The following is a 257,217-nucleotide window of genomic DNA, read 5'->3' as shown; positions in this document are numbered from 1 at the left end:
GCTGAGGACGGCGGGGTGGACTTTGACGGCCCTAGCTGTTCACGGACATTGTGTTCCTCCGGCGCTCCTGCTGGGCATCCTGAATATATTTAGAACTGATCTATACGTATGAAATATATTTTTTCGCATGAAATATTGTGCAATACTGTAGTTATGCGTGAATTGAGAAACTGATTATTGTATCTTTGGCTAGTCACGATTACCAGGACCAATTCAACCACGGAGACTCATGTCATTATTGGTGTCTTAGACATACAATTGTATTGAGATAGAAAGTCTTTGATCAGTATATAAGCTATTATTTGATATCAATATCTATTAAACTATTTAATGCCTAGAATTCCAAAATCACGGCCAGGGTGTAAGTTTCGTGAATAACGTGGTAGATTAAGTAAAGATTTTTCAAACTGCTGACCGTGAGCTGGAAGTTCATGTATAAGAGAAATCATCTTCTTGAATCGAAGGATTATACAAATAACAAACTGAGGTGAATAGTACCTTTAAGTGTTAATTTAGTAAAAAAAATACATGACGGAAGCTTGTCAAGCTCCAAGTTGACACTGAATGCTTGATATCCGGCCTGACCGGAAACGAAAGTGAAAGTCGTTGGATCTCCAATCTGACCGGAATCGAAAATCTCCCTTGAAACTTTTATGGATGTCCAGCTTGACATGAATAATGTCATTTTTAACGCATCTCGAGGACAAAAAAAACCCTAAAAGACATTGACCTTAGGGGTAAGATTGTGAAATGCCCAAACGAAGGGTATGCTTACAGCATTTTAAAATTTTTATATCAGGGTTGTGTTCTGACTCTCAGGGTCGGCAATGATTATTTTTCTCTCGTGTTTTGTGTAGCGTGAATTTCTGTGTTCAATGTATTTGTCGACAATTACGTCGTTACATTTAGACGGCAATGTAGAAGTATTGTTATGAGACTAGCCACTGAACAAAGTACATTGACACTAATTCAATACTCAATGGAAATCGCCAACGTTTAACGATTATATTGACAGAGCAGTTTGTATATCAGAAGATTCCATTTTCACTTGTCCCATAAATATTTCTGTGCTTCCGGTGCGCCCTAGGACGTGGAAATTTTGTAAACACGAAATGATAAATATTGCTGTCTGAGATGAGAGAGCTGACTTCCGGTGTGAATATTTGTCAGATGCCTGATTTGGCCAAATGTTTAAGTACGTGTTTCAAGATTATGGTTTGTCATATGTCCAGCTACACAGTAAATTGTCAGTCAGTTCGTGTGATTCCTTCCAGCATTAGAGGAAAATCATTAAAACGCAATTCCAGCGCATTATTTTTTTTTGCGGGTTTAGGGAAATGTTTGTGATATGTATACCAAATATATATGTATGAATAATGCCATGATTAAATCTTACAAAAGGAGAAAATATGAAATATATATCAACGTGATGAAGTTACGAATGTGTTTATATCTACTTGAACTCCGATATTGAAAGTAAAAATATACTATCATACTATCAACAAACTGAGTACTTAGTATTTATATGATATCTCTTCGTATGTTCATGATAATTCTGTCGGTCCACATTCGTCTGTGTTTTCTATTATGTCTGACAAACCTCCATCTAACACCTTTGTCTGGCGGGTCCTGGTTTAATGTTATTTGGCATCCGTTTGGAGTTCTGTTTTGCATTCCTGTGTTTTTGTGCTGTCTTTTGGAGGTTTGCTTTTCATTCCTACGTTTCATTGCCATCTGACGTCCGTAAGGAGCTTTGTCTTACATTCCTATGTTTCATTGCTGTCTGACGTCCGTTAGGAGCTTTGTCTTACATTCCTGTTTCATTGCTGCCTGATGTCTGTTTGGAGCTTTGTCTTACATTCCTATGTTTCATTGCTGTCTGACGTCCGTTAGGAGCTTTGTCTTACATTCCTACGTTTCATTGCTGTTTGACGTCCGTTAGGAGCTTTGTCTTACATTCCTACGTTTCATTGCTGTCTGACGTCCGTTAGGAGCTTTGTCTTACATTCCTATGTTTCATTGCTGTCTGATGTCCGTTTGGAGCTTTGTCTTACATTCCTATGTTTCATTGCTGTCTGACGTCCATTTGGAGCTTTGTCTTGCGTTTTTAGGTCATCTGACCCGACGGATCATGATGACCTATAGCTATCGTGCTTCGTCCGTCGTCATCCGCCGTGCGTAAACTTTTAACATTTCAAACTTCTTCTTCAGTTCCACCAGTAAAATTGACCTCATACATGTCTGAAATGATCCTGGGATGGTCTTGACCATTTGTTGTTATTTTTCAGGTCAGTTTGAAATCCAAGATGGCCGCTATGGCCGCCATCTTGAAAAAATATATTTTAAACTTCTTTTCCGGTTCCACTAGTGTCATTGAGCTAAAATTGTAGGGAATGTTAAAGAAAGGTAGCCAACAAAGTGTTGTTATTTTTCGACCCTGTCAAAACTTCGACACAGCAGCCAGAAAGGCTATTTGGTAACATGATTGCGCAATCATGGTTTTCCTGTGCAACACCTATTTCAAACTTCTTCTAAAGTTTCAACAATTGGATTGAGCTCAACTTTACTGTCAAAAAAATAGGAAACACTTGTTATAGTTACCTTCTATTCACATAAAACTACCATCTGCATCATGGAAAACAGATTCTTAATAAGATTTCATTAAAAGTTGGAAAATATAACCCGTCTCCCTGCTGAAAGTTTTTGTAGTCAGATGACCGATAAGGTTCATGGGCCTCTTGTTATATACTCAACAAAAAAGGAAAGGTTAACATGTTTCCTTGGCGAATACCTGTAAATGAGTGAAAACAAAGTGACATTTGTGCAATATTTGAAAATAATAATGTTTCACATTACAAAATCCAAGTGGGTTACCAAAATCATTCAAGCGTGAAAGTCTGTATTAGCGAAAGAGCTGCACGAGGTTTTCTGCGACTAACTTGTACCTTCGTTTGGATTTCATAAACATTCAAACTGACAACTGTTCCTTAGATCCTTAGGACTTAGAAATCACCGAATCTTGCTATCTATCAACTTTATCATTATGCCCCGGCGGTCACAAGTACAGAGAGAAAGAGCTGTAGGCATGATCCAGGCTGGGGAGTCTCGCCGTCGAGTTGCACGGCATTTTGGTTGCAGTGTTAAGACCATTTGCCAGTTGGTAAGTCGTTTAAACCAAATTGGGTCAACATCCGATCGTCCCCGAAGCGGCCGACCCAGTAAAACGACCGCCAGGGATAACCGTCGTATACGATTGATACACTTGCGCAATCGATTCGTAACTGCAGGAGTCGTGTGTCTCGGTTGAGGGCCTACCAATTGAAAGCGCCGCGTTCCTACACTGGACCCAATTTGTTGCGACGTCACCGTAATAATCGGCGTAACCGGACCCGTGTTCACCGTTGTTGGGCCTTACGACAATGGAACAATGTTCTGTTTTCAGATGAGTCCAGGTTTTGTCTGCAACACGGTGACGGAAGGTGCAGAGTGTGGAGGCGACGAGAGGAGCGGAAGTGTAATGGTTTGGGGTGATATTTGAGGGGGGGACTCGTACCAGGCTTGTTGTGTTAAATGGCAATTTAACCGGCATTCGATATCGGGACGAAATTTTAAGACCAGTGGTTCTGCCATTCTTAAGACGCCATGGCGTTGGCGCCATTTTTCAACAGGATAACGCACCAGTGCACACCAGTCGCGTCAGCAGAACTTTCTTGCAGCAGAATAACGTACAGGTGTTAGATTGGCCATCTAAATCACATGATTTGTCACCGATTGAGCATGTCTGGGACGTTCTTGGGCGACGCGTGAGAGAACGTCAAAATCAGCCGTCAAACTTGCAGGAGCTGGCCCAAGCCTTGATCGCTGAATGGAACAACATCTCTCCTCGAATTATCCGCCGGTTTACGAGTGTCATGCGACGACGCTGCAATGCTGTTTACTTCGCAAACGGTGGCCATACCCGTTACTAATGGTGTTACCTTTGAAATTGACCCCAACGTCCTTTACAGTCGAATAAAATCAACTGAACGCAAAGTTTTATAATGAACCATGACTGCAGTTTAATCAGAATTGATCAATTACTTTATTCGTACATGATTGGTAAGGATTTATGAAGGGGTTAATTAATTAATCACAGAATAAAGAAGTGTTACCTTTCTTTTTTTTTTAGTATATTTCAAAGTATGACGTCTGTTGAGAGCTTTGTCTTTCATTCCAGTGTTTCTATGTTGTCCGACGTCCGTTACAGTGTTGTATTTCTATCGTATCTAACATCGGTATTGTGTCTCTGTATTATGCCCCTCGGGACTGTACGATGTACCGGGTATAACTACCCCGTATCGACGAGAAGAAAATACAGCGAAATGACAAAGTAGGAAAAATCCTATAATTTCTTACCAAATGCCCTTCATTAATGAAAACCTTGCACAATCCTTCCTGAAAAATTCACGGGCAAGACGGATATACCCATTCTGTAGATATAAGCGTTTGGGATGTCATTTTATTTCAACCACTGGTGGAGAACATATACTGCCCTACGTAACCTGATTAATACGAAGGATTTGTGTTGCCGTAAACTTACCGGCTGTATCAGTACTGGGTTAGTAAAATGGGGTACCAGGGCGGACTTGGTCAGTATAATGGGGTACCAGTGCGGACTGGGTCAGTGTATTTGGGTACCAGGGCGGACTGGGTCAGTATAATGGGGTACCAGGGCGGACTGGGTCAGTGTAATGGGGTACCAGGGTGGACTGGGTCAGTATAATGGGGTACCAGGGCGGACTGGGTCAGTATAATGGGGTACCAGGGCGGACTGGGTCAGTATAATGGGGTACCAGGGCGGACTGGGTCAGTGTAATGGGGTACCAGGGTGGATTGGGTCAGTAAAACGGGGTACCAGGACGGACTGGGTCAGTGCAATGGGGTACCAGGGCGGACTGGGTCAGTATAATGGGGTACCATGGCGGACTGGGTCAGTATAATGGGGTACCAGGGCGGACTGGGTCATTGTAATGGGGTACCAGGGTGGACTGGGTCAGTATAATGGGGTACCAATGGGGTACCAGGGCGGACTGGGTCAGTATAATGGGGTACCAGAGCGGACTGGGTCAGTATAATGGGGTACCAGGGCGGACTGGGTCAGTGCAATGGGGTACCAGGGTGGACTGGGTCAGTATAATGGGGTACCAGGGCGGACTGGGTCATTGTAATGGGGTACCAGGGTGGACTGGGTCAGTATAATGTGGTACCAATGGGGTACCAGGGCGGACTGGGTCAGTATAATGGGGTACCAGGGCGGACTGGGTCAGTACAATGGGGTACCAGGGTGGACTGGGTCAGTAAAATGGGGTACCAGGGTGGACTTGGTCAGTATAATGGGGTACCAGGGTGGACTTGGTCAGTATAATGGGGTACCAGGGCGGACTGGGTCAGTATAATGGCGTACCAGGGCGGACTGGGTCAGTATAATGGGGTACCAGGGCGGACTGGGTCATTGTAATGGGGTACCAGGGCGGACTGGGTCAGTATAATGGGGTACCAGGGCGGACTGGGTCAGTATAATGGGGTACCAGGGCGGACTGGGTCAGTGCAATGGGGTACCAGGGTGGACTGGGTCAGTAAAATGGGGTACCAGGGTGGACTTGGTCAGTATAATGGGGTACCAGGGCGGACTGGGTCAGTATAATGGGGTACCAGGGCGGACTGGGTCAGTATAATGGGGTACCAGGGTGGACTGGATCAGTGTAATGGGATACCACGGGGGACACATAATTAAGTTATTTGCAATATAAATTTGGATTTAATTATTAATTTTTTTTATCTATTTTCGTTTTCGATCATTCTTTAGAGGTATCAGGAACACGTTCTATGTTATAAAACGTTTATATCTACAGACTTGAATTTCCTTGATGTCTGTGAACCTTTAAGAATCGATTGCGCAAGAAGATCTGGACTTATGACAGCACTTTGGCAAGTATTTTCGTTGTGTTCTGCTTCTCGCCACTTCGGTGGTAGTTATATCTGGTCCATCGTGCAGTGCTAAGGATACATGTGTTGAAAGGATTTTCAGTTTTCTCATGTCATGAAGTCTGTTGGGGCTTCATGACTATTCGAGTTTGTATGTACACCATTATGTCTCGTATATAGGCCACAGATTTACATACATTTATATGTATCGGTATTTACGTTCGTCGGTGCAAACATCGTTCATAGAACAATCTAACGCCATTAAATGTTTGATTCATATGAAGGTTTTACATTATACGAGGCGGGGAAGATGAGTCAAAATGACACTGATTCAATTGCGTTCGTGGTCATATGAATGCAGTTTCTGCTGGTGTGTTTAGACAAGGAGTTGAAGAGAGAGAATGTAAATATACCCTGTCTGGTGTTTGTCATCTTTAGTGTCGTCACTCCCATCGCTCTTTTAACCATCAGATCATACGATTCTTTACCAAGTATTATGTTTTTCATTTACCTGTAGAGACTTAAAACTTTGCTTAACAGCATGATGTTGTAAATTGCGGTCGAGGAGTTTTCGGAAGGAGGCCGTGGTAGCGCAGTTAGTAAAACATTGGCCTACACTGTAGATAAGATACAGGTGCTTCTACCTTTTCTTTTTGTGGCGGTGTATTTCTCAGAGAAATGGACCGGTCTACTTTGTCCTTTGGCAAGACATTTTACCTCAATGACTCTGGATGACTTTCGACGCCCCTCCTGTATGTTGTTCAGTGAGACAGTCACCAGTTACTACAAGGAAATGAAAATGATTTTTACTGCTCATGTTTGATGAACCCAGCAAACAATCTGTTGAAACAGGATAGAATGGACGACTTGGTTACTCTTTTACGTATACAGAATCTCTTGTCTTGTCGGTCGGTGTTACTCTACTATGATGGTTTAGTTTTATAATTCCTTAAGGTTTTTTATCTTTAATTTTCATATTTCAGCGCAATCAAAATATCGTTTTCTTCGCTGTTGCTGCTGTTGAAAAAATACAAACAAACAAAAACAACAACAACAACAACACAGACACACACACACACACACAATTAAATAAATAAAGATAACTAAAAAAGAAGCAAATGAAAACGAAATTTCCCAAATAAACCTTGTGGTCTCCACAATATTTAAAAGAAAATGCGTGATTAGTCTTGTAAGGGGTCATCGGTTTATTGTTTATTGTAGGGAAGTAAATAAATAAATATAAACAACGACATAACTGTATACTTTCAGTTGAATAATAGACACTATCCTCACCATATGCTCAATGTCAGGTGTATTTCCTTACCCGCATGTGTTTTCCAGGGAGTAAACTAGGTTACAAAAACCAATTAACAAGCTAACGAGTTACCCAAGATGCTCAATTGGTAGACTTAAATTAAATAAAATGATGTACACTGCACGATTAGAGCTTCAGGCATATTGTACAGTTCTACCCTCTACTTGTCCTAGAAACGTGTGTTTGTTATTTGTGTTTGAGAGCGATCCATGGCTGTGTTTCTCGGGTGTCGGCGGATTGAGTACCAGGTATCTGTTAACACTGTGTCATCTCGATGCTGCAACACAAACTCTTAAAGACTCATTACAGTACTGCTTGCGGCCTTTATCAGAAATGCGTTAATAGAATAACTGATTTTTTTTTCAAGTTTCTCGTTTGTCGCAAACAATTATAAGGGCATGGTGAACCACCTTTTGTGTATTCGGGAAACATATGTATCAATATTAGCCCTGTGGTCGGTCGGTCGAAGTGGCCCACGAGCTACCGATAACGAGGTGGAGAGGAGAGTGATGATGAACACTAATCAATGGCGTCCATTGGATGAAAACCTTGGGCTGGAAACCCTTACAAAGCCAGTAACAAAGACTGGTTGTTGCGGCCTTTTCGTAGTTGTTATTCAATGTGGTTCACAAACCTGCATTTTACAGTGATCGTCGGTAATTTACATATGTATGCGCTCGTGCTGTGATCGACCATCAAGGCGCCGTGCGTACGTGTGTTTGCACGCGCAAATCTAAATCCAATAGAATCTCGATTCAGAGAAAACATCGTCTTTATCTCGTCTACGATCTGGGGACGATCCATCAGGTCCGTAGAAAGCTGTACCAAAGAAATCCAAGAAAAGCTTCCGATAAATCTTTCACCAGGAAAATCCTGATACACAAAATTAGACGATTACACCCGTACCCCTACTCGTCTGCTTTATCAGTCAACTGTTAAACTGGAGGGGAACAAGACGACAGATATAGATTTGTAGATTCGAAGGTTAAAATTAAGCGGATCAATATATATACCAAAATTTATTTATAATACATACATGTATATTGAATGTGGATAAAGAACTCCTTGTGTACATTGCTTCCTTATGTAACGCCCTCGTTGTTTGTCAAACTTTGTGTCCCTGTTAATTTCTAACTTGGCTCCATGCAGTGTTAATGGAGAGAATTTTATTTGGGTTAGGAAGTATGACGTCATGAAGAGATAAGCTTTAGCGTATTAGTTCTTTCCGATGTCAATTCAATCAACTGTCACGTGACTTTTCCAAACAAATATCTCACACAAGAACGTTATTATCTGTTATTGAAATCAATTTTTCATGAGATTATGATTAAGTCATGGAACCTGAAACATCCATGCAACACCTGAACCTGAGGTGTTGACACATGTCTGTAACACGTTTCACGTGAGTGCTCTAACAGATGGGTCACGTGATGCTATTTAAGGATGGTGAAATTCACAGTGTATTTCAGACAGATCTGACTTAACGAAATATATTAATTCCCAAGATTGTTAGATTTCTCCAAAACGGCAGCATTACTCAATGAAATAATTGAAACTGATGATGAAAATGAATGGATAACTATTGAGGTCCCAAAAAAGCGGTACTCTGATTGCGAATATTTTCCTGACTCCATATTCTTATCTATCCAATAACAGGGTTAGCGATGATACTTATATAGCCAAGTAGTAGATTATCGACATAATCACGATCACAAGTTTTGTTAATGAACTCAGTATACGCACCGATACGTACTCAGCTTTCAGGAAAAAAGAAGTCAAAATACCTTCATCTTCAATCTACGCGCTGATGACACTAAAGTATCGAAAACATTACGAAGCGGGGTTATCGAATATCAATGCATAAGTCGACACAACTATCGGCACATTGGACCACCCGACTGTCAAGGGCACCTTGGACCACCCGACTGTCAAGAGCACATTGGACCACCCGACTGTCATGGGCACCTTGGGCCACCCGACTTTCATTTGCGCCTTGGACCACCCGACTGACATCGACACCTTGGTCCGCCCGACTGTCATCGGCACCTTAGTTCACGCAATTGCTATCGGCGCGGTGGTCCACCCGACTTTCGATACATTTGTTCACATGACAATCGGTACACCCGACTGTCATCGACACATTGGTCCTGAAGACTGCCGGCACATGGCTCCACCCGACTGTCATCGACACATTGGTCCTGAAGACTGTCATCGACACATTGGTCCTGAAGACTGCCGGCACATGGGTCCACCCGACTGTCATCGACACATTGGTCCTGAAGACTGCCGGCACATGGGCCCACCCGACTGTCATCGACACATTGGTCCACCCGACTGTCATCGACACATTGGTCCTGAAGACTGCCGGCACATGGGTCCACCCGACTGTCATCGACACATTGGTCCACCCGACTGTCATCGACACATTGGTCCTGAAGACTGCCGGCACATGGGTCCACCCGACTGTCATCGACACATTGGTCCTGAAGACTGCCGGCACATGGGCCCACCGACTGTCATCGGCACATGGGTCCACCCGACTGTCATCGACACATTGGTCCTGAAGACTGCCGGCACATGGGCCCACCCGACTGTCATCGACACATTGGTCCTGAAGACTGTCATCGACACATTGGTCCTGAAGACTGTCATCGACACATTGGGCCAGAAGACTGTCGGCACATTGGTCCTCCCGACTGTGATCAACACATTTCCTTTCTTGTCTACCAGTCATCATCACTCTTCTACACCTGCCATAACTCTTGTCTACACGCCCAAACCTCTCTTGTCCATTCGTCAAAATCTCTCTTGTCGACCGGCATAGTCTGTGTTGTCCATGACTCAAAGCCTCTCTTGTCCACCCGTCATAGCTATTCTTGTTGCCCCATCATAGTCTCTATTGTCCACCCGTCATATCCCCTCTTGTCCACTCGTTATAGACCCTCTTGTCCACTCGTTATATCCTCTCTTGTCCACCCGTCATATCCTCCTCTCTTTTCCATCCGCCATAATCTCTCTTGTCCACCCGTCATATCCTCTCTTGTCCATCCGTCATATCTCCACCCAGCATGACCAGTATATGCGCAGTATCATGAGTAACATACGTATTTCGTACGCGAGAACAATGATATTGTAAAACAGTTGATATTTACTGTCATTATGAAAGCAACTTCGGTGAGGGATAAATGATTTTATTTGTTACTCCGATTTCAATCATACCACTATAAATACGACCTGACAGCCGTTTTACTGATAACGTTACTAAATGCCTATAGCGCTGGACATTGTCGTGTGTAAACTGCTGAGGAAACCTTGCAATTTGAACTGCGAATTGCAAATAATCACGACTGCTCTAACCTTAAAAAAAATGCCTCAGCCGATAGGATTGGCATCGATGAATAAAATGTCTAATTTGCTTCAGGCTTTCTTCCCTGGAATCTTTACAATCATACAAATTAGCCTAATCGGTCGAAGGAGCCAGTCAGCTTCCAGTAGTAACCAGTCAGAGCGGCTTAAAGTCAATTAGAATTCAAGAAACGACGTTAATTAGACCTCAGCATCTCCAATTAATTTTCTTTTCAGGAACGGAACAAATGTGTTTCATGAGCCTTCATATTGTCTTGGGCATGTGTGTGATCCTGTAAATTTTCATACTCCGCTTCCATGATTTTCAGCTGATCTTTAAACCCACTTGATTATTTCTACCTTTCCATTAATTAATTCCTGGAATTGGCTAGCTTTCTACAATTTCTTTTTTTACCTTTAGATTTTTCCTGTCTTTTTTCATTTGCTTGATGGTTCTATTTCAATATTGCTACATGTTTAAGTGTGACGTACAAGTAGTTGACGAGACTGTTCTATGTAACTCTTGTCAATGTTTAATTTCCTTACTTCCGTTTCATTGAACTCGCTTCTTCCTTCACTAATCGCTCTTTTTGCTTATTGATAATTTACTTACATGTTGCTTTTCATTTTTTGTCATTTATTTACCGTATTTTTTTTACTTATTAACATATCCTATACTAACTTACTGCTCCTTCAACTATCATCTGCCATTCCTTTGTTGTCCCATTTTTACTTTTCAACTTTCCTTCATTTATTGTCGCTATTTCACATTTTTCCTTTCTTCGCTTATCATTTTCTTATTGTCGCGTATCAAATTTCCGCCCTCCTTTACTAATTGTCGCTCCTCAAGGTTCAACATTCCTTCACTTATTGTCGCTCCTCCAAATTTCAGCTTTCTCTCGCTTATTGTATCTCCACCAAATTTCAGCTTTCTCTCGCTTATTGTATCTCCACCAAATTTCAGCTTTCCATCTCTCAATGTCGCTCCGTCAAATTTCAGCTTTCTCTCGCGTATTGTCGCTCCATCAAATTTCAGCTTTCTCTCGCTTATTGTCGCTCCACAAATTTCAACTTTCTCTCGCTTATTGTCGCTCCATCAAATTTCAGCTTTCTCTCGCTTATTGCCGCTCCATCAAATTTCAGCTTTCTCTCGCTTATTGTCGCTCCATCAAATTTCAGCATTCTCTCGCTTATTGTCGCTCCATCAAATTTCAGCTTTCTCTCGCTCATTGTCACTCCATCAAATTTCAGCTTTCTCTCGCTTATTGTCGCTCCATCAAATTTCAGCTTTCTCTCGCTTATTGTCGCTCCATCAAATTCCAGCTTTCTCTCGCTTATTGCCGCTCCATCAAATTTCAGCTTTCTCTCGTTTATTGTCGCTTCATCAAATTCCAGCTTTCTCTCGCTTATTGTCGCTCCATCAAATTCCAGCTTCCTCTCGCTTATTGCCGCTCCATCAAATTTCAGCTTTCTCTCGTTTATTGTCGCTTCATCAAATTCCAGCTTTCTCTCGCTTATTGTCGCTCCATCAAATTCCAGCTTCCTCTCGCTTATTGCCGCTCCATCAAATTTCAGCTCTCTCTCGCTTATTGTCGCTCCATCAAATTTCAGCATTCTCTCGCTTATTGTCGCTCCATCAAATTTCAGCTTTCTCTCGCTTATTGTCGCTCCATCAAATTTCAGCTTTCTCTCGCTTATTGTCGCTCCATCAAATTTAAGCTTTCTCTCGCGTATTGTCGCTCCATCAAATTTCAGCTTTCTCTCGCTTATTGTCGCTCCATCAAATTTCAGCTTTCTCTCGTTTATTGTCGCTCTATCAAATTTCAGCTTTCTCTCACTTATTGTCGCTCCATCAAATTCCAGCTTTCTCTCGCTTATTGTGACCCCTTCACACAACTCTCTTCCATTTTTTGCTCCTTCACATATCTCCCCTCTACCATATACACATATTTCTCTTCCTAACCTTATCGTGGCTTCTTCACATGTCTTGTTTTCATCACATATCGCGGTTCCTTCACATGTCCCTCTTTCATCACATAATGTGACTTCTTCACATATCAACTTGTCTCGTCACTTTTTGTCACCTTTTCAAATATCAACTTTCGTTCTCATTTTCATTTTATTTCACTTCTTGTCACCCATTCACTTGTCATATTCTCTTCAATAATAGTCGGCCTCCATCTTAGTCATTACATTAACATTGCTTATTCACTATTGTGATCCTTTGTGGTCTCTTTGGCTGATTCTATCGTAACCATATCTATGGTAATTTACCGGAAGCCAACAGCCCTTATAATGGAAGCTGATTGAATAAAACATTACTTTACTTTTCTTTCCTTTCCTTGAGTTAATAGCCTGGTACACGCAGTCAAAGAAGGGCTCGAGCTGCCGGGTTCATGGATATGCACGTGTCTTTAAATGCATGAGTAGGGACTCGCAATATGTTAGGCATTCCTACAACAGATAAGAAATTTGCATAAATTGAACGTGCTAATAAATGCTAACATGACTAAATGGTATAGGAACAACCGAGAGAATCGCATATCACAGCAAAAATCTGGTGCTCACAGAAAAGTCGTTCGTCATTCATCGGTAAAACTCGGAGATAAGATCATTGTTGATGCTAATGGCGTAACTCGCAGTAATGGAGCTGGTATTGCATTGTTAAATTTTCGTGTACAAATTACAGAGTGTAATATCTCCACTAGATAACTATTATTGAGGGAGATGGACTTGAGTCTGACAGACTTTTCTAGATGGATTAGTCCTTATCCAACAGCTGTTATCTACATCTCTGATGTTGGGGACAATGTCGTCGCTTGTACCCATGTATGTGGCGTAAAGAACACCGTTGTGTATACTACAATCTGTCACCTAAACAACACTTTCCTGTGGACTAAAATCTGTGACGTTTGATAGCATTTACAGAAGGAGTAAATGACACAACTTTGAAGACAAACATCAGACTACAAAGATACGTTTTCGGAGCTATGTCATTTATAGCGACAACAATGCCATAGCTATTTAAATCATTGCTTTTATTCCAACATAATTCGCTGTCATAATTAGACGGACTCGCAGTGAGACTGAAAAATATCTATAGCCATCGATGAAATTCTTTAGATGGGCAGCCATTTTGACCCAAGGTCATCCCTATAGTTAAATATGACATATTTAAAATTGTTTTTTGAAATCTTTCAATTGTTTTTTGAAATCTTTCAATTGTTTTTCCTATAAGATGCCCTGTTGCTGTATATACTACTTTTACGTCGCCAGCCTTAATTTGTTACCTTAACACAGACTTGACGTATTAATATGTCCACTTTATGGTTTTTTTAGTTGATTGTTGTATTTTATATTTTGTATATACATGTAATACATTAAAACATCTCCAGAGGAGACTGTCTGAAGGAGGCAGCCGATTTGTTTTAACTGGCAGTCATTGTATTCAACTTTTATTCATTATTGTTAAAATTACAAATAATTCCATTTTTAGCTATTACCAGGGAAATTGCATATTACGGACTTTTTACGGCTCTTGAAATGACATGTATAACGGTACATCGCACCACTGCCATATTTCTGATAATCACGATATACCCAGGAAAACAAATATTATCATCACCAATCTGTAAACACTCCAGTAAAATGGAACGAAACCATCTGAACTAGGGAATTCATCAGCAACACCAATTGCGTAAAAAAGGAAATTCCGTCTTTTGCATTTCTACCCAGGAGATTGGTATTTCGGCGTCCAATCAATATAGCCTAGTGTAGCGACTAATTTCCCACTCTCGGCTAGCCCTACATCATGACAGCGAGGTTCCATTTAATTACAGAATATCTGAATGGCAAAGATCGGCGTCTTTAATTCGACGCTGTCGTAAACATTTCTTAAGATTGCGAACAATTGCCATGCAGTGTGTAAAGTTTAACGCCACATAACACTGGACGTGCACGCGTGAACATGGTCACGAGACGTTCGCAATCACATAGACAATTTTACATCTAAGACTTTCCCCGTCGACACGTCAGAGATGTGCGTGTTATTTGAAATTCGGAGTTTTATATTTTTCTGAAAGAGACGAATAGCAGCAGATAAAAGTGAAGAACATGGCGCCGTAGTATGTAGGCTCTGTATAGAGGGAGGTGATAGAGAAAGGTTTAGTACTTGGTGACATTACGTGTGGGTCCCTGTAATTCGGTATCACTCACTGCTGTAACTTGTAGACGACAGCTATCTATGTACAGTTGTAAGACGATAAATACAATTGTATATATTTTACCCTTGTTATACCTTAACTTGATTTTTGTAACAGTATGCTGTTTTCTCGGAGGTTAATGTACCGTGAGAGAGTTGGGCTACATAGGTATACTAAATGTTGGAGGTGGACACACGTGAATTTGCTGGTCAATTACAGTGGGACAGAAGTCTGTTGTCTGGTATATACCTGTTTACTTACACACGATTGGCTCAGATAAATAACATAGGCTTCCATGCCCAGGAGAAAGGGAAGGTACCTCGGCCATTTATGGCTAACAGATACAGAATACAATTTCAGACATGTCTACCTATACAACACAAAATGAAATCTCGTACATGGCAACGTTCTATTTCAGTACACAAAATGAAATCTCGTACATGGCAACGTTCTATTTCAGTACACAAAATGAAATCTCGTACATGGCAACGTTCTATTTCAGTACACAAAATGAAATCTCGTACATGGCAACTTTCTATTTCCATACACTGAAATCTCGTACATGGCAACGTTCTATTTCAGTACACAAAATGAAATCTCGTACATGGCAACGTTCTATTTCAGTACACAAAATGAAATCTCGTACATGGCAACGTTCTATTTCCATACACTGAAATCTCGTACATGGCAACGTTCTATTTCAGTACACAAAATAAAATCTCGTACATGGCAACGTTCTATTTCAGTACACAAAATGAAATCTCGTACATGGCAACGTTCTATTTCAGTACACAAAATGAAATCTCGTACATGGCAACGTTCTATTTCAGTACACAAAATAAAATCTCGTACATGGCAACGTTCTATTTCAGTACACAAAACGAAATCTCGTACATGACAACGTTCAATTTCCATACACTGAAATCTCGTACATGACAACGTTCTATTTCCATACACTGCAATCTCGTACATGACAACGTTCTATTTCCATACACTGAAATCTCGTACATGACAACGTTCTATTTCAGTACACAAAATGAAATCTCGTACATGGCAACGTTCTATTTCAGTACACAAAATGAAATCTCGTACATGGCAACGTTCTATTTCAGTACACAAAATGAAATCTCGTACATGGCAACGTTCCATTTCAGTACACAAAATGAAATCTCGTACATGGCAACGTTCTATTTCAGTACACAAAATGAAATCTCGTACATGGCAACGTACAGAGGGTGGAATCTAGGACAAGGCTTTGTTTGAAGAATAAAGTCTAGATATGTATACCTTGAAAAAGATCTTTCAGACGGCCCAACTTTGCAATAGGGGATGTCCATGCCCATATGCGGCAAGATGCCACCTTGTAACCCAGGTACTTGTTGTATCTCGGGTACTTGTTGTAACCTCGGTACTTGTTGTAACCCGGTACTTGATGTAACCCTGGTACTTTTTGTAACTCGGGTACTTGTTGTAACTCAAGTACTTGTTGTAACCCAGGTATTTGTTGTAACCCATGTACTTGTTTTAACCCTGGTACTTGTTGTAACCCAGGTACTTGTTGTTACCCCGGTACTTGATGTAACCCAGGTACTTGTTGTAGCCCCGGTTTTTGTTGTTACCCCGGTACTTGATGTAACCCAGGTACTTGATGTAACCCAGGTACTTGTTGTAACCCTGGTACTTGTTGTAACCCCGGTTTTTGTTGTAACCCAGGTACTTGATGTAACCCGGGTACTTGTTGTAACTCGGGTACTTGTTGTAACTCTAGTACTTGTTGTAACCCAGGTATTTGTTGTAACCCATGTACTTGTTGTAACCCGGGTACTTGTTGTAACCCGGGTACTTGTTGTAACTAGGGTACTTGTTGTAACCCTGGTACTTGCCAGGTGTTCACTACTAACACATTAATTATGAGCGCTTTCAACATATGGCAAATTACACAGAGAGTGGACTGTATGCAAATGCCACATTTCTGAGCGGATTAATTTTATTAATTCATTTTTTCTTTTTACAATTTCAGTATTTGCAATCTTTAAAACAAGCTTTGGTAAAAACTGAGAGTCAAAAGGCGTGTCTTTTAAACTTTCATTATTTTTACTGAATTAAACCACCTCAAACTAAAAAATACAAAGGAAACATATTCTATAAACATGGACTTTCCGCATCAGAAATGTGATTATATCAAACGTCTACCACTAAGTCGATCTGATATTTGTTTGATATCAAACAAAATGATTCATGTCTTCATAAGAGTACAAGTTATCACCACTACAAACACATGTTGATTCATAATTCATTGAAATTTGAATAATTTGATGGATTCGATCTATTCTAAATAGCCAGAACAGGTAAATAATATATGCATAAACATTAACAATATTATTGATAAACGATTGGATTTCCCCATCAAACATTTGACCGCGACAGCTGGTGAATATGGAGACAATGGCCACCATGTACATGAATCGTACCGAGTCTCGAATAACTTGTTAAAATACCATCGCGTGGTGTCGCCAAACCCTAAGTGAAATACCTGGAAAAGGGTATATTTTAATAATTTAGATTTGTGTAAAAATAAGACCATTATTTCTGTCGACCTTTTGTATGAAATCAAATAGCTTCATTACATAAAATGGAAACGGATATCGGTAAACCGGAAATGAAAGGCATTGTTTAATGAAGAAACGAGAAAGTAGATGATCTCATCAAATCCGGATTGAATAATGTAACCACATACTTTCCAATGACATTCCATTTCTATTAAACATACCGGAGTTTAATTATACAGAACTATGATCGTGACGGCTTTTCACCCCTTGTGTGTATTCATTACTGGTGAATGGCTTCAATTTCAGACGGGCGAACATTGACCATCCATGATTAACCGGTGACCATAGAGAACAGACAGGTACGACGTAAGCGATAAAGAACGTGCCATATATATACACTGTTGGAAGTTTAACACAGATGTTCGTTCTTTTTTTCTGAGTTTGATATTACTCCTTGTACAGAAACTATACACTCTCACACTCCCCCGTGGACAGTGCTGCTACACTAAACTGCAAAGATCGGACTGGTCGTGTGAAGCTACATAAAAAAATGTGTATCTCGTGAAAAAATGTGTTAAGACAATATGTGATCATGAAGTTTAGGCGCTTGTATCTTTCGATACTACTTGAGCGGATATCTCAAACTCGTGAACAATGCTTGTTAAAATGTTCGTCTACACGCATCTGTATAGACACTCTCATTTCTCGAGTGTAACGTTGCTTGTGTAATAATGATTGTAAAAATTGAAATGCTTGCAGTTTTTCTTATCCATTAGGTGGTTTTCATCACGAAAATGGATTTTTGTATATATCTCTAATTTCATCGGGATATAAATAATACTTTCCAAGACGCTTGATAACTTTGGTAGAGGCCTGATCATTTCGATGCCTACAATGGAATGTCTGTATGTGTTTACATAGTCTTTTCAAATTCTTACATATCTCAGATTTTAGCTATTTCGTAGAAGTGCAAATTTGGAAGAGTAACTTTTCGATGCACGGGTAAAATTTGTATATTTTTTCCTGCACCTGAATGAATTCCCTTATTCTTAAAGACTTGTATAGTTTCATCCTGAAACATTTATAATTCCAGCGAGTGCTTTATGGTATTGTGTAAGGAAACCCAGAGTGGTCGAAAATAGAACGAAACAAAAGTTAACGAAATCATCCACATTGAACAAGAGCTCGGTGGAATTTATTGCAAAGTGTGAACTTTCAACATCTGAATTCAGTAAACAGTATCATGACCTACAAAACTCATACTTTCAAACAATATTGTGTGAATAAGATTAGATTTTTACTTATCAGAATGAATCACGTTCGATTCCTAATTGATAATTTCGATTTAATGCTACGCAGGACATGCTAAAGAAGAGATTGATACTACAAGGGACAAAATTATACTCAAAAACGGAGCAGAAAAAAACTTGTACGAAAGCAATCAATTCAGTTCTACAGCAATTATATCTGGCCTCTGTGAGAATAATCATTCAAGCCTTGAATTAAAATTGACAAATATTTAGGGGATAGTGTGCTTGATTCTATGCATACGCTGGAGATTATGTCATGATTTTTGGTTTGAATAAGAGACGAAGTCGAATGTTTGTTAAAATAACAATATTTATGATCTAATCCCCGGTATATGCCTTAAAACAAGCATATTTTTCCCATTCGTAAATAATTTGAGTCTGAAAGTGTTGTAATTACCGCACTAACAACGACATTCAACAAAAGCAAAGAACTGCAAAAATTAGTTCGGAACGGTCACTCGCATGTTCTTAGCCAATCGGAACGCTCCTTTCAACCATTGACAACGTGGAAGTTCCACTTACTTCCTAGTCTAGTAGTCGATAAATTACTGTCAGGTAAAGGGTAGTGGTATTTGAAAAAGATTAAAAGTTTGTCTACATGGATTGTCTGTCTAAATTGTTGTTTATGTTGATTCCTAGTGAACATACACAAAGATCGCCACTTCTTTCTCAAATTGGCAATTGCATATATTGACGAAAGTAGATCGACACCGCGGAGAAGCATCGACAAGAGATCGTGACGAAAAACTCCTCAAAAGTTGTCAGGACGCTTCTTTCAAATGAAGATTGGGATTTATGTTTTACTCTCTGTAGAGGTAACAAGTAAAGGTAAGAGAACATTGCCTCAACCGGGAAGTTGGTTGCCATATTTGGCTAGCTTCAGAATCCGTGACTAAATCGGGGATGAGATCAGAAAAAATATCCAATGAAAACAAATTACATAATCATTATTTTAGAATAATATATCAACAGGTGTTTACAGTTTGAGACTGAAGTGGAGTTACTAAAGTTAGGAATACTTTTCTCTCGCCTGTATGTAAGTATTTCTGTTTTTTTCTTATTATGAGCATCGGCTATTTTATTGGCCCTCATGTCGTTTATGTATACTTAAGCATTGAATTATCTCGGTGTGGCATTTTTAGTCGCTATAAATGACAAAGCTTTGCATGCAAATATCATACATGTGTCATTTTAAACGACCATAAATGCCATAACAAGACAGCTCAATGCTTACAGATGCATTTCCTATCACTGGTACTCTCTCATGTCGATTATAACCTGAATCGGTTCAAAAATCGTTTTTGTGGCATTCAACGTAGATGTTCATTCGGCTCTAATCGGCTCTGGTAGACCGGTTCTGTGCCTCAGAGCCGATTTTGAGCCGATGCAGGTGCATCAAAAATCAGCGTTCTTTTCTTATTTTAGATATAACTGATTCATAAGGGGATATCTTACTTATATATCGGAATCGATTTTGATGTCATATCATTAGCAATGACGTCATAACATGAAAATAACATACATGTATGTTTGATCAACGACATCGACCAAGTGATAAGTGACGTCTTGATAGTTGGTTATGGTGATGACATCAACATTCTGACACTGATATTTATCTGTGATATGAATGCCAATAGAAGCAGACCAATGGTTAACTGATTATTGTAGACATCTCATCCAGTTTTTATATCATTTATGCTTTGTTTAAATACAAAATTGATCAGATTCTGTTTCAAAATTTAACCGTATATGAATGGCAATTGTGATATGAAAGACAGGGAACACATTCACTTTTCAACTATAACAACTTGTATATTCAGTAGGACTCCGGCGTACTGTTACTTGAAATTAAGTCACTGTCATTTGAACAATGTTATGACGTCATGTCTGATGGTTACGTCATTTATTTAGAATGGAGTGCAAAATGGTGACGTCATATTTGAACATAGACGATATCCTTATTTCCACGCCAGTAAGACTGAATACAGAACACGCCGAGCGATAGATTTATTTTGAGGAACAGCATAGTCTCATTGAAACGTAAGTATGGATTAGTAGCTATTTTAATTCGCACAGTTCTCAGAATATGTACATACGTTTTGTTGCAATGTTAATGAAGAAGCAGTGCTGATTATTTTACAGTTTCCAAAACTGACGTATTTTATATGAAATCATACTGCAAACATTTTGCATGTCTGTCTTGGTTTCGGTCGATGTGTGCTCTACACGTCGCATTAACTACCACAAGTCGGTATAGAGGTGACAGTAAGTAACTGAGTGATAAAAAAATGACGTGTTTCTATTGTACGGTTTCACACGGTGTCTTACGTCACATAGGAAATGTTTAATAGATTAGGTTTTGAATTTATTTCGACGGTTTATTTCAAGTTTCACATGCAGCAATGGTTTGGCTTAGTTTTGACTTTTAAAATGACAACAAATGCGCAGATCTTGACATACGAAACAAGCACTGCGTGCATTACCGGACTAAAAACTGATCGGACCTCAAATTTAAAAACAAGGAAACAGTTATTTGATCACATGCGTGATAAGAATACATTGTTTTGCCCTTAATAAACCCATATATACAAAAAATGCAATAAAAGGATAGCGTTCTTTTACTGAGGAACTTTGCTAAATCGTGATAATTTGTTTTGTATTAACGACACATCTTGCTTATGTTAATTTCAAAATTAGCATAATTGATTGATTAATTGTTTGATTATGAGCCGAGAAAAAAAGGAAATAATGAATAGATAAATGACTGAATTAATTTATTAATGAAAACTAAAAACTACATCATACAGTTAGAGATACTTCTAACTGTCAGCGTCGTTCCACCTTCTTCGAACCAAGTCTAAACAAGATTATCGTAAGATTCATGTTGTCTGGGTTTTTTTTTCTGAAGTTCGAATAGTTGGGATGAAAATACAATATCATTGATTGATTACGAAGTTTTGTGCGTAGATCCTTGTCGGCACCCATAACCCACTCTTCTTGTATCATTATGTCAGAAGAGCCCGGGAACCAATATCCTTGAAGTATCGAACGGTTAACGGAGGTGAAATAGAACCCCTACAGCGTGGGTGATTTCTTCCCTTTCCGGACGTCCTTGGTTTATCGTGCACCAGATCTTACCAGGAACAACGGTAAAGCTGCACGTTAAACAAAAGGTACAGAGGGCTGCATGGATACCACCAAACCAGTCAGTGACCTTGTCACGCCCATCAAGCGCCGATCGTCTCGTCTCCACTGTTTGACGCGTTATCAGAGCAATCAGGACGATGTCGTTTTGCTCGTAAAGCAATGGTTAAGTTGTAGCCAATTTACTGTAACTTTAACCTATGTTTCAATTTTCTCAGTGTTAAATGCTTTCTAGATCTTGTAAACGATGCAATGGTGTAGTTTGTGTTTACAGATTGTCTGTGGTGTAAGGGGCGTGTCCATAATCACGTAACCACAAACTACTTTATTGTACTTGGGTATTACACGATATTGATATTTTCAAACTAAATGATCAATCTTATCCTTGTAGGAAAGTTGTCTAGCAGTGTATTTAGTATTTTGATTTCAAGGATGTCATTAAACGAATACGATTTACGATCTCAAAGAAATTCATTTTGTTGGTGATGAGTTTTGTAACTAATCACGGCTTTGTGTACAGGACGTCTGCAATAAATATGATATCTTGAAATTGCTATACGATCTAAACAAACCAGTAAATGACTAAAAGTCCCAGGATCAAAAAACGTCATACGATACGCGACTGCGGTACGGAAACGCCCATCATTGCCGCTCAAACGCTATCAGCATGTGTCAACTACGTGATATCGAGCCCTTCACTAGACGGATACCAGCACGTGACGCTAGGTACCGTCACCCAGATGCGCCATTGCAAGACGAAATACTACTTGACATCAGACTCAGAACTAGATGTAAACACATGACTTCTTTTCCGTCGCCCACATGCGTCACAGCAAGTCACAAGATTACCTGACATCGTGTCAGAGAACCATATCGAAACACGTCACACTCACGCAATCCACACTTGTCACGTGCGCACCAACAAGAATACCGGCATGGCACAATCAATGTGGGATTGCCAGGGGGTAAACTTTGAATGTAGACTTTAGTACCCGAGGTTTGCAACAAAGCCGCATTCCATGATTGAATTAACTTGAATAGTGTAACGTTTTAGCGGCTACAAGACTAAGCATTAGATACAGCACATGCCTCCACCCACACGTGTCACGGGACATAACAAGGTTACTTGACATCGGTGTCGGTACTAGATATCAGCACGTGACACTAAATACTAGCATGTTCCCTTCCATCACCCACAGGCGTCACGGACCGTCATAAGATCCACTCGACATCGGTCTGGGTACTAGATACCAGCACGTGTTACTAAATACTAGAACGTTCCATTCCGTCACCCACAAGCGTCGTGGTCCGTCATAAGATCACTCGACATCGGTCTAGGACCTAGATACCAGCACGTGACACTTAATACTAGCACGTTCCATTCCGTCACTCACAGGCGTCACGGACCGTTATAAGATTACCTGACATCGGTCTCGGTACAGGTGGCACGGATCATCATAAGATTACCTGACATTGGTCTCGGTACAGGTGTCACGGACCATCATAAGATTACCTGACATTGGTCTCGGTACAGGTGTCACGGACCATCATAAGATTACCTGACATTGGTCTCGGTACAGGTGTCACGGACCAACATAAGATTACCTAACATTGGTCACGGTACAGGCGTCACAGTACGTCACAAGATTACTCGACATCGGACTCGACACTGGATACCAGCACGTGAGACGATATATTACGTTATCCAAACGGGTCACGGCACGTCACAAGATCACCAGACATCGGACTCGACACTGGATACCAGCACGTGAGACGATATATTCCGTCACCCAAACGTGTCACGGCACGTCACAAGATCACCAGACATCGGACTCGACACTGGATACCAGCACGTGAGACGATATATTCCGTCACCCAAACGTGTCACGGCACGTCACAAGATCACCAGACATCGGACTCGACACTGGATACCAGCACGTGAGACGATATATTCTGTCACCCAAACGTGTCATGGCACGTCACAAGATTACTCGACATCGGACTCGACACTGGATACCAGCACGTGAGACGATATATTCCGTCACCCAAACGTGTCATGGCACGTCACAAGATCACCAGACATCGGACTTGACACTGGATACCAGCACGTGAGACGATATATTACGTCATCCAAACGGGTCACGGCACGTCACAAGATCACCAGACATCGGACTCGACACTGGATACCAGCACGTGAGACGATATATTCTGTCACCCAAACGTGTCATGGCACGTCACAAGATTACTCGACATCGGACTCGACACTGGATACCAGCACGTGAGACGATATATTCTGTCACCCAAACGTGTCATGGCACGTCACAAGATCACCAGACATCGGACTTAACACTGGATACCAGCACGTGAGACGATATATTACGTCATCCAAACATGTCACGGCTCGTCACCAGATTCTCCCGTTTATATTGCGGAAATTGTGCATCTGCACCGAACAAACAACAACAACAACACCTGCTAGACTATGACTTTCTCTCTGGTCGACTAATAATAGTTCTCCACATAACCTGGCGAGTACACATAAACCCAGATACTAAATAAACTGGCGTGAAAAAAAATTATAATTATCTCAACTTCCTCATCAATCTCTTCTCGTTATGATAAGGAAGATATCTCTCGATCATTTAATACAATAAGGTAAATGTTTACAAAATACAAGAAGTCCCGGAAACATGCTGTGAAACATATCTTTCTTAATATCGTCCCAGTTTGTAATTGTATATTACACTCAACAACAAGTCATTCGTCCCCGGTAACACTACGGATTGAAATGTAAGGACGATGAAGTTCGTGTCGCCGCAACTATTACACTAAACACTTGGTGAACTGTGACATAACCCTGCCCGGCGGCGACCCACCCCGACCTAACCCGTCAATCTCACAGTTAATACCACCCTGGTAGACAAGACAAGAGAAACACAGCACGAAAATGTTGTCGTGCCCCACAATATATAGAAGACAGTGTAGGTATAACCATCATACCTACATCTGTAGCGTCACCTGTTCTCGGGACCTTTAAGCGCGGACCATACACACTAATGGCGGTATTGCTCTTTCTGTACCTACACTCAAATGACCATGTATAGTGCCATTTGTAGGAGCGGACAAACGCTCAAATGACCATACATAGCGCCATCTATGGCAAAGATACTATACTCAAACGACCATATATAGTGCCATTTGTAGGAATGGACCAACGCTCAAATTACCATACATAGCGCCATTTGCAGGATGAAACTTCACTCAAATGACCATATATAGTGCCATTTGTAAGAGCGGACCAACGCTCAAATGACCACACATAGCGCCATCTGCAGGATGAAACTTCACTCAAATAACCAAATGTAGTGCAATATGTAGGCATGGATGGACCAACGCTCAAATGACGACACATCGTGGCATTTGTAAACCACACTGACGATATTGTAGCGTTATTTGTAGGCACAAACTGTTCTCTACCACAACTTGACGTAAAAACAAAACAAAAGATTATAATAAGAACTTCCCCGATGTATATGGGTCGCAGTGTATTCAAAAATGTCGTCTCATCTGCAAGGTGTTGCTGATATCAAATTCTCCGACTTAATCATGGTATACTCGAAAGGTGTATGGGATATATCTTCCGGAATTTTTACAACGTCATTGGTATGTGAATGTCGGATATTGACCGTTAAATATTATATATTTGTGACAGAAAGGTATACGACATTCAAGCTGGTAGGCATATATGGACATATTTTTTTACTTTACAATTTCCGAAGACACTGATACAGAATATAGTGCCCTTTTATTCTGCTGCTCCGACGTGAATCAAATACCAAACATTGTGCAGAGACCTGAGGGGGTTTAATACCCATTTATATGATATTATGAACATTTGATATGATAATCAAATGGCTGTGAAGATGTTGTCTATATAGGTGACACCTGTTGGGGGACAGGTACCCGCTCGGTCTACATCTACACGTGGTGTGGGCGTGGCGAATCGGTACCCAGAGAGGCCATCGACTGCTTATCGGGGTAAATTATACTACGATGTTTCAATTGAAGCTTTATTACCTAAATTATCGCATTTTAACACAGGTATTTCAGTCTGAGACCTTCAAAGTCAGTGTAGGTTTATTTATGGGCGAGCGACCGCTTAGTGCCCTAGGACGGACGGAGGGCCTAGTCATTTGAAACGTTCTCTTTCAAGTGAAAAGGAACGTTACATTTAAAGGTAATAAATGGTGTTTATTTCCACATAAAACGAGAAACGGCATGCGTAATGCTTTGATCAAGGTTCGGCAATCTCCGGTTGTTAACTTTATACTCGGTTTTGGGGCCTGGGGAAGGGCACCTCCCCAACACCGGATGTTAGTTTCAGTTATTGAATTTTACAGGTGACAGAAATCGATTGAAGAAAGCAAAATTATGCAGACGTGGGAAGAAAAAATAGCGTGTCTTTTGTTTTTCCTCGGAGAGCGACGATTTTTAACGGATGTTATACCAACCAGAACGGTGTTAACTTACAGGGATAAAATTAGTCACTTTTTATTGTTGTATGTAGAAGCTGCGGTTTGCACTGTCTCACATATCCTGACCCACACCACATAACTCTAATAAACCACTAGGTTAAGAAAATGTCTTCATAGCTCGTACGATTAGTAAGTCAGAGGTACCGGGCTTGATTCCTGTTGTAGATATTGAAATAGAAAATTATTTCTGTCACAATAACTTTATAACTAGATGCTATTTGATCATTTAATGGCTTTTCGTTGACATTCCTGTGCAGTTTATGGAATTCATGTGCAAATGAATGCCAACAGGATAGGGGCAAATTCATAGCAGCGCGTTAGTGTAACGTTTCATGTTAAATTCATCTTTATCCGACCGGCAAAGGAGCGTCCTTAATTGCACAAGAATGCAAACAAAAGGTAATTCAATGCACATATTTGCCGTTTTAATCCTCATCTTGATATTAAAAAGGGAAGAAAACCCGACTTTTTTTTTTTACATCACTTCCAATATTTTTACGCCGTCGACAGTGTTATTAGTTCATGTGCCGGTAACACACAGACTTTGGTAAGGTCACACTTTGACCCGTTCCACACACAATGACAAATATAGGTATCAAAATGCTATGATTTTAACAGGGAGAACCGCAACTGGTTATGATTTGACATAATGAATACATGTTCTGTTATATCACGTTGTCTCATTTCTACCCGTGTAATGCTGGTCTGTTCAGGGCAATGCATCTAGTTTTTTTGTTCTTGTATTCCACACCCATCCATGCAATACAAGCACGTGCGCGTACGCGCGTAGAATTGCGACGTGTCCCTTCCCAATTACGTCGTTGCCTGATACAATGTATACACCATTGTGTACAAATAAACATTTGCAGTGACTGTTGTTCATATTTGTTTAAATGTTCAAAGATAAACGTTACAAAACTTCGGAAAGGAGGAGTCGTTTTCTATGGCAATTTGTCGATTAATTGCTTTACATAAAAACGATTTTTGTGTAATATGGCGTCCTTCGTAGTACATTGTTGACGTCTTGAACTATTCTCTCCGATATTTTAGAATGAGAAATAAGAGAAAAATACTCTTCATATGTTGGGGTTAAAATATGGGATATTTCACCCCGAGATCGCAAGATGTAGTGAAATCGGTTTGAGATTTCGTTCTCTTGTTTAGGGTTGAGATAGGGGAATTTGCCTGTCAGCACAATGATATGACGTCACGTCAACAATTAAATCAAGTCAACGATGCAAAGCATTGGGACAACAAAAACACATACGAGTATCCTATAAAGCCAGTAAGAGATGAGAAAAAAATATCATTCATCTTCTTGTTGATAAGGTAGAGTAATTTCCACCCTCGGGGGAAGATGTTTCGGTTGAAAACACTCTGCGAGCCTCGTGTTTTGCAAACTTAATAATCTTTCCCCTCGGTATGAGATTCACCTATCTCACCTAAAAGAGGAAGATTCTATTAAACCTACACCCCAAGTCTTATATAACATCATATCTGGGAATGATGTAACATATGGAATATTGGACGGTACTGTGGACGTCAGGAGTTACCGACAACATATCTGGTGATGCCGGTACCATATATGGTGGGCTGGCTTTTGGTCATCGCTGCATACACAGGTCACGATTGGAGAATCATGAAACGTGGATATATGCAAGTTGTCGATGTAAAACAACTATTTGAGATCTTAAGAATAAAATATAGACTATATTGTTCTCCTAGCTGACGTCACTTAACTACACATCACCTTTTTAATGTATTTCTGAATGTCAAGAGTGAAATAAAGGGAGGCAATTCTGGGAGAGCGGATTGGCCAAGGTAGGGACTAAAAGTCCAAATATCGTTATTGTGTGAGCAGATTAGCATAGATATGTTCATTGCCCGTACCACTCATCCTCCCTCGACACATGTAGTAGAAGAAATCTTTCATTCTTTAGACCATGCAACAGGTTTGTGCTATGTCCTGTAAGTGCTTGTTTACTTTGGTGCTATTGTCGAGGATATTGTCACAAATCTAATCATAGACAGGCGGTATACATAGTTCACAACGTTCGCAAGTGAAACTGTTCGGCCTTTAAATCCAGCCTGTATAATTTGTTGGCCTGTGATCTATGACGGAAGCCGTACATAATCGTCAGGATGAGTGGATGATGATACGGATGCTGGATATCACTACTCCATCATCGCCCCTTTCATCTCTTAATCAACGCAACGTTTAGTGTCGTCAGTACTGAATAGTTGGCGCCTAATTATGACGAGCGAATGTCACTCGTTCTACTTGGACAAGGTAATTTAGAAAACAAAACTTACCGTTAACTGTGATGGGAACATCAAGACGTAATACCTTTCCTTGCACGTGTGTTAAATACAGAACTACGTGTAACACTGAATCTTAACATGTACAGTCGTGGCGTTGGGATTTATTATGTACCACTTACTACGTCTTGTCATATGTTTACGATGTAGGCAAATTTGAATATTTTTTCGCATGTTATTTCTGTTTTAAATGTATTTTTATTTTTATTGCCTGGTATTTGGATTAATTGATATTTTGATATAAACGTAGTTGTGCAGCGACATCTGCTGTCTTACATTTGACCGTGATGACTTGGTAGCTAGCATTGTTTCATACAGAGAGAGATTAATTCTACCAGAGACGTTATATATGTCTCTGATTCTACGAAATTAGTCTGAAATTGTTCGAGATTCGCATCAATAGTCTAAATCCGAACTCCTAAACAAATATGGAATTTCCAATGGAAACAGATCGTCAAGATAGAGAGTGTATATTGAACACACTTGATGCGTCTCCTTAAAGAAATCCCATATAAAATTGACACTCACCTGAAGTTCTCGTTTTCTAGACAAATGAAACGGTTTCGAACTTATGAATATATTGTGCAAACTACACACACTGAAGTGAACTTCACCCTCAAGTACCATTAAACTTTCATATGATTAGAGCTATATTTGTCACAATAGTAAAGTTAAACAACATACGAGGCTTTAAAAGACGATGTGAGTTAAACTTTTGTGATGTAACTGGTGTAAGGGTGGTTAACCTAACTTTTAACTCCCAAATTATTTACGTCCGATGTTATCAGCAGTGAACTATTTATGTTCCAAACCACAAGACGTACTATATCCGGTAGGTTTATCTCCTATAAACGTGTACATCCAGACGTTTCATACAGGTGAGGAATTGTGTGAGCGGTACAAAGAGAATTGTAACCACAAGGTTCTTAGATCTGCAGACGCTGACGAGAAAAGTATTCGGATCTCCTGACACTGGAAATCCCAACTGACTGAGTTAAGCGGAGAGAAAACCACAAACAGACGATTTAATCTGTGATAAATTAGGAAAAAAGATAATTCTATTTGAAAAAATTCATCACAAACGAACTAGAAACATGTTTAGGCTAGAAATTCCATCCATGCCAGACATGAACATCGAGATCGTAGGAAAGTAAAAAGTTCGAAAACACAAATCTTAGCATTGAATTACAGCTTTATTGATACAAATATACATCAGTCACTCATTAATTACCACAGTAACTTGTCACTTACCACAGCAACTCCAGTACTACAATAACATAGTAACTTGTCACTTACCACATTAACTTGTCACTTACCACAGCAACCCCCAGTACTACAATACAAAAGTAATTTGTCACTTACCACAGCAACCCCAGTACTACAATACCACAGTAACATGTCACTTACCACAGCAACCCCAGTACTACAATAACATAGTAACTTGTCACTTACCACATTAACTTGTCACTTACCACATTAACTTGTCACTTACCACAGCAACCCCCAGCACTACAATACAAAAGTAAGTTGTCACTTACCACAGCAACCCCAGTACTACAATACAACGACAACTTGTCACTTACCTCATCAACCCCAGTACTACAATACCACAGTAACTTGTCCTTGACCACAGCAACCCCAATACTACAATACCACAGTAACTTGTCACTTACCACAGCAACCCCAGTACTACAACACAAAAGTAATTTGTCACTTACCTCATCAACCCCAGCACTACAATACCACAGTAACTTGTCACTTACCACAGCAACCCTAGTACTACAATACAAAAGTAATTTGACATCAACGCAACATTTATCGCGGTGACTCGAATTTTACTACAGTGACTCGATACTAACAATAGTGACTCATTATTTACCACAGTAACTCGACACTTACCAGAGCAATCTGAGAACTACAATACAAAAATAATCGACATCTGCTCGACATTCAGCACAGTGACTCCAAAATTTACCGCAGTGACTCCACATTTACAGCAGTGACTCCACATTTACAGCAGACTCCACATTTACCGCAGTGACTCCACATTTACAGCAGTGACTCCACATCAGCAGTGACTCCACATTTTACAGCAGGGACTCCACATTTACAGCAGTGACTCCACATTTACAGCAGTGACTCCACATTTACAGCAGTGACTCCACATTTACACCAGTGACTCCACATTTACACCAGTGATTCCACATTTACAGCAGTGATTCCACATTTACAGCAGTGACTCCACATTTACACCAGTGACTCCACATTTACACCAGTGACTCCACATTTACACCAGTGACTCCACATTTACACCAGTGCCAAAATTACCAAAATTTACCAAAGCAACCTGAGAATAAAACGCAAAATTAATTCGACATCAACTCAGCGTTTACCACAGTGAGTCGATATTACCAAAGCAATTAGAAACTACAACACAAACGTAATTCGACATCAAATTGACATTTAATACACTGACTCGACATTTACCACAGTAACTCGGCAAATTTCATTCGACATTTATTTCCATTTCATACAGAAACTCGACATAAACTCGTCATACAACATAATAACTGGATATTAACGATAGTAAATCTACATCGACAACTGAACTTAACATCGACAACAGAAACTCAACATCAATACTAGTAACTCGATATTGAACAAGAACTTGACTCAACAACTCGACATTGACTCGATATTGTCGTTAGTAAGAGACCCAAACGTTCTATAATCACAAAAAAAACCCTTTTTTTTTGTTTGTGTAATATATACTTAAACACCTGTTATGGCCTGTATCTTTGTCTATTCGAGACCTGAGGCACTGGATCTGATACAATATCCGTGTTTTTTACTTACAAAGTAATATTGTAATATTTCAAAGGGATCTGTGCATGTCGCATCCGCCATGTATGGCGCGAACACTCCAAACAGATATCCGCGGTATGACAAGCCCGCTTTCATGTCCACTCTTTCAAAAGGAAACACTTGTAATTTCAGTACTGTCTTAAACAATAACTCAAAGCAAGCTGTCGATTACTAGCATTTCAAAGGGACACTTTCAGATTTATAAACGGACAGAGTATCTGTGTGTCATAATATAACAAGATAAACTTGGAGAATTATCATTTCCGTTGTTCAAGTGTACGACATGTGAAGTTATAAAAATACATTTAGCCTGTGATATTTTAGAATGTTCACATATGCTTGAGACTAATTAATTATTTAAACATTTATTTTCATACCACATCATTGTTGAAAATAATTTCTTACAGATTCTGGAACGGTAAAGTAACAGATATTGAAAATCATCTTGACGATCTGTTGGGTAAGATATCGACAAAAAAATAGGAATAAAGAAGCTTATGATATGATAAATATGTTCAAAATGTAAACTACACGTACACCGCTTTTAGCAATAAATTCGGTATGTGTAACCGGTATGTAGTCATCATATAGCAGGTATGTAGTCATCATATAGCCGGTATGTAGTCATCATATAGCCAGTATGTAGTCATCATATAGCAGGTATGTAGTCATCATATAGCCGGTATGTAGTCATCATATAGCCAGTGTATAGTCATCATATAGCCGGTATGTAGTCATCATATAGCAGGTATGTAGTCATCATATAGCCAGTGTATAGTCATCATATAGCAGGTATGTAGTCATCATATAGTCAGTGTATAGTCATCATATAGCCGGTATGTAGTCATCATATAGCCAGTGTATAGTCATCATATAACCGGTATGTAGTCATCATATAGCCGGTATGTAGTCATCATATAGCCGGTATGTAGTCATCATATAGCCAGTGTATAGTCATCATATAGCCGGTATGTAGTCATCATATAGCCAGTGTATAGTCATCATATAGCCGGTATGTAGTCATCATATAGCCGGTATGTAGTCATCATATAGCCAGTGTATAGTCATCATATAGCTGGTATATAGTCATCATATAGCAGGTATGTAGTCATCATATAGCCAGTGTATAGTCATCATATAGCTGGTATATAGTCATCATATAGCAGGTATGTAGTCATCATATAGCCAGTGTATAGTCATCATATAGCCGGTATGTAGTCATCATATAGCAGGTATGTAGTCATCATATAGCCAGTGTATAGTCATCATATAGCAGGTATGTAGTCATCATATAGCCAGTGTATAGTCATCATATAGCCGGTATGTAGTCATCATATAGCCAGTGTATAGTCATCATATAGCCGGTATGTAGTCATCATATAGCCGGTATGTAGTCATCATATAGCCGGTATGTAGTCATCATATAGCCAGTGTATAGTCATCATATAGCTGGTATATAGTCATCATATATCAGGTATGTAGTCATCATATAGTCGGTATGTAGTCATCATATAGCCAGTGTATAGTCATCATATAGCCGGTATATAGTCATCATATAGCAGGTATGTAGTCATCATATAGTCGGTATGTAGTCATCATATAGCCGGTATATAGCCGGTATGTAGTCATCATATAACCGGTATGTAGTCATCATATAACCGGTATGTAGTCATCATATAGCAGGTATGTAGTCATCATATAGCCGGTATGTAGTCATCATATAGCAGGTATGTAGTCATCATATAACCGGTATGTAGTCATCATATAGCAGGTATGTAGTCATCATATAGCCGGTATGTAGTCATCATATAGCAGGTATGTAGTCATCATATAGCCGGTATGTAGTCATCATATAGCCGGTATGTAGCCATCATATAGCCGGTATGTATTCATCATATAGTCGGTATGTAGTCATCATATAGCCGGTATGTAGCCATCATATAGCCGGTATGTAGCCATCATATAGCCGGTATGTAGTCATCATATGGCCGGTATGTAGTCATCATATGACCGGTATGTAGCCATCATATAGCTGGTATGTATTCATCATATAGCCGGTATGTAGTCATCATATAGCCGGTATGTAGTCATCATATAGCCGGTATGTAGTCATCATATAGCCGGTATGTAGTCATCACATAGCTGGTATGTATTCATCACATAGCTGGTATGTAGTCATCACATAGCTGGTATGTAGTCATCACATAGCTGGTATGTATTCATCACATAGCCGGTATGTAGTCATCATATAACCGGTATGTAGTTATCATATAGCCGGTATGTAGTCATCATATAGCAGGTATGTAGTCGTCATATAGCCGGTATGTAGTCATCATATAGCTGGTATGCATTCATTATATAGCCGGTATGTATTCATCATATAGCCAGTATGTAGTCATCATATAGCCGGTATGTAGTTAGCTGGTATGTAGTCAACATATAGCTGGTATGTAGTCATCATATAGGCGGTATGTAGTTAGCCGGTATGAAGTCATCACATAGCTGGTATGTATTCATCATATAGCCGGTATGTAGTCATCATATAGCCGGTATGTAGTCATCATATAGCCGGTATGTAGTCATCATATAGCCGGTATGTAGTCATCACATAGCTGGTATGTATTCATCATATAGCCGGTATGTAGTCATCATATAGCCGGTATGTAGTCATCATATAGTCGGTATGTAGTCATCATATAGCAGGTATGTAGTCATCATATAGCCGGTATGTAGTCATCATATAGCCGGTATGTATTCATCATATAGCTGGTATGTATTCATCATATAGCCGGTATGTAGTCATCATATAGCTGGTACGTAGTCATCATATAGCTGGTATGTATTCATCATATAGCCGGTATGTAGTCATCATATAGCTGGTATGTAGTCATCATATAGCCGGTATGTAGTCATCATATAGCCGGTATGTAGTCATCATATAGCCGGTATGTAGTCATCATATAGCTGGTATGTAGTCATCATATAGCCGGTATGTAGTCATCATATAGCTGGTATGTATTCATCATATAGCCGGTATGTATTCATCATATAGCCAGTATGTAGTCATCATATAGCCGGTATGTAGTCATCATATAGCTGGTATGTAGTCATCATATAGCCAGTGTATAGTCATCATATAGCCGGTATGTAGTTAGCCGGTATGTAGTCATCACATAGCTGGTATGTATTCATCATATAGCCGGTATGTAGTCATCATATAGTTCGTATGTATTCATCATATAGCTGGTATGTAGTCATCATATAGCCGGTATGTAGTCATCATATAGCTGGTATGTAGTCATCATATAGCCGGTATGTAGTCATCATATAGCCGGTATGTAGTCATCATATAGCCAGTGTATAGTCATCATATAGCCGGTATGTAGTCATCATATAGCCGGTATGTAGTCATCATATAGCAGGTATGTAGTCATCATATAGCCGGTATGTAGTCATCATATAAGAGGTATGTAGTCATCATATATAGCCAATGTATAGTCATCATATAGCCGGTATGTAGTCATCATATAGCCGGTATGTAGTCATCATATAGCCGGTATGTAGTCATCATATAGCAGGTATGTAGTCATCATATAGCAGGTATGTATTCATCATATAGCAGGTATGTAGTCATCATATAGCAGGTATGTATTCATCATATAGCAGGTATGTAGTCATCATATAGCAGGTATGTATTCATCATATAGCAGGTATGTAGCCATCATATAGCCGGTATGTAGTCGTCATATAGCCGGTATGTAGTCATCATATAGCCGGTATGTAGTCGTCATATAGCCGGTATGTAGCCATCATATAGCCGGTATGTAGTCATCATATAGCCGGTATGTAGCCATCATATAGCCGGTATGTAGCCATCATATAGCCGGTATGTAGTCATCATATAGCCGGTATGTAGTCATCATATAGCCGGTATGTAGTCATCATATAGCCGGTATGTAGCCATCATATAGCCGGTATGTAGTCATCATATAGCCGGTATGTAGTCATCATATAGCCGGTATGTAGCCGTGTCTAGTAATTATATTTTCGTTATGTAGACATCATGTAACCCGTACGTGTAGTGGTTGAGAGTACAGGTTGACTTTCTAGCCTTTAGTCGAGCAGTAGAGCGCCTTGTTGGAGACCCAATGGTCATAACCCCAGAGTGTTTTATTACACCTTCCTATTACAGACTTGGTGCCGTTGAACGTTTCCAGGTAAGAGGCTATTGAAGAATGAGATGCTTTCTGTTGGTGTTAGAACTTTTGTTGTTGTCTACAGTGTCGAATGTTTAAGTGTCCGGCTAGAGAACGAAGAGTCGTCGGTTTGACACCTATCTTATAGTCCGTTTGTAGAAAACACGCAGTCCTATCTATTCGCTTATACGCCCGTATTTAGATATTTATCACGTAGCCCGTATGTAGACATGTATCACGTAGCCTGTATGTAGACATGTATCGCGTAACCCGTATGTAGACATGTATCGCGTAGCCCGTATGTAGACATGTATCATGTAGCCCGTATGTAGACTTATATCACGTAGCCCGTATGTAGACATGTATCATGTAGCCCGTATGTAGACTTATATCACGTAGCCCGTATGTAGACATGTTACCCTATCTAGTCGCCAATAGTCCCACATGAAGACATACTGTACTCCGTATACTTCAACATTAGTCATGTTAGTCAACATGCCACGTCTGATTTAGTCACTTACTGCGTCAGATCTATTTTTACCAACGACTTTTGATTTTAACATCAAATGAAGCATGAAAGAGATTTTCGCATCCGGGTGATAAAGTCATGAGTCAAAGTAAACTTCAATGTAAATAGTTACAATATCGCCCATTAAGATAAATCAGACACCGAATTTGTTATCCGGGTGTGTTTCACAATGCTGTAAGAAATTGTATAAGTACTTTACAAGATGCTGTGACGGCAATTCTGAGTCATTTTCTGTTGAACAGGCCACACTCACGTGCCTTCGTGATGGCGGTATGCGACGTGTTTCAGTCAGCGGCACGTGCTCAACAAATGATGTTTTACTTCAAATGAAAAACTTCGTTGGTAACGATCTCTCATATTCACTTTTTACATAGACATTGCATGACGTAAATCTAGTCATCACGTGACCTTTATATAGTCTGTTTGTATCTTAATGTCACGTGACGCGTTTTATCGTTTTGATCGGTTATTTCGCACATGTGATAAACATAACAATAATGATTATCGGGTATTGGAAGAAAAATCGATATTAAAAATCAACTAACATCAGTGCTTTCAGAGGATTGATCGGATAGCAATACAAGCACTAGCATAACAGGAAATGGTCCGTCATTGTCAGTCTGGATGACTGTTTCGTCAGTTTAACTTATTCCTTCTCTGTCAGTTGCCATCTTCAACGATATAATTCTTGATAACAGCGAGGTTATATTGAAGATGCGTATTAAGTTATAAGAGAGACACAAGACACAGTGTATAAATATGGAAACATTAGTCGCTGTAGATAAGTCATAATCACGATGTGTTTCACGCAGGCGACCGGAGTAGGAATCCCCAACTGGAAGAGGAAATGAATGGCGTCATTTGCCCGACCATGTAGGTTTCCTTGGGAACTCCGATGACATCCCACAACCATAGGAAAAATCACCAAACAGAAATTAATAACGCTCAAATATACACCAGAATTTAACACAGAAAAAGGTCGCCAAAATTACACGTGGAAGTGTTTATGTCAAAAATTCGTTCATTGACTCGCATACAAAATGTTACTATGTTAACATATTGTTGTGTATCCAAAATAGTTCCAATGATATTCTGTATTATATTTGTGCGGAATGTGAACTTGAAAGGTGAAAAATCGGACAATCGCTACCTCCCTACTGAGCGACGTGACATTGTCATATAGAGAATCACAGGAAGGATTTCCGTCTTTGTCCTCGAGTCAATGATCGATCTCCGGATCATTTGATGTTCTCACTGTGGGTGATACACCTGACATTTCTCCCATTCTGTAAGGAGACATCCCTGTCACACAACTTACTTAGTTTTACAAACCATGTATCTACGACGAAGTGCGGCATTGTTTCTCCTAACCTTGTATTAATGTCGTTTTATAGAACGGTTCTATATCACCACATTACAGCCCAGTAAAACCATGAACTGATGGACGTCACACGTATTGGTAAACAGATGGAACAATTACATTCAACTTTATTCGATGCTTCCATGCGAATGATTTCGGGTCCTGAACTCAAAGGTCAAGGTCACCGTTACTTTAAATAGAAATATGTTTCTGCAAACTATCTTCAGTTCTTTTCGGATGGTTACATTAAGACTTTGCCATCTGATTATTCACGGGAAAGCTAGCTCCTAGCTGTTTTTCTTGTTCAGAGGTCCAAGATAAATGCCACTATTGGCATGTATAGAAATGGGAATAAACAGCAAAAATATATCGAGGGCAATAAAATGAAATGTCAAACTTCTTTGAAATATTTCACAGAGAAATATCTCAGGTTAAAGCTCGATGTCAAATTTGAAAATATTTTGTTTGGATATAATGAAGCATAATTAGTTTATATCAAATGAGAAGTTATTCGGCTACAGGTCAAGGGTGAAGGTCATATTTGAAATGTTTAGATTTTACAGACAAAATGTTTTGTCAATAACACAATAAACAAAATTCAGTATCAATGTAATACGCAGGTTTACCATGCGGGGCCCATCCTGACGTGTGTCAGTACTCTTGTTTTATACGTGATTGACCGGTGTGATGTCATCCCTGTTTGCCTCTATCATATATGTATATCATGTACCCTATGGTACAAGGTCAGCTGCCAATGTTTGATACTAACCGTTGATTTGTGACAATGGCCAGTGTTTTACCAATATCAATCGACGGGAAACATAAATGAAAATACCGACATATTAACAGAATCATGATTTAAACAGAAATTCGAAAAACTAGGACAAAATATGAATAAAAGAAACATTTACACGAATGCTCTTAAAAAAGGACAAGGAAAACAAGACCAGGTGTTCCGAAACGGTAAGTGTCTTCTGCTCCATCGACGATACCCTCGTTGTAAATCTTTGCCAATCCAAAAGCAATATCGCGGTTCCAAATGAGAACAAAGCAAACAACGACGAAACCACCAGGTATACTCCTGTCGCACAAAGTGAACAAACTTCCTCATGAACCCGCATATCTTCTTACGTTGTGAGTTGTCTGTCACTTGTTGACATCTTGCACAAAAATTGTAACCACGGAAACAATCCCAAGTCATCTGTGACTTGTTAACATCATCGCTAGGGGATGCATGCATATTGTTATCTAGAAATGGAAAATTTACGATAGGGAAACTGAAATAATCACGTTTATCATACAGCTTCATGGGAAGCTGTCCCTGCCTGAGTCTTGGTAGGAAAAGATCAAGGTAAGCGGCGGATGAGTTTGCCGTGACCTTGATTTCCAATTACAGTGGTTATATACCTCGAAATGGCCAATAAATCTTGTTACTTAAAGACAAGACCTTATCAATATATCTGAAAGCAAAATTGAAGGACTTCGCGAGGTCTTTGTGACCCGGTTTGATAAGGTCTTTGATAAATTCAGCTTCGTATGAAAACAAGAACAAGTTAGTCGTGAGACTGACATCGTGTGTTCTCATGGGTATGCCAATAGTCTGTTGGACGATCTGATACCACTCATATAAGTAAACAGTACCACAATAAGACTGTAACACTGATTGATAGTACAGGAATTGTATTATGAAGATTGGACAAAGGTGTGGTGGAACTATAAGAGGAGCAAACAACAAAACGCTGATTATCCAGTGTAAGCGAAGGAGGTCCGTATGCTTATCATCAATAGGTAATCTAACTGATAACAAATGCTGAACTATGATAAGAAAGTATTTACTATCTGAAAAAAATCGGACAATGTTATATAACAATGTCAATAACAGAAAACAAGGTTTAAAATGAGGGCCATAGCTTATATATACATTACAATTAACAGAAATCCTTGGAAATAAAGTATAATCTATTATATATATAGACCAGATTGAAAGGTTTAAATAAACCTCAAGTGAATAGAATAAACCTCAAGTGAATGAAACCTATCTCTAGACTTTTTTATCGAGAAAAATCCCAGAACACAGAAATAATCAACCAAATGGTCGTTAAATTGTATCTTTACACTTTAATCTTCAATACGTATTCGGTATTCCCCTTGTTACTGACACAGGAACTTTAATTCTCCGTTTTTACCGGTTCTGCTTGTTAACAAAATCATAGGATAAAAATATCATATAGAAAATATGAAACGTATCTGATGATAGAACAAAGTCATGATTAAATCCAGTATGTATTTCCCATGGTAGCTTGATTCAATTTCCTTCGTTGTTTGTCCGTTTGATGCTAGTGTAATTATAAATATCGAATATCTTACTTTTAGCCAATCAAATTACTGTACAAAATCATTGTAATACTACATTTGATGTTCAGTGCAAAAGCATGTAAAAAAATCACATCTCAGAAACGCTGCCACAACAGAAACTGGCATACTGTGATTTCACTTCTAGAATGGAAACAAATCTATTGCCTTTGTAATGATTTCTCTGGATGTATTCAATCACGAAATTTAGAAACACCGGAAAAAACAATCTCTACAGTCTTCGTCATGTGAGTAATGGTTTAAAGCTTTAAAAGCATTAAAGTCGTTTTTTAACACGGCCACTTAAATATATCAAATAGATACATCTTATTAACGAGAGTAATTCCAATGCAAGCTTTCGGGGAAATCGTTACTTTAATGGACGTTATTAAATACTGCATATGGACTTGGATGTAAAATACAAACGCATCTTTACTATTACTCTTGTTATTTGTCAAGTATTTCAAATGATCAGATAGAATAGCGATTTAAGTCGAGTTATTATAATTCAGGTTGGTACATTTACCGATATCACAAAGATCAAGCACAGAAACACATCACTTACAAACGAACTAGTGCTGAAGATCAAATCAATGTTTTGATAACTTGGCGGACGATTTAAAAGATTGGGATCATTGATATTATCATTAAACTATTTATATAAACGGATGGTGATAATGTTACTCAGAAAATCTTTAAAACATGTGGACTTTCAACTAAAAAAATAAATAGGAAAAAAACCAGTCCCCGGTGATCGGTACCCGGACGTATACCCGGGTAACCTTTACCACGACACACCTGCTTACCTCATTGTACCCTGGTAAACGACACACCTACATACCTGATTGGGCCCCAGTGAACGACACACCTACATACATGATTGAGCCCCAGTGAACGACACACCTACATACCTGATTGGGCCCTGGTAAACGACACACATACATACATGATTGGTCCCCGAAAACGACACTCATACATACCTGATTGAGCCCCGATTAACGACACAACTACATACATGATTGGGCCCTTGTAAACGGCACACCTGCATACATGATTGGGCCCCGGTAAAAAAAAAACACCTACATACCTGATTGGGCCCTAGTAAACGACACACCTACATACATGATTGGGCCCTGGTAAACGACACGCTTACATACCTGATTGGGCCCTAGTAAACGACACACCTACTTACCTGATTGAGCCCCGATTAACGACACACCTTCATACCACATTGTACCCTGGTAAACGACACACCTACCTACATGATTGAGTCCTAGTAAACGACACACATAAATACATGATTGGGCCTCGAAAACGACACACCTACATACCTGATTGAGCCCCGATTAACGACACACCTTCATACCACATTGTACCCTGGTAAACGACACACCTACATACATGATTGGGCCCTAGTAAATGACACACCTACATACCTGATTGGGCCCTGGTAAACGACAAACCTAGATACATGATTGGGCCCTAGTAAACAACACACCTACATACCTGATTGAGCCCCGATTAACGACACATCTTCATACATGATTGGGCCCTGGTGAACGACACACCTTCATACCTGATTGAGCCCTTGTTAACGACACGCCTGCATACCTGATTGGGCCCCGGTGAACGACATGCCTACATACCTGATTGGGCCCCGGTGAACGACATACTTACATACCTGATTGGGCCCTTGTAAACAGTACCTGGACGTATACTCTGGTAACATCTACCTACATACATTTGCTTTTAACCATACCATAATGATTAAAATATCAGATCAATAGATAGTGATTGGATAGTCAAAATTCATAAATATTCATAAGATAGGAATTATTTCTTGAAAAGACTAAACACTACATATAAGACAAAACTTCTTAGTCATGTAACTAGTTTCCTGGCCATACCTCAGAGAGGCATAGTCAGTTTCCATGTGGTGTCCAGCCAAACACCGCACCCTAACACGCTAAATGATCTGATGCATTTCTGGTTCCACATCAGAACAGATGTGTCTGATACAGCTTGATGACATTAGCTTATGTCACTCATTATCAATCTTTTTAAAAATCAGGTTCATCTGCATCCCAGACAAAACATATTCAAATTTACCGACCTCAAGGGAGGATGAAGCATCAGTGACAATGTCGATACACGAGTGTTGACAATGGACCTTATCTCGGAACATCTACATTGTACCGACACTGTACAACTATGTAACAGGTATACATCTCTTATGACCAAGATTCCCATTACTATAAACAGACAAAATCTCTCTCAGGACCAAGACTCCTCCTCATTGTTAAACAGGCAAACATTCCCTGAGGGCCAAGTCTTCTACTTCTATGAAACATAGACAGACCCTCTCTTAGAACAAAGACTCCCATCACTGTGAAACAGAAACAAACCTCTCTCAGGACCAAGTCTCTCATCACTGTGAAACAAAGACAAACGACAAACCCTCTCTTAGGACCAAATCTTTTATGCAGACAGAGACGACAAACACTGTCTCAGGACCAAGACTCCCAAGACTCTTATCACTGTGAAACAGAACCTTTCACTGTGAAACAAAGATAAACTCTCTCCCATGACAATTAATATCATCTATCTATATTAAAACAAATAACATCAAACAACAAGGAATAAAAGTAGCATCTTAATCAACAACACCATATCCCTACAAACAAGAACATTTCCCCTCTTTAAAACATGGGACAAACCACCTTTTATATAAGAGAAGTGCACTAACAACATTCCTGGTATCCCTGAAACAAGGGACAAACCATGTAGACTTTCCTCCCATCCCTTCATCAATGAAATATTGCTCTATGTATGTATATATGGCTTGGATTCCTGTGAGACAATCCTTGTGATAAAGAAAACATCCATTTTACTTAGACTTAGGAAGCGAGACTTTGGACATTTGTACAGACGTGATGCATTACGCCATACTGCTGTTTTTGTCTTGTCTCACCAGGAGATAGCGCTAATGGAGAACTCGGACAGATAATGTCAACCACACAATTCATAAATCAACTTCTGATAACGGCACCACGGAGAAAAAATAATGCCCACTTTAATGCTGGAGAACATTGTCTAGCATCTCTTCCAAGGAAAACTCTTTAATCTTAGCTGGATAAAATATCTTACCAAGGTACATGTATTTAAATGTCTGATGTGAATAAGGAAATTATTTCGATCCTTAGAAATACCTAATGAATCTTGACTCGTATGCAATAGTTGTTCATAACCTTGTCCACTTCATTTTGTCTTATCTCTAGGCTGAACAAAACCAAACACTGCAATTAGCCCGATAAACCAGTCGTTAAAACTTGATCAGTGAATAGTGAACACTGTTCCACTTTGGCTGTCATATTAGTGTTCAATGTGTCTATCTCCATTTGTGATTGGTTGAATCGTGTCACGAGAAGTTGTCATAGAACAATTTATTTTCCAGAAAGATATGACAGAATCTTTCTGAATTTTTACATCACAAAAACTAATTGTTATTTCGCAAGAGATAACAAGCGGATGAAGAATACCAATATCGCAGCCATATTGACATCGTAATATAAGATACAGAATCCCATCACCAAACCCCTACTTAACCTTGTAATGACGTCATTTCTCTTGAAACGTTGGAATATTTATGACATTTACAAATTTCTTTTAATTCCGTGTTTACTAAAGTGAATTGAAAAGTAACTGAAAGTCAGATCAATGTAGAAAATGTTCCATAGCTTTCATGTTGGAGAAAAAACCGAAAGTAAAACGATTCTACATTAACTTGCTGAACTCTGTCATGATGGAATAGCTTAGTGTAATTATGTACATGTACATTGCTCCTTTATAAACACAAATTTCATCAGCAACCAAAGACATTTTTATCAGACTTACATGCTCTCCTTAAGTCTTTTCTCTGAACAAATTTCATTCTCACTTCATCCATAGAGAGATAGAATTATGATTGTGTTGAGATGACAGTATTCCGTCTCTGTTATTCTCATTCTCTCTTTTTTCTGTGTATATCAGAGCGCTTTAGAATAAACACATCGACACAAGCACTTGGAACCTTTCCATGAAAGGTAGATTGAACCACACATAAGGCTTTGGGACATGATCACCAATAGTCAGTGCAAAAACTTGTTACAAATATGGAAGAAACAGGAAATCCTCTAATCAAATGCTGTTTCAATGTTATAACATGAAATGTGAACTCTTGAAGATAGGAAAGATCAAAATGCCATCATTGCTTTAGAATCAGGACAGATCTCTGTATCCTAACATACTGTCAAAGGTATCATTATCAAGGGTTTTATGTTTTAATAGTTTGAGGATCGTCAGGACATTGTCTGTGTGAGTTTACTGTGTTTATCATCTGATTGTATTCCTTATACAAGCTCTATCCAGTGGTTGTATATCTGGATCAGTTTATCTGGATCAGTGGATCAGCTGATTCTATACCTGTAACAGTCTGTATAAAGTAATTGTATATCTGGATCAGCTGATTCTATACCTGTAACAGTCTGTATAAAGTAATTGTATATCTGGATCAGCTGATTCTATACCTGTAACAGTCTGTATAAAGTAATTGTATATCTGGATCAGCTTATTCTATACCTGTAACAGTCAGTATAAAGTGATTGTATATCTGGATCAGCTGATTCTATACCTGTAACAGTCTGTATAAAGTAATTGTATATCTGGATCAGCTTATTCTATACCTGTAACAGTCAGTATAAAGTAATTGTATATCTGGATCAGCTGATTCTATACCTGTAACAGTCTGTATAAAGTGATTGTATATCTGGATCAGCTTATTCTATACCTGTAACAGTCTGTATAAAGTAATTGTATATCTGGATCAGCTGATTCTATACCTGTAACAGTCTGTATAAAGTAATTGTATATCTGGATCAGCTTATTCTATACATGTAACAGTCTGTATAAAGTGATTGTATATCTGGATCAGCTGATTCTATACCTGTAACAGTCTGTATAAAGTGATTGTATATCTGGACCAGTGAATCAGCTGATTCTATACCTGTAACAGTCTGTATAAAGTGATTGTATATCTGGACCAGTGAATCAGCTGATTCTATACCTGTAACAGTCTGTATAAAGTGATTGTATATCTGGATCAGTGAATCAGCTGATTCTATATCTGTAACAGTCTGTATAAAGTGATTGTATATCTGGATCAGCTGATTCTATACCTGTAACAGTCTGTATAAAGTGATTGTATATCTGGACCAGTGAATCAGCTTATTCTATACCTGTAACAGTCTGTATAAAGTGATTGTATATCTGGATCAGCTGATTCTATACCTGTAACAGTCTGTATAAAGTGATTGTATATCTGGATCAGTGAATCAGCTGATTCTATACCTGTAACAGTCTGTATAAAGTGATTGTATATCTGGATCAGCTGATTCTATACCTGTAACAGTCTGTATAAAGTGATTGTATATCTGGATCAGCTTATTCTATACCTGTAACAGTCTGTATAAAGTAATTGTATATCTGGATCAGCTGATTCTATACCTGTAACAGTCTGTATAAAGTGATTGTATATCTGGATCAGCTGATTCTATACCTGTAAGTCTGTATAAAGTGATTGTATATCTGGATCAGTGAATCAGCTGATTCTATACCTGTAACAGTCTGTATAAAGTGATTGTATATCTGGATCAGCTGATTCTATACCTGTAACAGTCTGTATAAAGTAATTGTATATCTGGATCAGCTGATTCTATATCTGTAACAGTCTGTATAAAGTGATTGTATATCTGGATCAGTGAATCAGCTGATTCTATACCTGTAACAGTCTGTATAAAGTGATTGTATATCTGGATCAGTGAATCAGCTGATTCTATACCTGTAACAGTCTGTATAAAGTAATTGTATATCTGGATCAGCTGATTCTATATCTGTAACAGTCTGTATAAAGTGATTGTATATCTGGATCAGCTTATTCTATATCTGTAACAGTCTGTATAAAGTGATTGTATATCTGGATCAGTGAATCAGCTGATTCTATACATGTAACAGTCTGTATAAAGTGATTGTATATCTGGATCAGTGAATCAGCTGATTCTATACCTGTAACAGTCTGTATAAAGTGATTGTATATCTGGATCAGTGAATCAGCTGATTCTATACCTGTAACAGTCTGTATAAAGTGATTGTATATCTGGATCAGCTGATTCTATACCTGTAACAGTCTGTATAAAGTGATTGTATATCTGGATCAGTGAATCAGCTGATTCTATACCTGTAACAGTCTGTATAAAGTGATTGTATATCTGGATCAGTGAATCAGCTTATTCTATACCTGTAACAGTCTGTATAAAGTGATTGTATATCTGGATCAGCTTATTCTATACCTGTAACAGTCTGTATAAAGTAATTGTATATCTGGATCAGCTGATTCTATACCTGTAACAGTCTGTATAAAGTGATTGTATATCTGGATCAGCTGATTCTATACCTGTAAGTCTGTATAAAGTGATTGTATATCTGGATCAGTGAATCAGCTGATTCTATACCTGTAACAGTCTGTATAAAGTGATTGTATATCTGGATCAGCTGATTCTATACCTGTAACAGTCTGTATAAAGTAATTGTATATCTGGATCAGCTGATTCTATATCTGTAACAGTCTGTATAAAGTGATTGTATATCTGGATCAGCTAATTCTATACCTGTAACAGTCTGTATAAAGTGATTGTATATCTGGATCAGCTGATTCTATACCTGTAACAGTCTGTATAAAGTGATTGTATATCTGGATCAGCTGATTCTATACCTGTAACAGTCTGTATAAAGTAATTGTATATCTGGATCAGCTGATTCTATACCTGTAACAGTCTGTATAAAGTGATTGTATATCTGGATCAGCTGATTCTATACCTGTAACAGTCTGTATAAAGTGATTGTATATCTGGATCAGCTGATTCTATACCTGTAACAGTCTGTATAAAGTGATTGTATATCTGGATCAGCTGATTCTATACCTGTAACAGTCTGTATAAAGTGATTGTATATCTGGATCAGCTGATTCTATACCTGTAACAGTCTGTATAAAGTAATTGTATATCTGGATCAGTGAATCAGCTTATTCTATATCTGTAACAGTCTGTATAAAGTAATTGTATATCTGGATCAGTGAATCAGCTTATTCTATACCTGTAACAGTCTGTATAAAGTGATTGTATATCTGGATCAGCTGATTCTATACCTGTAACAGTCTGTATAAAGTGATTGTATATCTGGATCAGCTTATTCTATACCTGTAACAGTCTGTATAAAGTGATTGTATATCTGGATCAGCTTATTCTATACCTGTAACAGTCTGTATAAAGTGATTGTATATCTGGACCAGTGAATCAGCTTATTCTATACCTGTAACAGTCTGTATAAAGTGATTGTATATCTGGACCAGTGAATCAGCTTATTCTATACCTGTAACAGTCTGTATAAAGTGATTGTATATCTGGATCAGCTGATTCTATACCTGTAACAGTCTGTATAAAGTGATTGTATATCTGGATCAGCTTATTCTATACCTGTAACAGTCTGTATAAAGTGATTGTATATCTGGATCAGCTGATTCTATACCTGTAACAGTCTGTATAAAGTGATTGTATATCTGGATCAGCTGATTCTATACCTGTAACAGTCTGTATATAAAGTGATTGTATATCTGGATCAGCTGATTCTATACCTGTAACAGTCTGTATAAAGTGATTGTATATCTGGATCAGCTGATTCTATACCTGTAACAGTCTGTATAAAGTGATTGTATATCTGGATCAGCTGATTCTATACCTGTAACAGTCTGTATAAAGTGATTGTATATCTGGATCAGCTGATTCTATACCTGTAACAGTCTGTATAAAGTGATTGTATATCTGGATCAGCTTATTCTATACCTGTAACAGTCTGTATAAAGTGATTGTATATCTGGATCAGCTGATTCTATACCTGTAACAGTCTGTATAAAGTGATTGTATATCTGGATCAGCTGATTCTATACCTGTAACAGTCTGTATAAAGTGATTGTATATCTGGATCAGCTTATTCTATACCTGTAACAGTCTGTATAAAGTGATTGTATATCTGGATCAGCTGATTCTATATCTGTAACAGTCTGTATAAAGTGATTGTATATCTGGACCAGTGAATCAGCTTATTCTATACCTGTAACAGTCTGTATAAAGTGATTGTATATCTGGACCAGTGAATCAGCTGATTCTATACCTGTAACAGTCTGTGTAAAGTGATTGTATATCTGGATCAGCTGATTCTATACCTGTAACAGTCTGTATAAAGTGATCGTATATCTGGATCAGCTGATTCTATACCTGTAACAGTCTGTATAAAGTGATTGTATATCTGGACCAGTGAATCAGCTTATTCTATATCTGTAACAGTCTGTATAAAGTGATTGTATATCTGGATCAGCTGATTCTATACCTGTAACAGTCTGTATAAAGTGATTGTATATCTTGATCAGCTGATTCTATACCTGTAACAGTCTGTATAAAGTGATCGTATATCTGGATCAGCTGATTCTATACCTGTAACAGTCTGTATAAAGTGATTGTATATCTGGATCAGCTGATTCTATACCTGTAACAGTCTGTATAAAGTAATTGTATATCTGGACCAGTGAATCAGCTTATTCTATATCTGTAACAGTCTGTATAAAGTGATTGTATATCTGGATCAGCTGATTCTATACCTGTAACAGTCTGTATAAAGTGATCGTATATCTGGATCAGCTTATTCTATACCTGTAACAGTCTGTATAAAGTGATTGTATATCTGGACCAGTGAATCAGCTTATTCTATACCTGTAACAGTCTGTATAAAGTGATTGTATATCTGGACCAGTGAATCAGCTGATTCTATACCTGTAACAGTCTGTATAAAGTGATTGTATATCTGGACCAGTGAATCAGCTTATTCTATATCTGTAACAGTCTGTATAAAGTGATTGTATATCTGGATCAGCTGATTCTATACCTGTAACAGTCTGTATAAAGTGATTGTATATCTGGACCAGTGAATCAGCTGATTCTATACCTGTAACAGTCTGTATAAAGTGATTGTATATCTGGACCAGTGAATCAGCTGATTCTATACCTGTAACAGTCTGTATAAAGTGATTGTATATCTGGACCAGTGAATCAGCTGATTCTATACCTGTAACAGTCTGTATAAAGTGATTGTATATCTTGATCAGCTGATTCTATACCTGTAACAGTCTGTATAAAGTGATTGTATATCTGGATCAGCTGATTGTATACCTGTAACAGTCTGTATAAAGTGATTGTATATTTTGCACTATTATTTACACACCATTGTATTTATATTAAATTTTTATAACTGCTGAGCTAATTATCTCAAAGAAGACAATTTGACTTTAATAAATGAAAATTAAATAACTTATAACAGCAAAGAAAACAAGATACAATATAAATGTTATTACTTAGTTTTATATAAAAATCATAACAATTATACAGCATGACCTTAATTACATTGTAGGTGATAAAACAGCTGATCCGTCCCGGGAGTTAGTACCACTCTGTTGATGATTCACTCGTTATTTTCTCCAACTGTTAAACAAACAAAAGAAATCAATGTAATACTCCATGAATATAAACGAAATGAAATAATTTGTGTGGATGTGGTTATTTAATATAAAGACAGCTTGTGATGAGGGATAATGCTTACACTGATAGGCTCAGCAACATTGATCAAATTTCTTGTGAGTCACAGTGACCTTCATATGAATCATAATGACCTTGAACTCATTTTCATTGGAACCAATAATGATAACTGTGAGCAGGATTGTGGGTATTTTATCATAAATCTGCAGATTATTGTACATGCTTGTTTCCTTTCATGTTTATGTAAATATCGGCCATGATTTCTTAATAAAACTCAACTTGAATGCATTATTCTCTAATCTCTGCCTTCTTGCAGAATGTTATCATTATATTACAGCCAATGGTAAAGGATTATTCCTCACACAAAAAGTCAGTAACACCAATACACTGTGTTCCCATTGTGTGGAGACTTCAGGAGACATTCAGTAAGATTTATTGGTAAACATACATGTATCCTGATGAAAAATATCGGAGAGACCTATGCCACTTAACAGGCTCCTAAGTTTGATGTTTTGTGCCACTGATTGACATGAATATCTGCTGGAAAGTACATGTCAACATAAACTAGAAACGGTTGAGAAAACATTAAAATATTCAAACAGTCAGGATGTTTGGTTTGGTTTTATATTGCTAAACATCCTAACCACAAAGATAGTAATTTAAGGCTGACCATCCTATGTATGTAAGGTGAGCGCCTGCATTGAATATGTATGTTTAATTGAGGCGTCAATATGTTGGTATATGCCTCCATGCAATTGTACAGAACTGAAACTTGTATATAGTGTTACTATGACAACGTTGAGGAAAAGATCTCACGATCACTTGCCTCTCACGATCATACAAATGGGGGCTACAGGTACAGTTCTTATGTCTTAACAAAATGATCTGACCCAACACCACAAAGAATTTTACTTGGAATAAGACAGGATATCTATCTACCATAGGGAATAGGAACGGACAAGGATAAGAAATGTTACAGAGACCATCTGTTGATAGGGGCCTTACAGCTGTGTCCTACAGTGTCTGGTAAGTCAGTGTAATGGTATACAGTCCTACACACAGACAAGAAAAATCCTTCAGATGCAGATAAGATATATAGTCAATACCTAAAAGAAATGTCTTGACAGGTGTACAAAGGGCCGCGGTCTATTAGCACCACACTTGAGCCCATTAGAGTGTGTGGAGAGCCTTTGATGTAGAATTAGGGACCAGAAGACAGGGAGCCTTCACCACCCTGTCATGGGAGAGGACACACTAACATCAAGTGTAGACTAATTACCAGTGGTACATCATTATTATTTAAATATCTAAACATGTCAGTATAACACAACCTAATACAAACACAACCAATTAGATCTACTTCAATGTTTCACTTCTATCACTTTAATTATTTTTCTATTCCCCCCCCCCCCAAAAAAAAAATATAAATATAAGATGAGAACTGTCATGCAATTACATTCTTTTTCCATTTTACATATCTGGGAACATTTTCTGATAAAAGATAGAATTCTATTGACTGATGTTGTCCGCTTACCCTAAGGTTATAGGTTAACCTCTGGGTTTTTTTTTTCTCTTCAGAAGCAAAATAAAATAAAAGAAACGTTCACCAAAGAAAACAGCTCGATGTGATCAATCTTCCTGTCAGAAAGCTGTGCACATGTACTTCTACCCACAGGGGAAACAAGTGAATTCTGTACAAATGTATTGAGTCAAACACAGTCAAAGGTCTCTGTTTTAATCAAGTCACCAGCCTAGTTAATGTATGCAGCTCTTTTCAAATTCAAAGTAAAGAAATTGAACCCTTCCCTAATTCTTTCCAAATTGCCTTATCAACATTCAACAAAATTTAGAATCTTAAAAAAAGATATTTGCACAACTCAAATATGCCTTTTTATTGCAGGAATTATTCATATGACGGTCTTTTGAAATATTAAACCATCAATTTCTTCATTTGCAAATTCTACATTAAATGATAATTACATTATCATATAAATTACACTACTTGTCATTCATGTTCGATGTTGCTGGAACACATGTGGTTTAATTTGGAACAGAGATCATCTTCAAAGGACAAAAAGCACTAGGCTTAGCTGATTGGTGATCAGAATAACAGTGGTTATACACCCACATCAGGCATGTCACCAACAGGACATGTTCCATCTTTACTCATTTTCATCCAGCATTGATATATTAATGCAGACTTTAAAAATAAAATTTTTTTTGTGTTGAATAACTGCTAAAATTTCAATAGTTAGCGAGATAAAGCCAATCATGTACATGTATCGGTAGGTTAATGTAGGGGCAGTGTTTCTGTATCAGTGTGTAACTTGAACGCAGGACGTTTACAACAGCTGGCCATCAACCCTTATCTTGTTTTCAACATGTTTTATCAAGGAAATAAAAAGAAAATACCCTACATGGCTCATTTCAATTAGGACTTGTAGATTTTAACTCCATGTGTCACTGGTTGGAGCTGTGACTGTGTAATAATAGACAAATAAATACAGACAATAGCTCTAGTGACGGCCATTATTCCCTTTCTTGTGGGCTACACATACTCCTGTCTCATTATGTAAACCTGTGATTTGAGGTACGTTTAAATGTGCTGCACAGAAATATCATCTAAGAGGTGATATCATTTTGATATTTGGATAATACATGTAGGAAATACAAAGCTTTTAACAGAAAACACAAGTACAATTGAATGTTGTGTGCTGAAGTTGTATCCAAGAAGACTTTAGTTTGTATCAAAGATGTTATCTGAGTTTGTATAAAAGATGTTATCTGAGTTTGTATCAGAGACTACATTAGTTTGTATCAAGGACTTAGTCTGAGTTAATAACAAAGACTTTACTTTAATTTGTATTAAAGACTTCATCTGAGTTTGTCCAAAAGATTCTACCTGAATTTGTACAAAAAGTTTTACAAGAGTTTTTACAAGACTTTACCTGGGTGTTCTTAAAGATTTTCCCTGAGTGTTATTACAGACTTTACCTGGGTTTTAATAAAGCCTTTACCTGGTTTTTATTAGCAACTTTACCTGGGTTTCATTAGCGACTTTACCTGAGTTTTATTAGAGACTTTACCTGGGTTTTATTCGCAACTTTACCTGGGTTTTATTAGCGACTTTACCTGGGTTTTATAAGTGACTTTACCTGGGTTTTATTAGCAACTTTACCTGGGTTTTATTCGCAACTTTACATGGGTTTTATTAGCAACTTTACCTGGGTTTTATTAGTGACTTTACCTGGGTTTTATTAGCAACTTTACCTGGGTTTTATTAGCGACTTTACCTGGGTTTTATTAGTGACTTTACCTGGTTTTTATTAGCAGTTTTTATAAAGCCTTTACCTGAGTTTTATTAGCGTCTTTACCTGGGTTTTATTAGCAACTTTACCTGGGTTTCATTAAAGACTGTGTGTAACTGGTTTTATTGAAGACCAAGCTTTATTGTACCTGAACACCTTTTTAATCATGAGACTAATCACCCTAACTTGTCTGTTACATATGTGAAGTTGTTGAAATTGCTAACAAAGCAATAATTAGATACCTTTTTAAGGCAATTCATGTTAAGCTCCCGCCCCTAAAGGCATGAGTGAGGTCACCGAAAGCTATTCAAGGTCATACAAGTCTAGTCAAGGTCAAATATCTAGTTTTCGAAGCTTTGTTGGACATTTAACTGTTGAGAAGATTGTTTTTGATCACCAGACAAGAAAACACAATATGAATACATGAATTGCTGATTTAGAATGTTTGTGTGAAAGTGGTATGGTGGGTAAACCTGATCGCAGTCCAACAGCCATAAGGAAGATATGTCAACTCCACCTGATCCTAGCTCAATACCATAGCGAATACATGAACATAAGAATATTCTTATTCAATATCAATAATCCAAACAAAAGGGAAATAATGTCCCGCATAAGGCTTGAATTTCAGGTTACTAGGGAAGATCAATTAATATAGGTGTTATTTCCTGTTTAACAGAAAAAACAAATAAAAATCAATTCATTCTCAGTCTTTCAAATTGATTTTTAATCTTAAAGTAAAAACCAGAAATATACTGAATATTCAAAACATCTCAGGCAGAAACATGACTGAATGTATACCAAATATCTCAGGGTATTTACAGAATCTTTTACACAAGCCTTGGTACTATAATATGGCTGAATGTATGTACTGATGACCACATATACATCTACAGACAAAAATATTCTATGCTCTTTACCATTTTGCTGTATAATAAAAATGTGCATTTATGTCTTGCTCATTAACTCTGACGTTGACAACCAGAGATACTGTATCAGCTGAAATCAATCCATGTTGGAATTGTTGTATAGCAGTGACACTGGTAGGCTGTGTCTTGTGTGTTACTAGGACCTTCAGGTCTACTCTGACACATCAAACACACAATCTCCATTGTTTAGTAATCATAGCAAATGAAATATTTTCTTTAACAATATTTCACTCTAGATATTAAATTCGTAAGTCTTGTCAACAGTGAATGGTTGCTCCAATTCCCCCACAGAAATTGGCTGCTTTGACTAGACAGGTCTTTGATCACTGTCCTGTAAACGAGGGGAACAGTTAGTGTTTATAAGATGAAGACTGCTGTGGTGAACTTGTCTACAGCTTATTGAATAAGAAAATTGAAGAGAAAAATATACTTTGATCAAAAGTTTTCCTGAAAGGCAACAAATCAGGCTTCCCATTTACTTACATGGCTGGGTCACCATGATCAACCCGCCCAGACTGGAAAGTGGTCAGAGATCCACTGATGGATGGTCTCTATTGATCTGGCTGATCAACCTCAGTGACAAATCAACCAGTATGTTCATTCTTTTGATTTCCCCAATAAAGAACAAAACAAAAGACATCTATGATAAAGGATGGCAGTTATTTTCCTCTACAACAGTACATTATTGATGAATGAGTAAAATACAAGAAAACATTTCTCTTGCTATTGTGTAAGTCAATACTATAGACAAGATCAAAGAGAGCCGAGTGTCAGTTTCATCAACCAGACCCGGAATTAGTTAGCTTGAATTACGTAAGTCTTGCGTAAACATGAACACAGAAGATAACCATTACATAGTTTTAGGATACATAGAGTTCAGACTTGATAAGCTGAAAATTCAAAAGTAATGATAACTTTGTAAAGCTGATTAATTTATCACAATCAAATTGTCTTGCATTATTACTATATCAAAGTCATCCTAATAATGAATATGTACATCCAGAATAATTGCTATATAGATACAGGGGACAGTAAATACTGCATCATATTCCTATAAATACATACACAGTAACTAAGTTTGTCATTCTGCTAATTTAAGAGAAAACTTATCCACGAAGCTGACAACGAAGTAATGACCATGTATAGTGCACCATATAAAATATATATTGTAATATATACAGAGCAGACATATTCATCAGTAACATGCCGTAACACAAGCTTATTGCTTTACCTTGGCTGTGTTTATTGCCGAGTCAACAGCCAGGATCATTTTGAGGCAGGGTCTGCAAGTAGTATCTGATGACTACCTCACGGAAAAACATGTGAGAGGTCCATTACATACCATCAATAGTAACCTGGATAAAGTGTTTTGTCCAGGGATGCAATCAGGACAACACAGACCAGACCATTTCTGTATTTTCTGAGAAATACAAACCACAATGGGAAGGAAGTATTTGTACACCTTGGATAATCACCTGAGGTTGTATTGGGCAATGTTCTACCTTCACTACCCTATCACTGCCCTTGTAACAAATTTTATATCTATAATAGTCAAGGATCTTGCATGACTTTTAATTCCCTAAGAGATTTATAAAAGAATTTTACCAAACGACAGAGTATAATATAATATTAACTTTTGCGAAACAAGTTGTCAACTTATACTAATCACTCTTTTTGGCCCGGATGTAAGCGTGTGAGGGGTCTTATTGTGGGAGGAAACCGGAGTACCCAGGGAAAACCCACATGGTTCCGGGAATCAAACCCCGGTCCGCTAGGTGAAAGGCGAATGTGTTACCACTGCGCCACCCGACCACCCAAACGACAGAGTATAAGCTAGTGACATGATTATTTACCTATCTAAATGTATATATTATAATTAGGTGAGGTAATATAGAAATCAATTGAGTCACTGTAATATAATTTTGTATCGAGAATCTTTTATCTTAGGAAGTTTATTGATCAAAATTTGCAAGTGTTTCATCACTAAATTGGGCACTTGTACTTGTATGATAATAACAGGTATCACCAGCAAGCTGGATTACTGTACATACGCCTATCAATCAGAAATTATCCCTAACCTGGTTATTAATCCATCAGTTACTTTATCAAAGGCTTATTACTGATGCTGGTGACTGGTACACTGGGCTTAAATCTCCGAAGGTGTGGTAGATAGCTGTCTACCCCAGAACACAGGTGAATGATAATTGAGCTAATTAAAAACTTAATACAAGAAGTGTTCAAAGAGAATATCAACATATTTACTGTATGGTAAACACTCACCTAGGCTCAATTACACACTACTCACACCAGCCAGGAAAAAATACATCCTGTTCAAACTTGTTGGACTCAACTATTCCCTGTTTGTTAACACCATTCAGACTCTGCTATACCTTGTTCACAGCAACCAGGCAGTACTACACTCTGCTCACAGCAACCAGATTCAATTACACTCTGCTCACAGCAACCAGATTCAATTACACTCTGTTCACAGCAACCAGATTCAATTACACTCTGCTCACAGCAACCAGATTCAATTACACTCTGCTCACAGCAACCAGATTCAATTACACTCTGCTCACAGCAACCAGATTCAATTACACTCTGCTCATAGCAACCAGATTCAATTACACTCTGTTCACAGCAACCAGATTCAATTACACTCTGCTCACAGCAACCAGATTCAATTACACTCTGCTCACAGCAACCAGATTCAATTACACTCTGTTCACAGCAACCAGATTCAATTACACTCTGTTCACAGCAACCAGATTCAATTACACTCTGTTCACAGCAACCAGATTCAATTACACTCTGTTCACAGCAACCAGATTCAATTACACTCTGCTCACAGCAACCAGATTCAATTACACTCTGTTCACAGCAACCAGATTCAATTACACTCTGCTCATAGCAACCAGATTCAATTACACTCTGCTCACAGCAACCAGATTCAATTACACTCTGCTCACAGCAACCAGATTCAATTACACTCTGCTCATAGCAACCAGATTCAATTACACTCTGCTCATAGCAACCAGATTCAATTACACTCTGCTCACAGCAACCAGATTCAATTACACTCTGCTCACAGCAACCAGATTCAATTACACCCTGCTCATAGCAACCAGATTCAATTACACCCTGCTCATAGCAACCAGATTCAATTACACTCTGCTCACAGCAACCAGATTCAATTACACTCTGCTCACAGCAACCAGATTCAATTACACTCTGCTCATAGCAACCAGATTCAATTACACTCTGTTCACAGCAACCAGATTCAATTACACTCTGCTCACAGCAACCAGATTCAATTACACTCTGCTCACAGCAACCAGATTCAATTACACTCTCCTCACAGCAACCAGATTCAATTACACTCTGCTCACAGCAACCAGATTCAATTACACTCTGCTCACAGCAACCAGATTCAATTACACTCTGCTCATAGCAACCAGATTCAATTACACTCTGCTCATAGCAACCAGATTCAATTACACTCTGCTCACAGCAACCAGATTCAATTACACTCTGCTCACAGCAACCAGATTCAATTACACTCTGCTCACAGCAACCAGATTCAATTACACTCTGTTCACAGCAATCAGATTCAATTACACTCTGCTCACAGCTACAGACTGAAATTCACATCTGCCAGACCCAGTTAGACTCAATTACACCTTGTTCACATCTGCCAGACCCAGTTAGACTCAATTACATCTTGTTCACATCTGCCAGACCCAGTTAGACTCAATTACACCTTGTTCACATCTGCCAGACCCAGTTAGACTCAATTACATCTTGTTCACATCTGCCAGACCCAGTTAGACTCAATTACACCTTGTTCACACCAATCAGACTTAATTACACCCTGAATAACAATCTGGTCACAATGGCCAGATTCAATAACACCCTTTTCATAGCAACCAAGCTCAATTACACCCTGTTAATAACAGCCAAGCTCAATTACACCCTTTTCATAGCAGCCAAGCTCAATTACACCCTGTTCATAGCAACCAAGCTCAATTACACCCTGTTAATAGCAGCCAAGCTCAATTACACCCTTTTCATAGCAGCCAAGCTCAATTACACCCTGTTCATAGCAGCCAAGCTCAATTACACCATTTTCATAGCAGCCAAACTCAATTACACACTGTTGATAGCAGCCAAGCTCAATTACACCCTGTTCATATCAGCCAGCTCAATTACACCCTGTTCATAGCAGCCAAACTAAATTACACACTGTTGATAGCAGCCAAGCTCAATTACACCCTGTTCATAGCAGCCAAACTCAATTACACACTGTTGATAGCAACCAAGCTCAATTACACCCTGTTCATATCAGCCAGCTCAATTACACCCTGTTCATAGCAGCCAAGCCCAATTACACCTTGTTCATAGCAGCCTAGCCCAATTACACCCTTTTCATAGCAGCCAAGCTCAATTACATCCTGTTCATAGCAGCCAAGCTCAATTACACCCTGTTCATAGCAGCCAAGCTCAATTACACCCTGTTCATAGCAGCCAAGCTCAATTACACCCTTTTCATAGCAGCCAAGCTCAATTACACCCTGTTCATAGCAGCCAAGCTCAATTACACCATTTTCATAGCAGCCAAACTCAATTACACACTGTTGATAGCAGCCAAGCTCAATTACACCCTGTTCATATCAGCCAGCTCAATTACACCCTGTTCATAGCAGCCAAACTAAATTACACACTGTTGATAGCAGCCAAGCTCAATTACACCCTGTTCATAGCAGCCAAACTCAATTACACACTGTTGATAGCAACCAAGCTCAATTACACCCTGTTCATATCAGCCAGCTCAATTACACCCTGTTCATAGCAGCCAAGCTCAATTACACCTTGTTCATAGCAGCCAAGCCAAATTACACCCTTTTCATAGCAGCCAAGCTCAATTACATCCTGTTCATAGCAGCCAAGCTCAATTACACCCTGTTCATATCAGACAAACTCAATTACACACTGTTGATAGCAGCCAAGCTCAATTACATCCTGTTCATATCAGCAAGCTCAATTACACCCTGTTCATAGCAGCCAAGCTCAATTACACCTTGTTCATAGCAGCCAAACTCAATTACACCCTGTTCATAGCAGCCAAAATTCAATTACACACTGTTGATAGCAGCCAACCTCAATTACACCCTGTTCTATCAGCCAGCTCAATTACACCCTGTTCATAGCAGCCAGAACCAGTCTCTCAATTACACTCTGTTTTTATCTGTCAAAACTAACTTGCATCTCGTCCAGAACAGATGGACTCATTTATGCCCGGTTAACTCACACCAGTCATACTAAATTATGCCCTGTTTACACCAGCTATGCACAATTAAATCTCTTTCTCACTCGTAAATGGTCTAAATGACCTTACAACTTATCATTCTTACTTTATTTTATTAAAACTGCATTCACATTGAGGGAGCCTTTAACTGACAAGGAACCTCCACTCCAGCCTCCAGAAATTTTATACAGTAGATTCCAGCTTTCTCTCAGTTTCTGAGTCCAACACAGAAGATCAAAAATAAATTGATGAAACAAATCCAGTCTGTTCAGCCTCTGTCCTGCTGAATGTTCTGTATAAACTACACTGCACCAGTATATACAGTAATCATTTTACCTTGATGTGTAGTTAGTATAGTCTTTTTAAATCTGTGAAAACTTTCTGTCATAAAACATGTCAGGTTCTCAACACAGCTCATTAAAATAATTGATCTTAATTGTGTATGGAGAGGACAACATCTATAGCAGGATTCCTTCAGATCTTATATAGCTACAGCACAATTAAGTTTATAAGTCACAGGTTGTTTTTGTGTCAGCTTACCTCTAGCTCCTTATATGTGACAGATTAAAAACCCTTCAAAGAGAGGAAATCATAGGGAAACATATCAAGTGTAAAAACATATCTCAATGATAGCTAGCTTTTTCATATAAAGCGATCAAAGAAACAGAATGAGATAGAAGGGATGGAATGATACAGAAGCCTTTTAATTTACTTCATCAAAGGCCATATACACAAGAGTCAAGAAGAAACGGAGGAGACAAGCTCTTCACATCAAACCTCTGTTCTCTCAGTCTGTGACACTAGCCAAGAGCTACATTACTTAGCATTTTGTAATGATGTAGGGGACCTGTTTTGTAGTGGTGTGAGGGGCAGGCTAAATACTTCCTGTCCTGGATATCAAAAACACACTTGGGGTCCTTTCATTTATTATGATACATCAAAGAAATGCTTGATTACAGGTAAAATGATCACATGTTCACCAGATGTACCTGTACAAGGATTGGTGATGAGGAGGTGACACATGACATCTGATGTGACCAACATGGTCAGAAACTGGTCATTTAATTAAGTAATTTTCACAGGAAATGTTTCTTTAGTAATGTGAGAGAGTAAAAATGCTTATATCCTTCTGAACATTTAAAAGATCCTGAAGCCTTCTGAGAGTAACTTTATGGCATGACGGGCCTACATGTTTAAAGATTCTTGAATGTTCAAAACAATCATCACTAAAATTAAGGTAACATGAAATCCTGACTTTGTACTTCAACTAGATGTTAATTGTAAGAATTATAAAGTCAATCAACTTCGACATAGATACTACTTAATGCACACCTACACAGAGTTAGTGATATCACAGGTAACAAACACATAGTAGTGATTTCACAACTGATGCATACAAAATACTGATATTACAAATACTACACCAATTTTGACAAAGATATCCTGGTCACAGCACCAAAACTTTAGGCTGAACATAGTATTATTGATTTTCCAAGATGTCGGATGTATTTTCAACCTGTCTTCTACAGATAATGCATAAGCATTGTCATCAATACTTTCAGTTAATACTCATAAACCAAATAAATTATCTCATGCCAGAACAATTATGAGAATATATGAAAATTTCCAATTGGAAAATTCCAATACCAAAATACTTTCCCCACACACCAAATTCAGATGGTAGCAACATTCAATGGTCTCTGTAAAACACCAAAGTAAATAGTACACCACAAACAAATGTAAGATACTAACAATAAGCAACAAAAAATTTCAGTATCTTTGGATTTCATAAGTTCTAATTATCTATAACATCAAGTGTCCACAGAACGATTGGTTTTTGAAAACCCACGGAATCGGAACTGCTTTAAAATATTTTACAGTAATTGTGATCTGCAGCCTGACAGTGTTAGTTATTGCCAATGATTTAGATAGTAAACATAATACGGATTTAGTGTCAGTGTTACTGGCTGTGATAGCCTTGTGAAATATAAGGTGTTTATTAGTCACCACAACAAACACCAGCAGCTCCTATAGGAGGGATCAAATCTATCTCTAATTAATTCAAACAGCCTTTGATACACCCAATACTTGTGGCTGATCTCCCTGGACACTGGTAATCCATCTCACTGCGACATCATGTACACACGCTTCATTTCCACACAAACCTTCATCTATGAAACACCCTTATTTATTCTCCATGACTGACAGTAATACATATCCTTCATATGTGATGCTGACTGAGATACCCGACACCCCACATCTTGCAATGAAACAATGCCTTGTCACTGTGTGATGACACAGTTACAGATAATGGCAGGTGTCAGCTTCCTGGTAATATGCCTAATCAGATTAAACCTTTCTTCTCAGAGCCAACTTATTTATATTCTGTATTGATATATATATACTGTATATGAACAAGCATATAATTGAGAAACTACATGTATACATATCTCTCACTCACAATGACAAACAACATGGTAACTACATGTATACATATCTCTCACTCACAATGACAAACAACATGGTAACTACATGGGTTACATATCTCCCACTCACAATGACAAACAACATGGTAACTACATGGTTACATATCTCCCACTCACAATGACAAACAACATGGTAACTACATGGGTTACATATCTCCCACTCACAATGACAAACAACATGGTAGCTACATGTATATATATCTCCCACTCACAATGACAAACAACATGGTAACTACATGGGTTACATATCTCCCACTCACAATGACAAACAACATGGTAACTACATGTATACATATCTCCCACTCACAATGACAAGCAACATAACTACATGGGTTACATATCTCTCACTCACAATGACAAACAACATAGAAACTACATGTATACATATCTCTCACTCACAATGACAAACAACATGGTAACTACATGGGTTACATATCTCTCACTCACAATGACAAACAACATAGAAACTACATGTATACATATCTCTCACTCACAATGACAAACAACATGGTAACTACATGGGTTACATATCTCCCACTCACAATGACAAACAACATGGTAGCTACATGTATACATATCTCTCACTCACAATGACAAACAACATGGTAACTACATGGGTTACATATCTCCCACTCACAATGACAAACAACATGGTAGCTACATGTATACATATCTCTCACTCACAATGACAAACAACATGGTAGCTACATGGGTTACATATCTCCCACTCACAATGACAAACAACATGGTAACTACATGTATACATATCTCCCACTCACAATGGCAAACATGGTAGCTACATGCGTAAGTCCACTCTACATCATATTTCAATTTCAGCAATTGATTTTTAAAAAACATCTTTATCATAATTATAAATACTCAGTGTTATTGAAATAGATTTTTTCATTGTTGTCTATGGATTTTTTTGTCAACTCGACAATTGACAATAAATAAACAATGCAAGCACATTTGTTATATCTAACAACACAATGTGCTAGATACACAATGACCAGCCCCAGACAATAGAGAAAAGTAGATATACGTAGCTGTGCAATGATTTAATCCCTAATGGTCAGTCATCAGAGACTAAAATGAAACTGTCATTTCAGCCATGCTTATATACATCTGTTACACAAAATTGAAACAATTTTCCAATACAAACAACATTTAAAATAATTTTTCTTCAGTAACGAAATTAAATTCTTGAAGTAGGTGTTATTAAATGATGACATAATATTATAATATACAGGTGTACTAGTGATGATGGAGGAGACATCTGTATGTGGAAACAGTAGTACAGATGTACTATTAGCTCATAAACATCCATCCATTATGCAATAAAGTACAACATGAGAATGAAGCACAGCACAGTGATATGTACATATATATCATATATGATATAACATTCAGTATATATACTATAATTGACATGTATGCTCAGTGTTTGCAGTGCAAACCATACCGAGATTGATATGAAACATTTTTTTATATTTTAATCACCATCTTCCAAACATACAATTTAGGATTTATTTCTATTTTATTTTAACATCCACTATTGAGGCCCTTCAGCCTCTTGGCCTTTTTGTGGATGACAACCTTGGATGGTTTTTTGTCCCTTATAAAGGGCCTTCGGCATTCACTGGCCAAACGGATTATCAAGACACCGAAATTTATACCACAGCTCTCGATTAAACTTCATAACTTTGTATTTGTTTTATGTGCTAAGTATAGGATGTTATTTATGTAATATTTGTGTCTTGATAAAGGGGCAGATTGTCTCGAATATTTGACAATTCACTTGTCCATACTACTGTCCCTATTACTTCATTGTCATACACACATACATATATATATATTGTATATATCGTAGATGGCCTGACACTCCCCAATAGTAGTGATAATTTTGTTCTCCAGAATAACACTTTACTATCAAACCAGCCATGTAAAAACATCACCAGAACTGATACAAGGAATTTGTAATTGTTTGCACTCTGATTAAGGTGGTGAAAAAATTGTAAATCCTTCACTGAAGCAGTGACACATGACCACGAGTGCTGACAGGGGTTAATTAGTGCGACAGCTTCATCAGCCAGGTGTGTACTGAAAGACCTCTCATTTATAGGACACTTGACCATAGGGATTACCATTACACTGGTCAATATGTGTTCAACTAGCTAGTCTACCAACAGGGACTCCTAATAAGGGAATCCAAAATTATAGAATTAATTGTTACTATCTAGGACACTTTTACCTATACAATTACCTGTACAACAAAAAAATAATATTTCATGATTTGTAAACATTACAGGTACATCTGTTATACATATGTATTTTGTAAACAATAAATGTCTATAAATGTATCTATACAGATTACAGGTATATCTTTATATGACAATAATGCATATTTGTGTAACTAAGAATTGTAAATACAGAAAAAATACCTACATCTGATAAACAATCGTGCACACCTGTCTGTGATGTATAACAATGTCTTTCCTCAAATGTGTATAGATCTTATATATTGATACTTAACTTTCTGCAAACCTGCCTTTAAAGGACAATCTTTGTAAATACCTGCCTATAATAGACAACCTTAGTAAATATTGCCTATGACCTATTTAAATATTGGACATACATTTGTAAACCAGCCTATAATTGATAACCTTAGTAAATATTGCCTATTTTGTAAAAACATACAAGGGTAAATACATGCTTATAATGGACATTTGTAAACATTTGCCAACAATGATAAATCTTTGTAAACACCTGCTTTAATGGACCTTTGTAAATACCTGCTTATAATGGACGACCTTTGTAAATACCTGCTTATAATGGACAACCTTTGTAAATACCTGCTTATAATGGACGACCTTTGTAAATACCTGCTTATCATGGAAAACATTTGAAAATGCCTGCCTATAATGGACAACCTTTGAACAATGGACAGTATCACTGGTCTATAATGAGCCCTGTCTATAATAGATCAAGGAATATAATGATTATAAGCCTCCCTAAAATGAATACAGATTATAGGAACTTGACTGGGTGGTTAGTTTTATCAATCCTCTATTCATAATTCAATATCAGTAAACAGAAACAAAACCACAAGTGATACTAACTGTAGCCACATGGATGTACGAATACATAAATGATAGAGACAAGCTAGAGTAGAATGACCAGGCCAGTTATGTGGCCGGGAGATTCTGAAGGAAGTGACCACTGTTTAGAATGCCTGGAATGACCATTTTATGGCAGGACACAAAGAAGTGGTAGAGGAAGTTTATGGATTTATAGCAGCCAGGGTGATTAAATCACAGCAGTGTATATTACTCTATAATGGGCAAATAAATTCCAGCTGCTTGACCGCTGGCACTGGCTGACCTTTACCAAGCTGCAGACTTATGTAATGGTCAACTTGACCAGCTGCAGTCATTTAGGTGATGGTCAGTTTTCTACACCTGTTCCCATGGGAAGATGAAAGTATGAAACCATAGCATATCTCTCTCTGCTTAGTGCTTTGTAAATATCTTCTAGTAAAATCTACATTCTGTCCGCTACGCTACAGAGAATTTCTCTTTGGCTGATAGATTCTGAAATATTGGAGAGAGGGTTCTGTTCTTGTATGAGGTTAATTACTCTCAACGATATGATGTCACAGTAACAATTCACTGATGGCTCGTCAACAACTGAATCATGTCAGTGATGTGAAACATTGGGACAACAAAAACTCCTACAAGTACCTGATAAAGCCAGCTGAGTAAGAGAAAAATAATTATTCACCCTTAATGATAAGATAGGGCAATCTCTACCATCAGAGGAAAAAGATGTTAAAATTGCAAACACTCCACCAGCCTCGTGTTTGCTTACTTAATCATCTTTTCCCCTGAGGTTGAGATCCACCTATCTCACTTCAAAGAGGGGGAAAGATTCTATTATTCTCTCAGTCAATAATGTTGTCCATTATCAGTTGTCCAAAGTTGTCATAGACTCCACATTGATCAGTGCAAAGAGGTACGTGATACATGTACTATATTTTGACCTTTAAACAGGGGAAATATCAGAGAATTTGTTCAAGCCGATAAAGAATAAAGAAAACTAAAATGTTTTCTTTTTTCTATCTTTTTTAATAGAAACACAAGTTTGAACTGATTTTAACAGATAACATAGGAACTACAGCTGATAATGAGTGATACATCTGTTATATAAATGGACAACTGCAGTCAACAAGTGATATTCCTCTGCTCCAACTGCTTACCTTGATGAGAAACAATACTACAACAAGCTGACAATACTTTAGAGAAGACTACTGTCTCTGTTCTTTATTATCTAATTACTGAGCCCTGGTGAACCTTATCAGGACTGACCATGGCTGGAATGTTCAATCCTAATGAGGTATATCAACCCCTAACTGGTATACAGGTCAGTTCGACATTGGTGTTTCTTTCACTGACCACTGTCAATACCTTATACATTTTTCACTTGTATATAGTCTATCTATTGAAGTCAAATTTATCAAGTGTATGGCACTGCAACAGTCAGTCAATTTACCTGATGGATTTGAATCAGAATGAGGCTTTGCTGAGGTTCTGCACTAAAAGTCTATAAATACCAATAGGCAGAGTATCTGGGTAACTAATTTTCATATATATTTTAAAATATAAAAGGTTGAATCCACAATGTCTGGTGAAATATATCAGAATAACATCAAACAATATTTAATTTAGCGTGTTGTTCAAAGTCATTTAAATATATTTTAAATTTACAATCTAAGTTTACACTAACGTTCCTAATTTTAGTTTATAACTTTCGACTTTCAGCGGACGATACAACTTAGGATGTTTTTTTGTCCCTTATAAAGGGCCTTGGACATCCATTATTGAGAAACCGAAATTTACATCACTGTTCTTGAATCAACTTTATGCTTTGTATCTGTTTTATGTTCTATGTATGTGATGTAGTTAAGGTTATATTTGTATCTTGATAAAGGGGCAGACTGGCTCAAATGTTTGACAATTCACTTGTCCGTACTGTCATTATTCTTCATTGATCATATATACATGTAAATATATATATATATACAGAATGATATACACACACAAAAGTTAATCCCAATTTGCAGATATACACTGCATGAGTTTTAGGTAAAACATGACATTGACAAATGCATCACTAAGCATAGCAATAGTTCATAAAGGTGGTGTCGCAAAAGTACAAAGACTTATAGGGAAATACAGGAACTACATGAATTACATTTTAAACAGAGAAACATAGTGTTAAACATTCAAGATCGTATAAGTTCTTCAGTAGGTACCGCTGGTATCATCTGTAAGGGCCCTTAAACATATCTTTCATAACGTCTGTTTGATGTACATTGAGAAATCTCAATACACTGGATAAGATTTTTGAAGTTAAACAATTGGCACAGCCTCATGTTCAACATCATAATTCTTACGCTGGAATGAGACATAAGTCTACATCACAAAGTAGTGATGGATTAAAGTTAATCTTCACATGAAAAAAAATCCTGACTTTAAATACATCATGTATCTATACAGATATATGAAGCAGCATCCCCATCTCATGTCTTTGAGTTAATTACTCTAGAGGGGGCCTCAATGGAAAATTGCAAGGGTAGAACAAAGGATGTGTGGGCAAGAAATGTTTTTGCTGTATGTTTCATGTTCTACCTCAGTGATCTGAAGTATATATATAGCATACCAATGTTTTTTTCATGTATTGAGCTCATTTGGGATGAGAATGAATCACTGCATGTGTAGAGGATTTAAACTAGTGACAAATGCGACAACTATTGAAAAAAAAAAGTCACAAACACAACTTTTGAACTTAACTGATGGCGTGTACAGAGTGACATTCTGAACCTGTGAAACACACCAATATCATTTTCATTGATAAAAAACTAGGAATTCTACGAATAGTCTTACCTGTCCAATTAAGGTTGTATGATAACTCACCTGTGGACAGGTTATAACAACAACAGGTATTCTGGCTAATTAGTCTCACCTGGATCAAGGCGATTATTTAATTGGGCATAACTTCAACACACCACAGATGATTACATACAACTTTAACCATTTTTATTTCTTAACGACATTCATCAAGTAATTTTCTTCTCATCATTTTATAACAAGTTTTTGATGTAATCAGCTGGAACGTTTACGACACATTTTTGATGAGAGTCAGGAATGTCTTGATGTCTAATATACTATGTAGAAAGCTGATTATCAATACTTTTAATTATTCAGATGTTGGTGGTATCTCCCAATAGACTGCTTGCTTATGTTATACAAATGACCACTTATTCACACCATGTCTCGGTGTCACACATTTCTGATGTAATGGATTGGAACGTCTTTGAGGAAACAGAAAGTTACGTTTGATCTTCTAAAAAACCCTTTTTTCAAAGATTTTTAAATCTTTTGAAAGTACATTTATTATTGTCAATAAATTCTGTTCATACTCAGCTGAAGTGTTTATCAGCCACACAGCAGCTTTCAGGCCAGACTTTCAGCAGTAAAACAGTTAACCACACGTGTTAAATTATACCTAGGTTTATATCTAAAAGGTAGTTTTAAGTCAAAAAAGGCAAAGAAACATCTGAATGAAGTAATTTGTAGATGATGGAGTTATGGGATCAGATAAGTGGTAAACATTGTTATGTGATTTTATTTCTGTTGTAAACTAGTGTCTTATCTAGATTTTTTTCTTTATCAAAAGTAGTACTTGGTCCTGAAGTACTGACTGTGAACAGGGCTTTTGAACTACTTAAAGCAAAAATGCAGTTACACGTATATTTCAATCATTTTCAGCTGTTGTTGGACAAATGTGGGTAAACATAGTGTCATTTACAGTTTTCCTTGGAAATAAGAGACTTCTCAGCCTAGACTGTACCAGGTACTTTTCAGATCCTCTTGGGAAATGTCTAGTCCTCTGTTTATGTTTAATGGTCTCAAGACATAGACAATTGTTGGTCTGTGTTAGGAAACTTTGAAACTAACATCTAGATCATGATGACAAACAGGAAAGCAATCTGACTTTTAAGTGACTAAATAAATTGTACCACACAAATTTAACCTTGTATACTGAGTTTTAGTTACCACACAGCACATCTTACTACCCCCTTCATTGTTTAGTTCATAATACCATCTACCCTCACTAACATTCACAAAAATGGGCAGGGTTAACAATATAAATCACTTTTGTCCATTTTCAAGAATTTTAAACTATCTAACAACATTTGTGTTTTCACCATAATGTTTTTAACAGGTGTGAAATATATCCCACAGAATAAAGCCAGTGAGATCACCAAAATGTTTGTAACAGGTGACAAACAACCATAGAGTGAGGGAAATCTGGGAATTCAATAAAATCCACATGGTCTTTATGATGTTTGGAGCACCTATGAAACGGACACCAGATGTTGTTTGTAACAATTATGAAATAAACCAGTGAGAATCATACTATTAATATCATGATATCATAAAGTATACATACTGCTACCTTTTGTTTTAAAATAGGTTTAGTAACATATCATTAAAATGTCGAAAGATGGCCAGCTTTATTCTTAATAACAAGTGATAATTCTCACATAGCCAAGCTTACTCGATTAGAAAACAAACAACATGTGTAAGGGGAGTTAACTCTTTCCGAAATTAAAGCTTGTTTAAAAGTTTTTGCCTAAAAGAAATACATCCTTGTGCATATGCAGATTTGTATCATTATTTGACAAATTCACAGAAATAGTAACAAGGATATCGACTTTTGAGTCTTGAAACAGGAATGCATTTAAAGTGTTGGATAAAAAATGATCCTTTCAGAAATATGGTCCCTAGAGTGGTTAATTAATGAGTTTAAAGATATTTATAAAAAATAACAGTGACCTTGACCTTTGAACCCTAAACCATGAACATAATCAAGGTATTGTCAAAGCCAACAAGTGGATAAATTGTTATCAAAACCCCTAAATAAATGAAATGACTCAAATAATGACAGCGATTCAGGATGTGATCATTATGAGAAACAATATATTCCCCTATAACATGGTGAAGACACACTGGAGTACAGCCATCAATTGTTTTGCATTTGAAGAATTCTTTGACTTGAGAATACATTAGGATATTTCGACCTTTTTGAACTTACCAAGCCTATGTTAACTGATGACCTTGACCTTTTTGACCTTACCAAGCCTATGTTAACTGATGACCTTGACCATTATGAACTTACCAAGCCTATGTTAACCAATGACCTTGACCTTTTTTACCTTACCAAGCCTGCATTGAGTGGTTATATCTATATATAAAAACATGCATTGCTCAATCCTATCAAACATAAATTGATTTCTTAAACCGTAAACAAATAACTTGTAAAGATTTCCAAATCTATAAACAAGCGTGTGACACAAATATAACTGTTGATTAGTGTTAAGTAGTGGCGGATAAATAGTGTCAAGTGGGCTGGCAGATACATACCTATTTTATCATGTGTATGTGAGGAGGTGATTAGAACAACACATCACACAAACAGGCCTGTACCTCAGCTTTAGATCAGACAACAAGTGCTGGCCCTGAGGTACTCATCTACTCTGTCACAAATATCTCAACCCCTAGTCTCTAACTTATGTCAAACTTCTTTTTATACACACAATCATTGCTAGTACGAAGCCCTTCAATATTCTCCAACCCTACCAGGGTGAAGTACTCCGTCTATATGTCGCCTATTTGTTATTGCTAGTTTTACGTTATACATATAAACAAGTTAAGAAGTCAAAACAAGGCACCCTACATACATTACATCACTTTTATGTATCGACAAGGTGTATACAATCTTAACATGTCATTTCATAAGACTCTTGACTTAGTTCATATCAGCTTGTTAACCGGGAATTTTAGCTTTACTGTCTGCTCTAGAAATGGTGAAAGACATTATTGAACAATAATTACAGACAATGTCATTATGGAATATGTATCTGATACTTAAGGCCTAAGAGGAAGATTTTAACATGGCTTTAATGTGCATAAATATAATGTGAAGTTTGAAATGTGTGTGATTTGTGAGGCAGAACATTAAATGTCACTTTATACAACACTTCTACAAGATCAACCTCAGTTCCCATCTAACAAGAAAATTCTACAAGTAATGATAACAGATCATGGTAGTGGTACACATCTTTACATACAGGTAAAATACTAGAACATTCATAGACAGTAGTCTTTATAGACAGGTCATATTGGGATATACACTAGAATAGTGGCCGTTATACACAGGCAGAGCTAGGACACAGTAGAACAGTGGTCTTTATAAAAAGGCAGAGCTCGGACACTCTAGAACAGTGGCCTTTATACACAGGCAGAACTAAGACACAGTAGAACACTGGGCTTTATACACAGGCAGAACGAAGACACAGCAGAACACTGGGCTTTATACACAGGCAGAGCTAGGACACCGTAGAACACTGGGCTTTATACACAGGCAGAACTAAGACACAGTTTAACACTGGGCTTTATACACAGGCAGAACGAAGACACAGCAGAACACTGGGCTTTATACACAGGCAGAGCTAGGACACTGTAGAACACTGGGCTTTATACACAGGCAGAACTAAGACACAGTTTAACACTGGGCTTTATACACAGGCAGAACTAAGACACAGTAGAACACTGGGCTTTATACACAGGCAGAACGAAGACACAGTAGAACACTGGGCTTTATACAGACGCAGAACTAAGACACTGTAGAACACTGGGCTTTATACACAGGCAGAACTAAGACACAGTAGAACACTGGGCTTTATACAGACGCAGAACTAAGACACTGTAGAACACTGGGCTTTATACACAGGCAGAACGAAGACACATAAGAACACTGGGCTTTATACACAGGCAGAACGAAGATACATAAGAACACTGGGCTTTATACACAGGCAGAACGAAGACACATAAGAACACTGGGCTTTATACACAGGCAGAACTAAGACACAGCAGAACACTGGGCTTTATACACAGGCAGAACTAAGACACAGTAGAACACTGGGCTTTACACACCGGCAGATCTAAGACACAGTAGAACACTGGGCTTTATACACCGGCAGAACTAAGACACATAAGAACACTGGGCTTTATACACAGGCAGATCTAAGACACAGTATAACACTGGGCTTTATACACAGGCAGTTCTAAGACACATAAGAACACTGGGCTTTATACACAGGCAGAACTAAGACACAGTAGAACACTGGGCTTTATACACAGGCAGAACTAAGACACATAAGAACACTGGGCTTTATACACAGGCAGAACTAAGACACAGTATAACACTGGGCTTTATACACAGGCAGAACTAAGACACAGTATAACACTGGGCTTTACACACCGGCAGAACTAAGACACTGTAGAACACTGGGCTTTATACACCGGCAGAACTAAGACACATAAGAACACTGGGCTTTATACACAGGCAGATCTAAGACACAGTATAACACTGGGCTTTATACACAGGCAGTTCTAAGACACATAAGAACACTGGGCTTTACACACCGGCAGAACTAAGACACATAAGAACACTGGGCTTTATACACAGACAGATCTAAGACACATAAGAACACTGGGCTTTATACACAGGCAGAACTAAGACACAGTATAACACTGGGCTTTATACACACGCAGAACTAAGACACTGTAGAACACTGGGCTTTATACACAGGCAGAACTAAGATACTGTAGAACCCTGGGCTTTATAGATAGGCATTGTTAGGATTCATTTGGACAGTTGTCTTTATTAACAGATAGTATCACGAAAGGCTAGAACAGTCCTCTCCGTTAAGAGGCAGTAGCTGGACACAAATAGAATAGTGGTCTTTACAAAGATCCCAGAGGGCTCTTCACACCCACCTTTGTTTTGTTTTTTATTTGTTCTTTGAAAGTAAGATCTTTTCCCTTATTTTTATTCTTCTCTTCTTTGTTTTTGCTCTTAATGAGAAGAAATTTGAACATTCCTTTGCAAAAATAGCAATAACAATCTTTAAAAGTCAAAATCCAAGTTGTTTTTATGACTAGTCCCAAAATCAAATAGGCACAACTGGGGACCATGGGGAACCTATAGATAAAATTTAAGTAAGGTCCATCCAGCACTTCTCAAGAAATAGCAATAACAAAAATGGTCTTTAAAGACAGGCAGTAATGGATACTCTAGAACAGTGGTCTTTATAGTCGCTGGCTATCTGTGAATGGTACTCTCACTTATTGTGTCAGGTAATGGTTAATCACAGCTGATGACCAAAGTTAATTAACTGCTAACTGACTTTTGAAAACATACAACTGCATTAGATGGTGAAAATGTACTACCACAATGGGGATCAAACCAGGGACCCTCCGAATTGAGCTACGTAGTGGTCGCAAATCAACCAACTCCAGATCTGCTATATTCCTCCCTCCTTCTCATAAGTCCTCACACCCAAAGACATAACTATCTACAATCAATGTTTGGGTATCCCCTTAATGTACAGCATTCACCAACTTGAAAAGAAGCCACAAGCACCAAATGTACACAATAGGAGAAGAAAAATATGTGGCCAGAGTAGGGTTTGAACTAGTGTTCCTCAGGTCTCTGGCCAGAAAATCTACCACTTAATAGAAATTATCAGCAGCCTAGGCTTATAAGGTGACCTGAAATCTCTCTTTATACAAAACGTCAGAGCAAATGAACATAAACAAGGTCTCTTGAATTTTCAACGTCCAAGAGCCATAACATTGAAAGACTAACCAAGAGTCACATTGCTTCTTGTAACATGTCATAGAACTGACTTTGTTAAAAAAAGTATTATAGCTTTAACTATATTGTACACACAATGCAAATGTAAAGTGTGTATAAATTAACTGCTTTCCCAGGTTAAGGATTCCAACCAAGTTTGATTTAAAAGAATTAAAAGAAATTACACTTGAGATCTGAATTTTCTTATATAAAATTTTCCATCTAGAAAAAGTAGAAAAATTTTTGAAACTTCAGTTCATTTGACCTATTTTTAGCCCTTGAATTCATATTCTTTATACATGCACTACACAAATGCCATTACTACAGACATATTGCTTGTTGAAAAAGCATGATACAGGCCCTAGGCCTTCTGGTTATTGAGAAGAATTTGCTTACGCATTTCAACACATTTGACCTCTGTTACCTTGACAGTAGGTCAAGGTGAATAAACTTAGTAGCCCTTCATCCCAGCATGCTACAGGCCTAATATCAGAACCCTAGGCCTTTTGGTTATTGAAAATAAGTCCTTTAAATATTTCAAAAATATCTGACCCCTGCAAACTTGAAAGCACATCAAGGTCATTAAAATTAACAAACTTGATAGCCCTCCATCCCATCACGCTACAGTCCAAATATCAGCATCCTGGGTCTTTTGGTTCTCGAGAAGAAGTTGTTTAAAAATTTGACATAATTGACCCCTATGACCTTGAAGGTATGTCAAGGTCATTCATATTTACAAACTTGGTAGCCCCTCATCCCATCATGCTACAGGCCCAATATCAGTACCCTGAGCCTACTGGTTATTGAGAAGATGTAATTTGAATGGAAAGTTTATGCATGGCAGATAGCAGATGACCTAATAATTATGCAGGTTTGAACTATTTCTAATCAAAAATACACAAATGATGTTCAAAAACATAAATTTTCTATATAAACTAAAATAAACTTTACCCACTCCCCAGGGGGAAATGTGAGACCCTGGGGAAATGATATTTACAATTTTTATAAAGCATCTGAAGGCCTTCTATCCATCAAGGGTATTTAATTCTACTATACCTGGGATTTGAAAAGATTAAAGTTTCAATTCATCTGACCATTTTTCGCCCCACCCCTCAAGCCCCTGGAGGTTGGGGACCATATAATTTACATTAACGATGTGTCTTTGGAAGGTTTTTGTAAATTTTCATTGAAATCTGTTCAGGAGTTTTCAAGAAAAATCTAAATTGATAGAAGTTTACGATGCACCACACAGGACAAAAGGGGATCTTTTAAATATCTCCATAATTGTCAAAGAAAAATAGAGAAGAAATTGAAGTATGATGGAAGGAGGCTAATGATAAACAACATGATGGACACCTAATTTATGACAGGGGGAGCAAAAGAATTGGATGAAATTTTAAGACCATTCATATTTGATAGTATACAGGTAATGAAAGAAAATTTTCATCATTAATGCTGACTTTAAATAATGTTACATTCTCTTTCATTAGACCTTTACTTACAGAATTTCAATGGGCTATAATTAAATTACTTTCTCTTATAATAAGAAATCCTTTGTTTCGACAAGGTGTTGTACAGGCAGAATATATGTAGATTAACATATTTTGGTGCCCACTGGTAGTATACACAAACATTTTTGCTTTACTGATCAGTCTTAAAATTAAATGGGCACAATTAGGAACCATGGGGAACACACACATCAAGCTTTGAGATATATCTCTCCATTTCTTCTCAAGGAATAGCGATAACAAATTTCAACAGTCAAAATCCAAGAAAGCTGCTTAGACAATTTGCTTTATTACTCAGATTCAAAACTGAATTGGCATGATTATAAATGGAGGAGAACCTACATATGAAGCTTGAGGAATATTCCTCTAGTTCTTTAACAGAAATAGCAATAACAAGGGCTTTTATGGAAAGACAAAGCAACATGGATGAAGGATGATCTGAACCAGAAGAAAGGCCTCCATAACAGCATGCTACTGGCCAATTACTATAATTGTAGGCATTGTGGTGATTCAGAAGTGCATTTTTGCACATCTGAGCCCTTTGTCCTGAAGATTGGGGTTAAGTTATTTATTGGAAAAAAGTTCTGAGATTTGAGTTAATACATTAATGCCATATGATATAAGTTCAACGATTTTTTACATTTTTTGCAAAAAAACTTAACCAATAAATTTCATAAAAACACTTTGGGTAATGATGAGGTATAAATAAAAATGTTTTGCTTAGGACTTCCATTTCAATCAAGGATGGAGCCACTGGGAAGATCTGTGCCTTATATATAGCAATATCATCACTTGCAACAAGAGATAACACAAGTATTAGCATCAAGTTTTGAAAATAAACAACGCTAACAAGTCAGGACTTACATTTTTAGTACTTTGTCTTTCCCTCCACTTGCTACTCTCTGTCCATCAGGACTCCAGTCTACAGAGTATACCTAAATACAAGACAATCACAGTTATCTCCCTTAAAATCCATCATCAAGAGTTGCCTCCCTTTGACAACATCTTAATTGTTTTACTGCAGTATTTGATGACATTGACTGTCCAATGAATGTTTACAAGTATCTCATTATGTCAGAATGTTCTCAAAAGTTTACTTTATTTAAAACACTTGGTTTTCCAAAACAAAAATTGAAAAAAAAAGAAATATGGAACAGCACAGAATCTAATAATAATGAATCTGAGTACCAGAAATTAGTTATCAGAGATGACAGGATAAGGCTAGGTATCAGAGATGTGAGGATAAGGCTAGGTATCAGAGATGTGAGGATAAGGCTGGGTATCAGAGATGTGAGGATGAGGCTAGGTATCAGAGATATGAGGATAAGGCTGGGTGTCAGAGATGACAGGATGACAGGCTGGGTGTCAGAGATGGGAGGATGAGGCTGGGTGTCAGAGATGGCAGGATGAGGTTTAGTACCTGAGACTGGAAGATGAGACTGGTACCAGAGATGGGAGGATGAGGCTGGATATCAGAGATGGCAGGATAAGGCTGGGTGTCAGAGATGGGAGGATGACATTGGGTACCAGAGATGGGAGGATGAGGCTGGGTATCAGATATGGGATGATCAGGCTGGGCGTCAGAGATGGGAAGACGACATTGGGCACCAGGGATGGGAGGATGAGGCTGGGTATCAGTGATAGGAGGATGAAACTGGGTACCAGAGATGGGAGGATGAGGCTGGGTATCAGAGATGGGAGGATGACATTGGGTACCAGAGAGGCTTGGTATCAGAGATGGGAGGATATAGCTGGGTACCAGAGATGAGAGGATATGGCTGGGTACTAGAGATGAGAGGATATGGCTGGGTACCAGAGATGGAAGGATGACATTGGGTACCAGAGATGGGAGGATGAGGCTGGGTATCAGAGATGGGAGGATGACATTGGGTACCAGAGATGGGAGGATGAGGCTGGGTATCAGAGATGGGAGGATGACATTGGGTACCAGAGATGGGAGGATAAGGCTAGGTATCAGAGATGGGAGGATATGGCTGAGTACCAGAGATGGCAGGATGAGGCTGGGTATCAGGATGAGGCTGGGTATCAGAGATGACAGGATAAGTCTAGGTATCAGAGATGGGAGGATGAGGCTGGGTATCAGAGATGAAAGGATATGGCTGGATACCAGAGATGGGAGGATATGGCTGAGTACCAGAGATGGCAGGATGAGGCTGGGTACCACAGATGGCAGGATGAGGCTGGGTATCAGAGATGAAGTCTAGGTATCAGAGATGGGAGGATAAGGCTGGGTATCAGAGATGGGAGGATATGGCTGAGTACCAGAGATGGCAGGATGAGGCTGGGTACCACAGATGGCAGGATGAGGCTGGGTATCAGTGATGGGAGGATGAGAGATGGGAGGATGAGGCTGGATGTCAGAGATGGCAGGATGAGGCTGGTACCAGAGATGGCAGGATGAGGTTTAGTACCAGAGACTGGAAGATGAGACTGGTACCAGAGATGGGAGGATGAGGCCTGATATCAGAGATGGCAGGATGAGGCTGGGTGTCAGAGATGGGAGGATGAAGCTGGGTATCAGAGATGAGAGGATATGGCTGGGTACCAGAGATGGGAGAATGAGGCTTAGTATCAGAGATGGGATGATGAGGCTGGGTGTCAGAGATGGGAAGACGACATTGGGCATCGGAGATGGGAGGATGAGGCTGGATATCAGACATGTGAGGATGAGGCTGGGTATCAGCGATAGGAGGATGAAACTGGGTACCAGAGATGGAAGGATGACATTGGGTACCAGAGATGGGAGGATGAGGCTGGGTATCAGAGATGGGAGGATGAAGCTGGGTATCAGAGATGGGAGGATATGGCTGAGTACCAGAGATGGCAGGATGAGGCTGGGTGTCAGCGATGACAGGATGAGGTTTAGTACCAGAGACTGGAAGATGAGACTGGTACCAGAGATGGGAGGATGAGGCTGGATATCAGAGATGGCAGGATGAGGCTGGGTGTCAGAGATGGCAGGATGAGGTTTAGTACCAGAGACTGGAAGATGAGACTGGTACCAGAGATTGGAGGATGAGGCTGTATACAGATAAATGATGTAACTTTATATTTGGAAATAAGATTAAAAGTTTGAGGACTAGTTATTGGCCCTTACCTCATCTGCATGTCCTGGTAAATCAAACAAAAGTTTTCTAGTCTTCACATCAAATACTTTAATGGTGGAATCAGAACTGCCACTGCAAATGAGTCGACTGTCAGCTGACCAGCCTAGTGTGTACACACGACTTACATGTCCGCGGAAGGTTGCCAGGAATCTGTGACAAGGTGAAAATGATAGTTACATTAAAAACAACATTTTTCAAAAGTGTAAATTTTTAAAGACAAAATGTATGTTATATAAGAAATTTGTATTCTGGACCTACTTTCCAGTTCGACCATCCCATAACTTTACAGACTTGTCAAAGGATGCACTGGCAATGAGTCGAGTATCTGGTGAAAATTGTACATCATTAATGAGTTGCTGATGACCAGTCATGCGTGCGATAGGTTTCTTATCCTCCTCAGGTTTCCATAGATACAATGTAAAATCATCTGATCCTGACACAAGTCGTTCAGGTCCTGGGCCCTGTGGACAGAAATAAGAGGTATTCACCTGTCATGTTTCTGCTGAACTTTTATTTTAGTTGGGCCATGCATTCAGTATGAATAACCCTCTATCACTGCAAGCCGACTGAATTGTAAACACCAACCACAATGAACTTCAGACACTATTTGAACAATTTCTATCACTGAGAACTAACAGATTCCAAATTACTTTATCGTGCTCACCTGACCTTATCATATTTTTTGATTGATTGACAAGTTTTCCCTCTCTGTTGCCATTATCATATTGCATAATTACAGGTGAATCCATTTTCACATGGGTAGAATAGGTAACAAATCACTCTACACACCACATGAGAATAAATGTAATCGCCCCATGTCCTTAGTAAAGTTTCAATGTGACAGGTCAGAGGTCATTCAGGTGAGGCTATTTATGTTTAACTGTTGTACATTCCATTATGTACATACATTGTACTAATGATGTAAACATGGTGATTTTTATGTACAAAAACATGTAAATGAAATCAACCAGTCTGCAGTGTTTTATATTTTCTGCTTCATTTAATTAATTAGGGCCAGTTCAGTTTTGTGACAAAAAAAAAATCTCAGAATAAATAGGACCACATCTGTTTTCAGAACCTATTAATTAACCGCGGGACAATTTGAGAGATGACAGTGTGACTAGATTACATGTGTAAGGTAATTAAATTTCCTGGTTTCGTTTCAATAAAGAGGTAGTAGCTACAACACATTCCTGTAATGTTACTAAAAATAATGAATGAAATCAGCTGTTCTATTCATTCCAAATTGTAGCACCTGGCACTGATAATCATCTAGTCTAATGGTCTCCAGAGGATTGTTATAATCAATGACATAAAAGATTGTAGATATTCTAAAGGTGCTAAGATTACCTGATATATAAGATAATAGAATTACAATCAAAATAGATTGATATAAACTTAGAAATGAGGCAAACTATTCACAATGACACATTTTCCATATATAATTCCATTCTAAAATTTTCTTGTTTTTGTAATGCTCATACAGAAAGATCCATTCGACAATTTTAACTTGGACATGATTTGAGCAGGCATAGGATTACATCAGTAGCCTCCCTTTACTATAGAAGCTGATATTTTGTACCTTTGCTAAATCATATCTTTCCTTTGCTTTCTTTGCCAGCAATTCATCTGAAATAAAAGAATCATAGAGCTAAAAGTTTAATCATCCACATTTTTACAAAAAATAACGATCATATTAAAGATTTTGCCAGCAAGATGCTTTAGGTGATTATACACGCATCTATGAACCTTATGATGAAGTAACTTTTTAAAATCCATATGTTACAAACAAAACTGTTCATAACACAAAACTTTTGTAGTTTGAGAAACCAATTATTTGTAACAGTATTTGTTATTTGATCATACATCATACCATATGAACCATTTTGTGCTATAATTCATATCTACTGAAGGTAGACTGTAACATGTATAACTGGTCTTTATCACATAGTAACAAAATGTATCACATAGTAACAAAATATATCACATAGTAACAAAGTGTATCACCTAGTAACAAAATGTATCACATAGTAACAAAATGTATCACATAGTAACAAACTGTATCACACAGTAACAAAATGTATCACATAGTAACAAAATGTATCACATAGAAACAAACCATATCACATTGTAACAAAATGTATCACATTGTAACAAAATGTATCACATAGTAACAAAATGTATTAAATAGCAACAAACTGTATTACAAAGAAACAAAATGTATTAAATAGTAACAAAATGTATCAGATAGTAACAAACTGTACCAGATAGTAATAAAATGTATTAGATAGTAACAAAGTGTATTAGAAAGTTACATACTGTATGAGATTTTACCTCGTGAGGACTTCTGATAATGACCAAAATTCTTTAATTGAACTGGAGATATCTACTCCTTCCATTATAAAAGAAAACAGTTCTCTTAGCATATCTAATTGAGTTATTTTTTCCGTACATAATTTCCCTTTTATACACAGATGTCTTAATCATCTGTCAACCAACACCTGAGTCAGTAGAGAGATGACCCCTGGGGCGAGGCCAGCTTTGCCCCGGGGCTGTAGTGGTTACACAGGACCAGGTTGTTGGTACTTAGTATGACTGTAAGAGTATTGATCTCGTGACATCACTCCTCACTCCAAACCCACAGTATTAGTACTGCTGAGCTGAAGGAGATGCTATCACCACAGAAACTCTCACCCTAGGAGACCTGGCTTCAGGCTTGGAATACAGTATAATTTAATGTCTGTGCTGGCTTGACGGGGCTTAACATCCATCCTTGTTTGAGCCTAGGACAGTTTCAAAATGTCTGTGCTGGAGTGACGGGGACATTTACATGGTGAGTTGTACATACTTTATAAGAAAAATTTGCTGACCAGTTGATGGAAGTGCTACATCACGTATACATCTTGTTATGCCTTAAAATCATGACTTATTGTGTGACTACTGGATCACAGCAGTATCAATCAGGGAAAAAAAACCTTACTAGTATACAGCTTTTGGTGATCAACTTCTGCCTTTGGCAACTGAAGATTACATGAATTATGTTTAGACTGTACCGACAGCAGACAGTCCTCTAGTAAACACAGATTCCGGTTTTATAGTTTATTGAATACATGTTCTGTACAATGAGGCTAGGGGTTGGGGGATGTGTGATGCCGTGTAAATGTTTAATCTGTTTGTAGCTGAAATACTGAGTTAATATGCTAGCATGTTGATGGAGTCTGTAAACGCCAGCTGACATGCTAAGTGTGTGTTGGTACAGAAGGCATGGCTAGCGATGGTGATTTGATGTATTAGGGGCCTTTAGATCCTTATTTGAATTTAGATTCACAGATATTGATGTAAGATGGTGTTTTAAGGAGGCAGAAAATAGAAGTACATGATCAGGTAAAAGTCACTTCACAATATTACATCATTATATTGTACTAAACATACATACAGCTCCTGATCCAAATATAGCAACAAACCAGAATTTTATGATATGATAAGCTATACTTCTCTCCCAGTATCTAACACTGTTATGTTAGAATCAACACAAAACCTCTAGCAAACCTAAGCATGTTAGAATCACTGCATCTAGTACGAACATAGATAGTACGATTACCAAACCTCAGGATGTAGTACCGCTACCAAACCTCAGTATGTAGTACCGCTACCAAACCTTAGTATGTAGTACCGCTACCAAACCTCAGTATGTAGTACCACTACCACACCTCAGTATGCAGTAGTACCACTACCACACCTCAGTATGTAGTACCATTACCAAATCTCAGTATGTAGTACCACTACCACACCTCAGTATGTAGTACCACTACCAAATCTCAGTATGTAGTACCACTATCAAAACCTCAGTATGTAGTACCACTACCACACCTCAGTATGTAGTACCGCTACCAAACCTCAGTATGTAGTACCACTACCAAACCTCAGTACCCTACCAAACCTCAGTATGTAGTACCACTACCAAACCTCAGTATGTAGTACCACTACCACACCTCAGTATGTAGTACCATTACCAAACCTCAGTATGTAGTACCACTACCACAATTCCGTATGTAGTACCACTACCAAACCTCAGTATGTATTACCACTACCAAATTTCAGTATATATTACCACCACTAAAACTCAGTATGAAGTACCACTACCAAACCTCAGTATATAGTATCACTACCAAACCTCAGTTTGTAGTACCACTACCAAATCTCAGTATATATTACCACCACTAAACCTCAGTATGTAGTACCACTACCACAATACCGTATGTAGTGCCACTACCAAACCTCCAAATGTAGTACCACTACCAAACCTCAGTACGTAGTACCACTACCAAACCTCAGTATGTAGTACCACTACCACACCTCAGTATGTAGTACCACTACCACACCTCAGTATGTAATACCACTACCAAACCTCAGTATGTAGTACCACTACCACACCTCAGTATGTAGTACCACTACCAAACCTCAGTATGTATTACCACCACCAAACCTCAGTATGTATTACCACCACTAAACCTCAGTATGTAGTACCACTACCACAATTCCGTATGTAGTACCACTACCAAACCTCAGTTTGCAGTACCACTACCAAACCTCAGTATGTAGTACCACTACCAAACCTCAGTATGTATTACCACCACTAAACCTCAGTATGTATTACCACCACTAAACCTCAGTATGTAGTACCACTACCACAATTCCGTATGTAGTACCACTACCAAACCTCAGTTTGTAGTACCACTACCAAACCTCAGTATGTAGTACCACTACCAAACCTCAGTATGTATTACCACCACTAAACCTCAGTATGTATTACCACCACTAAACCTCAGTATGTAGTGCCACTACCAAACCTCCAAATGTAGTACCACTACCAAACCTCAGTACGTAGTACCACTACCAAACCTCAGCAGGAAGTATCACTACTTAAGTTCAGTAGGTATTACAGTGTAGCTAACAACCCTCATTTATACTAGCAGAGCTGGTTGTACATTAAAGTTCTCTGTGGTATTGATGAGCAGTTGTAAATGACATGCTATACATAATTAAAGAGAAAACACAGCCAGACCATAGAGTGGAGATCCTTTCCATAAGCAAGTGGTTCAATAACTACCTTAGACAACTTCAGAGAGTATCCAGGACCTGATGGAAATCCCAGGGATATCCAGTACCTGATGGAAATCCCAGGAATATCTAGGACCTGATGGAAATCCCAGGAATACCCAGGACCTGATGGAAATTCCAGGAATATCCAGGACCTGATGGAAATTCCAGGAATATCCAAGACCTGATGGAAATTCCTTGAATACCCAGGACCTGATGGAAATCCCAGGAATATCCAGGACCTGATGGAAATTCCAGGAATATCTAGGACCTGATGGAAATCCAAGGGATATCCAGGACCTGATGGAAATTCCAGGAATATCTAGGACCTGATGGAAATCCAGGAATATCCAGGACCTGATGGAAATCCCAGGAATATCCAGGACCTGATGGAAATTCCAGGAATATCCAAGACCTGATGGAAATCCCATGATATTCCAGGACCTGATGGAAATCCCAGGAATATCTAGGACCTGATGGAAATTCCAGAAATATTTAGGACCTAATGGATATCCCAAGAGTATGCTATGACCTGTGTTAATCCTGTAATACTGGCCTATTGAATCTATTCCACTATACTGTATAATTTATTATTGCAAAAATCATTAGATTCCAAGGGTTTAGGTTTTCATTTTCTTTGAGGTGACAGAATAAAGTTTCAAAAAATTAAATATATTGGCAATAAAATTCAGAAAATTGAACTAGTAAATTTGTAGACTTCTGTGAGAAAAATACATCCTTTTTTCTTAAAGCTTCTGGTAAAACCACAAAAATTAAACCAACTAAAGTAAAAGTCCTTCACAGTGTAAAGAATTAGTACTTTAATGGAACAAAAAGGATTGATGTACTATATGTATATAATCATCACAGACAACCTCCCGATGGACTGGAACTTCTCACCATGCTTGGAACTAGCATTGTGTTCAACAAAGAGTTAGGACTCAATAATTACTCCTACCATTATGTTTGGTCTAAAATAAAATTGACACAACTAGTCCACCACAATGACTGTAAAATAACACAAACTGGCCCCACCTCTTCCTTTTCCTCTTGACCCAGAACACACTGTATCACAACTAGTTAAAATGTCTTCCTTCTAACTTTAATACTGTTTTAAACTGTGGCCATGATGGCTCAGGACAATGGATTTGGTAACCTCAGGGAAAGATGTGATGTGCGTGGTTCCTCCCTTCCTGTAACAATCTGGGTTTTTCAGGAAGCTGAGAAACAGACTGGTATGACTGCAAAATGTGCTTTCATAGTAGTATCCTTGGGAAAGACACTCTACCCTGCTTGCTCTGGATGACATGTGATGGGTCTTCCATATGCTGTTCAGTGAGGTAGCTACCACCTACTCAAAGGAAAACACCTGCCTCAAAACCACCCTGGATATCTATAGGATGATACTTTCAACAATTTATCTGGTTTGTCCACAACACTTTCTTTTGAACTCTTTCAACAAGTGCATAATTTATCTTTTATGCAAGGTTGAAATTCCTTCACCAATCGTTTCTGCTGAATCAAATGTGTCAAGATAATGAGTTATGAGATGGATTTACGACATCTAAGGTGTCTATTTGAAAACATTAGCAAAGCGAGTTGGTAAGAATGGTGTGTTGTTACTATAAAACACTTGAGAATTATATTACAAGTAGAAATACTTAGACTGTGACCTCAGTAGAAGGAAGTCCTTCTAGGGAGAAACCTCAAGTAGTTGTACCAACACATTCAGATATTGATACAGTATATGTATAACAATAAATAGGACAATATCAAACAGCAGTTATGTTACAGGTAAGTCTACATCATATAGCTGTTATGTTACAGGTAAGTCTACATCATACAGCTGTTAAGTTACAGGTAAGTCTTCATCATACAGCTGTTATACGACAGTATATTTTGAGATCTGTAAGTCATATTGTTATTTCTCTGAGCCTCGAGTCAGGATATTTACACATACATTTACTAAATTGCATTAAGCCCTGAATGATGTCATAAATCAATATATTTTTTTAAAAATTCTCCTTCTCATTCATATCCAACTCACTGTGTAATCACATCACACAAATGACCAACACACACTGAAAAGGAACCATCTTTGTACGAAACACTGATTGGCTACATGTCCTAAATTACAGTCATCACAATGCTCTTACAAACACATATAACAGTTCAAAAGATTTTGGTGTGTCGGATAAAAATCAATGAGAGCAGCTACTATTTATAGTGACTGGGAATGGATACAGCAGCTGTACAGAGATGGGAACATGAAACATTCCTGGTGGTTTGATATTTAATACAATTGTTAAATGCCTGGTAGAATACCATTTTACATTAAATAATAGCTGCAATTTACATATTCCATTACGTAGAACAATCTTTATGTAAGAGCAGAAGAGATTTACAATTAACCACATAGAGCCATTCAGATTTATAATATCAATTTTCAAGTTAAATATTGGTATCATACAGTTAAGTTCACCCATCATTATCATAAAGTAAAGGTCAACCACTAGTGTCACTCAGTCAAGGTCAACCATTGGTGTCACTCAGTCAAGGTCAACCATTGGTATCATTCAGTCAAGGTCAACCATTGGTATCATTCTGTCAAGGTCCACCATTGTTACCATACATTAAAGGTCCATAATTTGTATCACTAAGTCAACGTCAACCATTTGTATTACTAATTAAAGAAGCTGTGTGTTGTACAGTTCTTATCTTTGAGGTATATCTGAAATGTTGAAATCAATGTTGTTAGGGATTTTCTAAAGATGAAAATCAGTTCTATTTCTTATTATTATGTTTTTTCTTTTACAGATTTACAGACATCATGATTTATGATACAGAACTCCAACTCTCCTCGATCAGTGACAGAATTCCTAACCTGCAGCAGTGAGAGGACTCAAAGCTAAAGGAACTATTTCTCTACAGCATATTCCACCAGTATTAAAGTATTGTAGAGAAGTTGTCAAAACCGTACATATAACCCATATACAGAGCAGCAAGAAAAAAAAGACAATACAAATATGGAGTGTTCGTATATTCTGCGTTTGATTGCCTTCACTGTATCTTTAATTGTCGACTCAATTGATACAATCAGTGACTGGCTGTTGTATCATGATGTAGTTGCTGCCAAAGAAGGTTTGGTTTTTGGCCATTTTGATGACACTCTGACAACAACACTTCTTGCTTTCTCTATCCTGGGTTCATGTCTGTTTCTGTTTGAAATCATCACTTTAGGGGTTAATCTGACGCGTGACGACCTCCCCATACTCCTTTTAGATGTGGTTGCTCTGCTCGTCATTTGGGTGGAGGATGTTCCCCAAATTATCATCAATGTTGTCATAGTTGCATGCAGAGATCAGCCAATCAGTGTGGTTCAGATCATTAAGGCCAGTATATGTATGTTAGGTGCACTTATGAAGCTTATGATTGCAATTGTTCGTTTCTGTTACTGGAAGAGAAAGGAGGAAAAGCTAGGCTCTGAAGGAACCCAGTCTGTAAATAAATGGGTTCGAATCATCACCTTTCCAGGCATCCTCCTCATCATGCTGGGATCCATCATGGTGTTTTCCTTTACACAACTCACATGGGACAATGCAGATGGCAGTCTCAAGTTCCAAAACCCTCGCCGACTGCTGGACGGTGAATATAACACTGATAAATACTTTGACCAGGTTGGTGTTTATGTCAACTTTGAATCCAAAGATAGTGGTCCAACTGTCAACATGGCAACAAACCAGTGGATTCGATTGGTCGATATCTATGATTTCGGGGAAAGAAAAAATACCATTGTCACCCATGTCACTTTTGGTTTAGGGGCTAGTAAGTTCCTCTCAGTACAAAAACCACCAGGGTCTCATGCATCAGCCAACTTCTCAGAATGCTATGTCAAAACTGGTGCATCATGGAGCTTACAGAGTTCACTTAGCAGATGTGCAGTTGAGAACCAGCCAACAGTTTCGGCGGTAATACAGCTGCAGTTTGTTGAGCCTGAGGGTCACCTGCTGTTGGGAGATATAGAATTCAACTCGAAGGTGTACCAGGATACTACCTGTAACAGTGCGATTGTACCTGCCACACCCCTACCACATCTCTCCCTCAGCTACTTCAAATCAAGGCTTGCCATCACTTCTGGATTCCACCACATGGTGGTGTCTGGGACAGTAATGGACAGTGAGTTTTACTCAACATCACAGTTACAGCCCATCACAGAGATATGGAAGACAGGATTCCTTGGCTGTAAGTTCACTGGGAAGTCGCAACCAACTTTTAACCCCGATATTTCTGTACCATGTCTATAATGTATCATAGGTCAGTAGATCCTGCACTGATTCCAATGACATTCATACAGACAATGAATGCCAAGCAACAATGACAATTCCATCAACTCATATACCATTTCATTTACTTACTGAAAGTATTTTAATGTAACAATGAAAAATTTATTTACTAAAATTCAACAGCTCTAATAAGGATGTATCGTGCATGCTTGTTTATTGAATCAGTAGTGAAGAACTGTAAAATTCATACATGTATCATCATAGCTGTGTGTCCCCTATTTATACCATTATATATTCTAAAGCCTGATTCCCATCGTGTGTTACCACATCTATTGTTCTCACAGTTTTCAAACAGGTCACAGTATACATAATACTACATTAGCATATAAATGTGCTGAAAAAAAAGGATTCAAAATTGATAAAGTAGCAGGCTATTTTTTAATGGCAACGACTTAAGGTTGTCAAACATGCAGCCAATCAGATTTTGTGTGCTATATATGGGGATGTCGATTGTTAATAGGGCCATATCGGAGGTCTTTTCACTGTAAATATGTCATCTAACACATGTAATGCACTTATTTTATGAGAAACATATTTAATTGTCAACTGAATCATTTCAAAATAATATTTAACATTTTAAAAGATATTTCAAAGTATATCTTTTTTATATAAAACAGATATCATTTTTTATGAAATAAACACAAACTAATTTTATGGTTCCTGTAAACGTTTTACCAAATACATGTTTTACGTTTAATTATGTCACAATATCCTTTTCCTGTCACCAGTTTTATCACAATGGTAAATATCCTACTAAATATACAGAGCATGATGTAATAACCAGTCTGCTAAATCTGACTATAATCTTATGTGCAGACCTCAAAATTTAGGTCAATCAGCCTGGGATTAAGTCCAAATCTAGCAACAGTGATTATGAGATTTAAGAAATAAAAAGGAGAAATATTCTGATATAAGTTCATAAATTCATTTACACTCTCCAGACATTCTCTCTCTCATATGTCAACTTGTCAAATTAGGGACAATGATATCTTTTGATTTTGGCAAAACTGCTCTTGTCTACTTATAATGGTAACCATTTTATCTGTATCAAAAATGCCTCAACCAATCAGAAGTTGTTTCGGTACATTTTTCCATTGACAACAAACATACGGATATCGGTATAATTTCACTTGTGATTGGTATGTTTGTTGTTGTCATGATGTTAAGCAGCATCATAAACATCAAATTTCTACAATGAAATCAAACCACATCTGGAATTATTCATAATTATATATTTTATAATTTATAATTATATTATGTTATAGAAAGGGTACCTGTTTGCAGAAAAGGACCTGTTATTGGCCGAGGCATTTTTGATACAGGGGAAATATGTACCTAGATTTCCTAATCTATGGTCACTCAGTTTAAAAAAGAAATACATTTTTTGTACATTCCCTTCAAGATGAACACTATTCATGGAGGCCATGTATCAGAACAGTGGTGAAGAAATGTATTGGGTATTTAATTCTTATATCACATACAATGTAGTTGTTGTTATCTGTTGTTCTACACATATTTTCCAATAAATCAATTTTTTTACCCCAAATTTGTTGTTTTTATTACTTATTAAGAGTAACATGTAAAGATTCTCAAATCATGTGCTAACAGGAATAGACACAATACCATGGTTACTAAAACAGTGACTACAGCATCACTACAATGGAATACTAGAGTCCAGTGACGTTTTCTGTTATTATCACAAAAATAATTAGAGTATCCAGTGACACATTCTATAATCATCACAAAGATTACTATGTGTCCAATAACATATTCTTTTATCATCATACAGATTACTACTAGTGTATCAAGTGGCCAAGTCTATTATTACATTAAAGAGTACAAGAGTATCCAGTGACATATTCTATTACTACCACAAAAATTACTGGAGTATCCATGTACACAGTCTACTATCTCCACAAAGATTATTAGAGTATCCATGTACACATTCTACTATCTCCACAAAGATTGTTAGAGTATCCAGGGACATATTCTACTATCTCCACACATATTACTGGAGTGTCCAGGGACATATTCTACTATCTCCACAAAGATTACTGGAGTGTTCAGGGACATATTCTACTATCTCCACAAAGATTACTGGAGTGTTCAGGGACATATTCTACTATCTCCACACATATTACTGGAGTGTTCAGGGACATATTCTACTATCTCCACAAAGATTACTGGAGTGTTCAGGGACATATTCTACTATCTCCACACATATTACTGGAGTGTTCAGGGACATATTCTACTATCTCCACAAAGATTACTGGAGTGTTCAGGGACATATTCTACTATCTCCACAAAGATTACTGGAGTGTTCAGGGACATATTCTACTATCTCCACACACATATTACTGAGTGTTCATATTCTACTATCTCCACAAAGATTACTGGAGTGTTCAGGGACATATTCTACTATCTCCACAAAGATTACTGGAGTGTTCAGGGACATATTCTACTATCTCCACAAAGATTACTGGAGTGTTCAGGGACATATTCTACTATCTCCACACATATTACTGGAGTGTTCAGGGACATATTCTACTATCTCCACAAAGATTACTGGAGTGTTCAGGGACATATTCTACTATCTCCACAAAGATTACTGGAGTGTTCAGGGACATATTCTACTATCTACTATCTCCACACATATTACTGGAGTGTTCAATGACATATTCTACTATCTCCACAAAGATTACTGGAGTGTTCAGGGACACATTCTACTATCTCCACACATATTACAGATTACTGGAGTGTATTCTACTATCTCCACAAAGATTACTGGAGTGTTCAGTGACATATTCTACTATCTCCACAAAGATTACTGGAGTGTTCAGTGACATATTCTACTATCTCCACAAAGATTACTGGAATGTTCAGGGACACATTCTACTATCTCCACAAAGATTACTGGAATGTTCAGGGACACATTCTACTATCTCCACACATATTACTGGAGTGTTCAGGGACACATTCTACTATCTCCACAAAGATTACTGGAGTGTTCAGGGACATATTCTACTATCTCCACAAAGATTACTGGAGTGTTCAGGGACATATTCTACTATCTCCACACATATTAATGGAGTGTTCAGGGACATATTCTACTATCTCCACAAAGATTACTGGAGTGTTCAGGGACATATTCTACTATCTCCACAAAGATTACTGGAGTGTTCAGGGACATATTCTACTATCTCCACAAAGATTACTGGAGTGTTCAGGGACATATTCTACTATCTCCACAAAGATTACTGGAGTGTTCAAGGACATATTCTACTATCTCCACAAAGATTACTGGAGTGTTCAGGGACATATTCTACTATCTCCACACATATTACTGGAGTGTCCAGGGACATATTCTACTATCTCCACACATATTACTGGAGTGTTCAGGGACATATTCTACTATCTCCACAAAGATTACTGGAGTGTTCAGGGACATATTCTACTATCTCCACAAAGATTACTGGAGTGTTTAAGGACATATTCTACTATCTCCACAAAGATTACTGGAGTGTTCAGGGACATATTCTACTAAATCCACACATATTACTGGAGTGTCCAGGGACATATTCTACTATCTCCACAAAGATTACTGGAGTGTTCATATAGACAGTAACATATTCTACTATCTCACAAAGAAAACACTTACCACAAAGATTACAGGTTCAGTACAATTCTACATCTCCACATCTGGAGTGATTATAGACAGTAAATCTCCACACAGATTACATCAGGACATATATTAGACAGTACATTACATCAATGGAGTGTTCAGGGACAGTAAAACTTACAAAGATTATGGAGTGTTCAGGGACAACTACTTACACATTACTGGAGTAAAACATTACATCACACATAGATTACTGGAGTGTTCAACATACACTTATATTATATGGAGTGTAAAACACTTACATCAAAGATTATATAGACAGTAAAACACTACAGTCACTATCTCCACATTATATAGGAGTAAAACACTTACATCATTATATAGACAGTAAAAGATTACTTACATCAGGATTATATAGACAGTAAAACACTTACATCTACTATTATATATAGATTTAAAGGGACACTTACATCAGGACTTATATAGAACACTTACATCAATTATTTGAAATAACACATTATAGGCAGTATATATAGACAGTAAAACACTTACATCAGGATTATATAGACAGTAAAACACTTACATCAAGATTATATTACAGTAAAACACTTCAGGGACAGTAAAACACTTATTTCAGGATTATATAGACAGTAAAACACTTACATCAAAAAGCTTATATAGACAGTAAAACACTTACATCAGGCTTATATAGACAGTATATAGACAAACACTTACATCAGTAAAACACTTATATATATAGACAGTAAAACACTTACATCAGGATTATATAGACAGTAAAACACTTACATCAGGATTATATAGACAGTAAAACACTTACATCAGGATTATATAGACAGTAAAACACTTACATCAGGATTATATAGACAGTAAAACACTTACACACTTACATCAGGCTTATATAGACAGTAAAACACTTACATCAGGCTTATATAGGCAGTAAAACACTTACATCAGGATTATATAGACAGTAAAACACTTACATCAGGCTTATATAGGCAGTAAAACACTAACATCAGGCTTATATAGACAGTAAAACACTTACATCAGGATTATATAGGCAGTAAAACACTTACATCAGGCTTATATAGACAGTAAAACACTTACATCAGGCTTATATAGACAGTAAAACACTTACATCAGGCTTATATAGACAGTAAAACACTTACATCAGGCTTATATAGACAGTAAAACACTTACATCAGGCTTATATAGACAGTAAAACACTAACATCAGGCTTATATAGGCAGTAAAACACTTACATCAGGATTATATAGACAGTAAAACACTTACATCAGGCTTATATAGGCAGTAAAACACTTACATCAGGATTATATAGACAGTAAAACACTTACATCAGGCTTATATAGACAGTAAAACACTTACATCAGGCTTATATAGACAGTAAAACACTAACATCAGGATTATATAGACAGTAAAACACTTACATCAGGCTTATATAGACAGTAAAACACTTACATCAGGATTATATAGACAGTAAAACACTTACATCAGGCTTATATAGACAGTAAAACACTTACATCAGGCTTATATAGACAGTAAAACACTTACATCAGGATTATATAGACAGTAAAACACTTACATCAGGCTTATATAGACAGTAAAACACTTACATCATGCTTATATAGACAGTAAAACACTTACATCAGGCTTATATAGACAGTAAAACACTTACATCAGGCTTATATAGACAGTAAAACACTTACATCAGGCTTATATAGACAGTAAAACACTTACATCAGGCTTATATAGGCAGTAAAACACTTACATCAGGCTTATATAGGCAGTAAAACACTTACATCAGGATTATATAGACAGTAAAACACTTACATCAGGCTTATATAGACAGTAAAACACTTACATCAGGCTTATATAGACAGTAAAACACTTACATCAGGCTTATATAGACAGTAAAACACTTACATCAGGCTTATATAGACAGTAAAACACTTACATCAGGCTTATATAGACAGTAAAACACTTACATCAGGCTTATATAGACAGTAAAACACTTACATCAGGATTATATAGACAGTAAAACACTTACATCAGGCTTATATAGACAGTAAAACACTTACATCAGGCTTATATAGACAGTAAAACACTTACATCAGGCTTATATAGACAGTAAAACACTTACATCAGGCTTATATAGACAGTAAAACACTTACATCAGGATTATATAGACAGTAAAACACTCAGATTATATAGACAGTTAAACACTAACATCAGGCTTATATAGACAGTAAAACACTTACATCAGGCTTATATAGACAGTAAAACACTTACATCAGGCTTATATAGACAGTAAAACACTTACATCAGGCTTATATAGGCAGTAAAACACTTACATCAAGCTTATATAGACAGTAAAACACTTACATCAGGCTTATATAGACAGTAAAACACTTACATCAGGCTTATATAGACAGTAAAACACTTACATCAGGATTATATAGACAGTAAAACACTTACATCAGGCTTATATAGACAGTAAAACACTTACATCAGGATTATATAGACAGTAAAACACTTACATCAGGCTTATATAGACAGTAAAACACTTACATCAGGCTTATATAGACAGTTAAACACTTACATCAGGCTTATATAGACAGTAAAACACTTACATCAGGCTTATATAGACAGTAAAACACTTACATCAAGCTTATATAGACAGTAAAACACTTACATCAGGCTTATATAGACAGTAAAACACTTACATCAGGCTTATATAGACAGTAAAACACTTACATCAGGCTTATATAGACAGTAAAACACTTACATCAGGCTTATATATACAGTAAAACACTTACATCAGGCTTATATAGACAGTAAAACACTTACATCAGGCTTATATAGACAGTAAAACACTTACATCAGTTATAAACACACTTACATCAGGATTATATAGACAGTAAAACACTTACATCAGGCTTATATAGACAGTAAAACACTTACATCAGGCTTATATAGACAGTAAAACACTTACATCAGGATTATATAGACAGTAAAACACTTACATCAGGATTATATAGACAGTAAAACACTTACATCAGGATTATATAGACAGTAAAACACTTACATCAGGATTATATAGGCAGTAAAACACTTACATCAGGATTATATAGACAGTAAAACACTTACATCAGGATTATATAGACAGTAAAACACTTACATCAGGATTATATAGACAGTAAAACACTAACATCAGGCTTATATAGGCAGTAAAACACTTACATCAGGATTATATAGACAGTAAAACACTTACATCAGGCTTATATAGGCATAACACACAACAGACAGTAAAACACTTACATCAGGCTTATATAGACAGTAAAACACTTACATCAGGCTTATATAGACAGTAAAACACTTACATCAGGCTTATATAGACAGTAAAACACTTACATCAGGCTTATATAGACAGTAAAACACTTACATCAGGCTTATATAGACAGTAAAACACTTACATCAGGATTATATAGACAGTAAAACACTTACATCAGGCTTATATAGACAGTAAAACACTTACATCAGGATTATATAGACAGTAAAACACTTACATCAGGCTTATATAGACAGTAAAACACTTACATCAGGATTATATAGACAGTAAAACACTTACATCAGGATTATATAGACAGTAAAACACTTACATCAAGCTTATATAGACAGTAAAACACTTACATCAGGCTTATATAGACAGTAAAACACTTACATCAGGACAGTTATATATAGACAGTAAAACAAACACTTACATCATCAGGCTTATATAGACAGTAAAACACTTACAGTAAAACACTTACATCAGGCTTATATTGACAGTAAAACACTTACATCAGGCTTATATAGACAGTAAAACACTTACATCAAGCTTATATAGACAGTAAAACACTTACATCAGGATTATATAGACAGTAAAACACTTAATCACTTATATAGAATATCAACTGTACATATCGCTGATTAATTTGATTACTGTATCATTAATCCAAATATGAAAAATAGATAGATGGACAGATCATATTATTACAACAGGGCAGCACATTTCCCAAATATGGAACCAAAAATGTATACATGTATGTAAGATAACAATTGTAAATGGTAAGCAAACAAATGGAATGAGTAACAGTCAATACAGATAGGTGGAGTCACCTTTGTCATCACAGGTGTAGACAGGTAACACACGACAGGTGATGTCAACTGGACATAGGTATGGTAAATGTCCATATATTTTGTACGGTAAAATATAGGTCATTTTATTATTTACAGCTAATGATGGCATGGTCATCAATTTGTGGTTAAACAAAAATAGATATGTTTTTGTTATATATTATAGAAATATTTCTCAAAATTGTAAATATTTTTTAACTTTTGAACTTTCTGTATACTTGTGTATCCTGATGTTGATCAGAAAAAAGTAAAATTTTCCGTAAATACAGGAAGAGAATGTGAACATTACACATCCTGCCCACTTAAACTTCTAAACAGTTCTACAGTCACAGCTGGTTGTAACAGCTCTAACTCTTACATGTAGAGGTAAGTCAATGTCAGATATATATTATATCATTATAATCTTGCTAAATATTACAGATGATTATATTGCCTTGTAAATATATCTTTATTGTATTATCTAATCTTATACATTTGTTTCTGAGTTACTCCTCCGTGTTATGCCAATGTGTTAAGATGTATTCATCATTTTGTTAAGATATCTGTATCGTATTATTGTGTTAAGATATCTGTATCGTATTATTGTGTTAAGATATCTGTATCGTATTATTGTGTTAAGATATCTGTAACATATTGTTAAGGAATCACTACTCTGCTAGGTCATATCACATGTGTCATCACAAAAACTGATGTAAAGGGTGTTATAACACTAAATGTAGGCTAATAAAATATCCCCAAATCTTTGCTACTGGTTACAATATGTGTAGCTTGAATGTCTGTTGATTTTTCTGGCTTTTCATGTGATATATTCTCCTGATAGCTGCTATAGGTTTTTGTCTGCTTCTTCTATCATATTTTTTGCTAAGATGATATCATTGAATATACTGTATTTTGATTTTTGCCAAAAAATTAAGGTAATTCATTTAGCAAGGTCAGCTAATTCCTGTTTTTAACAAATATCAACTGTCATCAACAGTCATTGATGTGATTATATTCGAGTAAATGTCTCTTTAAATAGTATCTCCTCTCAGTTTTTAGAGTAAAATCAAGGGTAGGATGATAGCACCACCTATATATATATAGTTGTATCCTGTGGACAGAAACTCTTAAAATGTTGTGACAAGATGTATCAATAGTAAAGGATCTTAGATATTCCTGTTTTATCTATGTTTAAATTTCTTCCCATTACACTCTAATACCTTAACATTACTTTTAGCGAATCTAAACATCCAATTTTTCTGAAAGCTGTATTAATACATCATGTGATCCATTAATACATCATGTGATCCATTAATACATCATGTGATCCATTAATACATCATGTGATCCATTAATACATCATGTGATCCATTAATACATCATGTGATCCATTAAAGCCCCAATATACGTAACATTCACCAAAAATTTAGAGTAGAATCACACATAATTATTGAGATATTCTCTAAGATGTAGTTAAAATTAAGTTATTCAAACAATAGTTACCATGACTTTGTGCATAAAGTATTGATATATGAGCAGTTGAAACTCGCTATTTGTAAACACACCTCCATTTTAAACACACCGCCATCGAAATTACGATTGTTGTCGAACCACGTCGGAAAGTTCATGACCTGATCTCGCGAGAGTTGAGGTTTCTACTTATAGAGGAAGCACATGCAGATATGTCTACCGTAAGTTTTTGTTTACAAACATTGTTTGCGAAGTCTTGTCGTAGACTTGAGGTATTCCTGTGATAAACATTCAGTTTTTGGGATATTATTAGAAGGAATAATTAGTTTAAAAATGATACGACGCACAATTATAACGTAAGAATTCAGAACTGGCCTGATGTATGATTGGAAAAAAAGGAAGTGACTGGTGAACGTCTGTACTGTGTCTGCCATGTTTACACACGCGGAATATGCGCATGCGGTAATGTATGAATTATTGTGGGTCCCACATTGTTTATTTTCCGATTTTTTCAATTTATATTTAAATTGAAAACAGTCAGTTTTATTTTCTTTAATTAAAGGCAAGTATTTGTTTTGTTACATATATTACGGGGAAAATAAGATAACGTTTGATTTTTTTATAGTGATTTTTACGTATATTGGGGCTTTAATATATCATGTGATCCATTAATACATCATGTGATCCATTAATACATCATGTGATCCAATGATACATCATGTGATCCATTAATACATCATGTGATCCATTGATATATCATGTGATCCATAAGTACATCATGTGATCCATTGATCATGTGATCCATTAATACATCATGTGATCCATTGATATATCATGTGATCCATTAATACATCATGTGATCCAATGATACATCATGTGATCCATTAATACATCATGTGACCCATTGATATATCATGTGATCCATAAGTACATCATGTGATCCATTGATATATCATGTGATCCATAAGTACATCATGTGATTCATTAATACATCATGTGATCCAAAAAACTGAGTTATAGCATTATATTCATCACTTGTTTAATTGGTTTGTATAACAGGTTCAAGTTATGATTACTATTTGTAGGAACCAATCATCTTTGAACTTAGATCAGTTCATGTGATATACAAAACTCAATACATGTAAATGTTTTTTTATTTCTTTTTACAGACTAGAATTTCACAGACAAAACCCTCCAACATCAAATATGAGCTGTTTTTTTAATCTACGTAAGCTCAGTGTACTACTGGTGTCGATGTTTGCAGACCTGTTTGACTTTGTCAGTGATTGGCTGTTTTATTTTGACCTTGTTCTCTCAGAGGATGGCCTTGTGTTTGGGCCACATGAGGCCTTGACAATCAAAATGACCTTTGTGTTTTGCATCATTGGTTCTGTAACATTTGTAGTGGAGATAATTTTTAATTTTATTGAATATGACAAGGATAACAATACAGTAGAAGTGGTCAGTGAATTTGTAACATTTACAACATTACTTATTGAGGACCTCCCACAGATTGCTATAAATGTCCACATTGCTATGTGCAGAGAGGAGGCAACAAACACCATTCAAATCGTTAAGGCATCAGCAGCCATGTTTGAAGTTCTTATCAAGCTAGCTTTTGTCTGGATCAAATATGCGATTAAAAAAAGACAAGGAGGAAGAGAAGCTGACAAGATAAGAAAAGGTTTAACTATTTCCACTAGTGCTATTCTTGTGACAATATTTGCTCTTTGTGCTACTGTGTTTGTTCTGACCATAAATTTCCAGAAGTCCAGGATAGATTTTGAAAGTGATGGTTTATCAGATGAGGAAACTAATAAGTATTTACAGGGAGTCGGTATATTCATGAGTCTAAATACATCACACCTACAGATACCTAACATGGGTGACAATCAGTGGATGCGACTTGTAGACCTACAGGAGGTTACACGACTGTCTGATTCCTCAGCAGGTGTTGTCCTGAGCTATATGTTCACCACACTGCCTATTGTCTATATATGGGTGAGGAATCACTCGACATCAGCAGTAAACACAGTGTCATGTTATAGACAGGAATCCACAGTAATTCATAAAATATCAACACAAAACTGTTCCGATGTATTTTCTGTGACGGCAAACAGTACAAATGTATCACTAAAATTTACCTATATACCGCCAAATCGTCAACAGCCATTAGGTGACATACACAGCAATGTACAGGTACACCTTAACAAATGCACCGAGGAAGTACAACCAGATATTGTGTCCCTGAAATACTTCCAAGTGAAACCAGAGATCATAGGTCATATGACCTTAACCTCTACAGTGAATGGTGACCAGTATCGCTATTATAATGTACCAGAGGATCTTCTATCAGTTCGGGAGGTGTGGAAGACAGGCAAACTGCGGTGTGATAATACAGGACGGGAGGGTCCAAAAATGGACACAAAACTTTCCCTTTCATGTTTACCTTGACAACTACTTGTATATCTTTATTTTAACTCTACAGAAAATCAGGACATGGAGATGATTAGTAATGATGCATCCTCAGTATACAGTACCATAAAGATGTTTAATTCTACCAAAATACAGCAGAGCGACGCCATAAAATACAGCAGAGGGTATCCTAAAATACAGCGGAGGGTATCCTAAAATACAGCAGAGGGTATCCTAAAATACAGCAGAGGGGCTCCTTAAATACAGCAGAGAGACTCCATAGAATACCACAGAGGGTATCCTAAAATAAAGCAGAGGGTGTCCGTAAAATACAGTGGAGGGGCTCCTAAAATACAGCACAGAGACTCCATAAAGTACAGCAGAGAGGCTGTAAAATACAGCAGAGAGACTCCATAACATACGGCAGAAAGACTCCATAATATACAGCAAAGAGACTTCATAACATACAGCAGAGGGTTTCCGTAAAATACAGCAGTGGGTCTTCCTAAAATACAGCAGTGGGTCTCCCTAAAATACAGCAGAAGGGCTCCCTAAAATACAGCAGTGGGTCTCCCTAAAATATAGCGGAGGGTCTCCATAAAATACAGCAGTGGGTCTCCCTAAAATACAGCAGAGGGGCTCCCTAAAATACAGCGGAGGGACTCCATGAAATACAGCAGAAGGGCTCCCTAAAATACAGCGGAGGGTCTCCCTAAAATACAGCGGAGGGGCTCCATGAAATACAGCGGAGGGGCTCCATGAAATACAGCAGAGGGGCTCCCTAAAATACAGCTGAGGGGCTCCATGAAATACAGCAGAGGGGCTCCATAAAATACAGCAGAAGGGCTCCCTAAAATACAGCAGAGGGGCTCCCTAAAATACAGCAGAGAGGCTCCATGAAATACAGCGGATGGGCTCCATGAAATACAGCGGAGGGGCTCCATGAAATACAGCGGAGGGGCTCCCTAAAATACAGCGGAGGGGCTCCATGAAATAGAGCAGAAGGGCTACCTAAAATACAGCAGAAGGGCTCCATGAAATACAGCAGAGGGGCTCCCTAAAATACAGCAGTGGGTCTCCCTAACATACAGTGGAGGGGCTCCCTAGAATACAGCGGAGGGGCTCCCTAAAATACAGCTGAGGGTCTACCTAAAATACAGCAGAGGGGCTCCATGAAATATAGCGGAGGGTCTCCATAAAATACAGCAGAGGGGCTCCATGAAATACAGCAGAGGGGCTCCCTAAAATACAGCGGAGGGGCTCCATGGAATACAGCAGAAGGGCTACCTAAAATATAGCCGAGGGTCTCCCTAAAATACAGCGGAGGGGCTCCATGAAATAGAGCAGAAGGGCTACCTAAAATACAGCAGTGGGTCTCCCTAAAATACAGCAGAAGGGCTCCCTAAAATACAGCGGAGGGGCTCCCTAAAATACAGCAGAGGGGCTCCATGAAATACAGCGGAGGGGCTCCCTAAAATACAGCGGAGGGGCTCCATGAAATACAGCAGAAGGGCTCCCTAAAATACAGCGGAGGGTCTCCCTAAAATACAGCGGAGGGGCTCCATGAAATACAGCAGAGGGGCTCCCTAAAATACAGGGGAGGGGCTCCATGAAATACAGCAGAAGGGCTCCCTAAAATACAGCAGTGGGTCTCCCTGAAATACATCAGTGGGTCTCCCTAAAATACAGCGGAGGGGCTCACTAAAATACAGCAGAGGGGCTCCATGAAATACAGCGGAGGGTCTCCATAAAATACAGCAGTGGGGCTCTGTAAAATTGACTTATTCTAAGACTTGTCTCATAAATCTCCTATAGAATGGCAACTCTTGCCTAACTTTTTAATTGTAACTTCTGTAAACTCCAAATATGATCTGTCATATGAATTAAGGTAGAATCTGTTTCACATGAATATGTCATTGTTTGTTGTGTAAAACCTTTATTTGATCTAGAATGTCATAACTTATTCTGTTTGTGCTAAGTCGGGTGACAATTGCAACAAACTTGGAGTAAATTAATATAAATTTATTTTGTTTTGTCAACCCATTTTGCCCAGTACTGAGAGATTCATCACACATAATGTGGGCAAACATAAATCGTAACGTTAATAAAGGAGGTGATGTGTGTGACCTTCTATGACCTTCTATGACCTATAGAATCTATAAGGGTTAGCAATTAAACCTTACAGGTTAACTTCTTTAATGGCAAAGTTACTGAGTAAATTGAATGTCTCTTCGGATGATTATAAAATAGAGAATAAAATAAGAAAATTAACAAATTTAACAAAAAAGTAATAAACCAGTAGTGGACTCTGATAGGTAACCTAACGTAATCTTAGTTGTTTCTGCTTCTGAGGTGTTAGACAAGGAAGCGGTGTCTGCACTGTCTGAAAGGGCTAGGTCTTTCAAAAACCATTCTATCACGTTATCACATTCTGAAACAGGTTGATATTGGTCGTGTTGTGGACCGACCACTGTTCAGTTGTTTCCTTGTTAAGGATTCGAAAGGATGATTGTTGTCCCTTTTCTTGCTTGTATTCTGTTTTCATCTTCAAACGATTTCCACTCCACACAGTATTCAGGATGCATATTCTTTAACTGAGGATTGTAGGCGTCTTTTCTCTCGTATCAGCGTTGTGCCCAAATCCTATTAAGAGATTCCCTGCTGCTGATATTACATCTATTTGGTGTTCTCTTTTGGTGAATCTCTTGATTAGATTAGCACAAAATGCAAAATATGAAATAAGAGGCCCACAGCCCTTAAGGGTCATGTGACTATTAAGACCTTTATATAAAAGAGGCCAAATATGCCTAAAATAAATTGCACAACTACACTACAGCTTACATGGAAGACATTGGTTGGTTAATAAAGACGTTTCCTGTCAACTTGAAATCATATTCTTTATACATGCGCTACACAAATGCTAATAGTCCAGACACACTACTTGTTGAACAATAGGCCTGGCTGCCTTGACGGTCACTTAAGAAAAGCAATATTGAATATAAATGTTAAAGGGAAAGTAGCTTTTAAGTCTCATGAAAAAGGAATTGTGACATAGATGCTAGTAAGCCAGTGTCAGTACATGCATACCATTAAAACTGTCATCCTATACTAATAAATCTTATAAAGTTATCTCCAGTGGGAAATAAACAACATTATGCTCAAATGCCTAACTGCATATCACATAAGGAAATAGAATATGTCATAATGAGATCATTATGATGACCCTTATTCTTCCTCATTATCATCATAAAGTTGTGCAAGGTTTCAATGGGTATGACCTTTCCGTTAGATATCAAACTTTGATCAGGAAATATCACTTATATGTACTTGGTTTAATCACAAACATGAGTTTAAAATACCTATTGATAGTTGTAACATTCTTGTCAAACTGTGATTGATAATTCAATATTCAGAAAATAAAGTTACATGTCATCAGAAGTGTAAGTGTGTAGGACAGTACTCTTGTCCCATATTCAATGAAAGAAAGATTCTTTCATAAAAACAAATGATTTTCAGTTCTAAGATTTAAGGTCATCTTTGTAATCAGACCTTGTTGTGGAATGAAAATTAAGAGTTCTGAACATTGGTAAAAAGTGTAATAAATCCTAGTGAACTAAGACAGCTGAAGATTGGTGTAGTTATTCCTAGTGATCTAAGACAGCTGAAGATTGGTGTAGTTATTCCTAGTGATCTAAGACAGCTGAAGATTGGTGTAGTTATTCCTAGTGAACTAAGACAGCTGAAGATTGGTGTAGTTATTCCTAGTGAACTAAGACTGCTGAAGATTGGTGTAGTTATTCCTAGTGATCTAAGACAGCTGAAGATTGGTGTAGTTATTCCTAGTGAACTAAGACAGCTGAAGATTGGTGTAGTTATTCCTAGTGATCTAAGACAGCTGAAGATTGGTGTTAATATTCCTAGTGATCTAAGACAGCTGAAGATTGGTGTAGTTATTCCTAGTGAACTAAGACAGCTGAAGATTGGTGTAGTTATTCCTAGTGATCTAAGACTGCTGAAGATTGGTGTTAATATTCCTAGTGATCTAAGACTGCTGAAGATTGGTGTAGTTATTCCTAGTGAACTAAGACTGCTGAAGATTGGTGTTAATATTCCTAGTGATCTAAGTTGGTGTAGTTATTCTGCTAAGACTGCTGAAGATTGGTGTAAGATTGGTGAAGATTGGTGTATTCCTAGTGAACTAAGACTGCTGAAGATTGGTGTAGTTATTCCTAGTGAACTAAGACAGCTGAAGATTGGTGTAGTTATTCCTAGTGAATTAAGACAGCTGAAGATTGGTGTAGTTATGATCTAAGACTGAAGATTGGTGTAGTTATTCCTAGTGAACTAAGACAAGCTGAAGATTGGTGTAGTTATTCCTAGTGAACTAAGACTGCTGAAGATTGGTGTAGTTATTCCTAGTGAACTAAGACTGCTGAAGATTGGTGTAGTTATTCCTAGTGAACTAAGACTGCTGAAGATTGGTGTAGTTATTCCTAGTGATCTAAGACTGCTGAAGATTGGTGTAGTTATTCCTAGTGAACTAAGACTGCTGAAGATTGGTGTAGTTATTCCTAGTGATCTAAGACTGCTGAAGATTGGTGTAGTTATTCCTAGTGAACTAAGACTGCTGAAGATTGGTGTAGTTATTCCTAGTGAACTAAGACTGCTGAAGATTGGTGTAGTTATTCCTAGTGAACTAAGACTGCTGAAGATTGGTGTAGTTATTCCTAGTGAACTAAGACTGCTGAAGATTGGTGTAGTTATTCCTAGTGAACTAAGACTGCTGAAGATTGGTGTAGTTATTCCTAGTGAACTAAGACTGCTGAAGCTGAAGATTGGTGTAGTTATCCTAGTGATTCTAAGATTGGTGTTAATATTCCTAGTGATCTAAGACTGCTGAAGATTGGTGTAGTTATTCCTAGTGATCTAAGACTGCTGAAGATTGGTGTAGTTATTCCTAGTGAACTAAGACTGCTGAAGATTGGTGTAGTTATTCCTAGTGAAAGATTGGTGTAGTTATTCCTAGTGAGACCTAGTGAACTGAAAGATTGGTGTTAATATTCCTAGTTATTTGGTGTAGTTATTCCTAGTGAACTAAGACTGCTGAAGATTGGTGTAGTTATTCCTAGTGAACTAAGACTGCTGAAGATTGGTGTAGTTATTCCTAGTGAACTAAGACTGCTGAAGATTGGTGTTAATATTCCTAGTGATCTAAGACTGCTGAAGATTGGTGTAGTTATTCCTAGTGAACTAAGACTGCTGAAGATTGGTGTTAATATTCCTAGTGATCTAAGACAGCTGAAGATTGGTGTAGTTATTCCTAGTGAACTAAGACTGCTGAAGATTGGTGTAGTTATTCCTAGTGAACTAAGACTGAAGATTGGTGTAGTTATTCCTGAAGACTGCTGATTGGTGTAGTATTCCTATATTCCTAGTGATCTAAGACTGCTGAAGATTGGTGTAGTTATTCCTAGTGAACTAAGACTGCTGTGAAGATTGGTGTGTAGTTATTCCTAGTGAACTAAGACAGCTGAAGATTGGTGTAGTTATTCCTAGTGAACTAAGACAGCTGAAGATTGGTGTAGTTATTCCTAGTGATCTAAGACAGCTGAAGATTGGTGTAGTTATTCCTAGTGAACTAAGACAGCTGAAGATTGGTGTAGTTATTCCTAGTGAACTAAGACAGCTGAAGATTGGTGTAGTTATTCCTAGTGAACTAAGACTGCTGAAGATTGGTGTAGTTATTCCTAGTGAACTAAGACAGCTGAACTAAGACTGCTGAGATTGGTGTAGTTCCTAGTGAACTAAGACCTGAAGATTGGTGTATTCCTAGTGATCTAAGACAGCTGAAGATTGGTGTTAATATTCCTAGTGATCTAAGACAGCTGAAGATTGGTGTAGTTATTCCTAGTGAATTAAGACTGCTGAAGATTGGTGTAGTTATTCCTAGTGAACTAAGACAGCTGAAGATTGGTGTAGTTATTCCTAGTGAACTAAGACAGCTGAAGATTGGTGTAGTTATTCCTAGTGAATTAAGACAGCTGAAGATTGGTGTAGTTATTCCTAGTGATCTAAGACAGCTGAAGATTGGTGTAGTTATTCCTAGTGAATTAAGACTGCTGAAGATTGGTGTAGTTATTCCTAGTGAACTAAGACTGCTGAAGATTGGTGTAGTTATTCCTAGTGAACTAAGACTGCTGAAGATTGGTGTAGTTATTCCTAGTGATCTAAGACTGCTGAAGATTGGTGTAGTTATTCCTAGTGATCTAAGACTAGTGATCTAAACTAAGACTGCTGAAGATTGGTGTAGTTATTCCTAGTGAACTAAGACTGCTGAAGATTGGTGTAGTTATTCCTAGTGAACTAAGACAGCTGAAGATTGGTGTAGTTATTCCTAGTGAACTAAGACTGCTGAAGATTGGTGTAGTTATTCCTAGTGAACTAAGACTGCTGAAGATTGGTGTAGTTATTCCTAGTGATCTAAGACTGCTGAAGATTGGTGTATTCCTAGTGAACTAAGACTGAAGATTGGTGTAGTTATTCCTAGTGATCCTAAGACTGCTGAAGATTGGTGTAGTTATTCCTAGTGAACTAAGACTGCTGAAGATTGGTGTAGTTATTCCTAGTGAACTAAGACTGCTGAAGATTGGTGTAGTTATTCCTAGTGAAAGATTAAGACCTAGCTAAGAGATTGGTGTAGTTATTCCTAGTGAACTAAGACTGCTGAAGATTGGTGTAGTTATTCCTAGTGAACTAAGACTGCTGAAGATTGGTGTAGTTATTCCTAGTGAACTAAGACTGCTGAAGATTGGTGTAGTTATTCCTAGTGAACTAAGACTGCTGAAGATTGGTGTAGTTATTCCTAGTGAACTAAGACTGCTGAAGATTGGTGTAGTTATTCCTAGTGAACTAAGACTGCTGAAGATTGGTGTAGTTATTCCTAGTGAACTAAGACAGCTGAAGATTGGTGTAGTTATTCCTAGTGATCTAAGACTGCTGAAGATTGGTGTAGTTATTCCTAGTGAACTAAGACTGCTGAAGATTGGTGTTAATATTCCTAGTGATCTAAGACTGCTGAAGATTGGTGTAGTTATTCCTAGTGAACTAAGACTGCTGAAGATTGGTGTAGTTATTCCTAGTGAACTAAGACTGCTGAAGATTGGTGTAGTTATTCCTAGTGATCTAAGACTGCTGAAGATTGGTGTAGTTATTCCTAGTGAACTAAGACAGCTGAAGATTGGTGTAGTTATTCCTAGTGAACTAAGACAGCTGAAGATTGGTGTAGTTATTCCTAGTGATCTAAGACTGCTGAAGATTGGTGTAGTTATTCCTAGTGAACTAAGACAGCTGAAGATTGGTGTAGTTATTCCTAGTGAACTAAGACTGCTGAAGATTGGTGTAGTTATTCCTAGTGAACTAAGACTGCTGAAGATTGGTGTAGTTATTCCTAGTGAACTAAGACTGCTGAAGATTGGTGTAGTTATTCCTAGTGAACTAAGACTCCTAGTGAACTAAGACTGCTGAAGATTGGTGTAGTTATTCCTAGTGAACTAAGACTGCTGAAGATTGGTGTAGTTATTCCTAGTGAACTAAGACTGCTGAAGATTGGTGTAGTTATTCCTAGTGAACTAAGACTGCTGAAGATTGGTGTTAATATTCCTAGTGAACTAAGACTGCTGAAGATTGGTGTAGTTATTCCTAGTGATCTAAGACTGCTGAAGATTGGTGTAGTTATTCCTAGTGATCTAAGACTGCTGAAGATTGGTGTAGTTATTCCTAGTGAACTAAGACAGCTGAAGATTGGTGTTAATATTCCTAGTGATCTAAGACAGCTGAAGATTGGTGTAGTTATTCCTAGTGATCTAAGACTGCTGAAGATTGGTGTAGTTATTCCTAGTGAACTAAGACTGCTGAAGATTGGTGTAGTTATTCCTAGTGAACTAAGACTGCTGAAGATTGGTGTAGTTATTCCTAGTGAACTAAGACTGCTGAAGATTGGTGTAGTTATTCCTAGTGAACTAAGACAGCTGAAGATTGGTGTAGTTATTCCTAGTGATCTAAGACAGCTGAAGATTGGTGTAGTTATTCCTAGTGAACTAAGACTGCTGAAGATTGGTGTTAATATTCCTAGTGATCTAAGACTGCTGAAGATTGGTGTAGTTATTCCTAGTGAACTAAGACAGCTGAAGATTGGTGTTAATATTCCTAGTGATCTAAGACAGCTGAAGATTGGTGTAGTTATTCCTAGTGAACTAAGACTGCTGAAGATTGGTGTAGTTATTCCTAGTGATCTAAGACAGCTGAAGATTGGTGTAGTTATTCCTAGTGAACTAAGACAGCTGAAGATTGGTGTAGTTATTCCTAGTGATCTAAGACAGCTGAAGATTGGTGTAGTTATTCCTAGTGATCTAAGACAGCTGAAGATTGGTGTTGTAATTCCTAGTGAACTAAGACAGCTGAAGATTGGTGTAGTTATTCCTAGTGAACTAAGACAGCTGAAGATTGGTGTAGTTATTCCTAGTGAGACTGCTGAAGATTGGTGTAGTTATTCCTAGTGAGACAGCTGAAGATTGGTGTAGTTATTCCTAGTGATCTAAGACTGCTGAAGATTGGTGTAGTTATTCCTAGTGAACTAAGACTGCTGAAGATTGGTGTAGTTATTCCTAGTGAACTAAGACAGCTGAAGATTGGTGTAGTTATTCCTAGTGATCTAAGACTGCTGAAGATTGGTGTAGTTATTCCTAGTGAACTAAGACAGCTGAAGATTGGTGTAGTTATTCCTAGTGAACTAAGACTGCTGAAGATTGGTGTAGTTATTCCTAGTGAAAGACTGAAGATTGGTGTTGTAATTCTTAGTGAACTAAGACAGCTGAAGATTGGTGTAGTTATTCCTAGTGAACTAAGACTGCTGAAGATTGGTGTAGTTATTCCTAGTGAACTAAGACTGCTGAAGATTGGTGTAGTTATTCCTAGTGAACTAAGACTGCTGAAGATTGGTGTAGTTATTCCTAGTGAACTAAGACTGCTGAAGATTGGTGTAGTTATTCCTAGTGAACTAAGACTGCTGAAGATTGGTGTAGTTATTCCTAGTGAACTAAGACAGCTGAAGATTGGTGTAGTTATTCCTAGTGAACTAAGACTGCTGAAGATTGGTGTAGTTATTCCTAGTGAACTAAGACAGCTGAAGATTGGTGTAGTTATTCCTAGTGAACTAAGACAGCTGAAGATTGGTGTAGTTATTCCTAGTGAACTAAGACAGCTGAAGATTGGTGTAGTTATTCCTAGTGAACTAAGACAGCTGAAGATTGGTGTAGTTATTCCTAGTGAACTAAGACTGCTGAAGATTGGTGTAGTTATTCCTAGTGAACTAAGACAGCTGAAGATTGGTGTAGTTATTCCTAGTGAACTAAGACAGCTGAAGATTGGTGTAGTTATTCCTAGTGAACTAAGACAGCTGAAGATTGGTATAGTTATTCCTAGTGAACTAAGACAGCTGAAGATTGGTGTTAATATTCCTAGTGAACTAAGACAGCTGAAGATTGGTGTAGTTATTCCTAGTGAACTAAGACTGCTGAAGATTGGTGTAGTTATTCCTAGATCTAAGACAGCTGAAGATTGGTGTAGTTATTCCTAGTGATCTAAGACTGCTGAAGATTGGTGTAGTTATTACTAGTGATCTAAGACAGCTGAAGATTGGTGTAGTTATTCCTAGTGAACTAAGACTAAGACTACTGAAGATTGGTGTAGTTATTCCTAGTGATCTAAGCTGAAGATTGGTGTAGTTATTCCTAGTGAACTAAGACAGCTGAAGATTGGTGTTAATTCCTAATGTTGTAAGACCTGAAGATTGGTGTAGTTATTCCTAGTGACTAAGACAGCTGAAGATTGGTGTAATTCCTAGTGAACTAAGACAGCTGAAGATTGGTGTAGTTATTCCTAGTGAACTAAGACAAAGGGTGTAGTTATTCCTAGTGAAAAAGGGTCACAGAAGCCATTGGTGTCAAACTTAATCTTGCAACAAGAAGCCATATACAAAATTTCATTTTGATAACTCAAAGCATGAGCCAAAAAAGTTTCCCAGGAAATTTTCTAAGTTGAAAGGGGCATAACTCTGCCAAAAAGGGTCACAGCCGAGAAATTTTATACAAAATTTCATTTTGATAACTCAAAGTCACAGCCATAACTCTGAAAAAGAATTAAACTTTATCTGTACCCTTGCAACAAGAAGCCATATACCAGATCCCTAAGTGTCCACCAGCTCTGCAGGCGACACAAAAACTGAATGTGTCACAGCAACACAAATGCCCTCACTGGCAGCCATGGAGAAGTTTGGAACTTTTTCATGTCATTTGCTTTGTTAAGAAGCCTACTAATGACTTATGAATCAAGAAGTCTGCGGGCATTAAGGGTCATCTGTCTATATAAATACCTATATATGTAAGAGGCCAAACATGCCTAAAATAAATTGTGTGTGCAAATCTTCAGACATATCCGTCTTGATAAAAGTAAAAAAATGCCACGACTGTCCGAAGTTGACAGGGGGTCGTGCCATTGCACTTCTTATGCAAGGTACCCTGCAATATCAGGTCGCTAATCAATTTTGAGTCCATCCATCGAACATTTGTCGTCTCATCCAAAGACTACATGCCACCAGAAGGGTTGCAGACCGTCCTCGAAGCGGTCGCCCTCGTGTGACGACGCGTCGGCAGTATAGGGAAATGCGACTTTCGCAGCTATGCAATCGCTTTCTGACGGCCACGGAAACAACAAGGAACACAATTGGGCGTCATCATGTTCCAATTGATCCAAAGACAGTGCATACTTGACTGCGTGCCAACGGTCTTAGACCGCGGCGGCCATATGTTGGATCAGAGCTTAATGCGTGGCGACGTGCCAGACGAATGCAATGGCTGAATGCACATTCCGTAAGACGCTTCCCAATGCAATGTTGGAGAAGGGTCCTGTTCTCAGATGAGTCTAGGTTTTCGCTTTACTGGGCAGATGGCCGACGTCGTGTCTATAGACGTACCCACGAGCAGTATGCAGATGCTAGCATGATAGAGAATGACCGCTTTGGAGGAGGATTGGTCATGTTATGGGGAGGGATTGCACACGGTATCAAGATCTGGTCGTTATTCAGTGAAATCTCACGGCTGTCTGCTATAGAGATCAAGTTCTAGCACCACATGTTGTTCCTCTAGTACAGCAGTATCAACTGACATTTCAGCAGGACAACGCCCGGCCACATGTAGCGAGGGTTTGCTGTGGTTATCTCACAGCAAACAATGTCCCCACCCTAGACTGGCCCCCATACAGCCCTGACCTCTCCCCAATAGAACATTTATGGGACGAGTTGGACAGAAGGATAAGACTTCGGCTGAATCCTCCAGTCAACGTCGCTCAGTTGGCGTTGGCGCTGGAGGAGGAATGGAATCGTATACCAATGAGGAGGGTTAATACCCCAATCAATTCAATGCACAAAAGAGTGTGTGCAGTTACTGCAGCTCGCAAGGGGGCACACACGATACTGATGGGTCCAGAACGCACATCATTTTGAGTGAGGTACTCTTGAAAGGTTAACTTAACATACACGAATGAAATTCTCGTAGATGACAGAGTGGTCAACTATCTTCCAGTTACACCATAATTACATTCTAAAACCCTTTTCTATTTCCTGTATTTGACCTGGAAATTCCTAATTGCGTTTCTTTTTCCTCTCAGTATACATGCACTACACAAATGCCAGTACTCAAAACAGAATTCTATGCAACAGGCCCTAATATCAAGACCATTGGCCTTTTGGTTTGTGAGAAGAAGTTGCTTACACATTGAAACACATTTGACCCAAGTGGCCTTAAAAGTGGATCAAAGTGGATACTGTTCTAAAGATGCTATGGTAAAGAACCTGACATAGAACTGAAGTTCTGTCTTCAGGGTCTATGGTAAAGAACCTGATATAGAACTGAATTTCTGTCTTCTCAGTCTATGGTAAAGGACCTGACATAGAACCGAAGTTCTGTCTTCTGAGTCTAAGGTAAAGAACCTGACATAGAACTGAAGTTCTGTCTTCTGAGTCTATGGTAAAGAAACCGACATAGAACTGAAGTTCCGTCTTCAGAGTCTATGGTAAAGAACCTGACATAGAACTGAAGTTCTGTCTTCTGAGTCTATGGTAAAGAAACCGACATAGAACTGAAGTTCCGTCTTCTGAGTCTATGGTAAAGAACCTGACATAGAACTGAAGTTCCGTCTTCTGAGTCTATGGTAAAGAACCTGACATAGAACTGAAGTTCCGTCTTCTGAGTCTATGGTAAAGAACCTGACATAGAACTGAAGTTCCGTCTTCAGAGTCTGAAGTTCTGTCTTCTGAGTCTATGGTAAAGAAACCGACATAGAACTGAAGTTCCGTCTTCAGAGTCTATGGTAAAGAACCTGACATAGAACTGAAGTTCCGTCTTCTGAGTCTGAAGTTCTGTCTTCAGAGTCTATGGTAAAGAACCTGACATAGAACTGAATTTCTGTCTTCTCAGTCTATGGTAAAGAACCTGACATAGAACTGAATTTCTGTCTTCTCAGTCTATGGTAAAGGACCTGACATAGAACTGAAGTTCCGTCTTCTGAGTCTAAGGTAAAGAACCTGACATAGAACTGAAGTTCTGTCTTCTGAGTCTATGGTAAAGAACCTGACATAGAACTGAAGTTCTGTCTTCTGAGTCTATGGTAAAGAAACCGACATAGAACTGAAGTTCCGTCTTCAGAGTCTATGGTAAAGAACCTGACATAGAACTGAAGTTCTGTCTTCTCAGTCTATGGTAAAGGACCTGACATAGAACTGAAGTTCCGTCTTCTGAGTCTATGGTAAAGAACCTGACATAGAACTGAATTTCTGTCTTCTCAGTCTATGGTAAAGAAACCGACATAGAACTGAAGTTCCGTCTTCTGAGTCTATGGTAAAGAACCTGACATAGAACTGAAGTTCTGTCTTCTGAGTCTATGGTAAAGAAACCGACATAGAACTGAAGTTCTGTCTTCTGAGTCTATGGTAAAGAACCTGACATAGAACTGAAGTTCCGTCTTCTGAGTCTATGGTAAAGAACCTGACATAGAACTGAAGTTCCGTCTTCTGAGTCTATGGTAAAGAAACCGACATAGAACTGAAGTTCCGTCTTCAGAGTCTATGGTAAAGAAACCGACATAGAACTGAAGTTCCGTCTTCAGAGTCTATGGTAAAGAAACCGACATAGAACTGAAGTTCCGTCTTCAGAGTCTATGGTAAAGAACCTGACATAGAACTGAAGTTCCGTCTTCTGAGTCTATGGTAAAGAACCTGACATAGAACTGAAGTTCCGTCTTCTGAGTCTATGGTAAAGAACCTGACATAGAATTGAAGTTCCGTCTTCTGAGTCTATGGTAAAGAACCTGACATAGAACTGAAGTTCCGTCTTCAGAGTCTATGGTAAAGAACCTGACATAGAACTGAAGTTCCGTCTTCTGAGTCTATGGTAAAGAACCTGACATAGAACTGAAGTTCCGTCTTCTGAGTCTATGGTAAAGAACCTGACATAGAACTGAAGTTCCGTCTTCTGAGTCTATGGTAAAGAACCTGACATAGAACTGAAGTTCCGTCTTCTGAGTCTATGGTAAAGAACCTGACATAGAACTGAAGTTCCGTCTTCTGAGTCTATGGTAAAGAACCTGACATAGAACTGAAGTTTCGTCTTCTGAGTCTATGGTAAAGAACCTGACATAGAACTGAAGTTCCGTCTTCTGAGTCTATGGTAAAGAACCTGACATAGAACTGAATTTCCGTCTTCTCAGTCTATGGTAAAGAACCTGACATAGAACTGAATTTCTGTCTTCTCAGTCTATGGTAAAGGACCTGACATAGAACTGAAGTTCCGTCTTCTGAGTCTAAGGTAAAGAACCTGACATAGAACTGAATTTCTGTCTTCTCAGTCTATGGTAAAGAACCTGACATAGAACTGAAGTTCTGTCTTCTGAGTCTATGGTAAAGAACCTGACATAGAACTGAATTTCTGTCTTCTCAGTCTATGGTAAAGAACCTGACATAGAACTGAAGTTCTGTCTTCTGAGTCTATGGTAAAGAAACCGACATAGAACTGAAGTTCCGTCTTCTGAGTCTGCGGTAAAGAACCTGACATAGAACTGAAGTTCCGTCTTCTGAGTCTATGGTAAAGAACCTGACATAGAACTGAAGTTCCGTCTTCTGAGTCTATGGTAAAGAAACCTGACATAGAACTGAAGTTCCGTCTTCTGAGTCTATGGTAAAGAACCTGACATAGAACTGAAGTTCCGTCTTCTGAGTCTATGGTAAAGAACCTGACATAGAACTGAAGTTCCGTCTTCTGAGTCTATGGTAAAGAACCTGACATAGAACTGAATTTCTGTCTTCTCAGTCTATGGTAAAGGACCTGACATAGAACTGAAGTTCCGTCTTCTGAGTCTAAGGTAAAGAACCTGACATAGAACTGAATTTCTGTCTTCTCAGTCTATGGTAAAGAACCTGACATAGAACTGAAGTTCTGTCTTCTGAGTCTATGGTAAAGAACCTGACATAGAACTGAAGTTCCGTCTTCTGAGTCTATGGTAAAGAACCTGACATAGAACTGAAGTTCTGTCTTCAGAGTCTATGGTAAAGAACCTGACATAGAACTGAAGTTCCGTCTTCTGAGTCTATGGTAAAGAACCTGACATAGAACTGAAGTTCCGTCTTCAGAGTCTATGGTAAAGAACCTGACATAGAACTGAAGTTCCGTCTTCTGAGTCTATGGTAAAAAAACCTGACATAGAACTGAAGTTCTGTCTGAGGATTTGATTCTAGTTCCCACTGGCATTAGAACAGATTCTTCAATACTGGTCTGAACTTTTTTGTTAAGATATTACTGAAGACTATGGCCCTAACTCTAGAAAAAATATATGATCCAAACAAATTGACTGAGTGTTTAAGAAAGTTTTCAAGAATCAAAGGTCCCATATAGACCTTGGAACTGACCATTTATTTGTAACATCGTCATTAGCTAACCATGTGTTTAATCACATCGAAAACTATTCGGCTGGTAACCACGTTAAGTGTAGATGGAATCATGATCATGGTGAAGCCAGTAAAAATGTCATTGTTAACAATATTAATTTGTTAAATAATTGTGTAACTAATTCTGACTTGTCATGTGTAGAAGGAATAGAAAGTTGTGTTACGTCATTTGTTGACAACATCACTAGTTTAATGGCAGAATTCCATAAAGTACGCCAACCAAGTAATACTGTTGTAAATAAATGTACAAACATCAATGATGCTTCAGAGGACAAACCCTGGTTTGATCGTACATATAAAAATTTGTATAAAAAGTATATAGGTGCATTGAAATGTTTTAACATGTGTAAAACTGCTGTAAACCACACCAAACTTGTGTCATGTAAATGTATATACAAAATTACTGAAAATAGATTTAAAAGGACTTATAAGCATGCTGAAGACAACATGGCTGAGTACCTGCGAAAATATAATCCAAAATGTTATTATGCTCACTTCAATAAGAAAAAAAAGAGTAAATCTTCAAATGTATCTTTAGATAGTTTTTATGAGTATTTCAAGGGTTTAGCTAGTGACGTCACTGATCAACACACTACCGTAAATGATAACGTATTAAATGATGATATTGTTTTTCATGAACTTGAAAACTGTATAACTTCCACGGAAGTCAAAACAGCTATTGCCAAGCTGAACAAAGAAAAAAGTCAAGGCTCTGATGTTTTGAATGAATATTTCATTGAATTTTGTGGCTATTTATTGCCTTCTCTTACCACTATTTTTAATGCAATTTTCACTATAGGGTATTTCCCGAAAATATTGAGTAATGCTTTAATTGTACCTGTTTACAAGAAAGGTGACTCTTCTATTCCATGTAATTTTAGAGGAATTAGTTTGTTAAGTTGTATGACTAAGTTATTTACATCTGTATTAAATACAAGACTACTAAAGTGGGCCGAAAATAATGACGTTTTAACAGATGCTCAGTTTGGTTTTCAATCAGAAATGCTGTTAAGTCTATATATACCAACATAAAATCAACCTATGACATAGATTTAATTTTAAACAACTGCATCACTTCTATAAATAAGTGGAAATTTCTACACCAAAATCTGATTTCTGGAAAAATAATTTGGAACCAAAAATAACTTGGAAATCCCAGAATCTCACGGGAAATTTTCAGTTTCACTATCTGTTACTATATATGGATAACATGTGGTGAAATCTGATGAGTTGAGTTTTTGGGACCAGAGGTTTCAGTAGCGTTGAGGTGGACAACATATCAATATATACTTGAGTGTTAAATATTTTAACATATTATTCATTAAGACAATTAAGGTAAGTTTTATTGTTTTATTTTTTAGATGTTTGGCTTCCCTGGCAGAACTGTACTTTGTAATTATTGAAAACAACACTAGTTAAGTCAGCAAAACACCACACATAATCTCTATTAATATTTTAGACTATTAATACCTTGAGAATTATGGAATATTTGACACAAAAGACGTCAATTGGGCTGTAAAAATATCATTTTTATCACATGTTTGGTTTTTATAATTTATTTCAAACTTCAAAAAAAATATCTATAAATTCAAAACTTTTTGAAAAATTGAAAAATTCAAATTTATGACAAAGATCCAATTTTTCTAAGAGGATCAATTTTTGCTGTTACAAATTCAGGCAAAGCATATTTATTATCCAAAACAGTGTATTCTCATATCTAAGAAAACATTACAAGCATAAATATATGTCTTATATAGTAAACTTCAGAAAAGAATATATTTTCTTTGTCATTTATCCTTTATCTTTAAAAGCATAGATAAATATTTTCCTCCTTTTTCCAAAAAGACGACTAAAAATCTTTCATCCTTTATCCAAAAGCATAGTTTTAAGATATCACTCCTGATATTCCACAATTATGAACAAACAAAACACCTACATCCAAGAATAACACTAGTGGTATACGATTACATTCTTCCTTTTCTTTATACTCCAAACATGATATAAAATTTGACATCTTGGTTAATTATGCCAACAGTATTGAACAAAATAACATCCAACAGAGGAATTCATCTGTAATAAGACTTTCTAAAAATCTCGTGAAATGAAACTGAAAGATAAAACTTTTCTCAGAACTTTGGTGTTTTGGAAAGGGAGACAATTTTCACTGTAGAGATGCTTTGTAAATCAGGATGTTCTGAAAGGTATATGAATTATCTACAATATCATTGTGATCATAAGTCCTCTGAGCTTGGAGAATAAAGATGCAAAATAATGCTAAAGGTTACAACAGGGACTATAATCCCAAAACATATTCCTCCCCATCCTGAATCAAACAAGAACACACATTTGAGATAATTACAATTTCATTTTCTTTACACCCAAAACATAATATCAGATAAGTTCGCTTTATTAGATAACTACAAAATAATGAGCAAAATAACATCTCCAATGAGTCAATTTCTGAAATTCTGACAGTGAAACAGAAAGCTTAATTACAGCAGTTGTTTTTCTGAGAATTTTAACAGCATGTTAGAAGGGAGATAACTCTTACTGAAGCAACAGAAAGCTTAATTAAAGCAGTTGTTTTTCTGATAATTTTAACAGTGTGTTATAAGGGAGATAACTCTTACTAAAGCAGCCCTTCAGATTACATTGCTGAAAGATTTCTGAATTTAAAAATATCAAAGGGATAAATCTTTGTTATGAAACATTAAAATGACTGGCAAATAAGTGACTGAAGTCAGAAACAAATCAGAATTTAAGTGTATGTGGATATAATTATATCTAGTATAGATACATCAATACTGTTTTGCTTGAAACTTAAGATTACCAGCTAAGAGAATACTCCTGACAGTTAAGTATGCTACAAAGACATAATCAGGAACCAATGACTGAAATTTATGCCTCAACTTTCACTTCTTACAAAAATCATCTGCGATATAAAACCGATCGTTTAACTGTTACATTTTATTAAAAACATGATCAATGTAAAATATGTAGAAAAGACAGGATTTATCCTAGGATATAACTCACTTCATTGAAGAGTCATTTACATAGGTAATATTCAGATGTACCTGTACTAAGATCCTAATTGTTACTCTAAAACTTTTTTTCAGATTCCTTCAGTCATCCTAAGCAACATCATGGCCAATATGAGCTGTTGGAAGCTATCAGTTTTACTGATATCAGTCTCAGTTAACCTTTTTGATTTGTTTTGTGACTGGTGGTTCTACAGGGAACAGTTGTTGGTCAAAGACGGCTTAGTATTTGGACCATATGAACAGGACATCACCAAAGCTACTTTAACATTCTGTATCATAGCCTCAGTGACAATTGTTCCAGAAGTCAGTCTGGACTTTGTAAAATACTTCAAGGATAGTGACAAGGTGGAGCTAGCAGTGAAGATTGTTGCTGCTATAACATTATTGATAGAAGATCTTCCTCAGATAGCAATCAACATTCATGTTGCATTATGCAGAGAAGAGGCGACCAACGTTGTTCAGTTGGTGAAGGCTTCTGCAGCCATTACTGAAGTTTCAATGAAGTTAATCCTTATTGCTATTCAACTCTTTAGGAATAAAAGCAAAGAAGACCAAAAGCCAAAATCAAAGTGGAGAAGAGGATTGAAGATTTTTACTTTCATTCTTCTATTCATCATTCTTGCACTTTCAATTACATTGCTCTGTATTACTGCAGCATCACACAAGTCTAGTAAAAGTGAGAGTCTAGACAAGGAGAAATCCGACCGTTACCTTGAAGGTGTTGGTATGTTTATGAAGTTACCACCTGCAAATATTCAGACACCAGACATGGCAGAGGACCAGTGGATAATGCTGACACCAATCATTAATATAACTAAATTGTCAGTTCCCGCAGACGGCCTGTTTCTCAGCGTAATGTTAACTTCAGGACCACTCCAATACATCTGGGTAAGGAAACACTTCCCTGGAAATCCAGAATCCCTGTCCTGTTTCAGTGGGAATTCCACAACATCAATGCTCCTCCCTCCAAAGGAATGTTCTGACATTCCATTTAGCACTATGAACACTACAACTGTATCCATACGCTTCACTTACATTTCTCCAAATATCTTCCAGCCAATGGGAGACATCCACTTTAACACAGAGCTCCGTCAGGAGTTTGACCAAATATTAACAAATGAAACTGTGGTGTTGAAATATTTCAAGGTTAAAGCAGAAGTGAAGGGCGACCTTGCTTTAGTAATGCGGGGATATGGAGAAGGGTACCACTTCTACAGTGATAGGACTGACTTATTGCCAATACGTGAAGTGTGGAAGACTGGAACTAATAATTGTGCACATACGGGACGAGAATCACCTAAACAGGACAAGAACCTGTTTGTGAGATGTGTGTTTTGATACTGAGGAGGCTTTGTAGGAGGGAGGGGCATAAAACACCAAAAAGTAAACAGTTTAATTCTCCATTGATTGATAAACACAACCTTCCCCAGGTAAAGTGACTATTTCTATCCTATTAAATTTACTTGATGTGTGTAATGGTGAAGAATCAAGGGCTGTAACAGTGATGACATTGTCACCTTCACCTTCCTGAACAGCCCAGCCTCTGTCCATTTGAAAAACACTTTGACGACAGATCAAACAAACCAAAAGAAAATATTTCACATGAACTGACATACTTTGATAAAGATTTGTATAAAGATTTTTAAATCAACAGCATCATAATAGACGAGGTTTATAGTGTACGATTTGACAAAATTGAACTGTAACTGATATGTCATACTAAAATTTATGAACAGTTGATTTTTCTATCTTAAAAACCGTATCTTTACAATTTTTTAGTCATGGTTCAACATTTTTGCATTGAAATAATTATATTTATTCTATTTTGTTATTAGTGAATGATGACATGGATATTTTGGTCAAGATTTGTCCATCATTATGTACATTCATTACATTGAGTTTTTCAACATATTATCAAAGTATACTCAGGCAAGCTGAAAAATGAAATATACTACAAATACTCCCACATACTGATCTTTTCATTTCAAATGTAATCTGTTGTGGAATATATGTAAATAAACAATTGATACAAGACTGTATTTTATGTGTCAAGAATATAATTATGTGTGGCTCGAGAGTATTTATGCACTTACCAAATGTTGTGAATGATAAAGCTTATTAAACAGCTTTGTTTGTTTGGCATTGACCTCCCTCTCTTCCTCCATCCCACCCATGATTGAATAACTCCTTCCTCCACTCCACCCATGACTGAATTACCCCTTCCTCCACCCCACCTAGGTCTGAATTTCCCCTTCCTCCACCTCACCTAGGGATGAATTACCCCTTCCTCCACCCCACCTAGGGATGAATTACCCCTTCCTCCACCCCACCTAGGACTGAATTACCCCTTCCTCCACCCCACCTAGGACTGAATTACCCCTTCCTCCACCCACCTAGGACTGAATTACCCCTTCCTCCACCCCACCTAGGGCTGAATTACCCCTTCCTCCACCCCACCTAGGACTGAATTACCCCTTCCTCCACCCCACCTAAGACTGAATTACCCCTTCCTCCACCACACCTAGGACTGAATTACCCCTTCCTCCACCCCACCTAGGACTGAATTACCCCTTCCTCCACCCCACCTAGGACTGAATTACCCCTTCCTCCACCCCACCTAGGACTGAATTACCCCTTCCTCCACCCCACCTAGGACTGAATTACCCCTTCCTCCACCCCACCTAGGACTGAAATACCCCTTCCACCACCCCACCTAGGACTGAATTACCCCTTCCTCCACCCCACATAGGACTGAATTACCCCTTCCTCCACCCCACCTATGACTGAATTACCCCTTTCTCCACCCCACCTAGGACTGAATTACCCCTTCCTCCACCCCACCTAGGACTGAATTACCCCTTCCTCCACCCCACCTAGGACTGAATTACCCCTTACTCCTCCCCACCTAGGACTGAATGACCCCTTCCTCCACCCCACCTAGGACTGAATTACCCCTTCCTCCACCCCACCTAGGACTGAATTACCCCTTACTCCTCTCCACCTAGGACTGAATTACCCCTTACTCCTCTCCACCTAGGACTGAATTACCCCTTACTCCTCTCCACCTAGGACTGAATTACCCCTTCCTCCACCCCACCTAGGACTGAATTACCCCTTCCTCCACCCCACCTAGGACTGAATTACCCCTTCCTCCACCCCACCTAGGACTGAATTACCCCTTCCTCCACCCCACCTAGGGCTGAATTACCCCTTCCTCCACCCACCTAGGACTGAATTACCCCTTCCTCCACCCCACCTAGGACTGAATTACCCCTTACTCCACCCCACCTAGGACTGAATTACCTCTTCCTCCACCCCACCTTGGACTGAATTACCCCTTCCTCCACCCCACCTCGGACTGAATTACCTCTTCCTCCACCCCACCTAGGACTGAATTACCCCTTACTCCTCTCCACCTAGGACTGAAACCCCTACCCCACCTAGGACTGAATTACCCCTTCCTCCACCCCACCTAGGACTGAATTACCCCTTCCTCCACCCCACCTAGGACTGAATTACCCCTTCCTCCACCCCACCTAGGACTGAATTACCCCTTCCTCCACCCCACCTAGGACTGAATTACCCCTTCCTCCACCCCACCTAGGACTGAATTACCCCTTCCTCCACCCCACCTCCACCCCAGGACTGAATTACCCCTTCCTCCCCCCCACCTAGGACTGAATTACCCCTTCCTCCACCCCACCTAGGACTGAATTACCCCTTCCTCCACCCCACCTAGGACTGAATTACCCCTTCCTCCACCCCACCTAGGACTGAATTACCCCTTCCTCCACCCCACCTAGGACTGAATTACCCCGTCCTCCACCCCACCTAGGACTGAATTACCCCTTCCTCCACCCCACCTAGGACTGAATTACCCCTTCCTCCACCCCACCTAGGACTGAATTACCCCTTCCTCCTCCCCACCCCCTACCCCACCTAGGACTGAATTACCCCTTCCTCCTCCCCACCTAGGACTGAATTACCCCTTCCTCCACCCCACCTAGGACTGAATTACCCCTTACTCCACCCCACCTAGGACTGAATTACCCCTTACTCCACCCCACCTAGGACTGAATTACCCCTTACTCCACCCCACCTAGGACTGAATTACCCCTTCCTCCACCCCACCTAGGACTGAATTACCCCTTCCTCCACCCCACCTAGGACTGAATTACCCCTTCCTCCACCCCACCTAGGACTGAATTACCCCTTCCTCCACCCCACCTAGGACTGAATTACCCCTTCCTCCACCCCACCTAGGACTGAATTACCCCTTACTCCACCCCACCTAGGACTGAATTACCCCTTCCTCCACCCCACCTAGGACTGAATTACCCCTTACTCCACCCCACCTAGGACTGAATTACCCCTTCCTCCACCCCACCTAGGACTGAATTGTCTTTCCTAACTACCAAACCAAATTCTCAAGCAAGAGACAGTCAATGCAGATTGATATTTTAAAGATGGCCCAATGTTTGAGTATTTTATAATGTAGTTGATGTAGTATGATTTAAAACTTTATTCATATGAAAACTTGTGATATCAAATGTTTGAATGATTATATCTGAAAATGTGCTAACAATTTTTTTTTTAAAATATTAGTTTGATGTAGATGCTATTTGCTTTCTCATCTCCAATTAAGCTTAATGCAACCATGTAATTTCCATGATAGTTAAGTGTGCTATGATTATGATAGAGCCTGTTGCATTCCTGTGAACACACTTATTTTAGCACAATCAAATTTAAGTCATTTCAATTCTGAATAAAGAAGTGCAATGATGAATTTGCGCTTTCACAATAATTGCCATATTGTCCATATACGGAAATTGCAATTAGCACAGTTAGATTTCAGTGCAGTATTTTAGGCTCAAAAGTGCTAAAATATGATTATCACTAAAATATGTATATTACCAGTATCATTGTTTTTTACTTGATTTGATTTTGTGTTTCTTTAGTGTCATATTGTATATATCATTGTGTAATTTGTAAATGAAATCTGACTTGTGTGTAGCTACTCTACTTCTCGTGTGTCCCTCAATTCATGGAGGATACTTAAAAGGCAAACAAAACTTGGCTTGAACCAAGTTACAGGATGACATTCCAGATTGGTAGCAGTGAATCTTGAAGAGTTGTTCAGGACACATGACCCAAAGGTCATGAGATCTTAAAAAGAACTGACCAGTATTTCTTGAGAAATTTCAATAATATATTTCTACTGCCAAGAAAATCTAAGATGGCAAATTGTAGTTATCATATTCTATTGATTAGTAATATACACAATGACTTAGAACATACTGCATTGATTGACAGCAGATCAACTGTCACTACCATAGCAGAATCAGTGCTTTGCAGGTTACCATGGAAAACTTCAATACTGGATTACTTGGATATTCTTGGAAGACAAGTACAGCGTTGGCTAAATCTGTCCTCCAACTTACAATAACTGGCACAGACACTGAACAAGAAGTGAGATGCCATTTCAGCTCACGTTTATGATATACAGGCTTTATGTGCCAACAGCCAACAGTGATCACAAAACACCATTCTTAAGAGACAAGACCACCACATGTCACGTACATCATGCAAATTACCAAACCATCAGGCATATTGATCAGCATTTTAACATCCATTACCAGATTTTTACTATATTTCATTGAAACCTGACATAGCTACTGCTGATACAAGTCCTGATAATCTGTTTTTATCTATTAAGTATATATATACATTTTTAAAAATTCTATTATATTTTGACAAAAGAACTGTTGGTAATAGACCTACCTGTTTAAAAATAAAGATCTTCAAATAACAACATATGAGATAGAAAAATCCTAAACAAAGTCCCGTTTCAATCTGTAATTATTCACAAAATAATAACAAAAATGTGTGTCTCAAATATCTCCTCTTACAAATATTATCACAGATATAAATATTTTTTATCAAGAAGAGATTCATCTGATTTAGTTTCCAGAAATTGCTTCACCTAAAACAAACGAAAAGCGTTTAGAGGAATCAAATCTATTTCCCCTATTTTAGACCCCACTCCTCTGCTCCCTAAGAAACAAATGCATTGCTTACGGAAACCAATGCACAACACACAACGAAAGACAGACAGGGATTGCAATAGGTTACCCTGAGCTTTGTCTCAGGTGGCCAAAAAATAAAACAGTTAATTAACTGCCAACAAAAATCAGAAAAAACCAACAAAGATTATTTCAGATGTTAATTAAAATGTAAATTAAGATTTAAAATTAAATCTATATGTTATATTGAAAATGACCCACGTGTTAATTCTTAAAAAATATGACAAGTCAATGATAGCTATAAGATAAGTTGACCACAGACAGACAGAAAACATTTGGGACAGCCCACCATTTGATGGTAGTTTTAATAAAAGGCGCAGTGGTCAATCACAACAGGCGAAGAGGCTGGGTTCATCAATTTATTTGTCGACCGGTTTCGCCCCTTATTGGGGCTTCATCAGGACAACATAATATCAAATTTCGACACCTAACGTACATAAAATGAGGAGACATAATCAATTGTTCACTTATGACGTATGTCCAAGCGACATAACTCCATAACGGTTACATACATATAATGTTATAACGTTATCAGTAAGTAGAATGTACATATTACATTTACGTAATTAGATTTATGATGACAATGAGTTAAATATTAAATATCTAAAAAATTAACTGAGTCTGTGTTGTATGTGTATCCAGTAGAATACAAAACATTAATTCTGTTCATCTAAACATTCTGTGGATTTGGATTCGCAAACATATCCCAACTGTTTATAGTCCACCAGTGTGTTATCACTGGGTTCCAAAATATCCTGTAGAGAGGTGTTGCTGGCTGAGCTATCACTAAGGGCTAGATCCTCACGTAGGGTCTCCTCATCGATAGTCGACATTACGGGTTCCGAAGGTGTAGTCCTAATTGCTTCTTTGTTTGCTGGTACAATCCAGAATTTGGCTTTCTCCAGTTGTTTCTTCGTTAAAACTTCAAATGGTCTTTTGACCGTTGGTCTTTCAGCTTGCTCCTTGACCTTCTCATTCATGCACTCCGGTCCTATGGTATATCCCGGGTGAGTGGTTTTCATGTGCTGTGCTGGGTACCCCCGGAGTGGGGCAAAAATTAAGTCCTTTAGCTAAAACATCTAATTCTGATTTGTTTAGTATCCTATCTGACAAGTTAACAACTCCACTGTAATCGTTTGTTATTGTTTTTGTTTTCCTAAATTTCCTGCGCGGGATGAACTTGCAGTGGCGTTTCGGCCGCGTGGTTTCCATTCGGTCGGCTTCTCTTTTCTGTTCTGGTCCTCTTCTGCTATTCGGGCGATGGATTGGTCAATGATCGTCCCAATTTGGTCAACTATATCTGGTGATGTGTTTTAGGTGATTCTTCCTTTGACCAATTCGATCTCACTGGCCAGACTGGTGATACGGTCCGACCAATAGTTTAACAGCAGCTTCGTCAGTTGCAAGCCAAAGTTGACGTGGCATGCATCCCTTTCAAAGTTAAACTCTGTGTTAATGTTCGGAAGTTGTGGACTCACACGGGTCTGTAATCCCTTGGGTACTATCCCGTCTTTAACACACTTATTTAAGTACTCTGTGTGCTTCTGGCACTTGTATGCTTGTATTCTTAGTTTCCTTAGTGCCTTGAAATACGGGATAACCTTAGCTGGAAGGGAGATCTTATCCCTATGATCCTCGGTCCTAGGTCTCTTGTTGTCTGTGTTTTTCGAGGATTTTGGGTTCACGAATTCTGGGGGAATGTTAAAGGTGAATGTATCCTTACCATCTGTACTCATAATGCTTGTTGGAAGGGGTTGGTCCTATAGCGGACTCGTTAGTTCCGTTCCGGTGGATCCCGGGAGATGCAGGGGCTCTAGATCAGACTAGTATAATAGAAGAGGGGTAATAGAGCCAACACCGGGTGCTGTTTGGTAGGCGGTTCAGTCGGTTCCTTATCCTCTCCGTCTGGATAACCGAAAGTATGCAGGGTGATTGAAGGAAAGATGAAAATCAAAGGCGCAGTGGTCAATCACAACAGGCGAAGAGGCTGGGCTCATCAATTTATTTGTCGACCGGTTTCGTCCCTTATTGGGGCTTCATCAGCACAACATAATATCAAATTTCGACATCTAACGTACAGACGGAGAGGATAAGGAACCAACTGAACCGCCTACCGAACAGCACCCGGTGTTGGCTCTATTACACCTCTTCTAGTTTTAATAAAGATACAGAGTTCTTAAAAAAAGAAATATTTATCAATGCACAGATGAAATTTATAAACAGCTTGAAAAAAACTGTAGCATCAGTATATCTGATGTTAAACCCTTCAATATCTGTCCTGTTGTCAAATGATCCCATGTTTGTTAATGACTGTCTTACTTAACATCTCTGTAAATAAGTCCTACAAGTTGATCGTGTAGTAGCTGATTACCAAACAGCCACACAATCCATTACAACACAAAATTGATGTGATCAACTAATGACTTGAGTCCAACATAAACACTGATGTGTTTAAATCTAAACTGGACCAATTCGAATGACAACCAGAGCGATATCTATTGCAGAAGTGCTGATCAGCTTGGAGATACAGGAATGTCCAATATTACAGCTTTGGCAGACTCAGATAAAATGATATATACTAATGTATTAGTATTAATGTGTTATCACCCTCTGGAGAGCTAAGGCACTGTAACACAACAAGTATAGAAGAGAAACATTTATCAATCCACCTACATATATTGAAAACTTTGAATACAGAAATCTTATCTGAATACAAATATTGGATTCAAATTACCAACAAAGAAACTAGCAAGAATGGACTAAAATACTCAGTCTCTTCACACATACATAACATACAAGGTCAAGGTAAAATAACCCACTTTGTAAACAACCTATGACATTTGAGTCATATATCCCTACAAATTTGTGAACAGGGTTCAGAATAACCCGCTCAATATCCTATGACACTTGAATCAAATAGCCTGCTTCATTCACACTGCCACATTTTTACAAACAAGATGCCCAATGGACCTGAATAGTCCACCTGTTCTGCAAGTTCATTAAGACAACCTTTGCAAATACGAAATCCCATTCCCAAAGCAGGCAACAACACACTCCAGCATGGTACAAGTCCAATATAACTACTGTGTGCCTTCTAATTGTTCAAAGATTTTAAGACATTTGACCCTTATGACCTTGAAAGTTGGTCATATTAATAAATCATACAAACTTATTTGCTATTCATTCCACTATCATACAGGAACATTATCAGTATCCTAGGTTGTTTGGTTGTTGAGAGAAATCATTTCTAGTAAAAAGGTGATTATGGATGATGGACACCATTCCAAAGCATAAACTAAGTTACCCTTTGGGCAGATGAGCTAACAAGGTTTAGAATAACCCACTGAAAAGCAACTGACACTTGAGTGAAAGACTCCTCCCTCCCCCTTCATCAAACACCAACAGGATTCATAAACATATTACTTTATTGCTATAAATCACATTGCATTGGAAAAAAAACAACATTCTATGTTATCAGTAAAACAAGAGGCACAAAGGACCTTAACTGCTCACCTATTCTGCATGCCTCAAAATATCAAAAAGTAGACATCTGAAGTTCTCGACACATTCCTCTCATGTAACCTTGAAAGCCAGCCAATGTCATTCATTTGAAGAAATTTGTTAGCCCTTCCTGCAAGCATGCTACTGGTCAAATATCAATACTCTGGGTCTCTTGGTTATTGTGAAAAATTCTATAAAGATTTAAAAATTTTTGCTTTCTGTGACTTCAAAGGTAGACCGTGGTGATTTCGGCATATTACTGACCTAATACCAGTACCCTCAGCCTTTTGGTTATTGAGAAGAAATTAATTTAAAAGATGGACAAACATTAGGATACAGCATAATTTAGTGATCTGCCCTGTCAAATTAGTTGTTCTAGAAGAACAGCAGTGTCGTTTTTCCTTTTTTATTTTAAAGTTGATAATTGCAATGTGCCAAAAGCTCACCAGTCCTTTGAACTAAGTGAGCTAAGAACTTGGTATTAAACTCTGTCTGTCTGACAAATAATATCAGTCTGCAAACACATTCAATAGTAGATTACGACCAAGCTTATCAAGCTACAAGCGAGATTTTCACCAAACATGACCTTTCCAGTAAGGTTACACTGTGACCAGGGCATGATAGTGTTGTCAATACCAACAATCTCGGCTTGTGGGATCTGACTAACTACCGCAGCAGGCTCTTCACAACTCCGAATATTGTACATCATCCAGAGTTAAAATTCACAGGTGAGTTTGTCATTTCATTTTCTAGCTAAAATTAAATAGAAAAATAATGTTTTTCATCTAGTTTGCACTTGAACAATCTCATGTGAAGTGTTACTTAGATCTTACAAACACTAGTCCTATGTTATCTACATCTTACAAACACTAGTCCTATGTTAATTATATCTTACAAACACTAGTCCTATGTTAATTATATCTTACAAACACTAGTCCTATGTTAATTATATCTTACAAACACTAGTCCTATGTTAATTATATCTTACAAACACTAGTCCTATGTTAATTATATCTTACAAACACTAGTCCTATGTTAATTATATCTTACAAACACTAGTCCTATGTTAATTATATCTTACAAACACTAGTCCTATGTTAATTATATATCTTACAAACACTAGTCCTATGTTAATTGTATCTTACAAACACTAGTCCTATGTTAATTATGTCTTACAAACACTAGTCCTATGTTAATTATGTCTTACAAACACTAGTCCTATGTTAATTGTATCTTACAAACACTAGTCCTATGTTAATTATAATCTTACAAACTCTACTCCTTTGTTAATTATATCTTACAAACACTAGTCCTATGTTAATTATGTCTTACAAACACTAGTCCTATGTTAATTATGTCTTACAAACACTAGTCCTATGTTAATTATATCTTACAAACACTAGTCCTATGTTAATTATATCTTACAAACACTAGTCCTATGTTAATTATATCTTACAAACACTAGTCCTATGTTAATTATATCTTACAAACACTAGTCCTATGTTAATTATGTCTTACAAACACTAGTCCTATGTTAATTGTATCTTACAAACACTAGTCCTATGTTAATTGTATCTTACAAACACTAGTCCTATGTTAATTATGTCTTACAAACACTAGTCCTATGTTAATTATGTCTTACAAACACTAGTCCTATGTTAATTATATCTTACAAACACTAGTCCTATGTTAATTATATCTCATAATGACAAGTCAAATATCCTACAAAGACAAGTGAGAGATAATTACCTGGGATATCGTTTTAATGAATAAGATATTTTTAGTGCTTTTATCTTCAATGCATAAGACATTGTGATTATTTTATCTCAAATAAGAAAGATATTTCCATTCTTATTTCCATCTTTTTTTTTCTTATCTTAAATTGGCGGGACTCTTTAGGATATTCCACACCTTTTTTCTTTATTTGAATGAAGTCATTCAATAGATGCTTTATTAAGGTTTATATCTTTACATTTTTATTTGTTTTTAGATTTTCTATCTGTTTATATTTTTTTAGATGCATGAGTACTTATATGTCAGTGTATACCAGCAAGAAGTCAGTTGATTTAATTGATATGATAAACCTTCATAAATGACCTAATTAGTAAGATATGTAATACTTTATTTACATCATAAATGACCTAATTAGTAAGATATGAGATACTTTACTTACATCATAAATGACCTAATTAGTAAGATATGTAATACATAAATGACCTAATTAGTAAGATATGTAATACTTTACTTACATCATAAATGACCTAATTAGTGAGATATATAATTTTTTACTTACATCATAAATGACCTAATTATTAAGATATGTAATACTTTACTTACATCATAAATGACCTAATAAGTAAGATACTTTATTTACCTTAAATGTGTTTTGTCATCAACAAAAATAACGTATTATGAATTTTTACCGTATATCTGAACTTTAAAAATAGATCTGTTTTTTATGTTTTATCATTTGTACTGATATGGAGGTGAAATTGTTTAATATAAATAGCCCCTGACGACACACTGATACAAACCAAATATGTCTATGTAACACAGCAAAATTTACTCTGATAAGGCCTCCTGATAATATTTACATCATAAACATAACACACAGACAGGAAGTTTTCATAGGCTTCATATTCTGTTGGATATTGAGTTAAAATAATTCTTTGCTTTTAACAAACTTTTAACTTTACTTTTGTTTACATCTGTACATTACAGTTAAGACTTTCAATCATGTATCATTTTTTTTATAATCATTTTACACTTTTTTATAATTTTGCATTATTTTGTAATCATAGCGCATTCTTTCAAAATGCTGTTTAATTATTAATATTCATGTTTCATAAACATTGATCACCTCATAAACCTCATAACTCTAAATTATGTACTTACCTTTCATCATAGTGATAAGAAGTCATCACATTAATACTTCAAATTGTTATAATTTGTCTCTAGCATGCTTTATTTTACAAAAACATAAATATTTAAAGTGCATGTTTTTATTTGAAATAAAACCATTATTTACATTGTTATAGTTATATAGACAAACAAGAGATTTCACAGGTATCTTGGCGCCCACCATTGTTTAATCTTTATTTACTCTTTGAAAGATTTGAACATTCATTTGCAGAAATTGTAATCTTTACCTGCCAAATCTAAAATGGCCCACAGGAAGCCATTTTGTTTCTTCTGATCAATTAAAAAATCAAAAAAGCACGAGAGAACATGTGTATGAAATTTAAGAAAGTTCCATCAAGTACTTCTCAAGAAATAGTGACAACAAACTTTCAAAGTCAAAATCCAAGATGGCCATTTTGTTTTTCTGATCAGTCCCAAAATAAGAGACAAAGGGAAACCTACATAAGAAATTTAAGAGAAATCCATCCAATACTTCATGAAATACCCGTAACAAACTACATTGAAAAAATCATGGTCACCTATCTGCCAGTTCGTTTATTTGATCATACCCAAAATCAAACGGACACAACTAAGGACCAATGGGAACCTATTTACGCAATTTGAGAAAGATTCGTCCAGTACTTCTCAAGAAATAGTGATAACAAAAATTGTTTACAGACGGATGGACGGATGGATGAACGGCGGACCTTGAACGCAGAGCGATTTGAATAGCCTACTATCTGATGATGGTGAATTAAAAATGTACAAAATACAGTTCAGGTCTGGTCTACAGAATTTTACGGAATAACCAGGCTAACGTATTAAAGATTGTGGTCAATTAACAATATAATAAGAAAGTAAAGATATATATTCATCTTTCAGAGCTAGCTCTCCTCGGAGACAGACAGCCCTGCTGTCAGTATGAAGACTAAAGTAGAAGACATTGAAATTGGCAGTGGAAAGCAAGATAGTAAGAAAGGTATCGTAACTTCATCCAATCAACATGGCAACAATAATTCTAGCATATCACCACCTGGTGACACTAACAACAAAATACCTCCCCCAAACAAGTCTGGGGAGGACAGTAAAGACACCGACCTAGAGAGTAAGAAGAGGAAATCTCAGACTAGCTCATCAGACAAAGTGATAAATACAGACCGAAAAGAAGAAGATGACCCTGATATCGTTGAGGAGATTACTAGGATAGGACACTGTGCCAAACTCAGACATAATTTCTGCTTCAAGACCTTTATATTTTTTGTGGTAATGGCTCTGAATGCAGTAGATATGATAGCTGATTGGTTACTTTTCCGAGACATCTTTCAGATTCAGGAAGGCCTCGTGTATGGACCTCCAGACAATGCCATCACCTATTCCTTACTGACATTCTCCATCATCGGAACATTCACATTTGTGTTTGAGGTTGTAAATCTATGGTGGGAGATTTACCGTAAAAATCCATGGATCAATGCTGACCTTGCATCTGCAGTGACCATCTGGATTGAAGACATTCCACAGATTATCATCAACCTCTTCATCGCTCTGTGTCGCGAGGAGGCCATCAGTTACTTCCAGTTAGTGAAGGCTTCGGTTATCATTGCTAGCATCATCATCAGAATCATAGTAAGTCTCATACACTACTGCAGTAAGAAGAACTTGGCGGAACTGAACGACCACACAAAAACATCCTGTCGTCATGTGACCTATCGATTCTTCATTATGATAGGACTTTTGGGTATATTCTCCTGCTCCGTTGCCGTTTTCTTCCTCACACAGTTTGAAAGAACAGAAGACGGAAATATCAAATTCAATCTACCCAAATCTGTGTTTGAAGGGCAATATAACGAGGAGCGATACTTTAAAAATGTCAGTATATATCTGCATCACCCCCTTATTGGTTTTGATAATGGTAACGTAGACAGCAATGACGTCAACTGGATCCGTCTCATCAGTCTGTACGACGTGAGGAAGAAAGACACAGAGATTTTCAAGCTTGAATATGATCAGACTAGAACAAAAATAGTAATATGGCAGACAAACCATTCTGGTACATTAGTCGTCAATGACTGCTACACACTGGATAGGACAGCCAAGACAGTGACTCGGGCCTCTTCTTGTGTTTCACATATCACTGGGCAAAAATCTGCTTTCATTTTCAAATTTGAATTTGTCAAAAAGAAAATCCCTACTTTGATATTTGGAGATGTAAGATTCAATTTAATTGTTAAAGAAAATGGTGTATGTCATGGTCCGTCCACTTCACTGGTCACTAAATTACGAGATCGCAGAGACAAAACAACTAATCAAATACATCCTGTCATCCACTATTACCGGACCAACAACGTAGCTGAGGACCACCACCTTCTTTGGACCAGCGGGGCCAGTGGTGCCAGATTTTACAAAAATCAGGCAGATTTGATAGATATTGCTACAGTATGGAGAACAGGATTTAACTACTGTGATAGTACTGGCAGTCTGGCTCCACACATATACACAGGGATTGATGTTGACTGTAACATCTAACTGTATACTGATAATCAGGCCCCACACATGTACATAGTGACCAGTGTTGACTGTAACATCTAATGTGGCTATATACTGATAATCAGGCCCCACACATGTACATAGTGACCAGTGTTGACTGTAACATCTAATGTGGCTATATACTGATAATCAAGCCCCACACATGTACACAGTGACCAGTGTTGACTGTGACATCTATTGTAACTGTATACTGATAATCAGGCCCCACACATGTACATAGTGACCAGTGTTGACTGTAACATCTATTGTAACTGTATACTGATAATCAGGCCCCACACATGTACATAGTGACCAGTGTTGATTGTAACATCTATTGTAACTGTATACTGATAATCAGGCCCCACACATGTACACAGTGACCAGTGTTGACTGTGACATCTATTGTAATTGTACACTGATAATCAGGCCCCACACATGTACACAGGAATTGGTGTTGACTGTAATATGACAGTACAGACATTCAGGCCCCAAACTTGTATGCAGGGATCAGTACTGACAAATGTGACAGTACAAAAAGTCAGGCCCCGTACATGAGCAGAGCAAAGTGTTTACTGTAAAGTATGACAATTCAGAGCCTCAGGTCCCACACCTATACACAATGAAGACTACATTTTGTACATCTTACCATCAAAGAATTGCAATTACCAAAGCCAAGCAAGAGATCAAATTCTATTTGTCCGTCACATCTACTGATAATTTTACTACAATTTATTCTAATACTGTAGAAGAACATTGATAAGAAAAATGCCCCATTAACTTGACCACAGTGGGGTGAGCTACACCATTTTACCTACATTCCCACCTCTCCAAGACATATAATAAATAAGTATGAATGTGTGAGAAATAAGGACGTTTATTTCATCAGGGCTGTCAAGAAACAGAATTTTGGCTGTCAGTACCCAGATTTCAATGTCTGACCAAATATCCGGGTAATCTACATATTCGTCCCTACATAAAGCATAGTGTCTATGTTCAGTGGGGCTTATAGCTGAGAAGTAATAACACTGATGATATCATATTAATTTCATCACATCAATCATCCTGTAACTAAAACAGAGCGGTAAAGAACCATATCAGGTATCAAATTTATAGTAATATAGTGTCTGATGAGCTTACGAACATGTTTACACATTAACATGTGCAACAGGAAGTAAATCTCATTGAGGCACCACATGTGTTATCAATATGACAATGGTTTATCTTACAACATTATGGATCATAGTTTCTGTAATGAAATACAGATTAAACTGCTGATAAAGATAATGTATTACTTCATTCAGTTCTAATTATCGACAAAGATGAAAGACAGAATGTTTCCTATTCTGATTACCAATGTACATATCCCCTGAAACTCCTTCATCCTGACCTGTGTTAGGGCACTGGTAACAGTCCTATACATTTTTGTAAAAGAGGTATCGTTAGCTGAAACCATTAAGCTGTTATATATCTAAGCCTATGGAAGAAAAAAGATTGAAAATTCACACTTTTCGGGCCAATCCTTCTACCACGTTGCTGTACAGGGCCCACATTTGTACAATTTTCAGAAACCCCTTGAGTAAAATATTGGAAGGAGGCATTATATAAACTTTATTAATTTTACAAAAATTGCAAAACAAGTAATGTCAACTTATACTAATCACTCTTGTTGGCCCGGATGTACGGATGTAAGCGCGCGAGGGGTCTTATTGTGGGAGGAAACCGGAGTACCCGGGGAAACCCACATGGTCAGGCAGGTGACTCCTTACCTTTTCACATCCATTCCGGGAATCAAACCCCGGTCGGCTAGGTGTTCGAAGGAAGGAGGCATTAAAAATGTGTAGGAGGTTTCAACAGTTTACAAACTACATATAATGAATGTAGGTCATCCAGACCCACTCTGTCAGAACTCTGAATGAAATGGAGAAAATTAGACTTACTAGAGTCTGTGATGTTCTTGGGAACCAGCTGGGCATCAGCAGGGTCAAAAGCTCCAGTTCTCATTACATAGTCTGTACTTAAGGTCATGGTATTGACCCAGTGACCATGACCTTGCAATGTTCTACACAACACTCCCTGGAACATCAACATTCATTTTGTAAGGATTTAGGCCTATCTAAGAAAAACAAATTATAAACATTACTTCATCTCCTACCTACTAAAGCATGGGTATTGCTGTCCAATGTGAACATATGAGGGTAACATAATCTTGGTTTCCATGAGATTTATTTCTTATGAGAGGGCACTCTGATTGAAATAAAATTTATGAATACTAAATGAAAACATTTATCACATAATCGACCTGTTTTCCAGTTACTTGGCCTTTGTAATATGTCTACATATATCACTAGTGTAATATGCTCTGGAGTATTTTTCATTGGCTGCAGCAGTCAGTAATTGATTGTGAGGTCATAATATACTGTAACTTTTTTTATTTATGTGATAAAACTTATTTTAAAGTTTTGAAAACTTCAAAGACTTGTTTCATAAAATGAAAATATCCTATATATATGATTTTGAAAGAGAACAATAGCAGAATCATAGAAACAAGGGCCATCAGGGATGGGTTATATTCCTCAAATGGGACAAAATTCAAGTATGAAAAATAACAAATGGCAAAAGAAGAGTTATGATTCTTGTACACTGCCCTCCTTCTCAGTGGGATCTATATATAATTGATTTTTATTTCAATCTTAAAATCATCCTGTATATATTGCAAATGACGGTTCTAGACAATCTGTTTTCATCACAAACACGTGATGGACAGGTGCTCATAAAATACTGGTGTATGGGAACCCTTCAATTTTTTTTTTTTCATTCTTCCTATATTTTTATGTCCACATATAAATCACACTGGTATATAAGCTGCACACCTGATAGTTAAGGAAAAAAGCAGCGGCTTATAATTCGAAAAATACGATAATAACCCAGCCAAAATTTAAGTATGAAAAATAACAAAGGGCGATATCTCCTACATAATCAAAATATTTTTCATGTTTTTTTTTTCTTGAAAATAAAATTCATAATATGTGGAATTGTGTGTTTAATTGCTTTGATATGGTATTCATATTTGTTCTAAATTATAACATTAGCCTGTATTAAGTTGCCTGCAAAGTTATTGATAACCATAGATCATCATACTTACATTGTCTCCCCTCCACACCTTGAGGGTTCTGTCCTGGGAGGAAGTGTAAAGGAGATTAGTTCCGCCCCACTTGACACAGGTTACAGACTGCAGGTGACCAGACAGTGTGATTGTACACTGATATAACATAGTATCCCAGATCTTTATTGTCCCATCCTACAACAAAATCAGACCTCGTCATATGCAGATATAAAATCATAGTGTCTGAGATCTCCAACAAAACCAGACATCATCATACACTGATATATGCCAGAAATATATTATTAAGGAAACTCTTCCTCTCTGTTTAACAGTCAAATCTATCAGCTTTCAGAATGTTCTGATGCTTTGTTATTTAACCAAAATAAAATATTTCATCGACTTGTCTAAATATTTGTTTAACTAAACATTTTGTAACAGATCAAGTTTTTACCTATGCACAGTAATAAAAGAATAAACAAAACTTACCTTTGAAGAACTTGCTAGGAATCGACTTTCTGGATCACTGGAAGGCAGAAAACATTGTATTGTCCTATACTAAATGATGGAAACAATGTATCTCCAGCACAAAGGGCCAATGATACTATGATACATTTAACAATGAAATCTATGACAACACTTTAATCTTAATACATTGGCTTTGACGAAAACATTGGATCAATCCACATTCAAACTTCCTATCACTACAGAGAAGAAACAGGCAAAATCAAAAAAGGAAATCAGAGATATATCCTTACACTTGTGTATTACTGGCACAATATCTAATTCCTAGACGCTCCGATTAAATAAATAAAAATAGGTAAGAAATAAAGCTGATAGAAAGGATAAGGAACTCCAGTACTACATTGTGTCTAGACATGTGTCTAGGTTAAGGTACCTCAGAATTACATTGTGTCTAGACATGTGTCTAGGTTAAGGAAATCCAGTACTACATTGTGTCTAGACATGTGTCTAGGTTAAGGTACCTCAGAACTACATTGTGTCTAGACATGTGTCTAGGTTAAGGAACTCCAGTACTACATTGTGTCTAGACATGTGTCTAGGTTAAGGAACTCTGGCACTACACTGTGTCTAGACATGTGTCTAGGTTAAGGAACTCCAGTACTACACTGTGTCTAGACAGGTGTCTAGGTTAAGGAACTCCAGTACGACATTGTGTCTAGACATGTGTCTAGGTTAAGGAACTCCAGTACGACATTGTGTCTAGACATGTGTCTAGGTTAAGGAACTCCAGTACTACATTGTGTCTAGACATGTGTCTAGGTTAAGGTACCTCAGAACTACATTGTGTCTAGACATGTGTCTAGGTTAAGGAACTCCAGTACTACATTGTGTCTAGACATGTGTCTAGGTTAAGGTACCTCAGAACTACATTGTGTCTAGACATGTGTCTAGGTTAAGGAACTCCAGTACTACATTGTGTCTAGACATGTGTCTAGGTTAAGGAACTCTGGCACTACATTGTGTCTAGACATGTGTCTAGGATAAGGATCTCCGGCACTACACTGTGTCTAGACATGTGTCTAGGATAAGGTACTCTAAAACTACATTGTGTCTAGACATGTGTCTAGGATAAGGAACTCCGGCACTACACTGTGTCTAGACAAGTGTCTAGGATAAGGAACTCCAGCACTACATTGTGTCTAGACATGTGTCTAGGATAACGATCTCCGGCACTACACTGAGTCTAGACATGTGTCTAGGATAAGGTACTCTAAAACTACATTGTGTCTAGACATGTGTCTAGGTTAAGGAACTCTGGCATTACACTGTGTCTAGACATGTGTCTAGGTTAAGGAACTCCAGTACTACATTGTGTCTAGACATGTGTCTAGGTTAAGGAACTCCGGTACTACATTGTGGCAATAGACATGTGTCTAGGTTAAGGAACTCCAGTACTACATTGTGTCTAGACATGTGTCTAGGTTAAGGAACTCCACTACTACAAGTGTCTAGGAGAAGGTGACTTACAGGTGTAAAGGTTTCCAGCTCAGCCAGGTGATCCACTGTTTATGACCTACCAGTGTGTTTCCCAGCTGTTGTCCAGTACCAGGGTCCCAAAGACACACCTACCAACAGATACAGTCGACCACCATAATTTTAAAATACCACATGATTTCCTTGTTCTTTAGTAATATACTAATGTCATATTTTTTAACTCATGTACAATTCATGTATAACCAGTGGTAATATCTGGTTCAAACAATTAAACAATGTTACACACTTACAGATTGCAATGTGACAACTGATTTCAAGTTTGACGTGGAAATGTCCATTTTCTACAAAATCTTTCTGTCAAATCATAATTGATTAAAGTTATTACAAATTGTTCATTTTAGCTTGCCAAAAGCTTGCTGTATTCAAAAATGTTTAGATTCATTTCTTAAATGGAATATTAAATGGAAACTCAGAACCTAAAAATATATTCTGTGTGTCAACTATCAGTCTTCAGGTAATCTAGGCTTAATTTTTCTAGCTTAGTAGATATATTCTAAAGAATCATCTTAATTAATCAATCCATGTAAAAACCAAACAGTATTCCACTACTGTCAATACTAATTATTTATGCCAGTTATTGATATCCGATCTTGTACATGCTGTTGAATTATTTTACATGCTCTATTCTAAAATGACTACAAAATCCCAAAGAAAGAAACAATTTTGATATTGGCTAAATACATTCTATTTACTGAAAAAAAAATTAGAAAACAAGAAGGATAAGTGGACATGTTACTCACCTGACTGTTTTTACAGCCTGATGCCAGTTTGCTGCCACCTGGTGACCATGCTATACACAACACCCAGTGCTTATGTCCTATAAGAAAACAACAATAACAACAAGTAATATACCAACGTTATAATCTGAACAGTCTATCAAACCAACAAGAGGCCAAGCGGCGAGCTTTGATGGTACCCGGAGAAGCAATATTGAATAAAAAGGTTAAAGGGTAGTTATCAAGTGTCATGGAACAGAAATCATTACACTGAATAAAGTAAGCCAGTGCCAATACATGCATACTATCAAAACTGTCATCCTATAGTCAAATTATTCTAACACAGTTATGTCCAGAGGGAAATAACCAAAGTTATATTCAAAAATTCAATTTTTCTAAGAGAATTGCAGTAGAGATTAAAACATTCCTCCCCAGAAGGAAATGTGAGACCCATTTGGTAATCAAAACACCTTCCATGCTTCCATCCATACAGAGCATTTGATTCTACCATACCTGGGTGTTGAGAAGATTTTTTTAATTAATATCAACTTGACCCCTTTTGGCCCCGCCTCTCAGTCCCTTGGGGTCAGTCAAAATCAATATGGACATATTATCAATCTGTCATCCTTCACTCATAATTCTAGCCAAGTTTGAAATATTTCCAATGGAATTTAAACAAACTATACTCAAAAATCTAGTTTTCCTATATAAAATATAGTACACTTTACCCACTCCCCACGCAGAAATATGAGTCCCTGGGGCCATGAAATTCACAATTAAGGTAAAGCACCTTACGATTCTTCCATCCATAAAGAGTATTTACTTCTACCATATCTAGGAGTTGAGAAAAAGATTTTTGAATCCAAGTTAATTTGACCCCTTTTGGCCCCGCCCCTCAGGCCCTAAGTGGGAGGGGACTGTATAATTCACAATTTTGGTTCATCTGAGGCCAGGGAAGGTTTCTTCATTGAAATCTGATCAGGAGCTTTTGAGAAGAAGTCGAAAATAATTATTTGTTTATGGGTACACAATGCCAGGTGAAGATGATCTGGTGACTTAAAAAACCAATAAATTGTTACAGTAGATAATTTTAATATAAGAAAAGAGTGATACTTCTATAATATTAAAATGGACAGCATCATCATACATTTGACCAATTACATTGTAAATACTGACTCATCCTCAACACCATATATTGCCATTCTACTGTCAGTTTACTGTTTAATAAAATGTAATCTAGGTGGGAGTGTACCAAGCTATACATGTATCATATGAGACTGTAGGAATAAATCTAGATGTCTCCCAGTTAAATCAAAATGGCCACTGGTCACTTGCAGTATCAATATCCAGTGAAACCCATTTAATATCATGTTCTATTTTTCAGAGTGAAATGTGATAAATAAGCAGAATGTGATGTTAACAGTTGGCATGTTTTTTGGGAATTTTAACTTGTCTAATGTGCTAAAATGACTTGTTTCTTACAGAAATTGCTCAAAGATCAAAATTTGTAATATGCTTTGTTTTTCCTATATACAAAGTGATCATTCTTTACTATCATATCTGTTGTTGTTGAATGATGTAAGAAAATCAACATCCACTCTATAACACAAAAACAAGAATAATTCCCAAAGAAACACTTGACACATTGTTCTGTAAGATCTGACTGAAAGCCACATCATTTCTTAATGAAATATCAATGTGCAAATATACTGCCTTTATTTCAAATAAACGAAAAAAATAAAGTAATGTAATCATTTTTAAAAACTTTGATAGTTTACTCTTTTACATTAATATTCAAGTTAAATTTGTGACTATACTATTCCATACAATCGCTGGACTTGCTGATGTCAGCATTTTGGTCAAGAAAGTAATCAAAATACAATTTTTGCAAAATTATATATAAATGTTAACTGTTACAAAATTTTAGACAATATAAATATAATTTATGTGACCAATATGTAATTGTGGATTATCATGGATAACAATAATAAATGATGTAACTAAAATTAAATTTACCAACTCCTACATACAAAAACAAAGAAAACAAAATAAGATTTTTATCAACTATAAGTCTCACCTTTACATGTGTACTGTGGTGTTTCTGTGTTGACATCCCAAAATCTGACGGTAGTATCACCAGAACCACTTGCTAGATATCTACAACACACAAAACAACATCAACCAATCTGGTTATACTTCACAATAGTAGTCATCAATATCACTGACTACTATAGCCTATGGTTCACAGATTAGATTAGATTTTCTGTTTACATAACAAGGCATTTGTTAATCATTTTTCTCGCACCAATCGTCCATTCTGAAGGTCAATATCATAGATACCTGAACTACATATGTCAGTAACAATATCAATTTCAGTACAAATTCTGTAGTGAAATCAACATCAAATTTGAAAAAAATGTGTGAACTGACTGTCCTTTTCCTATTTCAGGAGGTTAAATTTGGCACATTTGTATCATGAAAATAGCAATGCACCTGACATGTTGAGAAGATCAATCCACATCTCCACTTCAAAATAATACTTGCAATGATGATTAAAGACATATACCAGGCTTTGCAAATCTGGGACCAAGAGTTCACTTTTTTTTACCTGCCATCAGGACTAAAGGACACAGCGATGACTGCCTCAGCATGTCCAGCAATGGTGCTAGTACAACGAGTAACTGCTCGGACTCGGAAGATAGCCTGAGGCTGATACACAATATCCAGCACCTTCTCTGTGTTTTCAAGGGCATCCTTGTCCAAACTGTCAGACAGCGATGTTGTGATCTCATTGTCGTTCACGAAAAAGGAATAGGGTACTGCTTCGGTCTGTGGAAAAATTTAAATCAGTGTTTTTTATCTAAAGATTTTTACCAAAAATTGTGAAAATTTCCCAATCTTTGCTTTATTTTGTGAACATGACAATTTTCTTCTGTGAAACAGGATGAAAACTTACTAAAAATAAATATGATAATATAAATCCTAATCAAATTCCTAATGTGATAGCTTTCTTTAATAAGTTGAGGAACCTAGCCAACTGGTTAAGTTATAGTGGCTCATATTTTGTTCTCTTGAGAATGTCAATAAAATACATTAGAATACAGTTGCTTTTGTCTTTTCATTATTTTCTCGACTCACTTATGTATATACAATATGATAATTAATACTGTACATGTTGATGTAAGACTGATATGAAATCGCTACTCACATTACTGAGTATTGCATTGCAGATGAGCTGTAACTTCTCAGGTGTAATATCTACAGGTAAGTCGAATGAGCTTCCTGCCACTTCACCTGTTTCACTCTTGAACTGAGCAAGGATTCGCTGTCCAGTTTCTCCCTCTGCTTCATCCACATTTTCATTGTCACTGTACAGTAGCAAAGAACATAGTAAAACAAAGCAACAAGAAAGAGTATTTTGCTTTAAGTGTGGATATAGGACATTGACTCCTTCACCCCCTGCTTCACAAGCAGGGTCATTTCAAAGAGAAACATAAAGTTCTTTTAAACTTTTGCAACAGAAAAGGGTGTCATATTTTTGACATGGCCCAATAACCAATGCATTTTTGATCATTTTTACATAAAAAGTTTTGAATTATATTGTCTCGCCTTTTGTGAAATATCACAAAGTTAATGGAGAACAAAGTCGGTGTTATAAATTGTCATTTTAACACAAAGTTAGATAACAGAAATGAACATTTTCTTTGCAATTCCTATGATGTGCATTGCCGCATTGGCTATTGGCATGGGTCACATTAAAAAGATGACACCCATTTTTGTTGAATTCTTTTTTTCATTTATGTTTCTATTTCAGAATGACCCTACATTTTAGTTATTAACTGATGACTCAATGCGGTAATTTTATAACTGTCCCCCAAATGCAGGACCATTACCTATAGAGGGGTTATGTCCAACCTATTATATATCCCCAAAAGAGAATGCCAATATGCCATTTTGAATAATTATCTTTGAACTTTGAGAAACATCTATGACTTTTATACTAACGTATCTATGTTTAGAGCATAGTCTCTCTAGTGACAGGATGTCGAGCTACAGTATCCTCATAACTATAAAGTATGTATCAATGATAACCACAGACCCTGTATCAGTGGTGACTTCATTACACAACTGTGGATTTAACGGACAGCACAGTATCAAAGCAACAATGCTATAAAATATTACACTGTAGGTGAATGTGTTTGCTCCATATTGCTTAACATGATAATTAATGTCTGATTACAATACCTCATGATGATATCGATGTCTTGTTGACGTTTCTGCTAGATTTACCATGTGCTTCCGGTTGAGAATGGGGAGCAGCTGTTATTTTATTCAGATGAAAAATATAGTAATTCTTTACCTATATAACTAAATTATACGTATATTATGTATTATAGCAAGTTGAATTATAATAGTGCAATTTATTCCTCTCGTGTTGAGTAATATTGTGTAATGAAAAAATTATAAAAGGATTACTCATTTACTACGTCAGAAATAAGTTTGGAGTATATAAATAGTGTTAAGCGTTCGAGTGACTAAGAAAATCCAAGGGCAGTTCCAAAATCTCAAAATGGCACTACTACTTGGAGGAAGACTTAATTTACCTTTGTCCACAGGAACTCTGACGTGCTTTTGTAGAAATGGTATGCATGCCAACTTTCATGCATTAAATCTAAATACGTCTATGAATTTATTTGCCATTTGTATTAATTGAATCACCAGTTTTGACGGATCATGGTCGATGCCTTGTAACTTTTTACTTATTTTGTAGTGAGATGTTGTTCTGTGTCAACCGCCAACTCAACTGAGAATGCGTCTCCGAATGCAAACTATAAAATAAATCCCGTGTTTCGGAACAGAAACCCAAGGTAGATGACCTTATAGAATAAACATTGAAGAGATAGTGAACATCCTCAATTTTTTTGAAGATTAACTGTAGTCTGTACAATAAACCCTCTCAATTCAGAGGGTAGATAACGACTTTAACCATATACTGTCTTTCTTCCCAATTAACATTATAGATAATGAAGAATCTGATGTATTAAGAGTTTCAGTCCATCCTCTCAACTCAGAGGGATGTTCATACCCATTTGCATGGTGTTGGATCTTTTCATCACAGTAATTAATGTTACAGATAGAATCCTTTCATTAAAAACACTTGTCAAGAAAACCAGTTAACATTTCCTTTATCAATGAATGAGATTGTTAAGAGTTTTCTGGTGTTTTTTCAATAATAATATATACATCTATTTCATGTGTAACAGAGGTCATAATCTATTTCAATGCCTCTGCTAGGAATCAAACCCGGGACCCCTGGCTTACTAGTCTGGCGCTGAACCAATCGAGCTAAAGAGAAGTTCTCTCTAGCTGAGTGGTATATTGCGGCTAGTATTTTACCAGGGTTACACATGAATACACTTCTTTTCAGAATGTACAAAATACATATGATTTGGCCATCCTTTTGCAATAGCTTTAATAAATATGTTATGTTTTAATAATCAGAAATTTGGAAAAAATGGCTTTGGCAAGAAAGCCACAAGGATGGCAGTTCCAAGATAGAGTACAGAAGTCCTACCACCTGTAAGTATTCAACTATTTCAGACATGTTAGGTAAAAAGTTGAGTCTAACATCACTCCAAAGTCTATTTTTTAGCTCCCATGATATAAAGTGCCAGAGAACTTATGGTATGGATCTATCCATAAATTTGTAACTTCTTTAAAGGAAGTCAGTGCTAATATTTGGCCAGGAGGCACCTGGGTCAAACCACCACAAGTTTTTCACATAAGAATTACCTTGACCTATTTTCAAGGTCATCACAGTCAAATCTGTTGAAAATTTTAAGGGTCATTTTCTCAAGTTCTAGAAGTAGAAAAGGTCTAGTATTTTTTCAGTAGGTATCTCTGATGGAATGTTCCATAGCATCATCAGTTGAATGACCTTCACCTTCTCATATACCTGACCTCAACCTATATTTAAGGTCACAATTATTGTAAAATAAGTTGAAAACTTGAATTATCTTCTTTTCCAATTCCTGAATGTCAGTAGATGTAAAATGTAGAATGTAATAATGTTTCATCATATTAATAACATTAACCTATTTTCAAGTTCAGAGGGGTCAAATATATTGAAAACTTCACAGAATGAAGCTCAGAAAGACAGCATGCACTGATGCTTGTCCAGGCAGTACATGGAACAGATTGCTATTATGATATGTAACTGGCCAGGACCTATCTTTAAGGTTGCAGGGGTTAGATTACTTTAACACATTTAAATGTTTTCTTCTCAATTTCCATAAGACCCAGAGACTTCATTTTATATCAGCAGACACCCAGATTAAATATTTTAGAATTTTTTTTTCAAGTTCAAGAAGACTCAAAGCCCTGATATTATGTCATCATGTACCTAGGTTAGAAAGTTTTATTTTTTTATTTGTATATGAATGATCTTGATGTATTTTTGAGGTTATAGGTGTCAGATATGTTAAAATCTTAAAGGGTCTTCTTCTCAGATTACCTCTTCTAAAGGTCTCTCATCAATTTTATAAGCAAAAGACTACAGTTGCCTGGGGTAGAGTCTTTTGAAATTTTTCAAATAAATGACCTTGACCTGTTTTCAAAGTCACTAGAGTCTAATATAAAATTTTAAAAATCATCTCAAGTTTCAGAAAACTCAGAGAGTGTCCTGATGTTTTGTATGTAGGTACTTAAAATGGAGCACTTCAGATTTTCCATGAATAAATAACGTTCAAATTCTCAGGGGTCAGATTTGTGAAAAATCAAACACCTTTCTTGAAAATTAGTGTATCAAGAGCAGTCATATGTTATATATGAACAGCATCTCTTTGCAATACTGTGTATGGTTTCTGGTGTTCATTGGAGCCTTGAACAAGGAAAACACATTACTTGATTTTTATTTTTGGCAATCCTCCTCTAATATCCATTAAGATTTACAGGCCCTCTTGGTCTCTTTTTTCCTTGTTAAACTCTCAATTAGTAGTTGGTATTTTGTCAATTCTCAAAACACTCTTCATTCCACTTATTATAAGATAGCAGAAATATAACCCTTGCATTCAGTTAGTTTAAAATAGCATTTTACTTAAAGTTGTTTGATCATCTTTATACCGGAAGCTAACAGTTACTTGATACAGGTATTAAACTTTACTGGTGTAATGATAGGTTGACTTATCAATGTATTGTGATAGCTTTTTCTCAATAGCAATAGCATATTTTCAAGGCCATAAATATTGCAATAGTTTGTTTAACAATCGACCCGTCTTACCCGACCCCCAGGCTGTCAACACCTGATGACATGTCATAATCTCTGTGTGGAACTTCATGTTGGGATCATTGTAGTCTTGCATTCAAGCCAATTTTATTTGAAAGAAAAGGTGTATTTTTTTGAAAGTCAAAAAGTGTGTAAAAATCTTAAGGGACTCGAGACATGTCTGATCTAATATTAGTGCTGTCCATTAAAACTTCTTTGAATTGCTTCTCTTTGGCAATCTTTAAAAGTAAAGATATATTTTTATATTGTACAAAGTAAACTTAATTGATTGGAGGCTACCATCTTAAGTTGTGATTTCTAAAACAAATGTTTAAGATGATTTTTTTATGTGATACATTTAGACTTTAGTTACATATATGTGGCACTGTACAAGTTACTAAGACCGAGGACAGTATCCAAACTTTCAGATATTTTTTTTTATCTTTTTCAGGTTAAGTTATAAAATGACTGACAGAAAAACATCAGCATCAGTCAAACATTTAAACGGAAAGTTCACCATCAAATTTTCTACAGACACTCCAGAAATGAAACATGTCTTCACTGGGTAGGTTATATAGCACATTATATCCTCCATTATATTTATCTTAGGTGGAACATTAGATCTATTGTTTTGTGTTTAATTAAGGTAAAAAGAAAATGGAAAGTCCTAGATTGTCATGCATTTTAGCAAAATTGTGGAATGTGAGTTGTAAGAATTAAGTGGTCTTTTGTTTAGTGGTATTGAGCATTGTTTGCGTTTAATGAAATTGAGCAATATTAGTGATTAATGACAATGAGGAATATTTGTGTTTAATGACTAGTGAATATTTGTGTTCAGTGATATTGAGGAATATTTCTACTAAGTGAGATTGAGGAAAGTTTAACTCGAAGTTATGTTTAGCAGTTAATGCATGAAACCAATGATAATTGATAATCACTTGATTATGTGAATTCAATTATTATGAAACTGAAACCACCAGTGCTATGTATTATGTGATTTATGATTTATTAAATTACAGCTCTGATTGTGGTAAAGTGAAGCAAGCCTATTATGTAGGCCAGGTCATTGCTCAGCGATGTCTTGAGGCTGGCATTACACAAGTGCACTTTGATCCTCTCCAGGGAACCATTTTTCCAAAGGTTTGTAGGTTTTTATACCTAAAGAAGTTTTGTCATAAAACATACCTATACATACATCTCTACATAATTCTGAGTATACAGATATCCAATAAGTAATTTACTTATTGTGTATTTGTTTAAATGGAGTAATATATTAACTTGAATATATAGTATAGTATGATAGTTTGAATTCATGCACTAGTGACAAATTCACAATAACTTTGGCTCCTAAGTGTATTTGTAAACAAAATACATGTGAGTTGATAGGTTATGGAAATTTTAACCAATGAATGGGTAATGATAGCAAGATCACAAGCAGCCTTAAACGTCACATGACTAAATCTAGGTGGCAAATTGAAGCTTCTTATACCCTGTGTTCCCCTTAGAGCCAATTTCTCCACAAATAAAAAGGAAGTTAGCATCATATCAAGCACCATTCTGATCCTCACCTCATGTCAGCAAAGTTTTGTTACAAATATACCTTACAATGATTAATTACATGTCAGTCCAGGACAAATAACACATATCATTTAGCCTGTTACTTTTGAAGGAATTATATTTTCACTATTTTGCAATACAATGTGATCGCAAAAATTTAATCCATAAAATAATGCGACACAGGTGTACCAAATGTCCTTTTACATGTTGTGAAATTTTCATTCATTAAATTATAATTTGATTGAAAGAAAATCACGAAAATCTTGACTCGTGACAATTACCAGCTATATGGTACTTTTCTACATTGTCCAATTAAAATTGGGAAATTTAATCCTGCAATATATAGGGAATGTTTCATTATTTTTTTCTTGTGGTTAAAAATATTTTAACATTAGATAAGTTACTGATAATATCAGCATCCCACAACTACTGAAATCTGTTATCAATGAAATAAAATAGACTCACATTATTCACCCTTACAACCTTCAACACTTGCAAGATGTTTGTCTGTTTTTTTATTAGGTCATCTGACCCGAAGGGTCCGATGACCTATAGTCATCATGCTTCGTCCGTCGTCGTCCGCCGTGCGTAAACTTTTCATTCAAACGACTTCTTCTCAAATACTAGAAGGTCTAGGGGGCTAATACTTGGCACAAAGGATACTGGCATGGAGCTCTACCAAGTTTGCTCAAATGAATGACCTTGACCCACTTTAAAGGTCACAGGGGTCAAATATGTTAAAATCTTTAAACAACTTCTTCTCAATAAGCAAAAGTCTATGAGTGCCGATATTGGGTCTGTAGCATGCTGGGATGAAGGGCTATCAAGTTTGTTTTAATGAATGACCTTGAACAACTTTCAAGGTCACAGGGGTCAAATATGTCAAAATCTTTAAATAACTTCTTCTCAAATACTAGAAGGCCTAGGGGGCTAATACTTGGCTAGCTGCTCATGGAGCCCTATTTGTTCAAATGAATGACCTTGGCCCACTTTCAAGGTCACAGGGGTCAAATATGTTAAAATATACAAAGGACTTCATCACAATAAGCAAAAGTCTATGAGTGCCGATATTGGGTCTGTAGCATGCTGGGAGGAAAGGCTACCAAGTTTATTTAAATGAATGACCTTGAAAACTTTCATATGAAGGCCTGTAATACTTGGCCCATAGCATGCTGGCAGTTTGTTCAAATGAATGACCTTGGCCCACTTTCAAGGTCACAGGGGTCAAATATGTTAAAATATACGACTTCATCTCAATAAGCAAAAGTCTATGAGTGCTGATATTGGGTCTGTAGCATGCTGGAGGAAAGGCTACCAAGTTTATTCAAATGAATGACCTCAACCCACTTTCAAGGTCACAGGGGTCAAATATGAAAATATACAAACGACTTCTTCTCAACAAGCAAAAGTCCATTGCTGATATTGGGCCTGTAAGATGCTTGGAGGAGAGGCTACCAAGTTTGTTCAAATGAATGACCTCAACCCACTTTCTAGGTTTGGCTTGCTTTTTGTCAGATGACCGTTAAGGCCCATGGGCCTCTTGTTTCTATAATTGTTAAACTTTTTACTCCTATCCTACCACAAAATATCTATCCAATATTCAGTCAATTTATTTTCTTCTTTAAAAACCATGCTAGTAACAGTCTTCTACTTCACATAACCTACTTGACACAAAAGCAAGACAGAAGAGGAAACATATGATGTAGATTAAGGGACAGATTTTATTATTGTTATGATTATATTTTTCAGTATGAGGCATTTCTGGCGGGTGTGGAATCAATGAATTTGGAATTAACAGAGCCTGATGTGATCACACCAACTTACTGCCCAGGCATAGACTACAGTAAACCAAACAGATACGCGGAGCGCAAGAAATACAGGGATGATCATCAGATGGCCTGACATTTCTCCACTCATTAAATACTTGTGTACAATAAAATGTCGAAATCATTCATTTTAAGTGTTGTTTTAGAAAGTGGGATTTACTGTTCTCATACCCTGGTGTAGGCAAATGTCATGTTAGATTATAGGACAAGTTAAAAGTCATTTCAATGTGACGTGTTCATTAGAGTAAGACTATTATTATCTTATAACTCATATTTATTACAAATTAAGAAAAACCTTCTGTACCTCCGAAGCAAAGCAGACATTAAATTAAGTTCAAATGCCTCAGGGGGGGGGGGGGGGGGGGGGATTTTTTTTTATTGCAAAGCCTAATGACAAAAAATAATTGAGTAAATTAGACATTAGGACGAACCTGAACAGATGAATTTAAGGCAATAACATGTTCCACAAAAAATCAGTTATTTATGCTCCTCAAAATGTTGTTACAACTGGAATGTACAAACATATATACTGTATTCATCACAAATAAGCCCCCTCTTCTACTGAAAAAAAGATTGGCAAAAAGTTGGAAGTACACAGATGCAAAGCTATTGTAAAATTTGATATTTTCTTGGAGCTCAGCTTTCGTGGTATTTAAAGTGTTCACCATTTTGATTTGACATTGAACTTTTACAATGACTTTTGAAGTTGTTCATGTTGATGACAATAATCAGAAAACAGAATGAAGATTAAAGTTAATAGACCCATAGACTGTAACTCGGTGAAAATAAGACTGGCCTTCACTAATTTGTATATCGCCATTGGTAACCAATTTTATATTGTTTGATGTCAGCTATGGTCATTTAAAGATAACCAGGAAATGAAAACTAAGCTTGTTGGTTTATTTGAATTATAAATTAAAGTAGAATATTTCCCATTGATTTATAAAGCATTGTGGTTTAGATGTTCTCATATCAAAACTGATGTGTGACATTTCTTTGATCACACAGTCCCCTTCATCAGACAATTAACCAATGAAGCATATGTGCACATAAATAACAGGATACAAGATAATCGACTACTGCAATAGTATATACTCCAACATTTTCTGTAACCAACCCAGAAAAAATTCTCTGAAATACCTTTTTTCATTTGTTTCAATATTCTAAGTGTTGCACATAATTTCAATTTAACAGTTAACACAGACTTCAGAAAAGTTCAAAATGAAAGTGACTGGCTTTAGCTAGAGAGTCAAATCTCCCTACATCCATACACTTACTTTCTATCAGAAGTGATGAATCAGGTTATATATTATACCACCTTTCCCAATGTTTATCTACTTCATACAGACCTAGAAATGGTTCACAACACACTGCCATTCTACATTATCTTGTGACATTTCACTGGCACTACTGTCATTTAAAAGTAGTCCTGACTCTGAAATAACTTTTTCACCTTATTGTAACCTTGACCTTGAATCTAGGTCTCTGACAGTTTAATTAAAGGTCACTGCCAATGAAAATAAAAACTTCCTTTTTCATGCAAAACCAGTAGACAATTTCTAAAGAAAGTAATTGGTGTGTTGATACAGCTATCACCATTTTTATTTAGCCTCTGGGAAACCTTGAGATTTGACTCATCATATCAAGCAAAGTTCACAAATCACTAGTTTTCAGTTTCATTAAGTCAGAAGTTACATTGCAGAAAAGCATAACTGACGGTTGATCTAGACTTTTAACATCAATATGTCCTTGACCTTGGGTATACAGACTGGCTCTCAGCATTCTGCATTACATATATGTATGAAATTTCCCTGAAACTACATTCATTGAGCAAATAATTATGGCAATGACTACATTGAGCCTCATCTCATTATCACCTTCAGCTTGGACATTCACACTTGAAAATGACACATGGCACATTGACTTACCATCCAATTTATATAATACATATATATGATGGTAAGTGTTGACATTGTAACAATTAACAAAGGAAGACAATTAGACTCGTGCCCAATCCAGGCTTCGAACTCGGGATCTGCAACACCAAATCACTTAGTCAAAGAAATTCAAAACACTAACCACTGACACCACAATTACATCCTTGAAGTCTGGAAGTTGTTCTAATAGACAACAGGAATTTTCTCAACATGATCCTTGTGGCAAATTGTCTAATTAGGGGATATGAACACCTGGATCGCAATGTACATACAACACACATCGAGCTCAGGTACAATTACAACAGGTAATTCAAATCTGGAAGTTCAGATCAACAACATTACTGTATATGATGCTTTGTGTTAATGTATTGATATTTTGGATATTGTCACTCAGTTAATGAAGAAAAACAAGTTCCATGTATATATATTTTTTATATATAAACACATATACAATGTATATATATGCATGTAATTTCATTTCTCTAACATAAAGCATCCTGTACTGAGGAATGGAAGGACATAGCAACAATATAGTCCTTTAAAAATAATTGAGTTAAACATGAAATAGACTTAATGCTAATAGAAACCCTACTATCCCCTGTGGTTTGATATCCCTTATCACTCAACCCCACTGCAGTCAAAATATTCTTTTTTGTTACCCTTACCCTTTAAGCCTTGACATGGCATTGTCATTCTTTTAATTTGGTAATCTCTTCTCAACGCAATGGAGAGCTAACAGAATCTGTGAAATTATTACCCTTGTGACCTGGAATAAAGGTCAAGTTCTTTTTCATTTGCTAACTGTGTTGTGTTTCATCCGAAGGAATCTACCACCTAAATATGATTCAATGCCTTTTAGTCCATAAGAAGATGTCATTTGAATTTTGAATTTTTAAACTTATATGACCCCTGTGACCTTGAATATAGGTGAAGGTCTTTCTCTCTTATTAATATTTTTTTAAACATGTTTTGGGCTTCATCCCAGGAATCTTCAAACCTGATTTTGGTTTTTGAGAAGTCGTTTAAAGGTTTGAACAGATTTGACCCAGGAACTGGAATAAAGTCAAGGTCATTTATTTTTCCAAACTATCAGGCTTCATCAAAGGAACCTCTCGGCCAAAATAATGACTCATGGTCGCCTAATGAATAATGGACGTTGCAACACATCCATGGCATACCAGAAGAATATTGTTAAATTATTAGCATGACATCACAAATTCAGTAGTATTAATATAATGAAAACATAACTCAATAAGTCTTTCAATTGCTGTTTTATTACAATAAGACTAGTGTGTTGTCTCATAATCACTCCCTATTCCTCAACACTTTCATTTAAAATCTACTGACAACTTTGATTTGAAATCTGTGTATTTACAGTAAATTAAGGTCATATCATAGTTATAACATCTAAATCAACACATACTGTTGATTTTTTTTTTTTTTTTGATTATGTGGGGCTCATATTTCAATGTTTCAATTTGGGCTCATTATACGGTAATAAATTTTATGCCTGTATAACATCATTTTCTGAGATTTGGAATCATGGTAAAAATGATTGCTGCATACTTAATTTCCTGCAATCTTTATTGATGGTGAATATACTGAAATTCCCAGTGCGTAGTCCCAGTGCGTATTACTAGCTATACAGTATCACAATTTTTTTTTTTTTTAACATCTCTACAAATGTAACCATGACACAGCACTTGATCAGGTGGTGTACATGGAGAGGTCATTATAAGACAAGGTCATGGGTGACTGAAGGCTCAACTCCTGCTCCAAGGCATCCATATCTATATTAAGGTCACTGGTAACCTCCATCCAGTCAGTCAGCAGGGAGGATGACAATGGTGAGGGTTCAGGGCGGGCACTGAAAATACAATTCAGAATAAGCTATAGATAGAGTAAGTTCAAATAAAATATCATTGTTCAATCATTTTACAAATTAACATTTTAGTTTAAGTTTTATCAATGTCCTGCTTTTTGGTAAATTGAAAATGTATTCATTTGTACTACCACTGTTCTCAATAAAATAAAATATGAAATATTTACTTTGAAAATCTAGGAACTTTTGGGGTAGAAAGAACAGCACAATGTCTTCTTTATTGACACAATGACTCACCCGATTTCTTGGGCATCAACCATGAGGGCATCCAGATCCATTCCAACACCATATCCAGCTCCTGTACCACGTGGGGTCAGGGCTAAGGCAGGTGGACAAGGGTCATCAACCTGTGACCTTGAGAACTGTCGGGACAGAGAGGCAATTAGACCTGGCGGAGAGTTAGCATTGAATACAAGATGATTGGTCAGCGACTGACCAGGATGCATAGAGGAACCAGAGGTGAAATAAGGCTGATTAGGCTGAGTAGGCTGACTCTGTGCAGTGGCATCTTGTTTGAAAGGTATTTGGGAGCTACCAGCAAAGTAGTGTCCATGAGCAAATGGCATCTGATTTATGTGTCCACTCAAATCCTGAACTGTGTTCATTGACAATATGGCATCCGACAGACCAGGGTTGCTAGACTGGCTATCTGCATTGCTGAGCTGATCATCACTTGGCCTGCGACCAAACTCATCAAAGGTTGACTGAGGAGAATTCTGCTGTTGGAACAACGACTGTGGAGATTGCTGTTGGTCAAATGTTGATGGAGGAGACCTCTGCTGAAACACAGAATCGTGTGCCCCCTGCTGGAAGCCCTGTTGTGGTGACCTTTGTTGAAGGTCAGGACTGGGTTCAGAGTATGACCCCAAATGTTTGTTACTCTGATCTTGTGTTTCTCCTTGATAATACTCTGGTGAACCATGTGACTGATAACTCTCAGGAGAACTATGATTGCTGTACTCTTTGTGAGGAGAAGCTGGGGACCCATGAGAAACAGGTCCTCGAACTTGTGAGAAGGCCTGATTTTGATTTTCATCTTGGAGGAGAGATGTGGCTGTGGCACTTGGTGCATTCTCCCCTCCAGAGGTACTAAATGACAGACTTTGCTGAGGTGTATTGAAGAAATGGCCATGCTGAAGATTTGTGTTTGCTGTTTGGGAATTAATTATTCCAAGCATTTTTAAGTTCTCAAAACTAATAGTTGAAAGGTCATTATTTATATTATTTCCCTCAGATTTATGAACACCACCTTCCATTATGTCTTGCTGCTGAACAAGATTACCCATAATGCCTTGGCCACTGTGGCTTCCTGCAATCAGTGAAAGTTGTTGAGTATATGACATGTTATTTTGTTTGTTGGATGATACATCCCCATGAGAATTTCCCACTTTTGTACTGATTATATTTTGAGCAGCTTGTAGACCAGACATAGTTGTATTAACTGCTTGGCAATTCTTTTGTGAACTGTCCTGAGGGAAGTTGGCCGACTGTGTGATGCCTGGCTGATGCTGTCCAGAATGACCAGGTTGTGATATGTTACTTTCTGTTCTGTGAGATCCTTGATGTACAGTACCACTCGGATTGATCTGTGGCTGAGATGGATCAGAATCATATGCACGGGCTTCTGCAGCCTTTTTCTGATTGGCCAGGTACTGTTGGAGACACTGCTGGCCCAGTGTCTGACCTGTTTCGCCTATAGATATCATATTACAGTTTGCAGGCTGAGGTGTGGGGTTGGACTTGTTGTCAGGCTTGGGTGCAATAGGATGGTTAACTTTTTGCATCTTAGACCATCTGTTGAGAAGTTCTCTGTCAGCATCTGTTAGAAATCCTCCAGCATCAGTTGCAGCTGTTAAAAATAACAGTATAACAATACTATTTAGTTAAGTAGTTGATTAGAATTACCAACAAGTACTGTATGATGGTTCTGTAATACGCCCAACTCCAGACTTTATGTCAAAGGTTAGGTATTAGCTATGGTTATATATGGGGTATGTAATTTGTTTACCTATGCAATCTATAGATACTGTACTTATATTAGAACTGCTTATACAAAGTTTGTACTGATGATATTTATTTCAATCATACCTAGTAAAAGAATCTCTTAAAGTTTAAAATGCCTAAAAATGAATTCTGAAGGATCAATAGGTATTGTGACATCATAAAAACTTCAAAATGATCCCTTTTTCAGTGTAAAACCTTCCTTACCTCTACTTCTGTTACATAACTGAACTATATATATCTATGTTGCTTTTTTATACCAGACTTTCATCACAGTCACCAAATGTGCATACACTTTAACATCGAGATTTCATTATTCTACCTTTCTGCTCTTTTTTCTTTTTTGTCCTCTCTAAAGCCTTTTCCTTCTTCTTCCTTCTTTTTTCTTCTCTCTCCTTCTGTCTTTGAGCTGCAGTGATAGGTTTTGGTCTGTCATCTCCATCTGCTGCAGATTCTAAAAAATCATTGGATGATAATAGCAGATTTCATTATTAGATAATGCACAAGAATCAATGTTACAAAATCTTATTACCTTTCAGATGAATTAAAGAAATACAGCCAACCAGTTTTACAGTAAATACAACGCTGCCAATCATGATTTCAAGCTTAATTTTACATTTTTATTCATAGGTTTTTCCCCTTACATATTTATTTTATCACTTATGATGAGATCATTTCAATATCTTGCTACTTATTCTGGTCTTACAATATCTCACTTGTGTACAAAAAAAAAATACAATTTATATTCTAAAACATTACAGTGGACTGTCTATTCTTTATTTTTTGTCCATTTTTACACCTGATGCTGTATGTTGTGTTACTGGGAGTCAGGTTGTACAGTGCACTATAAACATCAGCCTTTCATCGTCAATGTTGGCTTTTTTTAATGCCCAATTGGATATTGTAAAGGGCCATCTGCCATATCATATTAATTTCTAGGTACTTAAGCTTCTTCCTTAAGTAAAATTTCCTGAACAATGCCAGGCAGAGTGACCTTAAAGGTGTACAGCTAAATATTAACACTCGTGTTGCATTTCTAGAAGCTCACCAAACCCTATCTGCATTGTGCATTGAGATTAGGCTTGTGTAAAATTTCATTTAATATATGTGAATGTGAATATCTGTTCACATCTATAAATGTTACATAAACATGGGTTTTACATATAAATCAACAAGTAAGACATTAAGATATAATGTTGAACAATATATTTACAATTTACTCTTAAAACATCTTCTTGTTGGCATTGTTAATGTTGTTCACCTACTATTTCCCCAACACAAAAAGGCTGTTAATTTTTCTAAATATATATGATAATGCTGTAAATGTTTCTACCAGTGGTAACATCATACAAAAGCAATGTATACTGACCATGTCTTTGTTTCTTCAGACTAGAGTTGAGCAGTGCCGCCTTCACTAGGGCCTTGGTATCAGATGAAATGGTTTTATTTTCCTTCTTGATTTCCTGTTGAACCTCTTCCTTTATACGAGACACAGGAGCAGCTGACTGTGCTTCACCACCCTCTGACTTGGCACTCGGCATTTCTACATCATTTGTGGGTATCTTCATACTATCCTTATCAAGAGTAACTCTTTCTTCACTGTTTTTGATTGTCAGTTGCTTAAATTCCTCTTTTAACTGAATCTGGGGAACAACTTGTAATCCATCTAATACAGGCTTTTGATCTATTGAACTTTGCGATGTAGAACTCTCCTGTTTTGGAGGTGTTGATATAGTACATGTAGATTCCCGAGGAACTGGCTTGAGACAGGCACTAAATTTCATAACTGAGCTTTTTGGTTCATGATAATCCATGATCTCTTTGTAAATGATATTCCGAAGTTTAGTCGTTGTCATTTCCTGAAAAAGAAACAGAAGAATTCTCAATACCTATCTTTGAATTATTGTGGGTTTTACAGTTACCACCACATTCTGAATCCAATTAAATCAGATTGATAAATAAGAAGTTATTCATAATCTGAGCACCAGAATAACACCATTTGTTTTCTGTAAACATCTGACATAATATTAACTGTTCATATGTTCATAATCTACTCGTCTGACACTGTGTTCAGTTTACTCTTCATAATCTACCAAACTGACACTGTGTTCTGTTTACTGTTCATAATCTACAAGTCTAACACTATATTTAGCTTACTGTTTATAATCTAACGGCTACTTGATGAGTGGATAAACTTTACTATAGTGCTGTTCCCAGAAAAATTATAAATTAATGGTATTTCACTGACTTCTAAACAGCCTTTCTCCTGACTTTGAGTAAGACGTAATATGATTAATATGTTGGTATTCTCAGTTTACAGCAGGATAAAGATCATCAGCAGTGTACATATACCTGTCTATAAAGAACATGCTCCATATATGGTGTAACTGCAACACTCAGTATATTATAACCATTTTTTTAAAACAGTCCTTGATAAGAGGTAATAAATAGACAGTCAATAATATTTGTTCATTAATGTGAAACTACATCACATACTTCATTCTCAAAATCAAAGTTAAACGTTGGCAGACATATTGGTTCATCATCTGGATCGTGATATTTGTTGAGATAAGGATGGTTGAGAGCATTATCTACTGAGATCCTGTCACCAGGGTGCAGCACCAACATCTTCCCCAACAGGTCCAGAGCTTTCTTACTGGCCTTGGGAAACAGAGAATTCCAAGCAATGGATTCTTTCTTCCCAAGTTCTGGAAGACATCAGTAAGATAAGAATACATGATTAATGTTAAAAAACACAATACAAAGCCAAAAAATTTTCACTATATTTCAAATTACTCAATGCACCATATAAACTGTGCTAAGTTTGACATACATTCCTGGTATATAAGCTAATTTTGTTATCTGTTTTTTCAGTGACTCTTCTGTGTCTTGACAAGAAAACTGCAGCCAAATTATCTTTTAAGTGTAAGGTACATGTATATAAAATGTTTAAATTTAAAACTTTTCAAGAATACACTATAGACATAAGATATAGACGGATAAAAACTGTATATAATAAAAGTAGCCAAACATGTTCACTAATACTCAAGACTCCAGGAAAACCCATCAGCTGGCAGGTCTTTACTGGAATTTATAAACAATACCTTTGTTGAACTGATATCTTACTTGTAATAAACTGCTTGATGAGATCCGATTGACACAACTGAAAAAGTCCATCAGACGGGGAACCAAGTATTCCTACGATCAATTTAATCTGGCTTATGTAATCTTTCCCTGTAAGAAAAAAACACAAATTGAAAAGCAGTCAACAAAGATTAAGCCATATCTTTCTACTGAAAAAATTATTCTTAAACCTAGAAATATGAAAAATATTATTTGACATACTGATAATAATTCAAATAAATTCTTGAATCATTTAATGAACAACAGCCCCTTGAAATTTGTGATCCAGAACTGCTAAAAAAAAAACTTAATGAAAAAAATTTAACACTTCCAGTTGGGATGCTGCAAATGGCCAGATTGACTTTTCTTTGAATAGGCGAGCTTATAATGATTGTAAACAACCAGGTTCATGTATTCCAGTATCTTTTTATTGTGTGAAATATTTCCTATGTATGCAGCAATTTTATTTTATATTTGAATTTAAATTTTCTTTCAATAACTGAAGAGGAAAAAGATTTCTGTGTGCAATAAATCTTGTGTAGACTGAGCACACAGGAGTAAAATAATAATAATAAAAAAAAAACAAGCGAGAAAGAATTTGTATGTTTGTTTTGCTCAATATAAGTGAAATAATATGAAATAATATATCCTTGTATCAACAGAATTTCTTTTGCTTATCTTTAAAGATATCACAACTTGCACACCTGGAAAGAGATGTTTGCGTCCAAGCATTTCTGCAAAGATACATCCAACAGACCACACATCCACAGCTGCGCCATACTCTACCAATGCCAGCATGATCTCGGGAGCACGGTACCAGCGTGTTGCCACGTACTGTGTCATGAAGTGGTTAGGTTCTTCTGGTGATGCTGACACTCCTCGTGCCATACCTAAAGAAAGTAGAAATGGTGGAGATGTGTACAGGGAAAAATTGACAATGAATCAAACATCTTATAAACCTATCTTATTGGACTCAATCTGGACAAAGAATAATATAATGCATCCCCTCGCTGTTTCAAATTTACTGCTGTACAATACTGGTATATAATGGTCTAGCGTGTGATGTATAATTAGAATCCCTCAAAGAATGAATCCTCTTCTGAGGAAGATTTTAAAAAAAAATAGTAATGGTGACCTTGACCTTGATTCTACAACACTGAAACTCACACTTACCAGAGATACTGAATTCCTTTTATAAGTTTAATCATTTCCCTAAAGGAATAAAACTAGTGTATACCCACACATAGTGCTGAAAAATTTGGGCATTAAGTATAATACATGTATATTATAATCTTACCTACTTCTATACACCAGGGGATAATAAGAGAAATGATACGTAGTCTTCATTACTTGCTTTATTATTACAAAGCAAACACTTCACAACTATAACAAGAGGCCTACAGGGCCTGTATCGCTCACCTGACAAAATTTATTTGTTTTCACCAATGAATGCTTCAGACCAAATTTGGTCAAAATCCAATCATTCCTATAGGAGGAGTAGGATCTTAAAGAATTTGTTCTTTTACCCATATTGGGCCCAACCCAAGAGGGCAGAGATCTGTTGTTTATGTATCGCTCACCTGGCAAAATTGTTTTCTCTTCATCCAACAATACTTTCCACCAAATTTGGGGAAAATCCAAATATTCCTTCAGGGGGAGTCGTATTTTAACTAATTTGCTCTATTTCCTATATTTGGTCCTGTTCTTCCTTCCCCAAGAGGTTTAGCCCCACCATTTATACCAAACTGATTCCTCTTCACCTAAGAATGCTTCGGACCAAATTTGGGCAAAAATTCAATCATGCCTACAGGAAGATAGGATTTTAAAAAAATTCCCTGTTTGGGCCCCACCCCTTCCGCCCCTTGGGGCCAAGACCCTTCATTTATACAAAACACATTCTTCCATTTGGCAAGGATGCCTCTGACCAAATTTGGTCAAAATCATGTATGTCATTTACATAACAAGTAGCAATTTTTAGAGGAAGAAAAGTTGACAGACAGATGGATGCCATGGTATGCCATTAGCTCACTTTGCCTTTAGGGCAGGAGAGCAAAAGATAGGACTATGTGATAACAATGATTAAAAGTAATGAACATTAAATGATTCTATGCTTCAAAAGACCAACAGAAGACCTGGAGAAAGTTATTAGTATTTGCAATGAACTATATATATAAATTACGTATTATATTTGTGACTAAAAACTTTACCAAAATCTCCTATCTTTAGCTGGCAATCTTCATTGACAAGAAGATTACTTGGCTTCAGATCTCTGTGGATAACATTTGCAGAGTGAATATACTTGAGTCCCCTTAGTAACTGGTAGAGGAAATATCTCACATGTTCCTCTGAAAGATCCTGTTTGGAATAGATAATTTTGTGAAGGTCACTTTCCATCAAATCAAACACAACATAAATGTCTCGAAACTCAGCCATTGATTCCTTAGGCTTGATAATATCCCTGATAGAAATGATATTATCATGTTTAAAATGTTTCAAAATTTTTATTTCCCTGTATGTTGTTGTTCCTATTTTACAGTAGTCAAATATTCTGGGGATTTTCTTTATAGCCACACGATCTTGAGTCTTTCTGTGAATAGCTGAACACACCACACCATAGGCTCCAATACCAATATTCTCCACAGCCTGATAGTCTGTATCAGTCAGATCAAATTTCACATCAAGAGATTTCTTCTGCACAATTGCGAGCTTTTTCATGAGATTTTCATGATCATTTGGACGAAGCGACGCCATGTTTACAGCTCTGTCAAACAAATTTCAACAGCTGAAATTCCTCTTAATTTTTCAAAGCATTGTCAAAAGTATCCTGCAACAATTTGTTTTCCTTTCTTCTGATTCTGAAATGGAGATATCAGAAATCAATATCATAATGGATTGAAATTAATAATATATGTATAGGCAATATTTCTTACCTAATTTAATTACTATATACATGTGTATATGACAACTAATAAAACTTACAGTATTTCTCAACACTTAAATATCAGAATCCATTGGATTCTGGTAACTTAGTAATGAACCTTTCTCACATGATCTTTTTCTTCTCTATTTTTGCCAATAATGCAGAATAACACCTCTCTATCTCAATGTTGTTCAATAAAACTGTTGAGGAAAGCATTGCTACATGTCTTTACCTGTCATTGGGTCAAACTCAGACATTAACAGTTTGCATTGCAAGTCATTCACAAACAGGAAATTGTTTCCAATTATGTTAGTACTTAAGCATTAAATACAATCTCATGTACTGCAATCAATTCAATTTACCAATTAAACACATTATTTAAATGAAGTCTTAGGTTTGATTTTATTTTCAACAACTTGATCTTAATCTTTGATTGTCAAATCCAAGATAGCAGCCTATCAGCAATTTTGTTTTTCTGAACAGTCCCAAATTCAAAATGGCACAACTTAATGGATCAAGGGGATCTTGGGTCTAAATAGACAGATTTTATTGTCAAAATCCAAGATTGACACCTGTTAGCCTTTTTGCTTTCCAGACCAAGCCCAAACTATACAGTGCAACTTGGGACAAAGGTGAGTCTACATATGAAGTTTATAAAATTTAAGAAAGAACCATCCCCTCCTTGTCAAAATCAAGAATGACTGCCTGCCAGCCATTTTGTTTTTCTGATCAATCCTTAAATCAAAAAGGCACAATCAGAGACCAAGGGACCCCTGCAGATGAAATTTGAGAAATATCTATCCTGTATTTTTCAAGAAAAAGTGATAACAAACTTTCTTTGTCAAGCATTGTTAAAGCATATAAAATGGATGAAAAAAAAATCCAACATACAGCAAGTGCAGAGCAATTTGATATCTCCATCTATCTGACGATGTAGAGTTTAAAAAAAGAACCAACATTTTACCCAAGAGATTGTTAAATTTACTGTAATTAACTGAAGGCTCAAGTCTAAAACTGGGTACTTGACACATGATCATCACCACAAATTAGAGGTATCCAGTTCTAGACTATTTAGAAAAATTTTGTAAAAATTATATTTGATGATGTTGATTTTTCAGAGAATATCACAATTTTCTTGTACATAATTTTCAAGATATCAGCGTTTGAATATGAGGATGCCCGATGTTATCTTTTGTATTACTATGGAATGTATGCTTATATTGACAATATCTGAAAAAATATGAGAAAATATAAAAAGTTGATACTTGATAGGTGTGCACATTTGGACTTAGGCAACTATATCAGCCAATGAGCAACTGGGATTTTGTTTCATCTACTTAGAATCCCTATCTAAATTGAGATTTGGCAAAAAGATTGGCTGTTTGAATTTATAACTTATGATATATGAAAGAAACGTGCATTTATTTGGCTTTATGAAAATGTACAGTTTTAACACATTTCAATGTACATGTATGTTAAAAAATTAATATAGTAAGGCAAGTTCTTTACTCAGATTTTGACCAATCTCTTCTGGCACTACTAAGCAGAGATAATGTCTGTTTTGGTCTGGTAGTGGCAGAATGGCCCCAGATTTTAGTTTTGGTAACCTTCTGAAAAACCACTAGTCTCATTTTTCATGAAACTATATTAAAAATCATGTAAAAATCTATCACTCAATGACAGAAAAGGGATGATTTTTATAAAGGCTTGTGTTCTCTGTTTTAACAATGTATATTTAGCATGCAATTAACCTGTGGTGCCATGCAATACCACCATGCCATTAATATTATCAGATACTCGTAGGTGCATAGCTAAGACACTACAGTGCACAACAGTGCAACTTCTCCGAACTGATCCTTCTCAAAACTAATCACCTCTTGAAACCAAATGAAATGGCCTTGCACAGAATGACATTCTCTTTATAGTAATAAAACCCTTCCCAATACCAATCACTCTCAATTCTGATCCAATTTTGTGTCCGAAATGATAGTAATATACCAAAAATCACCTCTGAAAGTGTTTTTTTCACTCTATAAAGGTGGTTTTTTCCTCATTCATTTGGACATGTGCAGTGGAAATGCTAAAAGAGAATGGAACAAGTAATGTAATGTACAGAATGGCATTGGTTCAATCAGACCAGCTGATTTGCTTCACTTCTACAAACTGAACCCTCCCTAAACCGGCCAAATATTCATGTTCCATGCATGGTCGGTTTGGAGGAGTTCTATTTAATATATTTAGACATTATAAATAAATCACATCTACATGATGTTACAACGTGATAATTTATGATTTATGGGCATTTCAACAGCATTGTCCAATTGCCAACTTATGTGGCAGAACTTTGGAGTGCCTTGTGCATGTACCAAAGTTTTAAAAGCAATGTCAAGTACATGTTGTAGGGTTAGCAGTGACAGGGCGACTACCCTGGATCTGTTGTAACATCTACCCCTACTGCATACTGTACAACTGTCAATTTTCTTATCATCAAAATAATCAGTTCACGTCAAAAATATAATATTTAGAAATGAATTTGTCGGTTAAAATCTTTCACAGGTATAGTCCGAAGGATTCTGACAAAACAAAATCGCAGATAGATAGCCAAAGGCCGTCGGACTAACGCATGTGTTGATATATTGCCTACTCCGTGAAGTGTCAAATAAAATCATTTATGACTTCCACGGAAAAATAAACACTGCACCAGAGAAACAAAACCCCAAAGCACGACTAAGGCATGACCTCATTATCACAGTGAAATTGAAAAACAATGTGTAAAACAGCGAAATTGTAGGAGTTCAGTTTCTGTCAACATTTCCAGCGAAGTGCCGAAACATCTAGGTAAATTCCGGTTGCCGAAACGTCTGTCTAATATGTCGCCATTAGCATGGTCGAATGAATTGACATTACCTTCAAGAGATATGTGCTTAATTCCACATGAGAGCACTATATTTTATTTCATAATACATACGTTCATAGGTTGTGCGTGGTGTTTCCTTGGTGGACACCGCAGAAGATCTTCTTACATGTCATCTCCAGTTCCCTGTTACTATTTTTATATCTAGACTCATTTCACAGAAGATGGACGAAAGGGGAAATAACTGTGATATTTTCGATGGCGGGAAATTCAAATTACACCATGAATAACAGGTCCCCGTAAGCCAAAGATTTTGTGTATAATGTAGCATTAAATTTAGTTTTGCTTTTGAAAGTGAGAACAATGGATGCTTAACCTAACTTGTCCTGCTTTAATTTCAGTTTCAAACAAGCATGATGGTACATTTCGTCTCGGTTTGAATCAAGTCAACATTTTTTTTCTGTCTATAATTTGGTTATGTTCTGGCCCTCTGGGAAGAGGGTCCTCAGAAAATTCCATATGCATAATAATATGTGCAGTCCCTAAAGGCATCACATTTTCTTATCTAGAACCTCAAGTCTCACTTTGCTGTATACATCACATTTACTTTTCGGGCCTGTATTGCTCTCCTGTTCTATAGCTCTTGATTGGTTTATTGTTGCTTTACAGCCTATTAACAGCCCAGGTCATTTAAAGATGTGCCAGGTTTAGTTGAAGGAGTGCCCTGAGAAAAACCACCAACCTTCGGCCAGTACTTGGCAACCTTCAAGCCTGAAATGGAGGGCTAGTGTTGAAGACTCTCAGAGGCCTTAACACTTGGCCACCGCAGCCCCTTTATAGCTCATGATGAGATTAGTTTGTTAAAAGCCTATATTCAGGAAATTTACATGCTTATCCATATACTCAATTTTGTTTTTCTAGTAAGTTCCAGAACAAGGCATATAACAAACAATGTAAATCCCTTCACACGCCAAGTATTCCTGTCTTAAATAAATAATTATCCTGCAATATGCAAAGAAAGCCATTGCACTCTGAAACAAAACGGGAGTTTATAGAATAAAAATGATATAATAATAGTTGTTATCACTGAACTGCAATATGTACGGGAGGAGTTATGCCAGATAAATATAGGTATATCTTGTTATGCCTCCAAAAGTGACCTTGGTAACCTGATACACGTACATCAACTTGTTCAAGGTGTTCTTTCTTGACAAATGATAAAAATCTGTCCAAAAATGAAGTCGCGACTGCAATGATAAAAACATTCTATGAATAGTCGAAACCTTTACTTAGACACACTGAAACACAAACCCCTTCAAGGTATTCTTGTTCTACACCAGTAAGTGAAGTTTGATCCATTCAAAGCTGTTACAGCATTGATAAAGATTTTTTACAAATACTGATGGTGACCTTGACATCGGCACCTTAAACAAGTGGATACAAAAGTTGAAATGGTAATATCCAGGCAATATGTCTAAAGGAAAAACAGAGCTATATGTTTTAATGATAAAGAGATTGGGGAAAACCAAGGACAAGATTAAAAAAAATCAAAAGGACAAAGTGCAATAATTTTTCTAATATGGTCCAATCAAAATGCTGTTCAGGGGAAAACAATTTCATGCTGTGGTTTTAAAGTCAAAGAAATCTGTTAAAACAGAGGGAGGAGATATGTGGACAAAGTAAGTTTGAAAATTGTAAAATCATAACGCTATTAAGGAAGATACATTTGATGGCCACCTGTCAGCCATTTGTTTTTCGGATTATTCCCAAAATCAAACGGACAGAACTAGGAACCAACAGAACCTACAACTGAAGCTTGAGAAAGATCCATCCAATACTTCTCAAGGCTATAAAGGATAATAAAAGTTGGTGAAAGACGGAGGCAATACCGGAATATGTGGCCTCTAAGTAGGGATCTTTTTGTTGATATGATTTTCAAAATCACAACACACTGCATGTAGTCTTCCCCTTACTGATATCATTTATACTTTACAGAAAGAAAAAAAGAACAGGATAATTGTGATCTTTTTTATTTGACTTTTGTTTATGTACAACTATCATCACATACAATTTTTTTGTTAAAAAGTTTCCAATTAGATAGGAATGAAATCTTGATATCAATGTCTTTCTCATCATTATACATGTGTCAATCTCTTTCTCATCATCATATGTGTCAATCTCTTTCTCATCATCACTCATATGTCAATTTCTTTCTCATCATCACTCATGTGTCAATTTCTTTCTCATCATCACTCATGTGTCAATCTCTTTCTCATCATCACACATGTGTCAATCTCTTTCTCATCATCACTCATGGGTCAATCTCTTTCTCATTGTTATACATATGTTGAATCTCTTTCTCCTCATTATACTTGCATCAATTTGTTTCTCATTGTTTGTGTTTGATTATCATTCAAAATGAAATACACAAATCATGCTCCTACAACCATCTTTAGCGTGTATAGAGAACCTGTAATCTGCCGATACAGGAAAAAGTTATCTATGTATCAGAGTATTCTAAAATATTGAAAAGACGATTTACAGATATTGTTTTAGAAACACAATGGAATTAGCTTAATTTTCTTAATAAACCATGACATATTGCACATTTTTCTTTACAAAATTGGCAAACACTTATTTTCAATACCATGCTAACACAATCATTCAGTTATATGGAGTGCCAGATCTTCCACCTCCTGGCTTACAATCAAACATTGATGCTTGCAGTCATCCTCACACACTCTGACTGATCCTCATACATTATCATCCAATCCCACACAATCAAGATCAATTCTGTCTATGATCATTCACCCTCCCACACTTATATAAAATCATAACTTCTGGCTGACATCCCTCGGTCTATAAATTATTCCTTTCCTCTTCAATTCCCGTACAACTCCTGGTGGGAGGCGTCCTGTCACAGACAAGGCATAGCAGCCCTTCACAAACCGACCTACAAACAAAACTTCGGATTAATCATTACACTATACATACTAATATAGATACCATACTAAAAGTCTGAAAACCAATTTTGATTCGTTATGAAATATTGTGGACAGTGGTTAAATAATTATGGCCTTTATGATTATTGGGATTTTCATGAACACTACTTAAACAAAAGCCTAATCAGAACAAGAGGCCTATGGGCCTTAACGGTCATCTTACTACAAAAACTTTCAGCACGGAGAAAGGGTTATTTTTTCTACTTTGAATGAAATCTTACTAAGAAGCTGTATTCCATGATGCAAATGGTAGTTTCGGTCAGGAGTAGGGAAATGTAACAAGTGTTACCTATTTTTTGACTGTCAAGTTGGAGCTCAATCCAACTGGTAAAACTTGAGAAGAAATTTGAAATCGGTGTTGCGCAATCATGTTATAAAATGGACTCCCTGGCTGCCATATCGAAGTTTGAAAAACGTAGAAAAATACAACACTTTGTTGGCTACCTTTCCTTAACATTCCCACCAATTTTAAGCTCCATGACACAAGCAAAATTTGAGAAGTTTAAAATACGTTTTTCAAGATGGTGGCGATCTTGGATTTCAGATATATCCGAAATATAAAAACACTTGGTCAGGACTATCTCATGCAAGTTTGAGCTAAATCCCACGGGTAGAACTTGAGAAGAAGTTTGAAATGTCAAAAGTTTACGTACCGAAATATAAAAACACTTGGTCAGGACTATCTCATGCAAGTTTGAGCTAAATCCCACGGGTAGAACTTGAGAAGAAGTTTGAAATGTCAAAAGTTTACGTACAGTGAACGATGATGTACGAAGAATGATGGCTATAGGTCACCATGACCCTTTGGGTCAGATGACGTAAAAATGCACTGTTGGACAGACTGACATAAAAAAAGGAAAATGATAGTTATGAAGAAAGAGAAAAGACTTTGTGATAATGTGATCTTTATTCTAATGTTACAAACTTATTTGTTCCCAACCAAGCTATAAATCTAGATAATGGTCAATTGAGGTTATCTGAATTACAGATACCATATTGGCATTAACTCAATCATAACCTTACAGATGCCCTATTTTAACTATGACCAGTTAATTCACCAAAAAAGATGACCTTGAACAGTTTTCAAATTTTCGTAACCATGGCAACAATCTGTGAAAAACTCATAAGGAAAGTAAACAGTTATAATATCAGTTAAGTATCATCAAAATTGGCTTATACTTATACTTCAATAATGGGAAAAGTTTCTATCAAAATGACATAACTCCATAAGAAAGGATGAAAATGATGTAAACAATGCTTTAATCTATTTTTCATTAAAGGGCATAGGAATGGGTCACAGTAAAAAAGTTATATCCAGATGTCGGGATAGAGTCATGATATTGGCTTAAGATTCTAAAAAGATTTATCCATACAATTCCCAGCAGACAGACTGACTGTTGGAAAATCACATTCATGTAAGACTGTGTTGTGGGGGTTATAGTAAGATTTACCTCTCTTTTCAAAAAAAATTCCTTCAGTCTTTTATGAATCATTTTAATTTCATTGTAGAGACAAATCGGGAATTATGGTACATATCAATACATACACAACATATAAGTATATTGAGGTTGTGATATCAGTAAGGGGACTTAAGTATACAACATACATATCAAAACTACTGTAAGTGTGGTGTTAATATGGGAATTGTGACATGTCTTTATCTTTGGTGTGTTTGTTTACAAATCAAGAAATTGTGATACACACCTATCCTCTGCCACTTGGCAACCCAGCTGTCTTCACCACTCATCATAGCAACCATACTGAAAGTAGTTACAGTCAATTACTAGTATATGAAACTCACCAAATGAAGAACATTCATGCAAAGCTAGTAAAAAATACTGTAACATCATTGACCATGAAACTTAAGAAAGATTTACTGCAGAACAGAATTTCAATTTACTTATGTAAAGTATCTAAAGTGAAATTTTGTGAGTGGCTTTCAGGTATTATATGGTTTATAATATCATTAAATTGTTTAATTATTTGTCAATAACTTGAAGAAAAGAAGATTTTCCTTAAGCCTGCTGATTATGGCCATTTGGGTTACATATGTCAACCGCAGTCTCTATACTTTTTTTAATTCACTGTGTCATATCAGTGTTATTGCTGGAATAACACTACCAAATAATGTTAGTAAATTAATAATGAACATTCAATATTTCCGATCAAACAACTATATATATATAAAACATTTACTTTTGTATTTTACCTAAGCCAGCTGTAACAAATTCCTTAGCAATGACTCACACAACAATAATCATGAACCTATCAGTCACCAAAGTGAAAAGGATAAACTCCTGTTAAGATGCTAACATGTGTTTATTATGATATCTACACCCTACATTATAGTTTGATGATTATGCAAAAGACACACAAGTGAATAATACCTTCTCATACAAACTTAGGGTAAGATACAGTAGAGCCAAAAAATGAATTAAACTGCATCATACAGCTGTTTTGTCCTTAAGGACTCGTCAGTGATGCTAAGGGCCTAGATTTTGAAAACTCAGAGGCACCTAAGGAAAATCCTCCTATGTTAAAATAATGTCAAACCTAGACCAGGAAGTACTTGTCCCATAATTCAATCAATATCCTGATTTTTATATATCTGATACTTTAAGAACAATGTCATGTACATGTGTATATTCTGAACTATGCCACTATTCAAATGAATGAAAATGTAGAATGCAGGTTATGGCAAAAAAGTTCACCAGCAATGTCTTACTCTACCACCTGCAATCTCAAAGATTTTACAAAACACACAATTAAATAGCACCTTTCATACAAATTTAGATATAGTTGAGCCAAACAATGAAAAATTCAACTAACAAAATCTCATACAAAATAGGATCCAAACATGATTTGTATAACTTACAGTCTACACCTATAAACAGATAATATCAGGCAGGTGGATAAAGTTATCGAACACCACTTAATCACAACCCCAATTGAAATCCAACAGTCAAGGAAAATGTAAAGGGAGGATATCATTGTTTAGACTCATTTTCAAACTCAACCAATATTGGCATTTTTGAGATGTGGAAATTCACAATGAAAACTTCTTTAACCAATGCTTTTTTCTTACTACCCTTATAACAGCCCCATTTCGAGCTAAAATACAAAGATTTACCAGACAGCCTCTACAAAATAAACAAAAGTTTATACACACCCATCAAAATTAGCACTGGTACAGTCATAGACTGCATCTCTGTTATTCTTCATATGTAAATGTTCCTCACAGTTGTCACAGCCATCCAGCTCAAACTGGTCGAAAGTCTGTGAAAAACAAAAATAACACTTATTAGAAGTTAGCCTAATTATATTATGAAAACTTCTGACGACTCTTTCAAAAATGTCCTTCAAACTGAAATTGTCCGAAAAAATGACTGGATACAACAACCGTAACAGTAATTGAAATTTATATACATTATTATATAATGAATACAGATTATGTCCCCCTGGAAGTTATATCCTAGTCAATGTCTGTTCCAATCTCCATCCCAGTTCGGCACCATCTTCTTAGTGTTCTGCTCCATGTGAAGACAGGCCTACATGATATAATAAAAACAATTTTTTTCCAGGCCTTGGAATATTATTTTAATCTAGCTACCTGGTATTAATTTGAGCTTTTTATTTGCTCATACACATACATTGTACTTTCAACTAATTTATGAATTTATTTTAGAATGTATCATTTGAAGGATGCTTTTAGGTAGTTGCTGGTCTTTATCTAAGTAGTGGTGAATACATATGGGCAATTCCATTGTGTCTGGCATCTTGTATCCAAAATCTAGTAGTGAGAACACTTTTAAAAAGCTACAAAAAATTTGCATTTAGTTCAGTTTCTGTATTTTTGGTAAGTGCTATTCAAATCCAACTTGTAATTGTGGACATTGCTTATTAGGTTATATTCAGATTTTCAGAAATTATTTTATGATAATATTGAGACAATATTAAAACCTGCATGTTAACCATGGACTTAGCAGTCTGTGATAGAATGGTCTAATACATATAAAATATATACCTTGTATTACTGTTTGCTGCTCATCTATGTAGTCACTTTCTTTGGAAATTATTGTATCTAAATCTTAATTATCATGTTCATCTTATGGACCAAAAGTCCAACGGAAATACAACTTCCATCTGTTATTCCAAATGAACTAACAAATTTATCAGCTAATTTGTGTCATGCTGTTTGAACAATTATTAACGCTAGCTTGCACACAATTGCACATAACGGATAGCTTAGCATGTTTGGTTGCTGTCAATCGACAAAGATTTTAGGTATATTAACAGGCTGCACGTGCATTGCACAATGTATCATTGTGAACATTGAAAAGTGTTCTCGAGACCTCCTCTCACCCGGCCAACTTCTGATACATGTTTATTTGTGATCATTGGTCCACAGAACTTAGTTGGAGTCAGCTTTTATATAAGTGCCTGATACCAGTTGACCAGTACCATACCTTCACAAGTGAACAGAACAAGCAAGCTCGCAGGTTTCTGTTTGGGTCCTTTGGAACAGTTTCCAGCGACATGTTTCTCACACAAGCGTCAGAAAGATAATGCAGTATCCGGTGGGGCGCATTGATAACTAAGAAAATAGATCTTAGTAAATGTCAAAGTAATTTCAAATTTAGATATCTCTTGTGACCATGGTGACCTAAAATCTACATTTAAATATATGCCAAATACTCTGAATTTAATGTTAAATGATGTTACATTATTTTGGTATGATTCCTATCTGACATCTAACCGGATCTCGTAGAGATAATATTTAGGTGTTGTTCGGTCGATCACCCTGTTTACTTGTATTCTGAATACACAGTTTCAGAATTAACGGTTTGGCAGCAGGCCATCGGTTGATGCTTATCTTTATCACAATAATCAGCTGATGATTTCATTCTCTGTACCTGAGTATGATTCAGTTATATTATGGGCAAGTTATGACTCAAAGCATCGGTACATTAGCAATATAACCAAAGTGAAAATATTGTTTCTATTAATTAACAACAACGCATGGATGAACACTGATTTATACTGTGATAACATTAGTCTAACATTTTTTTCTATTTGAAAAAAATATGGGGTTTTGTGGATCACGAGATGATGCTCTTCGAGTAGACAATGGTGTCTTACAAAACGAATGTTTTGTTGACGTACTGAACATTGTACCACATGCAATATTTCTCCTAATTAGTGTGTTTATTCTCATTGTTTGGAACCGATCTGTTCTCGGCCAGCTTCATGTAACAACATGGGTGCATTATCATGGACATTCACTCCGATGGACTGTCACCCTAGTGCTGGTGATAAGCTGTGGTGTAGGAATTGCAGAAGGTGTGATGTCTGATTACATGGACCAGGATACTGTCAATGTGCATACATTTCTTCCACAATGCTTGGCCCTTGTTGCGGCTTTAGGAAGTATTACCTACTATCACAATGTGGAACAATGGAACTCACCAAGATTTCTCCTGGTATTGATGGGATACTGGTTATCAATGATTGTCCTAAAATTTTTGAAAGCATTTTCTTTATACAAAAATGAAGTGATACACGTTCATCTGCGCGTTTGGCTTACTTGGTTTGATGTTTTCCTCTACCTGATACTGCTGTTAGTTGAACTAAATGTTTTAAGAGTACAGGTAGGTTTTCAAATTGTTAAGCAATGAAGTTTTAATATAAAAATGTCCAATACCTGTATTTTACTAAATAAGATATGTATACAATATACTTGAGATGAAAGAATATCTGTCATTATAGGGTAAAGTTTAATGTTATATACGTACACACTGTATAGGTGATTTCTGTAGGATTTTTCTGGCATGTCCAGAAAGACAATTCCAAAATTTTGATGAGTGCCAATACCATGAGATAAGTGGGCTTTCAACTCTCATGACTATCTTCTCCAGGCTTGTTTCTTCTTCATTAACAACTGCTTAGTTGAGTAATTTTCTGTTACTCATTCTTAAACCAAAACAATTTTTCATTCAGTGATTTTTGGGACTCCGATATTTGAGTTGTGGACTCATGCTTATCCTGTTGAATTTTTTCAAATTTTGAGACCCCACTATATCTCAGTATTAGGACTCTTAAAAAGATCCTTTAAAAATTTACTGACTTCATATAAGTTTGAACCTATATGTATATAGGCCTTTACTACTGGCCGTATTCAGGGATATACTTAATTTTATGGTACTTATGACTCTTCCTCACAATGAGAAACATAATGGCTTACCAATCTATGTAAAACTGATTGATCTTGCATACACTGTTTTGGATGCATTGTTTCTCATTACAATGCTAACTATATACCTCAATACTGGTAATAATAACTAAGTAATAAGACTCACTGCATATATCATGGACATTTTCTAACTCAAATCATGACATTTCATGCTTGAATGCAGATTTTGTATTTTGATTGTTCACTATCATTTCCCTTTCTTCTACAGAGGTATGCTTTTTTCAAGAAGTATATTCCAGCTCACTCATCGAAAGACTTGGGTACATCCAAGTATATACATGACCATGTGAATCTTCTCTCTAAAGCTACCTTTTGGTGGCTTAACTCAACCCTAATGGAGGGTTATAAAAACCCACTAGAGATAGAGGACCTTGGACCTTTACCTAAGGTTACAACCTGTTATTTTGTAAAATTTTGCAATATATGTATTTCAAAATTTGATTTAAATGAAAGTCAGTTGTGCAAATAAAAAGTGTATCAAAACAATATTTTTGGCAAAAAACATGCATGTTCAGAATTAATTCAAATGTTAATGTAAAAGTGCAATCCGTGTAACATATTTCAATTGTCTGTTTCTTCAATAAATATTTGTTGAACATTTGTTTGATAATGATATTTTGTATGAGTACATTTTCCTATAAATTCACATACATGTTCCATTTCTTACTTTTTGATAAATTTTATATCCAGAATGAGGGAGCTGTTACTCAGTATGCTAAATTACATGCTTCATTTGAAGAAGAAAAGGTAAGTTATTTTGTGTTCATATCTCAACCAAATGTGTCTTTTTTTAATAAATCACAAAATTCTTGATGGGAGATATTGGAGGACACTGCTTATGAATACTGAATATATAAAAAGAATTTTCGTTAAAGCAAGGTTGCAAATAATTCTGATACATTATTCTGAATTTTTCTCAATGCATTTTCAATTATTGATTTATAAAAAAAACATTTAAAAAAGATGGAAATATAACTGACATGAGGTTTTTTATTGATGATAATTTAACAAAATCAGCATGACTACAGAGTAGGAATCATCTGCATGCTTAACAAATAATATCATTGTACATGGATTAGAACAGATATATGTTCACATTGATTAATTGATTACATGTATTTACAAGTTTTTTGACCTAAGGCAATGTTTTCGATTTAGTATAAAGCATCTTGCAGCAACAAATCACCATCATTTCACAAGACCTACTTAAGAGCATTTTGGCCGATGTTGATGTTTGCTGGAGTACTGCGGTTGTTTGGTGTCCTGCTGTCCTTCGTAGGACCCTGGTGTATAGAACACATTGTGGATTACAGCTATGCTGTGAAGTCCGGGACCAATGTTAACCAGACTGATCCTTCTACACAGACTTATAGAGTCAACAATACCACTGATAACTCTACAATCTTCACTGAACCCAATGGAAAGGTTTGAAGTCAATTGTGTTTTATTATTTTCATCACTCTAACAAAAGAAAAAAATTCTGTTTTATGTTTTTACCATACAGATATGGAATTAGTCTTTTTGATTTTTTTTCTTTAATTTCAATGCAGTGTGCAATATAGAAAAAAAATATGTGAGGAGATTAAAATTGACAAATATGATGGTATCGAATATTATTTCTCTTTTTGTTTTTTTGCTTCACTAATTAAAATTTCCATTGTTGATTTGTCAGTGGGATACATCATATATACATGAACCTCAAACATTGAGGCTGCAAGTAACTTGAGTAATGCTAAAGAAACCAAATACCCATAACATAAAATAAATGTTATAGGTAAATATGAAGCAAAATGTGAAATGAATTTACATTACATGTATCATCATCAGAATGTATTTTACAGTCTATGTTGTAATAAGTAGAAGAACAAAGTTATAATGAATTTTTCTTCACAGAATACTCTGCTGTATGTGGAAGTGTCCAACTTTTTCTCCAATGGCTATGTGTTGTGTGTGATCCTGTTTGTCAGCACAGTTTTGGAACACACCCTGATGCAGAATCATCATTTTATTGTCATCAGACAGGGCATTAGATTAAAGGCTGCTCTACAGGTCAGTCCAGGTCAAAAATCAGGTTCATAGGTTAGAAAATGTCGGGTATTCAAAAAGTATTCATTTTAGTACAGGTTAAAAGCAGATTCATAAGTAAGAAAGGATCGAGGGTTTCAAAAAGTTCACAGTTTATTACAAGTCGAAAATCAGGTTCATAGGTCAGAGAGGGTTGGTTAAGAGGTTCATAGGACAGTGCAGGATAAAAATGGGATCAATTAGTCAGTAAAGGTAAGTAATTAGTGAGCTTTAGAGATTGAAAATTGTCAGAGGTTAAAAGGATCATAAGTCAGAAAGGGTTGAAATGTTTATATTACAATGGCATAGGAGTCTTCATTCTGTATTTCTGTGTATCATATAGACTACAACTCAAAATTCAAAAATATAGATTTTTACACTATTTTGTCATCAGTCTGTATTTTTATGTATCATAGGCTACAACTTAGGCTTTTTTTGGTAAATCTACATAAAAAAGTCAAACCTGTGAATAAAAACATATATGTACATATAATTTTGAAGTTATTGATTTGCTTTTCAGACCATGATATTTGGTAAAGCATTAAAGTTGTCCAGTCTGGTCATCAACAGTGGAAAGATGACCATTGGTCAGATCATGAACCACATTTCCATGGACACCATGTTTCTGATGTACCTCTTCTTCTTCATCCACTTCATCTGGGGAGGACCTCTACAGGTAAATATATGTCTACAGGTAAGCACCTCCCAGTCTACAGGTAAATATATGTCTACAGGTAAACACCTCCAAGTCTACAGATGAATATGTATCTACAGTATTGTAAACACCTACCTGTTTAGAGGTAGATGTATGTCTACAGGCAAACACCTCCCAATTTACAGGTATATATATGTCTACAAGCAAACACCTCCCAATCTACAGGTAGATGTATGTCTACAGGTAAACACCTCCCAATCTACAGGTAAATATATGTCTACAGGCAAACACCTCCCAATCTACAGGTATATATATGTCTACAGGCAAACACCACCCAATCTACAGGTAGATGTATGTCTGCAGGCAAACACCTCCCAATCTATAGGTATATATATGTCTACAGGCAAACACCACCCAATCTACAGGTAGATGTATGTCTGCAGGCAAACACCTCCCAATCTACAGGTATATGTATGTCTACAGGCAAACACCTCTCAATCTACAGGTAAATGTATGTCTACAGGTAAACACCTCCCAATCTACAGGTAGATGTATGTCTACAGGTAAACACCTCTCTATTTATAGGTAAATATATATATGCAGGTACTGTAAACACCTACCTGTTTAGAGGTAGATGTATGTCTACAGGCAAACACCTCCCAATCTACAGGTAGATGTATGTCTACAGGTAAACACCTCCCAATCTACAGGTAAATATATGTCTACAGGCAAACACCTCCCAATCTACAGGTATATATATATGTCTACAGGCAAACACCACCCAATCTACAGGTAGATGTATGTCTACAGGTAAACACCTCCCAATCTACAGGTAAATATATGTCTACAGGCAAACACCTCCCAATCTACAGGTATATATATGTCTACAGGCAAACACCACCCAATCTACAGGTAGATGTATGTCTGCAGGCAAACACCTCCCAATCTATAGGTATATATATGTCTATACAGGTAGATGTATGTCTGCAGGCAAACACCTCCCAATCTACAGGTATATATATGTCTACAGGCAAACACCTCTCAATCTACAGGTAAATGTATGTCTACAGGTAAACACCTCCCAATCTACAGGTAGATGTATGTCTACAGGTAAACACCTCTCTATTTATAGGTAAATATATATATGCAGGTACTGTAAACACCTACCTGTTTAGAGGTAGATGTATGTCTACAGGCAAACACCTCCCAATCTACAGGTATATATATGTCTACAGGCAAACACCTCCCAATCTACAGGTAGATGTATGTCTACAGGTAAACACCTCCCAATCTACAGGTAAATATATGTCTACAGGCAAACACCTCCCAATCTACAGGTATATATATATGTCTATAGATGTATGTCTGCAGGCAAACACCTCCCAATCTACAGGTATATATATGTCTACAGGCAAACACCACCCAATCTACAGGTAGATGTATGTCTGCAGGCAAACACCTCCCAATCTACAGGTATATATATGTCTACAGGCAAACACCTCTCAATCTACAGGTAAATGTATGTCTACAGGTAAACACCTCCCAATCTACAGGTATATGTATGTCTACAGGTAAACACCTCTCTATTTATAGGTAAATATATATATGCAGGTACTGTAAACACCTACCTGTCTAGAGATAAATGTGTGTCTAAAGATAAGCACCTGCCACTCTATAGATAAAAACCTTTATAAAACCTACAAACAGGTAAAACACATACCTGATTAAACATAAATACCTTCACACTTGCATTACTGTGAAGGTTGCCAACTGGTACAATTGTGTTTTAGAGTATAACAACTAAATGGTAATGGTACACCTGTGTTATGTACTCTACCTACTGGTATACTTATATTGTACACTGTAGATCACTTAAACTAGTTCACCTCTGTTTTTTACCATAATAAACTTTGCTCTTGTCTTGTGATGTAGATCACACTAATACACTGGCATTGTAACATCATGATTACTAGTACAATCTTTCTTTTTAGATCATACTTGCCCTGTTGCTGATGTACTATAAACTAGGCTGGAGTGCTGTTATAGGTGGATCACTTGTCATACTAGCTGTCCCCCTACAATACTTCACTGGCAACGGTCTGTCAAATGTCCAGAAGAAATGTATGGTAGGTACCAGTTTCCTGGTTAATATTTGGTGCAAATTAAGACTGTAGTACATGTAAAAATACATTGTAGTATTAGTGTTACAGTATATTGCAGTGCGATCCAAGTTTGACAGGCAATATACATTGAATTGAATTTTTGCAAAACTGAAATACTTTAAACTTACTTAAATTGCCCCAATCAAAGTTTAGCACATTTTCAAATTGTAGAAAATCAATGTAATGATAAACTTGCACGTCACAATAAATACAATGTAAATAGCATACAGGAACTGATATTTTTCATGTGTGCAATCATTTTTTAGCTTAATACTTTCAATACAAAAAATGCTGTAATAAGATACTGCAAAAATATATCTAAGTGAATTCTTTATATTGTTTTTTCATATGACGTTAAACTTTACAGGCAAAAGCAGATAAAAGAGTGAAGAAAACCAACGAGGTTATACAGGGGATAAGTGTCATCAAGCTGTTGGCATGGGAACCTATTTTCAATAAAAGCATCACTGAGACCCGTACAGATGAACTGAAATGCTTGTATTTCAACTCGTTATTTCGTGTTCTATTGTGTAAGTTTTACATACTCTTTAAATGTTATGAAGCCAGATCTATTCATTGTACTTTCACTCCTCCTTCAGCATCAGTACCAGGTTCATTGACATAAATTCTATATGTTCTGCACTCAGATAACCTAATCACTATAAAACTGGTATTTTTTACATTTGTATCCATAGTTTACCTTAAATCAAGTTGATCTTTAATGTTGTTAGATTTAGATAAATCAATATTTAAACCATTCTCACCTGTCTGTTACCTACAGCTTTCATTGGTGTGGCTGTTCCAGCGATAGGTACCATGGTGGTAAGTTAATATTTAAAAAACAATAGAAAGATCCTATTTTAATGTGCAAGTTTTTCTCATAAAATTTCATTTTAAATTTTCCAAATTAATTGCATTCCACAGAAAAAGTTAAGTTATTAACTGTCCATCAAATTGGGGTCAAAATTACAATAACATTTTCCTGTTAAAGTGGAACGAAGCTGAAAGTCTAACATCAAATTCAGTGCTTGATTGGTCTGTTTTTCAAGGATTGAATATGCTTTTTTTCTTAATATTTGCAAAAGTAAAACATGTTTGAAATATTGCCTTAAAAAAAGGCAACAATCGTGATGAAAGATATTTTTGTGACAGACGTTCCTGATCCACCCCTATCTTGAGGATGAGCCGTTCACCGTGGGGAAGGCCTTATCCACATTGTCCTTGTTCAATCTACTTCAACTTCCATGCTGGCTTATCACTCATTTTGTCAACACCTTTGTCACTGCTAATGTCAGTGTGAAGCGCCTGCTGCCATATTTCCTTGCAGAGGAAGTGGAGGGACCTGGAGGTCGTGGTGCAAAGACACACACACACAGCATAGGAGTGGAGACAACAGATCTAGATGTAAGGCGATTGTATAAAAGACACACCAGTTAACAGAACCTTTTAATACAAATTTAGAGGTAGATACAGTAACCAAACTATGAATTACACTGCATCATACAGCTGTTTTGTCCTTCTATGATTCATTAGTGATACAAAGGACCTAAATTTTGAAATCTGAGAGGAAAATTGAAAGTTATTAAAAGAAAAGTCAAAATCTAGATTTCTAGATTCAGAGTTGCACTAGCTCTATAATACATTAAATTTCATTAATTTCATACATCTGATAATCTTTTAACAAACTTAATTACATGTGTGTATCCTAAACCTTGTCACCATTCAAGTGCATTCAAACATGACATGCAGGTTATAGCAAACCTTGTGACTTATAGTCAACCAGCAGTGTCTACCACCTGTAATCTTGAAGATTGTACAAAACCACACAAGTGAATAAGCACCTTCAGATACAAATTTAGAGTTTGATGCAGTAGAGCTAAACATAGAGCTCTTGTAAATATTGATGTTACTTCATCAATATCTCTATCTGCTGAATCACATCTTTGCAATAGCTAGAGTTCCTGTGGGCCAATGAGGCATTAACGCCAAGGTCATTTATTATACATATATAGAAAATCAGTTTCCTTGTGATACTTTGAACTCTGTTGGCCATTTGATAAAGAAAATCTTGTAGTGACCAACAAAACCTAATCTTTGTATAATCGTGTTGTCAAAGTCGATTGCTTGGGATGACCTTTCAGACTTGGTGGTCAAAGGTTAAGATAACTGTTTCAATGCCAGTAGTTGTAAATTGCTTTCCTCACCATAACTCATACCTTTATGGAGGATTTAGTACAAACTTTAAAATGCTTCCCAATGGATAGGGCTTAATTGGAACTGTTTTTCCAGGTTTTGTTGTCATAGTTCAAGGTCACTTTTATTATGAAAATAAATTAGGTTTCTGCACAATAACTGTAGTTTCCTTGCTCAGTCAGCCTCATCCTTAATACCACTACTGTACTTTTATCAATTTAACTGTTAGAGCCATGCAGCCAGATTGTTCACTTCCATGGAGGAAAAGTACAATTAGTCTGCTACCTAATAAAGAGGTCATTATTGTAAAAAGTAACAAGATGTAGGAGGCTACCTGGTCAATCCATCTTCATTACCCCTCTTCCTCATCCCCTTAGAAAATATTTTAATTGAACTGTATTTGTTGTTCATGTGTTTATTTATTTGTTTATTTAATAGTTGTAGATGGTCTCCAACAAATATCTTCATGTAATGGAAAATTCTAAATGCTAAACTTTGAATTTGACACTGGCAATATTGTTTGTTTTTGCAGAGTATAAGGTTGGGGCTGGTAGTAGATATTAGCAATGGAACTAGAAAAACCAGTTCTTTACTAAGAAAGGATGAGGACACTTGCTCTCTCAGCTCATTAGAAAGTACCTACTCCCGCACACCCATGCACAGTCGTCATGGCAGTAGGGCCTCTCTTCTGGACACACATGAGGCCAACAAGCGGGCCAGCATTGGAAGGACCTCGGCAGGCTCAGGTATGACAGGTGTTTCTTGTTATGCACCAACTTTACATCAATTTGTTTCACATGAATCAGTTATCACAAAGTTGAACTTTTTGGTGTTATCCAGGGTAGTTTTCCAGCCTATTAGATACGTTAACAGTATCAGTCTTAGAATCAGACAGAAACTCATTTATCTCCCTAAGGTTAACAATAAGATATTCATCTGAAGCAAAATGTCAGATCTACTGCCATACAATTTATACAAATTATATATAAAGGTTTATAGCGTACTCTGAAATTGCTGGCTCTGCCATCTTTTGTGTATATCTTAAGTTTGTTGACCTATAATGGGTTAAGCCCAAATATATGCAACTTTAACTAAGAAATTGAAGAGAAAAATTAATCTATTTATATGGATATAGTAAAAATTACTTATCTGAGAAAGACTTAAGATGATACCTTGTGTTGATATTGTATAAAAGCAGTTGAAATTCACTCTTTGTAAACATATCTCTGTTAACAATCGTTGCCAAACTGAAATTGGAAAAAGTTTTTGATGTCTCCTTGAAAGGTCCATTATTACTATAAATATGTATACTACACAATGTGCCCTCAATTGACTAGATACACCTGCATTCTGTCTGTGATATTACTTTGTAAAAGGTGCACAGTAAGTGCAACACCACACTTATCTTGTAAACACTCCTCTGAAGAGAACGCAGATTGGTCACATGTTTTTTTAATGGTGGCTAGGAATTACATAATTGTTGGTATTTTTAATTGGGCCCACATTATTAATTTTTCATTTGTTTTAATATCCCTACAAAGTGTTTCTTAATACATACTGCATAATTATCAAGTGGAAGTTTACCAAATGATGGGTATATTGTGGCATGAAAGCATACATTCAGATTTCGTTTTTCCCAAGCTTGAGGAAGATTGTAATTATATCACAGACCTTATTTCATAAAGGAATGACTAGTTCAGCATGTCAGGTAGTTTGATATATGATATTAAAGTTCTAAATTTCTAACCTCAGTGTTGACAGTTAGTGAACCCGCTGAGTCTGGACGGCGACGCCACACAAGTGGTGTATCTACAGAGGATGAGGATGATGTTGCAGATGTTACCACAGTAATAGAACCCCGAGCAACAGTGGAGGTCAGCCATGGTAACTTCTCCTGGGAGCTGGAAACTAGGGAACTGTCATTGAAAAACATTGACATCAGAATACCATCAGGTGAGTCAACCTGTAGAACGAATCAGTAAGATGGCCATACACAAGAATAGTGTTATACAGACAAAAGGTTTGGTAAATGAAATGGAACTCGGATATTATCCTCTACGAAAAATTTAAAAACTTAGTTTGTTTTTAATCAATACTTGTAAAACAAACTATAAATTTATGATATCAAGTGTACTAAGGGCTTTACTGGGGGAGGGAAATCTGTGTATCCATGGAAACCCTCGTGATTAGGCAGTTGACCCAATACCTTTCATGTCTGGTTTGGAAAACATACCCTGATGTAAGATTCTCTAAACTATATATTAAAGTCTTGGTATCAAATATGCATGTAAGCAAACTGACATATATGTTGGGGTTTTTTTTCAGGAAAGTTGACAATTATTGTTGGTCCTGTAGGATCTGGAAAGTCTTCTTTGTTATCTGCTATTCTCGGAGAAATGATCACCGTATCAGGAACAGTAGACTGGAACAGGTAGGCTTTCAGCCCAAAGTCACATGACATGTGAGGTCAAAGTCCTTCAAGCTTGTTCAGAAAGAGGACAGGCAGTTCAAACTTTAAAAATTTCAAAACAATACTTGTATACACGATTATATGATTACCTTACAGTCTGTGTAAATAATTATTTAGTGAAGAGAATTTTTATTTTGTTGAGTAATATATGTATTTTGATAAGTACAATTAAGTAATGGTAATTGTACTAATTATCTTTGGTCTGCAGAGGGACAAGGCGTGCTTATGTTTCCCAGAAACCTTGGTTACTCAATGCTTCACTTAAGGACAACATCCTGTTTGGTCAGCAGTTCCAGTGGCGAAGGTAGTTATACTTTATACATGTATCCAAGTGATGTCTGTCTATCCATTACCTGTATCCAAGCAATGTCTGTCTATCCATTACCTGTATCCAAGCAATGTCTGTCTACCCATTACCTGTATCCAAGCAGTGTCTGTCTATCCATTTCCTGTATCCAAGCAATGTCTGTCTATCCATTACCTGTATCCAAGCAATGTCTGTCTACCCATTACCTGTATCCAAGCAATGTCTGTCTATCCATTATCTGTATCCAAGCAATGTCTGTCTTTCCATTACCTGTATCCAAGCAGTGTCTGTCTATCCATTATCTGTATCCAAGCAATGTCTGTCTATCCATTATCTGTATCCAAGCAATGTCTGTCTATCCATTACCTGTATCCAAGCAATGTCTGTCTATCCATTACCTGTATCCAAGCAATGTCTGTCTATCCATTACCTGTATCCAAGCAATGTCTGTCTACCCATTACCTGTATCCAAGCAATGTCTGTCTACCCATTACCTGTATCCAAGCAATGTCTGTCTACCCATTACCTGTATCCAAGCAGTGTCTGTCTATCCATTACCTGTATCCAAGCAATGTCTGTCTATCCATTACCTGTATCCAAGCAATGTCTGTCTATCCATTACCTGTATCCAAGCAATGTCTGTCTATCCATTACCTGTATCCAAGCAATGTCTGTCTATCCATTACCTGTATCCAAGCAATGTCTGTCTATCCATTACCTGTATCCAAGCAATGTCTGTCTATCCATTACCTGTATCCAAGCAATGTCTGTCTATCCATTACCTGTATCCAAGCAATGTCTGTCTATCCACTGCCTTTAACCCTAATGATTTGTGTAATGACTTACTTTTTACTTATTAAGGTTTTGACTAATTTTACCCAAGCATTGTACCTGTTGTCTAATATTTGTCATTTTCTTTTCATTTAACCTTTTACTAATGATTTGTGTAATGACTTACTTTTTACTTATTAAGGTTTTGACTAATTTTACTGAGGTTCATTTTATCTGTTCCATAGATACATATTACCTGATTGTCTAATATTTGTCATTTTCTTTTCATTTAAAGTTCTTTTACAATCCAGAATTAGACTACATGTTGTGTCTATTAATATCTGTGTGCCATGTTTCTGTTTACATGATTCTCCACTGCATTCTTACCTATCTAAGATTGTGTTCTGTTATTACTTGCAGCACTGTGTTATTCCTGGTGAATGGTTCATTTTCCATTATAAAACACATATATAATTAATCAATTAACATCTAACATGTCCAGAAGGTAAAGCCTTCCTTACTGAAAACCTAAGAACTGATTTTTTTTTCAGATACAACAAGGTGTTGCAAGCATGTGCATTACAGCCAGACATAGCCAACCTGCCTGCTGGTGATAACACAGAAATTGGGGAAAAGGTAGGAATAGGGAGGGACAACAGAGAAATAGGGGGAAAGGTTTGAAAAGGGAAGGACAATGACACAGTAGTAGGAGGGGAAGTGGGAATAGGAAGGGACAAGACAAAAACAGGAAGGAAAGTACGAATAAGGAGGGATAACACAAAATGGTGGGAGTAAAGATGATAGAAAGGAGGGATAACACTTCAAAGTTGACACAATGAAACTGGTTAGTCAACATCAGGAGAACTCTTTACTCTAAAGCTTACACAGTGATATTGGGATGTGAAAATCACTAGAGTTCTTTTTACCACAACTGATACAACAAAATTGCAAAACTAACTATTGGATTTTTACAGTGCAATTCATTTTTATATAGTAAAAAGAAGGAAGAAAATGCTTTGATAGATATTTTGTGTACACTCATAATAATGACCATATTTATATTATATAGATATTTTGTGTACACTCACAATAATGACCATATTTATATTATATAGATATTTTGTGTACACTAATAATAATGACCATATTTATATTATATAGATATTTTGTGTAACACAAAATAATGACCATATTTATATTATATAGATATTTTGTGTACACATAATAATGACCATATTTATATTATATATGTACACTCATAATAATATATTTTTATTATATAGATATTTTGTGTACACACATAATAATGACCATATTTATATTATATAGATATAAAGTCAACATCAGGAGAACTCTTTACTGTACACTCATAATAATGACCATATTTATATTATATAGATATTTTGTGTACACTCATAATAATGACCATATTTATATTATATAGATATTTTGTGTACACTCATAATAATGACATATTTATATTATATAGATATTTTGTGTACACTCATAATAATGACCATATTTATATTATATAGATATTTTGTGTACACTCATAATAATGACCATATTTATATTATATAGATATTTTGTGTACACTCATAATAATGACCATATTTATATTATATAGATATTTTGTGTACACTCATAATAATGACCATATTTATATTATATAGATATTTTGTGTACACTCATAATAATGACCATATTTATATTATATAGATATTTTGTGTACACTCATAATAATGACCATATTTATATTATATAGATATTTTGTGTACACTCATAATAATGACCATATTTATATTATATAGATATTTTGTGTACACTCATAATAATGACCATATTTATATTATATAGATATTTTGTGTACACTCATAATAATGACCATATTTATATTATATAGATATTTTGTGTACACTCATAATAATGACCATATTTATATTATATAGATATTTTGTGTACACTCATAATAATGACCATATTTATATTATATAGATATTTTGTGTACACTCATAATAATGACCATATTTATATTATATAGATATTTTGTGTACACTCATAATAATGACATATTTTTATTATATAGATATTTTGTGTACACTCATAATAATGACCATATTTATATTATATAGATATTTTGTGTACACTCATAATAATGACCATATTTATATTATATAGATATTTTGTGTACACTCATAATAATGACCATATTTATATTATATAGATATTTTGTGTACACTCATAATAATGACCATATTTATATTATATAGATATTTTGTGTACACTCATAATAATGACCATATTTATATTATATAGATATTTTGTGTACACTCATAATAATGACCATATTTATATTATATAGATATTTTGTGTACACTCATAATAATGACCATATTTATATTATATAGATATTTTGTGTACACTCATAATAATGACCATATTTATATTATATAGATATTTTGTGTACACTCATAATAATGACCATATTTATATTATATAGATATTTTGTGTACACTCATAATAATGACCATATTTATATTATATAGATATTTTGTGTACACTAATAATAATGACCATATTTATATTATATAGATATTTTGTGTACACTCATAATAATGACCATATTTATATTATATAGATATTTTGTGTACACTCATAATAATGACCATATTTATATTATATAGATATTTTGTGTACACTCATAATAATGACCATATTTATATTATATAGATATTTTGTGTACACTCATAATAATGACCATATTTATATTATATAGATATTTTGTGTACACTCATAATAATGACCATATTTATATTATATAGATATTTTGTGTACACTCATAATAATGACCATATTTATATTATATAGATATTTTGTGTACACTAATAATAATGACCATATTTATATTATATAGATATTTTGTGTACACTCATAATAATGACCATATTTATATTATATAGATATTTTGTGTACACTCATAATAATGACCATATTTATATTATATAGATATTTTGTGTACACTCATAATAATGACCATATTTATATTATATTAATTATTATTATATTATTTTTCCAGGATGATCCTTTATCTGCACTGGATGCTCATGTAGGTAAACATGTGTTTGAGGATGCTATACTGAAGCGACTCCTAAGGAGGAAGAGGACAGTGATTCTTGTCACGCACCACCTCCAGTACCTAAATCAAGCAAATCATGTAAGTCAATTATCAGTGTGAACCTTAAATCTGTAATACAACACAATTAACTGGAGATTTTTGTCTATATTTTGTCATATTTATTTCAAAATGATATTTCTTATGATAAAGTTTTCATGTGTTATTTGAATATTGATTCATTTTCATATGCAGGTGATAGTTATGAAGGAAGGAAGTGTTCAGTACCAGGGGAAGCTGGCAGATGTTAAGAAAGTTGACCCAGACCTTTATGAGTCCTGGAGACGAGCTCTTCGAGACTTCAAATCAACACAAGAACCGAGGTAACAATGGTACACCATATATTAACCATGATTCAGCCACCATGTCTTTATATTGTGAAATAAATTTAGTGCAAATTCCTGCTTAGAGTGTTTTCACCACATAAAGTCTCAAGAGAGTGGTTTCTCTAAAAATGGCCTGCTTAGAGTGGTTTCACCAGATAAAGTCTCAAGAGAATGGTTTCTCTAAAAATAGCCTGCTTAGAGTGGTTTCCCAAGATAAAGTTTCCTGAAAATGTATTTAATCTGTGGGGAGTTGTTTCCCCTAGTATAAGTCTCTTAAGAAAAGTTTCCTTTTATATATTCTGAAATTGTTTGATGATTATTATTTCTCATTAACAGTCAAAAAGAGACATTGGGTGTAGACAACAAGGAGGCACTAGAACACTCAGATTCAGATGTGACTTTAGTGTCTGATAACCTTCTCAGACCTGAGGGTCATCGTCGTCCATCAGGACAGGTAAGGAATAGCAGTGGGAATGAAGCACTAGGACAGGTAAGGAATAGCAGTGGGAATGAAGCGCTAGGACAGGTAAGGAATAGCAGTGGGAATGAAGCTCTAGGTCAGGTAAGGAATAGCAGTGGGAATGAAGCGCTAGGACAGGTAATATGTAGTAATTGTCCAGGCAACCATCTTTGAATTGCGCTATAAGTATTTTCTGCTATTTCCATAAGAAAAACTGGTTTATCTCAAAGTACAATGTCATGTGACTATATCTCACAGTACATTGTCATGTGACTATATCTCACAGTACGTTGTCATGTGACTATATCTCACTATATCTCACTGTACATTGTCATGTGACTATATCTCACTGTACATTGTCTTGTGACTATATCTCACTGTACATTGTCATGTGACTATATCTCACTGTACATTGTCATGTGACTATATCTCACTGTACATTGTCATGTGACTATATCTCACAGTACATTGTCATGTGACTTTATCTCACTGTACATTGTCATGTGACTATATCTCACTGTACATTGTCTTGTGACTATATCTCACTGTACATTGTCATGTGACTATAATGTTTATATTGCATGATGACACATCAGTTTATAGTACAGTGACTTCATAAAGGACAAAAATTTAAATTCTCACTTATCTCACTGAACTGGGTGTTATTGGTTGTGAGTGACACTTCAGTCTTTTTTTTTAAGATGCTGGGATCTCTCTCACATCGGTGTCTGTCCACACAACTCTCAAACATGGAAGAAGAGACTACAAGTCAAGAGGGCAACGAGATGATGGAAGATCACAGTCACCATGACAAAGCTAGAGGTAACCATGACTTGGGCAGAGGAAAACCTTTCCATGATACAGATACAGGTAACCATGACAGGGAAACTAGTATTACATACATGGGCAGAGGTAACCATGACAATGACACAGGTAACCATGAGAGAGATTGGTAACCATGACACTGACACAGGTAACCATGAAAGAGATTGGTAACATGACACTGACACAGGTAACAATGACACTAACAAAGGTAACAATGACATAAATTGGTAACCATGACACTGACAGAGGTAACCATGGGAACAACTATTACTTTAATGGGCAGAGTAACCATGACAATGACACAGGTAACCATGACACTGTTACAGTTACCCATGACAGGGGAACAAGCATTACTTACTTGGGCAGAAGTAACCATGACAATGACACAGTAACAATGACAGAGATTGGTAACCATAACAATAACACAGGTAATAATGACAGAGATTGGTAACCATGACACTGACACAGGTAACTATGACAGAGATTGGTAACCATGACATTGACACAGGTAACTATGACAGAGATTGGTAACCATGACAATGACACAGGTAACTATGACAGAGATTGGTAACCATGACAATGACACAGGTAACTATGACAGAGATTGGTAACCATGACAATGACACAGGTAACTATGACAGAGATTGGTAACCATGACATTGACACAGGTAACTATGACAGAGATTGGTAACCATGACAATGACACAGGTAACTATGACAGAGATTGGTAACCATGACAATGACACAGGTAACTATGACAGAGATTGGTAACCATGACATTGACAAAGGTAACTATGACAGAGATTGGTAACCATGACAATGACACAGGTAACTATGACAGAGATTGGTAACCATGACAATGACACAGGTAACTATGACAGAGATTGGTAACCATGACACTGATACAAGTAACCATGACTGGGGAGCAAACAGAGGAGCTCACCAGCTTCAGTGCCTTACCATTAATCTGCTATCATGATCGTTTCTTTGGTTTCAGGACACATATTCCCCTAGCAGTGAACACAAAAGGAGATCTGTAAGGGCCATTCCTAGTTTTTGACTTAGAAGGGAAATGTGTACAGCATGCGCTCCTTTCTGTCACTTTGACAGTATTCCATGGGGCAGGTCTACCTGTCCCTTTCCCTCCATTCAAATTTAATTTGAAATTTCTTAGTTAATATATCATTTGTAACCTTCAGATTTCTCCATTGTTTTCTATCATTTGTACCCTTCAGATTTCTCAATAGTTTTCTGTCATTTGTAGCCATCAGATCTCTCAATTGTTTTCTATCACTTGCAGCCTTTAGATCTCTCAATAGTTTTCTGTCAGTTTCGGGTTTTCTTGAGGCTGGATTCTGTTATATCACAAAGCATTCTTGGGCCAAAGGGTACAAACACTGTTAATATAAGGCATGTGGCCCCCTGATGAGCCCCCTGGATCATGACCTACCTGAACAACTTCTCTAGAACTATTTAGCTGGCTTCTTTATTAATTGATCAATGCTGGTTACTTTCTCAAGCCATTTCTTTAGGAATGTGGGCCATGCGAGCATTATCATGATTGTGTATTTACAATTTACATGTATTTTTCTTTCAAACTTTTTCAAAGGATGTAAGCTGACTTTAATGATAATCTTTTGATGTATAATTACCATAGGCTTTCGAAGTTGTGGTTTGGTAACTTTGGTAAATAAAATAACAGGATTTTGGTTGACAAGTGTTAGTGCTTGTTTGGTAAACATGTTTTAACTTTAATTGGATAACTGTTTAGGGTATTTGTTTAACTACTTTAGTAAAGTTTAAAAGACATTCTCAAGCTGTGGAATGCTTATATGATAAAACTATATGTCAGGGTTGAAAATGTTTACAGGAAGCAAGATAGATGCTGAATCATCAGGAAAGCTGATAAAGAAAGAACATCGTGAAATTGGGGCTGTTGCTGCTGGTGTGTATTGGAGATATATGCTTGCGTGCTGCCCTCCACTGGCTGGTGTTGTGATTATGATTTATGTGATATACCATGCCTGTTTTGTGGCAGGTAATATGGTTCTAGCTAAATGGACAGAAGAAGTGACAGATTTTGAAATCAGGAAACAAATGTCAGCTAACTTCACTGAGGTAAATATTAACTTAATATCATTAGGATTTCTTGAAACAGAAACACATTGTATTGGTAATACATGTTATGCTTTACAGATTTATTGGCAATATGGCCATGTCCTGCAATAAGCCCACCCCCTGACTGTGGGTCAGTTTGTATGTTGGGACCCTGAACTTATTACGGGGTAGATATGGTCATCTAATCTACAGGAATAGTTAAGTGAATTTGATAAAGGGTTGGGAATTGTATGAATTAGATGGCAGTGGTAAGTATTTTAACTTTATGCTTGTATAGGCTTTCATGTTTATATATCAAATACAATGTTAAAGTGTGAGCTACAGTTAATCACGTCACAATCATCTGAACATTTTGTCAGTTGCTTATTAAATCACCATTTCTGGTCAGTTATTTTTCATACCAATGGTAGAAAATCTTCACATTTTGTGAGTACATGTTTTGATGATGATGATGATGATGATGATGATGATGATGATGATGATGATGATGATGATGATGATGATGATGGGTGTATGTGTGTTTTTACGTTTGTGACATCTTTAGATGTAAAACTAAAAAAAACTTTTTCTTTTACTTACAGACGTTTGATAATGGTCAGTACACACGACTGTACTCCATACTTAATTTAACAGGCATTGGGGGTGCAATGTTAGCCAGTGGTCTTCTGTATATTGCTGGGATACAGGCCTCCAAAGTACTCCACTTCACCATGTTAGATACCATACTACATATACCAATAAGGTCAGTACCCCTCTAATCTACCAGACTTACAAACAAAATATAAAGCAATGAACTCAACATTTGGGTACAAATAATTCAATCACCATTAACCAAGCTAAGTGACCCACTAATCCGCCATCACTAATTGAATTAAGTGACCCAAAACTCAGTTACCACTCAATGACTAGGTGACCCACTATTTAGTCTCCACTAATTGATCTAGTTGACTCACTATTCAGTCTCCACTAATTGATCTAGGTGACTCACTATTCAGTCTCCACTAATTGATCTAGGTGACTCACTATTCAGTCTCCACTAATTGATCTAGGTGACCCACTATTTAGTCTCCACTAATTGATCTAGGTGACCCACTATTCAGTCTCCACTAATCCATCAAGGTGACCCACTATTCAGTCTCCACTAATCCATCTAGGTGACTCACTATTCAGTCTCCACTAATCCATCTAGGTGACTCACTATTCAGTCTCCACTAATTGATATAGGTGACCCACTATTTAGTCTCCACTAATTGATCTAGGTGACCCACTATTCAGTCTCCACTAATTGATCTAGGTGACCCACTATTCAGTCTCCACTAATTGATCTAGGTGACTCACTATTCAGTCTCCACTAATTGATCTAGGTGACCCACAATTCAGTCTCCACTAATTGATCTAGGTGACCCACTATCCTGTCACTGCTAACAGAGCTAAGTGATTCAATTATCTTACACCACTAATCAAGTTTTAACTGATCATTGAAACATTATTTCCTGATATTTTTTCTTTTTTATAAATCAGTATTTTTAATTGACAGATTTTATTGAAATATCATATTGACTAAATGTTAATATAGAGTATGAAATATATAAAGTATAGTGAAGCTTTATTACAGCAATATTCTAGTTTAATTATCTGGTATGTTTTAGTTTTCTATGTTTCAGTTAAATGTTTATACTCTACATTGTATATTATAATTAAGTTATCTTTTCCGGTATCATTGTCTTTGATATCTCATTTAAAATTTTTTTGTTCCTATTGTAGGTTTTTCGATACGAATCCCACAGGAAGAATTTTAAACCGATTCTCATCAGATATGTCACAGATTGACCAGGTCAGTAGGAATGATGTGTTATACAACATAGATAGTTACTCTTGAGATTGTGTCCATTATAAAAAGCCAGTGTATTGATATGAAACAAGAATAGTTGCTGCGAAAGTATTTCTCAGTGATTAGAGTTTGCGCAATTTTACCACAACTTTCAAATAAAAAGGATGAATTTTTGTCTGAGTTCTTTAAACAGACAACAGTTTTCTCCCCTTAATTCATTTGTAATGTTTCTGTTGATTATGATTTTATTTCTGCCTCAAAAATAGTGAGAAAAAAAGCCACCAGAAAGTAACTGCCCTTAATAGGTTCCATTACAGTGTCTACATTACATCTCCATTAATAAAGGTTAAAACTCAGGTCCTGTGAGGACTGTTTTACAAGGAAGCTCTAATAGAGGTTAAAACTCAGGTCCTGTGAGGACTGTTTTACAAGGAAGCTCTAATAGAGGTTAAAACTCAGGTCCTGTGAGGACTGTTTTACAAGGAAGCTCTAATAGAGGTTAAAACTCAGGTCCTGTGAAGACTGTTTTACAAGGAAGCTCTAATAGAGGTTAAAACTCAGGTCCTGTGAAGACTGTTTTACAAGGAAGCTCTAATAGAGGTTAAAACTCAGGTCCTTTGAGGACTGTTTTACAAGGAAGCTCGACACGCTTCCACTGACACTGCTTCAGACAAAATGTTTGATTCATATTTAACTGTAAGATTTCGTTTTTTCATTTATTGTTGTTTTTTTTTTTGGTCAATTTTCCTACATCCGTAATCCGTTGTCCGTTTGCCATCTTTCTTTAAATAATTTTTGTTATCGCCATTTCTTATGAAGTACTGGATGGATCTCGCTCAAATTTCATATGTAGATTCCCCTTTGTCCCTAGATTTACCGATGTAATTTTGGCCCTGATCAAAAAAACAAAATGGTGGACAGGTGGCCATCTTGGATTTTGACTTTGAAAGTTTGCTATCGCTGTTTCTTGAAAAGTGCTTGATAGGTCTTTCTCAAATTTCATGTATAGGCTCCTCTTGTCCCCTCATTGTGCCTGTTAAATTTTGGGACTGATCAGAAAAATAAAATGGCTGACAGCGGGCCATCTTGGATTTTCACTATGAAAGATTGTTTTCGCTATTTATTGAGAATCGATATGTAGATCTTTCTCAATTTTCAAGTGTAGGGGCTCCTTGGGCCCTTGTCGCTCCCTTTTGATTTTGGGTCTGATCAGAAAAAAAAATGGCTGACAGGTGGCCATCTTGGATTTTGACTTAGAAAGTTTGTTTTCACTATTTCTTGAGATCTACTGCATGGATATTTCTCAAAGTTCATGTTTAAGTTCCTCTTTGTCCCTATTTGTGCCTGTTTGAGTTTGGGACTGAAGCAGCCATCTTGGACTTCACCTAGTAAAGATTGTTATCCCTATTTCTTAAGAAATACTGAATGGATATCTCTTAAATTTCTCAGTTTTTGAAATATTATTCTTATTTCCTCTGCAGGAAATTATTCTTTTCTCCAATGCCATGAGCCATGTAATATATTGTTTAAGTAGGAATAGTTTTGTAATATACCATGCTGATAAAAGATCTGGTAGGACCTCATGTGAATTTGTCAGTCATAACATTTCCTATTAAGAAACCATAGCAACAGTAGCTCTAAAATTTTGATTGATTGGTTGTTCATAATTTTTTTTCAGAAATTACCAACGACGCTTGAGAACTTGATGAAATGTTTTTTCTTGACAATCTCAGCACTCGTAGTTAATAGCATTGGCACTCCATTGTTCCTCCTGGCAGTCATTCCACTTTTAGCTTTATATTACTGTATACAGATATTCTTCAGGGCAACATCCAGGTATATATGTACAGTCACTATATCTTTTACTATGCATGGTCAAATGTCAGTGGATCTAATGCAATTTTAAAGACATTTGATAAATTACGTGTTTAATCAGCTACTTGTTATTGCTATAAAGAAATATGGTTTTGTCTAGGTTGTGAGTTCATATTGAAGTTATTCAAAGGTGAAATGGTTAATTAAAGTATGGCTTTTATCATTTCAGAGAACTCCAAAGATTGGAAAGCTTAACAAAGTCCCCTATATTTTCACATTTCTCAGAAACACTGAATGGCTTACAGACTATAAGAGCTTACAGGTAAACATACGTAACTTTACAAATGTAGAGCCACTACAAGCTTACAGTTAAGTATACCCTATCAAAATTTACAGGTAAAAAACAATGAACTTACAGGTAAGTATACAATAAAAAATTACAGGTGAAAAACACTATAAGAGCTAACAGATAAGTATACTATCTGAATTTACAGATATTAATATATATATAACATTATCTATATTGATATATAATAATTAGGTAAGTACATGTATATACTATGAGAATAGCTGATGAGAAATAACTGTAAAACCTTAAGGTCAGTATCACTCTATGAGAGCTTACAGCAAAGTATGACTCTATAAGAGCTTACAGGTAAGTATAATTATTTAAGTGCTTACAGGTAGGTATAATCTATGAGAGTTTACAGTTAAGTATTTTCTTGTAATAAAATGACACTTATGTTTGTTAATCTTTTATTTTATTGTATTTTGTACTGCAGGATACATTGAATATGTTGAGATTTCAGTTTGGTAGCAGTGAATAACATGTTTTATTTTGTTGACATTCATGTTCAAACTGTTCAGTCTTGTACTTGATAATTCTGTTGAAATTTCAGAGCAGAGGGTCAGTTTCAGTGCCAGGCTATACAAGCTATAAATAACAACACAACACCACTGCTGTTTATACATTCTGTCAACAGATGGCTTGGCATTAGATTGGTGGGTATGAAACAAGTCTGCTATATAACTAGGATTCCTAGGGTCATGTTTAATAATCTTTAACTTGCTATAGTTTAGAGTAATCAGAAATATTTTTGATATGTTACTTTGTCAAAATTTCACAGTCACGAAGGTCAAATATGTTTGGAAATTTTAACTTCCTTCTTCTACAGAGCCCTGCTCTGTAACACACTTTATTTGTATATGACCTTATATGGAAGTTTGAACTGAAATTTTCATCATGCTCAGATTCAAAATGAGCTTTACATTTAAACATCTGATTACTTGTTAGTTGATATATGTAGTCATGCTCCTGGAAAATTTCGATCTTTCAGTCTGTTCATCCTTTCATGTCTAGAGCATAACTTTGCCCACAGTTAAGCAAGGATCATGAAACTTGATGTAAACATAGGTTATACCAAAACGATATGCAGTGTACCAAATTCATGACCTGCAACCCCTTCATTATGGAGTTATTGCCCTTTGTAAAAACTTTTTTGTCCAGAGAACAAATGTGCTTTCATTTAAATTAGGACAATGACACTTGGTGTATACATAGTTCATACTAAGACAATGTCCAGTTTAGGGGTCACAACCCCTTAATTACAGAGTTATTACCCTTTGTTCAAATTTTGTATCAAATAATGTTGTTTTCCTGGAGCATGCATCAGTTTCACTGATACTCCTGTTATTCATACGTATGGCAGGATTACATGGGAGCTGTGGTGGTGTTTCTGGCTGCAGTGTCTAGTCTCAGTGCTTGTCTGGCAGGACAAACCACTCCTGCTTCAGTCGGACTCAGCATTACTTATGCCTTGCTTGTAAGTACATCATCGGCCTCATTAACATTTTCTATGATTAAAAGGAACTGTCTATTTCTGTAAAGTTTTCTTCATTAACAAAGATTTCTGCAAAGATGGGGAGGGTAAGGCGTATCAGCTGACAGTTATATATGTAGAAATGGAATTTGGGAATGGAGGTAGAAATGGGCTTCTGTTCGTCCAGATGAATTTAGAAAAGACCAATGAATCTGTGCTATGGTGTGGCATCCATTGTTCATCTATAACATCTTCTTTGAAATAACAGTATTCCAGATTGTAAGCAGTTTGACCTGAAACATCTTCTGTGAAGGAAAATAATGTTTTTTATAAATGAAGTGGTACCCCATGGAGGTAGAACTAGGCACTTAAACGTACAATAGAGTGATTTAACTTAAATCCTCTTCTTCTCACCAAGACAAATTTGAACCAAGTATGGTTTAAAACTGGTTTTGTATTTTGTGTCATGTGAGAATCGGCCTTATGGCAGGAAACTACATGTTTTACTTTTAGAATATTGTTCTATCCTAAATCAAGTGTAGATTTGAACAAAAATCAGTCCGAATTACTCGTTCTACCAAATAGCCAGATTTTGAGTTTTCTGCTGAGTAAGGGAAATTAATGGGTGTCTTCTTGTTACTGTAGGTAATGTTTTGATTTTATTTCTACATGTTTCGTATACTTTGATGATAATCTTGTTTCAGGTTTCTTTTTATTTGAACTGGATTGTCAGACTTTCAGCTGAGACAGAGATGATGATGAATTCTGTAGAGAGGGTTGACGAATATACCCAACTTGACACAGAGCCAGTTAGGCATCCAGAAGGTTGGTGGAATCAGTTCAAAAAACAATACCTAGAAATTAATTCACCTAATAGGAAATGAATGAGATTGTTTGTTAGACGACTAGAATACATATTTCCCATTAACTTTATCTGTTTTTATCTCATTTCTTTATTCTATGTTGCAAAAAAGAGAAAAGATCATTCACTATCTGTTCTCAACACCTTAATCTATAATTTGATCTAAATTCAAGCTGATATAAATCTGTATCCTATCTTACCTGGTATATGTCCAGCAAGTTAATCGTTGATATTACACATTGCCTTTTTCATTTTACTGTGTTGCCCTTTCCCTGCCAGGTAACGTTGCTATAGATAAAGCATGGCCTGAAAATGGGGAGATAGAGTTCCGCAATGTAAGTCTAAGATATGAGGAGAATCTTGACCCAGTTGTGAATGAAGCTTCCTTCATCTTACAAGGAGGAGAAAAGGTATACTTTACATCCTAATCCTTTATGTTCTTCACACCTCAGGCTAACTGCACCACACCAGCCTCAGCTCATGTTCCTATGTAATATTTATTGTTTAAAAAACTAACAGCCTTGATTGGATAACAGAAATTCACGCAATTTCACATGGTCCATACTTTACAAAATATGGAAACTTTAATAACATTGAAGTTTTCATATTGCTATAAAATTGTTACGTTAGATATTTATTCTTGTTGACTTTTGTGGTATTCTAGATCCACAAGTTCATTTGTCCATGAAATGACAAAGAGATAAAAGTTGACACGAATAATAGTGATTTTGTGAGTAAGGTTCATCCAAGAAATGAAGTGCCAATGAAAATGCATGTGTTTGAAAACCACAAAGTTTGAGCCCCATGAAAAAACACAATTTTACACTAATTGTTCTTCAGTGACAAAGTTGTCTTCCCCTCACACCAAACCCCTGTGAATTATGTAGCCCCTGTTATCTATGAATCTTCTTCTGTGTTACAGATTGGAATTTGTGGTCGGACAGGAAGTGGTAAGTCATCCCTTCTACTCAGCCTGTTCCGGATGATTGATATATGCCAGGGTCAGATCCTAATTGATGGGAAGGATACAATGAAAGTTCCCCTCCCTGAGCTACGGTCTAGACTTGCCATTATCCCACAGGACCCAGTACTGTTTGCAGGGACAATCAGGTGGGTTTTAAAAGAGAATGTGTCCAAAGATCGATATGTCACCAAACAATGTAATTTGTTTATAAATAAGGATATCATGGACGAGTGATCTCAACATCGACCAGCTTAACAAGATCAGTAGATTTTTTAATTTTATTCTTGCCAGTTTTGCCAGTTTGTTTATAAATAATAGATTCTATGTGATGTAAATGGCAGAAAAAGAATGTAGATTAGGTTTTTCTGGTAACTATTTCCTTGTCCTATCAGAATTTATTATAAGTAAAAGTTCCAAGTTTATTTATATTACAGATACAACCTTGACCCCAAGTGTGAAGTTAGTGATGAGAGGATATGGCTGGCCCTTGAAACTGTACAGTTAAAGGATACCATTACTGCCTTATCAGAACAGCTTGGTATGTGTGAACTTTTTAAAGATTTGGTTTGATATAATGTCAAGCCTCAAGTAGATTTTATATTTCAATGCTTTCACATACAAGGCTGTTGCCCCCTGGATGACTTGCAGACAAGTTCTTTTTCTAAGAAGTAGGTAATCCTGGTTAAAATTAGCTACAATATGTGACTCCGTTAGAAAGAAATGCTCTAACTCCATTGGATGAGCCTGAGGCTAGTAAGCCTGAGGTTCTAGGTTTGATTCCTAATAGTATTCCAGTTCATACCTTCCTGGTGTCTTCATGAGCACCAATGTAACAGGTTAGGTCTCTGCAAGGGATCAAAGCTGAGAACTCCCGACTTACTTGTCTTACACCTAGTGGACCAGGTTAAAAGATAAGGTCTCTCCAGCTGAGTGATATATTACATCTGTTAACTTTCAGGGCTACATGTACAACTTCTGTATATTTTAATCATACCTATGTCACCTTGGGTGGGCTAATGGGTTACTATGGCGTGTTTGCAGGTTAATAGTGTGATATTTTTTCATACCCTGCTTTGCATTAAAGGGTAGTTTGATCATATTTTTGATATGCCAGTGGACCATATTAAGAGATTTCTGAAGGTACTTTGGTTCTAGATTTGAGTATAGCTCAATATACCAGGTGTTGTAATGTTAAATTGATCAGTCTTTGATATGTGTATTTCTATGGCCCATGTTGTCCAAAGACCAAATAACCATTAAACAAATGTCCTGTTAGTATTCACAGGAATTTCATATAAAAGGCCATTTTGTCTGTTCTTCACAATTTGTAGTTGTAGAGTGATGGAAAATGTTCAGTGTTAAAACATGTATAAGATTTAATCATATATTGCATGTCTTTGCAGATTCTTCTGTATCAGAGGGCGGGGAAAACTTTAGTGTTGGACAGAAACAGGTAAAACTATTACTGTATTCAACCTCACCAGACTCTTATAACCACACTCTTCCCTTTTCTGTAAAATAGAACAAGTTCTATTTAATTAGACCTTATCAGAAGGCTGTTGATCTCTCAAAGATGTTATCTTAGAATGATAGTGATGCAAAACACAAAATAATAAAGCAAAGTGAGTTTCTTCATTTTCTCTGCAGCTATAAAATTAGATTTTAACCAAAGGATGATAACTAAAGATTAAAAGATCTTGTATAATAATCAGATGTAAACAAGAGGAATGACAGTGTTTCTGTGTTGACAGCTGTTTTGTCTGGCACGAGCATTCCTCCGAGAGAACCAGATCCTGATTTTAGATGAGGCAACAGCTTCCATAGATTTGGAGACTGACATCAAACTACAAAATGTGATATCTACTGCCTTTCAGACCAGAACTGTCATCACTATAGCTGTGAGTTATCTCCCCTCTCAAGTGTCTTGTATTTCCATACCTACTTTCTCCTAAATCTATTACAAAGGTATTTCATACCTTCCCATGCCCACAGTTTCATACATACTGTTAATAATATGTGATCGTCATAATATGTGATATGTGTGCGTCGTCCGTAAACTTTTCATTCAAAAAACTTCTTCTCAAATACTAGAAGGCCTAGGGGGCTAATACTTGGCCCATAGCATGCTGGCATGGAGCCCTACAAAGTTTGTTCGAATTAATGACCTTGACCCACTTTCAAGGTCACAGGGGTCAAATATGTTAAAATATACAAAAAACTTTTTCTCAATAAGCAAAAGTCCATGAGTGCTGATATTGGGCCTGTAGGATGCTTGGAGGAAAGGCTACCAAGTTTGTTGAAATGAATGACCTCGACCCACTTTCAAGGTCACAGGGGTCAAATATGTTGAAATTTTTAAACAACTTCTTCTCAACAACTAAAAGGCTCAGAATGCTGATATTATGTCTGTAGGATGCTTTGAGGAAGTGTTACCAAATGTGTTCAAGTGAATGACCTTGACCCACTTTCAAGATCACAGGGTTCAAATATGTTAAAATCTGTAAACGACTTCTTCTCAGTAACCAAAAGGCTCAGAGTACTGATATTGGGCCTGTAGGATGCTGGAAGGAAGGGCTATCAAGTTTATTCAAATGAATAAAGCCCACTGTTTTAACAGTAGACTCACTGTTGTTAGAGTTTGGCTTGCTTTTTGTCAGATGACCGTTAAGGCCCTTGGGCCTCTTGTTTTATTTTGCTATTACCATTTTATCACTACTTCAAAGAATATATCTATTATGTAAATAAAGATTACTTGAAGCATTGCATATGCACAATTTCACCACTTCTTCAATTATTATTGTCACTCTAGTGTTTCAGTAATAACAAAACTTTATTTTGTAGCATCGCATATCGACCATACTGAAATATGACAGAGTGCTTGTAATGGACAGTGGACGTATTGTTGAGATTAACACACCTGACAAGCTTCTGGAGGACACAGACTCACACTTTTATGCCCTTGTCCACCAAGCTAAAAAATAATCACTTTCTTACAAAAGTTTGTATTTTATATAGGTAAAACCTGAACAGTGCTTTATGTCATTGAGTCCTCATTATTTTTTATATTTGTCACTAGATGTAATAAAACTGACAGAGCAGACATGTCTGCTATATATGGCAGTTATACTGAAATCATACCATACAAAATGAAGCACTGTACAGATTTTGTATCATTAAGAAATGAATCTAGGTTATGTGCAGCACTTGAGTGATATGATTTTTTTTCAATACAAATTGAGCTGAAGTCATGGTTCAATGACTTCAGAGATTTTTTTTCAATACAAATTGAGCTGATGTCATGGTTCATGTCATGGTTCATTGACATGAGAGTTCTTTATTTTTTTCTCAATGAAAATTGAGCTGATGTCATGGTTCATTGACTTCAAAGATATTTTTTTCAAAATAAATTGAGCTGATGTCATGGTTCTTTGACAAAGAGATTTTTATTTAGAAATCTTTGAAAGGCTCTTTACTCATTAATGGTAATTGGTGATTTAAAGTGATAATCAATAAACTCAACTTGTGGATGACTTTTGAATAACTAGAGATTACCAAGACCGGGTCTGGAAAGAAGAACAGAGATATAACGGGATCTAGTTACTTTGTTGTAGTATTGACCCTGATTACTGATTCTACCACACTGCTATCTAAGATCTAGTCATTGGTAGCTATAAGTTTGGATCAGCTAATTAACTAAAAAACTGAATTTTTAGAATGAATGAAGCAGTGCAACTGAATTTTTCCCACTCTAAACTCCCAGTAAACATCAATCAAATTCTAGACGTGAAAGTCTGAATAATTATTAGTTATGAGTTTCACACTTGGTTTAATGATTGGAAACAAGTATGGGTGTAACATTAGAACCCTTTCATTTGTATGTAAACCTTCTTATGGCACAGGAAGAAACCTGGTGTGTCACATAGCATATCTGTGTGTCTCTTATAAACTCACAAAGCATTGGGATGGGATTTATAATACTCAAAGAACTGCTTCTTATTTATTGCAACTGATGAGATTTTAAGTGGATGTTTATGGTTGTCAAGGAGTTTAGGTTGTCAAGAAGTTTAGGTTGTCATGATGTGTTTAGTTGTCCAGGTTTTTAGGTTATCATGATGTTTGAAGTAGTCATTGAGTTTAAAGTTGCCATGATATTATACATGTAGTTAGGAGTTATTGGATATTTTCTTGTTGTAAGGATGTTAAGGGTAGTTAGTATGTTTAGGGTTATTACATTTAGGGTTGTTAGTATGTTTAGGGTTATTAAGTTGAAGGTTTTTAGGATGTTTAGGGTTATTACATTTAGGGTTGTATGGATGTCAAGGGTAGTTAGTATGTTTAGGGTTATTCAGTTGAGGGTTTTTAGGATGTTTCAGCTTATTTTGTTAAGGATTATTGCGATGTTTAGGGTTATTACGTTTAGGGTTGTAAGGATGTAAGGAGTTGATAGGATGTTTAAGGTTATTACATTAGGGTTTCAAGGATGTTTAAAGTTATTACATTAGGGTTTCAAGGATTTTAAGGGTTATTACAGTTAGGGTTTCAAGGATGTTTAGGGTTATTTCATTTAGGGTTGCAAGGATGTTTGGAGTTGTTAGGATGTTTAGGGTTATTTCATTTAGGGTTGCAAGGATGTTTAGGGTTGTTAGAATGTTTGGGGTTATTACAGTTAGGGTTGTAAGGATGTTTGGGGTTGTTACATTTAGGGTTGTTAGGATGTTTTGGGTTGTTACATTTGGGGTTGTTAGGATGTTTGGGGTTGTTACATTTCGGGGTGTAAGGATGTTTGGAGTTGTTAGGATATTTAAGATTAATACATTGAGGGTGGTTATGAAGTTTAGGGTTATTACATTAGGGTTTCAAGGATTTTTAGGGTAATTACAGTTAGGGTTGTTAGGATGTTTAGGGTTATTACATTTAGGGTTGTTAGGATGTTTGGGGTTATTACATTTCGAGTTGCAAGGATGTTTGGAGTTGTTAGGATGTTTAGGGTTATTTCATTTAGGGTTGCAAGGATGTTTAGGGTTATTACATTTCGAGTTGCAAGGATGTTTGGAGTTGTTAGGATGTTTTGGTTTGTTAGGATGTCTAGCGTTATTACATTTAGGGTTGTTAGGATGTTTGGGGTTGTTACATTTAGGGTTGTAAGGATGTTTGGGGTTGTTAGGATGTTTGGGGTTATTTCATTTAGGGTTGTTAGGATGTTTAGGGTTTCTTAGGATGTTAAGGGTGGTCAGGTGTTTATAGTTGTCTTTGTGTTTAAAAGTTTTCTGAGTGTAAAGAGTTTCATTGTGTTTGTTTTGGTTGTCAGAGTGCTTATGGCTTAGAATTAACATGTAGAATTGTATGGTGTTATATGTAATGTAGGTTTTCAGTTTGTGGGTTTTTTTTATTTTGATTTAAATGTATGAGAATTCACATGAAGGTAATACAATGTAGTATTATACAATGTGTTTACATACGACTAGATGTACAATTAGTCTTTTTACAATTTAAATCAAAATCATACTTTTTCTACAAGTTACAAAAACGTTTCTACAAGAAGTGTTTTTTTTTTTTTTTTTTTTTTTAACTTTAATTCCAAAGAAACTACTGGTAGTTGTTGATATTTTGTTAGCCTAATTGGTTGATTGTTGATAATTAATCGATGTTATTTTTGTATATCATAGTCATACTTTTATATTAAGCTTTATTTTGTTTTTTTTATATACATACTATTTATTGTAATTTACATTTTAATACATTGTTTTATATGCGATATTATTTGTCAAGTTTATTTTCTGGCATTATTTTCAGCTCACCATCTGATGATTGTTGGTTATTCAAATTATCCTACATCTGTCATCCATTGTCTATCTGTCTGTAACCAGTTCTTGTTATCGCTATTTCTTGAGAAGTGCTGGAAGAATATTTCTCAAACTATACATGTAGGTTCCCATTGGTCCCTAGTTGTGCCCATTCAATTTTGAGACTGATCACACAAGTGGCCATCTTGAAATTTGACAGTCGAAATTCCAAATTTCCTGAGAAGTCATGGAAAGATACTTCTCAAACTTGATTTGTAGGTTCCCTGTGGTCCCTATAGTTGTGACCATGTGATATTGAGTCTGATCAGGAAAACAATATGGTCAAAAGGCAGCCATCTTGGAGTTAAACAGGTTAATATCTCCATCTCTTGATAGTAATGTGCATGTTTGTGATGGTAACTTGTTGTACCCACTAGAGTTTGAGACTGATCAGTGAAACAAACTGACTGACATATGGTCATCTTGGAATTAGACAGCTGTACATTTGTAATAGCTACTTAGTATAAATTTCCATTTTGATATACTTGTTCCCCATGGTCCCTAGTTGTGCCTATTTAATTATAGGACTGATCAGTGGAATAAGATGCCAACAGTCCACCATCTTGGATTTTTTACAGTTGAGGTTGGTTATCACTTTCTTTTAGAAGAATTGGATAGACGTTTTTCAAACTTGATGTGAAGGTTCCCCTTGCCTGTAATTGTGCCCATTTTATTTTAGGTCTGCTCCAGAAATCAAAATCGCAAACCGAGAGACCATCATGGATTTTGAAAGCTTAAGTTTGTTATCTTTATTAAAAGTAAAATGATATGAAAATTAGAGAAGGGGTTAGTCTTGCATAGAACGAATAAAGATCATTTAATGGGGAATGCCAAGATCCCTGCGGGATCTCTTTTTGTATTTTGTTAGTCACTGCCATTAAGCTCACCTTGTCCAAGAAATCAGATGTTTAAACCTCTAACGAAATTACCAAGAAGTTCAAAGTCGTAATGTTTGACCAGAGACAAACTAAATTTAAGAGTTTCAAGTTTAGGAATGACCATGACAAGTTATATTTGAAAAGACATTAGAATAAAATGATTTGAAATATTGACATTAAACAATATAAGACAAGATTCATATTCCAATCAATTCATCTTTACGCCATTAACACCAATGAATAACAGCTGACCAATACTGGACCATTGGACCTCTTCTAGAACCTCATAAAGGTCAAACCACATTGTTTTAATTTTTAATGTATTTTGATTTAAATTGATAATACTGTTTTATCCTGTATAACTTGCCTGAAGATTCAAGTTGATTAAGACACTGAAAGTTTGTAGGGAAAGTAAGAAGTGATTTTATTAAGGAAATTATATTTGAAGGTTAAGTCAACTCAGCAAAGATGTATGTATTGAAATTTTCAAAAATTTCTTTTCAGTTTATTTTGTTCAGAAGAATATCTGGTGTTTGTGAACATTTGTGATATTTGTAGGGATGTATTATGACTATGTAATTTGAGTAAGCATTGTACAATCCATGACCAAAACTCGAGAATTGATGTTACAGGTTATTTGTGGTAAATAGTGCAATCCTTGACCAATACTCGAGAATTGATGTTACAGGTTATTTGTGGTAAAACATACAATCCATGGCCTGGTACCAAAGTTACAGGTTATCTGTTCCAATGTGGCAGTGTTCTCAATGTCTGTTACTCAATTATTGATGATACAGGTAAACTGTAGTAAATTGTACATGACCCATGGCTGATACTGGAGTAATCCATGGCCCGATACTCGAGTGTTGATGATGCAGGTTGTCTGTAGTAAATTGTACCATCCATGGCCCGACTCGAGTGTTGATGATGCAGGTTGTCTGTAGTAAATTGTACCATCCATGACCCAATACTCGAGTGTTGATGATGCAGGTTGTCTGTAGTAAATTGTACCATCCATGGCCCGATACTCGAGTGTTGATGATGCAGGTTGTCTGTAGTAAATTGTACCATCCATGGCCCGACTCGAGTGTTGATGATGCAGGTTGTCTGTAGTAAATTGTACCATCCATGGCCTGATTCTCGAGTATTGATGATGCAGGTTGTCTTAGTTGGTTTAATAATATTTTCTAGTTATTGTTATTATTGTTATTTGAAACATATTATAATCAAAATTTAAATATTGTTTTATGATTGGTTACTGTAAATATTTTGTAATAGTGCTCTTCATCAGAAACTCTTTTTAAGCACTTGAACTTCCAAAAATCATTATCTCAACGTAATGCTTATACACAGAAAAGTCACAGTCTAAACACTTGTACACAGAAAAAATCTCAATCTAACACTTGTACACAGGAAAATCTCTATCTAGACACTTGTACACAGGAAAATCTCTATCTAACACTTGTACACAGGAAAATCTCTATCTAGACACTTGTACACAGGAAAATCTCTATCTAACACTTGTACACAGGAAAATCTCTATCTAACACTTGTACACAGGAAAATCTCTTTCTAGACACTTGTACACAGGAAAATCTCTATCTAGACACTTGAACACAGGAAAATCTCTATCTAAACACTTGTACACAGGAAAATCTCTATTTTCTACTTGTTAACACTTGTAGTTGGTTTAATAATATTTTCATAGGAAAATCTCTATCTAGACACTTGTACACAGGAAAATCTCTATCTAACACTTGTACATAGGAAAATCTCTATCTAGACACTTGTACACAGGAAAATCTCTATCTAACACTTGTACACAGGAAAATCTCTATCTAACACTTGTACACAGGAAAATCTCTTTCTAGACACTTGTACACAGGAAAATCTCTATCTAGACACTTGAACACAGGAAAATCTCTATCTAAACACTTGTACACAGGAAAATCTCTATCTAACACTTGTACATAGGAAAATCTCTATCTAGACACTTGTACACAGGAAAATCTCTATCTAACACTTGTACACAGGAAAATCTCTATCTAACACTTGTACACAGGAAAATCTCTTTCTAGACACTTGTACACAGGAAAATCTCTATCTAGACACTTGAACACAGGAAAATCTCTATCTAAACACTTGTACACAGGAAAATCTCTATCTAACACTTGTACACAGGAAAATCTCTATCTAACACTTGTACATAGGAAAATCTCTATCTAGACACTTGTACACAGGAAAATCTCTATCTAGACACTTGTACATAGGAAATTCTCTATTTAACACTTGTATACAGGAAAATCTCTATCTAACACTTGTACACAGGAAAGTCTCTATCTAGACACTTGTACACAGGATAGTCTCTATCTAGACACTTGTACACAGGAAAATCTCTATCTAACACTTGTACACAGGAAAATCTCTATCTAACACTTGTACACAGGAAAATCTCTATCTAGACACTTGTATACAGGAAAATCTCTATCTGACACTTGTACACAGAAAAATCTCTATCTTTACATTTGAGAATATGAAAATCTCTATCTAAATACCATATACACAGGATAGTCTGTCTCTAAACATTTGAATATTGAAAAGTATCAATCCGAACGAAGGAAGGTTTTTTATTAAATGCTTGCACAGATAAAGAATATAATAAGAATCTCTTTGTATTTTCTATTTATTCTTAATATGTTGAATTATTAGATATTATTGATTATTCTAGCACTATCTATATTTATTGTTGTATTTATTTGTTTTATATATTTTCCTTATGTTATATCTAATATTACAAATTATTATCTGGCAATATGTCTAGTCATTTACTCTGTCAATGTTGCACATCATTGTTTTTAGACTTCTAATTTATAAAATGTCAAGGTGAAAGATGAAAGGTGAAAGGTCAAATTTATATGATATTTATCTTTGTATTACAACATTATGGAATAGTTTTGTAGAGATTGACCTCATACATCTGTTAATATTCAAAATCATAGAACTTAAATAGCATCTTAAAGACAAACTTCAGAATAATATCAGAATAAACTGATACCTTACTTCAGAAAATTGTCTCAGTTAAAGAAGATGTTTTTGATTTTGAAGACAACATGCTGTTTGCATTTTACACACTGATTACTATAAAAATCAAATGTTGTGATTTTGTTGACTGTCATTTTGAACAGTGACTAAAGAAAATTTGTGGTATTTGTGGTTAGTGGTATTTAATTTTGCTAGAAATGTACTATAGAGTTGTTTTTTTTAAATGATAAAAAAATCTGTAAAAATTGCATTGCCATGTCTAGATTGTAATAGTTGTCTCCCTTGTAAGAATTCATCATTGTTCTAAATGCCTTGATTAATTTTTTTCCCCTTTTCTCTTTTTTTTTTATTTGTTCCAGATGCTAAATGCTACATGTATACCACCAATGTTTTATGTGACAGGATCATTTTGTGAGAGGATTATATTGCTTTAAGTGAAGCGCTTTATGTGAGATGATAAAAACAGAAATGTTTTTTAATGTGCAAGTCATTTTGAGATTACAGGTATATTGTGTCTGTAGTGTATTCAGAGTTGATGTTAAAACTGATATTGTGAAAGAGTTTTTTTTTCTTTTTGGATTTATGGATGTAGAGAGAAAAAATGAATGTGAAAACGATAAAAGTGTATGCCTATTTGAGGATATCGAGGTACATGTGTACTTCATTAAAAAGTCCTACCTTAGAAAAGATTTTAAATTACTAAATACTCTAAGATTGATACATATATAGATATGCTAATGTAAAGCATGTGTATATAAAACACATGCCTCATTTTTAACTACACTTGTAGTTGTAATAGTTCTTAGCTCACCTTGTCTGAAGGATTGGTGAGATTATGCCATGGTGTTGAGTTCGTCTTTCAACTTTCCTGAACACTGAATTTTGACCAGATTTAGTCAGAAACATCCTTTCAGGATAGGAAATAATTTTTTTGTTTCATGATAACTGACTTTATAAGGTAAATGTATGAATTTCTTTAGAATTCTTCTTCTGTAGGAATGACTGGAGTTTGTCTGAATTTTATCAGAAACTTCCTTTGGTGGAGGGATCTCAAAAAATATATGTATGTATAAACAATGGATCTGATCATAAGGGACGGGGGTGGGGGGGAGGGGGGAGTGGGGGGGGGGCTTTGTGCAGAGGGGATGGGACCCAATAGGGGAAATAGAGGAAATAGCTTTTAGAATCTTTTTTTTTTGTGACAAAATTTTGATCAGATATGACTGAATCATCCTGTGGGAGGGGGAACCAATTATAAACAGTCATTCTGTGTCTCCAGGGCTGAGGGGCAAGGCCTAACTCAGGATTTAAATGGATAACGTTATTTTTTTAATTTTTTTTATTTTTATTTTTTTTATGTTTTATGTTATTTTACTATCTTCAGTCTGAAGCATCTTGAATGAGTTCCACAGGGAATGAAGGATGAGGTCTAATAGGGGAAATTAATCAACTTCTTTGGAATCCTTCGGTAGGAATGACAGGATTTTGTTCAGATTTGACCAGAAGCATCCTTTGTGAAGAGGACTTGCTTCTGTATAAATGGTGGGTCTGATGTAAATCTATAAATCCTTTTCCTACTGTTTGGATAAAATCATTTTTTACCCAAAGCAAACCAGGTAAGATACAGACCTTATGGGCCTCTTGATATACATATTGGTAGAGTATGTTTGTGTGTGACTGGTAACATATTGTTATATTGCCTGAAATAATTATATTGAAAGTGAAAGTAGAAGGAGGATGGAACTTCTAGCCTGTAAGAAACGACATCCTCTTGTTTGGGTTTGTAGATAATCATATATCACATATGATAATAGTGCATACCTGTATCATTATTTTTAAACATGCAGTAACCACTCAGGTGTCCATGTGACACAAAGTGGTTAAAACTATGTGGGCCTTCCACAGTATTTCATGTAGTACATAACTTACATCATCATATCATTGAAATAAACAAATCTAAAACTAATTATGGGTGTGTTTTCTTTTACAACGTCCATATCAGGATAATAAAGGGCAGTTTAGTGTCAGCCCTTCCGTCCTCATCAAAGATTTATTTGACTTGAATTCCATACCATACACCACCATATGAATATAGGTAGCTTTATAGGAAAGATGATAGACTTAGTTTTTAAAATTAGTGTAAATGAATCTCTGTCAATTTATTTAAGTTGGAATATTTTCTAATAACAATGCATTGTGTTGTTCCACTATTGGACCATTGTGTAAACATGCTGATGGTTAGGTAAATATTGTGATAACATTATTTTTTATAATATATGTGTTTGATTACATATACCCTATTGTCTGTATATAGCACTGGGGGTTACCTGTGATTATGTGCTCAGGTGTAGGACACCTGGCTGTCTTAGGCCATGCATGGGCACACATGACCTATAACCCCAGTGAGGGTATACACTGACCGTTGGTATCTCATTCTGGAGAGCTGAAGAAGGAGAGGAGAGAAGCACATCTTGCTATGACACAAGCTCAAATCATGGTACGTTTATTGGTACAGATCCTCATTATTCTGTGACTTGGTAGTAACAAAGTAGCCACCACCAGGTACCCTTACATAAGGGAGTGGTGACTAGAGGTTCACCAATCACATCTGGTGGGGTACCTGGTTTTGGTAGCTACCAAATACCAAGTACGTACCAAGTCCCCTGTATGGTAACTTGTTGGTGTCACAGAACCAAGATGTCTGGTTGGTGTGACAATATTTTACCACCTGTCACGTTGTAATCTAAACTATAGCAATAAATGTAAATGTAATGAATTGTTTTCTTGTACTTTCGCAGACCATCACGGGGCCTTAAAAATATTTGTGACAAGGGCAAATGTTACAATATATACATCTGATTGGTTAAGAAGCATGCCAAGTGAGGTTATGTTATAGCGCAGTGTCCGTCCGTCCTGCGTCCGCCAAATTTTCATTTGAACAAATTCTTCTGAAATTCCGAAAGGCGTAGATTTATCATATTTGGCTGAAAGATTTCTTTGATGAAGCCCAACAAAGTTTGCAAGAAGAAATGACCTTGACCCATATTCAAGGTCATAGAGGTCAAATGTGTTAAAACCTTTAAATGACTTCTTTCAAAATACTGGAAGGCCTAGAATCATTTTATTTGGCTGGAAGGTTCCTTTGATAAAGCCCAACAAAGTTTGCGAATAGAAATTACCTTGTCCCATATTCCAGGTCACAGAGGTCAAATATGGTAAAACATTTAAACAACTTCTTCCAAAATACTGGAAGAATCATTATAATTGGCTGGAAGGTTCCTTTGATGAAGCTTAACAAAGTTTGTGAAAAGAAAAGACAAACAACTCCTCCCCAAATACCAGAAGGCCTAGAATCATTATATTAGGCTACTATGTTCCTCTTATGGTGTCCTACAAGTTTGCTAAAAGAAATGACCTTGACCAATCTTCAAGGTCACAGGGGCCAAATGTGTTAAAACGTTTAAACAATTTCTTCTGAAATATCGAAAAGCCTAGAATCATTATGTTTGGCCAGTATGTTCCTTTTATGATGTCCAAGAAATTTTGCAAAAAGAAATAATCTTGACCAATAGTCAAGGTCACATTTGTCAAATGTGTTTAAACCTTTAAACAACTTTTTCTGACTAACCAAATATCTAGGATAGTGATATTATGCCAAATTAGGTCCTCAATGATGCCCAATAATATTTGAGAAAAGAAATGACCTTGACCCATATTCAAGGTCACAACGGTCAAATGCATTAAACCTTTGAACAACTTCTGCTTAACGGAAAGGCCTAAAATCATAATATTTAGTCAAAAGGTTCCCTTTATGGTGCCCACATAGTGTGTGAAAAAAAAGCTTGACCCATAAAAATATTTAAGGTCACTGGGGTTATATTTGGTAAAATCATTAACTTCTGATTGACCAGGCTATCATATTTGGTCAGTAAAAGTTTCACAAAGGCTTATATACAAATATGTAGAACCTTCCAATGACTTATTAAAGGAATATATTTGGCTGAGAATTTTCTTGGCATAATTTGGAATGAATTATAAAGACCTTTCACAGTGATGTCACACTGTTCCAAAAAATAGATTAGGCCAAGCCCCCTAGAGGTCCGAGAGGCTTGAGCTAAGTAATGTGAAAAACTTCATGTTAGCCAATAACTTGTGTTCTATTCACAGCATTGAAATACAGAAAACATGATCAGAAAGAGAGTTGCAAGAGCTTGATTTTGATTTAAGATTCTTCATAATTATTGCACAAACAAATAAGAAATTCTAAGTTGATCTCATTTGCTATGCAGTGTTTATAGGCCTACAGTAAACTGTTATCAGTATATCTCCAGTAACCGGGGCTTAACTGACCATGGTGACATCACAAATGATATGCATGAAACTTTTTATTATTGGTTTTGAGTTAGGATTATGGTTTATAATTACATGAACCTTAATTTTTCCTGTCTTTATATTTAATTGTTGCTATATATTGTTGACTTGTGCAAGTCTCAAATATGTTGTATCTGTGTTTGTAAACAATGATCTAAAGGGCAGGTAAGCTTCTGCTGTCCTGGGTCATCCATCCAGTTATAACTAAGAGTTTTTCTGAGTATATTGTTGGACCATTTTCTTTCCTTGATTTAAAAGAAAGCTATCAATTATATTTAACTGGAAACATCATAAGAAAGTCTCAATTCAACATTGCACAAAAGAGGGGGCTGACTACTAAGGGACAGAACCCATATGGAGTAATTTGTCATATTGCTTTAAGCATCTACTTTGGAACATATGCACAGATATAGCACTGTTGGTCATAAAGATAAGATGAACAATACAGGCCCTCTGGGCCTCTTGTTTTTGTGATTTGTACTTTGATTCTTATTTGGATCTCTGTCAATGTATTGCTTTGAAGATGATAAAATCATTTATTGCTTTTTATGGTTTGTAATGAATTATAACATTTCCACGTGTTTCAGAAACTTTTGGTTTTGCACATTAATTAGTGGTATTTCAATACAGGTCATACCATTACCACCCACTGATGTCATTTAGAAATTTCATCCTCCGAACAGCCTTTCCATTGTGGTAGAAACAGGTTATACAAACTCATAGTTGTTATTTATAATATTTATTCCACGTTAATTATTTTTCAAACGTTACAAAATAAAAACACTCACAAAAGTGATCGTTCTTTTGTAACTTTTGAAAAAATAAGTAAATTGAGTGGAAGAAATTAAGCATTCCTGCATTTCGTCATTATAGCGGGAATTATTTGTCTTTAATGACACTGCAATGACAATCGTGTTTGCACGCATCATGCGTGCGGGAACACGTGTATGTACCTTAGGTACACATTCTGTATGGTCACTTTCTAGCTGTCATCTCAATAGGCCAGACACAGCAAATGATTAGCTTACCTGGCCTGAAGGGGCAATTACGCTATATCGATACTGCTGTGTCCGCCATCCATCATCTGTCGTCCGTCATCCATCTGTCATATATACTATATATATACTCAAAGGATAAAGAAACGCAGTTTAACAGAGTAACAAGGGGAGGCTGGCGTCATCGAACCTGTCTATCCAGATGGTCCCACAAGTGGTCGATAGGGGATAGGTCGGGACTGTATGGTTGCCAGTTCAGTGGGTGGATATTGTTGTTAGTGAGAAAGTTGTAACAGATCCTACATGGGACCGAATATTATCCTGCTTGCATGTGAGGTTATTTTGCTGCAATAATGAGACACTATGAGGTCGAAGGATCTCATCTCTATACCTAGCGGCAGTTAAATTAGCCGCTACCATCACAAGTGGTGATTTAACTCCATGTAAGATTCCTCCCCACACCATAGTCGATCTACCCCAAACCCATCTGTCTCTTCTGTGCAGCCGTAGGCAAAACGTTCTCAACGACGTTGGTATACATGACGAACGTCTGCTCAAAACATGGTGAACTGGGACTCATCAGTAAACAATCGTTTCCTTAAAGTTTTTGTATATTTAGGACAGTTATGAATACCTATGGTAGGAAAGGCAGACTCAGTGGCAGTAAGGTGCAAATTGGACAAATGCATGACATGAATAAACCCGTCCTGATGTTGTGACGTTACATGCAGACGCCCAGACCTGGGTCTGTCAGCAACCTGCACAGTTTCCCTTAGATGTCTTACAAGACGTTCTAATGTGCAAATATGGACACCGAAATGTCTGGCAACCTATATGTGCCTTTGACCTGGCATAACCATCACAATCAATCAATTTCTTTAAAATATATTTTGTTCTTTAGGAATGGCAGGATATTGTCCAAATTTGGTCTGTAGCATGCGTGGGTGAAGAAAAATCAGTTTTGTTTAAATGGTGGGTCTTGGCCTCCTGGGGCCAGAGTGGCGGAGTCCAACAGAACAAATATATCGGTTTCTTTAAAATCTTGTTATGGATAGTGAATCTGACCTCTGTTTGACCACAAGGGCGGGACCCTTGTCATACTTGAATTTCTTTTTCAAATGGCCGAATAGCTGAATTAGCAGGTCAGCGATGCAGGCCCCTTTGACCTCTTGCTGATTTTCAACATTTATGATTCAAATTGGTTCTTTTATTTTTCAGTTTATTTATCGCACGCTGCAAAAGGAAGGTTTAAAAAAATAACGCATGTTCAACGTCACCCCTAGGTCCACCTGTTTGGATGTACAATATATGTAATGTATATTATGCAGATTCCAGGCACTATTGTTTTCTTTCTGGATGCCTGATGGGGAGAATGTTAGTTTGTATTAACTTTCACTTTTTAAAATTCTTGTACATTTATGTCAGTACCGTTTAATAACTGAGAAGCATGCTACTGAGTCTGTGACGTATCTTCTGTCCCTAACCAATTTAATAGCCATTACTAACTGGCAAAGCGAGGTTTTGACATGGATTGTGACATTTAGGATGTTTTATTTACATTAAACTCCGGCTGCTAATACAGTGGCACACCAGTACAGCAAATATATATCTGTTTGTTTGAGATATTCTATTTAACTAGTGCAGAGAAGACTACCGTATACAGCATCTGTCTTCCTACAGTTATATACTTCGTTATAGTGGTACTCAGATGGGAAAAGAGGCAAGAAATGTATCAAAATTTTCCTTTGGCTATACCCTAATACAGATTCTTCGGGAGCTATATTACTTCAACCATACCATCTAGCACTTAGATGTATGGAAAGCATGATTTTCTCTTTTCTGACAGAAATTTGTTCCCTAATCTCATTATGACGTCTATTACTAGATGAAATGTTGCTTAATCATAATTAATATCATTGATGTAAATACTCATTTATTAATCAAATTAAACATGCTTTTCTTTTCTTATCGTTTAACATCACAATTGAAATCTTTCAGGTTCTCCTTTTCTCGTAAGTTGATGTATTCACAAAATGGTTTACCGGTTTACGCTGGTTGCACGTGTATTCACTAGTAACTCTACAAAAATAAATAGATTTTGTGATTTAAGCTGTATTTGCATTGTTAACAAATATGCACCTATATAATTTGGATAATTGTAATATGAAGTATGAAGTAGCACATCCTTGTTGTAGATTATCGTGTCCAGATATGACGTGTGCTCCTAACAGCAAAATATTCACTGTTTTGTGAGCACTTCGAATAACCATGGGTCGAAATTAAAGTGTTTTTTATTTGGTACCCTACAGATAGGATGACATCTGCTGTAATGAACCACCAGTACAGGTTTGCTGTCGGTTATTTTTCATATTCCCATTGGTAATATTCCTGTCACTGTTTTTTAACCCATCACACGAGGTACAGATATGATGTGACTTTGTGTTATGTGTTATGTGATTTAAAGAATCGTATTTGTGCCCACAAGTTTGTAATATCATTTCAGAATTCGGTGTCTGCAACCTATTTCCAGTATCCGGTCCGTGACCTTGACCTCCGGTGGTTGACGACAATTCCTGTTCTGAGATCTGTGACACGAATGTAATTTTTGTATTAGATATTTTAGAATGTACTGCCTCTTTCGCTGTTGATTTCCTAGCATGGGTCATCATGTGTTTGAAGTAAGCTCTGAACTCGTAACAACAGACGTAATAAATAACGAAGTTTGAGACGAAAGTCGCAATGACGATGATGTACATGAGAGACAATGTCGTTTCAAGGTCATCACGACAGATGATGTCGACATGAAATACTAGTGATATTACAGACAGTGCCACCAAGATAGCTGCTGGCACTTCAAACACAAGAAAGACCCCTATCACCCAGCTAATCATGATCGTCAGTTTGACTTCTCTGTGATGCTCGTGCGCGCGTGCGTGTTTGACATGGTCGTCATTCCGAATAACGTGCAGTAGGTAGCATCTCATCCTAGCCGCCCTTCGTACCTGCCTGATCATTATGATACCGAAAACAATTAGTAGTATACATGGAATGACCTTGAACAACAACAATGACACAATGACGTGTGGAATGTAGATCATCGTGACGTCATCAGTCACCGGCTCCATGGAGCACGCAGAAAAAGTTGCATTACCTTCCAAGTATATATCTACTCTGTGATGCCCAAACCTGAATATGTCCACTATTTCTGGTACGATGCTGATTACGAAACAAGTTAACATTGCAGTGACTGTTCTCTGTGCGGTAAACCAACGGGAAACCTGCAACGGATACGTGACGCTGAGGCAACGCTGGAAGGCTAATAGGACGGTCAACAAGTTGACGGTGCTGTGACAAACAGTGGGAACTATGCTTGTTAGTAAGTACCACGTGCTACATAGATCGTATGGTAAATATGTCCTTATTCCCAGGAAATCAAACACATACACATATGCACATCCCGGGATAACTATGGTCAGCATATCAAAGAGACAGATGGTCCCGATTACAAGATGTGTTACATTTCTGGTCATCATTCGTTTCTTGGCGAGTATATAAAGAATGATACTGTTCAGTACTACAACGATGAGAGTTAAGAAAGGCCAGGCGTAGCCGTAGATGTAGATCTCAAAGTGATAACGGAAAGTCTCTTCAAAGTTAACAATAAAGAATTCCATGTCCATTCCCTCAAGTTTAACTCTGTGACTGGCGTGCCGGGAGGTGGCGCTGCTCTCCATACCAAACTTCATGCTGACGTTGGGCGGGAAACAATTCCTCATCGTTAGCTGGAGTAATCCGAGTGGTATTTTAACTCCTGAAAAGATGTAAATATGGATATTTATTGTCAAAAAAAAAATACATACAGAAAAATGAACTTTACAAAACATAGTTAACTATTTCCTTTTTTTAGAAGCAATATAGTATAGAAATGGACCAACCGGGTATTTACATAGCGATAGTTATGTAATTCCTCTGTTAGAATCTATTCACAGAAATGGACAAAGTTTGATATTCAGCAATGGTGTGCTATGACGTAATGTACGATTACACTATAGCAAACGAATAGTCTAACACCACCTTTTGGACGAGTTGACATGAGCTTATCTAAGGACTGCCAGCTCTTCATCTACATTCACAACACGTTTCCCGGTTGTAACATGGCAAAATAGATTTATTTTCAAAGAGCAGGTCATTTCAGTAAACGCGTCTCAATCCTCGACCCCAAGCTAACCCCAAGACAACCAAAAGGGCGGAGACCACATTTTAATAGCAAAGTTCAAACTTTCACCAACATTTCGTGCACATGCTTTCACGTTCCCGTCTGACCGGTCATCAATAGTACATGGAAACATTTTCACCAGCATGTCGTCTACCGACAAACAAATCTTTTCCCAAAAGGCCCATAAGGGCTCATCTTCCCTAATGAGATGCGATATCTTACACCGTGCGCAACGCTCAAAGACCATCCCGGAAGACGGCAACCCTAACGTCATGTTTCCGGTTGCTGGAACAGCAACATTTGATGTTCTCCTTCACAACGGGTTTCAGGAGAGAACATACTGCATGATCGACCGCCAGATGGCCACAACTCTTTAGCTTCATCTCTCTGACCTCAGATGAGTACTGGCAGTTATGTTTCTTTCCTATTTTCACGAACATCATACTTTACAGGTCAGTGTCACATTCGTCAGTCACCATCATCATCAAATGGCAGTTCTCAACAATGGAAATGTCGCACCAATCCCAAACACTCACGAACAGTGAGGTAATGTCTCACATAGTCATCATACTCTTAGCATTGGCGATTTCCGTTCCATGCTAAAGAAAAGACCACGATAGATCGAGCGATTGAACAATCGACCATCGTCCGATTTGGTGTGAAACAATCTGACATCTATCAAACCTGTATCCCCGACCATGGTAGTTGTTCCGCTGCCTTAACAGTAACCACCCTGTGTGGTTTACCATAAATGGCGACCCTTTCACACCAAAGTTTCGTCCAAACCCATGAAGTCGAGGACCTTCCCGAAATAATTGGTGCGTAACAGAGGTGATTTTGGACAAAATCTATAACAGAGAGAGAATCGGACCTTTGTTGGTTTGAGAAACTTTGTCACCCTACCGACATTTTTTTTTAATAGCAATAATATGCGGACGTGTTCGTTATTATATTCTCAACAATCTCCCAAAAAAGTATCTTTTTCGGGACTTGTCAACTGTGTGTATTTCATCGATGATGTAAGAAAAAACACTAAAACAAGACCTGGCGAGGAAGAACAATGCTCTGAAAGCAGTAAGAACCGTACACAAGACAAAAAAGTGTCTCTGCCTCTTCATAATTATCGTTCACTGTAATGTTATAAGCCTATTGGAATATCATGAAATAAACATGTGTACCCTCGTCTCCAATATTGTACTGTACATCACTTAATTTCGCGTGGGATTTATATTTGAGTTAATACTCGAAAAGAACCCATTGCTAATTCAAATCCCTCACAACTATTTGAACGAAAATAACTCAGGACGGCATCCATTTTGACTCAGTAACCGATACCCGAGTCCATGTCTCTAACAGTTCGTCATTTGCAAATTGAAAGCCATTTCTAGATTAACATTAGCGAAATCATGTATTCGTGAATATGTTTGAAGAGGTTAGCCCACGAAATAAAATATTTGCGAAATTTAAGTGATTTACAGTATTTAGTTCAAACGGATAATTACATTCGATGGAGAGCATTATCAGTGGTACTGTCATGGGCACCAAGATGGCACTTTTATATGTAAATATATCTATGGGCCACCTTGAGTCTAGGCTACTTGCAGCAGCCCCTTTGAATCCGCTCAGCTGGTTTAGATTCACTGATGACATTGCGATGAAGAGGACATCCGCTTGAGAATATCTTGAGAAATTCATTTGTTTTACCAACGAATTCCACATGACCATTAAGTTTACTGCTGACATCTCTGGCGGGAAAAAAAAACTTTCTTGGACACTTGTTCAACACTCGCCAACGGAGAAGTAAGCACGGATATATACAGTTAACCCACTAACACTCACCAATACCTTCGCCCATCTAGTTGTCACCCACCTCGTATCACAAGCGTTGAGAATCAGACATATTGTTTCTGACAACGACGTCTTTAGACGGCGTTGCTTAGAACTGAAGTCCCATCTACTCAACAGGAGGTATAAGGCAGGTCTGATCGACTGCGAAATCGACAGCGTTAAAGAACTAGATAGGGCTAGTACACTTGAATACCAAGTGTGACCAAAACCTGGGAGGGTACCTTGTGTGGTAACCTTTCATCCCAGTATGCCACCATTGTCAACGATCTTCCAGAAACACTTGCAAGTCCTGCTGTCGTCCAGTAAACTTCATAACATTTTCCCAGAACCACCAATACTAGCTTATCGCAGACCGAAAAAACATCAAAGACCTGGTAGTGAGTGGTAACCTACCAACAACTTCCAACACTGCTGTAACTGGCTGCTTCAAAACATGTAACAGTAAGAGGTGCAAGCTTTGTCCGTATACTCACAGCACCAGTTCATTCAAATGTGATCAACGGCCAGAAATACCACATCCTCCAGCGGAGACAAAAACACAGGATCAACAATCATCGATCTGCTACCAAACAGAAACGCCCGGACCTGCCTGTAGCAAGATATTTCAACAAGCCAAGCCATACGTGGCAAAACAAGCAGGTGGTAACCACTGACCACTGAATTTGGTTGACCAACAACGCCTCAGTAAGGAACGACACTGGATCAACCAACTCCAAACCTGCTTCTCACTTGGCCAGAACGAGAGATGATCTTGCTGCTTCAAACGCGCCTGGTCATACATACCTGGCAATCGGTACATTTTACGCCATATTGTATCATCAACAAAGTAATAACGACAGCATGGACAAGTGAATTGTCAAACATTCGAGGCAATCTGTCCCTTTATCAAGATACAAAAATCACACTAACTACATCACAAACATAAAACATAGTGTAAATTTAGGTGTCTTAATAATCCGTTTGGCCGATGGATGCCGAATGACTTAATAAGGTACATAAGAACCACCGTAAGTTTTTAACAGATAAAAAGTTATAGATTTAAGTGTCTCGATAATCCTTTTGGCCGATGGACGCCGAATGCCCTTTATAAGGGACAAAAAAATCTGAAGTTGTGGGATGAAAGATGGTAATTTAAATATCAAAAAGGTTTAATATATATGTCGGTAAGTTGTGCACTGTCTACTCCGAGGAAGGGAGTTTACGGGTACAGCTCGGCCCCAATCTTAAAAAAACTATTGTTTGATTACAAATAAGAAAATTAATTGTAATAAAGTGAATGTATAGTTTCAAGAAATTAAGTCTTTTCGATAAAAATCACCAGTTATTTTTTTAAAATAATATTTTGAATATGGTCGTATAGACCCTGGATTATATATACCGACCAGGTTTACGGTGGATAAGACACACAAGTCTGTATCTTTCAAAACAGCGTCATATAATATAGCAAAACAGTAAATGAAACTGTATCATACAATTTTTGTCCTTCTATAGGACTTGTCAGTTATGTTAAGTGTTGAGATCTAGAAGGCGATGAACAGACGGCTAAAAATGCGTCCGACAAGAACGGGTTATATAAGGCTTGAACTTTACATGTCTCTCTGCAAGTGACATCATGCAAATTTAAAAACTTAGCAATATCCAAGATTTTCAATAAGATATCCTCCTTTTCACCAGATACCGGATCGTAATCCTCGGTAAGCGAAGCGTATTCACGCATGAGAAAAGAATCAACAGCGATCCTATTCTCCGTCACCATTACTTCGATAAAAGTGATGCGAAATATAAATGGATAAGGTTATAAAAAATGTTAAAAACTGACCGGAAAGTGACCTCTAATACTTATTTTAACGATAAAAATTGTGGGTTACAAAATTTACTTCTATATATTTAATTCTATCTTAAAATAAAATCATACCAAATGAGCAATACAAATTAACAGATAACAGGACAGTAAGGACAGTAAGAAGCAAATAACAGTCCACCAAAAAGACCAACTGAAGGGGCAGTATTCTCTCTTATATTTCCATAGGAAACACAGTGGTCATATATTCAAGTTTAAAGCCGAGAATAAAGCTCAAAAGAAGCCAGAGATGGTACCGTTGGAATCAGTAAATATCCGACCCTCTAGTAAATCTGTGGTTCTGATTAGGAGTAATGGAAAAATAGGGGCTAGAGCAAATAACGAAAATTGTCCAGATACGCCGAGTCTGGCGTGAATCAGGATGAACGGGCTCATATTAAGAATAGTAGAATCCAATCCTTTTTTTTTTTTGACAGATCTCGTATTATGTAAATCTGTACGGTTCATACAACATGCACTCAATTGATAAATCTTAGAAAGTCAAAATTTGTGAACAACAAGAATATACATTAAATAAATGTTTAAGCAACTGATTGTGCATCGTCAGATTGGAAAGACCTCAATGTATTTTCGGGATACGTGTATACAAACTATGGGAGGTCGGGTGGCGCAGTGGTAACACACCACCCTTTCACCTAGCCGTCCGGGGTTCGATTCCCGGAATAGACGTGAAAATCTAAGGGGTCACCGGCCCGACCATGTGGGTTTTCCGCAGGTACTCCGGTTTCCTCCAACAACAAGACATCTCGCGCGCTTACACCCGGGCCAGCAAGAGTGATTAGTATAAGTTGAAATAACTTGTTCGCAATTGTTGTAAAATAAGTAAAGTTTATATATATTATATATATATATATAATGTATCTACTTACATTATAATCGTTGGAATTAGTTGTAATTTTTCGAATTTTCTGTAATACATACCTCTGAATCAACTGTACTCCTGAAACATGAAGATAACCTGCGGTCCATACATTCACCGTTTGTCGTCCAACCCCAAACATGTAATCCCGCTGTCCACTCCTCCACCATCTGGCTACCGAATACACAAATAGCACGTCACCACTGAAACGTAGCCAACCTGTCATTCGTGTTAATACTCTGGTGGTCAGTTTGGCATCATTTATCATAAGATATATTTTCTCCGTGGTATAAATCGGTCAAGTGCTGGGTTATCACTTGTAAAATATATAGATATATTTATTGACTCACTGAAAGAGAGACGTTATTCGTTTAACAATAATACCTCAATAATACCTCTATATACCATGGAGATGTTATATCGAATATCGCGGCAATTAACCTTTCGGACAAGCACCTGTCATATGAGTTAGTGCGATGTAAACATTGATCAACTACACCGCTAGCAGCTATAGTTATGTTCAACTTACACTGTTATATACACAATGTAGCAGCCGTTTGTACGCTTCACAAACTTCATCCCGATAACCTTCTGTCGGAGATATTTGTTGGTCAGACCAAGCCTTTCACTAAACACAGACAAAGCAAGTTCCTCTTCGTTATCAAGCGTAGAGGGTGAAGAGCAATAATGTCCTTCCTTGTGATTGAGATAGGAGATAACCTCGCCATTTTTCGCCTCTTGGAGTTAAACCAAGTTTAGAATCCCTTATCTAAACTTCAATGGTTGATTTTTTTTTTTCATCCTTTTGGGCTTCTATACAATGTAATGCTACTATCACAACGTTGGCATTGTTGACGTCCCGTTATTGGATTGGCTTTTGACGGGACGTCAATGAATTGTTGCTGTGACGTCAGACCATTGTCCTGATAGGAGATTTACTTTGTTCCACCTTATGGTATGACAAGGAAATTCCATCCCTATGAAAGCAGGGATTCGACTGTGTCCGGGTATGGTTTGAGCCGAGTGTTTCCGAATGAGTATCCTCGGTGAATCTCACCCCAAGAGTTGAATCATTATTTGTATCTACTTTTAGGGGTTTGATACATAAATGTTATCTGTTATCTCAATGCACGGCATCGTTGACATGTCATTGCTCTGTCGACGTGGCGTTAATGAATTGTTGATATGGGCGCATTGAATTGTTGTGACGTCATATCATTGTTCTGTCTCATCATAATTTCTTCCATTATTGATAGTCGTTATCAATATTGTCATTGTCATTAACAACGTCAAACCTTTATCATAAATAGTTCATATTCACCGACTCATCAAATTTAGTTATTATAACTAGTAATAATTTATGGATATACAAACAATAAAACCACAATACTATCTTACACTTAGCCTACATAAAGCAGAAAGTGTCATTTAATGTTAAATGTAATTAACCTTCTTTCATGAGGTATAGCGAACGATTTTTCGGAAATGCAGCTTTACAGCAAATTTGATCTCTGTTACATTGAAATGCAAAGGATTTTTGCTAATGAGCCCTGCTAAAAATATATTACTTGCAATTATTATAATACTGGAAAAATGGCATGTATGTCATATGTTGTTTAATACATCAGGGGGTTAGTAACATGTTTCGCAATCGTATTCTAGTCCATGTACCTAATACCCCTTTGATGGTTTCTAAGAGAGTTAAATTAAGTAGGATAAGAGCAATATCAAACTAGAGATTTTACTGCAGATCAATGGCTGAATTTAGGTTTAAACATATTTCATACATTATAATAATAAAGCATGATATTTGATCGGAATGATTCGTGCGTATATCTTGAATAATGTCTAATCATTGTTTAGATTACGGTCTGTTAAGATACTAAGCTGGCTGGTGTGCGACATCAATCACTCCTTATATGTACAAAAGTGGGCGGCGCTTACTCCAAATCTCGTGCCTACGAGAGTGACCTTAGCTAAGATGGCGGGTGCTTGAATTGCCCGGGATAAGAAAATAATGGGACAACAAACAACAAGTTTTCGTTGTTGATGACGTGCAGGCAGATCTCCTTATCATGCGACTTCTGAAGCCAAGTTGGGTCAACCATGGTGGTAGGCAGTGATTTATTTCGTTTGCAAATAAATTCTAAATCGTTAATATCAAGTGCAGAAGATGCAAATTGCTGCGCATGCACTGGTCACACTGCAGTTTTTATTTTTCGCTGAATGTATTACGTTAGACATTTTGTATGCTTAGCCCTATTTTCATAATTACATTGGTGCTTTATTAAATGCTGTTTCACCGACTTTTCGTGAATTGCAAGTTTATTCCAGATTTGTTTTCGGTAAAAAATCTTATCAAATCTAAATTATTTCCAGCTGACCAAAGACATTTTTCGTCGCATCTAGACTCCATGAATCCATTGTCATATCTCTGATGCTTGTACAATTGGAGATCTGGATTGGAGAAAGCGTACAACAGGTGTCATCGCCTGTTTTTATTATAGCGACTTAGGAAATAGAGGGACATATTGTCCATTCCATTCTCCCAGAGATATACATTATATATTTAATCAAGTATAGAATGCATAAGTGTAACCCTGGTAAAATACTAGCCGCAATATACCTTTCGACTAGACCGTACTTCTATAAAGTGGATCCGCTTGAACATCACACAAATATATAAAAGGTCCCAGGTCGAATTCTAGCAGAGGGATTGAAATGAAAAAATAACCTTCAGTTCATTGATGTCGATATAAGAATTTGGAAATGATATGTTGCGTTACTTTCACAAACATCACTAACCCATGGAAACTTGAGGACAAGTAATTTCTGGAGGGTAAGGATATAATATAGGTAAAATATACAGGCACAATATATTGCTCGACAAGACAAGTCTTTTCTTAAGCTCAGTCAGTTGACCAGTAGCCAAACTGTAGTCATCAGTTCAAATCAGACATGACATGAACTAAATAATGGCTTTTAGTTTCACGAACAATGCTTATACAGTTGAAAGATTGTCAAGATACAGCAGTGTGATAAAGCTGTGAAAACCCCATTCCTGATGAGTGCCCAACTCAGGTTTCTCAGTGTGATAGAACACGAATATAAAATATAGACCCAGCTCGTGAGTGTCTTCAGGGTTGGAAAAAATTGAAAGAGAAAGTAGTATAGAAGGAGAGAATTGAGGTCATCTAGGTAGCAGCACTTAATGGAATATCCCCTTTAGTCAAGCTTAGTGTCCAGCTCGAGACCAAAGGTTCACACTTTGTTTTAATGTCCATGGGTACAGGGTGTTTCATTAGTCATTCCTGTTACATAGCGACCATGACCTTTTCCATTTCCAGACCTTAATACCAAGACTTGCTTGATAAGCCATCAAGTTGATAAGTTAAGCCAACCATATGAAATTGAGTTCAGTGCTGGTATGAAATAACAGGGAAAAAATCTGGTATCTGGTATGATTATCATCTTCTTTGGAAATGAAGTAAGAATGATAAATGCTAGTTGAATGAAAAAGACCATTTTCAAACTATTATAGAAGTTGCTATGGTACTCCATTTACATTACAATGACACAACCCAGCAAAATTTTACATTTGTCGAAAGAGTATAAGCTTCAAGACAAGAATTGATTCAGACACTCAATTTAACCTTAATGCTTATCACACTGAACTAGTTTAAATACTGGCCAGACTGTAGTTTGAATGCTATTTCATTGTTCTTCAGTCAGTTCATCACAGTAGCTCAATCAGTAGAGTGTCCGACTTTGTGTCCTTAGGAAAGACACTTTTCCCCCACTGCACTGGATGACATACAATACGTCCTCTGAAGTTTGTTTATTCAGTTAGCCACAAAATCCTATGTACAAGGAGACCCCACATTAAAATGACTTGATGAAGCGTTCTGATCCATAATCTGTATGTTAGCTCCTTGGTGTTTATTTTAGAATAACTAGTATGTATAAATGGCTAAACTGAAAGATAATTTGAAAGTGTTATCTGCAAAATTTGCAGTAGGTAAAACAAGATATTGCACTAATAAGTGTTTTATGTTTTCATTTATACTTTATACACTATAATTTGATATATATCTTTCTGTTTTGTTTGTTTATTGTTATTTATTCATCTTTCAATGAATTTTCGCTTTTTTTTTTAAATGGAAAAAATCTTATTAAATTGGATTGATTACTAAATACTAGTTTGTTTCTTTCATTTTCTGTTGCAGGAAAACCAATATTTTCAGTGGACATTCACCCAGATGGATCTCGTCTGGCTACTGGTGGTCAAGGTAGTTAAAATATAGACATTGTTTGCTGTCTTTAACAGCATTGCAGTTGTGAAAGACAAAGTTTTAACAGTCTAAATTTGTAAGTGAAATCAGAACCAGGGTTTAATATAGACATAAAAAGAGTAAATTCTGTTGAGGTTTATGTGAAGTGAGTACAACATTGCAACAGTGTTTGCTTGCTATCAGAAACATTGATGATCAATTATTGTCAGTTCAGGTGATAGTTTTCATTTTGTTCTCAACAGGAGAAGATTCTGGGAAGGTTGCCATTTGGAATATGGGACCTATCAAAGATGAAAGGGAAGAAAAAGACGACAGCATTCCTAAACTCCTCTGTCAGATGGACAACCACCTAGGTAAAATTATACTGTGAAAGTTTCATTTCATGTGGAAGACAACTGATTCAATATGCAATGGCCTGATCCCAATATTACAATTTCATTCAAGATGTTGTCAACTGACGGACAAACTCGTGACGTAGGGTTTCATAAGATACAGGTTGATGAAAATTATGGAGAAAGTTTTACGGTCATCATAATGATTTCATTGAGAAATATTGTGTTTCATTGATGATATGAAACTGGATGTGTTTGATGCTCATGGTTTGTGTGGTGTTTCAGTTGTTGTTTTATGTGTTCTCATTTGGAAAGGTGATATAACGTACTTTGATTGACCAAGATGTCGTGTTGTTGATGAAGCAGAAGATGCTTACTTCTTGTACTTTTTCATGAGTTTCTGTGTAAATCATTCTTGTGTTTGTATTTTGCCCTAGTTTTATTGAATTTGTGTATGTATTTTGCCCTAGTTTTATTAAATTTGTGTTTGTATTTTGCCCTAGTTTTATTAAATTTGTGTTTGTATTTTGCCCTAGTTTTATTAAATTTGTGTATGTATTTTGCCCTAGTTTTATTAAATTTGTGTTTGTATTTTGCCCTAGTTTTATTAAATTTGTGTTTGTATTTTGCCCTAGTTTTATTAAATTTGTGTTTGTATTTTGCCCTAGTTTTATTGAATTTGTGTTTGTATTTTGCCCTAGTTTTGTTAAATTTGTGTTTGTATTTTGCCCTAGTTTTATTAAATTTGTGTTTGTATTTTGCCCTAGTTTTATTGAATTTGTGTTTGTATTTTGCCCTAGTTTTATTAAATTTGTGTTTGTATTTTGCCCTAGTTTTATTAAATTTGTGTTTGTATTTTGCCCTAGTTTTATTAAATTTGTGTTTGTATTTTGCCCTAGTTTTATTGAATTTTTGTTTGTATTTTCTTGTTTTCTTAATGATTTGTTTCTTTGTAAGACATATTTTCAAAAGTCTTACAATTCCATTGCCCCAGTCATTATTGAGGATTTCAGGAAAACTTTCTATCATTTGTAAGTTTAACATATAGCAAATTTGTAACTATAATCATCATTATCATTGAAGTTCTTAAAAAGTTACTACCACTGTGCAATGTGTCATTTTTTTGCATTTATGCATGTTTATTTTTTAACATGTAATCAATATAGGCTCAGAATGATACATGTTTCTTCTGAAGACGCTTCGAAAAAACAAAAGCCAAAACTGGTTGGTTAGTTTCAAGTCGTCTAAACATCTGATTGCGTCAAGGAAATCTGGATTTTTCGGGAAAATTCGGAATCTGGATTTCTCATGTATTGAACTTGCAGATTGGGTATTGTACCTTAGATGTTCTATCTTTATATAGCTTGTGTGAATTGTGTCCGTTGGTCCAGCAGTGGAAAGTACCTGGCCTCTGCAGGAGATGACAAGCTGGTGATGGTCTGGCAGATATCGAAGTAAGTATTGCTTTGTAGATTATTTTGGTTTGGCTTTCTTGTTATAATGCAATGTTTAGTACTTTATGGAATATCACCTGGATGTAAATAACTGTAACATTTTGTTAAATCTCTTTAATAGGTGTAAAACGAGAAACTTTTGCACACTGGTACTGTGTTCAGAAATTTTCAAGTTTTGAAATCATGAAATCAAAACTAGAGATTTGTATGTTTGTGATAAAAGTGAAACCAACTTTCTGAGAAAGATTTTATTTTAGTAAAAAATTCAATGTATTTGTAAATTTTTGTTGATAAAAAAAGTTATAAAATGTATGATCAACACATTTACCAGGTGTTATGATGTGAACAAGGCATCTGCATAATCCTTTCTTAACCTTCAATACAAACTCTATTCATTAGGAAAACTTGTGTTAAAACAGTAAGTGCTTTTAAAAGTAACATCATATATGTTTCTCTGATTGCAGTTATGCTGGTGGTACAAGTGTATTTGGTTCTGGTAAACAAAATGTTGAGCAGTGGAGACCAGCCAGTACACTCAGGGGTCACACTGGAGGTAAGCCATAGATCTTCCATTCCCAACATTACAAAGCCAATTCTTTTTTCTGAAACACATATATATGTAATGTTTTTACCGTAAATATTCGCATATAGTGCACACTTTTTTAAGCTGAAACTGTCGTGTCAAAAAGGGGGTGCGCACTATACGCAGGTACATGCCATTCCTGGGGTTATCATTCCCGAGTTTTGCATCCGCCATATTGGATTACCTCCCTTCACATAGTTATATGTAAAAGTCATCGGTCTTATATGATAGTTTGGAGATAAAAACAACAAAAAAATAAAATGTTTTAATCATCTGCCATTCACGCTAGCATTACGGTGAATCTGATTTTTTTCGTTTCCTGTCGGTCTTACTATTGGTCGGGGCTATAGTAGTGTCTGAATTTCTGCCTCATTTTGATGATGTATCTGTGGAATTCAATGAATCCAGAAGTTTTTAGGCGATTGTCGTTCTGTTCATAAATCGGACAGCCCATCCCACCGATGCCCAAAGTTGGTGACCCCATGACCTCTCTTGATCTGCATGGCCTGCACGCGCCGTTCTGTTGTACTGGCAGCGATGCCGGGATATCGGCGATCGCATACAAAGTTGAACAGCTCTCTCTCTCCATCTCTGGGTGTTTCGCTGTCGCACCTATGTCAGCCCTTCTGGTCAGTGGTTGGGACATTAGACGGTCTTTTCTTTCTTCCGTGCCTTGATATTTCACTCTGGAATGTCGAAATGGCGACCGGCGGCACGAAACTCCAGTCTCTTGGCATAGTCAAATAGCGTTCACAGTTTCCCCATGTCGAAGTCGGTGTAAACAATCTATCATTAAATACCTTCGGATACCGCGGTGGGTACAGATACCATGAAAGATCATGCCTATACTGAACAAACCACCTGCTTTTATGGGGACAAGGTAGGATTGAAAATGTTCAGACAGTTAAAACAACATCGTTTTCTGACCAATAGTACGCGTTCAGCCCAAGCCGGGTGTCATCAGTCTCCTCATACTCAACGTGTTAACTGTCATTAACCGTTAATTATACAATTAGCCAAGCCTTTCATGCTTGTTAGGTCACCTGGGTAAATTTGTTTACTTAAGGTAATTACATGTGTTAGGGTCACGCTCATTGTGGTTTCCTAATTATCAATGGATCAGACCACATCACATGTTTCGTCGCAGTGACCAGTCAATTAATTTTTCTGTAGATTTTTTTTTTTAAATCTGATCTCCAAAAAGTACCTGCGCACTATACGCGAGTGCGCACTATACGCGAATATTTACGGTAATTATTATCAAAACAGTAGATTACTAGGTCACCTGAGACAGATTCATCTTTGTACATTCTTGTGTGTTGTGAGAGCATTCATTATTTGTCAGTAAACAAATGTTATTTTATGCAAGTTTCGTAAAAACCTCCAAATCAGTTTTATAAAGTTTAGCAAGAAATTTCCATGGCAAAAGATGAAGCAAAATTAGGAATTGTTTTTGTTTATGTATGGCTCATGGTTCCCAAGGGCCCAGAATGGCAGTACCAAAACAAGCCTGATTGTCTGAAATTTCATAATTTACTACCTAGATCCAGTTAATGTAGAAGCAAGTTCTGGCTATGGTTAGGAGGATCTAAAGACACTTTATGCAGATAGTGATTAGCATTAACTTCAGGTCTCCTTTACCCTTGGCAAGAGTTATCTATCCTGGAGTTATTATAGGAAAATCATTCTTCCAAGAAGATTGGTGTTTATTTTTGGTTGTACATGTGTGCATAAGTCTTAGATTTACTGTTTTCAGGTTACTTGATTTGTCATTGTGGGAAGGTAAATCAAGGTTTTTTTCATCCTTGATTTGTTGTGGGGTAATAATAGCCTTTTTTGTTACTGATATCCAGGATTTGACTTTGGATAATGATGGTTGTTTTTGTTACATATAACCTGGATTTGTTGTCGGATAATGATGGATGTTTTTGTTACATATAACCTGGATTTGATGTTGGATAATGATGGTTGTGTTTGTTACATATAACCTGGATCTGATGTCGGATAATGATGGTTGTTTTTGTTACATATAACCTGGATTTGATGTTGGATAATGATGGTTGTGTTTGTTACATATAACCTGGATCTGATGTTGGATAATGATGGTTGTTTTTGTTACATATAACCTGGATTTGATGTTGGATAATGATGGTTGTGTTTGTTACATATAACCTGGATTTGGTGTTGGATAATGATGGTTGTTTTTGTTACATATAACCTGGATTTGGTGTTGGATAATGATGGTTGTTTTTGTTACATATAACCTGGATTTGATGTCGGATAATGATGATTGTTCTTGTTACATATAACCTGGATTTGATGTCGGATAATGATGATTGTTTTTGTTACATATAACCTGGATATGATGTCGGATAATGATGGTTGTTTTTGTTACATATAACCTGGATTTGTTGTCGGATAATGATACATATAACCTGGATTTGTTGTCGGATAATGATGGTTGTTTTTGTTACATATAACCTGGATTTGTTGTCGGATAATGATGGTTGTTTTTGTTACATATAACCTGGATTTGTTGTCGGATAATGATGGTTGTTTTTGTTACATATAACCTGGATCTGATGTCGGATAATGATGGTTGTTTTTGTTACATATAACCTGGATCTGATGTCGGATAATGATGATTGTTTTTGTTACATATAACCTGGATCTGATGTCGGATAATGATGGTTGTTTTTGTTAGATATCCTGGATTTGACTTTGGATAATGATGGTTGTTTTTTGTTACAGATATCCTGGATTTGTCATGGTCTGGTAATGATGCATGGCTGGCCACCTGTAGTGTGGACAACACAGTCATTGTGTGGAATGCAGAGAAGTTTCCAGGTATGATGCCAAGGATTAGTTCAAGGAATGGAGAAGTTAAGAAAAACATCTAATAATCATAGTGATAAGATACTTACTTGATAAACGTATTGCTGAAAAAGATATCACTAAATATGTCCTCCACTTTACTATAATTTATAAGATATTGAAGCTCAGTGCACTTTTGGTCTCAAAGTAGTATGCTCTAGCATTGCTGTTATGTCTGAGAGTTTTTATGAAGTATTTTTAATGATAACAGAACAAATTGTGATGCTGAAAGGACACAAAGGTCTAGTGAAGGGGGTGACGTGGGATCCTGTCGGCAAATACCTTGCCTCTCAGGTAACTCATCTTACTTTCAATGACTGAAATGGAATCTGGAAACCCAGATAGCTGTAAATAAATCCATAGTTGAAAATTTTGAAACTCAAACTTTTATATTAATGTCAGATTGTTTATTTGTTTAGAAACAAAAACAACTTAGAAACTAAGTAGAAGAAAAGAAATTAGAAAGAAAGCTCCATCTGAGGCACATGCAAATTTCGAATTACATGAGTATTGGGAGACGGATATAAATTCTACTATTAAAAGATTTTGAATTGTTAATCAGTATATCTCTTTCTAGTCTGATGACAGAAGTGTGAGGATTTGGAGAACCAAAGACTGGCAGGAAGAGTCAGTTATAACAGAACCGTTCCAGGAGGTGAGTGAATTCTCTAATGAAAGTAAGTTGGAGCTAATCTCACAAATTTAAGTTTCACTTATCTGTTAAACCCCTCTGTGTTATGATTTTTTTATTGTAAACATCAAAGATTTTATAAAGAATGTATCATCTTGTTCTGTAATTTTCAGGGAAAGAATGTGCCACAATTGCAGATAACTTTCTTTTTAGGGAGATTTTATGTTTAATTCCTCAATTTTTTACTTCATTTCCTCTAACCCGGAGTATGTAAGTAAACAGATAGACATGATGCCCATATTCACATACACCTGCCTTAGTACACATTGTCATGTAAGGGGAATGTAATGTTATCACATCCCCATATGGTATCTCAGAATCTGCATGGTGTTTCAGCAGTGGGACCTGTGCAGGTTCAATATAAATCACAAAATAATGTTGCCTTTTTTTGCTACAGTGTGGAGGTACGACCCATGTGCTAAGACTAAACTGGTCACCAGATGGTCACTACATTGTATCTGCTCATGCCATGAACAACTCTGGACCGGTAGCCCAGATCATTGAACGAGATGGCTGGAAGTGTACTCTGGATTTTGTGGGACATCGCAAAGCCATCACATCTGTGGTAAAAATATGCTAGATGTGTTTTTAAAGTCGTTGTATAACATTTATGGTACAAGCACTCTAAATATATTTACCTATGTGTAAGAAATCCCTAGACATTCAATATGAAAAAATAATTCAATGAATTCATCTGTTCATATCAACAGACTAGTTGCCCAACAAGACATACAGCTAGACAATGAAACTGGTGTTAAAAAAACGGTCTGGCTGAAAACACTGGTAGTAAAAATCAGGGATTAATGTAGACAAATTTCACTACCAGAAAAGTTTAGTGTTCCCAAAGTGGTATGGTTTTTCAGAGGAACTATCCAAAATTCCTCATTTTTCCACAATAGGTAGTATTCCTCCTTCTTCCAGAGTAACCCTTGACAGTAACCTTATTATAAAGCAGGGCCACAATATCTTATTCATGACTCCATCTACTGGCATATACTCATCCTCTTACTGGCATAATAAATATGTAACAATTATTGGCTTCATATTAGGTTCATACTAGAATTTATTTATCCAAGGAAATTAGGTTAACCTGTTGTAAAGTTGTCTTTCATTTGATTTTACAATAATCGTAATATGTCTACTGTATTAGAATAAGATGGTGTCAACTTCAATCTAAACAGAAGATCACAATATGGATGCTTGTTTTAGCCTATATGTATCACAGTTACAGTTTCAGCCTATTGCCAAAGCCTTTGGAACCAGCTTTCTGATTAGTGGAAATGTTCCAACAGATTATCTGATGGTAGATGCATGCTGTAAACCATGACACGATCTTTCAAAACAGTGTCATGCATGTATACTGTTGTGTGAGACAATCCAAGTATTATACTGAAATCTTGATAGACTGGTTGTTCAGGAAAATATTTAGATTAAGATTTGCATTTGTCTCAAACTAGCATTGCTCTGGTTTGCAGATTCTGCTAATTTATGTCTGGATGAACAGACTGGTGATAGGTGAACAGATTTATTGAACAGCCAGAGAAGTTAAAACGATCAGTCATACAATGATATGAATTGGTGTATGATTGAATAGACCCTATTTTGATATTTATCAGGTTATTGGGAGAAACATTCCTTTCAAGACATCAGTCATGTAGGAGTTGTAGATTATTTCTGGTACATTCAGGTTACATTACACTGTGAAGCAGGTATAGACATTGTCTGTTGAAATTTTTCTTTTCCCTTTTCCAACATTGTTTTGAGTCATTTATGTTACATCTGTAAACCTTGTATATTCTGTGAAATATGAGAGACGTAAAGTGTCATAATTTCCAGGTATAAAACTTATGTTATTTTGTTTTTCACTGCAGAGATTCAATCCAAACATTTTTTCCAAAAAATCAAAGAAGTCGTCAGAAAAGGTAAGACTTTCAGAGTTTACAGACATACTACAGAAAACTGAGACGCAATCAAGGCCTCTGAGTGGTTATTTGTCGAAAATCTGATCTATTTTGCTAATGTTGTCCAAATTCATGGGCAAATTTCTAAGTCTTACTGAACAACAGTTTTAAATTTTTTTAGATAATCTGTTATGTCTGCCATGATTTCTGAATGGCTGATATATTATTAGCTGTAACAAATACTGTTTTCTATAACACTGATTACTTCCAAAATGGCAGAGATTAAAGTATTGATAAAAAATGTATCATTACTTTATGATCAATTTATTGTATTATTTGAAGAGATGCCAGCACTAATATCAACACAACATGTCCATGTTTGTAGGTGCAGAATTACACTTGTTGTGCAATTGGAAGTCGGGACAAGTCATTGTCAGTTTGGGTAAGTTCAGAATTATGATCATAATAATCCATACACTTTTTGTTTCCAACAAAAGCCCTTTGATGCTGGGGACAATTTTAGAAACAATTGCAGATCTGTCCCATAAAAGTACAAGATTGGTTGTAACAGGATTAATGTAACTTGGCTGTAATTAGTAATAAAAGTTTTAGATAAGCCATAATGTAACAAATTTCTTCCATGGTACCAAATCATGGTTTCTAGAAAATGACTGAAGATGACCTAAAATGTCTGTTCAAATTCCTGAAATAAATGTTGATTTCTCTCCTTTCAGCTGACTTCCCTGAAAAGGCCACTGGTTGTTCTTCATGATTTGTTTACCAATTCCATTTTGGATATTTCATGGTAAGTGTGAGGACAGATGTTGATTAAGTTTTAGGAATTTTTCAATTCATGGCCGGGGTAATATAGTGTTGCTCTTGATCCTCAGTCCATTCATAATCTTGTTTCCATTTTGTCACTCTATAACAGATACAGACCGAGAACTGAAATTTATAATGTAGTTGTATCATGTTCATATGCAGGTCAGGTTAGTCAATATGTCCTTTCTTTCACATTTTTTTTTTTTTTTTTTCTTTCTGAACTTTCAGAATTTTATTTAAATATTCACAAAAGCAAAGGCCATAATTGGAGAACCATGCATAACTCCCTTGGAAGTTTTTAAATACCTTTTAACAAAGTCAATAAAACAAAAACCTTCCAAACTTCTTGTGGTTGCCATTTGGGGCATTCTTGTGGCTCTGACACATCTAGTTTACATTCAATTCTGTTACATCATATATTTCAGTCAAACAATCTAATCCCAGTTGATCATCTGCTAATTAAAATCCTTACTGTCTCTTAGATTTCCTCTCTGGTTACCAGCATGTTTTGTCTTCTCAAATTTAATTCTATGGATTATCTCAAGCACAGCAGTAAATTGTAAATTATTGGCATTGTTCTCTCTGATGAAGGGAATATATGTAAAAGAAGGATGATATTGAAACAAAGGAAAATATCACATTAGGTTTGATCTTTTGACTTTAGGGGACAGAATGGAATGGAGTTAGTGGCAGGGTCGTGTGACGGCAGCATTGCATATGTGGACTTCAGTCCCGAAGAGATTGGTGTGGCCCTGTCACAAAAGGAGATGGTGAGTTCAGTACTTACCAAGTATTAAATGTTTGGCTTTTTACTCCTCCTCTGATGAATTCATTCAGTACTAGTGTGTCTATGGATTTGATAAATGATTAGCATTTAACAATTTTGGCAAGTTTAAAGGTGATAAAGTAATCATCACATTTCTTGATTCCTGTTTGTGAATTGTTTGTAAAATTATCCAGATTTTGAACACTTATATAAATCTGATTATCTAAATCATTTATCTTTTGTTAATATTTTCTGATAGTAATAGATTTTTAATGGAAAACACAGATAAAATAATATCAAGCTAAAAATGGGAAATTATAGATATTTACAACCAATTGAAAAATCATGTTGATTGTTTATCATTTCTTTCATAGAACATGTTCCTGGAGAAAATTTATGGGAGATGCTTGACGGCAAAAACTCAAGGTAACTCTGCCAATCAGATCATAGAATCAACCGCTCTACTGAAACTACAGCAGCAACAGAGACAGAAACAAGAGGAGGAGAAAAAACAACAGCTGTTATCAAAACAGGAGACGCCAGAGAAAATGGACACCTCTGGCAGTCGTTCATCCTTAATGAATGGATTAGACGGGCCATTTAAGGTACACAAATGTGATATAAAGAGATTGTTCCTAAAACTCAAATAGGATTTATTTTTTAACATGATTTCATGACTTGTCTTCAAACAGAACATTCAATCGGTATACCAAGTCTTGATCCTTATAGAACAGAAATTTGATAATTGTGCTGGCATATTGTTCGCAGTTAAAAGAATTTAAAAAATTTCTAAAATATGTAGCAAAAAGTTACATTCAAAATTTCCATTAGATTGATTTTTGTTAAAGTATTTGTTTATGTGGTTGGAGGTAATTTTGTGATGATATGTGCAAAGCAAACTTATTCAGAACTCTCATAATAGGATTGCTAGATTGTGTTAGTCAGTGTTTCTGTAACTGATAAATAGGGGAAATGTTGAAGTGTTTCATTAGAACTGTTTTTAAATCACCAGTAAAATCACAAAGCCATTAGGTTACATTCAGGGAGTTTTTCATTATCTTCAAAAAAGGCATTTTTATTTCATTTGAATAAGGAAATTGATCAGGTGGGAAGGAAATCTTAAGAAGTAAGCTGATGTATTTTAGAAATTGGGCTATAAAATGTAATAAATCCAATTGGGAATGAGGCCCATATTCAGTGTTTTAAAATATAATGACCCTAGGATGTTTAAATCTAAGACTTTTTATTCATAAGTGTAAACTAACAAAAAAAAAGTCTGTACTGATTTTTTTTTCTGTTTATATATAATTTATGTTTGTAATATTTATAAAATAAATAATGCTATGATTTGATTTGCTAGCCAAGAGACAAGCAGATAGAAACAAAGACACCTGATGGCCGCAGGAGAATCACTCCAATTTTTCTATGTCCACAACCTGATGTCAGTGGCAGGTAGGTGCTCCTGATTGAAGTCATGTTATGTTTTGTGAAAATCTGAATTCTTATAAAAAGAGGTTGATATGGTGTGTGTGTGTGTGAACAACATATAATTATTTAAGACCCTAATGTATAGAATCAAAAGGAATATCTGGCTTCAGGTTAGGAACCAATGAAGACTTACTTGAGCTTAGTTTTTTCACACCATTTAGTCCTACATTTATTAGTTATTCTCCACTGACTCATTTTCACTGTTTATTTTAGTGTCATCCCTGCACCATACAGTGCAATAAGTAGCAGTATTAAGTTTACCACCTCTAAAGACACCAGTAAGATTCGTGTGGAGAAACAAAATATTGTAACACGACCAGGTCTTGCCTCACCATCACCCAAGTCAAACCAGACAGCCAGTATGTCTTCACCCCCAGCAGGCTCCACTCCAAAGTCTAGCAGTGAGGCCACACCAAAATCTAGCATCAGGGCTGAATCTCCAAAACCCATCAATGCCTCTATACAGGTAAGAAAGCCAGAGGTTTACTAATTTAATTGAGAGGGAATGTGTTTTGATGCTCCTTGAAAATTTTCGGGGAACATATAGTCATGGCTTTGTCCATCCATCTGTCTTTCTATTTTTCCGACAGTTAGACAAGGATCATGAAACTTGGTGTATATATTGGTCATACAATAGGGATGTTCAGTGTACAAAATTCAGGGCCCTTAACCCCTCAGTTACAGAATCACTGCCTTTTCTGGGTTATAATCTGCACAAGTATATAAACCTCAGAGCCATTTTTAGCTTGTCTGTACTGTAAAATAATAATGAAGGCCATTGCATATTGATACAGTTCCTATAATCCTGTAATATATTTTTTGTAAGCTGCATCAAAGCCGCCAACATCGTAAGCAAACATTGATGCCATTCATGAATTCGACCTCATCACCTCTTTCAATCCCAGGGTGCAATAGTCTACTGTAAACATCCACTACTCTTTCTTGCATATACTGCTGTAAAGAAACCAAGAAAATCAAGAATGTATCTATGGTGTTACATATTAACTGGTATGATTAATTAAATCCATGAGATGGTTATTCAATTGCAATCTTCAAGTCATTTAGTATAGGACTGCAAATGGTTCTGCGTGACTTGTTTCAGTCTCAAACAGGTGGTTCCTGTTTAAACCAGTTTATGACCTCTCATACTCGTATGTTAGGCCAACATTTTCCCCCTCTATTCTGCCAATTTTTTTTTTCGTCCACATATAGACTGCACACTTGACTATCGAGGGCCTATAATCTGGAAAATACAGTATTCCTTTTTGTTAAAATTTATGTGCGGAGAAAAAAAGAAGGTGCAGTGTAGCAAAGTTTGGGCCCTTGACCCCTTAGTACAGACATTTTCTGATAAAGAAGGATTTGCAGGCTTTTTGTTTTGTTGACAAATATCAAACTTCTGTGTTACAAGAAATAAAACAGTTTTTGGATTAGTCTGAGAAAGTTTGCGAAAAGAAATGACCTTGGCCTATATTCAAGATCACAGGATTCATATTTGTTAAAAACCATCAAACGGCTTCTTCTCATGAACTGAAATGCCTAGAGGCAAGATATTTGGTTGATATGTTCCTAGGATGCAGCCTGACATAGTTTGTGAAAAGAAATGACCTTGACTTATATTCAAGGTCACAGTGGTCAAACTTCTTTGTACATGTATACCCGGTGAGTGCTGCCGACCCATTGGACCTGTTGTATAATTTTTGTTTTTGGCCCACATGAGACTGCCTTTGGTTCCCTTCTTCAACAGGTACAGTTGTAGATTACTGAATGTTATCTTGAGTTGTCAGCGGCATGAACATGGTGACAGTACATCGGTAACATTGAGGTGAAAGACTGATCAATGTTTAATTGGATTCAGTTTTACCTTGAAAACAGAAATTGAGCAAAAGAACACAATTTTTTGAAAACTAAACCCAAGTAACAGAAATAGACTTAGATGAAAGAAAACATGTCATGTTTTGAGTCAGATAATGGTGGTTATAAATTAGGAAGATTTAAAAAGGATATTGAAACCTTTAAGATATGTCGTGTTACTAAATGTTACTGAAATAATGTAAATAAGCCAGACTTTGTAAGGTATAAATCAATCTGGGAGAGCATTTCATACACATTTTACATGAACATTGATGGACATACCTTTATTCTCCATCCTTTAGCCGATGGCTGCTCTTACACCTGTGAAAGAAAGTGCAGATAAGCCAGAGAAGGTGAAATCCAAAACTCTAGTTAGCACCCCAGAGAGGTGAGAATGCTCAGCCTACAGTCAGCTGGATAATCTCAATCTTCAGTTTCCAATGTCTTTCAACTTCTTATGGACTTTAAAATGTTTGATGAATGTCTACAATAGTATAAATAACTTTATACTTTTCATATTTTCCTTTTTGCCCTTTTCACCCCTTCTTTAAAAGTTGGCGGTATATATTTAAAAAAAGGAAATATTATTGCCATGATGAAGAATTCAGTTTCATTTTGTCTAGAATCCTATAAACAGCTATGTCTTTTTAAGGATGACCGACTGTAAATGATAACAGTTATGGTAGGTTTGTAACTGTAAGATGAACATGTTTGTTTAGAGGATGCTTTATGTAGTATATCCTTGATAATGATTCCAAGTTTCACAAACTTTCACTACACATAATGGTCTCAAATTTATCACACACAGACCTGAAAAAGACAGAGTTAAGGACAAGATGAAGGGAGTGAAGCGTAAACATGATGGGGTTCATGGGGAGCGCTTGGAGAGAAGGGGCCGACCTCGTAAAGTAGATAAGGAAAGAGCTCTGGCTGCGACTATGTCCTCGACACCCTCCACACCAGTAAGTGGAAGATCACTATTGTTTATAAGTTTGTAAGTGAAATTTAAAGGAAGTGAAAACGGTTTGAAAACCTGTTAAGGAAAACATTTTCTCTTTTGTCAACTTAACATTTCAATAACAGTATGTTTTACTTTCAGCAAACCCATGTAGAGAAAGAAACCATACGATATGTAGCAACAAGTTCTGATCTCAAACTTCCAACACCATCGGTGGAAAAATCTTTCACCAAATATGTAAGTTCATTTTCTGGCATGGCGACCATCTTTGTATGACCTTGGATGTTGCTAGGACAGAATACCTCATACAATCAAAAATTGCCTTAATAGGGATCATTTGTTGTTACACAGAAGTAATTTGTCAATGTAAGGATACAAGTTGATATTTGGGGATTCAAACTGCTGACTTTACCATGTAGTCATTGTCATGATGCAGAATTTTGACTTAAAACAAATTATGGCTGTTGTAACAAAATATTTGACTGACTGTGTGTACTAGTTTATTATGAATAGCAGAAGTTCGTTGAATAGCAGAATTTTCTTGTTTCTAACTATCAAAACAAGGGAAATTTTAATTCATGATATCCTACTTAGATCCAAGGGCGTGCAGCTGATGACAAGTCTTCAATGTTGGAGGTGACAAATGACATTCCTTTAGGAACACACAAGGTACATCGGATCCAGCATGTGCGAGAAGGTGTACGAGAATGGGAGCAGGTTCATACTGCTAGGATCCTGGCTGTGGAAGGGTCTAGGTAAGAAATTATACTCATTTCCTTCAAGTTTTTTAAATGTCTAAGAATGAACTCTTGAGAGAAAAAAGACTTACGTGAGTTTTGATGTAAATCAGAAGATGACATAAAGTGGAAATAATAATGGATGTTTTTATAATGTTTTCTTCTAAATCAAAATTTAATCTTTCTCCTTTTTAAATTAGACCATTTAATTGTTTCCAGGGAGGTAATTTGTGTCGGATGTGAAGATGGATCTGTACATGTTTACTCAGCCTGTGGGCGTCGCTTAGTGCCCCAGCTTGTCCTCAATTCTAGGGTGGCAAGACTGGCAGTCAATAATTATTATGTAATGGCTCTCTCTCAAAAAGGCAGCTTATATGTGTGGTAAGTCTTGTTGGTTATACTCAGGAAGTACTGTAGGTATCAGGTGTGGCTTACTATTGACTTAAGTAAATGGAAAGAGAAAACACATGGAAAACAGGGGAAATATTAAAAACAACACAGATGTATGTATTGTCTCCGAGTGTAATGCTAAAATCTTGTCTCAGGGCTAATGAATTTATGGGGTTATAAGATTAAAGTGCAATACAGCTCCATTGATCCTTGGAAAAATTAACTAATTGAACTTGTGGTAGTAATACTCTATTTTCATGGAAATCCATTGATAGAAGGGGGAAAACATAGTAAAATATGCAGATAACATTTTTCTAGAATGAAAACAGGTCTATGTTGATAATAAGTGGATTGTATATTGATGATATTTTCATTTTAGGAATATGCAAACCAAATCTGCTGTGATAAAAGATGTTAACCTTTCTACTATCATGTCAGGTATGTAAAGGTTCTCTGTTCCATTATAGAGAAAAGGTCAACACTTCACTTGAAGATATTTCATTTCTTATTTAGACTTTACAAAAATTGGTATATGAAAAAATCAATTCAGTGATAGTAGGTCTCAATATATATATGGTGAACATGACTCAGAGTGTGCTTTGATATTGTCTATCATTCAACAAGGAAAATTACCCATGAGAAATTACTTGAGGCAATTCACAGGGGAGGTCACTCTTGGTAAATACTTAATATACTCTTTACAGGAGAGGATAACATCACGCGAGCATCCATGACCAAGGATGGTGTACCCATGGTAACACTATCTACACACAAATCTTATACATTCTCACCCGATCTGGCATGCTGGTAAGTGATATTTACTTGCTCTGATGTGTCCTAGATATTGGACAATAATGTATAATAAATTTCTGTTAAGATCATTTAAGAAAGTATGGCCTATCATACATAAAGGTATATTAGTATCACTACAGATGTAATAATGATGTGAATATTGAAGAATTATATCACAAGACCATTCAGTATAAACTTGAATCACCAATGTGTTTGTAACATATCTCTGTGATGTTCTGTCTAAGACAAATGAAGGAGAATCAAACTACCATCTCAATTTGTTAATTGGTTATTAGTTGAGACTGCCATGTTATGTTTAGAGGTGTTCGGAAACAAATAAACTGATAAAAAGATTTATAGATTCAATAATTCTTAGCTGGTTAAGAATGACATTCAGGATACTAATAAATGTTATCATTATTCTTTTATTGCAGGACGTTATTATATAGCAAAGATGATCCACTACAGCACTGCTCGGATCACCATAGCTACACACCAGCCACCTCCATACTCAGGACACCAGGGCCACTGGCCTCACTGCAGCCTCTACAAGATAGGTAAGTTACTACACACCAGCTACCCCTATACTCAGGACACCAGGGCCACTGGCCTCACTGCAGCCTTTACAGATAGGTAAGTTACTACACACCATCCACCCCCACCCCCCATATTCCCCACACCCTATATTCAGCACTCAAGACAGGTAAGTCACTGCACACCAGCCACCTCCATACTTGGCACTCGAGGGCTGCTGGCGTCATTACAGCCTCTTTTGGTTTAATTGGGTGAAGGGAAATCAATTTTGTCATGACATTGGGTCTAGACTCCCTGGGGTAGGAGGGGGCATGGCTCATAAGGGGAAATGGAGTAAATTCTCCGAAATCCTACTTCTCCTGTAGGAATGATTGGATTTTGCTCAGATTTTGTTTGAAGTATTCTTGGATGAATGGGAATCAGTTTTGTATAAATGGTGGATCCTGGCCATTGGGAGGGATGGGGCCCAAATGGGGGGGTGGGGGGGATGAAAGTTCTTAAAAATCCTTCTGTAAAAGAATATTGTCCAAGTTTGGTCTGAATCAATTTTTAAGAATAGTGAATCAGACTTTTGTTTGACCACAAGGCCGAGACCCTAAAAGGGAAGTTATTTCAGAAATTATTTTCCATATTTGAAATTCTTTGTTAAATGGAAGAATTTCTGAAAGGTCCTGTTTAGCCCCTAGGGCTTATCATTTTGTCAGACTGAAGTGATGATCTAGATAGTGAATGTAACAATATACTGTATATTCCCGTGGCACCAGAGAAGGACAATATTCAAATATTAATCTTTTCTCCCTAAAATGATTTCAGTTAAAAATTACCGTCAATTTTACATGTTGTAATGATAGACTTGGATCCCTGGCTGGTCGAGTACTGAGTTCAGGACACCACCTCCAGCAGACAGCCACCATTAGTCACCTCGAGTCCCAGCTTACAGCCTGTGTGTCCCTCCAGTCTGGGGCGGAGTACAAGTTCTGGCTGCACACATATGTCCGCTACATAGTCAAGGAAGGTCTGTATCAAATATATATGTTATACATACTTATTGTAGACATTTGTAGGGAAAAGACAATATATTGTTTTTTGTTATAGTTCAGGTTATAGAAGACAAGTTTGATAGTAAAAGCGAAGTATTTTTCACACAAATCATTAAAAGGACTATTGCTATCTTTCTGTTTAATAAATCTTTGATGTATGAAGTGTGAGGACAGTTTATTATCTCACTGTGCTATTCCATCTGCTGCTGGACTTAACACTCAGTCATCTTTTCCTTTTGAAAAATTCTACTAGTCATGAACAACTGATTTGTACAAGGATTGTGTATAAATTGGGAAATATGGTCAATCTAACCTTTTCTGATGTAAGGGTGAGGAGGGGATTGTTTTTAATGATCACTTTGTGCATCCATGCAAGTGTCTGTGATAACCTAGTGTACATTATATCTAATGAACCCATGGAGAGATTAACTTCAAATCAACACTATTGCATCACACTATCAAGGTCTAGAATTTGGTTTTCATCTGTCAAGGTCAAAGGTCCTGCCCACTCTATTTTGAAAATAAAATAACCTGGATTTTGTCATGGAGAAAGGCATGTGGCTTGTCCCTCAGTGAGACATCAGAAATACTAGTAATGTGCTGGCCACAAAGGCTTATTACAGGATATTAGTTACAAGCATTTTTGTAATTATGGTCCATCTTGTTTGTGGTTTACTGTAGACTTACACATGGGGGGAATTCCCACTAAATATTAGGAAGTCGTTCAGCCTCATGTGATTATCACATGCATATTAAGGTAAGCATTTAATAGGACAGGGTATAGTGATGGCAAAAATAACCCCTTGTGCATACAGTTTGTTTGAAATCATGAAAGTAATATCTTAACACCCCCATGTTTACAGTATATGATAGAGCAGGACATATTTGCTGTTGTCACAACATATTCCTCATCCTCGTTGTAATTTGTTACAGGTAGCTAAGATGTTGTTTTACAAACTTCTGTTCCAGGTTTAGAAACAAAGCTCCGAGAAGTTTGTGATGAATTACTAGGTCCTATATACAAAAACAAACGGAAATCCTCCTGGAACACATGTGTTCTGGTAAGCATATAACATTAGTATCTCAATAACATTTTAAAGTTGGAATATAGCCACTTTCAAATAGTTAATTTCAAAAATTAAAGCTTTGAAACAGCATAAATTAAGGTTTTCTTAACATCAAGATGACATCTCCTTAGTAATTAATATATACTGTAAAGTTGTTAAGTTTCATGGGGGATATATTTTCATTGAGTTCTTATTTTCTCTTCATCCCTGAATTCATTTATCCAGGAAGTGTTATAATTACTGTCGTGATTAGTATATTTACAACTGTAGCGCTATATTAATTAATTCTAACTTCCATGAAGTAGTAGTGTTTTGAAAAACCACGAAAATTTAGCCCCAGAAAAATAAATTATTTTGCAGTACTATGGAATTTGGATACTGATATTCATTCTTTGGATTTCTATTTGTTGACTGTCAGAGATGAATATATTTCAGAGCAATTTCTTTATGATAATTAATGTTCACCACTGATAGACATTTTGCTAGTAACTATTTCTCAGTTTTATTTATTTTTCTTTGACAGGGTATGGATAAGAGAGATATTTTGCAAGAGATTTTACCATTAATTGGGAAAAATCTAAACCTACAGAGACTGTTTACTGAATATCAGGAACAGTTGGATACTATAGACAGGTGAAAATTCTTCATGTAGATAGACAGGTAAAAATATCTAGAGTAAGTCCCTGTACAGCCAAAGAGCTCACTTACATCGGACACCATACATGTGAACACTATAGGATGTGCAAACTTCTCCTTGAAGCATCACATTTTCTTTCAAATAGTGTTGGATTACTTTAAGGATTCCAAGAAGACATCAGCTCACTTGTAAGGATCTTCAGAAGTTGTGTCAGAAATGATTTGTTAAACAAATGTCTTTCGGAAGCATTTGTAACTCTCATCACCATACTGCTTACATAACCACTGGGATGTTAGTGAAACAGAATCCAAGGCTAAGCACTCCATGTATAAGTTGAGTATAAGTACTCGCCATTGTCAAAGTGTTTATGACAAGAGTCTCATTAAATGTGAACGATTTGAGGTAGGACAGGACAAAGTAATGCTCCATCCTAATGTGATGTTACATATAGGGCTTATTTTGCAGGATTTCCTGACACAGAACACACCTTAATTCCATACTAAGGGAGATCTTGTTCCAAACAAAGGGCAGATCTTAATTCCAGACATAGGGCAAGTCTTAACAAAGATTCAGTATATCAGAACAGTTACCAAATGAGGTCATAGGTTATGGTTATAAGGATTCTGATGCATGATAGATATATATGAATTCCAAACTAGGAATACAGTTCCATTAATTCCGAGTTGAATTGAGTTTCTAACATGATAAACATATTACAGGTAGTTGTGTATATTTAAATCTGTGTCACTAACAAACCATTTGAAAAGTTTGTTGCACCATTGTATGAGTACATTTATTAAGGCCCCGAGAAACCAAGGCTGTAACAGTATGTAATATGATCTGAAAAGGTTACTGATCAAATAAATGAGTAGTGACACTCCCCAAGAGTGGACAGATGGAAAAGATCTTAGCCCGGCTAATATATAGTGTGTATAATGTTTGAATTGAATTAAATGAATCATTTCAAATGATAAATGTGATTTTAGACACAGCTGATATGTAAAATCAGTGTGTATATAAAACTATCCAAGAACTTAATATCACACCTGTTTACAAATCTGCCCCTTAAAAGACCTCCATATCACACCTGTTTACAAATCTGCCCCTCAAAAGACCTCCATATCACACCTGTTTACAAATCTGCCCCTCTAAGACCTCCATATCACACCTGTTTACAAATCTGCCCCTCTAAGACCTTCATGTCACACCTGTTTACAAATCTGCCCCTCTAAGACCACCATATCACACCTGTTTACAAATCTGCCCCTCTGAGACCTCCATATCACACCTGTTTACAAATCTGCCCCTCTGAGACCTCCATATCACACCTGTTTACAAATCTGTCCTTCTAAGACCTCCATATCACACCTGTTTACAAATTTGTCCCTCTAAGACCTTCATGTCACACCTGTTTACAAATCTGCCCCTCTAAGACCACCATGTCACACCTGTTTACAAATCTGCCCCTCTGAGACCTCCATATCACACCTGTTTACAATTCTGCCCCTCTAAGACCTCCATATCACACCTGTTTACAAATTTGTCCCTCTGAGACCTCCATATCACACCTGTTTACAAATCTGTCCTTCTAAGACCTCCATATCACACCTGTTTACAAATTTGTCCCTCTAAGACCTTTAAGACCATTATATCACACCTGTTTACAAATCTGCCCCACTTAGACCATTTATGTTCTTACAAAACAAATCTCTTTAAAATCTGCTTTAAGTTGCCAGGATAGTTCAGTTCTCTAGAGCTATGTCCTACACAACCTCAGGTGAAGACCCTATGTGTATGGTTTGACAATCTCTACCTGTAGGGTTTTATGTTTCTCAGGAAGCTGAGAAATGGGTGTGATAAACCCATTTAACAAATAGATCTGCTTTAAAAGTGTAATCATGTACAATACAATTAGTAGGTAATATTATAACTGCTGGTCAAACTGTCAGATAAATGAGCTGAAGTTTGCTGTTAGATAATGAGTTTTAGATGATCACTGGTGCTGATCCAAGTTTCACTTGTTATTCTCTCACTTTCTATAGCTTTAATATTGCTAGTGTGTTAGTTATTAATAGTGTTTATGTTAGATATAACCTGTGAATAATGAATGACACTAAGACAATTTGTACTCCAGCTCTCCTGTTGTTTTGTTATGAAAGTAATAACAGATGTATGCGGGTGTCCTTACAAGGTCACTGTTATGGTGAGGTCATGGATCTGTCTTGCATATTCAATCCTTTTTAATGCTGAGTTATCTGCTCTTGTGATCATTTAATGACTGTTACATTGTTAGTTTGCGTAATTAAAGTCAGTCATTTTCTCATGGTGTTACTCTTACAAATGATTGACTTACCTGGTAACAATTAATATACAAGAGCAGATAACTCTGCATTACAAAAAGGCGGACTAGACAGTCTAATAACTGGTTTATTACTGTAGCAATATAGTTCCAGTCTTGTACACTAACCATACTGATATCACAGCAATATTGCCAGTCATGTTACACATTTAGAGACATAGCATCAGGCATTTTTATTGTTATAATTCTTGGTAAAATGGTTTTAAATGAAGACTTGTTAAATAGGATATCATGTCAAGGCCTATTATAATCATTGTGAAATATTGGTATATTTAAATACACTTGAATGCATGTTGAATTACATTGTATCCCAGTACTTCTACATCAGGGCTAGTAGCCTACAATTTTCCTTATCTCTGTAAGGAAAGATTCACCAGTATTTTAAGAAATACTGAATGGTTTACCAGGAGGAAGTGCTTTGAGCGGTACCTCTTTCTTTCTCTGGATGTTAGTAAGAGTAGTGTTCTAGCCACTCCATTCCAACATGGTTGTGACACAGAAGTGTTGAGTTCCTATAAGGTTTTATGTTTATTAGTGCCACTGAAAGGTCATTACAGGGATTTTGCATGGTATTTTGGGAGGGGAAAGTTTGTCAACTTTGACCACAGATTTGGAATATGCTGTCAGTGATATCATATGTCTGTTTGATTGAAACGGGAAAATGTGAACATTTAAGCAATATGTCTAGTTTTAATGGCTTAATTCATCATTGAAGGGGTGTATTTTCACATTCAACTAGCACAGAACTAGAAGACAGTTAAATTCCCTTAATTAAATGCCCATAGTTCCCCTAGTATTTTGTGTTATCAGACAATTAAAAATCAAATTATTTGTTTAGAAATTCTTCAAACTTTCAGTACAAAGAATACTGATTGTGGAATGTTGGTTTGGAAAAGTAGGATCGCATTTAGGAGGGTGGGGGGGAATATAGGAAAATTTGTGGTAGAGAATAAGGCAAATTAAAGGACCATACAAACACCTTGCAAAATCTATATTTAATGCCCGGGATGGATATGTGTGCGTACGTAATGGAATCGTAAATTTAATGATGCGAGATTATTTGTGTGTGGTGAGGGTCATCTGTTATGCCATATCAAGGACAGGGATTATAAAACTATTATGATTTCCTGGAGACTGCTGACTTACAATTCTGACATCTCATTATTTATAGTGTTCTGATTATAGTAAATGCAGTAAATAGTGCTGACATTTTAAATCTAGTTCTATTCTCTACAGCTGTTTAAATCTTCCTTTCATCCCTACCTCGAATTCTCTCCTTTTTCTTACCCAGACTGGACTAAGACAATCATCAGCCCTATCCATGGCTTGTATGTGTCCAGGTTAATGTTTATTATCAATACCTTCCTTGTTAGTGTACAGATGTTACCATTGTAAGACAAATTAGGTATGCCCATGAGTTTCCAATGTATGTGGCGATTTGTGAATAAACACTTATTTCACTTGAACTACAACAATGAATAAAAGTAGCTAAATATCACCAGCTGTCTTGTGTAATCATTGCTTCCAAAGAAATCAATAATGATCATTTTCTTATTTCAGCCTAATTCTTAAGTAACAAGTTGAACTGTATTATACAGCTGTTTCATCCACCTAGAACAGGTCAGTGATGCTAAGAGTCTAGATTGTAGAAACCTAAGAGGCATCTGAGGCAGATTTAAGTAGAACTTACAACATAACCGACATGATTTGTCAACTGCAGTCCTGAACCCCACTGTTAAACCGTCACAAGTGATTGTGCTTGTCAGTTTCAGCTCCACAGAGTAGATAAGGATGTATGCTGTCTAACTGCAGTTTGTATCTTATTTCAAAAGACATAAATGTTTTGAAATGGAAATATTTTGTAATTAGTATTCAAAACACCTGTTACCACACAGATTATACATATTATTTACGTAAGGCAGAGAAATGCTTTCCACTGTACATGTTTAACATACAATACCACTCGTGCCTATATAGAGATAGCACAGGTTGATAGTGCTTTCTATTAACATAGATACTATTACATATATTAATTTGAAGTACCTAGTATCTCTTAGTCCACTGTCATGTCAAGCTCTCTCTCCTTCACCATTTGTCACAGGAATTTCATATTTGGGGTATGAGTTCACATTGGTGAGATAGTGTGTCGTGTTTCAAAATTTGGCCATGTTGACGTATTTTGACCTTTGACCTACATCAAAGTAATCTTTCTTTCAGGCTTTATTTTCTACACCTCTAGACTCTGGAACTTTTTAGTTGGGACATATCTTTACTAGCAGAGGTATGTGATTTTACATTCAGTGGCAGACTAATTTACCAAATATCTTGTCTCTTATTACTTTCCTTACAGGCGTGTTTGCACAAAATACATCGTAAAGTATGAAATTACATGTAGATTATGTTTAGGTAGATGATATTAACACAATTCCGGAGTAAGAATACCCACAGAACTCAATATAAACATCCTACATTTGTGGAATAAACGACTTTTAAAAACATCACATACAACAAAATTGTTCGGCAGTGTCAGAGACGTATATACGTCTCTGGCAGTGTTTAATGAAAACGTTAAGAAAACTACGTAATTGAAAGGAATATCACAAGGATAGAACAGTTATATTTGGATACAATAAAATATAAAATTATTGCAGAATCAGACCGATAAATTCTAGATTTTACTTAAAAATCAACCAAGAGACTAGACTACAAAGCTCCTAGACAACTAGTAAGTGGCGCATGCGTAAACAAAGTGTATGGAGAATGTGGTATTAATTGCCAAATGATCATTGTAATAACCACTCGCCAATCTCAATATTGCAAAAATAGAACACATTCTCTCCACGGTATACCACAAAACATTATTTCTATTGCCTGATAAACGTGTACAATACGATACATCCTCTCCACGGTAAACAACAAAACCTTATTTCTTCTGTCCGATAAACATCTACAATACGATACATCCTCTCCACGGTATACAACAAAACATTATTTCTATTGCCTGATAAACATGTACAATACGATACATCCTCTCCACGGTAAACAACAAAACCTTATTTCTTCTGTCCGATAAACATCTACAATACGATACATCCTCTCCACGGTATACAACAAATCATTATTTCTATTGCCTGATAAACATCTACAATACGATACATCCTCTCCACGGTATACCACAAAACATTATTTCTATTGCCTGATAAACATGTACAATACGATACATCCTCTCCACGGTATACCACAAAACATTATTTCTTCTGTCCGATAAACATCTACAATACGATAAAATTTCTCCACGGACATGATCTATTATACCATAGCATTGCATGATTCCTACAACAGGACACGATCTCAACATTAGCATCCCAACAATATGACGTCATCTAAACATGACACGATCCCTACAATATGACGTCATCTCAACATGACACGATCTCTACAATATGACGTCATCTCAACATGACACGAACCCTACAATATGACGTCATATCAACATGGCACGATTCCTACAATATGACGTCTCTACAACAAAGATATATGTACAACTTTGAAATCTCTAAAGCACAGCGATATCTTCAACACGACAGCAATATACATTATTTATCATTATAGTAGCTACACAGTATGTCTATACATGATACAATGACATCACGTTACGTATTTTTATAACTACCTATGCTCAGAAATGTATAAAGGTGGTAACTGTTCACGATATATGCATTTCATGTCTATTTAGTCTTTGACTATTATATATCTGTATACAAAGTTTCAAATTTCATTGGTAAAGGCTAAATGACGTCATCCAGCGTTTGACCATTATGGCGTCGGTATTGTGGACATATAAAAAACGGCATTGCCTTATCGTCAACATGTAAGCGTTGAACTGCATTGTAATGACATTCATGGCTGCTGTAAATGACGGAATTTTGTAGACAAAGGTACCACAGGACAGAAATGTGCAATATGATGTGACCTTCACACATCTCTGTCATTTATAACCACTATAAATGCTACAACAATATAAATTAGTATTTAGGTGACCGTATGAATATGACGTTACAAATATCGCCAACAAGGAATTGCCTCTACACCCCACTGTCTTCGTTAGATTCGTTTAGAAAAATCCTAATCATTATACATTATGCTGTGTGCGTCTTCTTGGGAGTGTTGTTACAGATGAATCGACCATACTGACATCGTCGGTATAACAAAACTAGGACATAGACATGAAATATTAAAGTACTTAATTTAAGGACACCGGTAAAGAAACTATATACGAAGTCCGCGCTACAAAAAGTAGTAAAATTGAAACGAAAATACATCAAATACACCGAAAAATCTATAGTTACATATACTAGGTAGACATATTTCACAACGGTGGCGGGACAGACATTTATAAAACAGGGCAGTAAATATATAGTTACATATACTAGGTAGACATATTTCACAACGGTGGCAGGACAGACATTTATAAAACAGGAGTAAATCTATAGTTACATATACTAGGTAGACATATTTCACAACGGTGGCAGGACGAGACATTTATAAAACAGGGCAGTAAATATATAGTTACATATACTAGGTAGACATATTTCACAACGGTGGCAGAACGAGACATTTATAAAACAGGGCAGTAAATCTATAGTTACATATACTAGGTAGACATATTTCACAACGGTGGCAGGACAGACATTTATAAACAGGGCAGTAAATATATAGTTACATATACTAGGTAGACATATTTCACAACGGTGGCAGGACAGACATTTATAAACAGGGCAGTAAATATATAGTTACATATACTAGGTAGACATATTTCACAACGGTGGCAGAACGAGACATTTATAAAACAGGGCAGTAAATCTATAGTTACATATACTAGGTAGACATATTTCACAACGGTGGCAGGACAGACATTTATAAAACAGGGCAGTAAATCTATAGTTACATATACTAGGTAGACATTTCACAAGGGTGGCAGGACAGACATTTATAAAACGGGAGTAAAACTATAGTTACATATACTAGGTAGACATATTTCACAACGGTGGCAGGACAGACATTTATAAAACAGGGCAGTAAATCTATAGTTACATATACTAGGTAGACATATTTCACAACGGTGGCAGGACAGACATTTATAAACAGGGCAGTAAATATATAGTTACATATACTAGGTAGACATATTTCACAACGGTGGCGGGACAGACATTTATAAAACAGGGCAGTAAATATATAGTTACATATACTAGGTAGACATATTTCACAACGGTGGCAGAACGAGACATTTATAAAACAGGGCAGTAAATCTATAGTTACATATACTAGGTAGACATATTTCACAACGGTGGCAGGACAGACATTTATAAAACAGGGCAGTAAATATATAGTTACATATACTAGGTAGACATATTTCACAACGGTGGCAGGACGAGACATTTATAAAACAGGTCAGTAAATCTATAGTTACATATACTAGGTAGACATATTTCACAACGGTGGCGGGACAGACATTTATAAAACAGGGCAGTAAATATATAGTTACATATACTAGGTAGACATATTTCACAACGGTGGCAGGACGAGACATTTATAAAACAGGTCAGTAAATCTATAGTTACATACACTTGGTAGACATATTTCACAACGGTGGCGGGACAGACATTTATAAAACAGGGCAGTAAATATATAGTTACATATACTAGGTAGACATATTTCACAACGGTGGCAGAATTTATAAAACATATTTCACAACGGGCAGTTTATAAAACAGGGCAGTCTATAGTTACATTTATAAAACAGGGCAGTAAATTTATCTATAGTTACATATACTAGGTAGACATATTTCACAACGGTGGCAGGACAGACATTTATAAAACAGGGCAGTAAATATATAGTTACATACACTAGGTAGACATATTTCACAACGGTGGCAGGACGAGACATTTATAAAACAGGTCAGTAAATCTATAGTTACATATACTAGGTAGACATATTTCACAACGGTGGCGGGACAGACATTTATAAAACGGGAGTAAAACTATAGTTACATACACTAGGTAGACGTATTTCATAACGGTGACAGGACAGACATTTATAAAACAGGTCAGTAAAACTATAGTTACATACACTAGGTAGACATGTTTCACAACGGTGGCAGGACAGACATTTATAAAACAGGTCAGTAAAACTATAGTTACATACACTAGGTAGACGTATTTCACAACGGTGGCAGGACAGACATTTATAAAACAGGTCAGTAATTCTATAGTTACATAAACTTGGTAGACATATTTGACAACGGTGGCAGGACAGACATTTATAACACAGGTCAGTAAAACTATAGTTACATATACTAGGTAGACATATTTCACAACGGTGGCAGGACGAGACATTTATAAAACAGGTCAGTAGATCTATAGTTACATATACTAGGTAGACATATTTCACAACGGTGGCAGGACAGACATTTATAAAACAGGGCAGTAAATCTATAGTTACATATACTAGGTAGACGTATTTCACAACGGTGGCAGGACAGACATTTATAAAACAGGGCAGTAGTCATACACCCTTTTTTATCACAGAACATTTATTGGTATCAAGAGTGTGTAACAAAACAGAAGCACTACCATTGAAATGTATCGTAGTCCTTGTACCACGGACCTGTGTTCAGAAATATAACGGCGCAGCTGCAGTTTTTAAAATTTAGTCAATACTTAAATATAATGACGGAGCAGCATTTCAGATTCAATATCATACTGTAAAACAGGTATACATGTTCTAGTACTGACAACAATACGTTAAATCCAAGCAAATGAAAATAGAATAAAACTAGCATATTAAAACAAGGATGATAAGGTTACATAGAACACATATTTATAAAACAAATGAAGACATGAATAATTATAGATTAAAACTACTTAAATCAATCAGTATAGTGTCCTTGACTAGCATATCAACAGCGATCATCACAAAGCTCCATTATATAAATAAATGACTCGCCAGTTATCAATTGATATCTCTAAAAGAATTAATTTTCAAAAATTGCTTTTAGAGAAAGGATATAATTTTAAATGACAGGCACATCGATGGCGACCTTCGTGATTCTGTATTACAAACGCGTTTACAAATAAATAACTTCACCAGCATTGATTTTTTAAGGATGAAAATATCATAAATGAGGATGTAATACAAAATGTGTGCTGGTATTCAACTGTGGCGAATTTGTAACAAAGACTGGAGTCGACTGTGATGGTCACCATACATCTCTCTTAAACCATAGTAACCTTGGTTTCTATCTACAAAAAAAAATACCAGGACACGCCCCCAATTAATTCTGTAATGGACTTCGATCCTGATATTTTCTTTTATGTTCTAATTCTACTATCTAATATATTCTATTTACCTCTAGAAACCTAAGCTACTGCGTCTTAAGCAATGTCACCCATGTTAGCATTTTTACGTCAATCAACAACTGTATTTAATTGGATTTTTCCACATTTGTGAGTGTGAGGGACACGTTGGTCAGGATCAGTAGTCCCTATATAACCAGCCAAAAATATCCTTATTCCCCTCTTCATCAACATGGCGCCGTCGTCCACGGACAGATCTCCTTGGTTTGTTTATAACGTCTAAATGTTTTGGGAACCTGAAATCACATGCCATGTTTTCTGATGGTTGGAAGGAGACATTGTCTTTGTGTGTATGGTATCTGTCGGCCTCCCGCCAATACCATTCATCATTCACTTCCTCTCCGTGGAAGTAGGGTTTAGAAGGGGGAAACATGTCCAGGTAGTCGGGGTGTGACAGGAGTCGGGGAAGTCGAGGGTTGTAGGCAGGGACAGTGTTCCAATTGTTTGGGGGATCAACGTAGAACTTAGTGACAGGAGCGTCAAATGAAGATTTACCAGCATTGTATGGGAATTTGAGCGTGCCCGTGGTGATGGTGCGGACGATACCTGTAGGTTTCTTCAGCGTCCGTAGATACTTGTTGGTGAAAGAGGCTTCGATTTCTCTCCATTTTGTACCCCCCGGGTCCCTCCGAACCAAAATATCCTCTCCACCGTTGGAAGTGGTGATTTTTGACCAATTGACACATTCAAAGTCTCTTTCGAGGCACGTGATACTGAAACGTGTGTTCTTAGAATTATCAAAAACATTTTGCAATTTCTTGAATACCCACAACCTTCGGTTGTCTAAAGAAAACCACGTGTTCCTTAGACAAAATACGCCGATTTTCGGAATAGCTTCAATGTTGATGTCACCTCCAAGCACTTTGTCAACAACTTCACCCAGTGGCATTTTCATCACATTTCCCTCGGAGTTCGTCACGTGCATGGTGTTAGCGATCGTGTCCTGTGTATATCTAATGTTTCCGGGGCGAAGGGTTATATAAACATTCCCTCTCTTTCTTTTTGTGCTCGTCATTATAGCTAGGATACGTTTATAAAATGACAATGTCAGATCAGGCCTTCGTTCTGCAGGCGGTGTTTATGAACACATCTCAATTAAGCCTTGGTAATGTCACGTGACCGTGTTATTTAATGCATGCAACCGAGGGCAGGTTAGTTCTGCTATACAAACTTGTCTCGATAACAACCAATTAGAATCTGACATCATTGGGCTGAAAATCCCGAAATGCATGTGCAGGTCTTGGATTGAGTTCCGATATGTTTGTGTCTATGTGTCTACTGCCAATATTTTCTTTATTTCTCACGATTATCAAGAAGAAAAAAGACAGAAAAATGTCACAACCCCATGTTTCAATCACGAAAACATTACATGCGGATATATGATGCGCATGCAGTTGTCAGTTTACAATCATCGTTTGATGTGCTATATGTGTGTAATAGTTTTTCTTGCGAAACCCAATTCCTGGTCGCATTGCTTGACACCCAACAAAGGAATAAAGTGTCTTATGCAGAATTTTCTTTGTCGGAGAGAGATTTATCAATACCAAAGTTATCATTTAAGAGGAATACCTATTGAGTGTTTATAGATGGTAAAATGTGTATAGTTGTTATAATGTGTGTTCCAAAAACAAGGAACATTATCTGACAAGGATAACCCGTTTCTACGGATGTATCCCGTTTCGACGAACCTTTTGTAAAAATGTACGCAATGTATATACGATGTGAATTGTTGTATCAAATTATAATGTATGTTTATATCTTACGACAAGAATGGTCAGACATAAGACATTTCTCAGCATAAAGAGTTGTCAAAACTGAAAAATAGGGATAGTCGCAACCAGATTGACTGTCGTGCTCAAAAACTTCTTACGTTAAACAAGCGCCATTTAACCGAGATGTAGATGTTTGAGGTTATTTTTCAGTCTAATCAGAGGTTTGGTATACCTAGTTAATTACCAGCACTATTCAGCCGATATCTTGATGTTTGAGGAAATAATCCTGACAAAGTGTTGGCATTTTTCAGTCTAATTAGAGGTTTGGTATACTAGTTAATTACCAGCACTATTCAGCCGATGTCTAGATGTTTGAGGAAGGGATCCTGGCAAAGAGTATTTTTTCAGTCTAATCAGAGGTTCGGTATACCTAGTTAATTACCAGCACTATTCAGCCGATATCTAGATGTTTGAGGAAGAGATCCTGACAAAGTGTTAGTATTTTTCAGTCTAACCATGCAGGGGTTTGATATACGAGGTCTGTTTGATTATTATTTGCGCTTTCTACTTACTTATTACAAATGTCGTTTTTAATTGTTCACTGATATACTCTAACAGAAAAAAAGATATATTCAGAATCATATAAAAAAGACTAAGACTATTTATTCTAGCAACCAAATATCGTATTTCTAATAGATTTCGTATAAATGACTTACTGGAAATGACAGCCTGGTCCATGTATTATTCAGCATAATACGTTAGAATGTTTTACTTAAAGATACTATAGACCTATAGTGACGTAAGGCGAACCAGTTCTGTATTATTGATATGGAGTGTATTTTGTTTTTTTTTTTTTTTTGTTAATTTGAAAAATTCTGAAATTCATTATGAGGAAAAATGGAATCTTGTCTTGTTTTATGTTAAGCATTTTTATTTAATGTTAATTGCGATGGTTTAATTTGTACATACGACAATTTCACCGGTAATGATCAACAATTACAGGGAAAAATAAATA

The 257,217-nt window shown here is 36.5% G+C and overlaps 11 protein-coding genes across 15 annotated transcripts; 7 read left to right on the top strand and 4 right to left on the bottom strand.

Moving 5' to 3' along the window:
• Positions 1-49,465: 49,465 nt before the first annotated feature.
• On the bottom strand, positions 49,466-142,464 carry LOC132552512 (notchless protein homolog 1-like). The gene is made up of 14 exons (XM_060216695.1): positions 142,406-142,464; positions 141,369-141,528; positions 140,769-140,989; positions 140,238-140,317; positions 138,185-138,261; positions 137,418-137,515; positions 135,915-135,951; positions 135,468-135,623; positions 134,263-134,398; positions 79,666-79,712; positions 78,342-78,544; positions 78,074-78,233; positions 75,820-75,890; positions 49,466-49,605 (listed from the first exon to the last, which is right to left on the bottom strand). The coding sequence occupies exons 1-14, from the start codon at positions 142,408-142,410 to the stop codon at positions 49,593-49,595; spliced, it is 1,464 nt and encodes a 487-aa protein (XP_060072678.1). The 5' UTR covers positions 142,411-142,464; the 3' UTR covers positions 49,466-49,592.
• Positions 80,797-89,072, top strand: LOC132552504 (uncharacterized). Of its 5 annotated transcripts, none has more exons than XM_060216683.1 (2): positions 80,797-80,916; positions 86,001-89,072. In XM_060216683.1, exon 2 carries the CDS (start codon positions 86,210-86,212, stop codon positions 87,485-87,487), a length of 1,278 nt encoding a protein of 425 aa, XP_060072666.1. In that variant the 5' UTR covers positions 80,797-80,916; positions 86,001-86,209; the 3' UTR covers positions 87,488-89,072. The 5 variants fall into 5 exon arrangements, with proteins under 5 accessions (XP_060072666.1, XP_060072667.1, XP_060072668.1 ...); XM_060216684.1 differs by lacking the exon at positions 80,797-80,916 and adding an exon at positions 84,304-84,523; XM_060216685.1 differs by lacking the exon at positions 80,797-80,916 and adding an exon at positions 84,544-84,607.
• Positions 95,706-102,653, top strand: LOC132552508 (uncharacterized). The gene is made up of 2 exons (XM_060216690.1): positions 95,706-95,726; positions 97,979-102,653. Exon 2 carries the CDS (start codon positions 98,016-98,018, stop codon positions 99,261-99,263), a length of 1,248 nt encoding a protein of 415 aa, XP_060072673.1. The 5' UTR covers positions 95,706-95,726; positions 97,979-98,015; the 3' UTR covers positions 99,264-102,653.
• LOC132552519 (uncharacterized) lies at positions 115,550-118,925 on the top strand. Its single transcript, XM_060216701.1, has 2 exons — positions 115,550-115,611; positions 117,393-118,925. Exon 2 carries the CDS (start codon positions 117,420-117,422, stop codon positions 118,653-118,655), a length of 1,236 nt encoding a protein of 411 aa, XP_060072684.1. The 5' UTR covers positions 115,550-115,611; positions 117,393-117,419; the 3' UTR covers positions 118,656-118,925.
• On the top strand, positions 130,724-132,325 carry LOC132552517 (uncharacterized). The gene has a single exon (XM_060216699.1). It carries the CDS (start codon positions 130,724-130,726, stop codon positions 132,323-132,325), a length of 1,602 nt encoding a protein of 533 aa, XP_060072682.1.
• A 248-nt stretch (positions 142,465-142,712) lies between the features above and the next one.
• LOC132552515 (large ribosomal subunit protein uL18m-like) lies at positions 142,713-148,935 on the top strand. The gene is made up of 6 exons (XM_060216698.1): positions 142,713-142,803; positions 142,932-143,028; positions 143,663-143,740; positions 145,876-145,989; positions 146,444-146,564; positions 148,731-148,935. Exons 1-6 carry the CDS (start codon positions 142,731-142,733, stop codon positions 148,881-148,883), a joined length of 636 nt encoding a protein of 211 aa, XP_060072681.1. The 5' UTR covers positions 142,713-142,730; the 3' UTR covers positions 148,884-148,935.
• A 3,065-nt stretch (positions 148,936-152,000) lies between these two features.
• Positions 152,001-163,725, bottom strand: LOC132552503 (mitogen-activated protein kinase 7-like). The gene is made up of 9 exons (XM_060216682.1): positions 163,639-163,725; positions 159,958-160,605; positions 158,455-158,640; positions 157,754-157,861; positions 157,124-157,335; positions 155,997-156,486; positions 154,950-155,081; positions 152,864-154,475; positions 152,001-152,611 (listed from the first exon to the last, which is right to left on the bottom strand). The coding sequence occupies exons 2-9, from the start codon at positions 160,499-160,501 to the stop codon at positions 152,452-152,454; spliced, it is 3,444 nt and encodes a 1,147-aa protein (XP_060072665.1). The 5' UTR covers positions 160,502-160,605; positions 163,639-163,725; the 3' UTR covers positions 152,001-152,451.
• A 1,813-nt stretch (positions 163,726-165,538) lies between these two features.
• On the bottom strand, positions 165,539-171,070 carry LOC132552510 (transcription elongation factor SPT4-like). Its single transcript, XM_060216693.1, has 4 exons — positions 170,993-171,070; positions 169,696-169,802; positions 168,231-168,286; positions 165,539-166,477 (listed from the first exon to the last, which is right to left on the bottom strand). Exons 1-4 carry the CDS (start codon positions 171,062-171,064, stop codon positions 166,356-166,358), a joined length of 357 nt encoding a protein of 118 aa, XP_060072676.1. The 5' UTR covers positions 171,065-171,070; the 3' UTR covers positions 165,539-166,355.
• A 540-nt stretch (positions 171,071-171,610) lies between these two features.
• On the top strand, positions 171,611-200,573 carry LOC132552501 (ATP-binding cassette sub-family C member 9-like). Its single transcript, XM_060216680.1, has 36 exons — positions 171,611-172,174; positions 172,985-173,164; positions 173,467-173,523; positions 173,935-174,201; positions 174,670-174,825; positions 175,361-175,516; positions 177,487-177,621; positions 178,025-178,187; positions 178,439-178,479; positions 178,810-179,061; positions 179,922-179,936; positions 180,113-180,117; positions 180,385-180,596; positions 181,603-181,803; positions 182,176-182,281; positions 182,529-182,624; positions 183,950-184,034; positions 184,238-184,293; positions 186,474-186,612; positions 186,766-186,893; positions 187,233-187,350; positions 188,058-188,289; positions 190,052-190,299; positions 190,881-191,041; positions 192,064-192,133; positions 193,809-193,966; positions 194,175-194,267; positions 194,845-194,947; positions 195,655-195,768; positions 196,470-196,590; positions 196,907-197,037; positions 197,550-197,737; positions 198,026-198,129; positions 198,995-199,044; positions 199,343-199,489; positions 200,433-200,573. Exons 1-36 carry the CDS (start codon positions 171,611-171,613, stop codon positions 200,571-200,573), a joined length of 5,193 nt encoding a protein of 1,730 aa, XP_060072663.1.
• A 14,450-nt stretch (positions 200,574-215,023) lies between these two features.
• LOC132552500 (sex peptide receptor-related protein 2-like) lies at positions 215,024-216,496 on the bottom strand. Its single transcript, XM_060216678.1, has one exon. The coding sequence runs from the start codon at positions 216,494-216,496 to the stop codon at positions 215,024-215,026; it is 1,473 nt and encodes a 490-aa protein (XP_060072661.1).
• A 7,005-nt stretch (positions 216,497-223,501) lies between these two features.
• LOC132552506 (protein HIRA-like) lies at positions 223,502-248,573 on the top strand. The gene is made up of 27 exons (XM_060216688.1): positions 223,502-223,616; positions 225,731-225,793; positions 226,039-226,149; positions 227,492-227,582; positions 228,047-228,135; positions 230,917-231,012; positions 231,251-231,333; positions 231,617-231,694; positions 232,128-232,295; positions 233,602-233,652; positions 234,017-234,073; positions 234,366-234,436; positions 235,118-235,223; positions 235,594-235,824; positions 236,580-236,671; positions 236,921-237,173; positions 238,864-238,949; positions 239,370-239,523; positions 239,661-239,756; positions 240,114-240,274; positions 240,476-240,637; positions 241,026-241,084; positions 241,351-241,453; positions 241,873-241,995; positions 242,824-242,987; positions 243,982-244,073; positions 244,603-248,573. The coding sequence occupies exons 1-27, from the start codon at positions 223,580-223,582 to the stop codon at positions 244,714-244,716; spliced, it is 2,991 nt and encodes a 996-aa protein (XP_060072671.1). The 5' UTR covers positions 223,502-223,579; the 3' UTR covers positions 244,717-248,573.
• Positions 248,574-257,217: the final 8,644 nt, after the last annotated feature.

This window comes from Ylistrum balloti, unplaced genomic scaffold (assembly GCF_031769215.1).
Source record: "Ylistrum balloti isolate Yb309-2 unplaced genomic scaffold, AGI_CSIRO_Ybal_v1 Utg370252, whole genome shotgun sequence".
NCBI lineage: Eukaryota > Metazoa > Mollusca > Bivalvia > Pectinida > Pectinidae > Ylistrum > Ylistrum balloti.
Note: the sequence above shows the minus strand (reverse complement) of the source record. Positions and strands in the feature narration are given on the sequence as shown.

What these genes read in the sequence shown, in the direction of transcription:
- LOC132552504 (XM_060216683.1), top strand. Translation starts at nt 86,210, where the DNA reads ATGGAGTGTTCGTATATTCTGCGTTTGATTGCCTTCACTGTATCTTTA.
- LOC132552508 (XM_060216690.1), top strand. Translation starts at nt 98,016, where the DNA reads ATGAGCTGTTTTTTTAATCTACGTAAGCTCAGTGTACTACTGGTGTCG.
- LOC132552519 (XM_060216701.1), top strand. Translation starts at nt 117,420, where the DNA reads ATGGCCAATATGAGCTGTTGGAAGCTATCAGTTTTACTGATATCAGTC.
- LOC132552517 (XM_060216699.1), top strand. Translation starts at nt 130,724, where the DNA reads ATGAAGACTAAAGTAGAAGACATTGAAATTGGCAGTGGAAAGCAAGAT.
- LOC132552512 (XM_060216695.1), bottom strand. An exon ending in TCCTAGCAAGTTCTTCAAAG is followed by an intron (nt 135,624 to 135,914) that starts GTAAGTTTTGTT and finishes ATTTTGTTGTAG; the next exon opens with GATGGGACAATAAAGATCTG. An exon ending in TACCAGGACATGCAGATGAG is followed by an intron (nt 75,891 to 78,073) that starts GTAAGGGCCAAT and finishes TCTTGTATTTAG; the next exon opens with GTATACTCTGTAGACTGGAG.
- LOC132552515 (XM_060216698.1), top strand. Translation starts at nt 142,731, where the DNA reads ATGGCACTACTACTTGGAGGAAGACTTAATTTACCTTTGTCCACAGGA. An exon ending in GTACAGAAGTCCTACCACCT is followed by an intron (nt 143,741 to 145,875) that starts GTAAGTATTCAA and finishes TATCTTTTTCAG; the next exon opens with GTTAAGTTATAAAATGACTG. An exon ending in ATGAAACATGTCTTCACTGG is followed by an intron (nt 145,990 to 146,443) that starts GTAGGTTATATA and finishes ATTAAATTACAG; the next exon opens with CTCTGATTGTGGTAAAGTGA.
- LOC132552503 (XM_060216682.1), bottom strand. Translation starts at nt 160,501, where the DNA reads ATGGCGTCGCTTCGTCCAAATGATCATGAAAATCTCATGAAAAAGCTC. An exon ending in TCTGAAGAAACAAAGACATG is followed by an intron (nt 155,082 to 155,996) that starts GTCAGTATACAT and finishes ATGATTTTTTAG; the next exon opens with AATCTGCAGCAGATGGAGAT. An exon ending in AAAGAAAAAAGAGCAGAAAG is followed by an intron (nt 154,476 to 154,949) that starts GTAGAATAATGA and finishes TATTTTTAACAG; the next exon opens with CTGCAACTGATGCTGGAGGA.
- LOC132552510 (XM_060216693.1), bottom strand. Translation starts at nt 171,064, where the DNA reads ATGTCGCTGGAAACTGTTCCAAAGGACCCAAACAGAAACCTGCGAGCT. An exon ending in TGTTCTGTTCACTTGTGAAG is followed by an intron (nt 169,803 to 170,992) that starts GTATGGTACTGG and finishes TGTTTTTCACAG; the next exon opens with ACTTTCGACCAGTTTGAGCT. An exon ending in ACCAGTGCTAATTTTGATGG is followed by an intron (nt 168,287 to 169,695) that starts GTGTGTATAAAC and finishes AACTACTTTCAG; the next exon opens with TATGGTTGCTATGATGAGTG.
- LOC132552501 (XM_060216680.1), top strand. Translation starts at nt 171,611, where the DNA reads ATGGGGTTTTGTGGATCACGAGATGATGCTCTTCGAGTAGACAATGGT. An exon ending in TAAATGTTTTAAGAGTACAG is followed by an intron (nt 172,175 to 172,984) that starts GTAGGTTTTCAA and finishes TTTCTTCTACAG; the next exon opens with AGGTATGCTTTTTTCAAGAA. An exon ending in TTCTTCAGGGCAACATCCAG is followed by an intron (nt 193,967 to 194,174) that starts GTATATATGTAC and finishes TTATCATTTCAG; the next exon opens with AGAACTCCAAAGATTGGAAA.
- LOC132552500 (XM_060216678.1), bottom strand. Translation starts at nt 216,496, where the DNA reads ATGAGGAATTGTTTCCCGCCCAACGTCAGCATGAAGTTTGGTATGGAG.
- LOC132552506 (XM_060216688.1), top strand. Translation starts at nt 223,580, where the DNA reads ATGCGACTTCTGAAGCCAAGTTGGGTCAACCATGGTG. An exon ending in GCAAATACCTTGCCTCTCAG is followed by an intron (nt 231,334 to 231,616) that starts GTAACTCATCTT and finishes ATCTCTTTCTAG; the next exon opens with TCTGATGACAGAAGTGTGAG. An exon ending in CTGCAGCCTCTACAAGATAG is followed by an intron (nt 241,996 to 242,823) that starts GTAAGTTACTAC and finishes TTGTAATGATAG; the next exon opens with ACTTGGATCCCTGGCTGGTC.